The following is a 288,358-nucleotide window of genomic DNA, read 5'->3' as shown; positions in this document are numbered from 1 at the left end:
TAATCATTATTCATTATAATCCCAACTCCAGTCGAAAAATGGTTGTCATCGTCACATGACCACCAAGTCGTTATATCCTTATAATCTTTATAAATCATTTTCGCACTAGCAGTTTGAAGTTTTGTTTCTGTAACTATTAAACAACTAATCTTATTAATTTTCATATAATTTAAAACTTGTTCTTGCTTAAGTGTTGTATTTAGTCCTGACACATTAATTGTTGTTATCTTAAATGTATTTTTAATGTCCATAATACCATCAATAGATGGTCAAATATCTATAGGTTGTACAATCATTTTTGATTATATTGGGGGTTGGTTATTCCGTTATTGAATTCCCTAGCCCTAAGGATGGTGCCGCAAATATGTAATTGCGGAATAATTGCGATTTACGGTATTGCGGAACATTGCGGATTTTTAAATCTAAAAATCCGCAAATCCACAAATCCGCAATTATCCGCAATCCCGCAAATATTCCGCAAAAAAAACTTTCTTTTTTTTAATAAAATATAATTACTACTAAAAAAAAAATATTTCTATTTATTATTAATAATAAAAGAAATTATTTTACATAAAAAAAAATTAAAAAAAACGCTGGAACCTATAGTTCCGGCGTTTTTATTAAAAAAAAAAATTAAAAGAAACCGCCGGAACCTTAGTTCCGGCATTTTTATTAAAAAAAAACTAAAAGAAAACGCCAGAACCTTAGTTCCGGCGTTTTTACATAAAAAAATCAAAAGAAAACGCCAGAACCTATAGTTCCGGCATTTTTACATAAAAAAAATTCAAAAGAAAACGCCGGAACCTATAGTTCTGGCATTTTTACATAAAAAAAATTCAAAAGAAAACGCCGAAACCTATAGTTCCGGCATTTTTACATAAAAAAAATTCAAAAGAAAATGCCGGAACCTATAGTTCCGGCGTTTTTACATAAAAAAAATTCAAAAGAAAACGCCAGAACCTATAGTTCTGGCGTTTTTACATAAAAAAATTCAAAAGAAAATGCCGGAACTTATAGTTCCGGCGTTTTTACATAAAAAAATTAAAAGAAAATGCCAGAACCCATAGTTCTGGCGTTTTTATATAAATAAATTAAAAGAAAACGCCGAACCTTAGTTCCGGCGTTTTTACATAAAAAAATCAAAAGAAAACGCTGGAACCTATAGTTCCGGCATTTTTATATAAAATAATTAAAAGAAAACACCGGAATCTTAGTTCCAGCGTTTTTATTAAAAAAAATTTAAAGAAAACACCAGAACCTTAGGTTCCAGCGTTTTTACATAAAAAAATCAAAAGAAAACGCTGGAACCTATAGTTCCAACGTTTTTACATAAAAAAAAATCAAAAGAAAATGCCGGAACCTATAGTTCCGGCGTTTTTACATAAAAAAAATTCAAAAGAAAATGCCAGAACCTATAGTTCCAGCGTTTTTACATAAAAAAAATCAAAAGAAAACGCCGGAACCCATAGTTCCGGCGTTTTATATAAATAAATTAAAAGAAAACGCCGGAACCTATAGTTCCGGCGTTTTTATATAAAATAATTAAAAGAAAACGCCAGAACCCATAGTTCTGGCGTTTTTATATAAATAAATTAAAGAAAACGCCGGAACCTTAGTTCCGGCGTTTTTATAAAAAAATCAAAAGAAAACGCTGGAACCTATAGTTCCGGCATTTTTATATAAAATAATTAAAAGAAAACACCGGAATCTTAGTTCCAGCATTTTTATTAAAAAAAATTTAAAGAAAACACCGGAACCTTAGTTCCAGCGTTTTTACATAAAAAAATCAAAAGAAAACGCTGGAACCTATAGTTCCAACGTTTTTACATAAAAAAATCAAAAGAAAACGCCGGAACCTATAGTTCCGGCGTTTTTACATAAAAAAAATTCAAAAGAAAATGCCGGAACCTATAGTTCCAGCGTTTTTACATAAAAAAAATCAAAAGAAAACGCCGGAACCCATAGTTCCGGCGTTTTATATAAATAAATTAAAAGAAAACGCTGGAACCTATAGTTCCGGCGTTTTTATATAAAATAATTAAAAGAAAACGCCGGAACCCATAGTTCTGGCGTTTTTATTAAAAAAAATTAAAAAATATGCCGAAAGCAATAGTTCCAGCATTTTTGTATAAAAAACCTATTAGTTCTGGTGTTTTTTGTATGTAAGAAAACACCAAAACTGAATTGCGGAATTACGGGCTACTAACCGCAATTCAACTTCAAAATCCGCAATATTGCGGAATTTGAAAATCATTTGCGGACCCATCCTTACCTAGCCCTATCTTCATTGATATATGGTGTTTGATTATTCATATAAAGGTCAAATTTTCCTGTCATATTTGTTAACATACTAAACGCCTTATCCATTTTGGCTTCAAAATTGTCTAATCTTTGTGTATTTCCTTCTTGACTACTTGGGGACGAAGGTGATATACCCAACATGGTAGATGGTTCATATATAAACTTTTCTGTCTCAACTGTTTTATTTACTTCGTTATCTTCTTCCATAAGAGATAATGTACGAGTTTGTGCATTTGGCAAAACATTCTTTTCAATATATACATCACGTGTTTGTTGAAATTTTTTTACCCTCTTATTATTATTATTCATGAACGTATTATCATCTTTAGCAAACCTTAGATCTATTTGTCTATTACTCAACATCTCAGCTTGATTAATATGATTAATTTCTAGATTTGAAACCCTCTCATTCAATCTCTGTATCATATTCATGAATTTTTCCATCTGTCGTTCCAATCTATCCAGCCTATTACCCTCATTATTAACTGGCGTAGGATTAATATTCTGTTGATTCCAAGGTTTTCTTACTGGTTCTCGTGTCTCTTGTTGTTTTCCTTTTCCTTTGTAAGATTGAGATGGACCTTGACTTGATGTTAAAACATTTGCTCGTACATTAGGTACTGTCTTAATTTTCTTTGCAGCCTCAGCATAACTTGAAGGACCTTGTAATGGCATTTCTTGTTCAACTTGCTCATCCCAATTGTGCATACCTTCTGACTCATCAGACTGATATTGTGAATTTCTAGGGAATAATGGTCTAAATCCCATACTTGGTCTGGGTGCTTTTACTCCGTATCTACTATAAATCTGTTGATACACTTCGTGTGTTGATGTCAAGTTTCTTTTCCTTTGATTTTCTGGACATGTTCTAACTCGATGATAAGGAGAACCACATACGTGGCACGTGACTGCATCATAATTAACAAAAACTAAACCTCGATTGTTGAAAGAGAATTTTTTTCCCAGTGCATTATTAAAGTCGTTCTCATTATCAAAAAAGACAAATGCAAACCTTTCTTTCTCATAATTTTTTGAAAACCTATTCTTAGGTACGAAACATGATTTCGCCTTCATTTGTATAATAATATCTTTCAAATCTGCAGCATATGTACCTACAGGTAAATTAGCTAATTTCAACCTATATTTAAAACGTAAATTCCTTTCGTCCTTGGTTAAATTAGATGGAAAAATCCTAAATGCGTACTTGCAAAATCTCAATGACCATAAGTCTTTAAATTTTTCTTCTACTTGTTTACCGTTGAATCTAACTACTACTTCATAGTATAAATTTTTTACATTAAATTTGAGGGTCCAAAACTTTTCAAGTATACTTCTAACATCTGCTTGTCCACATCTAGTGGAACATCCCAGATTTTAATTTCATAATCATTAAGATTATCATGTTTCTGATTGTTGATTACTTCCAATTTAGCAAATCTTATATCATTATCATCTGCAATTTTCTTGGCACAAACTTCAGCCGCTTGTGCTTCCGTTTCGTATGTTGCTCGAATCACCTTAATACCTTTAATGGAAGTTGGTGCCAATGAAATTAGCCCAAGTACATCCAAAATTTTCCTATAGACAAAATTTTTCTTAGCAATAATATTATCGCCTAGAAGACTATCTTGAGGGATAAAGATACTAAAACGTTGAGTCTTTTTAATAATAGTCCAACCATCGTCTTTCTTTGCTTCTTTAGAAGTTGTATTCTGACCAGGGTGACTTTCGTTAGTTTGAGTATGCATAGAGGCCTCAAGCCCTACGTTAGTATTACTATTCGTCTGTATAGGTTGCTGAGCTATCAAAGAGCTCGTCGAAGCAGTTGAAATACTACTTCCTGAAGGTTGGGTAAATTCTACCCCTTTCATATTACTCTTCCCAAATTCTATAATGAAAAAACAATATTTTCTATGACTTTAAACGATAATAAACGAAAAATATTTCTTCAAACTACTAGTGCGAAATTTGTGACCAAACGATCGGCGGGAAGAGTTTCAATTTTAACGTTTATATGATATATATATAATACCCCTTAAAAATAATTATATATATAATCGTTACCCACTATAGTAACAACCGAAAAAATGAATCATAAGATCATTACCCATTTTATATAATAACAATCTGGCCCTTACCCAATTTAACAAAAAACCTAAATCGCGTTTATAATAATATTACCCGACTTAAGCAATAACAATTTTTGATTTTTTATAATAACTTTACCCAGTTTACCGGTAACCTTTATATGAAGTTTCCGGGGTCCTATATCATTACTTTCTCTTCATTTTCAATATAGCCTTATAGTATTTTATATTTTTTTGTAACTTTCTAATCTTATTCTATTTATTTTAATTTTCTTTTCTAAATATAATATATTTTAAATATTCTTAATGTTTCAACCTGATCGAATAAATTATATGCTGTAGTATCTAAAATTATCCAATTCCAGAACTCTGTAAATTTTCGATCTAATTCTCTATCATATCATGATATTGGACCAACTGAAACCTTATATTTATTGAATAGCAATATTTAATAAGTATTAAAATTTTATATTTATTAAGCAATAAATGCTTAATATATTAATTAAGTACTAAATTTTAATATTTATTAACCATTTAATTTTTTAAGCATTTTATTAGTATTTTAAGTAAATACTTAAATGCATTTTACCAACATACCTTATATTTAATAAGTGCTAATAATAAATATTAATAAATTACTTTGACTAGCATTGTGATGCACCTACTATGTAACAATATTTTTGTAGTTTACATATATTTTGTAAAATATTATAAAATTGGATTTTATTATCTATAAAATAAATCCTTTTTTCTTTATTATAATTATAATAATTTTATTTGATTTTCCATATAATATAAATTAAACTATATAACTTATAGTAGGGTTTACTTCTATAACTAATTGATTATACAAGGTTTGTTACTTTTCTTGTAATCTCATCTTTATTACTCTCTATTATTTCTTCAAAAGAAATTATAGTTTTAGATGTATAACTGCATTTAAACAATTTGCATATACTTCAATAAGATCATGTAACTAAAAATGGGATGTGCCGTTTTAACTATCACCATTCACATGACTGCCTTATTCGCGTTGTTTATATTTATCTCAGCAACTTAGTTTTTTTTGAGTGGTCTGATGCTTATTTGTCATCCTTTTGTAAATATATACAAATTGTTTGAATGCTGTATAACTATTTTCGTAAATTTGAATTTTTATTTTACATAAGATTTTTCAAAATTTTAAAAATTCTTTTATTAATTACTATTATTGGATAACATTTTCTACACACAAAGTTTAAAACTGGATTTTCTATATGTGAAGTATGATTTTGTGTATTATGTAATGTTTTATGTTGTAACCAATGATTATATATATCTGACATTTTATATTTTATAAAATTCTCAGAATTTGGATTTTTAGGTTATATTTATATTTTCAAATTATTTCAATATTTTTTTTAGACTTTTAGATCTTTTACCTATTTTGACTATTTCTCTAATTATATTTTCTTTCAGGTTTATTAATTTTTTATAATATTCATTAGTGTTTCTTTCATATCTTCTTAAATCCTTCTCTAATTTTCATTCTTTTTCAATTTTCATAGTCTTTTTCAGTTAGTTTGAGTTTTCTTCTAATCTCAATTATTTTATCTTTATAATAAAATATGAACCTATTGTTAAAATAGAAATGTGGCGCAGTAATTTTATGTAGCTTCCCCTCGTAAATGCCCATTCGAAAAAATGTCACGAAATGTGGCGTGTGGCGTGTGCCACGTGGCACATGGCTAATCTAAATTTATTGTAAGACACGTATGAAATTAATGTTTCCTATACTATGTCATAGGCAAAAATAACAATATATTTTTTCGAAGCTATTGTTAAAAAAGTTTTTTTCCTTTAACTCAAAACTTAAAACTAAGGATTATTAAAAACGCATTTTTTTATATATATTGAAACCAAAAAAAGACGGTATAACAATTTATTTAGCTATAATATGCTTGTTTTAAAATGTATTTATTTGTTTAATAATATTGTTATAGTACTTGATACATAGATATGCAGACGTCAAATGTTAATAATAATGAAAGTGCAGTGAAAAAATGATGTTCAGGCTGTAAAAAAGATCAGGATGAACAAATGTTTATCGATGGAAAGGCTGTTTGTGCAACATGTTTTAACTGCCGATCAAGTAATAAAATGCGCGAAAAACAATCTCGCAATCCATCACGATCAGAAAATGAAGAGGGTAATGAAATATTTGAAAAGCCATTAATAGAATTTGAAGAACCAACGGATGAATTATTATTGGCAATGAATGAACATACAAGTTCATGTGATAAAGAAAACTTGGAGATAGAACATGCCACAAGTTTCAATTTTGAGAAAATAATTACCGTATATAGCGGGCCACAGTACCCCGAGTATCTTGCAAAAATCGGGGTTTGACCCTGCACCCCCATTTAGTCTAAACAAAGCCTAAAAATTCCATTTTTTGCGAATATCTCACGATCTACCGGTCCAATTTGAACGATCATTTTTTTATTTTGAAGAGCTCAATGAGAGCTATCAAACAAAAAAAAGATGGCTCAAATCTGATCACTAGATCACGAGATAATTGTAAAATATCCCCCCGGGTACTATACAATTCTATGAAATTTTTCAAGGGGGGTACTATGCATAGGGGGGTACTATGGCCCGCGATATACGGTAATACTAATTCACTTTCTGGAGATCCAAAAACTATTGCAGAGATTATTATTGAAGCAGTTCAAAATGCAGATGATTATAAATGGATGTACGTATTGTATCTAAATCAATTTTTTAACAAGTTCATTCTATAACCAAAGACTAATTTATTATTATTATTAGCTATAATAAGCATTATCAACAAAAAAAAACTATCACCAGTTTTTGGTATACATGTGCTCAGCGCTGTATTACCTTAAAACCATCTCGAAAAAATCCTGATCCTAATAAACAACATAATACGATTCCTAGAGACTAGAGAGCGATTTGATTGTAATGGAACAATCAAACTGCATATAAATTTACATCATGCTTATATTCACATCCAACATAATGATCTTCATATAGCACCAACAGATTTTTCCGTTCCTGATTGGGTTAAAGACTATATTTTGCAAAATTTAGATTTATTTCCACAAGTAATTTATGTACAATTGATCAAACAAGAGATGCCTACATTTATACGACAAAAACAAATACATTACTGGTGGTCCCAATATATGACTAAACAGTATAAACGAAAGGATGATGCTTATGATTCTGCACATGACTGGCTGTATGAAAAAGGCTATGAAATTATTGTTGTAAATAAAGAACCAGCATGAGCACTTGGGTTTATAACAGGGTTCCATAAAAAGTTACGAGAACAAAATATTCAAATTAATGAATGTGGTATTGATGCGACATGTAAGTTTATTTTATTATTTAATTTTATTACTAAAAACATTTTCTTATATTAATAAATTTATTTGTAGATAATACAAATAATCTTACTTTTGAATTATACGTATTACATGCGGAAGTTGATGGCACAGGGTATCCACTTGGCTACCTATTTTTAGATAATAATGGAAATGGAGTTTCAGGTGCACGGACAAACATAATTACCAGATTTCTGAAAAAATTTCGAGAATATGGAATTTTTCCTCAATTTTTTTTAACCGATAAGGATTTTGCACAGATCTCAGCGGGACAAACAGTTTGGCCTAATGCTAAAATTCAATTATGTCATTGGCATCTTCGACGAGCAGTAGAAACTAAATTAAAGGACACACACCTTCCAAAACGAGATAATTACGAACTAATGGCAGCAAATCACGAATTTTCATTCATTGATATTTAAGGTTGCTTGCCGAAACCTAGGGGTTTAGGCAAGATGGCGTTTCGCCGAAAAGTGAAATTCTGCTGAAACTATATTAAAGTTATATTAAAAAACTGGCGAAACTTTGGAGAAAGGCGAAACTGCCGAAACTTATTATAAATGCCAAAACTGCCGAAACTCTGCTGAAACTATAATAAATCTATAGTAAAATTTTGACGAAACTAATCGTAGGATTTTGAAGAGGTTTAGACAAGCAACCTTATTGATATTGAATTTAATCCTTCTAATACCATATATAATAAACCAACAAAATTTTGTCCCAAAGTATTTCGATCTCATATTTGGAATTTAATGAATAAACATCTTCATCAGCATCCTTTAATTCCAGATATATCTCAACAAAATTTAACATCTGATATAATTAGAAAGCAAGCAGTTTTAGAAATGTATACTTTTTGCAAGGAGAATTCACTTGTACGGGTATGGTCATATATGTGGCGAGAATGGTATTCTAAGGATAGATGGGTGCTTTGGGCGCGTTCAGCATTTAATACTCTATCTATACTAAAAACAACAATGTTCGTAGAGGGACATTGGAAAGTCCTAAAAAGGGATTTTTTATATAAGTTTTTTCGCCCACGGTTAGATCTTTTAGTATATATATTACTTGAAAAATTAATTCCTCATCAACAATGCAAGTTTGAACAACAGCTTTCTGGACGTGAAATGCTAGATTAGAGAAAATCAATCAAGTCAGAATGGAAAAAACTAGCTTAAAGACAACCAGACATAAACAATTCCAGCAAATATTACACTAATATTGAAAATTGGGTTTGCGGATGTCTATATTATCTTACAAATAGATTTATGTTATGTAAACACCTTGTAAATTTAAAAGGACCAGTTGATTTTTCTTTATTCAAAATTCTTAGACGCAATAATCAACTCCCTTTTCTAATTTTAGATAAAACTTGTGATATGTATGAATTAAATATGCGTATACATACTGATAGTGAAGAAATGATCATACACATACTGATAGTGAAGGAAATGATCATACACATACTGATAATGAAGGAAATGATCATACACATACTGATAATGAAGGAAATGATCGTACACATACTGTTAGCGGAGGAAATGATATTCATATTAATGATCAAGAAACAAATAATACTAATGAGAGTGATATATTTGAAAACCTTATAGATATAATACAACAAACACTTAATTTACTTGAGGAACAAAAACGATCAAGAAATATTCTTTGGGCTCAAGGAGTCAAGCGAAATTTTAATCAAATTAAGACCATGGTTAATGAAATACATAAGTATAAACGCCGAAATACAATGCCACGTACTTGGAAGGATCATACTCATAATACTCGTTATTTGAAATAATGTAAGTAATTTAATTTATTAAAATAATATTTTCCTTTACAATAATTGCTAGCATTAATAACTAAAAGAAATGCCATTTCTTTTTTTTTTCAGATTCTTGAGCATTTCTTAAATGAATTGAGTGGTAAGTTTCTTTAGATAAATGTGTGGCATATAGTGACATTTATAAAATTGCTAATGTTATTTTTTCTTTGATTTTTAGGTTTTTACTAGATGTTTCTTAGACAAGATGAATGGTAAGTTTCTTTGAGTGATGTAGTATATAGTGGCAAATGTCATTTCTTATAAGTTGGTTACCTTGTTATTGGGAATATTTGGGAAATTAATTGAAAAATTGGGTCGTTGTAAGGATTTTTTATACAATATTAAATGTCGTGAAACTGACCGCAATCTGTCAGCTTTTTTATCATTATATGGGGTTTATATGATGTGATAATATTGCATTATATAGTTCTGATAGGTTATACTGAAAAAAAAATAAAGAATGCGAACTTTTATAAAAAAAATAATGAAGTTGTAAGTTATGAATAATACTTTATTTTTAATTTTTGTAAACGCGATAGAAAATTACAAATATTTACTTAAAAATAAAAGTAAAATATAATAGAACAATTAAAATGAAAAAAAACAAGCCGGCTTTTTTTAAATTTATAATAAATAAAACAAGTCTTTATTTGCAAAGGTTTTTTTCATTTTTTTTTTCGTTAGATGCATATAGATATTCTATAGCCAATCATGTTTTGTTTATCTCATGATTGATCAGCCACACGCCACATTTCGTGACATTTTTTGAAGGGTACGCAGGGGAAGTCTTTTATGTAGATCAATTTTGTAGATCATTTCATACTTTGCTAAAAATGACACTTTTTTTGGCATATATTTTTAATGTTTTGGTAGTATTTCAGAAGCATTTATGTAATTATTATATTATTTTGTAATGGTAAAGTATATTTGTATTATTTTTGTAATGTATTTCAAAATAGTTTACAGCATCGGGAAATTTTTTGGGGAGCAGATCTGCGCAGATTTTCAGAAATTATATCTGCGCAGATCTTATACCCTGGCGCAAAACATTAAAGGAAAAATCCAATAAAAAACTGTGCAGATTTTAAAAATAACAAAGTTCTGCGCAGATTTTTAAATAAAAAACCTTTGAAATACCTCAGCAATTTTTTTCGGTAAAAATCTGCATCACAATAATACAAATTAATTTATTGCATTAATTACTAATTTATTTATATAATCAAAATTACTTTTTTATTATTATTATATATTAACAAGTTTACAAATACAATTGAAATCTATTACTAGTCATTGCTATTTATCATCTCTTTACTGCACATTTACATGTTGTTAATGGTTTGGATATTGTTCCAGTTGGTTTGATTCCAACAAACAACAAAATAAAATAGAAAATCAGAGATGTTTGTTAGAAATAAGAAAATCATTTCAAAGTTATTACTTTCGAAATGTTTGACACGAAATCTCAAGATCTAAAAAATAAAGTAAAATGAACGTTAGTAGAACGTTCGTTAAAGAAGAATAAAAAAAAAATTATAAAGAATTTTGAAGATATACCTTCAAATTCTTTCGTCCAAAAGCCAGAGAAAAAAACCATACAGAAAAAAACAACTGAAACGTTAGTAAACGTTTCGCAAATTAAAAAACATGAAAGAATTTCGAAGGAATTTTACCTTTGAAATTCCGTCCAGAAGCCGTAAACCTGCAAAAAGTAAAAAGAAAAGACAAACGAAACGTTAGTAAATATTTCGTTAAACATTAAAAAAAAATTAATTTCGAAGGTAAATACCTTCGAAATCCTGAAAAAATCTCCAAGTCTGGTTCATCTAAAGAAGCCCAGCGTCCCTATATAAAGAAGAAAGAACGTTAGAAACGTTCTTTGAAAAAAAAAATAAATTTTAAAGTTTTGCAACGAGAGTTGCGAAACTTACCATTTACCCATTTCGGGAACCTTGGAGTACCAAAACCTACAACAAAAAAGAAAAACAAAATGTTAGCTAACGTTTCATTTAAATAAAAACAAAAAAAAACAGAATTTTGAAGGTTACCTTAGAAATTCTGTTCAGGAGCGTCCAGAGAGCCGTGTTCCTACAAAATACAAAAATGAACGTTAGAAAACGCTTCGTTAAGTATAATTATTAAAAAAAAATTTTTTCAAAGGTTTCACCTTCGATATGGGAGACCGAACTCATTTTCGGCTTCCTTTACCTAAAAAAAATAAAATACGAACGTTAGTTAACGTTCGTTTAAATAAAAAATAAAAAAAAATTTCAAAGGTTTTACCTTCGATATGGGAGCCCGGAATTCGTTTTTGGATCCCTTGCCTAAAAAAAAAGGAAATAAGAACGTTAGTTACGTTCGTCAATAAATTAAATAAAAAAAAATTTTTTTTTACGAAGATTTTACCTTCGTATGGGAAAACCTTCGTATGGGAGTCCAAGTTTTCAGCTTCCTTTATCTAAAAAAAAGGAAATACGAACGTTAGTTACGTTCGTCAATAAATAAAAAAGAAAAAAAAATTTCGAAGGTTTTACCTTCAATATGGGAGTCCGGAACTCGTTTTCAGATTCCCTTGCCTAAAAAAAAGAAACACGAACGTTAGTTAACGTTTGTTAATAAAAATATTAAAAAAAATAAAATTTTCGAAGGGTTTTACCTTCGATATAGAAGTCCAGAACTTGGTTTCGGATTTCCTTGCCTAAAAAAAAAGATGAAACGTTTGTTAACATTTTGCTAAATAAAAATATTAAAAAAAATTAATTTTTTCGAAGGGTCTTACCTTCGATATGGGAGTCCAGAACTTGTTTCAGATTCCTTTGCCTAAAAAAAAAGAGACGAAACATTAGAAACGTTTTGTCAATAAATTATTAAAAAAAAAATTAATTTTCGAAGGTTTGTTTTACCTTTGATATGGAAGTCCAGAACTTGTTTCGGCTTCCTTTACCTGAAAAAAAAAGAAACGAAACGTTATAAACTGAACGTTTCGTTAATAAATTAATTAAAAGAAATAATTTGAAAGTTTTACCTTCAAACAGAACTTTCAAATGGGTCCGAAACATACCTTCAGCGTTCTGGACCTATAAAATACAAAAACGAACGTAACTAACGTTCATTAAAGTTAAATTATAAAAAAAAAAAATATTTTGAAGATTTTTACCTTCAAAATAAACGTCCAGAGCCGTTCTTCAGTGCCCAGGACCTAAAAACATGAAAAACGAATGTTAATTAACGTTCGTTAAAATAAAATTAAAAGAAATATTTTGAAGGTAAACTTTACCTTCGAAATAAACATCCGGAGTCGTTCTTTGGCGCCCAGGATCTAAAAACATGAAAAATGAACGTTAATTAACGTTCGTTAAAATAAAATTAAAAAATATTTCGAAGGTAAATTTTACCTTCGAAATAAACGTCCAGAGCCGTTCTTTGGCGTCCAGGACCTATAAAACGTAAAAACAAACGTTAATTAACGTTCGTTAAAATAAAATTAAAAAAATATTTCAAAGGTAAACTTTACCTTCGAAATAAACGTCCAGAGCCGTTCTTCGACGCCCAGGACCTATAAAATGTAAAAATGAACGTTAATTAACGTTCGTTAAAATAAAATTAAAAAAATATTTCGAAGGTAAACTTTACCTTCGAAATAAACGTCTGGAGCCGTTCTTTGGCGTCTAGGACCTATAAAATGTAAAAATGAACGTTAATTAACGTTCGTTAAAATAAAATTAAAAAAATATTTCGAAGGTAAACTTTACCTTCGAAATAAACGTCCGGAGCCGTTCTTTAGCATCCAGGATCTATAAAACGTAAAAACGAACGTTAATTAACGTTCATTAAAATAAAATTAAAAAAATATTTCAAAGGTAAACTTTACCTTCGAAATAAATGTTCAAAGTCGTTCTTTGACGCCCAGGACCTAAAAATATGAAAAACGAACATTAATTAACGTTCGTTGAAATAATAAAATTGAAAAAAATATTTTGAAGGTAAACTTTACCTTCAAAATAAACGTCTGGAGCCATTCTTTAGCATCCAGGACCTATAAAACGTAAAAACGAACGTTAGCGGCGTTCGTTAAATAAAAATATAAAAAAAAATTTCGAAGGTAAAGATTTTACCTTCGAAATAAGAGTCCGGAGCCATTCTTTGGTGTCCAGAACAAGAAAATAATAAACTGAACATTGGACAGCGTCCGGTATATAAAAAATATTAGTTTCGAAGTTTTACCTTCGAAATAGAGTCTGGAACTGGTACTTTCAACGCTCTGGACTTACAAAAAAAAAAGAAAACGAACTTTAGCTAATGTTTCGTTAAATTTTTTTTTTTGAAATGGAGTCCAGGACGTACCTTTTGTGTTCTGGATTAATAAAACGAACATTTTCTAACGTTCGTTAAATAATACTAATATCAAAGTTTGAAATAGAGTACCTTCGGCGTTCTGTAAAATGTATTTTTTGAAGGAGATAAAGGAGTCCGACATATTTTTAGTCCGAATCTCCTGCATGTTGCAGATTATATGCCGAATGTTGGACGAATTTGCCTTAAAGACTCTGAACCTTGCAAATAAATTTTTTTTTTAAAAAAAAAAATTTCTCTGATAAGTTTCAAAGCTTAAAAAACTATAATAGAAATATTTTTTCTTTGGAATCTTTAACAGATTATTTCCTAAAAGGTGTTGTAGAAAAAATTATTTCACTTTTTTAGTAATAAGTGTTGTAGAAAAAATTATTTTTTTAAAGTCTTGTAAAGTTTTTTTTTTAAAGAGTATTGTAAAAAAAATTAAATCAAGTTAGAGTTAATCAAAGTTTAAATATTAAATCAATGATGAAATTGCAGATCGAACTGATATTTTAATGAAAAAAAAGCAAAAATCTGCAAAATTGCAGACTTCTGCATAAATTTCACATAAAAAAAAGCAGAAATCTGCAAAATCGCAGATTACTGCAGAAATTCATACATAAAAAATCGGAAACTTGCAAAATTGCAGATTATTGCATAACTTTGTAAAAAATAAAAAGCAGAAATCTGCAAAATCGGACTTCCGCATAAATTCACAAAAAAAATGCGGAGATCTGCTAATTTTACAGATCTCCGCAGTTCTGCATCTTAAAAAATTTCCCGATAGGAATTAAATGGAAGAATTTTAAGAAGACTAGTAAATGGAGAATTATTAAAGGAATATTTTGATAGGGAAATATTTGAACCATATGTAATAATATAATATGTTTGAGACCCGAGTTTGATTCTTAATTTATGGGACATAAATTTTTCAAGAGAAGGATAAATGTAATAACCGAAAAATGCAATAAAATAGAATAAGGATAAATAATTAGCCGAAGGATAAATAATTAACCGATGGGTAAATAATTAGCCAATAAAATTATATTTATAGTTTAGTTTAGTGTAACAAGATAGTCGTATGATAATAGATCTTCAAATTTTATTAGAAAAAATAGAAAATATGAGAAATATTTTTCTTAAAAATGTATAAATACAAGTGGATTTCGATAGGAAATTCCGCAGTCAATTTTTGGCTCAAATAAAATAATATTAAAATATTAATTATTAAAAAGTTATTCAAATATGAATATGCTCATTGTACGCTTGAGAATTAATTAATGTTATATTATTAAGTTCGAGATTTTAAAATAATTTTTGGTAAGAAAATAATGTTTTGTAATTTTTGTAACTAATTTTTATTTTAAACCAAGCATAGATATTAATACGAACTCAACACGTCAGTGTCAACATACGATATTTTATTTTAATATCCTATGGGCGGCATGTCATAATATCTGCTATTTTGCGATCCTCTACCTCCAAGACATTGATTAAACAATGTCCCTCTGAAAAGTGTTTTTCTTATGTGTCTTTATCAAATCTTATCCGTTATCCTACGAAGCCTCGTACTTATATACATGCGGACTCTCGTTCAGTTTTACTTTCTGCTTCGTTAAGCTATGCCAAATCTCTATTATTATTTCATCTTTTTGCTCCGGTTAGATCACTTCCTATGTATAATCAAGTATCTAAGATGTCCAATATCCAACTTCCTTCTTCGGTGTCTACACTTTATGTTGATGGCTCTTTCCTTCCTCTTTCTAGTCATTTGACACCCTCGATGGCTTATGTATGGACTGCTATCGATTCTGATGAATTTATTTTTGAATCATATTATAATACTATTCCTTCTTTTTTTCCTTCTGCATTGCGTTCAGAAGTTTTTGCTTTATTATATAACTAGACTCCCTTCCTCGGAATGCCAAGATTACTGTCGCCACTGATTGTGCCCAATTGCTTTCTTTATGGTCTTCATACGTGGAAGCTCCTTTTATTCCTCGAATGCTTAAAGAATCCAACCACCTTTTGTGGTCCTCAGTGAGAAGTATTGTCTCGCAAAAGAATCTGGATGTTACTTTGATCAAGGTTCCTGCTCATGCTGATGACCCTTTGAATAATAATGTAGATGCATTAGTCAAAACTGCTCATGCGGACTCGCAAATTTCCTCTCAGTTGTTATCTGAACCTCTAGCCCCTTGCATTTTACAATTTAATTCTTTACCTGTGGATATGAATATCCAGAAATTTATTAGAGATATCATTGACGCTAAGAGTCTTTTAACTCTTGCTGTATTACCAAGATTTAATTTTAATTCCTCTATTTCTGACATCGATTGGGCCTGTACCAAATTTTGTCTTAATAACAAACAATTAAATTTTTCCCATCAGAATGGCCGCTCTGAATTTTGTGCTTTCTGAATCAAGATCCTATTAGATATGCTTCTGACACTCACAACTCTTCAGAGAAGAAAGCCTCATCTCTATGATCTGAGTTGGCTTTGTCCTCAATGCAACTCCTCTCCTGAGACTTTAGACCACTTGTGGACTTGTCCTTATATTTTACCTGAATTTAGTCCCCTTAATACTTTCAAAACACTTCTACTGGATCTTCGGACTAATTATCTTGATAACCTTCTTTCTGCGACTCCTTTAATATCTTTACTGGATTCTTTTGTTGATGACTTTACGGCCATTGACTGTTGGAAATGTGATCCTCCTTCGATTTCCTGCCTGCGACTCGCACGTGGACTTATACCGATGTCCCTTACAGGTTTTCTTAGAACCTATTTTTCACCATCCACTATTTGGTCTATCTTAGATACACCTTTGCACAACTTTCATTTTGACCTTTATGTTCAAATCTGGTTGTGCCGTTCCGTTTTCTTTCATCATTGGGAATCAGCTCAAGGCATTACTAATAAAATGAAATCGTTTGCCATTGGGCCTCCTCCTATTTCTCATCTCTCCTCTATAAATTCTCCTGATTCTTCGACTCCTTCCCTGGCAACAGTTTCCTTGGATTCCTGGGTTTCTTGGGTTTCCTCTTATGTAATCCGTGGTGGATCTTGGATCTCGCACTTGGATTTTTGGCGCCGCTTAACAGTTCAGCCTCTACTTAGGATTTCTTTTGGGTAACGGATTGGATCTTAAGGCATACTGGATAGTTGACTCACACTGGCCTTCGGGTAAAGTTGGGGTATGCGTATTCTGTAATAGTTTAGTTTTTCTTTACTTAATTTTATTTTGTTTAGATTTCTTTACTTGTATGAATCGTGAAGCTAGTTCTTTTTATTTTTTATGTTTATTTTTATGTATTTTTGTTTGTAATATTGTTCGATTTGACTATTGTACTTTTTGTTTAAAATCATAATAAAAGATAAAGTCATAAGACTGTTTGCTCATAATTACCAAATATGGACTGTTCCAAATGTGTGACTATAAAGAGAGTTGACTGTATCTCCAAAATGCTTTCAGTAAAGAGAAGTTATACTCTCGCTAGAGTCCAGTTATTCCAGTTCCTATCTAAAGAGTTATACCTGCAAGAATAAAATCTAAATTATTAAATTAGGTAATAATACTTAACTATATGATACAAAGGTCTTGTTAAATATAATACTTTATTTGCAGTTGCTTAGATTTCTAGTCGTTTACATATGTATAAAAACATATCTAAAAATTTAAATCCAGGTAATACTCTGTAAAGAGTTGGAATGAATTCTTTTCTTCTTTTTCTTTCTATTGTTAAATAATTCCTAGAACTGCTATTTGAGTTTATTCCTTGATTCTAACAAATTTCCATTCTTTTCAAAAGGATATTTACTACTATATGCCAATAGTAAAAGGCTATTATTAAGTATTATTCAACAAGTTTTTCTATTATATATAAATAATAGAAGGTGATTCTCAAAGTATGCATCATTTGTAACAACAGCTTCTGCCATTCTATCACCACAAGGTTTTTATTTTTTTCATATAGTGATAAAATTTATAATTTAATAAAAAGTTTATTCTTTATTATATAAAAATATGTCATTATAACACAGTTATTTATTAAATATAATAAAATAGTATAATTATAAAATTTATAAAAACATTATAAAATAATTATAATAATTAAAGATTAAAAGTAAAAGGACTAAAAGAATTGTTCAAAGGAAAGGAATTTAAAAAGAACTAAAAAGAACTCCTTAAACTAAGTTAAAAAGTTGGGGTTTATATAATAATTTTTATATTGATCCTTTAATCAATGTAAATAATAATAATTCATTATAACAATTATTATTATGATGATCTTTACTTCTGATCCAATTTACTTCAGACTATTGATATTATATAAATTATAAACAATCCTTATAATTCTGAATTACTCTATTATTTAACTTAAAATTAATTCCTTATTTATGATACTACAATACAAAAGTACAATATTACAATTTAAATAGAAGTATTATAATAATAGAATTTTCAATAAAATAGAAGAGAATACTATTAATAAGAAATTATATCTTGCATTTGAATTTCAGGATTCTTAACACTATTATTATAATAGTTTATATTAACAGAAAAATGAAAATTTAAAAATGTAAAAGATGCATAATTAGATTGAAGAAGTAAAATATTATTTGTAAAGAATAAAGCATATATATATCTTATTGAAGTACTATATACAATGCATTTATATCTATCCATTAGGCATATACTAATCAAGAAAGGATTTTTAGATAAAGTAAAACCTATCCTTCAAGATTATTTTAGTATATTATTAGTAATAATTATTCTAAATGAAAATAAAAAACTTGAGCCAGTTAGAAGACTTTTATACTATATTAATAAGATTAAAAATATTCAAAATACAATACCAATTCCAGTATTTTTTAATAACCTTTTATTAGTTATACCAATTCAGAAAAACTAATGAAATTCTTAATTTGAATAATTTCATATTTAAAAATAAGCTTTATCAAATATTTAATGAGAAGAAAAAAGGAATACATTATATCAAGAATGATAATTTGCTATTGATTAGCCACCAATTTAAGAAGTTAAAATATTTATATCCTACCAAATAATTGCCAATAGCCTAAAGCTATATTGTAAAAATATTTCATTTTGAACTTTAAAGTCTGATAAAATTCCTAAGATAAATTTATTTTCTTCAGATAAGGATATAGTAGCTATATTTAAAGATATATATGCTTATTCAAAGAAAGTGCAAGAAAAAATTATTCCTTATTTTTATTAAAGAATGCTATTATAATATCAGTTTAACATATATATATATTACAGAGTTACTTTGACTGCCTAAAATAATACAAAAAAATCTTACATATGTCTTTTAATGGGTCATGCACTACAGATGAACTAGTCAGAATTGTGTGTCAATATGCTAATAATTGGTGTAGTGTAATTAAAATATTGATAAACATTTATGTAAATACAAATTTATTGTTTTTGATTAACTATACCCTGCAAGTATCCACATAGAATACGTGTTAATTGGAATATGCCACTTTTTAGTGAGAATCTGACTTTATAAATGCCAGCTTTTTTTCCACCTCCTGCATCTGCAACTTCAGTTTCTCAACTTCATATTGTAATCTTTTATTTGCATTAACCCACTCTCTATATTCCCTTTTTATATCTTGCATGAAATTTTCAAAAGTTCGTTTATTATAATCAAGCAGGTGTTGAGATAAAACTTTAAGTTTGTTCATAACCTGGCAATTATTCTCTTCTTCATGATCACAGGTGATATTATCAGTTTAAACTTTGCTATTTGCAATGTATATGGCCAAATACATTACATTCTGGTCAGATTCGAGGATGCAGTAATTTTTCCTGAGCCATATTTTTGTATTTTCTATTTAATGAATTCTCATAAACCTCTAATGTGTGTCTCAAATAAGATTTAATTTGTTCAGATTTTTCGGAAATAGATTCTAATGGAACAGTCTCTTACATGCTCTCTTGACAAGACTTTCGGGTAGTCTATCAATAGCCATTTTATTAGATATTATTTTGCACAAAAAAAAGTTTGTATGCAAGAAATACACCTATAGTGATAGTATTATTGCATTAAAAGGCTTTATTTTACTAATAAATTTACGTGTCAATACCACGAGTTGTATGGAAGATCAGCTAGATTTATTTATTTATTTTATTTTATTTCAGAGAAGAGTAACCAATGACAAGTACATAATAGAAGTAAACGACTATTCCTAGTGAAATACTATACTATTAAGGGTGCTGTGGTTATAAATCCCATAAACAAGACCTCACCCTCCAAATTTTAGTGATAATCGTTCTTTAGTTAAATCTCGTTTTCCATTTATATTAAATTATGTCAAAATAAGCTATCTTTACTGAAGTCATATTAGCTGAAACAAAGGAGAGTAAGTTTATACGGGCAGAACTACTCTAACAGTAAAACTACGCTACTGATAAAGGGGCATGGAAGATCAGCTAGAAAATATAAACTTCGATCGTTAACTAGTTAATGGTTTTATCATGTGATACAGATATTAAATTTTTTATTAATTCGTTTGCAGCCTTAAGCTCAACATTAATTTTTTGCAAATCTTACGTCGCACAAGCCCTATTCATTCGGTACCGAATATCTAATATTTCAGGTGATGGTCTCACATACTTTACGTCATCTAACAACAAAATATCAAAGTAATTTCATATCTCATATACAATAAAAATTGATCTTTACCTATTTAAAAGTAATAAAGTGGGTGGTGTTTGACATGTTGTATTGCGTGTTAAAAATAACTAAAAGGAATACTTGATGTAATAATGTAGATGAGTTATATATTATAAATACTCTTATTTCGTGTCTGAGTTTATCACGTGATTTCACGTGCGGCGGTTGCTGCTTGACGAAATTTTTTTTACTAAACTTATAATGGCGATAGTGTTACGATAATACGATATCGTGTCCGACAGTCACGAAATTTCTGCAAAGTAATTAATTTGGCTGACACGCAAATTCAAATCATTGGGATTTTGGTAGGAGGAACTGGAGAATTTTATTTTTTTTTAATTTATTTTTATGATTAGAGAATTAGAGAATTCTTTTTGAAATATAAACAGGCTTATCGCATTGCCTCTATACCGACTTTCTCTTGTGAGGATATCGGGTTCGACATATATTGGATGGCAATATAGGTCAGATGGTTTTCGTCTATTCAATGCTCAGTTTTGTGGCACAGCAAATTTGCAAAAAATGTGGATTTAAAAATAACATGGTACGTGTATTTTTGAATATGCGCCACAAATTCTGATGCGCAAGGCCGCAAGCCATTATTGTAATGACGTGCCATGACATCGAAACAGGCTTATTAGCTAAGCATTATAGCCTGGTTTGTGGCACAGCAAATTGGATTTAAAAATAATGGGTACGTGTATTTTTGAATATGCGTCACGAACCTGGCACAGATTTCTGACGCGCAAGCCATTATTGTAATGACGTGCCATGACATCGAAACAGGCTTATTAGCTAAGCATTATAGCCTGGTTTGTGGCACAGCAAATTGGATTTAAAAATAATGGGTACGTGTATTTTTGAATATGCGCCACGAACCTGGCACAGATTTCTGACGCGCAAGCCATTATTGTAATGACGTGCCATGACATCGAAACAGGCTAAGCATTAGGGATTTTTATATGTATAAATACGCTCTTATCCCACACAGTTTGAAAAAAATGGAGAAAAATTCCTCTAAAAAACAAAATAAAAATTAACAAAAAGTCAAAATGAGACTCAATCAATCTTTGCTCCTCTTAACCGTCCTTTTCGCCCTTATTGCTGTTGCTTCATGTGCAATTAAGACATGTACTCCGGTTTATGTTGTTGAGAGTGGTGATACCCTTGAAAAAATCGCGAATAAACTTAAGGTGACCTTGCTAGTTTTGAAAAGAGCAAATCCTTGTATTACAAATCCGAACGTAATCTTTCCCGGTTGTATTATCCGGATACCTAATGCTACTAGATGTTTTTAAGGTTTGTATTTTATCTTTATTGTTTATATTTAATTAATGATTACTACTAATTAATTTATACTATTTTACATAGAATTAACTGTGCTTTTAATTAATAATAGCCGTGAGAGAAATACACCATTTATTAATATTTATTTCGTTATTTGTTATTAATTTTTTTTTTGCTTTAATAACTTTTAATAGATAAATTTGTAGTGCATTAAATAGTATTGGTATATATATTTAGATATATTTAGTAAATTTATTGAAATAAATAAATAAATGTAACACACGTTTTAAAAAATTCGAAATACAGTAAAATTTTTATAGTAAAAATAAATAAAAGTAAAAAATGATGAGTAGCAAGTTGTTTTAAGGGAGGAAAGGCATGAAAGACACGCCTGCTCCGAGCCCTAATCCATATAGTGGCAGTTCCTTCAGTGGTATATATGATATTTATATATCCAAGCACCTATTCTAAGTTTCCGCTTTTTATACTTTCTCCATGATAAAAACCCTTTATTGTATCTTTCTCATCCCAAGTCTAAGAATATCAACCGATACAACAGCACACATCTGATCTAAAGAATAATCATTCGAACCCTTAACCCTATCAAAGATATCCGAAAACTGTTCCCGGGTTACAGAAATGATATTTGCGAATTTTTGCTCGAGCCTGCAATAAAAAAATGTTAGTTGAAAGTCCCTAATATGCATAGTACAATTATCAAAAATTATTTCTTACCAGAACCAGAAGAAGAACCAAAAGATGATCGAGAAGAACTGAAGTTGAAACTGAATCATTGGTCACACTTTGTTGGAAATCGGATCTTTGATAACTTGAGCCATATCATTTTGAAGAATTTTAATAAGAAGTATTGATTGATATGAATTTAGACGAAATCTCACATAAGTTATTATGATGCTGTTCCAGAATTTTTTTCGATCTCACCAAGTTTACTTGCGATGGTATTGAGGCAAATGTATCGTTCTTATACGATCAGGTGCTATGTTCTTATACGACGTATATGTCACAAAATATAGGTCGTATAAGATAGTATGTCGTACACGTATAAGAACGATACATTTGCGGTATTGAGTGATGCATTCATCTCTGAAGAAAAAGCATTATCACGTGCTTTAATTTCATTCTGATCTCTGCAGTTGGATTTCTCGTTAATTTCCGATACACGTGAGGAAAGTTCATTTTGATATTAATCATGACAAAATTTTGAAATTTTTGTTAAAAAATTAAAAATTCAAAATTTTGCATTTTTCTCAAAAATTATCTGAAAAAACAGCCTTTCTGATGACCTTAGACAAATCTCTTCTTGTGAATTTACATATAGGATAACTGTTTAATATGTATAGTTAATTATTTAATATTTTAAAATCTTATAAATTTAAAAAAATCGGACAAATGATAATCACCACTGGTGACATTTTTTTGGCATTCTCTAATTTTATAATATAAAAAAGAACATGTTTTTTATATATGGATTTGGAGTTAATGGAGCAAATCATTACATACTTTAAATTTCATGTAATTTTGGCCGAAATTATTTTACAATTGATATTGATATTATTTATTATACTATTCTTATATTTGTAAAAGAGAGCATTTGATTCTTTTATTACTTTAATAATATTATAATATATTATAATTCTTTACTGAAAGTTTCAAAATGTAAAATTTATAAACGAAATTTTTAATTTATTTTTTTTTATTTATGATAAGCAGATATTCAGATAAGGGTATTATTTATTATATTTGTAAGTGTTAATTATCGAAATTTTAGATTTTATAATATTAATTTTTCTATTTCAGTATTTCAGTTTAAAATTAAAAAAAAAAAAATTATTTATTATTATTTTTATTTAAAATATTAATTAGTAGTTCAAATACTGTGCGGCTTCACATAATCACATAATCACATCTGAATCAGAATCGGTGGTGTCCGTGTCCTTAGCTAGATCGAACTTTATATCTTTGTAATTTTTTTTTTATAATAAAATATAATGCAGTGATGCGACTGATGCGTGCTCACGCATGTTAGCAAATTTTTTTTAAAAAAGAAAAATGGCAAACTCAGTTATTAAAGTTACACTATAATACACCTTTGATATACACCTTTATTATTATTATTATATATATATATATATATTTTTAAAATTAAAATTTAAACTTAATTTTTTTTTTTAGTAAAATGAATATTATACATAAAGATTATCTTAAACTATACATATATACTATATATAAAATGTTTTTTTTTTTAGGTATAAATGCTTAATAAAAATAATGTGTTTGGATAATAATAATGAGTTAGATAATAAAATAATGGGTTTAGATAATAATTTTGGGTTATAATGATGGGTTAGATAATAATAATAGATAATAATAATGGGATAAATAAATAATAGCGGTTGGATAAAATAAAGTTTGCTTATACCCCATTATTGGCTATATAATAATAATAATAGAATAAGTATAGGTACACAAATAATAATAAAAAAAAAAGAAATTTTCTAAATAATCTAATTCTAATAAATTGTAAGATTATAAATCAAGATGCGACAATTGATTTGTACGCATTTTAGTTTTTAAAAAAAAATTAAACGCCGATTAAGTTAATAAATGAATCCTCGTGTTTTACTAATTTTAAAGTAGGGGAGAAAATAAGTGTAATGGAAGAGAACGAAAACTTTTGATCCCTAATCATTTCCCAACTTTCTTTATTCTCAGCAATAATACTCTGTCCTTGTATTTCTTTATACCCTATTTAAATAGTTAAAATACATTAGATTTAAGATTCTTTGATGTTCATTCACACTGTAATCAAAATTCCACAATAATCATAATAATAAATATAATAATAAAAGAATTTAGATTCGATATAGAATAATAATTTTGCTATTTCCCCCCGTTTCCCCCGCTTTTAAAGTAAAATAAACAAAGCTTAAAGCGGTGAATAAGAGGGATTTAATAATCCTTCCTTTTTTTTAAAAAAAAAAATCAAAAATAAATATTTTCTAAAGGGAACTTACCGAAATAAATCACTGATCACGATCATCATCTTTTTCTTGATTTTAAAAATTAAAACTTTAAAAAACTCACAAATCAAAGATATATATAATATACAAATTTTTAAGAAAACTCATTTAATTTAATCCATTTAATCCAGCAAGGAAAAGAACAATACATAATGCAAATAAATATTTCACAAATGAAGAAAGTTCTCAACAAAAAAAAGAAAAAAAAGATAAATAAATAATAAATAATACAAAAAAATAATTACAATGAAGAAAGTTATTTTTGCCGAAAAAATGAAAAAACTAATATGAATGATAGATGAAAAATGAATGATATTGTAAAATTTTGTTTAATTGTTCTCAAAAGTTTTCTTTCATTTTTTTCTCCCTACCCGCGAGGAGCATCAAAGGCTACAAGCCGATGAGCCACCACACGAACCGCGAGAAAAAATAGAAGCATCGAGGATTTTAAAATGAAAAGTAAAAAATGGGAAATAAAAAAAAATGGAATTTTTTTTTTTTAATCGTTTCCTATCAAAAAGAAAGGATCCAATTTGCTAAATTTTCATTCTTTATTTTTTTAAATTTTTTTTTTTTTTTTCTCAAAGTAAATAAATAATTTTTTTTTCAAAATTCACTAAATAACTATTAATAAAAAAAAAAATAAAAAAATAAAGGAAAAACAAATCATAATGTCCAACCAAAAGAAAAAATTACATAATTGCGCAACGACATTTGGACTTTCGAACGTAATCATCGTCATCCAAATTGCCACCGTCGCTCTTCTTTTGTTTCTTCCTGCCTGTCTTTTTCTTTCCACTTGTGACGGTGGGAACAGAATCTACTTCTGTAGAGATAGTTTTATATTCAATTTCTTGCATAACAGGTATCTGAACAGACGTCTGAACAGGTATTTGAACAGGTGTCTGGACAGGTATCTGAACGGGTATCTGTACAGGTGAGGGCTATAAAAATATAAACAATTTTTTTTTTTAGTAAAAATATAAATTAAATTAAGCTAAAATCAATTGATGATATTAATTACCTCTTCTTCAACTTTTTCTTGATATATTTGATCATTAATTTCAACTTGAACGGTCGGAACTATGGATGGTTCTGACAAAACCAAAGGCTATGAAATTATGATTGTTAGTTATTTTACCAAAACTATTAATAACAAGATACAAAAATGAAATAAAAGTACCATTGAAGGAGGGGGTTCAATAAATAGATCTATATCGTCATCTTCCCGAACACTAATTATGTATTCCTCCCGTCGGGACCTTCCCCGTTTACTTCTAATTTGATTATCATGGGGAGCATGATGATCAAAAGAGTTCTCAAACTGTGAGTTCGTAGGACTTGGAACATCTTCATGAGACTGAGTCTGTTGAGGAGGTTGTTTGCGAGGAGCGATGTAATGTGTTTTGCTTGCATTACGTGAATGCCCTGAAGATGAATTTTTTCTTTGACGACGATGTTGTGAATCTGGACCTGATGACTGTCTCTTGTGTGATTTAATTTGAGGACCATCAAATAGGTTGACAACTTGATCCGTTATATCCATATAACCATTTTCTGACGTTGGAGTTAAATCTTCTGGTTCATCACTATAACCAAGTAATGCATCATGATTTACGTAAGGTAATTGTCCGTTCATTTTGAGTTTCTTCGCGATAGTAGGTATGACAACATCATCATAAGAAATAAATTTCTTTTGATGAATTGAATGATTTGATGATGAATGATTTAATGGTAAATGATTTGTAGGTGAATGATTTGTTGGTGAATGATTTGTTGGTGAATGACTTGATGATGAATGATTTATTGGTGAACGACCTGTTGGTGATTCAGATCCTACTTCAACGTCAGTTATAAGGGCAGTATTAATAATTGGTCTCGATGGTGATAATCGAATATTACGAGGAGGTTCAATCTTTGAATTCACAAGAGGATAAGATTCTAATAATTCCTTTGATTCATTGAATTTATTTGAACCCTGTGATGATAGTGAACCTTGAGATATCTTTTGAGCAATTGTTGGCCTTTCCCTTGAAGAAATTGATAATCTTGGAATTCGAGATCTAGTAGTAGGTGAAGGTGATTGTTTTGATTTTTTAATTTCTTTTGATTTATTTGAATCTAAAGGTTGTTCAGAAGTAACAACTTGTCCTGATACTGAATAAGAACGACGACCACGGGGTTGTTGTAATTTTTTTGGTGGTTGGTATGCATTCATTTCAATAGATCTCTTGGTAGATAACATCGATTGAGATTTTTGAGGAGAATGTGAACCTCTTCGTTTCTTAGAAGATTGGGATATTTTAGAAGGACGAGAAACCCTTGAAGAAGAGGATTTATAATCATCAATAAATTCTGTTGAAGTTGAATCAGATGAAGAAGAAGGAGGAGGAGTTATAAGAGATTGATCATTTTCTGAAGGTTTTTGTGAAATGGTTGGAGTAATTTGAGGTGAACGAGGAGGAGTAGCAGGAGGAGTAGCAATACCATCTTTTTGTAAAGATTTATTATCATCAATTGTATTTGTAGACATAATTAATTTATTCTTAGAAGAAGGAGGAGGGATAGTTTTTGACGGAATTTTCTTAATATTATTAGAAGAGACCATATCGGCCTTTCCATTTAAGTCCATAATTTGATGGTTAGGTATTACTTTACTCTTTTCCTTTTCACTAGAAATTTCATCAAATTTTGATCTCTGTTTTTTATTATTAGGGTTCCGTATTATTAAATCATCATCTAATGTATTCTTTCTTTCCGTAGAATTTGAATTTATGAACATATCATTACCAAGTGAATTTGATCTTTCATTCTTACCAATACCATTTACACGTTGTTGTTTATCAGCTTCAGGACCTACAGCATTTGAAGATTTTACTTTAAGAACTTGATCAGAATTTGTAGAGATTCCTTTTTTTAAAGGACTTTCACTATGATGTCTTTGTTTTTGTTTAAGAGATGAACCATTATTATTATTATTATTAATATTATTGATGGTACTAAATTGTTCTATGCTACCAGAACTTCTTGGGATCTTGTCCCGTTTTTTAAATGGGTCCGGTACACTTTGTGCACTTTGGTCAGGTTGTATTTCAACAACCTCTAGTATCTAATTAAATTTGAGAATTATACGAGTTTTTATAAGTTTTGTTTTAAAAGTCAATAAAAAATATATTTTTTTTAAAAAAAAATAAAATAACTTGTTTTCATGGGCAAAACACATAAAACAAGTACAAGTGTGTATACTCACCGAATCTGTTGTACTGAAACGAATTTCAAAAGCAGCAGGTACTTGTTGTGGTTGTCTTAGAGACATTTTATTGGAATGTTCATTAAAGAAAAAATTGCCCGTTTAAACCTTTGAAGGCTTAGAAGTGATAACACTTCAAGGGGAAATAAAAGTTTCTTGAAATCGTTAACTATTTCTTGAAGACAGAAAAATTTTTGTTATAGCTGCAAGAGGATGAAAGGAGTTCCTTCTTTTATTTTTTTTCGTGTTTGTCGTTTATTTCGAGTTCTTTTTTGTTGTTCTAGTTCCACTTCAAAATTTTGGTTCTACTCTCGTTTAAAAAAAAAAAAAAGAAATATTCGCCTCGGGTTTTGTTATTGAGTTCGTCGGAAGAAAAGTGAGAGGTTCGTTATTCGTGAAAGTATGTATAATGTATTTTCGAGATAAATTTTTTTTTTTATAAACAAAAAAAAAAATAAATCTCTGGCGGATATTTCGTGTATTGGTTGGTTATAGAGTGAGAGAACTAGAAAAATATAAAGAAGAAAGAAAATATTTTTTTTTTTTGAAGGGTTCCGAAAAAAGGAAAAAAAAAATTTTTTTTTTTAGACGTTAAATATATGTGAATATCAAGTTTATAATAGGAGACAATAGCAACAGATAAACAACAACAGAGAATTTTTGGAATAGAAAGAAAAAAAAAAAAATATATATATAAAAATAAAAATAAAATATTTAGACGATTTACGATTTATATTGTATTGTTATGATTAAGGGGGAGAAGAGGGGACTATATCGTTTTTTTTATTACAAAAAAAAAAAAATATAAAAATATATTTGTATACTTTTTAATTTAAATAAACCGACCGACCGATTATTTTTTTTTTTTTAGTCTAAAAGGCAGCCTGCTGCAAATCTAAATATATATATTATTAAAAAAATGAACTGCGGGTTCCTTCTTTTTCAAAGTTTAAACCTTTTTTCTTTTCTTTTGTTTAGCGAAAAGAGAAAGAAAAAAAAAAAAAAAAAAAAAAAAAAAAAAAAAAAAAAAAAAAAAAGAAAAAAAAAAATAAAATAAACAAAACTTTTTTTTATTGAATAGAAGAGAACTAGGGAAAAAAAAAAAAATTATTTTTTTTTTAATTAATGTAAATGTGAGATGATGACGAATAGATTTTTTTGAATATCACAAAGAAATTTACAAAGGGAAAAAAAAAAAAAATTTTTTTAAACTAAAAGAAAAAATATTAAAAAAGATTGGTTCAAAATAAAAAGTTTTATCTTTAATTATTTATTTTTTTTTTTTTTTTTTTTTTGTTTGTGTTCCAAAATACCAGACCTAAAAAAGATTAAGGCATAGTTGAAGTTGAAAATCAAAAATTTTCCCTTTTGTGTGTGACGGTACATCTCTTTTTATATATACAGTATAATTATAAATTATGTATTATATTATATATATAATTAGGTATATATGAATTATTAAATGAAATACTGAAAATAGAGAAATTATCACACATGATAAATAATTTATATTCCATATATGCGTATATGAATGAGTGTAATTATGTAATTATTATTATTATTATTAATTTTTATTAATAAATATATTAAATATATTAAATATAATTATGATATCTGTTATTATAATTATTGTTATTAAATAAATTAAATACAAGTATTTTATATAAGATGATCATTTTTTGAAATTATTTTGTTAAAAAATTTCTATAATACATCAAAAAAGTAAAAAAAAGTATTTTTTATTTTTATTTTTTTTTTTGTGATTACAGAAAATTTTTTGAAACCTCAACTTTAAAAAACCCGAACTCCCGCCATAAACAAAAAGGCGCAAGTTATGCAGTTATGCGTAATTAGATAAACTACGTAATTATAAATAGACTGCAGAATCTGCAGGTTGTTGGTTATTTTGTAACACTTAAATTGCATTAATATGCATCAATTATACATTTCTAACAGGTTCTTTTTTCCTTGTAACGTTTTAGTAATAAATAATAATTTTGTATTAATAATTCGTTGTTAATTAAATAATAATAAATAATAATTATCCTGATAATTCTGCCCGAATAAAAACCTGATTTTTATAAACCAATGACCCTTAATTTGGCTATATGCACGTGCGAAATTTAGAATAGATGCTCTTAGATTTCTTAGATTTAATTATTTAAGAAAAACGGATAATTTTGATTATCAAAGAAGAATTAAAGAAGGATTAAAATGAAATAAAATGGATGTTATGAAATTGTTTGTTATAATGCTGTCCTGGGAAATTTCTATGTATCAGAAGAATAAGAATCTTTTCAAAGACTGATCATATGACATTCTGGCATGCTGGAGATCCATAGGACAAATATTTCAAACCTCACATAAATGGAAAATAAAGGGGAGTTCGTACGTATCATTATTTATGTACAGCCGATTTTCTTTCAATGCAGCAAGAATTTTTTTTTTTTCACAGGAGAAAAAAAAAGAAAATGGAAGCAACCTAAATTATTAAGAATTTAAACGTTTCTTGTTTGTTTCATGAATTTTTTATCATAAAAGTAAGCCTTTGTTATGAATACATATTTACGCATATTATTTTAATCATTCTACTGATGATGATGATGATTTAAATCAAAATATTTGTGATGCAAAAGGATTTCTGTCGTGTAATTTTGAAAGGGTTATTATTTAATTGTATCAGCCAATTTTTATTATGATTGGTTGAAATTTCTGTCAACAATACACGAAAATTTGTGCCGCGTGTTTGAAAATTGTGGAGAAAAAAAATTATATTTTTTTTTTTTGCTGCTTTGCTTTTTAAAAATTAATAAAATGCAATAACAGATCCCACTTTAATTACATTAAATTACCTACTTTTTATTACGTATATAAAAATTGTATACAAATGAAAATGTTATTAAAATGGTAATCAAAAAAAATAAATCTAGTCAAATATGGTGACATTGTTTTCTCTATCATTGTGTTGCCAATTTTGGTCCGTTTTGCCAATTTTGGTCTGTGTAATAAAAAATATTTAGTAAATTTTTGTGATAAATTTTTCGATTGGGGATTTGGAGAAAATTTTGGATATCACAAAATCACAATTGTCAATCTTATTTAAAATATTTTATATTTTTGGGTACGACAAAAAGATGATCGAAGCTAAACATGAAAGTTGAAATAAATAAATAGTAAATAAATGATTTATAGTAAAATACTAAATGTATATATTGTAAATGTATACATAATTTAATATATATATTAAATATATAATTTACATACTAATATACATACGTATACAACGTATACAGTATGTACTTACGTATGTATACCTGTCAACTCACGTTTAACATTTGTTCTACTTTCTTGTTAATTTATAAATATTATAATTAAGCTATATGTACGTCGTAAATTATTAGGAATTACAGTTTATATGAGTTTATATGAAATTTCCAAGAAAAGACTTCAAAAGATGAACAAGGATAATCATGTCGATTATTATTTTATAATTTATATAATTTATTAAAGTCATAATTAATTAACTCTTTTTTTCTGACACTTAATTTTACCTTAATTTTAACTCAATTTTACTTACTTTAATTACTTTATTTCAACTTTACCTAATTTTAACTTTTTCGGAATTTCAAATACCTTTACAAGTAAAAGTCTCGGTTCTTAGTTTTTTTTACGGTAACTTCCGGTAAAAATGTTACCCCTAATCGGAAATTTTTCCGAAACACAACCGGATTCTTTCAGGTTTTTTGAATAAACCCTAATAAACCCTTAAAGTCTTGATATTAAGTTTTTATTTTCCGATTAGGAAAATTTCTGCCAAGATTTTACGTCCGAATTACAATCATTTGATTGGTTAATGAATGTAAATATTTAATTTAGTCTCGTGGTTCATCATATTTTTTAAATGATCATTTAAAAAAAAAAAAAATCCATGAAAAGAATATTATTTCTTTCTGTTGTTAAATTGATTAAATTATTGGTCCATATTTTTTTTATATTTACTTTTTTTTTAAAGAAAAAGGATCAAAAACAATATAATTACTTAAAAGTATAAATATTTACAATAATAAATAACTAACGTTGTAATTTATTTATTCTCCTATTTTATAAACAGGTTTCTAAAAAGCTGGCGATAAATTTTTTTAAATGACCACCTGAATATCATCCAATTATCATTCCCAAATATTCAATCTTTTCAAAATTATGAATATTGTTCTAATATGTAAATCATAAATTAAATTAATTTGTAGATAACGTTTGATAACAATAGTTTACTTTGAGCCTATTGTATTTTAATAAACTACTTTATTACATTATTATTAAATGAATTTAAAATAACGAATAACGAATAACCTTTCACTGAGTCTCGAAACTTAAAAAATGTTACCTTCGTGAAATATATTTTAAATTTGCAGGTGATTTTCATGTCTTTGTAGTAACACGAATAACACAAAAAAATCGTTATTGAAATAATCAAATTAGTATGTGACTTTTAAATTTTTAGGAGTTTATTAGCCCTACTTTTTTTTTTTTGACCTCCCCAAATGTGTGAGTCAATTATTAACCAAATAATACATATCATTGGCTAATTTGGTAAATATTAAATTAAACACACGTAAAGATCATTATATCCCTCCATCAGTACATTATAAATACATTTAAATTTTTTTTTCTCATAATGATAATAAAAAGGGATTTATTTTTTTTAAAAAAAAAAAAATTTTTTTTTTCGTACGTTACCAATATTTATATATAATTTATGCATATTAGTAATACTAGATCTCTCACTACTAGAATTGGTAAAGATCCTGCGCCGCATCAGGTATGTATCAAATCAGTCCCACAATTTCGTCGATTAGTATAAGTAATTACACAATCCGACATTTGGTTCAATAAAAGGGTGTGTGGCTACTTTCATTATGCCACATGGACTTGAATGTCCATGCAGAATCGTCATCCAGAGATTTTGCGCACATAATTTTTAGGTTATAAATGGGTGGTTGTCTGGCTTCGCTTTAAGCTGACGCCGCCCTAATTTAAGATTTATAAGCGGGTTGGGCTAAAAAAACATGGGAGTTGTGAGAAAAAAAAAGGGGGAGAGGAGAGGGGGAAAATCTATGTTATCTTTTTAGGGATATATTCAAAGTATTAATAAGGTTATTTAATTACTATTGATCTTACCTTTTTCTTGTTGATAGACATTCTAATTTTGTTTCTTTTTAAACAAGAAATTTTGGTCACATGCGGATCATTGAAATGTTGTGTTTCGAACGAATTCAAACCTTAAAAAAAGTTACGTAAGAAACGTAACATGTTACGATACACCAGTAACACCACATCTTGATTGAATGGATTCCGATAAGTCTTTTCAAAGAAAAAAAAAAATTTTAAAAAAAATTTTAAAATTTATTATTTTCGGTTAAAAAACAAAAAAAAAAATATAAACAAATAAGTTAGTAATGCATCTTTCACGATACCCATTGTTTAAAAATAATATTCCGTATTATTCAATTATATATTAAACAATCATCGTTCTCATACCAATTGTGTGATAACAATTATTAAACTCAAAATTTTGTTTAACATAATTGACGGAGGTTTTTTTTAATTTTTAGGTTACAGCGAAATGTCAATACCTTCTAGATTAGCTTTTGCTCGTAAAGTATTGCAAAATTTTATGGCAACTGATGGATTTGATAAATTACTTATGGGAAAGGTAACGATAACTCTTCATTATTAGATATATTTTCATTATTATATAAACATGAATTGGTTCTTTTTCTTTCTTTTTGGTAATTTAAGATGACGATTACGGATGTAGCTGATGGAAAAATTACTTGTGAATTACCCGTGGAAAAAATACATTTGGTAATAAAAAAAATTATTATTTTCTTTTTTTCATTATACTTTTAATCAGATTTTAATAATATATTCTTTTTAAGAACCGATTAGGTATCGTACACGGTGGTTTTCTTTCAACATTAGTTGATATAGGGGGTTCAATGGCATTATCTACAAAAGGGATGTACACTACAGGTGTTAGCACAGATTTAAATATTACTTTTTTAAATTCTGCCAAAGAAGGAGATATAATAATCATGGTACATATTCTTTAACGTTACATTGTCATTTTTTTCCTTTTTTTGAATTATTTTTTTCGGAGATTTTATTAAGTTTATAATTGTATTTTTTTTTATTTAGGACTCCGAATGTGTTAAACTTGGTAAAACACTTGCTTATACTACAGTAGATTTAAAGAATAAAATTGACGGTAAAATAATTGCTATGGGACGTCATACGAAATTTATTGCTGCTTCTCTTAATCATCCTAATAATGTTAAATTATAATACTGGCCCGCATTATTGGGCCATTATTAGGCCCACGTTATGGTTGTCTTTGGTATCACAAATTTATTCTTCATATTGTTTTAAATTTTATGAATCTCAAATAAAAAGGATTTAATAAAAAGATTTTAATAACTTTAGAAGGAAATGAATCAATTATTTTTTTTTCATTCATTTTTGTTTTATAATTATCCTACTTTGTATAATTTTTCTGCAATTATATTTACCACGTGATAATCGGTTTCTTTTTTCTGTGGTTCATTGGGTCTATTGGTCAGCAAATCATGTCATTCTTCAACACTTCAAGAAATCGATGTACTAATTATTTCAGTTCAATTATAGTATGGATCAAAATAAGTAATTTCTCTCCTTTTTTTTTTTTTTTTGACTTTAAAACATAAAAAATAAAAAATCAAAAAATCAAAAAATAAAAAATAAAAATCGATTTCATTAAATTTCATTAAATCTCAAATTTTTATTTCAATCTAAAAAAAAATTTGATCAAAAAATTTTATTATTATTCGTCAAAGAGATACTATTTTTTTTTTTATGTTTGATTTAAAAACATTTAAAAAAAATGATTTAAAAATGATTTAAAAATGATTTAAATGATGCATTAAAAAAAAATAAATAAAATTTGTTAACAATTTAACTAAACAATTTTTTATTTTTTTTTTTAATCCCTTAAATTTTATATAATTATATACTTTATATATATATATATATAATAAATAAACCAAATTTTTAAGCTTTAAAGCTTTTTAAAGAATTTCTTTCTTCTATTTGTATCAGCCGCAGTCAAAAAAAAAGTTTGTTTTTTAAATATTACTTTTTTTTACTTATTTTTCACTTATTTTAACAATTTTTTTTTTTAAAAAAAAAATAAAAAAAATAAATAAAAAAATAATTCTAATAAATTTCATCTTCTCATAAATTTCATCTTCAAAAAAAAAAAAATTAGGATAAAGAATGGCTCCAAAGACGTTCGATGATAGTGCACTTCAACCTCAACCACAACAACGACCATTAATAAACAACATTTCAAGAAACTCTGCACGTCATTATCAGTCACCATCTACAATTAGTTTACCACCAATTTATAATCGTAATTCCACTAATTCCACTACAGCAAGATTTAATCTTAATAATAGTAATAATAATAATAATCATAATAATAATAATTATTATTATAATTATAATTATAATAATAATAATCCTTCTCGTCGTTTTACTCCAAGAAGACATCGTTTCGTTCCTACTTCATATCAAAACAACATGTCCAATAATATTCCTTCTTATGATCAACGTATTCAAAATTTTACCCCTTCAAGACGTTCTTCTTCGAGATATTCTTTCGCTTCAAATAATTCTGATATTGTGACAACTAATAATAATAGTATTAATGATGATGATATTATTACACAAAATAATTTATCATCTTCGTCACGATATGTCACTACCCCTTCAAATTTTTCTTCTTCCTCTTCATCATCATCTACATATTCTCCTCATCCTTTTTCCTTTTATACATCATCTCCTCGTCCTTCTTTAAACACAACAAATGATGATAGATATACATCATCATCTCATTCATCATTAACCACAACAAACAACAATAATAATGATAATAGATATAATTCATCTTCTCGTTCATCTTTAATCACAACAAACAACAATAATAATGATAATAGATATACTTATAATAGACCGGTAATACCTTCATCTACGACAACTTTAACAGTGACGCGTCCTATTTCTTCTTCTACATCCATCGGTGATCATTCAAGATTAAACTTTCAAAATTCAAATCGGAATTCTTCATATTATCCTAATCTATATTATTGTAATCATTATGAAACCTTATTAAAATAGTTCATGTATTTTTTTTTAAACTTGATTTCTTTTTTTAACATTATTTATTTATTTATTATTATTATTATTAAGCTTATAGAAATCATTTCAATATAATTCCGCAACAAAATGTGTCAATATTACATCAACTTCCTATATTACCGCAATCTTCCGATCATCAACAAAGAGAAGAACCGCCACCACCACTACCACCACAATCACAACCACAACCATCATCACAATCACAACTTGTACCTTCAAATAATGATCAAGATCATCATGAAAACGTTCTCTCACCCGAATTACATGAAACTGAAAAAGAAGAAAAGAAGAAAAGACGTAATCAAAGAAGTAGGAATAGGAGTAAACATCGTCGATATCAACAAAATCAACAACAAAATCAACAACAACAGCAACAACAACAGCAACAACAACAACAACAACAACAAAATCAACAACAACAACAACACCAACAACCAAAACAACATCAACATCAACAACATCAACAACAAAAACAACAAGAAGAAGAAAAAGAAAAGGAAATTCCTTCAGATCTTTATCTTTTAAACTTTTTCATTTCAATAAGTAAATATATTAATACTGAATATTTTCTTCGTGTTTGGTCAAAAAGTGATAAATGTTGTGCTATTCTTCGTGTACCAATTTTAAAAAGAACTTTTGGTGCTTTTAAGCCCACCAAAGATCTCGCAAAAGAATCAGTGGCTGAAATGGCTATCGAAGAATTTATTAAACAACAACCTGATGTTGCTTGTGCTGTTGCAAGATCTCATGGAATTATAAATGGTTCGCAAATTGAAAATAATAATATTATCGAAATCAATGCTAAAGAATGGTTATCAAAAACTATTGCCGAACTTATAACTCTTACATCAATCAAGAAAATTAATGAATCAAATCCTAGCAGTGAAGAAGATTTGGATGACTCCACAGAAAAAAGTACTCCCCAATCTATTAATTCGAAAGATTTGGATGACTCCACGAATAAATGTACTTCCCAATCTATTACTTCAAAAGGTTTGGATGACTCCACGAATAAATGTACTTCCCAATCTATTACTTCAAAAGGTTTGGATGACTCTAAAGATAAAAGTACTCCCCAATCTATTAATTCGAAAGGTTTGGATGACTTCACGAATAAATGTACTTCCCAATCTATTACTCCAAAAGGTTTGGATGACTCCACGAATAAAAGTACTTCACAATCCACTAATTCGAACGAAGAGAAAAACTTGGATGTCAAAGATAGTAATATTGAAGCATTAGATGATAACATTAAAACTCAAGATAGAGAAATGATGGGCGAAGTTACGGCATCAAATAAATAATTTGAGAATGAATCATGATCCGTGATCTGATATTATTAGCTTTCTTTTATTTTTCTTTCTTTTTTTCAAACAACAAACATTTATTCGAATTTATTCGACGAATATTAATTTTATTCCCGATTCAATTTAATCATTTTAATTTGGCAGAAATTCTTTACTTTTTTTTGTGTGTTGAAATGTAACAATATTAATCACTTTTACATTTGCTTTTGATTTTATTTGCTTACTTTTGCCTAACTTTTTACTTTCATTAAAACAATTATCTTTTACAATTTATCATATTCTTTCAAGCAGTATGTAAGGGCTGTTTGAATTTATTAAAATGAAATATAAAATACAAATTATTACTTGCTATAATAAATACTGTATTAACAATTTATAATTCTCACTATTTTTAATTATATGAACCCTGATTCTTCGTGAATATAAAAAAATACTAGCATATTATTGCACATTTGTATAATCAGGTTAGTCTAATTTATTTTAACCAAGTACTAAAATGGTTTCTTCATCGGGATTGGCTAGCTATTCAAAAAATTTTACTTGATCTTACCTATGAAACATTGTTACCTGGCATTATAATTTACGTTTTATTATTTGGTTTTTTTTATATTAAATAATTTTAATTTTATTCGTGTTATTAAAATTGTATTGGTACAAAAACAACCTGTCACAACCCAAAATGTTACATTTCTCTATGTTATATTAAATATTTAACTTATTAGATAATTAAATAATTATCCACTATTAAAATTAGCGAAAATGTCTTCTATTGAATGTATCATATTAAATACATTATATTATCTTATATGAAGCATATAATCTATTAGTCTGAATTTAACGAATTTAACGAATTTAACGAATTTAACGGTTAAGTAATGTGAATGCTTTACCGGGGATGTTATTTTCGAATTTATCTACACAACCTTTAGTTTCATCATCTAAACATTTTCCGACAATAAACATAGTTTTACCTTGGTCTCCAGCCAATTCCAGATTAGCAGCACTTTTTATATTTAATTTAATCCTTGACAAAACTACTTTATTTGGAGAGAATACTACTACTTCTTGTCCACCATTTCTTGTTACGTAAAGATTTCCTTCAATATCAGTGCGCATACCATCAACATCAACTGATTGAGTACCATCAAGTATTGCAAAGTCCACGAAAAGTTCTTGTGAAGAAACCATTCCAGTCCTATGGTCAACCTTGAATTTCCAAATTTTATTTGAAACTGGAGTAAAACCTATATTAAAGGCTTCTGATAAGTATAATGTTTTTTCATCAGGTGAGAGTTCAATACCGTTAGTCCTCCCAAATTTCATAAGTTGGGTTGCTCTTCCATCAGGTTGACAAATCCAAAGACCGCCATCCCCAATTACAGTATTCTCGGTAAAATTTTGCCCGGATATATATATACGACCAGTTTCAGAGAGGGCCAAATCATTGGGTATAACAAAAGTATCATCTTTACAAAAAATTTCTTGTTTGGTAGTTCCATCATTCATTTCTGTAACTTTTGTTACATCCCCATCTTTGTTTGCAACTAATGCTATATTTTTTATACCCATATCAATTTCTTTTTTACTTAAACGTAAAAATCTAATACCATTGAAATTTGTTGTCACTATTGGAGAAGCAGAATATAGTTTTTGTTTTGGTGAGATTTGTCCAATTTTGGTAGTTGAATTAGCAAAATCTGTTGCAAATGCTTCCCCAAGTTTATTAACTGAAGCTCCTTCAATTGATGGACCATATTGTGTATCTTTTGAGGTGATAAATGGTGTTGAGTTAAAAATTTCTTCACAATGTACCGAAGCTATCACATATGTAAGGATTATGAAAATATTAAACTTCATTTTTGCGTGCTTAAAAAAAATTACGTTTCAAATTAAAAAATTAAAAAAAATAAAAAAAGTTTTTTTTTTTTGGATCGATTAGAACTAGAAAAAAAACTTTTTTGGGATTGAAATACATTTTTTTAACCGTATATTTATATGATTAATTTCTTTACATTAATGAAACTTGGTTACCCCAAATGAGATCTTCGAAACTTTTCCCTATTTTTTATGCATGAACTTAATAACATACATCTTTGAGATGATGAATTTGAATATGATTGACGTTTCGATAGGCAAGTTCGTTGGTTGATTTCAATTAATTTTTTCACAAAATAAATTTCTAATGAATCAGGGTCAAGGAATCATATTTATCTGAATTAAATCTAAGACATTTTAAATTCAATTATTCGAATTTATTCGAGTAAAGTGCATTTTGAAATTGGATCGTCGCTGATCTATAATTAGCATAATTAAATGCTGGCCCCTGAATATTACCCTCGTTTGAAAATGTTTGAAATAATTTAAATAATTTATAGAAATTTATAGTAATTTATGTTAATAATTTTATGCTTTTTTTCCTACCACTAAGAAAGGAAACCGTTATTGAGTCCGAAGTGCTGTTTAAGGTCATGTTCCGGGAAGGTACTTGCGTAGAATTATGTAGTCCTTCGTTACAATTTTACTAATAACACTTTTTTGTTTACAAACTCTTGGATTAGAAAAAATTACAAATAATAAATGATATAAATGATTAATCTTATGGTATTTTTGTCTGATTCCAATAAATTCTTTGATTGATTTCATATGTTGATTTCATTAAATTAAAGTAAAATTACTTTATCATTAAATACAGCTTACTTTGCTCATGATATCAAAAGTAAACTAGCAAAAGAAATGGTAACAAAAGAATACCTTAAAGTTGGGTGAAATAATCCTCTTTAAAAATATCTTGCTTGAGGCAGTAGAAATTTCTACAGTTGCATGTTTTCTACAAAATTTCATTTGGTTGCAACTTGCAAAATATTTTTAAAGCTAATATCTCAATGTAAAACTTTTAGTAATAAAGTATAATTAGTTATTTAGGTTTAATGATCTATAGTTCTGGATCTGGCTATATGGAAGAATGGTTGATTACATTAATTAAAATCAGGTTATATAGTATTATATAATGGGTAATATTAAAAAGCTGAAGATACAATTTTTTCAAAATTTTTTTTTAATTTTTTTTGGATTAACAAAATGATTAATTTACTTTTTATTAGATTTAAAAGGTAAAATTATTAGATAAAAATATAATTTTATTTTATTTTTTACTTTTTAAATTCATTTGGTTATTTATTATTATTAAAAAATAGTTTAAATAAAAAATACTAAACATATTTGTTATAAATATAATAAAATTCATTAATATAGACTTTATATTTAATTAACTGTTTATAATAAAAAAAAATTGAAATAATTACTTAAATCAAAATAATAATATTATATCATATTTTTAATATTTAAGATTCAAATTAAATAGATTATAAGTTAAGCTTTTATTTGTATTATTTTTAATTAATAAAGCTATATTAAAAATTTTTTAATTTTTCAAATACAAAAAAGGTTATTTAATAAAAATATTAAAATTAATAATTGATTTATATATAAGTTATATTTTAGTTTGATAAATTAATTTAAAATTTAGCTTTAATATTTAGAATTTTTACAAACTTTTTTTGCTATTTATTGTTTTATTTTAATTAAATAATTTAATTAAATTTAATTTTAATAGATATAATTTTTAAACATATTAATCTCTATCAATATTAAAATTAAAAAAATCATTTTACTACCATTCAATTTATTTTAATGAAAGGAATAAAATGGTATAAATTCATTAAATTCTAATTACTAGTTACAGTTTTTACAATCAATAATTATTATATAAATAAATATAAAAAAATAATTTATATATTATTTTTAAAGATCATTTTAACGCTCACCAGAAGTGATTTTTACCAGATAATGTGATTTATAATTATTTTTATTAAATTCATTTTTAAATAAAGTACAATTTTTAATTTTTAACATCTCTAATTATAACGCAATGCATATATACAGTATATTACATTATTGGTACTAATTGTTAAATAATCAAATGATTTAATAAACTTGTATAGATAATGAAGGAGTGAAGGTAGTGATAAAAGAATGAAAATAATGATAAAAATGTAAAAAGAGTGAAAATGATGATAAGAGAGCAAAAGTAATGATAAAGGAACAAAAAAATATAATGAAAACATGTAAAGAAACAAAATAAATGATGAGAGAGTGAAAATGATGATAAAAATACATAAACAAACAAAATAGATGATGAGGGAGTAAAAATAATGATGAAAAAATGTAAAGAAACAAAATAGATGATAAGGGATTGAAAATAATGATAAAAAAATGTAAACAAATAAAATAGACGATGAGGAAGTGAAAATGATGAAAAAATGTAAAGGAACAAAATATATGATGAAAGAGTGAAAATAATGATAAACAATGTAAACAGACAAAATAGATGATGAAGAAGTGAAAATGATGATAAAAAAATGTAAACAAACAAAATAGAGAATGAGGGAGTGAAAATGATGATGAAGTAACGTAAAGAAATGAAATAAATAATGAGGGAGTAAAAATAATGATGAAAAAACGTAAACAAACAAAATAGATAATGAGGGAGTGAAAATGATGATAAAAACGTAAACAGACAAAATAAATGATGAAGGAGTGAAAATGATGATAAAAAAATGTAAAGGAATGAAATAGATGATGAGGAAGTGAAAATAATGATGAAATAACGTAAAGAGACGAAATAGATGATGAGGGAGTGAAAATGATAATAAAATAATGTAAACAGACAAAATAGATGATGGGGAGTGAAAATGATAATAAAAAAATATAAACAGACAAAATAGATGATGAAGGAGTGAAAATGATGATGAAAAATGTAAAGGAACGAAATAGATGATGAAGGAGTGAAAATAATGATAAACAATGTAAATAGACAAAATAGATGATAATAAAGAAGTGAAAATGATGATAAAAAAATGTAAACAAACAAAATAGATAATGAGGGAGTGAAAATGATGATGAAGTAATGTAAAGAAATGAAATAGATGATGAGGGAGTAAAAATAATGATGAAAAAATATAAACAAACAAAATAGATAATAAGGGAGTGAAAATGATGATAAAAAAATGTAAACAGACAAAATAAATGATGAAGGAGTGAAAATGATGATAAAAAAATGTAAAGGAATGAAATAGATGATGAGGGAGTGAAAATAATAATGAAATAACGTAAAGAGACGAAATAGATGATGAGGGAGTGAAAATGATAATAAAATAATGTAAACAGACAAAATAGATGATGGGGGAGTGAAAATGATAATAAAAAAACATAAACAGACAAAATAGATGATGAAGGAGTGAAAATGATGATGAAAAAATGTAAAGGGACGAAATAGATGATGAGAGAGCAAAAATAATGATGAAATAATGTAAAGGGACGAAATAGATGATGAGGGAGCAATAATGATGATGAAAAAATGTAAAAGGGATGAAGGGATAATGAAGGAGCAAAAGTAATAATAAAGTATAAAAGAAACAAAGTAAAAATAATAAGAAAGTGATAATAAAAACAAAGAGGAAGCAAAAGGAATGATATAGAGAATAAAAAGAATAAAAAACTGATTAATACTGTAACTACTGTTTAGTAATAAAAAAACAATAACAATAAAACAGAAGAAAGCAAACCTTACCTTAAATTTCTTGAAACTATTTAAAATTATTGTTATTTAAAGAAGACGAAGTTAGCAAAAAGTAAGTAAAAAAAATAAAAAAATCTATTTTTAAAACAAAAATATTTTAACGTATAAAAAGTATGTAGTACAAAATCACCTGGTGAATTTTACTGGGGTAAATTAAAAATTTTAATAATTTGCAGATCAAGGTGAAATTCACTGGAGGTAAATGTAAATTAATCCTATTTTTAAATATATTAATTTTCATTAATATTGAATATAAAAAAATAATTTTACTACCATTTAATTAGTTTTAATAAAGAAATTAAATGGTATAAATTTTATTAAAATTTGATTATTGAATAAGATTTTTGATCAATAATTATTATTATAAATAAATATATTAACCTATATTAGTTTAAATCTAAAAAAATAATTTTATAACTATTCAATTTATTTTAATAAAAGGAATTAAATAGTTAAATTTTATAGAAATCTGATAATTAAATAAAATTTTTATATTACTGTAAAATCCCAAATATAAGCAACCATTTTTTGTTATAAAAATACTTATATTTGGGTAAATTTATATATTTGATATATATAGTATTGGTCAAAGATACTTACTTTCAAGTAATATAAAAATCTGAGGATACTTATATTCAGAAAGTATTTATAATTGAGACTTTATAGTAATTAAATAATTATTAAACTATAACTTTAATATTTATATTAAAAATATAAATTTTATACTATTTATAAAATTACTTTAATAAAATATTAAATATATAAAAATACTAATTATTTACCAATTATTTCCAAAAAAGAAACAATAAATTTTTAATGAATAACTCTTGGTACAAGGAAGGGTAGCTAGATGGTATCATGATATGACCTATTTGTGCACATCAAAAACTAACAATTTAACAGTAAAAAATAATCTGAAGTTTGCGAAAGTTAACTATTGGACCTTTCTACTAAATATTATACCAGATGCATGTCTAAGGTTGCTGGATAAACTAGGGGATTTTAGCAAGTTGGCTAAATGCTGAAATAGCGAAACTTTGCTGAAACTATATGAAAGTCTTATTAAAAAGTTGGCGAAACTCTGGAAAAAAGCGAAATCTGACAAAACTTACCATACGATTTCAAAATTAAGCAACCCCTGAAAATAAGCAATCCTGGCCCGCATTAAGCCGATTATAGCCAGAATTATAAGGATTTTGGCCAGAATTAAGTGCAAAAAATAGTTATGTAATTTTGGAATCGTACGGTATTATAAATGCTGAAACTGCTGAAACTTTGCTGAAACTATAATAAAACTATAGTAAAATCTTAGAGAAACTAATTGTAGAATTTTGGAGAGGTTTAAGTAAGTAACCTTATACACATCACAAACAAGTCATTTTTGTTTGAAAGTCTTTGGCTAATTTAAATGCATGGTTAATTGGCAAAGTTGACAAAATACATCATCACACGCAGGGGATTTCAGTGAATTACCATCCAGAATACAATGAAAATGGAACAATTGGATGGCAGAACACTAGACAAATTATACCGGCTCTCTGCTATAAGAAGGCAATTTTAGATAGAGACTCTAATTTGCGCGATTGGAGTTTTCCTAGTGAATAGTTGTCTTCAACTCATTATCTTAACATTTTGTTACCCAAAAATAGGTCATCAGCATTAGCTCCAAGTTCCATAATTAACCTACCACTAATTCAAGATATATGAATTCATAGATGGATAGATGATGATAACTTGAAATCAAAACTCATGGATATTAGAATTATATTAGCAGAGAGAACAATAGTAGAATATTACATAAATGGTTTGCTCAGGCCAAGCATTCCTACATCAAGGGATAAATAAGATTTCAATTTGGTATATACAAAAATAAGTGCGGCATTCTGTGTTAATAATGAACCTGCCTTATTTGTCCAAGCAAATTTATCATTATGGCCTTCATCTATATGTTCAGAATTAGTAATTATTTTTCTGGCATTACTCACAGGTCCTATGAATGTAAAAATTAAGATATATACAAACAGTCAAAGTGCCATCTACATGATTAATAATAAACATAATAAATCAGGTAGAAAATTACTGAAGCAGTCTAATTCATTAATCTTACTTAAGATAGAGTTGCTACCAAAACTTTTATGAATTATTCTACTGTGTCATCTCTTCTATATCCTATATAAATCATGAGTACTGAAAAAAAAAGTACTGGCTAGTTTTTTATTATATTATAAAGATTATACTTTTAGGATTTGGCAATAGTTGGATTTTGGCAATTATTTGAGATTTCGATAAAGATTTGGGATTTTGGTAACAGTTTAGAACTTCAGCAATGGTTTGGGGTTTTGGTAATAGTTTGGGATTTGGAATTTGAAATTTGGAATTTCAGCAAAATTCTGAAATTATATTTCGGCATATGTCAAATTTCAAATATATTTCAGTACCTATAAATTTTGGCATCCAAGTCTAGTATATGATTTTAAATATGAGCTATTATACTATATCAGATTTATAATATCTGATATGAGGACTCCAGAAAATACTTATATAGGTAAGGTCTTCAAAATATTTTTTATTAGTAGCTCTAAACATAGGTTTTTACTATGATCGCTAAACGTTGTTGATATTTAATTCGTGATCTGTCTTTGAACCAGTAAAAACTACTAATAAATTTTGGGAAACTGGTTTTACAAATTAATTATCCTTTAAATGGCTTTTGAGTTGATTTGCCCAGAATTTTTTTTTTAAGTGTTATATAATAATGTTCTGGGTATATTAAATGATAAATTTGCATCATCAAATATTAATATCACAAGTTTGATCAACATATATTTGCCATTTAAGGCTACGTTATTATACAAATTGGCGATATTGCCTAAAAAGTAACCAGCCAAATTTGTATTACAACCCAGCTGAAAAATAGTGTAAGCAATTGCTTAAAACCAAGGGAATCAGGATCCATCAAAATTTTTATATTGAATGATTAGTTAAAAAATTTTTTCTTTAATGACGCTGGATTCTGACCTTTAAAAATACCATAATTATTCAATACAAGAGGTGGAACAATTATAAAATTGATATTTTTTTATTAAAATGTTATTTATTTGCTGGCAAATAATTTATTTAAAGATTATAAACAAGAAAAAACAAAAAAAAGTATTAAAATTATTTATTTCTATTAAATACAGGTTGTCAACTTATCATACTACATTTTGCTTATATTGAACGGTGTATCTAGTAATTTTGCAGTTCTTTTAAACTACTTTTCTCTAATAATTTGTAAGTTCATTTCACATTTCTTGCATACTATATCTATTACTCTTATCTGAATTTCCCACTAAATTAATTTGCAAAATAATTTCCCAAAATGTATTAGTAGATTTTACTGGTTTGAAGACGCACGTCCGTATTGTGTGCCAGATTGGTGGCACAACCAAAGTGCCACAGCCACAATCACGTGATATATCTAATTACAAAATATATTTGTATTGTTATAAAATTATTTTTTTTTTCAGTTTTTTGTCTTCTTTTTTTTTAAGATATTATAAAAAATAAAATTATTTCATTACTTTTTACGATAATTACATTGAAAAATAATTTTATTCACAATTTTATTAAATTTAAAAACAAATAAACAATATTATTTTAAAGAAATTAATTTTCAAATACACATAAAAATGCTAACTACTCTATAACGATAATATTTAGTTACGATAAAAATTAATATCTAAGTAATTCCACACCAGCTAAATGATGTTGCTTAATCTTTTTAGGCTTGTTTTATCTAACAAAAGCATTAAAATAATGTGGTAAAAGTGAAAAAAATCAATCGCACGCGATATAGTAATTTTATACAAAAAATATTCATACTTTTGCAAATATTAAAGATTTTTAATAAAAATTAATATGTAAGTAGTTCCATACCTGCTAAACAACTTAGCCTAAGCTTCCTAAACCTATTTCATTTAGTTAAAGTCCTGAATCACACTACAAAAATAAAAAATAAATGTAACTCAATAAACTTTCTTATATTTTGCAAATATTTAAACAATATTAATAAATAAAGTAATATAATAGTATTTTCATACTTGTTAAATAGCTCTCTTTAGCCACTCAAATATTGTTTCTTTTAATAACTAAAATTGTTTTAACTAATATGTCAAAATCTATTAAAAAATGCGTTTATTATACATGCCACCCAAATTATTTTGGACTGCCGTAATTATAAGTAAAATCCCAAATTCAATTATGGCATCCCAAATTATTTTGGCACTTTACATAGTAAATTATATATAAACCGAATGAATTATGGCATCCCAAATTATAATTATGGCATCCCAAAATAATTTGGGCAGCATGTATAGCGTTTATTGTAAATAAAAAGTAGCCACAGCTTTATAATAATATTCTATTACTCAAACTTTTAGAAAGTATTTATTTTTTTTTATTGTTATTTAATGGTTTTAAAAAATATTTTAACATAGTTTGAAAAAAAAGGAGAGAAAGTCTAGAAATAATTTTATCTGTTATTGCAAACAAATAAACAAATAAACTAGTATGGCTAGTATGGCATCACAATCTGTGGCACAGCATGTACGCCACTAACCTGGCACACAATACGGATGTGCTTTGAAGACAGATCATGAATTAACATTAAAAATTATATAAAAATATACACGAAGTTGAAATTAAAGCTCAAAAGTAGAAATATTTCGATTTGGGAAGGTCAAAAATCGAAATTAAAGTCAAAATGATCGAAATTACATCATAGTCATGTGATTTTTATAATTATAATCTATATAATTAAAAAAATTTGTAATGTTTAAATTACCTGTATAAATAAATTCTAAATTGTGTAACCTTACTTCCATTGGCCAGTTTATTACGTGACGTCATGATGTTAAACAAATTAAAAAAAGCGAAATTTATATAATTCCAGCCAGCATTACAATCCTAGTGTGAAGCAACAGGGCTACAAATAGTTGTATACGAATTTTTTTTAAGATTTTCATTGTCATGTTTATTTGTTTTAATTTATTATTTGTTGCACCACCCAACCTGAATCACCCGATGCGAAGCAGCGGGCTACAGCTAGTTTAATATAAAATTTTAAACGTGAATAACTCTGTCAATATTGATACTACAGATATGAAATACATATCATTGGAATCTTCTCAATGAGCTGAATCCAACCGCATAAATATCATAAAAATCGAATCACTGGATACGGAGATCGTTAACTTTGAATTTGAAAATTATTGTTTACTATAAAAATTATAAGACTATTTAATACCAAATTTTAAACGTGAATAACTCCGTCAATATTAATGCTACAAATATGAAATACATATCATTGGAATCCTCTCGATGAGCTGAATCCAACCATGTAAAGATCATAAAAACTGAATAACTGGATGCGGAGTTCATTAACTTTGAATTTTAATATTATTGTTTACTATAAAATTATATGATTATGACGTAATTTCGACCATTTCGACTTTTGGAGGGGCTCAAGTTAAAATCATTTCGACCATTTCAACCATTTTGAAGGTCAAAATTAACCAATTTCAGTTTCATATATATATAAAAATAAGTAAATCAATCTTCTAATCTAATTAAATTTTTATTATAACACATGAATTTATAAAATATATTTATTAATTAAATATATTTTATTAAATCCAATTTTAAATATGTTGTGAAGCTAAACTAAACATAATATACAAGTAGATTAACAATATTCAATTAATAAAGTTAATAAACAGTAAAAGAAAAATTTGAAATTAATACTATTACAAAAAATGTAAATTTCTCTATAAATATTATACTTATAAAATTAATATGTAGGTAGTTTCGACCTTGCTGAATAATTTTCAATTAATTTAGAAAGTTGATTTCATTTGACCAAAGGGGTGTAATACGCTCTGAAGTTGTAAACAGAGAAATAAAAAATTTGGAAGTTAATACCATTATGAAAAATGCACTTTTCTCCATAAGTATTATACCTACACTCATGAAAATTAATATATAAGTAGTTTCAACCTTGCTAAACAACTATCAATTAATTTAGAAAGTCGATTTCATTTGACTTAAGTGGTGTAATTATGCTCTGAAGTTGTAAACAAAAAAGTAAAAAATTTAAAAGTTATTACTATTATAAAAAATATGCTTTTCTATATAAATATCATACTTAGTCTTATTAAAATACAAGTAGATTTAATTTGCTGAATAAACTTACTTAAGCATAAAAGATAATTTGATATAACCAAAGTGGTGAGTAGTAAAATTATATTTTAAAGTAAAACATATTTGCAGTAATTTTATTTAACAAAATAAACATATATAATATAGTAATTTTATATTAAAAATAATATACTGAATTTAATAAAAATTAAAAAGATACTATTAAAAGATAAACATTGAAAAAAAAAACTGAAATTTCATCAAAAAAAAATTTTTGTTTATGTATTTATATAAAATTGTGAAATGTAGTACAAAATTAACATTCATCGTTAGTGAAAATAAAATAAAAATTAATTATAAATTCAATATATAATATTTTAAAAAGTTCTATAAATATGAAAAATAAGTAACTAAAAACTCTTAGTATTTTAAAATAATACCAAAAATATGCAATTTAATTATTTTACATAATATAAAATTTTCTCAAAATTAAGCATTATAAAATTCTTACATTATAAAATTTTTCTATATTCAAGCAAGACCTTGGTACCTTACATATATAAGCATTTTCCAGGGTCCTCTGATATGCCATCATTCGACCAGTGTAATTTTCAAAATTTTTATTACTCAAAATTGTTTTGTAATACCAAAAAATCATCTGATTGATGATTACTTAACTAAATAATAAGTTGAACAAAAATTTACATTTGCGAAACTTAAATTATTAAATGTAAAAAAAATGTGAAAAAACCCATTTTACTAATAAAAAACCCATTTCTTATATATATGGAATTTTTAACATATATTATTAAAAAGTAAGTATATTTTAATAAAATATAAAGTAAAATAAAAATTTATATAGTCTTAGTAGCTATAAATGTTTATAAAAGTATAATAAAAATATCATATAAAAGATGGTATCATAATAAATATTTTCAAACAATAAAAATAATTATTTTATGTCAGAATTTGTATTACCATCTTTAGACGTAAATATATTAAGATTTACTGATCTGTTTTCTATAATTTTAGGCTTGTTAGAAAGCTCTTGTTCTGGACTTTATAGGCAAAAAAAGAGATTTATGTTTAAAGTTGAGGTATGAACTTTTTAACATGCTTAAATGCAGATATCTTGGAATCACTAATCCATTTTTTATAAATTTGGGCTCTTCAGAAGTCCTTGATCTGATCTATATAAGCGAAAAGAGCTAGTTGATTGGATCATTTGATCTGAAGATATTTACATTTTAAGTTGAGATACAAATTTTTAATATATATAGTAAGTACTAAGAATTATATTAATTTAAAAGAAATATTTACCAACTTATAGTATAATAATATCAAATAAAAGTTTTTAATACTTACCCCAATTCACTGTATATTATATAGTATTTTGTATAATAAAAATGTACCAAAATCAATATTTTAATTAAAGGTAGACAAATCAGCCTATATGTTTATTATTTAGGCGATCCATTATATTGATAGCACTTTATAACAAGAGAAAACATCTTTGAATTTATTAAATAAGCATCAGGAACTAGAGGTGTGCTCCGGTGAAATCCGTTTAATCTGTCATCCGATCTGATCAAAAAACGGATCATCTGGATTAAGAATGAACAGATTGCGGATAATCTGGATGGATCTGTTGGATGACATCAGATTGATCAGATGTTATGCGGATAACCAGATTGACCAGATTGATCAGATAATCTGGTTCAATCTGGTCAAATTTATACTATTTTTTTCATTATTTTTTTTTTTCTAAAAAAAAAACACTTTGAACTTGGACTTGAACTTCGGAACGACTTGGACGGCTTGGATTTCGAAAGGTAAGCATAAATTTCTTTTTTCTTTTATCTTGGGAATGTCATTAACGTTCCTTTTGCTTCTTTTCTTTAGGGGATGCCTTTCTGAACCCAGTTTTCGGCTTGGACTATGAAGGTAAATTAATAATAGAGGTTTTCATTTTTTTTTGTCATTAGGAACATCATTAACGTTCTTTTGCTTTTTTTCTTTAGAGGGACGCTTTCCTGGACTTGTTTTTCAGCTTGAGTTATAAAGGTAAGTTGGAGGAAGAGTTTTTTTATTTTTTCTTGTCTTTAAAAACGTAATTAACATTCCTTTTACTTCTTTTCTTTAGGGGAACGCCTTCTTGGACTTTGATTTTGGCTTGGATTATAAAGGTAAGTTGGGGGAAGGGTATTTTGTTTTTTTGTCTTTAGGAACGTCATTAACGTTCCTTTTTGCTTCTTTTCTTTAGAGGGATGCCTTCCCAGCATAGCGGACATCCTCATTTTATCACAATTTTAACGATCATTTGTTGATCACTTATTCAATCTTATCACATAGAATAATACCGTTATTTATAAATTTTGTGTAATAATACATGCTCAAATTTTGCAAATAAACTTACTTTTAATACACAAGTTTGTGTATTATTATTTAACATTTTTTAGATTTAAATTTATATTTAATAAATATTAAATTGTTAATGTAAATTTGAGATAAATTTAAATTTAAGCAAAAAAATAATTAGTAGCGTATATTTATTAAATTTTATGCATTCATAATATTGATTTAATTTTGTGGCTCAAGTTTTGTGGCATTTATTTAATTACGTAAATAAATTTTGTGGCATTAAATCATTAAAGTTCGTGATATTTATTTATTAAATTTATAATATTATACACTAAATTCTCTACTGATAAAACTTCTGCATTATGGGTTATATAATTGCATTATTTTTGTCATAAATTATACATAATATAAGAAGTAATTTTACAAAGTTTTAAGTTTCTGCCATGAATATTCGGCTTCTGCCATCAATTTTAAGTTAATGATTCCAAATAATCACATATCAATAATCTATAATGTAAAAATTAAAAAATCATGCAAATCGTCATATAATTTAAAGCTGTATAACAACATGACGCTTTTCATTTTGTCTAGTTATTTATTTCGGCATATTACTTTCAAAAATTAGTTTTTTTAATAAAATACAAATATATGATCGGCAAATGATCGGCAAGGTGATATAAGGATGTCCGCTATGCTTGCCTTCCTGGACTTGGATCTCAGACTTGGGTTATAAAGGTAAGATGGGGAAGTGTATTTTTTTTATTTTTGTCTTTAAGAACGTAACTAACGTTCTTTTTTGCTTCTTTTCTTTAGGGGGACATATTCTTGGACCTGGATTTCGGCTTAGGGTTATAAAGGTAAGATGAGGAAGTGTATTTTTTTTTTTGTCTTTAGGAACATAATTGACGTTCTTTTTGCTTCTTTTTTTAGGAAGACACCTTCTTGGACTTGGATTTCGGTTTGGATTATAAAGATAAGTTGGGAGGAGGACATTTTTTTTTTTTGTCTTTAGGAACGTAACTAACGTTCCTTTTGCTTCTTTTCTTTAGGAGAACGCCTCTTGGACCTGGATTTTGGCATGGGTTATAAAGGTAAGTTGAGGGAAAGGTATTTTTGTTTTTTTGTTTTTAGGAACGTAATTAACGTTCCTTTTGCTTTTTTTTTTAGGGAGACACCTTCTTGGACCCGGATTTCGGCATGGGTTATAAAGGTAAGTTGGGAGAAGAGTATTTTTGGTTTTTTCTTGTCTTTAGGAACGTAATTAACATTTCTTTTGTTTCTTTTTTTAGGGGAACGCCTTCCTAGACCTGGATTTCGGTTGGGATATAAAGATAAGTCAGGGAGGGGTAATTTTGTTTTTTTAGTCTTTGGATAGTCTTTAATGTTCTCTTCTTTTTTTTTCTTTAGGGGTCTTCAAACCGGTTCGATCCAAATCTTAAACTTTTTATAAATATTGTGTCAAATAATTTGTTAAACATCATGTGTAATAACGTAAAAATAAATACTATGTAAAATTTCTAATTGTCAATTAATATTAATAAAAAGTATTAAGTAGAAAAAATTGAATTCAGATTCATTGGATTCACTAGATTGACCGGATTATTCAGATATCTGGTCAACCATCTGGTCAAATTGGTGAGCAAGTATTGACCGGATATCTGATGATCCATCTGGTCAATCTGATGAATCATCTGGATCAATCTGAATCTGGTCAAATTTCGGATGGATGACCAGATATCTGGATTGACCAGATTCAGAGCATACTTCTAAATTAATAAAGGCTTAATATATTGCCATTTTTTTTCGTATTGTGACTTATTCACAAACAGCTACCTTTTATACATATAACTTTTATTTCACCTCACTAGTATCTTGAACCTAATAATAAACAAGAAATTTTTAACAACAAATATTAGCTTTTACATTATGTTCTAATTTGAAAGAAAATATACCTAATCCTAACAGTACATTTAAACACCTATTTTCCATTTGATCTACTATATGCAATCCTTATTCAATAACAATAAAACCAAATAAGCTAATATATGTAGAATTGTTTGGATTATTGAAAAAAGTCATTGATTCAGTTATTCAGTTAAAGCTGATATGTATTGAGAGCTAATATCTGATATATACAAAAAATTTCTTTATGATGTACAGAAAAAAATTGATGAAAGCCAAAATACAACTAATGATCATATTATTGATATTATTAGTATTAACAATTCTAATATCACCAAGCATAAAGGGCGCTCACTAAAAAGGTTGAAATCTAGTGTTGAATAATCAACGTCTAAAGGTAAACAAATATTAAGGAATAATGCACATACCACAACAGATAACAAAGAAAATGCTGATGATAATGGCAACATCAAAGGACGTAAATGTGAAAAGTGCAAACAGTATGGCCATTATTATGCTAAAACTTGTCAGGCTTAAATACTTTAGAATTTATTGCTAGGTACTTTTAGGGTTTATTTTTAGGGTTAGTTCATTAGGTTTCTTTAGGTTTCTTTATTTGATAGGTTGGATGGTATGCTTTTGTTAAGTTTCTTTCAGTATTGTTATGTTTGCTTGGGTTTTTCGTTTATTCATTATAGTTTGTTAGGCCTCTTTTGTTTTTTTGTTTATTCATTAGGTTACTTTATGGTTCATTAGGTCCGGTTGGATTTTTTGGGTTTCTTTGTTTATTTTTTTGTTTATTCATTAGATTACTTTATGGTCCATTAGATCTGGTTGGATTTTTTTGTTTATTCAATAGGATACTTTAGGGTTCGTTAGGTCCGTTTAGGTTTTAGATTATTTCATTTATTTGCTTTTATAATAGGTTCGTTTAGATGTTGGATTTATTGCTTGGGCTTAGGTTTATTTGGGTTGTTAATAATATGGTTAATATTGCTCATTTGGGTTCATTATTTTGGGTTCATTAGTCATTTTTATTTAGGATTGTTAGATTTGTGTACTTTGGGTTAAAATCGAAAATAAAGTTTACGTTAAGTCACGTGATAAATTATAATCATGTGACTTTTGTTTGCACAGATGTTGTACGAATAGCAATAGTCTTTTAAGAGATATTAATGAATTAAATTTATGATAAGTGTATCTAGTAGCCAAAAAATAATAGCATTTAAATTTGAAAACAGTTAGTTATATTGAATAATGATTGTGTAGTTGATTTGCAATATTAATACCTTCTATATGATTATTGTTGATAAGATTTTATAAAAGGCACTTTTAAATATAGATTTAAATTTTTGCTGTTCACTTGACCTTTTTTTATTTCATTATTAATATCATATATATATTGTATTTAATATTATTATAGAACTATTATTTATTTATAATATTGTCAATATATTATTTATTATAATATTAGTTAAAAAATTTCACTTATTTTTTTTTTCTTTTTTTAAAGATACAGATGAATATTAATATTTCCATGTATTTATTTAAACAGTTTCATATATATAAATATTTTTCATGAATATCCGAATTTTTTTATGTAAATTACGTAACTCTTTTGTGATGATCACATGATTTACGCAGAATTTTTGGGATCAGGTGGTTTCACATGACACAATGACACATGACGACAGTGATGTAACACGCGAAGTTTCATATATAAATGTCTTGGCGACTTATCTTTTTTTTAGTTATCTATCACTGTTTAAAATGTCGCTCAATTTTCACGGTTCATTCTCTTACAAGAATGATCTCATCAACGTTATCAAAATTAGAGACAACGTCAACATGAGAGTTCAAAGGGAGAATAATCAAGTTGCAGTCATTTATTTCGTAAATGATCAGGATAATAGAATCCGTATTCCGCAAGGAATTATTGTAAGAGACACCACCGATAACACAAATGTAAGGCCTTCAAGGTTCGATAGACAGTCCTTTCCAATTTCGTGGGTCTCAAGTTACGAGATATACCTTAATGGTGAACATATAGTATCCCTCGATAACCAAAAACAACAGGCGATAAGAGGGATCGACGCTCTTGCCTATTCTACTACCGATGGTGAGGATAGTGGTAGCGATGGTGAGGATGGTGGTAGCGATGGTGAGGATGGTGGTAGAGATGGTGAGGATAGTGGTAGCGATGGTGAGGATAGTGATAGCGATGATGAGGACAGTGTTGTTGATGATGAGAGTAATGAAGGCGAAGATTGGGGGCAGTTGATACGAAATTATTTTAACGAAATCCATAGGATTATTACACGAGGGCACAGAACATTAAGAATACCAAGGCAAGGAAGAAGAGATTGGATTATTTTTTCAAGTAGACGCAATACCCGAGGGGGAAGTACTCTATTGCATTCAAATCACGGAGATTTCCAAGTAACTTTATCTGGAAATATTTATAGATTTGATGGATTCTTTCTCTACTATGAGGATGAAGATATGTACGAGGGTGATGATGATAATTAATAATCTTCAATGGTAATTATTTATAAACACTATATAAAATAGGTGTAACCCAGCTCTTTTATGTATTTTGTGTATTTCTAATAAAGTATATCTATGCGACAAAAATAATATGTTAATCTTTTTTGATATTCAACTTGATTTTTAAATATTCTGGAAGGTACTTATCTGCAGTATTCATTATTTCGCAGTAGGCACAATTATTCAAACAAATTTCTTTTAGTGGCTGTAAATTTGCAATAAAGCAATTCCTGGAGTGTCATTTATTTTCCAGCGCTCATGCCTCGTATAATACAACTGACGACCATTTTTATTTAATGATTGGAAGTTTGGAACAAATGAAACAAAAGATAAGAATGTACCCCAGAACGCTATCAGATTCTATTTTGACTTAGGAGAAGCTTTATTTAATCGATATAAAGAGTTAAACCCACTTATGGTAAAGAAGGAGCTAGGGCTTTGGTTCTCTGATAGTACACATGATCGCATAACTTTTGTTTACAGATTTTACAGATTGAATAAACATTCTATAATATGTTTACATTATATTATAACAAATATAAAAATCAAACCCTACATATGAATATGAAAAATTCTCGGCGTTATGTTACACAGAGAAATTTTTTTTCAATGGTAGCGAATAAAATTTCTTTCTTTAAAAAATCCGTTAAAAAAATAATATTTTTTTTTTACAACTCAGAGTTTTTCTTTGTTCAATATAAAAAAAAAAATTGGTTTTCTTTCTTAGAAATTTAAGGTTCATCGATATAAAAAAAAATTTTTAATATTATTCCAAAAATGATACCAATGAATTTTTACTAAAAACTATTAAAAAAATTTTTTTTTTTTAATAAATCTTTGAAAATTGAAGACAAATTTTTTCATTTAATAAATAATTTGCGTTTCATGTGACTTTTGGTATTACCGTCCGTGAAAAAAGAAAATAAAATAATGCAAATATCCAAGCATAATCCCTAGGAATATAATTATTGCTTTACAAAAAATAAATAAATAAAATTTTATATTTTTTGAGTATTGGCTAAATATCACCGCTGGTGATTGCCACCTTACCGGAATTTTGAGTAGAATTAGGACATATCATGAAACTCTGCCTGCTAGTATTTGCTAATGCTGGTCCGGTGATGATTACCGCGTGGTGATTTTTTGACATTTCTAAATCACATAAATTTAATCAAATAATCGAACTTTTTTAAATAATTATAAATAATTCAATATATTTATAGTACATGTGTGTGTGTAATGTGCAAAATTATCTTTGGTTCTTTAAAATTAGAATTGAGGAATTTATGCGAAAAGCCTTATTATTAATAGTTATAGATAAGAGATATCGGTATTCGACCGATACGATACCGTATTTTGCACTGTATTTTGAGAGTCACGGTACCCCCCTATGTATAATACCTGCAAAAAACAACTCATTTTCTAATTTCTAATGATCTTATTATATAAATAATATAATAAACTTATAAGTATAAGACCTCACAAGTTTTAAACATCTTCCATTAATAATAAAACTCGCGCAATAGAGGGTGGCTCGCAAAATACGGTATCTCTATTTCTCACCAATAACTATTTGACTATTCAAATCTGATTCACTCCGCTTATTATAATTGACCGGAGAAGAGTTAATGGTAATTAATTTAACTTATGCTAAATGCGCTAAATGCAAGAACAAAATTCGTGAAAATAACAAATTTTTTTAGCGGTTTAAATTATGTAAGATTTATTGCTAAAAGAAATATTAATAAGCGAAATATTTTTCAAGTATCTTGCATGAGCAGTATGGCCTGAGGAAGATAATTTATTATTCTACTAATTATTTTGATGAGTCTTGAGAGCAATGGTAATTGATAATGTTACGATTTAGAAATATAATGCCTTCCGTTCCACTTTGGACAATAAAAAGAAGTTCATATGGAATCAAAATATTAATTTTATAATATCTGTTTTAATTAATTATTATAATAATGAGATTTTTGTTTAATACTCGGGTACAGGGAACTGAAGTTATTTCTCGTTTGTAGGATAAATAATATTTTATTTAAATAATATTTAAAGAGATATATTATATAAAAATATAAATAAAAATATAAAATATAAGATAAAGCAATAAAAAAAATTTAGATTCACGCCTAAGTTACATCCGTTACTCAATTATAATTTTATTGTCGAAATTGAGTGAATTGAGTAAATTGATTATCCGTGATATCTGAGGAAGAATAATTCGAATAAGTATTACCTCGTTGAGGGAAGGTAGGTACAATGATTATTTTAAATCCGGGAATATCAAAATTAAAGATTTCAGGTTGAGAAGGGTTAATAGTTGTCGTATTAAATGGAGAGAAAGTATTTCCAATACTAGCCCTGTAAAAAATCTGATCCGTGTTTTATCTTTCCATGTTTTTTCCGTGAATGTATCATTTTCATAGAATTTATAGCCTTAAATCATGGAAATTTTCATCTCGCTAACACGGATATCCGTGAATGTATCATTTTCACGGAATTTTTACGGAAGACACGGAGAAATAATGGAAATATTCGGATAAAAATTTTTTATAGGGTAGGTTGCGACGATGACGGGTGACCATATTGCTGCGCATACAAAGAGGTGATCGGAGGAGAATAGGATTGCACATTAGACGTGTGTTGTTGATTGAAGTGTTTGTTATTTGTGTGAGATGTTGGGGAGATACTATTATCGTTCATCATGTGAAAGTCAACATTGATAACATTGTCACGCTCCGGTTGAATAACATCAGCAGTTGATTGTTGTAAATCAGTTGGAGGGTAGGATCGCGAAATTGTAATGTTTTCATTAAATGTGTGTTGATGAACAGAATTATTTGTTTGAGATGTATCATCGCTCATGGAAAAGCCAGAATTGGAAGCAACGATATTTGGAAAATATCCTACAAATTGAAACTTTTTTTTATGGAGAGATTTCAGAAGTCCTTTTTATAAAAAACCGTTATAATATAAGAATGATTGAATCACTAAGTTGTTTCAAAAAAAAAAAGAATGTACAGAATTTTGAATTTTGCATGTTACTCTAAAAAAAAACATTTCGGCTTCATTATTACTTTAAATAGCTAAGATAAAAAAATAAAAAGTGGATTGCATACAATTATAATAATAATAATAATAATAATAATATTTTATATAGAAACCTAGAAATGATTACTAACATGACTAAGGTCTTACGTAAATTAACTTTATTGATTGATGTATACGATTTAAGACCTAAGCCCGTGATAAGTCACGTTCACATTGCCACCAAAATAATACTTTATAATATATTGATTTAACATTACCCTACTTTAAATGAGTTACAAAATTTACCCCTTTTTATAATTGTTTAAAAATATTTTCTCTAAAAAACATTTTACCTTGTTTTGCATTTTCAAGTCAAAATCCTAAAATTTTCTTCTTTTCATAATTTCGTGCTCAATCGAACCGCTTACTCTGAAACATATCATTTTTCATACTTCTAGAAATTTCAATTTTTCTTCTCTTTGATCTTCAAATTCATTCGTCATCTCGGACGTTACATTTATAACGTCATACAATTTTAAACTACTAAAAATTTATACACTAATTCTAAATATAATACTGCGCACACAAAAAAAATCAGGAAATAATATTGATAGGTTACATATACATCATTTTTTTTAAAAACACATAAAATAATTTTTCTTTCCTGATTATCGAAAATAATTTAATAAGAGGATGTAAAGTTTTGGATGTTGGGTAAGTTTAATTCAATCTTCAAATATGGATGAATTCTATGAATCTACAAGCATGTATAATTTATTAATTTTATTCGTTACTTCTTTTTTTAAAAGATGTGGTCCTGGCACTTGGTTATTAGAATTATCAAATACATATACAAGTTCTCAATTTATCGGACTTGATATGAAGCCAATATATCCACAGGAGGTAAATACGAAATAAAAATAATAATTTTATTTCATGTGAAGTGGGGAAATTGTGAAGTGGGAAAATTTTGTGAAAGTGAGGAAATTTTAATTTTAATTTTTCTTTTTTCAATAGACCAAGTAAGCTAAATTTTATCGAAGGAAATATATTTAATTACCTTTTCCTGATAATGAATTTGATTTTGTACATATGAAATTATTCTTACAAGAGATCAATGGAATTTTGTTTTTTCTGAGCTCATGAAATTATAGAAGTATAATTTTTCTTTCTTTGAAGTAACGCTACTGTATCACTTACTTTATGATCATCGTCATTTAAAGGGTAACAAAATCAGGTGGATTTGAAGCAGGTCCAATTTTTTAAAAATTATATGGAGGAAGTAAGTTTATTCTTTATTATCTTGTATATCTTTGATGATGGAACGGTCTAGACTATGTTAATCAGCAAATAAATTCGTATTTATACTAATTAAATATTAATTTCTTTCAATTAAAGTTCATGACTCTTCCTTCATGTAACTAGGGATGGCAAAAAACATGTTTTAAAACAGTTATGGCGTTTTAAAACATGTTTTAAACGTGTTTTAAAACATTAAGCACTTTACTAGCCTTTACGACGTAATACATATTTACAATAAAAATTTAAGCACTTTATTATATAATATATTTAGAGTATAGCCGGACCGACCTTGTTGGGAATATAGCTTAGTGATACTAGTGATTCGTTTAAATAAAATGTGCGCTAACTCGAAAAAAAAAAAATTATATAATATATTAATTTTAAATCTTCTAATCGATCAATTAAATCAATAACTAATGTTATTTCCACAATAATTACACACTTTTTGACGAGGTGTTATTCGTAACTTTTCAAAGTGCTTACGGACGTCTTCCGATGATGGTTTTTCACGAGAATAATTTTAAAAAAGGTTGCTTAAAAATACAAAAAAGGTCATTAAAAAATAATTACGCATTAATATGTCGATCAATGTTTTAAAACAAAAAAAAACGTGCCATCCCTACATGTAACCTTGATTCAATATTTGAATCACATTCGAATATAACAAAGATTCATCGAGATGAAAGGAAGACCATCATTGGACCTATTTTTATCATTTTGTACTACGGAAATGGCAATAGAAAGTCTAAGTAATGAGTTGGGAATTTTTAAAGAGAAATTTAAATATATGGCTGTAAATGATATAATAGACAAACAAACCTGAAATTAATTATATTAGATTTTGTACTCAAAAAAATTTAATATAAATAATACATTTAAGAACATTTTTTTATGTAATATAAATTTTATTAAGTAAAAATAATCTTACGTTATTGTTCAGTCGATTAGAAGTATGGGGGCTTTTAGTGACCGATATTTTTAAGAGACATCCAATATTGAAATCAGTATTAGTAACATTAATTCCTATTGGCAATTCACTTATTGGATGGGATAGCCGATATTTCTATATCCTGCATGAACAGTAGAGCATTTTGAACTGGTATAGTCCTCAAATATTGTCTCATACAAATATAATGCTGTGGAAGATAATTTATCATTCTACTATTTATATTGGTTATATAAAAAAGATAAAAAAGAATTAATTTAAAGATATCTGTTTCAATTAATTCCTCGATATCTTCCACAACCGTTAACACTAATTAGAACAATGAAGTCTTTGAATGCTAAGGGGCTGAATTTAATATTAGATTAATCTCGTTTGTAGGATAAATAATACTTTATTTTTAAAAATAATATTTAAAACATGAACGTACGGTACATCAATATATAAGATACATTAAATAAATATATAAATAAAATTTATAAAATATAAAAATAAAGTTAAGCAATGATAAGAATTTAAGAAAAGATTTCACGTTTAAGTTATATACGATACGCAATTAAAATTTTTATTGTCGAAATTGAGTAAATTGATTATCCGTAGTACCTAAAGAAGAATAGTTCGAATAAGTATTATCTTGTTGAGGGAAGGTAGGTATAATGATGATTTTATAGCCAGGAATGTCAAAACTGAAGATTTCAGACTGAGAAGGGTTAATAGTAGTCATGTTAAATGAACCAAATGAAGAAGAAGTATTTTCAATAGGTTGCGGATGATCATACTGCTGAACATACGGCGAACTGATAGAAGTTGAGGTGATGTTTTCATTAGATGTGAGTTGATGAACGAAGTAATTATTATTTGTTTGAGATGTCGGGAAAATATTATCATCATTCATGGGAAAGTCAGAATTGGCAGCGATATTTGTAAGATAACCTTGTTCCAGTTGAATAACATCAGGAGCGGTTGGTTGTAAATTATTGGGTTTAGTAAAAATGTGATCATTTTGATCATTTTGTGAAGGTTTATTATTCATGGTTAAATTTGAAGAAATTTTTACAAATTAAAACTTTTTTTTTTTGTGGAGATTTCAGAGGTCCTTTTTATAAAAAAATCGTAATATAAGAGAAATGAATCCTTGGTATTAATACTCAAAATAGTATAGTTCTGTTTTAGAAAAAGATGTACACGTTGTTTAACCTTTTATGGAACATTTCCATTAAATACAATTTGCGCAATCCTTTTTTTTTTTTAAAATAATTTCCTGATGAAGAAAAGCTCTGTGTCATTGGCATATAGTCTTATTTCATCATATATGGTATTTACTATGGTAAAAAAAATTAAATATTTTTTTTATGAGAAATGATCGGCAATAATGTGATACACATGGATCGCATAACTTTTGTTTACAGATTTTACAGATTGAATAATCGTCCTATTATTAATGTTTATAATAAATATAAAAATCAAACCCTACATATGAATATGAAAAGTTCTCGGCGCTGTGTTAGAGAATTTTTTTTCAAAAGGTAGCGAATAAAATTTCTTTCTTTAAAATCCGTTAATTTTTTGTTCAATATAAAAAATAAAAAGAAAAAAAATTTTTGTTTTTCTTTTCTAGAAATTTAAGGTTCATCGATATAAAAAAAAATTTTTTTTTTTTATAATAAATCTTAGTTAAATGAAAAAATTTTTCAAAGTCAACATAAATAATATGAATTTCACGTGACTTTGGGAATTACCGTCCGTGAAAAAGAAAATAAAATAATGCAAATATTCAAGCATAACCCTAAGAAAATAATTATTGCTTTACAAAAATAAAAATATTAAATATTTATATTTTTTGAGTATTGGCTAAATATCACCGCTGGTGATTGTCACCTTACCGGATATAGGGTGGAATTTTGAGCAGAATTAGGAATGTCATGAAACTCTGCCTGCTAGTATTTGCTAATGATTACCGCGTGGTGATTTTTTGACATTTTCTAAATCACATAAATTTAATCAAATAATCGAACTTTTTTAAATAATTACAAATGATTCAATATTAATTTATAGTACATGTGTGTGTGTAATGTGTAAATTCTCTTTGGTTCTTTAAAAATTAGAATTGAGGAATTTATGCGAAAAGCCTTATGATTAATAGTTATAGATGAGAGATCGGTAATTCAACCGCCGATACCGTATTTTGCGGGTCACAGACCCACAGTACTCCCTATGTATAATACCCTGCAAAAAACAACTCATTTTCTAACGATCTTATTATATAAATAATATAATAAACATGCTAGGTGTTACGTATAAGACCTCACAAGTTTTAAACATCTTCCATTAATAATAAAACTTATGCTAAATGCGCTAAATGCAAGAACAAAATTCGTGAAAAGAATAAATTTTTTTAGTGATTTAAATTATATAAGATTTATTACTAAAAGAAATATTAATAAGCGAAATATTTTTCAAGTATCTTGCATGAGTGGTATGGCCAGGAAAGATAATTTCATTATCATTCTACTATTCATTTTGATGAGTTTTGAAGATGAGCGCAATGGTAATTGATAACGTTACGATTTAGAAATGTAGTGTCTTCCGCTCCACTTCGGACAATAAAAAAAAGTTCATATGGAATTAAAATATTAATTAAATAATACTATCTGTTTTAATTACCTAAATAAAATGGAATTGAAGTTTACGTGAGAACGTGTAAATTTTCGTCACATGATGCCGATTGTTATAATAATGAGATTTTTGTTTAATATTCGGGTACAGGGAACTGAAGTTTGCGGGATAAATAATATTTTATTTAAGTAATATTTAAAACATGAACATACGGTACATCAATATAAAGAGATAAAAATATAAATAAAAATATAAAATATAAAAATAAAACAATAAAAAAAAAATTTAGATTCACGCCTAAGTTAACATACTATGTATAAATTTATTGGGTAAATTGAGTAAATTGATTATCCGTAATATCCGAGGAAGAATAATTCGAAAAAGTATTATCTCGTTGAGAGAAGCTAGGCACAATGATTATTTTAAATCCGGGAATATCAAAACTAAAGATTTCAGGTTGAGTGTTAATAGTTGTCGTATTAAATGGAGGGAAAGTATTTCCAATAGGTTGCGACGATGACGGGTGACCATATTGCTGCGCATATGAAGAGGTGGTCGAAGGAGAATAGGATTGCACATTAGACGTGTGTTGTTGATTGAAATTATTGTTATTTGTGTGAGATGTTGGGGAGATACTATTATCGTTCATCATGGAAAAGTCAACATTGATAACATTGTCATGCTCCGGTTGAATAACATCAGCAGTTGATTGTTGTAAATCAATTGGATGGTAGGATCGCAAAATTGTGATGTTTTCATTAAATGTGGAGTAATTATTATTTGTTTGAGATGTTGGAAACGTGTTATTATCGTTCATGGAAAAGTCAGAATTAGCAGCAGCGATATTTAGAGGATATTCCTGTTCCGGTAGAATAACATCAGCAATTGATTGTAAATTATTGGATTCAGTATAATTATTATGTGAAGGATTGCTGTCATCCATAGTGAAATATTTGTAATTTAAACAAATTAAGGTAATTTTTTGACGGAAACTGATAAATTTCGAGTTTCTTTTATAATAAAAAAAAAAATTGATGATCTGCAAGAAAGCATTCTTCTTTGTTGAACTCTGAGTTAGAGTTGTTTCTTTATAAGGCCTTACTAAAAAAAAAAATTTTCACTTTACATAAAAATAATTTTAAACTAAGAATATAAATTATCTGCATTCAAATTTCTCCTTAAACATTACCAGTTCAAAAAACTTCTCCTTAGACAAAAACATTGATATCGTTTCATATGAATTACCTAATAGAGAAAGCTACTATCGTACATACTCAGCCACTCAGAAATGAATATTTTTTTCTTTTTTAGGAATTTAATATATAAAAATTTTTTTAATACGAATTACTGTATATCGTTTATTAAATGGAAAATTAAATTTAATAAAAAAATTTTTTTTTACACTGAGAAAAATTTTTTGTTTTAAATTAATTGTAATACGAATTAATAATTATAATATAGAATTTTTTACTTTATATGACATGATAAACTTGGACTATGCGGAAAAAGTATTATAAAAACAATAAATAAATACGTTCTTTGGTAATAAAAAAAAAAATTTTTTTATTTTAATAAAATCTTTAATTGCTAATCCGTATATGAACGATAGACCCCGTTTTTACTTAATAATTTAAAAATAAAAATAAAAACTATATATATTCAGAATACGTAATTTACGTAATTTAGGGGTGACGTTGTCTCCACTGGACCGTCCAGTCAAAGTAAACACAGCCATTCCAATCCAGTAAGTACTATTTTTTGCGAAGTTATTTTAGAATGGAAAAATTTTTGCTGTTTTAGACGTTATTAAAGCATAAAAAATTTTTTTAATTAATTTTAAAGAATAAAGTAGCGGATATCCAAAAGTATATATACAGAAAATTTAAGACTTCTAGCTGATATTTTTATGAGACGAAAAAAAATGTAGCAATGTTTAAGTATTTTATAATGAATGATCTGCAGAAAATGGGAATACGGGGTAAACGTTAAATAAAAGTACTAAGTTGGTGGCGCAGCTGATCAACTGTGGCGTAATAACGAATTTTTTAAAGCCCCTTTCAGCCTTTAAGTAAACTTGCAGAGCAACTAAAAATATGCTTACCAAAGAACTTTGATGTTTTTTTGTTAAAAGTAATAAACTTATTTTTACAATTTTTGAAAATTGCTGTGCCACCAACCTGGCTCACAATTATGTAAAAAACTGGTATCAGAAAAAAATTACTAATGATCGATATAAATTTGCACCGAATTTTTTTGCATGGGTCAGTCGGGCCACGAATTAATAGTTTAACCAGCAAATATTATATTATTTTTTTTTATATTAATGAAAGGATTGTCTATTTGACCCCAGATTAATTTGTTTGAATGGCAAAAATAATAAGAAAGGTATAAAATAATGCACCTGTAATTTAATGTGAAAAAAAAAATAATGCGAAATTTGGAATTGGCCAACTTTTGCTAGTACTCTGGCCAAATTCGGATTTTAAATTCGGCTATTTTTTTCAATCATTTATTTGGTTATGATTCTCATACCCTATCCATAAAATATATACTCTAGAGTTTAGTCTAGGCCAAAAAAATAATTAAATAAATAAATAAAAAAATGAAAATAAAAATTATTAAGATAGAGCTCTGATTTGAACTTTTTTAAATTATTTATTAATTTATAGAGTACATACTCATGTGTAATGTGCGTGTAAAATTCTCTTTTGTTCTCTAAAAATTTTAAGAATTAGAATTATTAGAATTAAAGAATTCATACGAGGATCTTTATTGAGCCTTACTTATAACTTACGTTATTGTTAAGTCGATTAGGAGTATGCGGGCTTTTAGTGACCGATATTTTTAAGAGACATCCAATATTGAAATCAGTATTAGTAACATTAATTCCTATTGACAATTCACTTATTAGATGGGATAGCTGATATTTCTATATCCTGCATGAACAGTACGGCTAGGAGCATTTTGAACTCGTATAGTCCTCAAATATTGTCTCATACAAATATAATGTTGTGGAAGATAAATTAGCATTGTTCTATCCATATTGGTTATATAAAAAAGATCTTTCTAGGTATTTTACTATTACTAAAAAAAAAAAGTTATATAAGAAGAATTAATTTAATGATATCTGTTTCAATTAATTCCTCGATATCTTCCACAACCGTTAACACTAATTAGAACAATGAAGTCTTTGTTTAATACTCGAATGCTAAGGGGCTATTTAATAATAGATTAATCTCGTTTGTAGGATAAATAATACTTTATTTAAGTAATATTTAAAAAATTACGTGCGGTACATCAATATAAAAAGTAAATATATAAATAAAATTTATAAAATATAAAAAAAAAAGTTAAACAATGATAAGAATTTAAGAAATAGATTCACGTTTAAGTTATATACGTTACGCAAATTATAATTTTTATTGTCGAAATTGAGTAAATTGATTATCCGTAGTACCCAAAGAAGAATAGTTCGAATAAGTATTATCTTGTTGAGGGAAGGTAGGTATAATGATGATTTTATAGCCAGGAATGTCAAAACTGAAGATTTCAGACTGAGAAGGGTTAATAGTAGTCATGTTAAATGAACCAAATGAAGAAGAAGTATTTTCAATAGGTTGCGGATGACCATACTGCTGAACATACGGCGAACTGATAGAAGTTGAGGGGATGTTTTCATTAGATGTGAGTTGATGAACGAAGTGATTATTATTTGTTTGAGATGTCGGAAAAATATTATCGTTCATGGGAAAGTCAGAATTGGCAGCGATATTTGGAAGATAACCTTGTTCCAGTTGAATAACATCAGGAGCGGTTGGTTGTAAATTATTGGATTCAGTAAAAATTTGATCATTTTGATCATTTTGGGAAGGATTATTATTCATGATTAAATTTGAAGAAATTTTTACAAATTAAAACTTTTTTTTTGTGGAGAGATTTCAGAAGTCCTTTTTATAAAAAAACCGTTATAATATAAGAATGATTGAATTGCAAGTTACTCAGAAAAAGACGTGCGTGCATATTACTCCTTACAGAAAATTAGTTTTGGCATGTTAATCAAAAAAAAAACTGACCGAATTTTTAAGGTGCTACAGAATATTAGTTTTGGCGTGTTAATCAAAAAAAAAAAACTGACCGAATTTTTAAGGTGCTACAGAATATTAGTTTTGGCATGTTAATCAAAAAAAAAAACTGACCGAATTTTTAAAGGTGTTACAGACGGAATATTAGTTTTGGCATGTACCTCTAAAAAAAACTTTAGTTCCACCTCATTACTTTAAATAGTCTAAGGGAATAATTTTTTAAAGGTGTGTTACAGAATTCTCAAATAACATAGAATTACATCATCCATATAAATCGGAAACGGAAACCGTAAAGTCTAAACTCCGAAGTGTTGTCATGAAAAAGATACAATCATAACTCGATATAACGATTCGGGATAAACCGATTTTGGCAGGTATAGAGATAAACTGTACTGTACGATTGGCTAAACTGTACTGTACGAATTTTTTCGAATTTATCGTACAGTACAATACAGTACTATATAAAGCGCAGGTATTGAGTAAAATATGACAGTACGCTAACGCAACTTGGTACGTACGTGTGTTTTTTTTGTTCGTACGTACATTTACAGCTAATCAATTTTTTTGTACTAGTACGTACGAAAGTTTTAAAATTTTCGTACTAATTTAAGTTTTCGTACAATCGTACGACTTTGCATTTTTGTATTTTTGTGCAACTTTGACATATTGTTTTTAACAAAATATCTTATAAAATTAAATGTTAAATTATAAAATTAAAAAAATTCTTTGAAGATAAGCTAATAAATTTTCATTCCTTTAATATATTCAGCTCCATAATAATAAAACTGACCATTAAAATAATAACTAAATTTTATTGGTTTATTTATAATTAATTTTTCAATTCTTTATCATATTTTATTAATTAGACAACCATATTTAGCATTTACAAAATATAATTTTTGATATTATGTGGCGCATTATTAGCAAATTAAATTACAAAAAAAATTGTACAAGCATACAACATATTCATCTCAAAAATTTGATCACATGATGTTACAATGTAAAATATTAGTACGAAAAAATCAAAATTTATTTTTAAAGGTCCGTCTGAGTACGGAAAAATTAAAATTTTTTTTTTGAACGTCCGTACTAATTTGTATTACCGTACAGTACTAATTTACTATATACTCATAAAGCATATAAAGCGCTATAGTGTACTGTATGATAAATTAAAAAAATTCGTACAGTACAGTTTATTACTATACTTGTAATTATATTTATAATAGGTATGTAAATAAATTTTGACATACTGATTAACTGAGTTCAAATAATAACTTTTTAACCTATACATTTTTTCACTTGTAACTGCACTTTTCTTGTTAAAATAAATAAAATAAATTAAAATAATTTTTTATTAATCATTATTACGATTGAAATTTAATTAATATTACTGATTTACTTAAAATCCTTTTTACAATTTGCCAGATTTTTTATTTCTAATGAGTTTTAAAGGGTATTTATTTAATATTTTTATAAAATACGATTAATTTAATATTTTTTTATTTTCAAAACTGCCTCTTAAATTAAAAAGAGTAAAAAATAGAGATGGGATGAAGATGAAAAGGGACAGAAAAGCAATGAAAGGAAAATATCATGAGTAGAAACAATTGTTAGGAATTAAAAATACGAAAGTGAAGTCCCAGGAATGAAAAAAAATAAAACAGCAAAAGGGAGATGTCAGAAACGAAAAACAAATAGACGTACTAGAAGTATCAGATATGGAAAATAATAAAAGAGAAGTATCAGGAATGAAAAAAAATTAAAGGAAGCGTCAAGGACAGAAAACAAAAGAAAGAAAGCATCAAGAGCGAAAAAAAATAAAAAAAGGTGTCAGAAACAAAAAAAGAAATATAAGGAAGTGACAGTAACAAAAAAAAAATATTAGAAATAAAAAAAATTAACCACCGCCCATGAAAAAGAAGAAATGATTAATAAGTTTCAAAATCAAAAGAAGTAACAGAAAACAATAAAATAATAAGAAAAATAACATACTTCAGTTCCTTAGTAGCTAAAATATTTCAGCAAGAAGCAACTATGTTGAAATTGTCTAAAAAACAGTTAGCAAAAGTAAAAAACAATAAATAAATAAATAAATAAATAAAACAGTAAAATAATAAAAAAACAATAAAAATTACCTTGAACTGTGTGCTAGACTTTTCTAAGAAAATCATTCCAAGTCTTAAAAAAAAGATGATTTCAAAAAATAAGAGAACAAAAGAAAAACAAAAATAGTACACGAAAAGTCGAAAAGTGGATGAAAAAAAGATAAATAGATATACGCGTGACAAAATCACGTGAAAAGAACTGTACTGTACGAAAAAAAAAAATCGTACAATGATTATTAGTTTAGCTGATCGTACAGTACAGTTTATATGTATACCCTTGATAATGTTACGATTTAGAAATATAGTGTCTTCCGCTCCACTTCGGACAATAAAAGAAGTTCATATGGAATTAAAATATTAATTTAATAATACTAATTAATTAATTATAATAATGAGATTTTTGTTTAATATTCGGGTACAGGGAACTGAAGTTTGTGGGATAAATAATATTTTATTTAAATAATATTTAAAACATGAACATGTGGTACATCAATATAAAGAGATAAAAATATAAAATATAAAAATAAAACAATAAAAAAAAAATTTAGATTCACACCTAAGTTAACATACTATGTATAAATTTATTGGGTAAATTGAGTAAATTGATTATCCGTGATATCCGAGGAAGAATAATTCGAAAAAGTATTATCTCGTTGAGAGAAGCTAGGCACAATGATTATTTTAAATCCGGGAATATCAAAACTAAAGATTTCAGGTTGAGTGTTAATAGTTGTCATATTAAATGGAGGGAAAGTATTTCCAATAGGTTGCGACGATGACGGGTGACCATATTGCTGCGCATACGAAGAGGTGATCGAAGGAGAATAGGATTGCACATTAGACGTGTGTTGTTGATTGAAATGATTGTTATTTTTGTGAGATGTTGGGGAGATACTATTATCGTTCATCATGGAAAAGTCAACATTGATAACATTGTCATGCTCCGGTTGAATAACATCAGCAGTTGATTGTTGTAAATCAATTGGAGGATAGGATCGCGAAATTGGGATGTTTTCGTTAAATGTAGATTGATGAACGGAGTAATTATTATTTGTTTGAGATGTTGTTGGAAACATGTTATTGGAAAAGTCAGAATTAGAAGCAACGATATTTGGTTGAATAATTGCAGCTGTTGATTGTAAATTATTGGATTCAGTATAATTATTATGTGAAGGATTGCTGTCATCCATAGTTAAATATTTGTATGTGTATAACTGCAAATTAAAGTAATTTTGTGACAGAAACTGATAAATTTCGAGTTTCTTTTATAATAAAAAAACAATGATCTACAAGTTACATTCTAATTTTCTTTGTTGAACACTGAATTAGAGTTGTTCCTTAATCCTTACTAAAAAAAAAAAAATTTTCACACAAAATAATTTAACCATATATTTGTCATTGGCGTGTAAATCTATCGGCATTTAGCGAAAATTCGAAAATCCGAAAATCCGAAAAACGTGGTCACGTCATTTGATCATTTAATGAATAAATACTAAATTAGGGATCGTCTAAAGCATGATTTTCTGTGTTTCACTTATAAAAATGTGGCCTGATTTAGGATCGTAATTCTGGCTAACACTAAGTTTGGCCAGAATTTGCGAATCGTAATGTTGGCAGACTTTGCATAATTCTGGCCAAATCACAGAATTTCACAGAATTGACTTTTATCACACGCAGAATTCATCCTTAATAATCACGGCAGTCCTTGGTCTAAAGCGGCAAATCACGTAATTCGATATACTAGACTATTTTTTTTTTATAAATTAAGGTTAATATAAACTTGAAAATCATAAAATAAGTATATCTTAGCCTGCTCTACAAGTTTACTTAAGGAAAAAAAGTAGATTTTGAATACTATTTTTGACTTTTACATTTGAGCAAAAGATTTTTGCCGATTATATCCAAAAATGGATAGACAAAAAACGAAAAGTCAAATAAATCGAAAATGGCATTCAAAATCTCATTTTGGGCTCTATGTAAACTTGCAGAGCAGGCCAAAATACACATAGTATTTATGTTTAAAAGGTTGTGTATATATGGCGAAGAGTTTTATTTAGAAAAATTTTTTTGAAGTCACGTGATTTGCACCTGTTTAGACGTCCTCTAAAATTAGTAACATCTCTTTATTATATTGAAAAGCATCAGAATTATAAAAATAAATACATTGTAGTCAAAGAATCTGAGACGTGTTTTTTATGCAAATATACTTTTTTTCGATTGGTGGCACAGCAATTTTCAAAAATTGTAAAAATAAGTTTATTACTTTTAACAAAAAAAAGCATCAAAGTTTTTCAGTAAGCGTATTTTTAGTTGCTCTGCAAGTTTACTTAAAGGCTGGAAGGGGGTTTTGAATGCCGTTTTTGACTTTGTATATGAAAAAACTAAAAAATTCGTCTTTGGCAAAATGGTTAGATTATCAAACTAATTAATATTAAAATATTAAAAAAATTACGTAAATTTGCACCGAAATCATATATGAATTTTTTGCACGGGTCAGTCGGGTCACGAATTTAGTTTTATTATTTATTCTTTTTTTATCTTTTTCATTAATGAAAGGATTGTCTATTTGGCCCCAGATTAATTTGTCCGAATGGAATAAATTATAAAAAAGGTATAAAATGATGCGCTTGTAATTTAACGTGGAAAAAAAAAATAATGCGAAATTTGGAATTTGCCAACTTATGCTAGTACTCCAGATTTTAAATTCGGCTATTTTTTTTCAATCATTTATTTGGTTATAATTCTCATACCCCATCCATAAAATATATACTCTAGGTCAAAAAATTATTGTTATGAAATAAATAAATAAATAAATAAAAAAACGAAAAATAATATATGTATATGATATATTTTGAAACACAAAAATTATTGAGATATAGCTCTGATTGAACTTTTTTAATTATTTTATTAATTTATAGAGTACATACTCATGTGTAATGTGTAAAATTCTCTTTCGCTTTCTAAAAAAATTGAATTATTAGAATTGAAGAATTTATACGGAGGATCTTTATTGAGCCTTACTTATATCTTACGTTATTGTTCAGTCGATGACCGATATTGTTATGAGAAATCCAATATTGAAACCAGTATTAGTAGCATTAATTCCTATTGACAATTCACTTATTGGATGGATAGCCGATATTTCTATATCTTGCATGAGCAGATTGGGCAGGAGCATTTTGAACTTGTATAGTCCTCAATTATTGTCTCATAAAAATATTATAATGTTGTGGAAGATAATTTATCATTCATATATATAAAGAAGAATTAATTAATGATATCTGTTTCAATTAATTCCTCAATATCTTCCACAACTTCCGTTAAACCGTTAACACTAATTAGAACAATGAAGTTTTTGTTTAGTAATACTCGAATGGTAAGGGGCTGAAGTTATTATTAAATGATTAATCTCGTTTGTAGGATAAATAATACTTTATTTAAATAATATTTAAAACATGAACGTACGGTACATCAATATAAAAAAGATATATTATATAAATATATAAATAAATTTATAAAATATAAAATAAAGTTAAGCAATTATGAGAATTTAAGAAATAGATTTCACGTTTAAGTTATATACGTTACGCAATTATAATTTTATTGTCGAAATTGAGTAAATTGATTATCCGTAATACCCAAAGAAGAATAGTTCGAATAAGTATTATCTTGTTGAGGAAAGGTAGGCACAATGATTATTTTAAACCCAGGAATATCAAAACTAAAGATTTCAGGTTGAGAAGGGTTAATAGTTGTCGTATTAAATGTAGAAGTATTTTCAATAGGTTGCGACGATGACGGGTGACCATATTGCTGCGCATACGAAGAGGTGATCGGAGGAGGATAAGATTGCACATTAGACGTATGTTGTTGATTGAAGTGTTTGTTATTTGTGTGAGGCGTTGGGGAGATACTATTATCGTTCATCAGGGAAAAGTCAACATTGATAACATCCGGTTGAATAGCATTAGCAGTTGATTGTTGTAAATCAATTGGAGGGTAGGATCGCGAAATTGTAATGTTTTCATTAAATGCGTGTTGATGAACAGAATAATTATTATTTGTTTGAGATGTCGGACAAATATTATCATCGTTCATGGAAAAGCCAGAATTGGAAGCAACGATATTTGGAAAATATCCTTGTTCCGGTTGAATAATATCAGCGGTTGGTTGTAAATTATTGGATTCAGTAAAAATTTGATCGTTATGATCATTTTGTGAAGGATTATTATTCATGGTTAAATTTGAGGAAATGTTTAACAAATTAAAACTTTTTTTTTTGTAGAGAGATTTCAGAGGTCCTTTTTATAAAAAAATCGTAATATATGAGAAATGAATCGTTCCGTAATCCATCATTACTTGTATTACTCTAAAAGCTGTTTAACCTTTTATGGAATACATAAATTTACGCCAAAATATTTGTGAGTAATCTCCTGATAAAGAAAAGCTCTGTGTCATTAGAATTAAAAAAATTTTTTTTACCCAATCAAATTTGTACAATAAGCCACGTGCAGTTTCGGTTTGTTTAGATTTGTTTGCTATTATGGTTCATTGTACTTTATTTTACAATTATAAATTTCCAGTAGTCTTCTTATTTCGTCATCATTAAAAAACTTTTTTTAGAATAGGCGTTTATTAAAATTTTATACTACTGTATATAAAAAAAATATTTTTTCTTTGCTAGAATTTATACATATATATTTATTTATATGGTATTTACTATGGAAAAAAAAAATTAAATTTGTATAAAAAAAATTTTTTTTGGACACTCAGAAAACTAATACGTTCTTAGGCTTAGGTAATAATAAAAAAATTTTTTTTTTTATTGTAAAAAATTGATAGTTTAACAGCAAATATTATTTTATGTTTTATTATTGTTTTTAACACTCAAATGACAATCCTTTTTAAAGAATAAAATAAAAGTATAAAATAATACAATAATAATTTAATGTGAAATCATTGGAAACCCAATTCGGAATTTGGAGTTGAGAAAACTTGGAACTATAGCTTAAATTCGAATTTTAAATCCAGCTATTTTTTTCAATCATTTATTTGGTTATGAAAATCTAATTCTTGAATTCGTTGTAATTACCTTATCCATAAAACATAAACTCTAGGCCAAAAAATTATTATTATGAAAAAAAAAAGATAAAAAAAATACAAAAATTATTGAGTTAAAGTTCTGATTTGAACTTTTTTAAATTATTTTATTAATTATAAGTAATTTAACTTGTAATTTATAGAGTACACATGCCCTGTAAAAAATCTGATCCGTGTTTTATCTTTCCATATTTTTTCCGTGAATGTATCATTTTAATGGAATTTATAGCCTTAAATTATGGAAATTTTCATCTCGCTAACACGGATATCCGTGAATGTATCATTTTCACGGAATTTTTACGGAAGACACGGAGAAATAATGGAAATATTCGGATAAAAATTTTTTATAGGGATGCGTGTAAATTCTCTGTTTCAATAAATTCTTTGATATCTTCCACAAAGCCATAACTTCCATTAAACCGTTAATACTAATTAGAACAATGAAGTTTTGTTTGATACTCGAATGGCAAGGCTGAAGGATGAACAATATTTTATTTAAATAATATTTAAGACATGAACGTACGGACATCAATATATTATATAAAAATATAATTAAAATTTATAAAAATATAAAAATAAAATTGAGCAATGATAAGAATTTAAATAGATTTCACGGCTAAGTTATATACGTTAGGTAATTATAATTTTATTGTCGAAATTGAGTAAATTGATTATCCGTAGTACCAAAGAAGAATAATCCGAATAAGTATTATCTTGTTGAGGAAAGGTAGGCACAATGATTATTTTAAATCCGGGAATATCAAAACTAAAGATTTCAGATTGCGAAGGGTTAATAGTAGTCATGTTAAATGAATCAAATGAAGAGGAGGTATTTTCAATAGGTTGCAGGTGATCTGCGGAACATACGGCGAAGTGTAGTATTGCGAAATTGAAGTTGAAACGGTGTTTCCATTAGAAGTGGGTTGGTGATCGGAGTAATTATTATTTGTATTACTTGTTTGAGCTGTTGGAAAAATATTATCATCGTTCATAGAAAAGTCAGAAGTGGTCGCAACGATATTTGGAGGTTATTCCTGTTCAGGCTATAGTTGGGTGCCGAAACATTTCGACATATGCAATTGCCGAAACTATTGCCGAAATCCTAAACTATTAGACCATTACTAAATCTAGATTTAGGTTAAATTTTCAGTAAAATTAGGATTTTGGAAATGGCTTAGGATATTAGCAATGGGTTTAGGTTTTCAGATTTGGCAACTATATAAACTAAAAGCTGAACTATTTTCAGTATATAGTCAATAAGTTTCGGCATATGAAGAGTTTCGGCACCCAACTATAGTTCAGGTTGAATAACAACATCTGTTGACTGTAAATTATTAGATTCAATAAATGTGAGTTTATGATTATTATGTGAAGAATTATTGTTATCCATATTTGTAGGTGTATAATTGAAAATTAGGCGAATTTTTTAATATCAATGTCTTTTTATAATAAAAACGATTTGGATAAAATCTTGTTTCGTACGTAATCTACCCATCTACCGTATCACAATTCACAATCTTATCATCAAATCTTATCAATTATCAGCATAGTGAATAATATGACTTCATCATTTTTTATCTTTTTTTGGATATACACAAAACTTGTTCCATGGGAATCTATTTATCAATAAGTTAAATAAATGTTATTTAAAATTCATTATGGGAATTAATAGAAAAAAGATTTCGATAGCTTTATTAGGAATCATTTTTAAATTATTTCAAAGTGATAAAGCTTTTCTTTATTATGAAATCATCAATATAAAAAAAATTTTTTTTTTATATTACCGGTATGTCTAAAAATGATAGACATTGTAAATAGAAATAAAAAGAATGAATTTTATTAAAAACTGATATGTTCAGATAATAAAAAATATTAACAGTAAACGATTTTGTCATTTAACCGAGTCCAAATAGACAATTCTTTCATTAATAAAAAAAAGAAAAAAGAAGAGTATAAAATAATGCAATTATCCAAGCATAATCCCTAGGAAAATAACTATTGATTATTGCTTTACAAAAAAAAAAAAAAATATAAAAATAAAAAACGGAAAAAAAAAATATTTTATATTTTTAAATCGTATAAATTATTAAATAAATCACTGAATCGAACTTTTTTAAATTATCTTATTAATTACATTATTTTTATTTTTATTTTGGTATTTTGGTCACTGGAAAATGAAGAATGGGGGATTTTTTTTTTGCAAATATATGATGGTTATCACATAAAGGGGAAAAAATAATAATTTTTTTTTTTTAAGAAAGTGTTTATTGTTCTCTTTCTATTTTTGTAGATCATGTGAGAAATTGTATTAAATGACAACTGACAATATTAAAATGGGGCATAATTTATAGTGCACGTGCGTGTGTAATGTGTAAAATTGTCTCTGGTTCTTTAACCAATTTTAAAAATTGGAATTGAAGAATTTATGCAAAGATTTTTATTGAGCCTTATGATTATGAGTTATTGGATGGGAGATCTGTGTTCGACCGATATCTCTATTTTTCCACCAATAACTATAAATTCCGCTCATTATAATTGGTCAGATAAGAATTATTAGTGATAATTAATTTAAACTTACGCTAAATGCATCAAATGAAAAAACAAAATTCGCGAAAGGAACAAAAGAAATATTGACAAGTGAAATATTTTCCAAGTATCTTGCATGAGCAAGATGTTGAGGAAAATAATTTATCATTCTATTATTCATTTTGATGAATCCGAAAAAGGGCGCAATGGTAATTGATTACACGTGATAATGTTGAATATAGTCGCTCCGGACAATAAAAAGAAGTTCATATAGAATCAAAATAATATCTGTCTTAATTAATTAATTATAATAATGAGATTTTTGTTTAATACTCGGGTACAGGAACTGAAGTTATTTCTCTTTTGTAGGATAAATAATTTTATTTAAATAATATTTAAAATATGAACATATGGTACATCAATATAAAGAGATACATTAGCCCTGTTCATTTCCGGTCGGTCGCATTTTTTGGTCAGATTTAATTTTGATTGGGCTGATCAGTTTGTACAATGCAACCATTTTCTGAACTTTTGGCCCAATTTTTTTTGGGGTTTTTTGGTCGAACGCCAAAAAATAACCAACCAAAATTAAATAATTTCTGTTTACGTGACATTTAAGAAAAAAATATATATCAAATATAAGGAGTTCGAACTAAATTTCAATCTAAAGCAGTTCAATTTGCGATCGAAAATCAAAAAATTTTATTGGATAATTTTTGTACAACAAAATCCGACCGAAAAATGCAACCGACCGGAAATGAACAGGGCTATTATATAAAATAAAAATAAAGTAATAAAAAAAATTTAGGTTCACGCCTAAGTTACATACGTTACTCAATTATAATTTTTATTGTCGAAATTGAGCGAATTGAGTAAATTGATTATCCGTGATATCCGAAGAAGAATAATTAGAATAAGTATTATCTTCGTTGAGGGAAGGTAGGCACAATGATTATTTTAAACCCGGGAATATCAAAACTAAAGATTTCAGGTTGAGATGGGTTAATAGTTGTCGTATTAAATGAAGAGGAAGTATTTTCAATGGGTTGCGACGATAACGGGTGACCATATTGTTGCGCATACGAAGGGGTGACCGGAGGAGAATAGGATTGCACATTAGACGTGTGTTGTTGATTGAAGTGATTATTATTTGTGTGAGATGTTGGGGAGATACTATTATCGTTCATCATGGAAAAGTCAACATTGACAACATTGTAATTCATATTTGAAGAATGCCGTTCACGTTCCGGTTGAGCAGTTGATTGTTGTAAATCAATTGGAGGATAGGATCGCGAAATTGTGATGTTTTCATTAAATGTGGGTTGATGAGCGGAGTAATTATTGTTTGTTTGAAATGTTGGAAATGTGTTATTTATCGTTCATGGAAAAGTCAGAATTAGAAGCAACGATATTTGGAAGATATCCTTGTTCAGGTTGAATAACAGCAGCTGTTGATTGTAAATTATTGGATTCAGAAAATGAGAGTTTATGATGATCCATAGTTAAATTATGAGATTTGTGGATATAAAGTATAAATTGGAAATTTTAATAAAAATGTAGTGAAGTTTTTTTTTGTGTAAAAAATTTCAGGGTCTTTTTATAATATGAACGAATAAGTCGAAATAAAGTGTGATCGACTATTTAATTTCATTTATAAAATTTTTTGATTTTGCTTGTCAAATTTGGTATACTAATTACGGACATCACCAATATGCCATATCAGATATTTACCATGCATAATATGACTGCGTATGAAAATTTCATACGCAGTCGAAAATTGAGATTTTTATAGTAAAGCCGTGTTTTTTCCGAAATAAACAACTTAATTTACTTATTAACCGAAATTATATCCGAAATTATTGATCTAAAATATATTTAAATTGTATAATTACTTTTTTTTCTTTTATATAAAAAATATTTCAAATCCCGAAATTCTTGGCGAAATTATATTTTCTTAAAAATCAATTTAGTCGTTATTTTCGCAAATAGCTGTAAAATTATTTTAAAATGAATCAAAATATATTATGGAATATCTTTAACAATACTAACGCATCGAGCTTTATTAGTTGTTATTTGTTTTCCTTATTTAATGATTTTAGACCTTCAAAGCTGCATTATTCACCAGCCACATTTCTTAGCAAAGAAATTATAGTTGTTAATAACAAATTTGGCGAAAAAATATCGGGTGAATAATATTTGTTTATATATTTACAAAACACTACTTTTTTGTTCAAATTATAGAAATTAACAATATTTGGCCAGTATTAGCAGTTTACTATGCGTGGCTGCGTATGAAAATTTCATACGCAGTCGAAAATCTAAAAATGATCGACATATTAAGCACTGAATTGGGATATATATTTTATAAATATAAGATTACGCCATCTCTTGATATGTACTAAATCCAATTATTATTAGAATATCTCATTGTAAAATTAAATATTTTAATAGACTGAAATCCATATATAGTATCCAAAAACAATTATATGGTCAAAAATAAATTCTTTAATTTCGTTTTTTTATCTGGAAACCATATTACAAAATATGGGCACATCAACAAGGATTTTGAAGATTGAGTACTACTGGTTAAGAAAATAAGAAAAAGAAGAAAAAGATAGGCAGGAAGAGCGAATTGATACTTTGAAGGGGATTTTTAGTGTCGTTACTATAATGAACGATTCATGATTCTAACTAATACTGTACATATGAAATAAAAATACTGCAGCCGAAATTTGTATATACTGTATATATTTTTAAAAAAATTCTTATAGATTACAGTAAACAAATTCAAATTCTTTAACATCAGTATTCAATGGGTTAACCCATTTTTCAGCTTTAATTATCTAAATTTTTGTACCATCTATATGTTTAACAGGGCATTGCTAAATCTCACCGCAGGTGAATCTTACCGCACCAGCGTTACCGGGCAGATTTTCATGACATTTTTTAATTCTGCCCAAAATTCTACACTAATTCTGGTAAGTTGACAATCACCAGCAGTGATATTTAGCAATAACTCTTGGTTAATTTTAATTTTTATATTGAATATTAATTTTACCATTTATTATTGCAACATTTTTTTACATCGTTATAATAGTATACTAGATAACTTAAAAAAGCTTTACTTTTAAATCCTTCGAAAGATTTTGACACCATACCCATTATAATAATATATACCTAATTGATATAATGCCGGCTTTGATTTTATATATATATGATCTGTAGTTAATTTTTTTTTTTATGCGAAATTTCTTTATAAAGAAATGAGGTAAAAAATTTATTTTTTTGTGAAGTAAATTTCAATCAACTTTCAATATTTCTATAATGGATTTATTTATTTATTTATTTATTTATTTCTTTTATTTATTATTTTTTTTTGTCAAAAGAATAAAATGATTTGATTTCGATTTATTTTATTTTTTTTTTTAATAATATCAATAAAACGTTTTAATTTCGTTAGCTTCTCATCAAATTTCGAAGCTAATAATCCGAAAAATATTATTTCATTTAAGTATAAATATACTGTTAAAGATATATAATATAAATCATTAACATTATTAGAAGAAATTATTTGTTACAATATTATATGATTTGATGAAACAATGCGGCTGATACAAACAAATATTTATGATTTTGTTTTTTTATCATCGATGCTTTCAGCCCTTTTTTTTTCATTGAAGAAATGATATTTAGAAAGAAATTTTCGGCGTTCAAAGTTTTTTGTTATGCTACACATTAATTTTTTGTTCGACAAACAAATCTTTATAAAAGAGCCATGTTTCACAAGGAATCAAGGATTCTTTACAAAAAAAAATTTATATAAATATAACCTCGCATTTATAGGCAATTTCAGAAAAATTTATAAAATGTCAAAAAAGTTGGTAAGTATAAATAAAGTCCAGCTTTATATATATTTATTATAATATTACTGTACATAATAATATCCCCTCAGTACTATATACACAACGTTCTACGATGGTAAATTACTCAACGGATAATAATAATTTTTTTTTTTTTTTGTTTAAAAAGGGTTCATCCTATGAGGTTCGTTAAATTGTGGGGGGTCAGGTTTAGGTTGAAGAGTATGAGGAACTGTTGAATTATGCCAATAAGCAGTGGGGATTAGCTGATGAATATTAGGAGTGGTAATAGGAATACTATTTGATTGAGGGGGGTATTGAAAGGAGTTAGGTTGAGGTATTGAATAGTTAGTGCAAGAAATATTAGGAATTGAGGAATAATAATTTGAAGAATAATTCGAGGAATAATTTGAGGGATAATTTGAATTTGAGGAATAATTTGAAGGATAATTTGAGGGATAATTTGAATTTGAGGGATAATTTGAGGGATAATTTGAGGGATAATTCGAGGAACAATTCGAGGAATAATAATTTGAGGAATGAATTAGATTAGGGTGATTAGGGTTGAAGCGAGAAGTGATAGTTGATTGAAGAGTATTATTTATAGAATCAAATTCTCTTCTAAAACTATTTATTATATTTTGACTTCTTACTTGGCCGCTTCGACGGCGTCTTAATCTTGAGTACCAAAAATTCTTGATTTTATTCTTGGGGCGTAATTTACCGAACCGTTGTTGAATATCATTAATTAATTCCCCCCAATTAATTGGACCATTTAGAACTCGATTTTCAATCCATGTAACGGTATAATCTTCTTCTTCTTTATCCAAACAACTGTGATTTACTATATATAATAGAAGATGATGATTTAATATTATCGATTAATTAAAAAGAAAATTAAGTCGTCAAAAAGAAATTTAGCTTACATCTCGGATCCAGTATATTTGTCCAACTAAATTTACAAATTAAAAATAAATATATATAAAAATAATTTCAAGGAAAATAATAAAGTAGAATTAAATTAACTTACAAATGACGGATTTGTTTTGGTGTGAATGGAGGAATCAATCTACTTATTCCCACATAGTCATTTGAATCATATCCGTGCTGTTGCTTAAAATTCAAAATTATATTTTTACTCTGAAAGAGAGAGAGAAAAAAAAAGAAGGAATTATTTATAAAATAATTAAAATGTATATAGCGTATATTCTTTGTAATATCAACCTACAGTATCATCAAAAAGCGGCATTTTTTTCGCAGGTATTTTTCCAGTTTTTTTTTTTTAATCGTTTTAATTTTTCTAATATTTCTATATTTTTCCAAATTTTTGATTATTATTTAATTTTTTTTTTGTTTAAGGCAAATTTAGGAAAAACACAAGTTTTTATACTAATGAATGAGTATCATTTCAGCCTGGTGCAGTGCGATGATGATATCACGAAACAAAAAAAAAAACGTTTACATTTTAATCAATAGACATAAATAAAGGTATTTATTAATGTTCGTTTAATGAAAATGACATTTAAATTTCCATTTCTATAATAATTATACATTTAAATAAATATTGGCTGACGTTTGTTTGTTTTGTTTTTTTTTTCCCTGCAGTTGTCAAAAAAATTATAAAAATGTCTAACAATTTATTTCAGAGATGTATTTATCATATTATTTTTTTTTTTACGGCTAAATACACGCATATTGATACGTTTACTCAAAAAGGACTGTTTTCTTTGAAAATAAACTCGACGAATTGGAGGCAATAACAAATTTGGTAACTTAATAAATATTAAAAAGTAATGAAATTATTAACGGCCAAAATATTTTTTTTTTCTTTTCGATGTCAAGAAGCATTCTTAAATATATTGAAAAAAAAGATGTTCGAAAAAATTTTTTTTTTGCCAAAAAGTTGATTTTCACATTCCCTCTTTGTTTCTTTGTTGAACTTCCTTTTAGGGTTAAAAAATTCGTCCGAGTTATCATGTGTCTGTAAGTCATAAGACATCTACATTAACAAAGAAAACTTATGCATCATGCTTTGTTTACTTTTGGCAAATTTTTTTTTTAAAAAAAAAAAAATTCGTGCATTTCATTGTCAAATTCTGCCGCAGTCATTTTGATTGGTTACATTGTTAGGCGGGTTACTGAATGCATACTATATTACTATATCATATGATCGAAGAAATCAAACCTTATTTTGAGTTATGTGATTTACCAATTTACTGGTAAATATACCGTGCTTGATAATTGTGATACCCGTTAGTATTTTTTAGGTAATTTTATTATCACCAAATCACTTTACAATTTTGTAAATATACGCATATACGGCATAACGGGAGGTAGATTAAATAATTTGGCTATGCTTATCATTATTCATTATGTCATTTATTATTGCTTCGCTACGGAAAAAAAAAAATTACAAATATCTCTTAATGGAAATTTTTTTTTTAAATCAAGGTACGGTAATCAAATTAATCCATTATATATTTATTATGTTCATTCGTTCATTTTTTAAATAAAAAAAAAATGATTTAATGTACCGTAATTTGTGGCTTAAACTTGTTTTAGTCTTCACGCTAATAATTCTTTATCCTTGTTTCCGATCGTGGCTTAGCTTAATTTTATGGCTTAAGCGCTTAGATATTTTAATTACGAAATATAATCATATATTAAAAGAATTAATCGATCACAATCAAGGCTTATTTATATTATTTATATGAATAATATACAAAAATTTAAAAGGGTTCGTTTAAAAAGGAGTTTTTCGATTAAATTATTTATGATGATCTTTATGTAGTTTTTTTTTCCTTATCGCTGATCAAAAAATCATTATAATGTCAAAACCAATACCAGGAGGTGGAAGAATCGTAATAGATGTACCAAAAGATGAAGAAGATAAAAAAGATGAAGAAATAAATGAAAAAGATAATAAAGAAGAAATGACTGGAGCGGAAACTATAAAGACTGGATTAAGTATACTTGAAACAGTTGGAATTAAAGATGATTTAGAAAAAGAAGTACGAAAGATCGATCCTGATACTCCCGAAGAAATTTCAAAAGAAACTGAATTAATTACTGAAAGAATTAATAAACTTGATATATTAATTACTATAGGTCTTTATTATACATCATTAGCTATGGATTGGTTAACTTTATTAGGAGAATCTACTTCAGTACAAAGTTTCTTTTTTGATTTATTCTTGGGAAGTTTTGATATACCAGAATGGGATTTTGGTGATTTAACAGTTGTAGCAAAAATAAGTGGTATGACAACTACTTTACAAACTTCTATATTTTTAATTAGTGGTTTTATAAATGTAGGTGCTAAAATATTAAATAAACCTGTACCTAATATAGTGGGTGGTCCAATGTATTTTGGTGGTCCTTTTCAAATAGTTTACGCTTTAATGCCAAAAGCAAAAGATTATACTGAATCTATTAAAAGTTTAGATGCTAAAATTTCTCAATGGTTGGGTTTTATAAGTCAAGTAGTTATTATAGTAGCTGCTATTTTTGCTGCTGCTAATAGAGTACAAGCTTTGGATCCTTTCATTCATGGTGATGAAACTTTAATTGGTAGTGGTTATACTCCTAAACCAAATTCTGAAGATCAATTTGGTGATGTTATTTCTCCTTCAAATACAACTCAAGTTACTTTGGCTGTTCAAAATGCTGCTTTATTCGCTAGAGCTACTTATATTGTTTCTGTTGTAGCTATTATTATGACTTCACTTTTAAATATTATTCAATGGTTGGCTGATGTTTGGAGAGTTAATAAAGGTGAATTACTTGTTTATTTCATGTTTAAATTAATTACAAGGGCTTTAATGTGTCAACCTTGTCTTGGTGATAAATGTTTAGATGGTATAGGAAAGGGTAAAAAAGGTGGTATGGGTAAAAAAAGTGGAAAAGTTGGTAATGTTGGTTCTCGTGGTTTATCACGTAGTATTCCTTCTAAACTTAAAAAATCTCCATTAAAATCTTCTCCTTTAAAAGAATCAATGACAATTCCATTATCGGAAAAATCTGATGAAAAATCTGAAAGTTCAACTTCTTTATCTAGTGTAACTGAAAAAGAAAAGGATGATCAATCATTATTATCACCTGATCAATCTTCTTCAAAAAAATTGGGTAGGGTTCGTTCAATGAGAAGAAAATAAAATTAATTTAATAAAAAAAAAAACAATTGATATACAGAATATATTTAAAAGATTAGATTAAAATTAAAACAAGATTTACAAGATTTTTTTTTTCTCTAATAAATTTAGAAAGTACTCAAATTATTTAAAAAAAAGTGTATATCGTTCACTCGATAGTTTTAATGTTCGTTCGATAGTTCGTTCGATAGTTCGTTTTCCGTAACGCACTATAAATTTTTGATGATCTGAGTCAGTTTAAAAAAATGTCTTTTCATTGGTTGATTTTATTTTCGTGTTTCCAGTTATGTAACATAATCGTATTTTATTTTTTTCTTTAAAAAGTTTATTTGACTATTATTTGTATATTCGAAGGAGGTTCTATCTAATTCTAATACACGCATTCAGTATGCGAAATGTACTGCGGCAATGATTTAACGTACTAGATGACGTGCATCATAAACAGGTATCATTTGAACTTTTTGCCAAAAGTTAAACGCCTAATTTTTTTTTTTGTTAGTGGCGCCAATAAATATTGAAGAAATTATTTAAATGTTAAAAAAAAAAAAATCAATTTACAATTAATTTATAAGATGATAATACTTTTCAAGAGGTTCATTGTTCGATTTTCAATAAAAAAAAACAACTATAACGGCTGGTAAGGATTTTAAGAAAAAGGTGACGTTCATCTTTTAAGTGCTTTTTCATGACGACAACATACAGTACATGTTACAATATTTATTTCTAATTTAAAATGATTCAAATATGCTTTTTTCATTAATAAATCTAGTACATTGCTTTAATATTCATCAAATACGATTCAATTGACTTTTTGATTTTTTTTTATCACAACATAACAAATACTTATGATGTAATTATTCTTTTGAAAAAAGGCCCTTTAACCGGAAATTGCAGCGAGTATGTTTAGAAGACGTCCAGAAAATGTTCTGAAATGTAAAATATTCCAAACAGTGAGGACAAATTCCAGACGAAATTCCGGCATTCCTTTTTATAAGGAAGAGTGTCAATTTTATGAAAAAGATTATTTAAATTGTGATTAAGATTCTGTACTATATCACTTGACTGCATATACTGTATATTATACTGTATATGATATTTACTATATATACTGCAGATAACAAGAAAAGTACTGCTGTATCACAAGATCTGATCATTGTTCTCTAGTATTAAATTAGGCATATTAAATCTAACAATGATAAAATTAAGGTTAAATCTTTTTTGCAATACGTTCAATGAGAACGTTAAAAGGACACGTCCTTTTTTGTAATACCGACCAATTAGGACAATAAGCAAATTTAAAATTAAAAAACATAGTTCTCATTGTTATATTTCTCCTTGATCTGCTGATACAAATAAAAAATTGTCGCGTGATAAAATACGTAACAATTTCGTGTAACATCATATCCCGCCCATTACAATTATCTAATTGTAATCTACTTTTCTTGCATAACTTTCATTCATTACTTCAAAATTACTGCGGTTATTTAAATGCGGTGATTTTTCATGCGCGAATTTGGTTCATCGTAATTTTTATATTTGTGAAAAATCAAAATGATCAACATACATGGTGATGGGACTTCACATCAGGTGAATTTGTAGATCAATTAACGCTAAGACAAAAAAAAAAACTTATATTAAAATAAAAAACTCGTTTCAATTTCATTAAAACTTAAGGTAAATCATATTATGAAATTATATGAATTGTTATAGTCAATGGTTTTGACTTTTATTCTATTTTTTAGTTGTCTTTTTTATTTCTAATTCTTTCTTTTTATTTTATTTTATTTTTTTTTAAAAAAAAATCTTGCTCTACCTTTTTTTTTCTTCCGTAATTTCTTAGTTACAAAAATAATAATTTTAAAGGTAAACATTGAAGGAAGCTTAAAAATTATTTTTTATTATTTTTATTCTTATTCTTGTGGAAAACGAATTTTGAACGAATTTTGAATTGAGTGGCTTAGCATTAACATGTGATAGTACACTGATCTGCATCGATGAATCGATATGTATAAAAAGGACCAGGGAACACTAAATTTGACCCCGAATTTCATACTGCGCCTTGTAAATTGTAATCTTTTTCATTTTTGTTAATGTACTGCGCCTATCAAATTTTTTTCGTTGTTTCGATTAAATAATTATTTTTCTTAAATTTATTATAAAACAAAAAGTTGTCTCCGGCTGGTTTCCTTCCCTACAAAAGATTATTCAAGAAAGAAAGGGATAAAAAATAAAAAAGGAGCTACCGAAACCGAACTACGCTACGTAAATTATTGGCGGGATCTTAATAACAGTTTTTAGCGTTAATGGTTGAAAATATTTGTGGAGTAAAAGGAAATCAAGGAAAACCACCTAATAATAAACAGTATTATTATGAACAGACTAGGAAGACGAGACAAAATAGACGAAAGGTTTAGACAACTACGAGATGCGGATGGATTATTAAGGGATAACAGAGAATTAAGAATAAAATTACGTCAATTAGATACTGAAAATAGCCATTTACGCGAGCGAGTAAGGACCCAATCTGGACTAATCACTAAGCCGGTTTTAATATTATCAATATTAGTTTCATTTGGTATAGGAATATTATTCAAAAAATTATTATTGGGAGATTAGCAATCTTGTTTTAAAACATGAATATAATATACTGTATATAGATAATAAATACTATTCATCAAAAATCCAAAGTGGTAAGCATGGATTTAACCTTAGCCAGTTAGTTCTAGTCAACAACAAATAGCCAGTGAAAAGTAAAAAAAAAATGGTACCTAGTAAAATTTTAGTGCAAATTAGCAAATAATAAATTTTGAAATATTTCGTTCAAGCAAATTCCGGAAAAAGACAAGTAAACGAACTATTAAGGAATATTGACGTGTTTATAACGGAAATAGATAGAACATATATAAAAGCGAGAAGGTTAGGTTTAAAACCTAGTTCCCAACCTTATTTAAAATTAGAGCCTAGTAAAATAAGATAAATTATATCTGATATGTCAACAGTAAGTTGGATGAATTTCAATTACGAGAATTAATTAACGCTCTTAATAAAATTAATAGAAGTTTAGAGGGAATAAAAGAGAATTTAAAATAATTACGTGAACGGTAGAATTTAATAACCCTAACCCACCTAGTATTAGCCTATTAACCTCCATAAATAGAATAAGAAATGTTATCAAAAGCCGAAAATTTTATTACCATCGGAAATGTTATCAGAATAATAAAAAATTACCGCCAAAAATTCTCGGATACTCGAAAAGAGCGACCGTCATAAACTAGACGATACCAAATAAATTTTTAAAGTCTGAAAATTATCAATTCACTAGCAGAAAAACTGTTTTAAGTGGTAACTTTAACTATAAGCAATAACTTGTTTTTGAGGTATTATCCAACCGAGCGATTATTTACTTTAATACTTAATTCGGAGAGAGCAGGAAGAGTTGGATAATCTTAGTCACCTTGCTAAAAAATATGGTACTTTCCTCTTGCTTCAACTAATGATTATGTTTTTAGGTGAACCAAGTTTAGAGAAAACATGTATCTCACAAGTCGGGGACTGATATAGAAACCCTAGGAGCCGAACCTGGGAAAGTTTTAAAAGCGGAGTAGTGAAGTAGCCGAGAATGCAAAGAGGTTTGTGATATTCAAACTGATATTACTATTAACAAGAATTACCAAGATACTTATTTAGACTTCCTAACTCTGACTATTTTTATTGCTACTGTCAATAGACCCGAAAATGTTCCTGGCTTTGTGGCTGATTTGCTATTAGAGTGGAAATATTGCCGTTGGCTTAAGAACAAAAGATGATTAGAGTAAGGTTGGTCGCCATAAGTAACGAACTAAAACGACATTTTCGTAATTTTGAGTCGTAATCCGAAACCTAAGGTAACTATTACGGTGACCAACACTAGATTTACGATCAGAATTAATGAAATTGGTAAAGATTTATCATAAAAAGTGAGAACAAGTTTGTGGACTTGCGGTTACAACTGAAACTTCCGCACTTTTGCTTCGTGAGTCTAGAAAGAAAAATAACTACAAAAATATTCTCAAAAGTTGTTCTTACTTCCACTTACTTCTACTAATACTAATTTGTGATTTATATTAGTACAGCCCATTATATAAGCCTGATAAACAGTTACTCGGCATCAAGTGCCAAAACTTAATTAGTTTTTTGTTAATATTTTATTTTATTTTTATCCCATTTTATTTTATTTTATTTTATTTTATTTTTGAAACGTGATAAAGAAAGTGATTTACTCTTCCTTACATATACAGTATTTAAAATGATGCTACAAAATAAAATTCCTATTAAAAAAAAATTCTGTTCATAAATTAGCAAATATATTTTTTATCGCTTAAAAAGTAACAATAAAACCAGTTTTACTGGTGAAAAATTTATCACCAGATTTTACGACGGTGTAAATGCTTCTTGCAACAATGTTAATGACTTTTCAATGATTAACGACGATACAAACCGTAAATAATTACGATAATAGTGACACTATTCAAATTACATGCCCTTTAATAAAAATTTTGCTTCAATCTCATACCCTACGAACGCCTCGTAAGAGTGCCTTGAGTTTATCTTGATGGTGATTAAAAACCGAACTTCACAACATGATCCATAAGTGTTACTTATTCTCAATACGTTCATGACATAAGAACAATATTAGTAAACTAATATCACCATTGCCACTAGTCCAATTTTCAAATTTTCGCTGAAAATTTATCGTGTTATATCTAAAGTTACATTTTCACATATATTTGATGGCATAATTAGCTTTTTGATACTTTGATAAAAGAATTCATTAAAACTTTTAAAATCACAAAAGAATTCAAGCCAATAAATGACAAAAAAAAATGTAAAAAGCGACTGACTGAAAAAAAAATTTTAACCTAAAAAATAAGAATCATATAAGAACAATAATTACGCGTAATTGTTAGTTGTAACAATGGCAGTTAGTCTCAAAACGCCAAAAGGTCTGACAGTTTTGATGTTTTTGTCTGACAAAAGATTGTCAGACAAAAGATCAGTGCTGACAATGATCAGCTCGATCTGTTGAGCTTGTGCCCATCATGAAGACGTTTGTCACCACAAGCTACAAAATAAACCTTTATTAAAATTTGATAAAAGTTATAACAATTCCCGAGTTTCATAATAAAATAGAATTAAATAATGAAATGAAAAATTCAAGAAAGAAAATAAATTCTAAGATCTATTATTATTCTACTAAATTCCACGTAATGTATTTCAAGGAAAATAAAGAACCAATTAAAATATTAATTTCCTTTAAATAAATTGTGAACCAATTAAAATATTAATTTCCTTTAAAAAATCTCATAAATTATTCGCTGCCCCTTCGTCACGATTATGTAGATCATTTTCCAGGGTAATTACCATCCCCAACCAATAAAAATAATTAACCAATAAAATTGAACAACTAGTTTAACGTCACCGCGGACCCAATCCCTAAATAACAAAATAAAACAACCAATAAAATAAAATAATAAGATATTCCGGACCACAGTAAATTAAAAACATACTGTTACCAAAATTAATTAATCAAAGATTATTGTTGGGGTTGCCCATGAAAATAGTTGAAGATCGAACAAGTCACATGATGTAGTACGCAGAAATCCTATGATTATGGCTGAGTTATTACAATATGAAACATTTCTTATAATATATTTTAGTTTTATTAGTTATTTACATTAATTAACCACTTTTAGTATTGTTATTACTTTTGACTCATAAGTATTCAATTATAAGTATCAGTTTAATTATTATAACCTTAGAAAATTGCTTTATTAGTTTAGCTAGAGAAGTTTCTTGAACTTTACATAGTTGATGAATCATATAGACACATAGAACTTATACGAAATGGTAATGGAAAGGTTTTTGCAGATAATTGCAATGGAAAAAGGACAATTGATTGATTAATCATATTAGTATAATAGGATAATATTGATAAGTTCAAACTGTCATACTATGTGCAAATGTAAACATATATAGAGCAATATTTTCTTTTGAATAAAGATTGTTAACACCTGGGTAATCTAACAGTGAGTTTAGATTGTGTTATCCGAAGTATTGTGTTTTTGTATGATTTGTTTGTTAGTTTTTCTTTGTAGTAAACTTTTTGCGTGTTTTATTTGTTTTACCCTTGTGTTTGTTATTATTTGTTTGATAGATTTCTATCTTTAAGAAACTCTTACATTGTTTACCAATATTATCAAAACACTTATCATTTTATTACTTGGCCTTTCTGTCACGACTGTTTAATTTAACATCTTTGACGTTAGTTATCACTCCAGACCAAATCGGAGATAACACATAGTTGCTTACATTTTTGTTCTTTCCAGCCATCAAAGTCATCTTGCATCTTTTTGCCCTGTCTATCGCATTTTGAAATGTTCCATCATGTGTTGATTGTACCATTATATACAGATCTCGAGTAAGTCCTGAGATGAATTTTCGAGTTCTTTGTGCTTCGTTATATCCTTCCACTCTAGTGAATAACTTTTGTAGGACAGTAACATATTGCTCAACTGTTTCATTAGGTCCTTGTACTCTTTGCTCCAATTCAATAGTCCATGCTTCAATCATTGCTGCTGTTCTAAATCTTCTCAAAAATCTATCTTCAAAGTTGTTAGCATTTCCATTGAGACCTGCAACCCAAGTAGTAATAAATCCTGGATTATCCTGTCTTAATGATTGATACCATTCAGCTGCAGTAGATCTTAAATAAGCTGGTACTACTTGTAATTTTCGAACATTATTCCAACCATTGGCTTCAGCAGCTGCATTATAATCTCTTAACCAAGCAACAGGATCTTGCTGATTTTCTCCACTAAAAGTTTGTAAGAACGCTCCCCAACTTTGCTGCTGATTCTGCTGATTTTGTTGATTTAAAAATTGCTGGATGAATTGGACCATCTGCAACATATTATTTCCTTCCAAAAAGTTACCATTATTGATATTATTATTCTGATTTCCACCATTATTTTGTGGAACTGGATCTTGAAATTGTTGCTGAAACAATCAATCATTTTGATTCTGTGGAACTTGTTGATTCTGAAATAATGTTAAATCTTGTTCTTGTTGCTGAAACAATTGATTATTCTGATTCTGTAGAATTTGTTGATCTTGAAACAATGGTAAGTCCTGTTCTTGTTGGATTCTTTGTTCTCCTTCCATTGGATTAGATAAAGCTGATAGAGGTCGCAAAAGGGGTATATTTTGAGGTATCTGTTGGTCAAATATTGGTTGATCTTGTGGTAAAATAGGTTGATTTAATTCTTACTCTGTTGGAAAGTTGTTTAATCCGTCTAAGTTTAGAAGGTCCAATCTTTCTTCTTCTTCAGATGATAGATCACTGTTTTCTCCTTCAGATTCAGGAACTACTAAAGTATCTGTATTATTTTTCCAAAGTTCAACAAGTGGTCGAGGTGACTGCTGCGGAATTTCTGAAAATTCTTGATTGCTCATATAACTATTGATAAAAATTTTCTAAACTTAACAAATTATAGAAGGGTCTGGCCTTATATTACACTTAAATTAAATATAATACTGCGCCCCAAAATTAATGATTTCAAGGCAATTTCGGCTATCTTTTCAGCGCTGGGTGGCATTTTGTCCAAAACTAAAAATTTTTAGTTTTAGTTAATGAATCTTTTTTATTAGAAATTTTTTATAAAATAAAATTTATTGATAGAGAATTTCATTTTTAATATGGGTAAAGCTTTTTATTGAATTTCTTTGGAAATTTTTTTTTAATAGAAAGATTTTCTACTTTGATGAGAATTTCTGTTAGAGAATTTTTTTTATTGATAGAATGATAGGGGAATTTCTTGGGAGTTTTTTTTTTTTGATAAATAATTTCGTTGAAGGATTTTTTTTTGATAGACTTGGAGAATTTTTAATAAGATTTTTTTTGACAAATAATGAATATTGTTGGAAAAATTTTTTCAAAAGGAGAGAATTTTTTTGATAGAGAATTTCGTTGAAGAATTTTAGATTGATGAGTTGAAACGAATTTTTGAACAAGCAGGTGATAAAATAGAAAGAGTTAAGAGTTACTGTGGCGAATGAAGTGTGTAAGGATTTAAGTGTTAACGTGTCGGATACGAGTCCAGGAGCGTTGAAGAAGATGCGAGAAAATTATAAACTAATCGGTGAAGAAATCATCTGTATGGCAAAGAACATGAAGTCATCAACGCAAGGACGAAGAGAAGATTCTGATAGCGAATAAACAAATTTGTCCTAATAAATTAAACAAATTTAAGATAAAGTCTTTGGATTTGCGTTTGGATTTGGTTGAAGATAACACGAGGACGAAGATGTAATTTCGTCCGATATTTGGATACATTTTCGTCAAGAGCGTAGATTAATGGAATTTTTCTTAATGTTTTAATTTTTTTTTATTATTTTTATTTTGGTTTTCTTTTTAATTTACAGCAATATATCAGAAAGTTTAATTTTTTAGTGTAGTCAATTCTTAACGCTTTATTTTAGAGAAAATGTTAGAAAATACAGAAATCATAGGATAATATAAAAAAAAGATTTTTACTTCAAATCACCGGGGTTAATCATCACCGTTGGCCGAATTATCAATTTTTACCGGCACTACATTTTTTTAATGCTGGTCGATCGTCGTAATTTCAGTCACCGGTGACCGGTGATAGGTTGAAAGGAAATGATGGATCGATTGAGAATCGGTAAATGGTTAGTTTGAAGTCACGTGATTTCACGTTAAAAATTTTTCAAATTTAACGTTAGTTAGTTTTAGTGGATGTGTTATACATATAGTTCAATAGATATAACTTTGTCTCAGGATAGTTATCCCAATTTTTATTTCGTTATTATAATGTAAACTAGTCACAAATTTTAGATTAGTATTGACTAACAAAATGTTTTTAGCCGGTGTAAATTTTTTAGTATACGTGAGTATTTCGGTATTTAAAAGTTTTGAAAAAATTTTTATCATTTGCATCAGTAATTCCGATTGAATATTAGGATTATTGTGATTTTCATAAAAAAATGTTTCGTTACTTGTTATGTGAATTGTTTTGCATACCTTAAATTCATAATTTTATTTTGTTTATCAATTTATTTGATCCTAACTATCTTATAAGTTTCTTAATAATTTTAACGTAAAATTAAATAACAAGAGGTTATTGTAAAAAATTTGACAATCTAACCTATTTTTATAAATAGAACGTGTATACAAATATTTTATTGTCATACTTTCATGATTATTCTTTCAACTTGTTTTAATAAATTCATGTATAACGAATGAAATAATCTGTCAAAATTTACGTTAAGACTTAAATTACTTAATTTTCGCCTAAATCAGTCAATATACGGTATTTATACATGTAATAATTTGAATAAATTTATTAGAATAATTTAAATTACAAACTAATACTAATTTTGTCTATTCTAGTCTTAGTGTTTAAATAATCCATGATAAATAAGTAAATAAGTGATAATAATTTAAAATATAAAAAAAATATTGTTAATTTGATTTATCTAAAGATAATTTAAATTCCATCTGAAGATAAAAAGATAACAAATTATAGATTAATTATTTGCTTTATAAATAAATTACTTTATTTTAAGAGCTTACCATCAGGAATTTCCAGTTCATCTTGTTCTTTTGAATGAAGGTTTGGATTATTATATACATCGTCATCATCTGTAAGAGATAAGTAAATAGAATTAAAACAGTATTAAAATTGTTCATTATTACGTAAAATTTTCACCTACCATCGACATATTTTTGAGTTTTTTCTTTTTCATCATCTAAATTTTAAATAAAAGTTGCGTTTAATAAATGAAATTGATATAGTAACTTTATTTGTTAGTAATTTACTTACTATTTGAATTTATTTGCAACTTTTTAAATTCTTCGGGTAATTTTTCACTAGTATCACCTAAAATTAAGATATAGAATTAATCTATAAATCAATCTCGATTTGTCAATAATTAAAATATATTACCTGTAATTACTTCTGATGATTTGTTACTATTCTGCTCATTTGATTTATTAAAGTCGTTAACTAAAATAAAAATTAATTATTAACATTAATATATTATAATTCAACGCTATAATGTTATTAAATACTTACTATTGTTAGGAATGTTAAAATCATACAATTTACTATGAAACGCTATTAGCAGTAAAATAAAGTGTTTAAAACTAAATTATTATAGTAACTAAAAAATGGTAGAAATTATTATTTGTACGGTTATACCTTCTTGTTCTTCTATTATAATAAAAAAGATAACATTAATAATGTATTTTAAATAAATATATTCATTAATAAAATATTATACACTTATACCTTCTGTTGCATTTCTTGGTTCAGGTAAATTTCCAAAGTTGTGAATTTTACTTGTAAATAATCTGCTGCTCATATAATTTTCTTCTACTTTATTCATTTCTAAATTATCCATTTCTGATTTGAATAATTCATCTGACATATTTTGATAATCTAAATTAATTCTTCTCATTCTTTTCCTATATGCATAAATATCAGGTCTTTTTAATGGATCAGCATCCCAACATTCTTTCATTAAATTTTTATATTCTAATGGAGTTCCTGGCACAATTTTTGGTCTTATACCGTTAATAATATTCATTACAATATCATTTTCATGTTCATAATTTTTAAATGGTGGTTGTCCAGATGAAATTTCCCACATAAGAATTGCAACACTATAAATATCAGATGCAAAAGTATATGCTTTTCCAACAATAACTTCGGGTGCTATGTAAGGAAGATTTCCATATATACTTTCTGATGGTTTATCAGCAGGTCCACAAAATCCAAGATCACTAATACGCCAAAAATTATTAAGTTGAGAATATAATATATTTCCAGAATGCAAATCTCTATGAATTGCTTCCTCTTTATGAATAAAATAAAGTGCAGCAGTTATTTCATTAATAATCATAATTCTATCTTTCCATGTAAGTTGTTTATGATTTTGTTGTAAATATTCTCTCAAATCGATATTCATTTCAAATATTACAAGCATATAATTTCCATTTGATGGATTTTGTGTTAAACCATAACATTGAAGAACTCTCGGCCATTTATTACTTATAGTTAAATGTGATTTAGCCTAAAAGATAATAATTTGTAAAATACTAGTAGTGTTAATACAAAAAATTACAACAGTTTTATAAAATATAGAATACAATAATACAAACCTCTTCAAACCAACTTTGATTTGCACTTTCAACATTTTCTAATTTTTTAACTATTACTTTATGTTTTCCGAATCTTTTTAATTGTTTTTTTTCAGAATCCCATTCTTCATACCTTCCGTTAATCCAAACTGCTGTATAAATTTCAGAAAATCCACCTTTTGTTAAATAATTAATATTTTCTAAATTACTATATGGGATCCATTCAACTATTTGACTCGGTATGAGTGATTCCATTTGACATTTCTGTATTAAATTATCAATATCATCATTTCCAGATGTCCAATTTGAAAAATCTTCTTTTAAATAATTTTGGACACAATATTCACAATATAATGTGGCTAAACATTCTTGGTTACAATTTTCACAAATTCTTTTTGTACCATCATTATACATAACTCTATCTCGATCATAATTTACAGTTAATAATCTTATTGCATAAGTTTTTTCATCATTTGTAAGAATTTTATCAGTAAGGACTGTTTGTTTCTTAAATTCAAATTGTTTGTGTATATCATTGTAAATACTAGTATCTGTTAATGTTTCTGCTCCATTATTTGCTGCATAAATTAATTCATATCGAAGGGTGGACATAATGAATGAATTATTTTAAGTTCGGTTCACTCGAATTCCGTGATAAATTAGTAAAATGCAAATTGATGATCAAAACTTCATGTTGTGCCCACATAAACTTGAGGCGTAATATTTTACGCCTCATACCCAAAAAAAGAAAATCATTTACTATTCCCAATTTTATTTAGTATGATAATTTAAAATTAATAATTTATTTTTTTTTTTTTCAGCGAATACAACGAATACAATGAATACAATTTGTGTTTAACAAATTTGATTGTCAAACTTATTGAATATTAAATAATTTGTAATTATTTTTTAAATCTCACTTAAAAAATCAATATAAACATGATTGATGAAAAGCCAATTTTCTTTAGTCATTTTCAGTTGAATTTATTTTAAATAAACAACGTGGTGAATAATTCAAATGAAAGGTTATAAGAAACATTCAATTTATTATTTTTATGTTTATAAATGAAAGAAATCATTACGTCATAATGTACTTGGTTTCATGTTACACAATTCAAATTATTTATATGGAGACTATTTTAAACGTCAGAGACTTACTATTTAAATAACTGTCAAATATTTATATAACGATTTACTGTAGATTCCATTTAAGATATTTATTTTTTTAATGGTTCAAGCTATAATCTTTTTATTTAATAAAATTCATTTTTAAAAATCTTTTTTTTAATGAGAAATTTTTTTTATAAAGTCTATGGAAATTTTTTAATAAAATCCATTTGAATTTTTGATATAGATTTTTGTTTGAGAAAATTAATGAGAGAAATTTTTTAAGAAATTTCTGCATCAAGTAATTGATGCATTCAAAAAAATTTACAAAATTAATTTATTATTGAAAAAGGTGTTTAATTGAAAAATCTTAAAATATTAATAATTTTTGATAAAACAGAAATTGGCGGAATATGTATAGTTCATGAATTGTAAAAATGGAGTTGGGAAATTTTCATAGGGGACTGATGTCCAAAAATTTTAAGACTGAACAAATGGTGGAAGAGTTTAAAAAAGTATGTAGAATTTACATTTTTTAACGCATTTCGACATCACAAACTGTTTATTCACTCTTTTATGAACACGTAAATATAAATTTTTCACGTTAGCTTATAGTAGTTTGAAATCTTTCTTTCCAAAAAGTTATTTTGGCTCGTATATGTTGCCAAAAATGTAAAGTGTAAACCCAAAAAAGGGCCAAGTAACTAAGAGAGATTTAGGACTACAAAATAAGATGACTAATAGCTATATTTTGAGGATTTTTTGCTCTGTTTTTTTCGGTCTTTTGGAATTTTCGCCATGTTTTTTTTCGATCGGCGCAGCAAGAATTCAGCACGCAGTCAAATTGTCAGGCGTTCATCCTCAATACCTCCCGGTCATTGATAATCATAGCTGGCGGATCGCTGGAGATCTTGTTTACATTTCTCAAAGACTGATATTTGTGATACATAATTCGGCAAAAAATTTTCCATTTTCTGCTAGAATCTGATGGCAAATGACCGCAGCAATTATCACGTGAAAGATTTAGATATTAACACTTTTGGATTTTAGCTACAGCGGATCATTATTTTTATGGTAGTCTGGATTTAATTTTCAAGGGAGTTAGGTTAACGTCCTTGAAAAAGGAGATTTTTACATGATTTCATGTAAAAATTGTTCAAAAGAAAAATATAAAGTCTTTTTTAGTTTAATTAGAGGATTGTGATGATGAAAATTGAAACCAAACATACGACCTGTGGAGAATTTGGATCCAGTAAAGAGGTATTAGATGCGTGGACGAGAGACGGAGAGAGGAATCTTAGCCCATTTTCAATTACGTTTTCATAGAGGATTTAGATTTCAGAAATTTTTCTACTCAATTTTTTTTTTTGATTATTGGATTCTTGTATGATGTTTGGAACTACTGTCTGGTTAGAAGATACGTGATGTAACTCGACAAATGAAGATAACCATCTACCATAAAATTTACTTTTTTGGAGAATAAGTAGAATAAATAAAAATTTTTAGGAAACAAATTATTAAATAATTTAATATTATTCGAATATTTATTAGTTGACGTAGTAAAAAATAATATAAATGTAAATACCCATCCAAAATTTGGCTCAAAATAACTAATTTTGCGATCCACTTCAATATTTGTAAAATTCTTTATAAAATAAGTGTAAATTGTTATCACTCACATATTCCTTTATTAAAATATAATTTTATATTACAAAATCTTGAGTAATATATAATATTTAACAAATTGTATTTTTGTTTTTGATTTTTAAAATAACTAACAATATAGTAAAAATTTTATATATACTCACTGAATATAGTTAAATTATTTGCCAATGAAGCAAACAGATATTTTTTATCGTTGATATTTGAAGTTTCATACCGTGGAAGTCAATGTTGCTAAAGTTTCAGATGATTCGAAATTTCAGATTAATCAGATTTTTTCCATCAAGTAAGTACAAACCTTTTTACGTCATTTTTGTACTATCAATATATTATATTATTTCCCAAATTTAGACTTTTTTAATTAAATTAATTTCAACACTGAATTACATACAAGTTGATTTGTAGTATTATCATAGCTTTGAAAATTAATACATGGTTAAAAAAGGCAAACTATACTTGGTGTAAATTATACGTGTAACGAGTAACTATCGCACGAGTCAATTTCGCCACTTATAAATATTCCGTTGTATTTAAAAGTTGTTTTCAAATTGGAAAAATTCGATTTTTAACCATAAATTTATTTGATAATATGTTTCATTAACAGAATTAATGAAAATTAACGTTAATATATTCGCAATGTTTCATTATATCATTTTCCAATGGTTTAGATTTTATAACGATATTTTGCAATTTCTGATTTGTATGTATCTCGATTTACCACATATGGATATATGTTACATCTTCTTTCAATTTTAAATAAATGCAATCATTATTGATAATTCATTATACATACTATATATTATATATCGATATCCCATTCCGTTTTTTTCATCTTTAATAATATTTTTTTTCTTTACATATTAAGTTAAGAATATTAAAAGTAGGTTGTTTTTTTACATAAAGACATAAAGATATAATAGTTCAAAATCTTATATAACTTTTCATTTGAGAAATTTTATAAACATTATTAGACAGAAGAATATCTCAATATAAAACCAATAATTTTAACAATTTTTTTTTTTTACTATTTACAATATATATATAATTCTTATAATATTACTCTTTCAAAATATTTACATCACTAAAAGATTTGTTGATTGATTTAAATATGATCCAACCCGAACTTAAAAATCTGGGCCAGGTCATAATAAGTTTTTGACTTCCATTTGAGTTGGTTAACTTTACAATATTTAAAGATTAACATAAAATACAATTGTAATTTTTTACTTTGTTGCAATTTTATAACATATTACATACAATTCATTCTATTTATTTTTCATATAATTTTATAAATAATAATACTTTATTTAATCATAAAAAATACATTCCAATAAAATATCATATCTGTAATAATGTTAAAGAAAATAAATAATAAATAATAAAGAAATTTATACCCTTCCTTCCTTTTATTCAGCTGCTTTTATCTATAAGTGAAAAATAAATTATTAAATAATATTATTAATAAAATAAATCATATAAACTGAAATAAGTACCTAGGTCTAGTTTAGTAAAATCTATTGCTTCTATTGATTCTATAATATAAAAAAAAAATAATTATATACGTCAAATAAAATATTTAAAGAATGCTTTTGTAAAGTAAATTAGGAAATTAATTACCTGAATATTCTCCAAATGAATTATCATCATCCTTGTTATCAATAGCATTTTTTGGTTCTGGAAGATTTTTAAAATCTAAAAGTCTACTCGTGTAAACCGCTTGAGGATTTGTAGTATATGAAAGAGTAGGTCCAGTATATAATGATGATGATGATGTTAACTTTTCATTAATTTTTTCTGCTTCTTTAATTTGCTTATAGATTTCACGATCACTCTGATATTTACTATAATAATATAAATCCAATAATAACTTTTGTAATTCATTTGCTTTAGGTCGTTTTAAAGGATCAGCATCCCAACATTGTTTAATTATGTTTAAAATTAATTGGGGAATTTTGTAATTTGATTTTGGCCTAAGTCCTTGACAAATGCTAATAGCTAAGAATTTATCATGAGTAATATCATGATAAGGAGGAAGCCCTGTACAGACTTCATATGCAATAATTCCAAAACCATAAATATCGCTTTCTTGAGTGTATCCTTTTCCTCTTAAAACTTCTGGTGCTACATAGGGTAATACTCCATATAGTTCTTTACATTCATTTTGAGATGATTTTACATTTGCTGGTCGACATAATCCTAAATCAGTAATAAAAATAAAATCGCTATCTTTTAATATATTACCACAATGAAAATCACGATGAATTAACCCTTTTTGATGAATATAATCGAGGCCTTGTGCAATTCTTTGTAAAATATACAACTTTTCATCCCATTTTGTTGAATTAAAACTATTATTTAAATGTTGTCTTAAACTACCATTTTGTACATATCCCATTACTATCATAAAATTTCTAGATTCTGGATCTTTAGTAATGCCACAACACCATGTTATACTATCACCTATATATTCTGACAAAATCATATGTGTTTCAATCTAAAAAAGAATCCATAATAATAATAATTAATAGATAGTTTAACATTTATAATAGGACAATATCTTGAAATTATATACAAAATAAGTAACTTACTTCTCTTAAAAAATCGGATGTAATATCTTGAGAATTATGTAAACATTTTAAAACAACTGGAAAATTCTCATATGTCTCACAATAAATTTTACTTCTTGTCCATTTATTATTCTCAAAATCCCAACTTCTTATATATCCATCTTTCCAAATTGCTTTATAAATAGTTCCAAATCCTCCTTTTGTCAAGTATTCAATATTTTCAAATCTATCATATTCAATCCATTCTAAAATTTCCCTATGATTTTTAGCTTTAAGTTGTGTTTTTTGAATAAACCCATCAACTTCATGATTTCCACTAGTCCAATTTTTGAAATTTTGTTGAAAATGCTTAGTATTACATGATTTACACCAATATTTATTAGTATTAAGCTGCTTACATTCCTTGCATAAACCATTTTTTTTATAACGTTTTTTTAATTCTTCATTTAATATTAACTTATCAATTAACAAACTTTGTTCTTCAGTTAGGTCCCTACGGTCAAAATATTTTATTTGCTCAAATACATCATCAGTGATCATAAATTCTTCCATATTGGATTAATAAATGTGACTTCAATTTTATGTTTAAACAGAATAGAAATTTTTTTTTTTTTTTAAAAAAAAAAGGCATTAAAAAGTATTACAGTTGCACAGCAGCGATTGACAAATTTTATAAAGTGTTCAAGAAGTCAGCTGATGATCACAGAAATCACGGATCATTTAAGTAAGAAATTTCCTTTTTTATAAATCCCTGACTATAAAGCTTTGTCATCCAACACCAAAATATTATTCGTTAGTAAAATTATACTACAGTATAAAGGTACTTTATTGAAACTTTGAAAAATATAGTACAGTCAATCAATATCGTTATAAGTAACAACATGTATCGAAAATTATGATAATTAAAATCGCGTTAAAATTGTTAGATTAAAAAAATGTATTATCCAATTAGTTTAGTTTGTTTTAAATTCTATACAAAACTAAAAGAAATATTTTATAATTATTATTATATAAAGGAAATTCGTATTAACAAATGGAGTTCAGTTATAATATAATTCATCATTAAAGTAGTTAATAATTATAAAAAAAAATATTTCAATCTGCCTGTAAATAAAAAAATAATTATTATTATTATGACAAAACAATAAATTATTAAAATTTCCATCTATTTAACATCATTTTCTTAATAACATGAAATTTTTATTTTAAAACAATTTTGGTATTTTAATGACATACTAAATATTTTCTTAAAATTCAAAAATATAATAATTTAATAGCGTTAAAAAGTAGTTACGCTCAAAGATTACTGTAAAATATGACAGTAAGCTTTAACAACTAGATTTAAAGTTCTGAAAAAATAAAATTTTAAATATTAATTGAAGGATAAACTGATTAGTAATCAATTATTGCTAAAAAAAAAAGATAAAAATTCTGTGTCATATGCAGATCCCTGACCGAACCTAAAGAAAAAAAAATGAAAAAAATGAATAATTATTTATCAAGCTCACTGCTCTAGTTATATTTGCGCTATATTATCATGACATAAAAAAATATATATGTCTTACATAAACATTTTCTTTATACTAGTAACTAGTAAGACAGTAGTAGTATTACGTTTTGGAAAACAAATAATATATAATTTTCTAACAAGCTAAATGATAAAGCAAGAGTAACTAGCAAATTATCGATTTTTGATATGATAAAAAAAAAGGTGCATAATAAATTATAAAAATTATTATGTATTATAAACTCATTTATTACAATTGATCCTAAATTTTAGGTAAATTATACTATAAACTAAAAGTTAGTTATGGATAAAGCTTCTACCGTAATTATTTTAATGATGTTTTGAATTTCATTCATATAAATGATATTAACTTTTATATTTTTATACTTCGATTATACTGTAAGTGTAACAAAACATATAATCTGATTACATCGAATAGAAGCTATATTCTAACCAATTACTGCTGTGATCACAATAATTCCTTTCTTGTTGACATTAGGCCAGTTCATAATTGTTTGATCGGCTTTTTTGGTCAGGTTGCACTAATCTCATGATCAAAGCTCAATTTTGGTTTGATTGATAAACATTAGGAAACCAACAAGAAGTCATTTTCATGGAGGAGCTTGACATACTTTTGAAAGATCTTTTAAGTGGAAGTTATTGTAAAAAAAAAAAAAATGACTTCAATTTATAAATATGCAAATTGTTGATCTCTCTTTTACAATCAAGCTTCGTTAAAATAAATAAATTTTTTAAAACTATCTTTTTCTTAAATAAAAGAATAAACAAATGTTGTTTTTTATTTATAATGAGTAAATTAAGTATAGAGAAATGGCAAATTTTGGTTTATTATAAGTTAAAATAATAAAATAGTAAAAATTTAGGGAAATTGATAATTATGATAAACATCGTCTGGGCGATTGCCCCTGACAACCACCCTAGCGTCGCCTCCAAAAAATGGTAGCCGGTTCTAATTTGCCGGGTTACATATATTATTGATAGGTGATAAATAATACGTGACATTTAGTACTTTACGTATAAAAAATTTTAAGTCCTCAGAATAATTATAAAATTAAAGAAACGTTAGGGTGTGACATTATGTGACGAATTCCTAACCCTAATCCCCTTACCCTAATCCCAACCCTAATCCTAACCCTAACACTAAAGAACCGGCAAAATAATCCGGCTACCATTTTTTGGAGGCGACGCTATGGTCGTCGTCCCTGACAAACATGTCACATGATGTACGATATATAGAGTAAATTTATTAATCGGATTTTTTTAACTTAGCTAATTTTTGATCGGCTAAACTTAAAATTTTACTGCAAAAGATATTTTTTTAAAAATTTTTTTTGCAAACATATTTATTCAAAATAATCTTATTTAATGAAATTTTATTTGCAAATATTAAAATTTAAGTCACACATTTATGATTTAAAAAAAATCACCATATTTATTTTTATTGAAGTGTACAAATAAAAGAAACAATAACAATAAATAAAAAAGATAAGTAAATTACATTGATAAGGAGAAAGATGCTAATAAAAAAAACACAAAAAACAATGGAGTAATGGAAAGTAATAAAAGATGAAAGGGAGTAAAAAGAGTAGTGAGAAGTGATAGGAAACAAAAAGGAGAAATAGGACATGATGGTAGATAAAGAGGAGTGATGGTAGATGAAAAGGAGTGATGAGAAGATGATGAGGAGTGATGAGAAGTGATGGGAAGATGAAGAGGAGTGATGGGATACAAAAAGGAGTGATGGGAGACGAAATGGAGTGATGGAAGACGAAAAGAAGTGATGGGAAGACAAAAAGGAGTAACAGGAGACGAAAAAGAGTGATGAGAAGATGAAGAGGAATGATGGGAGACGAAAAGGAATGACTAATCATTATATTCTAGAAATTCCAGGCTTCAAAATTATCATCATACCTATCGCCACTAATTAATACTTTGTTATACATAGATATAATGTAGCATGAAGTTATTTTTTATTTATTATTTTTTTTTGTTGTATCACTAAAAGTAGAAAAACATGGGTATAAGAACTGCCGTATCATTATTAATATTGTTTAAATAAATATTAGATTATCAATTTTATAAACGTTTTCTTCGTAATGAAAGGTCCATTTTATAACTTTTCATAATATTTCGTTCATACTAAGGATAATTGCAGGTGTATTGCCGTAAAGAATAACGTATTATAGTATGATTCTTGGAGCTTTAGAAAGTCTATAATTATTATTACATCTCTATTTCATTTTATAGTTATTGATATTTAAGGTAACCGAGTTAAATGATTCGTTTAACTACTGATGAGCGTTTACCGTTATGGTATCAATGTAAACGTTTGTTTATTTATTATCTAATACGATTGAAATTTAATTGGCAAAAAGTTTATACTCCATTAACCAATAAGGTCAGATTCACAAATTTATTTTCCAAGAGTATTCTTAAATTCGTAAATATTAATTTTTAATATTTAGATCATAAAAAGGCCGCGATCTTTTGATCTTTAATCTCTGCATACTCAACTTCCTATTTCTCATCACGTTTTGCCTTTCGAAATAACTTTACCAAATCTTTTCCATAGTATTCCTCCATAACAGGAATCACGAGATTGCAGCTTTGCATTTCTAGAAAGGATGTTTCTACTTTCTACTTTACTTTTTATTATTAAATGTGGTTTACTATTTCTCTTGTCCTTTACTTTATCCATAGCTAAATAAAAGTCAACATTTCTTCACTAAATAAGCAATTAATGTATTTTGAAATATCTTACTTGTTGTAGGTGATAAGAATTAATTATATACTTTCTTAATTTTTTTTTGTGTTCATTAATTTATTACTGTATTCTTTTTATTTGTTTTTTCTGAAGGACCTTAATTTTTTCCCATATCAGAATTTTATTAACCAACTATTGTAATCTCAATTAATTGGTTATTAATTCTAATTTTAATTAGTTCGATTTTACTTGAAAGTATATAAAGCACGATACAGTCAGTTACGGTCGACGTAATATGCACGTGATACAATGCTTTGATATATCATTCGACAGAGAAGTTCGGTTCGAACAATGGTGGATATGTAAAAATTTGTAGGAGGAAGCTTAAAACTTGATGATGATGATACCAAATTCTTAGCAGAGAAATTATTACTTGTCTTGCCTTTCTTAAAAACAATGTTTTGTAGTACAGGATTTATCTCATATTAGGGCTGGTTAAAAAAGAATTACAAAATTTATTGCAAATATAAAAGTACCAAAAATACGATTTCTCAACGTATAAAACTGTGGAGATTTTCTCATCATTGACTTTTTCTGAGTGTCTGAGTATCAGGAAATTAAGGAGCGTATGCATTATTTTTATGTATGGAATTTAGAATAACTGATTTATTTTTACACAGCAGATAACGAAACGTAATGACCAATACTAATGAAACAACGTGTTGCGAATCTATTTAAATACAATTAATTGCAATAATGAAAAGGTTAATAACCAATAAAGAAATAAATATGAGTGTAAAGAATATGTCCAGGGAAGCAGCATCCGTCCAATTTGTTTATGCAGTAGGTAGAATTAAAGTCCTTTTGTATTAAATATAAATCACAAAGCATCGAAAGATCTTTCCACATCATGAACAAGAAAAACGAACAGTGGATCAGACATAGAATGAAGATATGATTATCTTTATGGACGGATACATGTTTGTAATTATACTTGTCATTACGTAATACTAATACTCTCTCCTAATTATATTAACATGAGTTTTATCATTTACGCCTGATGAAAATTTTGTACAAATATTAGTAAATATCAAAGGTTTGCCCTTAAGGGAAATCATATGTAAAGCGGAGTCAACTGACCTATCCAAATAATACGCGTAAATCAGGTGATTGGAATAACCAAGAAGTGGTATCATGTGATTTAGTATCCATATGCTTCCGCAGTACTAACGATCAAGTATTGCGTGTTACTTTCATTACTCATATCAGTCCTGCCATTTTTTTCATTTTTGAATATTAATAGTGTTTTTTAAATATGATTTGCATGCATGTCAGAGTAAAAAATATCTCAATAGAAAATATTAGATTTATAGTACACGCTATTCCGATAGTATAATCTAGCGATATTTTAAGAATTTATTTGCTCATATTTCAGTGAATTTTGCGCTGCGAAACTAGGAATAAGAATCCAATACTTTGCGTTCTAATATTAGCTAATATAAAATACAATCGAGTGCGAAAGTAGGTAAATAGATTTAAAAATTAAAATATTGTTCTATTAATTTTTTGTTCTTTCTTTCAGTTCGGAAGTCAAAAAACAATACATTTATAATTTTAATTTTAAAAATTATTAATTATTTTTTATCATTCGTTATGAAACTGAAAAGCCAGAAGGTAATTCCTAACACCGCTAGGGAGACTACCAATTTTTCAAAGCGACAGGACATCCAACGGCTATAACAACTCAGACCATTCCTACCAACGAAGTCATACAGAATTTCAACTTAACCAAGAATTTAGTGGCAGAATACAACTAATCGACGGAAAAGATCATTAGAATTAAAGGGAAAGCAAAAGAAGTTGAAACAGTACGTAGACAAAAACGCATCGTGATGACACAGGGTAGTCGCGATGACAGCGACAGTGATTAAATTTATGGCAACATTACGTTCACCTTCGCAACGGAAAACCATTTTAAATATTTTATCTAAATTTATAAACTATAACGTTTTAAAGTTTGCAAAAGAAGCTGCCACCTTCTCTCCTGACAAGTGGTATAAAATTAATTTAATAATATAAAAAAACTTTATTAAATAAATATCATTGCTTGGTCTCAGTTATTATTACATAAAAATAAGACATGAGTTTTGGGTTAATAAACTATAAAGATTATTTCCTAACAAAAAAAGGACGACAGGACGGTCCATACGAACAACAAAAGGCTTTTATGGATAAAACTAAAATCTTCTAACAAAAAAAAGATGACAGGACGGTCCATAGGAACAACAGAAGGTTTTTATGGATGATAATGTTGCCTCCGACCTAAGGCGACATAAAGTTAAAAAATTGGTTCTCATATCCCGGCCGGGTCACCAGAGCGGGAATCTTAAATTTTTATTTTTTTTTTTGTTAACCAATTAAATTGCTCTAAACTATATCACATGATAAATTAAATTTGTACGCATATCTGATATATCGTAATACTATCTGCTATGTAAATGCCTAACATTTAACGAACAATAAAAAAAAAATTTTTTAAAAAACTACAATTAAACATGAGAAATAAACTTGTAATTAACTTGATATATAAAATCTGTCTGACTTTTTATTGAATTGTTATATTAATATAAACGTTACATATGAAATTTTCCGTATTAGTACATGATCGGATGAAAAAAAATTTTATTCTAAAAAAAAAATAAAAGGCCGTGCGGCCGGGTTAAATTGAAGCAAATTTTGATATGAGAACCAATTTTTTAACTTTATATCGCCTAACTGGAATTTTTAAAAAGATGGGTTAAGAGTATTCTATCACCCACTGGCCATAATCCTTGACGCACACCGCGAAAGCAACGTGCGAAGGTTTATGAGGGCTGACCGGATGGCTTTAAAGGGCTGTAAACAGATGACTGGGGCCCATCATACGAGAACCCACCCCAAGGTTGTATCTTTGAAAGTGGAGCCTTGGTTAAGGTACCTGATATAAGTCATCAGATTCAAGTTCACCGTCTTGAAGATATAGTAGTTGGTCTGCCAAGTGTTCTGGAGCCACTCTTGCAAAGGATCTGATGGTCATAATAGAGAATATAGATGGTGGTGAAGGATACCATAATATATATAGTCACTCCTGAATGTATGCTTACCCTTAAGGTAATTGGGTTATGGTGTATGGCTACTTGTCAAAATGGTCACTGTTTACAATACCATTTTGGTGTCCAATCGGACTTAGATAGTAGCGAAGGATACTATATATATAGTCATTCCCGAAACGTATGCTTATCCCTAAGGTAGTTGGGTCATGGTGTACAACCACTTGTCAAAATGGCCACTGTTTACAATACCATTTTGGTATTCACTATTATAGCCTGAAGTGAATGAGCTAGAACTAATATAAGCTTTCAATGTTAATTTATAGGGACCTGTGTGGCGGAAAGAAATGCAACAAAGAGAATTCCAGGACTTCAAGAAATTAAATCAGTTCTAATCTTTTCAGTTTACATTTTTTGTTATTTTATGTTACCACATAATTGGTAACTGACCACCCAACTATAATTGCTGCGAAAATTGCGAAGAACAAGCTTCTTTCTCAATTTCTGTTTCTTTTAAGTATAAATTCTATTATAAATAGAATAGTATAGTAGAAAATGTTTGTATTACAAAAATTCATTTATTTTTGCGTAAAAATTTTAATTCCATTTTAAACACTCAATTTATAACCCCTGGATAATTTGGTATTTTAAATTTTTAAACTTAAAATTATGAGTCTTTTCCCATAAATTGAAATAATTATTTATACTATATCGCAACTATGTTTTTAATTTTAACAAATAACAGATAAATTTTAAACCGTTTATAAATAAAATGTTAATCATCAAATCATTCAAATGTTTACAGTATGTTTAAATAACTTTCAGTGGCTTTCCTCAAGTTTTGTTAGACTTTTTAATCTTCACGTTTTGCATTTCACAATTTTTTTTTTGCTCCTATAGCATAATTGTTTGAATTTTACTCAGACGTTATATAATAAAATACATTGTACGTTAAAAAAAGAATAATTCAAATTCTATAGATGTCATTTACTATTAGCTTATTAGCTATTCAGGGTCAAAATTACGCATTAAGAGCTAACATTAGTTTTGTGCATTGTTCAGGGTCCTCGTATAACGTACTGTACATAAAATATTATAATATGTGAAGTATTGTGTTAGTTGATAGTTTTAAAACGAACGGTTTCAATACTATGTATTTCTATGAATGTACAGTATATATTTTTTTATGAATATTAATAAAGAGATACTTGTTACTAGCAAAGAAAAAGTACTGTTTATAAAGTATCAAAATTATCATGCACAAGCACAAAGATAAAATTCACCATCACATGTTAAACATATAAATAGCTTTAGAAAGGCGAGCCAAATAGGATCATGTCGAACATCCTACCCTTCATAAATTGCTCAATAAGAATTAACATAATATAAATCATCTTAACATTTTAATAGAATAAATTTGATCAATTATAAACTGATTTTCATTATGTAAAAAATAAGTTTACATATCCTCTATAATCAGTGTAGTCATAATTTATAAATCCTTTACTTAACATATTATTAAGATAAATAATAATGAAAATATATTATATTTTTGGTAACTATTGTTCAATATTTAATAATTCTACTGAATTGTTTCATCTGATATTTTCACTTTTCTTGATAAATACAAATATTATCAAAATATGGAATTATCAAACTGGTAAGAATTGGATGATATTTTTATATCGCTATTTATTTACTTATTCTTAATATATATTTATTATTTTATTTATAAAGTTGAGAAATCGCACATAAATCAAGCGAAATTGAATCGAGAGATAAAAATTATTCAGGTTTTGTATTCAAACATTCTCTTAGATATTCATAATATTTTTTCATATTTTTTAACTTATCATTATCCTTTTAGAACACTCTTGGTTGCGTACAAAACAGGTGTTTGATGATAGGAGATAAAGTCAAGTTTGAGCATAAAGGCAAGGACTATGATGCAGTGTTTAAAACCATCAACAATAAGTTACGTTTAGTTTATGTTGATCATGAGTGTATATCCTTTGCTGAGTTTATTCGAAAAGTGACAGATTATACAAAACCGGAACTGGATGAAAACCAATATTCGAAATTGAAAATTAATGATGTATCTTGGAAAGATTTTTGTGAAAAGGTAATATTTATGGAATCTGTAATGTTCATCAAGAATGAGCTATAATATATTCTAAAAGATCTGAACGTGCGAGATATTTACTTTTGTATCGAACCTCCACACTATAATGTCAAAAAACTGTATATCGTGGTGAATAACACTCCGGCAATGAAATTACAAGTGATCGGAGAGATTCAGATCATTTATATTGTGTGGGGAACATTTACAGAAACAATTCCGAGAAATCCTCTCCACAGAAACCATTTCCTTTGGATATTAAGAATAAGTTTGATAATTTCTTAGATTCAACTCTTGGAATCATAATTAGTTTGGGCTGGAAGATATTTAAAAGGGAGTATATTAGATACTAAGATACACCAGCTATTATGGACTTAGAGATGCATTGTTTTGTCAAGAGTATATGGAAATATATACCATATCGGTGAAATGAACGTCGGTAAAAATCAAATGAAGGTAAAAGATTATCGGTGAGACGATTTCGGCGAAATAAATGCGTCCCATATAGATGAAGGTGTAAGTGAAAAACCCGCGCAATTAAGAAATTTCAAATTGATGAAATTTTAAGTGTTATTAAATACTTTTTATTATTATTGATTTATTATAACGTTTGAAATTTGTAATTTTAATTATATATTTAACATTTAACAAATGAGTTTTTTAAAATATATGGTATCCAGAAAATATTTTTATTTTTTTTTATTTTTATTTCTCGGAGTGGTGAGTGACGACGCCCTTATACTATATAACTAATTTATTTTAGGGTTATTAACTTCTAATGTATTACTGTAACCATGCAGTAATGCCTTGACGTCATGTGATGATCACTGGGTTATCACTGGGTTATTTAAATTATTACTGCGCTATATGTTATATACTGTATACTGATCTACCTACTAATTTTAAAAATGAATGATGGACCGGTTCTTGTGACCGTCTTGACTACTAAAAAAGACAATTATGAAATGATTTGTTTCCATTTTGTTTTACAAAAAGCCATGTGTAAAAAAACATTTTGTGTTACATCTAGCTTGCCTATTTGTTTGCCGATCAATAAATATAGGGGTTGTCTTTCTAATTCATGTTTTTTTGACCATAAAATTATTATCATAAAAATAATTTAAATAATGCCGCAGGTCAGTTAAATATATATATGCGTAATGTTAATGTCTCTTTCTATAATATATTGTATATACACTGTACACATAATAAAATTTTATCTTTTATCGATATAATTAATATATGTTATATTATAATGCAGGAAAAGAAACCGCTGGCAATATCCGAGTTATCACAATATTATTTTTATAATTGTGAGAAATTGATACGACTTATATCAGACAAAGGTAACAGTAACAAAGACAATGGTCGGAGTAACAAAGACAAAGGTAATAGTAACAAATTAAAGTATAAGAATAACGGGGAAATAAAAAATTACAAAATGGCAATAAAAAAACGTGGATTAGATTTTGAATTAAAAGTTATAAATGAATTAATAAAGAAAGGAAAGGATGTGATTAATTGTAATGATGATATAATGATTCATGACTTAAAAAATGCTAAGAATGATCAAATATTCTATCAAATGAAGTTCGATGTACCAGATGAATTTTATGATGAAATGAAAATGGATAATATTAAACTAGGAGCTTTTGTGCCAGATTTTATTGAAGTTAAAGAAAGAGATCATGGTAAGAAAGAGATAATTATTTATGATGCTAAGGCTTCAAAAAGTACACATACTTCTCATCAGGTACGATAAAATATGTAGTTGTTTATTAAAAATTAAAGTATAGAATGAATAAAATAAATAACTTTTTTTCTCCTTAATTATAAATAGTTTCAAGTAGCTTCGTATGCGCTTCTTCTTGAATTCATAGTTAAAAAAATTAGTGGACTCTCCATTTCAAATACAGGCGGAATTTTTCTACCATCATCACAATCAAATACACCATTTCAATTAGAAAAATTTCGTTTAGACTTTTTTCTTCCAGAAGTAAAGAAATTTTTTAGAAATAAATTACCAGAAATTATAAACGCAAAAACATCCACTTGGCACTATAATTCAAGATGCAGAACTTGTGATTTTGTAAATGTTTGTAGAAAAGATGCTATAGGTTCTATTTCAATGATTCCTTATTTATCGCTTGTGAAAGCTGAGGATTTGAAAACTTTTATAAGTGATAGAAAATCAGGTAATGATGATGTTGATATTGAAGATGTAGTTGAAGTGATAAAGGAATTAGATATTAGAAGTGATAATTTCAGTTCCAGTGAAAAAGATGTAAATAGAAGAATTAAACATATTGTTAAATATGATAAAAGATTAAAAAGTTCGTCGCCATATCTTAAGGCTAAAGAAACTAACCAAGCACAGGTATAAAAGATTTCTTTCATTATTTATTTATCAAAATAATTTCTTTTTCCTACTAATGAAAAATAAATTCCTTTCTTTAATATAATAAAGTTTATTAAAATTCCAACAGCAAATTTTCCCCGAAAAACGGATCATAATTTGATAATCACAATGTCTTTAGATTATTCTTTATCACGTCCTTTTGCATGGGGAATATGCCTCTATTGTACTATTAGTGGGCGGTTTATAAAGGGTCATAGGCACACTGTATCAATTTCAAAGGATAAATATTCATTAAAGTCATTTATCGAACTAATGAATATTTTTGTGACTAAATTGGAAGAAAGTTTTAAATATTTACAAGAAAATAAGTCAAGAGCTTGTGTCTTTGTCTATTCTGATCAAGAAAAAAAAGTTATTCAAGATGCTTTATTAGAGATCATTTCTATGGATGAGAGTAATATTTCAGGAGAGATTCAGCAAAAAGCTACAAGCTGTTTATTTAATTTATTTGAAGATTCTTCATTATTAGCAACTCAAAACAACGTCGCGGAGTCTTCTACAAAGTTTCCAAATATATCAAAAGAATGGAAAGAATGGAGAGATTTTCCAAGATTGATCATTTTAGAACATGCGATAAGTGAAAATATTGCGATTCATGTACCCGGATTTTACCGATTTATTGATATATGGAACCAACTGGTGAAGCCAACATTAAAAGATGAATATAACTTTAAAGATATTGAGGATATTGAGTTAGAAAATATTTTTGCTTTATGGGTTTCTGGACGTTTAGATCCAAAATTAAATATTATTAATAAACTTCATTCATTAAGAACTAATTTTGTCAATGCTACAATAAGAGCTTATTATAAACTACTTGAAAACTCAACAAATTATATTTCTTCTATATTAATATTTACTCCGCCAATTTTTACCTTAACTAAATTTAAAGAATTTAAACATAATTATTTGGGTAAATTATGTTTTTTTAAACAATTTGAAGCTATAACTGAATGTAACCAAAATAAATATGATAGGATTAGAGATTTTATGCAAGGCGAAGCTGTATATGGAAGTAAACTTAAATTTGAAGAATTTTGTAATTCAGAAACTGCACGATTCACTCTTCTAAGTAATAATGGAAAAGAGTTGGAAAGTAGCTTATACAAGAGTTTTATTCTCGTTGAAGATAATTCTGAAGTAACAAATAATTATTATTTTAAAAAATCTTGATTTTATAAAAATTGCGAACATATTATGATAATATTTTATAATTTTTATCAAAAAATAGGCCGTCTTAAAGGCAATTCAATTTTCAGATATGAAGTATCGAGCGGATTATAGTAAATCTCCTTTATTGCTTGTGGATATTTTTAAAGTTGACGACAGTGACCTACAAAAAAAAATTTATTTGAAAGGAACCTTCTCAACAAATCTTAAGAAAGAGATAAAATATCGTCTTTACAAACGATACTATGATTATAATCTTGATAGAGTTATAGATACGCTTACTACAATGGATAAAAGGAACGAACATGAATCAGTATTTATGGTTAATTCCCTTTTTTTTTTTTTTGTTGTTGTTTGAAATATTTTATGCAGAAAATAAAAAATTAAATCTAATTAAATTACGTTCATTAATTTAGAATCTCTTAAAAGATCCAAATAAGTGGGCACTAACTGAAGAAGTAGAACAATTTAAAAAGATCAAATTACAAATGTCTCCATCACAAGAAGAAATTTCAAAAAAGATATTAGAAAGAAGACTTCAAATTGTTTGGGGACCACCTGTAATTATATTTACATTTTTGCGTATATTTTGTAATTTTATTAACATCTTTTTCTATTTAATAGGGTTCTGGTAAAACACATTTCCTTTCGCTGTTTACCACATGGTACTTAAGTGAATATAAGTGTAAGTTGACAAAGAATTATATAGTTGGTGTAACGGCTTTTACTAGGGCTGCTATCGAAAATTTACTGAATAGAATTTCAACTGTACAAAAACAATACCATAAGACGAGCGATTTTGACATCATTTATTTAACTGATGATTCAAAAAAGAATCACTTTAATGGAATAAAAAAATGTAGAGCACAGAATTTAATGAGTGAAATTGGAATTAACGATAAACCAATTGTGATTGGAGGTACAGTTTGGGATTGGTTTAAAGTAAGAAAGAGTTGGAATTCCGATTGGGTCGGATGTGATATAATGATAATCGACGAAGGTTCTCAGGTACGTTCAAGTACTATTTAAAATTTAAAAATATTATATTCATAATTTAAAATTGAATTAAATTTTCTAAGTTGTTTTTTTAAATACTAGTTATTGGTATCAGATGCTAGCATTGCAATTGAATGTTTGAATCCAAAAACAGGAAAGTTAATTGTTGCCGGAGATCATATGGTAATTACGTAAATTTTATAAACATATCAAATCTGTGTTTAGTGTTTACCCTTTTTTATTCTAAATAGCAATTTGGACCAATTCTTCGAGCCACTTATCCTACATTTCCACTCAATCATCCTCTCATATTTGGGTCAATCCTACAATGTTTAATGCGTAAAGAGAATGGTAACGTTATTCATGAGGAAAATTTAATCTTACGAGAAGGGCAAAAACATAATTTTGGACCTCTTACGGCACAACTTAAAGAAAATTGGAGAATGGTCTGTTTTGTCATAATACTTTTTTTATTTTAATTTTATTTGAATTAATAACATCATTCCTATTTCAGAATGAAAAATTGAATAGTTTTTTTCAAATGATATATGGTAAAGATTATAAAATTTCATCGCTAAAAGAAACAAAATTATTGCCATCATTATTATTTGAAGATCCAGATTCACGAATTCAAAGAATTTTATCACCAGACTCAGCAATTATACTAGTAAAACTTATGGCTAGAAACAAGGGACTAAGAAATAATCCAAGAACATTAGAAGATAAATTTTTACAAACTGAAGTCGAAGTTGTGGAAAAAATTTATATTTCTATAAATAATGTAGAAGAAACCAAGAAGCCATCATTACTTGTAGTAACACCGTCTCATCGACAACGAATTGCAATTCAATCAAAGCTTAAAAGATATCCAAATATTAATTTACAAATAATTGATACAACAGAAAAAATGCAAGGAAAAGAAGCAGATATTGTTATAACATGTTTTGGATTTTATAATTTGGATAAAACATCCAAAAAAGAATTTGTGTTTAAAATAAATAGATGGAATGTAGCAACAAGTAGAGCAAGATCTAAAGTAATTATTATTACAACTGATAAAATGCTTGACCCTGAAGATATAGAAATATCCATCAATAAGAAAATGAGAGAAGGACATGCATTTCTTAATATGATTGAAAACTGGGTACAAAATAATGATAATAATATCGGAGAGAAAAGAAAGAGAGAGAATATTGGCATTATTAAATGGACAATTAGTGGTGATGAAAAAAAACAAAGAAATGATTAAATTTTTTTAATTTTCAATGATAGTTAATGGAATATTTATTAATTTATTCTGCTAATACTTTTGAGATATCTTAGATATCTTGAACTTTATTTATGTATTTATATCATTATCTTAATGATTTAGTATTATTCGTACTATTCTTTGTATTTGGACTAAAGTAATAAATGCTTCTTGTTTAAATAAATTTTGCGAATAAAGTTTTATAACCTAATTGCATTATGTAGCTACAAAATTTTCAATACGTCATTCGAAGTAAATAGGATTTACCCAGCGTACCCTACAAAAATGTCACAAAAACACGTGACTGGTTTATTCCCATTTTTCAAAATCCTATTTGTCACACATTATTTGTCACATAGTTAATTTCTTAAAAAGGGTCGCTTGTAATATATTTCTATAAGAAGATCAATTTCTTGATTCTTCAATTTATTTCTTGATTCTTCGGATAAATGTAAAAGTATTTTATTAAATAAAATATTACTTGCATCGTCAGTTAGATTGGCTAATTGTCACCTTCACTTATCTGCGAGAATTGAAAAATTAAAAAACGATGAGTTTTTACGAGTTTTACGTGTAAACAAAATATATCGTCTCACAAATGCTATTTTTAGGTTGATCACTGACCTGCTAATCCTATACGAAATGGCCAGAGCTATAGGCGTGGGAGGAGGCTTAATAGCCTCAGCACATGACAAAAAGTTTGGATATGGTGGCCATAGACTTATTACCCAAAGGAAGCGTGCGACAGAGGAAAACATACGGTCGTGATAAAAATTGCTAGATCTCGTGGAGAAATTTCGTAAAAGACATCTGGCGGAGTGTTAGGCGCAATATTTTCTGTAAGAATAGGAGTAATTGCCATATTCAGGTCTGTTAAATGAACCAAGCTGTTCAAGCGTAAAAATCAAGTATTTGACTACAATCGTAGCGTTGACGTATATCAGAGTTTTGTTTTGATCTAACTAAATCAAAATGTTGCAAAGAATATTCTTTGTAGTATAAACTACGATATTGTATTAGTAATTTTTCTTATTTTGGTACTTGTCTGCTGTTATTTTTAAAAAAAATAGCATCCAGGCCGCACGGCGAGGACGTCAGTACCATTGCGACCCAAAAAATATAGTAGTGTACTGCAACTAAATTACAAAGTACAACTACTTAAGTGTAATATATGTTCTCTTCAGTGCAGTATAAGTGTAGTATATGTTCTTTTCAGTTTTCCATAAGACCGAAAGACCGAGAGAGACCGTTATCCTATCCACGAGTAGTGACTTTTTCTTTCACTTTATATATCTTGAAAGAGGAAAAAATTCCCAAAAATAAAAAAAGTTTTACCAAGGTTTTTGACCGGTAAGGAAAGCACATAACCAACTCCTGCTCTGGAGTCAGTAGACCTTACAACGGGTGCGACTCAAAGGTAACCTGGACCCTGTTGGGCGCGACCGTTTTAAACCCTTACAGACGAAAAAGGGAAAGGCAACTTGGACCTTTAATAGAACGCGACCGTTTTAAACCTTCACAGCCGAAAATGGAAAGGTAACTTAGACCTTTAATAGAACGCGACCGTTTTAAACCCTTACAGTCAAAAGGGAACTCTTAGTAGAGATAAGAACCTCTAGTAAAAGAGTTAGAAAAAAGTAGATAAAGACCTTAGGAAAAAGGGTATTCTATTTATATATTATTTTTTCGTATAACGCGTATAGCGGTTATGTTGTTCAATGTGATTATGGGAAAATGTATAATGACTCATAACAATATTTCCTTATTAATCTATTAAATAAAGATTATAATATAAACATGCAATAACTATTGTATATAACGGTAATAAAAGAGTAAATATTTATAAATATCTAATATTTTTAATATTTTTGAAATTTTTAACCATTTTTTTTTGTAAATATAGCTTTCGATTGATTAATATTTGCAGCCCTCTACTGCTATGATTATATCTGAAAATTTCAGATGAGCTCTGACGATCTACATAGTATAATCTCCTATATCGGTCTCACAAATGCTATTTTTAGGTCGATCAAATCCTATACGAAATGGCCGGAGCTAACGTTAACACTATCACGTCAAGAATATAACTCCTAAACTTTGTTAATATTGTACACTCCACTGTACGCCGATTATACTTGCGTAACAGAGATAATCTTTATTTTGAAAAAAAAAAAATTTCCTTTTCTAGTTTTATTCTTTGTTCTTTATTCAAAAAAAAATGCCACCCAGAAAACATTCTCATTGTTTTAACTAAAAGTCAAATAAATATAACCATTTTGCATTATGTCATTATTGTAGAACCAGAATTAGTGCTCCGAATGACCTGCCGGGTCAGGTTATAAATTTCCTTGACCTGGGTTTGACCCGGGGTTGACCCAGATCGACCCGGATGTTTTTAATTCTGGGAAAATTATAATTTTGGCCAAAATTAAGCCAAGAATTAGTTTTAACAAATATTAACATAGCTTAATCAGAAAAATAAAAAAGTTAACCTTTGGCTTTTGAGAATAATATTTTTCTGATAGCTTTAGAATTCCAATTTATCTTTGATTTGAATATCTGCTAATTATTTTGCCTAATTCTTTGACTTTTATTATATTAAACCAGGTTCAAAATTCGTATTTTTAATTTTATTTTATTTAATTAGTCTAGGAGAAAATAAGAACTAGTGTTACATGTTTTGTATAACCATTCATGATACAAATTTCAGGTGGCTACTAGTGGTTAATCACTAAGTTGCCTTTTTTTCAAATAAAAAAAATTAATTTTGTTATTATTATAAGAAAATCTCACATAATATAAGTTAGTACCCATTTTACTTAAATGTTCGGGTCTAACCCAGGTTACACAAGTTAAATTATACTCGGTCGAGTCAAGGGTCGGGTTACGAAAATATGAGACCCAAATAAATACGAGTCTTATATTTTTTTATTCAGATCGGGTCGAATATTTCCTCAAACCCCGACCCAACTTGACCCGGTAGGAGTACTAACCAGAATTACTAACACAAAAAAGTTAGTAACTTCCCATTTAAAATATTGTACAAAATTTGAAGAACAGCATAATGAGGATGAACGAGATAGAATACTTTATTCCGAAAATATGAGGAGAAAACTCAAATTGCTCCTCCTCCATGTGGTAAATTTTCAGTAATGATACTTTTGAAATTTGTTAAATGGAATTATTGATATTAATTCACTTTTTATAATTAGTTGAGGAAAAATCTATCGATGTTGTGACAGTAACTTATACGCCTCTACCAACTCTTCTTTCTAAGCAAGATGATGCACGTTTGGAAAATTTAGTATTAAGTTCTACTATAAATAATGGGTGGTCATTTAGATGGGTTGAAAATCCATCAAGTCAAAAAATGATTAATTTTGCAAAATCCTGGGTTGAAATTACCTACTCGCAAAGCATTAGCAGGTCGTATTTTAAATAAAATTATAAAAATTCAGAAAATATTAAAAACACTTTAATTGATATTGTACAAAAAGATTCATTTGGAGTTGCTGTATATTTTGATGGATGGAAAAATGCCAAAAAACAAGAAATTCTGGGTTCAGTTTTAGTCACTTCTGAAGGGCAAGTTTTAGTATGGGGAGGAGAAGATGTAAGAAAAAATTATCTTCAATGGAAGGAAATTAAAAAATTTTCATTGAAATTTTTAGGAGATTTAGATCAAAAAAAAAATATATAATATAATGCTATAATTACTGATTCCGCGTCTCAAAATCAAGCTGCAAGGTAAGTTAATGAGTTTAAATTTGTAAATTATTAATTAATATTGATATATAATTTTAATTCTTCTATTTTGCAGAAAACGTTTGGTATCAGAATGGCGGGATGTATTTCTTGGCCCCTACTTTGCTCATCATCAAAGTATCAAACAAATTTAATTGTCAGAGAGATTTTAAAGAATTTCCTAATTTGGTTATTGCAATTGAAAAGGCTATTCGTATTATTGCATATCTTAACAAATCAGTTACTTTATGGCTAGATTACACGATTGACAAGAAATTAAATATAATAAATATTTTGCGTTACTTCTTCCATGTGCTACTCGTTGGAATTCTCATTATTATTGCTATTTTATTTTATTACGAACAAATTAGCTTTAAAGGTATTTACAATTATAATTTATAAATATTTTTGTTAAATAAAAATAACTTTTTTTTTCTATATTTTTTAGGTGCTTATTTCTAAATATGCTCCTGAAAAATTTAATTAAGATTAAGACGAAGAAATTCACTATTCTGATACCCTATAAAAATAAGTGTCCGGAAATTGTCCAGAAATTGTCCAGAAAATTTGTCTAAATAATTGTCCAGAAAATGTCCAGAAAATGCCAGGTACCATGTCCGGAAATTGTTCCGAAAACACACTCGTTTCCGGACACTCATTTTGTCCAGAATTTGTCCGGAAATTGACCTGAAATATTTTTTCATAAAATTTGGCACAAAAAGATGATCAACAGGTGACCATCATTATAATTGCTTTTAACTTAAAGTTTTATATCATAGATATATAGTATTTTTGCCTGCTCAGCAAATTTAATTAGTATGACAAAGAAGGTTATGAATGTCAGTCTTGTGCTTTTTGCATTTTTTTACAAAATTAATTTATCCTTTTTTGGAAGTAGCGTCCAGAATTTGTCCAGAATTTTTTCATGTCCGGAATTTGTCCAGCTCAAATTATCTGAATTTTTACTATGTCCGGAATTTGTCCAAAATTTTATACTGGACAAATTCTGGATATATTCTGGACAAAGTCCGGATATGTCAAAATTTTAGGTATCAAAATTTGTAGCAAAAAATAGACATTTTCTGGACAATTTCTGGACATTCCAGATTTATTCTGGACAATTTCCGGACATTTTCGTAGACATTTTCTGGACATTTATTTTTTATAGGGATAAAGAATCTGAAACAAGTAATAACAAGAAATTGCTACTTGATATTTGTAAAATTATTGATAGTGAAGTTTGGTGGAAGGAAATTAGACAATTAGAAAAGCTTTTACTTCCTTTTTATGAAGCGTTAAACAAATTACAATCAGAAAATGCTCGTCTTCATGATGTGCTTCATAGTTTTGGCTATTTTTATAAAATATGGCTGACCAAGATTTGGGGGAAAAATGATTTCATGTTTGGAAATATGGTGGTATATCTGGGAACAACCTTTATTATTAATTTCTTTTCTTTTACACCCTGAATATCGAGATAATTTTTTCATTAAAAGTAATCAATCATTTTTCTTTTGTTCAACTGAATCAATGGATGATTTACTATTATTGTGCTTGGTTTAAACGGATGCCTACCAAATTTACAAAGTTATCGAAAGCAAGATTTTCCATTTAATAATATTTCATTAATACAATTTTGACGTGGTATACTTGGCTTTTGGGACTTTGTATCTGCGCACACACCAGATTTAAGTGCTTTTTGTACCAAAATGTATGCAAATTGCATTAACACTACTTCAGTTGAAAAACTATTTTCTGCTATGGGAATTTTTCACAAAAGAAAACGTTTGGCCGTATGCATTTTAATATTTTGAATTATTTATTTATTTTTTACTTTCTTAAATATAATTAATTATCTATTTCAGTCGAAAAAGGTTTTTTACATGCAGATAAAAAGTTCAAGACCACGATCATTGCAATTCCAGTAATTCAAGAGCAGCCAGGAAGATGGCCTATTCCAAGTATCTAATGATAATGATGATCAAGATCCTGAACGTGATATTGAATCATCTTGCGAGTGGAGAAATTTAATAAATGAATGGATTGAAATGGTAGATGAAGATGAACAAATAAATCAGACGAATGAAGAAAATAGCGAAAATTTAGAACCACTTATTGAACGTGTTATGAATCTAGACCAGATTTTGCGTAACAACACCCACTTATTACAAAAATGCTAAATGGAAGTTAGGTGATATATTTGATTTTGAAAAATTTCAGCCTCCCGAATATTTGACATTATTGAAAAAGTTTATTTTTTTTTATTTTGAATTAATATATTTTGTTAATTTGCAGATGAGATGGAATAAATATTTATGCTGGCTTAAAGAAAATGTCTAATGTTCGATGAAAATTATTTATATTTTGATTATCCAATTTGTTTATATAATAGTAATTTTTGAATATGAAAAAAAAATTTTCAAATAATTTCTTCATTATATATTAAATAAAGTGACATTTTCTTGTTTTTTTTAAATAAAAAGTAATTTGTTAAATTAAAGTTTTTAATAAAATTAATTACTGAACATATTTCTTATCTGTTATGTCCAAATACATAATTTATTGGACATTGTGGATATACGTCCAATTGGATGTCAAATTTGGTATCCGGGTGTCCAAATGTTCAGTTGGACAGATGGTCCAACACTGAATTAACAATGATTGGAAAGAATTTGGTCCTACTTTTTAAATACTAATAAACCCATGCAAATCAAAGCGAGGGACCTATAGAAAGAAAAAAATTGAACCGTTAGAAGGTTTCTCAAGATTAAAAAAAAGGAAATTAAAGATGTTTTGAAACGAAACTTATCAAGAATCCGAGATAGCAAAACGAAACCGAAGAAACCTACAAAAAAAAAGAATAATGAAACGTTAATCTTTTGTAATAAAAAGGAGATAAAAAAGTTACAGTATTAATTACCCTTTATTATTACCCTTTTAAACCATCATTTAATAATAGTAATTATTAGTGATTATTTTAATTATTTTATTTTTTTTATGAAGCAGATAATCCAAATAGCGCGAAATTCGTTTTCGGTCGATAAGAAAAGTTTGCGTATAATATTTAGCTTTATTATTGTTTATTTTTATGATTTATAGAATAATAGCATAATATTGTTACATAATTGGGATCAATCATCGATAATAATTGAACTAATTAACCAAAATGTGTCAAGTACTTACGTCACAATCAATCATTATAATAACAATTATGACAATTGACGATAAATATGGAATGAAAATCATATAAAATAAATCGATAACAAAATATTTTACCTTACTATTTGTTATATTTCTTTTTTACTTTTAAAACAATACTCAACTCAAAAAGGAAAATCAATTTATCGGATTTTGAAACATTAAGATATGATTATGATGACATGCATATCAATTGTTTTAAATAATAACGTGAAATATTAACATTTTCCCCTATTTTGAGAATTCTTTTTGTTTTAATATGTTATAAATATTTGATTAATCGCTTCTTCTTCATCGGATAACAAATTTCAAAAAAAAAATCAAATAAGAAACTAAAAGATTCAAACAAATAAAAAAAGAATTTTCAAAACAAACCTAAAGCACATCAAAATGAATCCAAGAAAAATCAATGCTACTACTAAACCTGTCATCATTGTTACTTCTGAAGCAACAGAAAACCTAGCAATCTTATAAATCAATGCTCTATAAATATATATAAAATTTTATTTGAAAAATTGCTCAGAAAATTTATCGATATATTTTATATATAGTTATATTTATTATCTCAGATGTTAAATATCATAGTCTTTTATTAAATATTAAATTTAAATAAATAATCATTCCTTTTTTTCGTTCTTATTTTTTATAATATAAAATTTGTGATAATAATCTGTAATGCCTGCCAACTCAATAATTTATTTTACACGCTAACGCTAATAAAAATACCGCTCAATATTTGATAAAAAGTCTCATACTAAAAAGGTACTTCTTAAAAGCAAAGATTTCAGATGACTTGAATTTAATTAATAGTATCTGGATTTAAATATCAGTAGGGTTACAACGTCATAAACTTTTTTAAACTTCGTAAAAACTCTTATCGTTTTTAATTAGCCAATCTAACTGACGATGCAATATTTTATTTAATAAAATACTTTTACATTTATCCGAAGAATCAAGAAATTGATCATCTTATAGAAATATATAAGCGACCTTTAATTATTAAATGGGTTTTGAGCTTGATTTTACTAACGGAGATGATACTGGCGGAAAGTCTATGGTATCCTTTCTATAAATAATTTGCAAAAATGATTCCCGAAATGTATTAGTCGTTACATTTTTGGCGCCCTCACCAGCGAAAATAAGCACCTTGTGCAGCAGTCCCGGGAAATATAAAACCCGGCGCAATACTATTTACTGGACTACCCCAGCGTACCGTACCGCCGTACTGCCGTACCCTACAAAAATGTCACGAAACGGCCGGCATTAAGAAATTAAGAAATTAACTATGTGACAAATAATGTGTGACAAATCGGATTTCACAAAAACCCAGATATGAAAAAGGAGGGTGTGACACATGTGACAAACAGTCACGTGACTTTTCGTGACATTTTTGTAGGGTATGCTGGTGTTACCGAAATATATCGGCAAATAATTATCGGATAACTAAAGATATTATATCGTATATCTACACAATCACACGATTACGACGAAATCCTTACTCAATACTACCTATCCTGGTATTCCGGTATTGTTCGTTAAGAATCGTCACGGTAAATAACTACAAAATACGATAAATAACAACACCCGATGGTTATAAGACGAATCTTATAGTAGAATATACAGAAACAACAGGTTATATTATAGACCGAAAAATAATGATTTTATTAACAACGTAGGATTATGAGAATATAACAACACGATAAAAAAAAATGGCAGAAAGAGGATAAAGGTATATGTCTAAAGGAAATATAACTATAGATAACTAAGGATAATATTATTTTTCGTAATATGACCTTATACTATCCGTTTATCAACGAGCTAACAAAAGGTGTATTTATATCTAATTCCCATCTCTTTTTTTCTATCATCAAGATAAATATCTAAATCTATTATTATCTTATTGTCATAATCGTTAATGTTTCAGTGTAATATTACTTCGTATTTACAATAGTAATATTTCTTCATTATAAGCCACGGTTATTAAACCATAAATAATAAAATTCTATCGGCTAAATTACCATTGAGCTAATTATCCTACATTATCTTATATATACATAATCAATACAAATATAGAAAATAAATAACATAACAATAATAAAAATAATAAGTATAATAACTATACTAATGCTACATTTGTAAATGTAACCAATAAAATCAATATCTTCTATTTAGTTAATCTCATGTACAATAATCTGCGGTCATAATCGTCATACATCGTTATATAATATCGAAAATCGACATGTGTACAAACTACATTGGATCGTCATATATCATCGGAAGTCATGTGTGCAATTTATCACGTAACACTGGGTAAATCCTATTTACTGTGAATGACGTATTGAAAATTTTGTAGCTACATAATGCAATTAGGTTATAAAAGCTTTATTTGCAAATTTCATTTAAGAAGCATTTATTACTTTAGTCCAAATACAAAAAATAGTACGAATAATACTAAATCATTAAGATAATGATATAAATGCATAAATAAAGTTCAAGATATCCAAGATATAACAAAAGTATTAGCATGAATAAATTAAAACATCTTCCATTTACTATCATTGAAAATTAAAAAAATTTAATCATTTCTTTGTTTTTTTTCATCACCACTAATTGTCCATTTAATAATGCCAATATTCTCTCTCTTTATTTTCTCTCCGATATTATTATCATTATTTTGTACCCAGTTTTCAATCATATTAAGAAATGCACGTCCTTCTCTCATTTTCTTATTGGTGGATATTTCTATATCTTCAGGGTCAAGCATTTTATCAGTTGTAATAATAATTACTTTAGATCTTGCTCTACTTGTTGCTACATTCCATCTATTTATTTTAAACACAAATTCTTTTTTGGATGTTTTATCCAAATTATAAAATCCAAAACATGCTATAACAATATCTGTTTCTTTTCCTTGCATTTTTTCTGTTGTATCAATTATTTGTAAATTAATATTTGGATATCTTTTAAGCTTTAATTGAATTGCAATTCGTTGTCGATGAGACGGTGTTACTACAAGTAATGATTGCTTCTTGGTTTCTTCCACATTATTTATAGAAATATAAATTTTTTCCACAACTTCGACTTCAGTTTGTAAAAATTTATCTTCTAATGTTCTTGGATTATTTCTTAGTCCCTTGTTTCTAGCCATAAGTTTTACTAGTATAATTGCTGAGTCTGGTGATAAAATTCTTTTAATTCGTGAATCTGGATCTTCAAATAATAATGATGGCAATAATTTTGTTTCTTTTAGCGGTGAAATTTTATAATCTTTACCATATATCATTTGAAAAAAACTATTCGATTTTTCATTCTGAAATAGGAATGATGTTATTAATTCAATTAAAATTGAAATAAAAAAGTATTATGACAAAACAGACCATTTTCCAATTTTCTTTAAGTTGTGCCGTAAGAGGTCCAAAATTATGTTTTTGCTCTTCTCGTAAGATTAAATTTTCCTCATGAATAACGTTACCATTCTCTTTACGCATTAAACATTGTAGGATTGACCCAAATATGAGAAAATGATTGAGTGAAAATGTAGGATAAGTGGCTTGAAGAATTGGTCCAAATTGCTATTTAGAATAAAAAAGGGTAAACACTAAACACAGATTTGATTTGTTTATAAAATTTACGTAATTACCATATGATCTCTGACAACAATTAACTTTCCTGTTTTTGGATTCAAACATTCAATTGCAATGCTAGCATCTGATACCAATAACTATTTAAAAAACAACATAGAAAATTTAATTCAATTTTAAATTATGAATATAATATTTTTGAATTTTAAGTAGTACTTGAACGTACCTGAGAACCTTCGTCGATTATCATTATATCACATCCGACCCAACCAGAATTCCAACTCTTTCTTACTTTAAACCAATCACAAACTGTACTTCCAATCACAGTTGGTTTATCATTAATTCCAATTTTATTCCATAAACTCCATGCTCTACATTTTTTTATTCCATTAAAGTGATTCTTTTTTGAATCATCAGCTAAATCAATGATGTCAAATCACTCGTCTTATGGTGTTGTTTTTGTACAGTTGAAATTCTATCCAGTAAATTTTTGATAGCAGCCCTAGTAAAAGCCGTTACAGTAGTTACACCGACTATATAATTCTTTGTCAACTTACACTTATATTCACTTAAGTACCATGTGGTAAACAGCGAAAGGAAATGTGTTTTACCAGAACCCTATTAAATGGAAAAGGTTGTTAATAAAATAATAATATATACGCAAAATGTAAATATAATTACAGGTGGTCCCCAAACAATTTGAAGTCTCTTTCCAATATTTTTTTTGAAATTTCTTCTTGTGATGGAGATATTTGTAATTTGATCTTTTTAAATTGTTCTACTTCTCCAGTTAGTGCCCACTCATTTGGATCTTTTAAAAGATTCTAAATTAATGAATGTAATTTAATTAGATTTAATTATTTATTTTCTGCAAAAATATTTCGAACAAAAAAAAAGGAATTTACCATAAATACTGATTCATGTTCGTTCCTTTCATCCATTGTAGTAAGCGTATCTAAAACTCTATCAAGATTAATATCATAGTATCGTTTGTAAAGACGATATTTTATCTCTTTCTTAAAATTTGTTGAGAAGATTCCTTTCAAATAAATTGATGGCATTTTTTTTTGTAGGTCACTGTCATCAACTTCAAGAATATCCACAAACAATAAAGGAGATTTACTATAATCTGCTCGATACTTCATATCTGAAAATTGAACTGCCTTTAAGACGGGCTATTTTTTTTGATAAAAATTATAAAATATTTATCATAATATGTTTGCAATTTTTATAAAATCAAGATTTTTAACATACTATCCCTTAAACTTGCACCAAGATCATACATAATGATCCAATTTCCGAAACGATTGAGTCCTTCATTGACAGTGGCCATCTTAAATATTTGACAAGGAGGAAGTTATTTGATGGATGGGATAATGAAATCAAAATTGTAAAAGTTATAACCAAAATATGTTTGTAAATTTGATAAATTTAAATTGATTAAATTTGAATAATTACAGATAGAATGACGTACAGACGTACAGATAGAGTGACGTATAAATATCGCTGTTGCTAACATTGACCACATGACAACATCACGACGTAATCAGATTTTCATGTACCAGTTTTTGAACATATAAATTTTGGACACGTAGATTAAACTTATTTATAAATACATTCTCGTTTCTAATATCAAACTCGGACAAAAAATAAAAATGTCGCACGCAGAAAATGAATTGTCTGGTAAGTATGGGCATTTTAATGACTAACAAAGTACAGACTGGGTCGTATTTAACACAATATTTTGCTCTATGAAAGAATTTAAAAGCTTTTTCAAAGACAGCCATGAGGCTTGTGTAGCTTATTATGACTGTCTATCCATCAATGAGTCTGGTTTAACATATCTGGATCCAGTGAAATGCGAGGCCAAAAACTTTGATTCAAAAAAGTAAGTAATTTCATTGACACTTCCTGTTCAAGTCACTATTAACATCACCCTTTTATACAGAGTAGCTAAAGAGCAAGAAAAAAGAATCCTTTCATTTATAGAAAAATTCAACAAAGTTAAAGAAGAAAGAGGAGCTCCTTTTGCACGGGAAGAATTGAAAGCTACTCTAATCTACAGCAATAATTTGTATGTTGCATATTATTTTCAGAATGAAAACACAGATTCATTGAATACTTATGTCATCCCTTTTTAGGCCAAAGCCATTCAATTATCTCCATGGACCAGGTCCAGAAATTCCATATCCAGATAATAATGTAAATACTAATCAAAATTACTTTTCACGAAGTGACAGTGGTAACATTTTATTAATTTTTTTTGCAATTTTACAGCCTTCAGTTGGCAAAGCGATTCAACTTATTGGCCATAAAATCAAACTTTACAATGATGATGTTGAGGTTATTGCGGTCAAAATAACTAAAAATGGTATTTTTTTAAATGTAGAAAAAAATGTAGAAGGAGAATTGATTCACCATGAAATTAGTTATGAGAATGATATAGTTCCCTTGTGAATGTTCTTATTTTACAGTAATTGTCTATCCGGATAAAAAAATTCGTCACCGTTAAGGATTTTCATATCCGGATATCTGTTTTAAATAAACTGGATAGCATCCGGATAGTATCGGATAAATACGTTAATTTCGCGGAGTGCTAAAGGATTTTTTAATGAGTTTATTAGAGGTTACCCGAAAATAATCCGTCAATATCATGTATCCAATTGTATGAATTTTAAAGCCAAGTAATTTAATTAGTATTATTGTTTAGTAAGAGTTAAATAAAATAAAAAAAGAAATCAGTCACGGACTTAAACACGAGTTTAAAAAGTTTGAGTATAAGTAAGAATTAAGTCACAAAACTAAAGTAATCCAAAAAATTTAAATGTGTATCTGGGTCACGTGATACTCATTCGGACCTGCCAACTAAAAAAAAAATTTATCCGGATATCCATTTTTATCGGATATCCTTTAGCTTAACCGGATGTGCTGAATCCGGATACAATCAATACACTGGATAAAGTATTTATTTGGTTTCAAATATATAGGAAATATCAAAAAAGTTTTAAGATTGCCCTTATGAAAGTTTAGAATTCTATTTACCAGCGATGCTATTTTTAAAACAATTAACAATTTGTCATCTATTAGCAATTAGCCAGCAAACTTTATGTTTGAATAAGAAAATTTTATTCGTATTTTATACGCAAAATAGTAAAATATTCTAGAATAGATTGTAAATAAAATTTTGTACTCTTTATTCATATTTTAATAATATTTTTTTTAAAAAAAATTACATTTTATTGTTACAAAATACTATAGTCATAATTTCATAAATAAATATAAATAAATTATTATTAAAATATTTCTATCTTTCAGAATCAGTCCCAATAGTGTTTGGTGTTCCAATGTAAAAAATTATGTCAATAGAGTTAGTATAATCATGAAAATGCCATAGCTCCATGATAAAAATAGCAATATCAGCAATATTATTATTCAACTATGATATAACTAAAAATATTATTTTTTTAATAAAAATAAAAAAAATGAAAAATAAAAACATGAGTATTACAAAAGAGAGAAGGAAAAATGTGTACGGTAATCTGAACAATGATTCACGATATATATTGTCCAATCAAATTCGGTGGTGGATCAGGCATCTACAGAATTTGGTCACGGGATCAATAGTGGCGGCCGATATAATAGTAATTCCGACTAGCACTATCGAGTTTGACGATACTTACCATTAATTGAAAATTTTAGTGTTGATTAAGCATATGATATGACGAATACATTTGTTCTGTTGTAAATTGATCAAGTTAATTCTTCAACATTCCAATCTGAATACGGACCGAAATACGAACCAAGCAACAACACTGAAAGTACAAAATATTATTAAAATATTACCTGTATATTATGTGCGAATACTCTTAAAGCGCATATTCTCATAGACACAATTTAATTGTCAAAAAATTCAACAAAGGCTTTTAATAAAAAAAAAATTATTACTTTAAAATTAAATAGAAAAATTATAAAATATATATATATATATAATATAATTTGTCTACCGTTAAAATAATAAAACCCGACTAATTATCTCTGAATTGTAAATGATAATTGGGGTGTTGAATTTTTTGCTCAAATCCAAACGTAATTTAAATCCTTTCAAATTCTTTTCTTGCTGATGTCGAGATATTCACATGATTTTGCATCATCATATGAAAATATGGTGGGCTTTTAGATTACTTGTACAAAAATATTTAGTGGACTTTTTATACCTTTAAAATAATCTAAAAAATTAAAAAATTTAATAATAACCATTTTTTTTAATAACCTAATAACCTATTGTTTCAAATTTATAAAATTCGGAATGACTGTTAAAATAACAACAAAAATGGTATGATAACCTTCTGATATCGACAACAATACGATGATCGTTCGTTTTGTATACGTAAGTACATTAATAAGGATTAAGGATTATAAAAAATATTAATACTGTATTTGATTCTTACCAAAAAAAGATTTAAGATTTTGAGAATAATGGAAACAATCAATTTAATTAGGAAAAAAATTTTGTATATCCCGATATTTGCTGAATCTCATGATTTTCAACATGCATAATAATATTGGATGTTAAACAGTTAACAGTTAATGAAATTTGATTAAAAAGATAAAAAAAAAATTATAATGTAATTAAATTAGAAACTATATCGGTAAAAATTATTTTAACTATCTAATAAAGCGGTAATGTTATCATCAAAATCAACGATTATTGATTTCGTGTTATTGTTATTATTTAACATTCTCATAAATGAAAGAATTACAAATGAGAAATGTTACACAAAGCGCCACATTATAAATTATGAGAAATATGACGGCTGATCAACAATTTATTGCGCATGTTTGCTATGCAACCGTATGTAACATTACACGACCAATAATAAAGTATATATAATAACGACTTTTTTTACTCCTGATTATTATTATTTACTTTTTTAAATATTTCATTATGTCCGATATATCCGATTCACAAAATAATAATAATAATAATAATATTTTTTTATCAAAAAATTCAAATATTATAAATTATGAATCAACATTTAAATTTAATATTAAAAGTCCTAATATAATTTTTATTAATGATTTTATGTCAAAACTTTTTAAAGAATTATTACAAGAATTATATATAATCCTTTTAAACGCAGAAGTTGAAGAAATTTGTGATTCTAAAAAAGATAAATTAAATGAATTTATAAATAATTTTTTATTTGAGTATGATTTAGATCCTAAAAATGTATTTGAAATTATTACAAGTAATTCTCAAAATATTTATTATTATTCAAGTTTGGTTGGATTTTTTTATCAAAATGGTATTGGTTGTAATGTAGATGAAATTAAAGCATATGAAATATTTTCTAATGCTGTTAAAAATAATAATCAAAGATCAAAATCAAAATCAAAATCAACAGATCAAGAAAATGATTCTATTTCATTTTATTGTAATGATAATAATAATATAAATGAAATAATTGTACAATATTTTTATTCATTATTTCTTTATAAAGATATTATATTATTTAGAAAAGATAATTATAAATTACATAAGAGAAATGCTGAAAATGGTGATCCAGTATCACAATATTATATAGGTATTTGTTGTCATTATGGTAAAAATATTGATGGAGATTATGAAAAGTCATTTGAATGGTATTTAAAATCATCAGAAGGTGGAAATATTAAAGCAACTTATGTATTAGGTTTAAGATATATGTTAGGTTTACGTTATCAAAATGGATATTATATTATGAAAGACGAAGAAAAAGGTTTTGAATTAATTTTAGAATCTGCTGAAGGAGGTCATAAATATGCTTCTCATAAATTGGGTGAATTTTATGAAAATGGTATATGCGTTTTAAAAGATAAGAAGAAAGCTTTTGATTGGTATTTAAAAGCTGCAAATAAAGGTGATAGTCATTGTCAATATTTAATATCAAATTATTATTATGAAGGAATTTATGTATTAAAAAATGAAAAGAAAGGATTTTATTGGAATAGAAAAGCTGCAATAAATGGTCATTATGATTCTCAACATAAATTAGCTGAATATTATTTTAATAATAAGAATGAGAAGAAAGCATTTAAATGGTATTTAAAATTAGCCAATAAAAATTTTATAAGAGCTATTTATTTAGTTGCAAAATATTATAGAGATGGTAATGGAACTGATAAAAATTTGATTGAAGCTTCAAAATGGTTTAGTAAATATGAATTATCAAAAATTTATGGATGTAAATTGATTACTTTGAATAATTTTTTGGAAGGTTTAGATATTAATGCCTTTGAAATAGAAACGTATAAACATCTTCCTTAAATTTATTTTATTTTTAATAATTATTTATCATTATTTATATATGTAAGAGCATTATTTAATATTAATAAAATGAGTATTTTTAAAATGCTGTAAATGTGGGAGCACATGATTAAAATTCTGAGATTATCCATAAAGAAAATACCCTGATTCGGTTATGAACATTTATTACGGAATGAGTACGATGTGAATCTTAAATAATGTGATGAAATTAACGAAAAACTTGGAAAAAATGATGTTCTCTCCTATCGTTTAGTATATCTGCTAATATCTGCTAGTATTAAGAAAATCAATGTGGCACACTTTTCACTATATAGTATCCAGGTAATTTAAAATCTTATTACTATTCAGTCAATAAAATCTATAAATTCGCAACCAACAGTAAATCTCATACTTAAATATTCTTTTTGAATAGTACTATTATTAATAATTTAAATTTGACAGAAAATTTTAATCAAAATATGCTTCCCCTTCACCTCCTCCTCCATCATCATCAAATGCATCATCATCTCCATCGTCAAAATAATTTTCAAAATAATCCGCAGCTTCTTCATATTCTTCATCCTCTAGATCTTGTTCCATATTTGAATCTTTTTCAAACTCATTTTCGTTCTCATGTTCCACATTTTTAGTCTTTTCTCTACCTTCTTGCTCTAATAATTGTCCAAATGTTAAATTTAGGTCAGATTGAACTTTCCTTTGATTTGTATCAATGGAATTTGTTACTTTTATTGATTTATCTTTAACAATATGTAACTCTTGTGGAAAATATGCTAAATCTGTTTTAACATCTTGTAATGAACGTTGAGTTTTCTTTTTTTTGAATTGATCAGTATATCGTTGAATATCACGCGAGGAAGGTGTTGAAGTTATAAAGAAAAGCGAATCTTTAAGAGATGCTTTATATGCAAACAATGCTTTAAGCACTTCCTGTTCATCTTCAGAAGGGGGTATTGATTCTTGAAATTCGATCCTAGGAGAGGTGTCACTTGAAAGAGTTTGATGTAATTCATTAGATGATTGTTCAAACAAAATATTCTTTGGTCGTCCACGTTTTGGACGAGTAAAGCTTGTTCTAGATCCTGTTTTCATAGTTGTACCAAATATAGTTGAATCTTGTGAAGATAAGGAAAGAAAGAAAAGATGTAAGATTAATATTTAAATAAAATTATTTGTGTATAATATGACTCAGACTGAAACAACTTACATTATTGACATAATAAAGAAACTACACCACACATAATTTGTCATATATTTTTTCTTAGCGGAAATCTTGGATAGCAAATAACAATTCTTACACCAATTTTGCACAACTTTATATCGGCTGTTTTGATTAATAAACAAACATTTTATGTGGAATGACGTAATACATAAGTAAAAAAATTAAATATTGACGCGACTGGAAATATATTATTGCTGTTTTCTAATTACTGTGATCTAGCATTATTTAATAAAAAAAAAAATTTTTGAGAAAATATGTGAAAATAAAAATTTTATTGCATTTTCAAATAAAGGAGGTATGATTATAAGCTGAAAATTACAATTTTAAGAAAAAATTTTCAATTTTTAAATAAGTTTACTTATAAGTAACTTTTTAAATTTTGTGTAACAAATCGTTTTTTAAAAAGTAAACTTATTTAAAGATTGAAAATTTTTTCTTAAAATTATAATTTTAGCTTATAATCAAACCTCCTTTATTTGAAAATGCAATAAAATTTTTATTTTCACATATTTTCTCAAAAATTTTTTTTTTTTTATTAAATAATGTTAGATCACAGTAATTAGAAAACAGCAATAAGACTAGAATAGTTAATACTCAATAAATAATCAATTTAATTAATAATTATTAAGTTTCTCAGATTATAATATAATGAATTCTTTATTGATTTAGTATTTACAAAAATTTTGACAGTATCATCAAATAAAAACATACGTTCATATCATGAACTTTTTTTAATGTTCTTGTCTTATATTGATGATTCTAAAATAAAACATGAATTAATTATGACTGGCGGCGGACTGGGCATGGGAGGCGTAATAGTCTCAGCACATGACAAAAAGTTTGGATATGGTGGCTATAGACTTATTACCCAAAGGAGGCGTGTGACAGAGGAAAACATACGGTCGTGATAAAAAGTGCTTGATCTTGTGGAGAAATTTCGTAAGAAACATCTGGCGGAACGTTAGGCGTAATATTTTCTGTAAGAATAGCAGTAATTTCCATGTTCAGGTCCATTAAATGAATCAAGCTGTGTAAGCGTAAAAATCAAGTATTTGGCTACAATCGTAGCGTTGACGTATATCAGAGTTTTGTTTGAATCTAACTACGTCAAAACGTAGCAAAGAATATTTTTTGTATTAGTAATTTTTCATATTTTGGTACTTGTCTGCTGCTATTTTAAAAAAAAAATAGCACCCAGGCCGCACGGCGAGGACGTCAGTACCATTTGCGACCCAAAAAAATATAATAGTGTACTGCAACTAAATTACAAGTACAACTACTTAAGTGTAATATATGTTCTTATCAGTGCAGTATTAAGTGTAGTATAAGTTCTTTTCAGTGCAATACAAGTGTAGTATATGTTCTTTTCAGTGTTCCATAAGACCGAGAGGGACCGTTATCCTATCCACAAGTAGTGACATTTTCTTTCACTTTGTATATCTTGAAAAAGGAAAAAATTCCCGAAAATAAAAAAATTTTTTTACCAAGGCCTTTGACCGGTAAGGAAGGCACATAACCAACTCCTGCTACGGAGTCAGTAGACCTTACAACGGGTGCAACTCAAAGGTAACCTGGGGCGCGACCGTTTTAAACCCTTACAGTCGAAAAAGGGAAAGGTAACTTGGACCTTTAATAGAACGCGACCGTTTTAAACCCTTACAGTCGAAAAAGGGAAAGGTAACTTGGACCTTTAATAGAACGCGACCGTTTTAAACCCTCACAGCCGAAAAGGGAAAGGTAACTTGGACCTTTAATAGAACGCGACCGTTTTAAACCCTTACAGTCAAAAGGGAACTCTTAGTAGAGATAAGAACCTCTAAAAGAGTTAGAAAAAAGTAGAGACAAAGAACTCTATTTTTTCGTATAACGCGTATAACGGTTATGTGGCTGAGTTGATTATGGGAAAATTTTTCTCATGACAATAATTTCCTTATTAATCTATTAAATATGATGATTACGTGTGATGATCATAAGTACAAGCTCAGCTGAAGTTGAAGATTATGTAAGTTATCTATGAAAAGATATATTATAAACATCTTTAACAGTACTATTGTATATAACGGTAATAGAAAAAGAGTCATTTAAAATTTATTTTTTAATATCTGTAAATATTTGTAAATATCTAACATTTTTAATAATTTTGAAATTTTTAGCCGATTTTTTTTGTAAATATAGCTTCGGTTGATTAATAGACATTTCACTTGCATCTACTATCTGAAAATTTCAGATGTTTCGGAAATACCCTAAAGTCCCTTCACCAGCTATATCCATTTTGAAACACATTTCATCGGTTCAATTTACGATACTTAGGATCCAAATCATGTTAAAAAAAAAGACAATTTATAATTCAATAACTTATAATTTATTAATTTATCAATCACAAATACTTGCATTGTATAATTCTTTTAATGACTTTAAAATTTTCTGATAATTATATTACAATAGATATTATATATTTTGCGATATTTTGGGTTTAAAGTAACTTTCCAAAATGGCGACCCAGACGTTACGTTCTGTTCTGCACTTTAATACGAGTTTAGTCGGGATGGTCGATATTTTGAGAAAGTAATACTTTGTTTTTTTTATAATTACTACTTATGTAAGTGAATATACAAATAATGCAACCTTTCGTTCTCAAAAAAAAAAATAAAATAAAAATAATAAAATAAAGTTAAAAGATCATTATTTCTTTATTTATTAACATTTTTCTTCTGTTTTTTTTTAGTTTTCTAATTAATAAATATAATCTTAAATAATTATAGGAAACATCACCGAATTACATTCACATGATAAAATGTATAATTCAAGAATGTATATTCATTATAAAAGCCCAAATAAAAGGATCATCAATCATTGGCAGACGGATTTATAGGCTGAAGGAAACGCGGAGTTTACGAAAAAATTGTAGATGTCACGTAATTAATAATTACTAATAAGAATTTTTTGAAGCAACTATCGATAACAGATAAGAATTTTGCGAGTTTATGTATACTTGCTATAATACCACCAAATATCAATCATGAAATCAAAGTTTTATAAGACAAATATAAAAGTCAGAGTTGTTGCTGGTCGTAAGTAATAATAGATTGTGACTTAGGTAACGAAACCGTAAATCAAGCTTACAATACGGGCGTGTTGCAACTGTTGCATGTAAATAGTTGAAATATAGGCCAGACGTTGCGACAATTTAGAATTCGACCGGTTAAATGGAATATAATGAAATTTAATATGGATATTTCCGAATATACAATTATGCAATTATCGCGTGAAATCAAATTAAAGCCATACCCTCTTTGGGTTAGTAAAAAGCTTGATCTAGAATTCAAAAGGCAATGTATCTTTTTATTAAAATAGATATCTTTATATACGATTTGGGTAATAAAATATCAAAAAATTCTTATTTGGTCAAGACAAAAATTTAATAATATCAATTTTGGTTAGTTTTAGTTGCCATATTTGGACTTTAAAAGAAAAAATAATTTTAGTTCGTTTTCATTGTAGACTTGCTTGACATACCATTAAATTTTCAGATTTTCTTTATTCATTTTTGTGGTGAAAAAAATATCAATTAGTTAATACTTTGTGTAACCAAACATCAATTGACTTTTTTAAATTTTAGAATATTTTCATAGAACAAATAGAACAAATTAGCGAAAAATATTTAATACAAATTAGCAAATTATATGAAATAAATATATTACGACTAGTCTTTTTCAGAATTAGTGTAATTTTTGAAAATTCAATGTCTGTCTTTTTTTAGAAATGTGGGTAATCCGATGTCCGATCATTGCCGAACACAAATATTTTTTTTTTTCCTTTCAGCCTATCAAAAATTTAATATTTCTTTGTTATCCCTAAAGAAGAAAATTTTAGCGTTTCGTTATACAATCTAATGCATTGCATTAAATAATAAATTATATTATGATTGTACGTGACAAATAGATGATCTCGTGAATTTTTTTTTTTCAAAAAAAAGAAAAAAAAAATTTAGGAAGCATTGTGTAAAAATCATTTGTGAATTAATTATTATATTTGTATCACTTTTATAATATTTGCGTTCAAAACGGTTTAGATTTCGTGTAACAAATTTGTTTCGTCTCATTTTTTTTTTATTTAAACGCATTTTTTTTTTACTTTGGTTTTTATCGTGATTCTCATAATTTATTCATCTTTTCAATCATGAGAAATCATATTTTTACGAACCTTTTTTTGGTCCTTATGATATTTATTTTTTTTATTAATAATAATTTTAATGTTAATGCTGAAATAACTATCAAAGCAATGTTAAAAGCAGATATTAATGATAAAAAATTGGTAACTCGACAAACTGGACCCTCAAAATTAAGTTGTTATTATGCTATTGATAATGTTCATAAATCTACTACTCTTGATGTTGGAGTACCTCAAAATACAATTTTTGCAAAATTTACTATAGAATGTAATGTTAAATCAGTAAAAGTTGCTGTTACTAAGTATTCATTAGAAAAATTCGATACAAACGTTCAGTGGGTTAGTATGACGGGTGTTTCTATGAAGAATTTAGGAAGTGTAGGAATTCCTAAAACTATTGGATCATCTATTATTGATAGTTTTTTACTCAGTGCGGACCCTTCAGAATGTCTTAATGCTCCAGATGATGGACTTGGAGTTTTGGCCAGGGCTGAAATGTGTTTTTCTTTTAACGCTCCACCAGAATATACTGTAACGTATTTACAACCCTGTGCAAAGGCTGGAAATATTATATCGGATTGTCCTAATTCTACTCCATCTCCGGGAGGAATTCCATTTCCTCCTGGAAAAATCCCTCCTCAATCTCCAAATAAACCGTCCGAAAATATTCCATCTCCCAAGCTTCCCAAGCCTCCTAATTCCCCTGATTCAGACTCTCCATATTGCTATTATAATTATACTCCCACTAGTACTGCACCATCTAATACCATAATTACCTCTACGCCTTCTCCTTCTTTAATTTGCTTAAATTCTTCCTCTTCTTCCATTTTTTCATCATTTTTCTTTCCTCTTTTCTTTTCTTGTTGTTTTTCACTTACTTTTCTTTTCATGATATGAAATTTATTCTCTATATAGATTGTATTTAACACGACAATTAATATCAATTATTAAATTAAAGAAAGTATTAATCATGTAAGACAATTTTATGTTTTTAATTTTCGAGATGGGTTAATACCGGTGGATAATTTAAATTATGTGCACCTTCATTCATGTTACGTCAATCTATTTATAAAATAAATTTCCCAATTCCACGATAAAAGTATTTGCAAAGATTGCGTTTCAACTTTATTAAGAGTACTAATAAAGTTAATAGTACGAGACCATTAATACAAAATTACAAAATAAAAAAGAAAAACTGGCTTCCGTATCACGATAAAAGTAGGGTTCACCTATATGAACAATATAATTGATATATTAAAGATTTATATGGCGAAGATAATTTATTAAGATCATGTGACCACGAAATCAAGCGAAATTTGCGAAAAATAATAATGAAATTTATAAAAAATCCATTAACCATCAAAATAAATTTTCTTAAATTTACATTTAAAATGAAGGCGAAAGTTTGCTTTTATTATTCATTAAAAAATTTAATAAGAAATAATTTATAAAAATAACTTATAAAAAAAAAATAAGAAATTTTTTTTTTTGAAAAATATTTTCTAAATAAATTGTTATAATTTTTTACTTGTTTCACGGGATATTTTTTTTTATTCTATTTATTTTATTTTTATTTTTTTAATTCTATTTTTATCTTTTAGTTATTTTTAGTTATTTTAGTTATATAACCTGTAGTTGTTTTTAGTTGTTTATAGATTAGATAAAAAAGCGGAAGCTTAGCGATATAAAGTGGCTGAATATAAGTGGCTGTATAGACAAATGTGCCCAGATCGCCACAATTGGCCGGGAGACGATATTGGCCGGGAGACAATTATGTCCGAAGGACAGATTCGTCCTAAAAATTTAATATTATATAAAGGGCCGATGTTGGAGGATAAAAGTTCTAGTTCAGTTTAGAATTCGTCTAGTTTTATTGTTATAAGATAGATATCTGGATATTACAGAGCGCCGGTTGAGGTAGTAATATCGTATTCTTTTATTAACGAATAAACCTGTCGATTTGCTTCCGAATTATTGATACACGATTTATCACATTTTAGTTATCACATTGTTTATTATCGTTTTATTATCATTTATTATCACTTGTTAACTTTCGTTATACATTTGCTAATTAATTGTTATTATAAACTGAACATACTATCCGATTTACCCCTAATCCATTATATCATTAATTATCGTTTATAATCGCCCATTATCGTTTACCGTATAGACTTTCACTTTATCATCAGTTATATATCGTCATATTACTTTATCGTTCATCAACCGATCATTATATTTATTTCTGTTACTACCTACCAAACGACCAAACGTCATAAATCGGTGGTAACACTTGCTATGAACATCTTGATTTACTTCTTTCATTTCATTATAAAATTACAGTAATTTAATTATCGGTTCCCAAAGTATTTGAATAATGGTTTTTGGATATATGAACTTGCCAATTAATTATAACTATTAGCTTGCAAAATTTTGCAAGTTCAAATTTTTAAAATTTAAATTTACGTTATTAAACGGATTCGCAGGTTTTTATTTTATTTTTTTTAATTGTGTATATAATTTTTATTATACCGTACTGTACCTATTTATACTATTTATACGGTAATATTACTATAGCTTGACGTATCACGAATTTCACGAAATTAAATGGATTTTAACTCAATGGTCTAAGTTTAGTTTTTGCCCTTTAATTTATTGATTATTGGTCAGTCTAATAGGATCATGCAAATTTTGACGGACTGATATTTTTTGTTGATGGCTAAATAATTAATATTTTTCTTTTATTGGCTAAATATCAAATATATTTGCAGTTTAATTATACTTTTTATATACTCTTACTATAATAATAGCATGATCTTGCGTGACTGACGCAATAATCTAGTGATTGGTTATGATGCCATAACCAATCACTATTATTTAATATGGCACGGATGATTTCCCGACAAGACCATTTGCCTGCCAAGTTTGGCCAGAGTTATGCAGAGTTATGCACGAGCACGTGATCAAACGGCCAGCGTTAGGCTGTCAGGAAAATGTCCTGTCGCCGTAAGCGAAAATATATATATACATTTTTTTGTTTGGGTACGGAACATTTCGCCAAAAGGACATTCCGTCGAAAAATAAGGCCAACATTATGCAGCATTATGAATAAATAACTCAGGCCAGAGATAATTTTTTGACGAAATGGCTTTCAGCAAAATGTCCCGATACCTTTTTTTTTAAGCGATAAAAACGGAAAAATGAACATATTTTGACAGTACTGTAAATTGAGTTCAATAATATATAATTTTTTGCGAACTTAAAATTAGTTTATTGAAATAAGTTTTTTTTTTATTTTTTTTTTAGTAATAAACTTGAAAATGAAATATTTATCATTTAATGTGTACTTTATTGTATTATTCGCTACAAAAGATATTATTTGGCGTTAACATGTGATTTGAATAAAATGCACATATCGAATGTAAACGTTCATTTTATTTGATTAAATTTTAGTAAGACAAAAAAAAGATTAATTTCCATCGCGCGGAATTGTCGTCTTTATATTTATTAGTTTTTATTATACATAGTCTAATCATGCGTATTATTTTTGACAATTGACACAAACAAAAATTATAGGTCATCCATGAAAAAAGTAATACACTATAATTATTTCAATCCGTACCCACTCGGTTCACGTGGATTTTTTTGACAGAAATAAAAAATGTACGTGAAAAAATGAAAATTTTAGCCGGTACTATACGCAAAAAAGGATATTAATAAGTCTATAACTCCTAACATAAAGTTCTTTTATGGACTGTTTTGTCGTCATAACTTTTCTTGTAATCTAAATTTAGTTGTTTTATTGAATTAATTGAAAATTCATGTTGTGTATCGTTAATTTCTTTGAACTCATTCAAAATTTTCCTTCTCTAGTTTGATTTTTTTTTTACCTAAATTAGTTTAAAGTTACTTTGTAAATAGTATTAATATTCATTGTGTTTATACCAAAACCAGCATTTTTTCCTTTCATTACATCATTGTTTCACGATTTTTCTTTTATAGAACAATCATGCTATAATAATCAGGATGATCCTTACAATTTTTTTTCCTTCTATGTAACTGGATCGCCTAGACGCTTTAATGAAATTCGTTTGTATGACGGATTTATTTAACGGAGTATACTTTTGATAATGAAGTTATATTGCATTACTATTGCTAATGAAATTATTTGTGATTGCATATTCCTAATAAAGCGTACTATAAAAATCATTTCATTTTATCGATTGTAAACTTTCCAATTTGATTGATTAATATGGATTATCTATACATGTTTGTATGACGGACCAAATAATACAATTATTTGTAATATTTTTTTTGCAAATAATACAATTACTTCGTAATATTATTTTTGCAAATAATTGTGTAAAAAATATAAATATCATAAATTTTTTCCATTGAATTATTTTCATTGAATTATTTTCCTTTGAAATATTTTCAAAAATTTTTTCCTTCGAAAATATCGTCAAAAATTTTTGGTACTTTTTGCAATTATCCCGGGGAGTCTACGTTTGCTATATATGATCTCGACTAGCTACACGCGAGCTATTTCTTGACCAGCTACTTCGCTTACCCAATCAACAGATTCGACTATAATATGATTATTTGTAATATTTTGTAAAAAATATATTATTTATATAAATATAATTAAAAATTTTATCCCCATGGAATCTTCTCATTTACTGAACTAGATAATCGTATCTAACAATGTGTTATGGAGATGGTCCGTTTGTATGGAAAGGTTTAAAGATGATGGCCCGTTACAACTATGCGAAAGTCCCCATATGGGCTATACCGAGAATACGTTACCATAGTATGGATGAAGGATGAGTTGAGTATTGAGGCGTCATGGTTACAGGAAGTATACCAAGAAAGTATTTTATGCATGTTGTATATTTTACTCTGAATAGATTATTGAACTATCCATTGGTTTCCCCTAACGTTCATTCAAGACTAAACTGTATTGACAGAATGGATGTGACCTAACTTACTTTTTTAGGTTTTTAGGATTATCGTTAACTGCAATGGAATAATGGATGACTTGAGTACAGACGGTCAAGCGCCAAAATTAACACGTGATGGATATTAAATTGTTAATATTAAATTAAACAATGAATACAATGAAATTGTTAATATTAATATATTAACAAAATACTCATATCAATATGCTATATATAGAATAAGATGAAAGAACCATTCTTATAGAATCAAAATGCCTTCTATTATAAGAGAAGATACTATCAAGGCGCTTTCATGTATGTTTATAGACCAAATAAAGAAAATCATAGAAAAAAAATTTTCATTCATCTATTTCTATATTACTTTCATATTTTTGATTTTTCATTGTACGAAAATAAACAATAAAAATTCTTAAAACCTCAATAGTGAAATAATTGATTGTAAAAATTTCTTCTATACACGAAATGATTGATTAATTCCCTTTCATAGTAAAATATCAAACAATGTTATTTCTTTTTTAAAAATACTCTTTATAGAGAATTTTAGAATCAAAAATGGAAATTTTGACAAAGGTGTTACGTCACTGTTACGTCACTTATGAGTTTATTTATTTAACACTTGGCAGAATTATATCCTATAAAAGAGTCAAATTTTATCAAGCCCTAAAAAAAAAAACTGAAATCAAATTTACAACTGAAATAAATCTGTAAAGTATATCGGTTTAGAATATAAAATATACAAATTCAAAACTTCGTTCAAAAATGGAACCTAACAATTTTGATAACATCAATAATGGTTATTATAATTTACAACCGCCAACTGCGCAAAATATGCAAAATATTCAAAATATTAACGTAAATACTATTCCCAATTACAACAATGATTCTATGTCGTACAACAATACCTTTTCATTACAACACGCAAATATGAACATGTTTTCCAATAAGAACAATTCACAACTCTATCCTATGTCGTATGCACCTCCGCAGAACGTTGGTCATTTTGGCCAACAAATTTCACCAAATTATATAGGAAATGCATCCGGAAATTCATTTGGAAATATCTCTCTTCCCTTTGTCTCCCAAAGGGAATTTGAGATACCAGGATTTAAAATTAAAATCATCATTGAACCTATTTTGCCTATTTCTCATCAACAAGATCAACATTTGACTAATAATAATAATAATAATCCATTTTAATATAAACATTTTGAATTTATAATTAAACTAATTATTATAAATAGTTTTAACTTTAAATTTTGTTTTTTCTATCTTTGTATATAATCTCAAATTTATAATATGTACTATATTTAGAATAAAACATACATAATTGTTGTAATTACTTACGATTTGAATAAAGATAAATTTAATCCTATTTAGTCATATTTTATGTAAGCGAAATTTATCCAGAAATTGAAAAATTCAAGTTTAGCGAAAAATTTTCGCAGGTTTAATAATACATCTAATTGTGACGACTAGAGAAACGGAACCTGGTATTATGTCCGAAGTGGCGCTAAGGAATTTTGGACGTTATCATCAAGCGTCGACCAATAAAGATCTGTAAACTATTGGACCAATACACGTGCAGCAGATCAATAAATCAATTAATTAATATCAAACAATTACTAAATATTATTTTCACAAAGTTAAAACTCTCGATGACGAATTAGATACACTAGTAAAACTTAGAACAGGTATCCTTGATTTTATTTACGTTAATCATAATTTATTAATTCATTATTATCAAATGGAAAAATGATTATAATGATGATTAAAACGTTAGAAAATGGCTTAAACCACTTTTCTAATTTTAGTAATATATATTGAACCGGCTAGCGCGTCGTTCAAGATATATTTTCTTTTTTTCTGCCATAACAGCAGGGTCTTTTTTCCGTTCTCGGTTTTCTTGTTCGATTTTCCTGTCTTTCATTTTTCAGACGGGTAACTTTCAAGTATTGTCTGCTGCGGTGGTTTTTCCTGCGTTTGTTGGCCGCCTTCTGCTCAATATAAATGATTTTATTTTATTTTATTTTAGAAGTGCGGTTATTCTAGTCAAACTATTATCTCAATATAACTGATAAGGTTTATGAGAAAATTTTATCGATAAATTTATTAAGATCACGCGACCCGAAATCAAGCGAAAAAAAAAATAATAAATTTACAAATCATTAACCATCAAATGAATTTTCTTAAAAAAAATTAATATCATTCTAATAAATTATTATAATTTTTACTTGTTATGAACATCTTGGTTTACTACTTTACTTCTTACATTTCATTATAAAATTACAGTAATTTAATTATTGGTTCCCAAAGTAATATACAAACATTGAAAAAAAAAGATATTAATAAAAATTCTCATTTCATTAAGTAATACTTCATAATAATTTTTGGATATACTGTATGTAACTTGCCAATTAATTATAACTATTAGCTTGCAAAGTTTCGCAAGTTTAAATTTTAAAATTTAAATATTTGTAGCTCATCATATCATAATTTTTTATCAGCTGATTAAATACATCAGCTGATCAAATGGTTTATTTTAACTTAATGGTCTGAGTTTAGTTTTTATCCTTTAATTTATTGATTAATATAAAAAATATATATATATATTTTGTTTGGGTACGGACCATTTTGCAAAAGGACATTACGCCGAAAAATAGGGCCAACATATTATGAATAAATAGTTCAGGCCAGAGATTATTTTTCGACGAAATGGCTTTCAGCGAAATATCGTGATAAATTGAGTTCAATAATGTATAATTTTTGCGCAACTTAAAATTAGTTTATTGAAATAAATTTTTTTTATTTTTTTTTAGTAATAAACTTGAAAATGAAATATTTATCATTTAATGTGTTTATTGTATTTATACCTACCGAAATATTGTACATGATGGATTATTTAGCATTGACATATGATGTAAATAAAATGCATGTATCGGACTCTCCTCTTCATTTACCATCCTAATGTAAACGTTCATTTTATTTGATTAAATTTTAGTTTAAATTTGACACCTGCCGATAACGACTGTTGGTTGCAGCGAGTAACCAATCTTACGATGGCATAAAATGGTTTAATCCACAAATATGAGAAAAAAAAAGAAAAGTAAGGTTAATAATTCTCTTTTGAGTATTATATGGTTTAATTTTTGCATAAATTCGAATAAATTTTAATACTGATTATTTATTTTTTTTTTCTAAAGTTTGCAAAATCTTCTCTTTAACTTCATCCAAAGTAATTTTTATCAGAACATAATTAGTATGTCAAGCTAACTTTTCACTAAAATAATTAGTTAAATTTCCCATTTTTAGAATTATTTGAATTTCCTTCAGATTTTCTTAACTTTGGCTTGTCCATCAATAATAAGTAAATAGTAAATATTAAAAGTGGGAAGTTAAAGGAAAAAAGTTCAAATTTCTACCAAACTAATATTATTTTTCCAAGACTCAAGATCACGCTTTAATCGATCACATGTTATGTATTTGATTGGGTGAATATCACGTGATTGAAGATCACTCATGAATTCTCAATTCGCGCTTTTTTTCTTTCCACCAGAGTGAAGTTATCTTTATGGTGACTTATTTTACAGATTTATATTTGTATTACTTTTGATTCTGTCATGTAGCATCTATGTAATTGTTACTGAAACTTTTTTTATTCAATGATTGAGCATGAAAATAGCATGATTGGCTTGATCAAAGTATATTTTTTAATAAAGGAATTGAGACAAAAAATTATTTTCTTGTTTTGATGGACTAAATTACGCTACAAATCTGCTTCTTACAAATCAGGTGTGTCGATATATCTCAATCAATAAAATCTTATTTTGTTATTCGTACATCTATGGTGAAAAATTTTAACTTTAAAAAATATTGGAATAAAAAAAAAATTTTAAATGTGTAATTAGTAATTGATTACTTTAGAAGAAGTTGACCAATAAATGGCACGATTCCCTATAAAATGTAAAAAAAATTAAAACCAGTAACGACTTTAAATTTTAATATTTACATGTATCGAAAATCAAACCTGTGTGGGACGAGTTCTTGTGACACCGGATTATCATGAATCGTATGTAATTTGTAGTCTACATAACTATATGCAGAAACGGTATTAATTCTATTTATAACTCCTAGGATAAATTTCCAGAAGAAGTTAGTATTTTTGGACCGTTTGTCAATTTTCTAAATTTGATAGTTTCATCGAGAAAAAAAGAAAAAAAAATCTTTTATAAATCATATTGTTTAACGTTGTTTGATTTTACCATTCAAATTTTTTTTTCATCTTTATTCCCTTTTTTTAGTTTTATTCAAAATTACTTTGTGTACTTTCCAAAATTGTATTGATTTGTATGATCATTCATTGATTACCTCAAAAAGATTTTTAAATGAAGGCGTTTTTCACTATTTCTTTTCATTTCATTACCAAAAGGGTTCATTTTGAAAGAGAACATCCAGACCTGTCTATAACTCCAATTTTGGAAAGCCAAAAATCGATGATAATAGATAGGTGTGATTATTATATAGTCAACTCCATATATAAACATATAATAAAATTATAGTGTGTTGTGACACAAAAAGAAAATCTCATACTGTTTAGCGTTATTCTAGTTGGTTTATTTTCATCATTTTTTATTTACCTTTTTTAGTCTTTTTCAAAGTTACCTTTGTGTACTTTCCAAAATTGTATTGATTTTTATGATCATTCATTGATTACCACAAAAAAATTTTTAAATGAAGGCGTTTTCACTGTTACCCTTCATTTCTATATATTGCCTGTCTATAACTCCAATTTTGGAAAGCCGAGGTGTAAATTATATAGTAAACTCAGTATAGCGGACATCCCTGTTTTATCACAATACTGATGATCATTTGCCGATCATTTATTCATTATATCACATAATATAAATACCGTTGCTAAAAAAATTTACATAATAATATATAAATTTAGTTAAAATATTAAATTTCATTAGAAACTTTTTAGCTTTTATTATTATTTGGTATATATTTATTCATTTTACGAAATTATTCACTAAATATGTTACTAATAAAAAACCTGTATTATGGACCGGATCACTGTTTTATTTTTACTATTAATTTTATATAACATAAAGAATATTTGTGCACATTCTTAAGTTTCGCACTCGCATATTCATCTTCGCACTTCAATTTTTGTCTGATGATCGGCAATAATTAGTGAATTATCATATACGAATAATATATTTATAATGTTATTAAAAATTGTGCTAATAATTACATTATTAAAGTCATATGATAATTTGGTGTTTTTACTTAGATTTCCATTATTTTTTTGTCACATTATTTGTGATTTTGCAATAGTTTTTAAAATCCAGAATTAGTGATCGGCAAATGATCGGTGATATGAGCATGTCCGCCATGCATATTTTAATTTACCTTTTTCCTTTTTTAGTCTTTTCAAAATCAACTTTTATATAATCACACCTATCACATCCTTGACAAAAAAGTTATAAATATCCTCATGATTTTCTCAAAAAAAAAATAAAAAAAAAATATTTTTTCTTCTTTAAAAAAAATATTCAAAATCAACTTTTATATAATCACACCTATCACATCTTAACTGACAAAGAAGTTATAAATATCCTCATGATTTTCTCAGAAAAAAAATAAAAAAAAAATATTTTTTCTTCTTTAAAAAAAATAAAGTTCAAATGAGACAAATTAGACATCTTTACGTTTGTTAAGTTCCGATTTTTTAATTTTTTTATTGAAATATTTTTAACGTTTCGAATGTTTCTATTTACAACGAAACGAATTGAATCCAGAATGTAAGTAAATATTGTCAGTCAATCGTTAGAAAGGATGTTACTATGATAAGACTCGAATTTTGTTGGTAGAATCCTTAGATTATGTATAATATATATATACATGTATACACTATTAATGTAATAATTTATGTTGTTTCATACATGCTTCTTGATGAAGACTTTTATTTATTTTGAAGAGCGAACAAGACAAACACACAACATAAAAAATAATTCTCCCCAATTTCTATATTGCTTTCATTTTTTTTTTCATTGTACATAATTGAAAATGACAATAAAAATACTTTAAAATAATACTGAAATGATTGATTAATTGCCCTTTATAGTAAATATCAAACAATTTTATTTCTTTTTCAAAAATGGTAATTTTGACAAAGGTGCAAGCCATCATGTATAGGTTCATTCATTTAATACTCGATTTATCTTTATAGTAAAACTAGGATAATTTTTTATAAATAAGTGCTAATATTTCGAAGTTTTAAAAAATAAACTGAAATCAAATTTACAAACTAAAATAAAATTGTAAAGTAGTTTTGGTTTTTAAACATAAAATTTACAAATTCATCACTTCGTTCAAAAATGGATCCTAATAATTTTGATAACATCAATAATGGTTATTATAATTTACAACCGCCAACTGCGCAAAATATGCAAAATATTCAAAATATTCAAAATACTAACGTAAATACTATTCCTAATTACAACAATGATTTTATGATGTACAACAATACTTTTTCATTACAACACGCAAATATGAACATGTTTTCTAATAAGAACAATTCACAATTCTACCCTACGTCATATGCACCTCCGCAGAACGTTGGTCATTTTGGCCAACAGATTTCACCAAATTATATAGGAAATACATCCGGAAATTCATTTGGAAATACCTCTCTTCCGTTTGTCACTCAAAGGGAATTTTCCATTCCTGGGTTTAAAATTAAAATCATCATTGAACCTATTTTGCCTATTTCTAATCAACAACATTTGACTAATAATAATCCATTTTAATACAGTATTAATAAACATTTCGAATTTATAATTAAACTAATAAATAGTTTTAACTTTAAATTTTGTTTTTTTTCTATCTTTGTAGTATATAAACTCAAATTTATAATATGTACAATATTTAGAATAAAACATACCCACTTGTAGTAATTACAATTAGAATAAAGATAAATTTAATCCTATTTAGTCATATTTTATGTGAAATTTGTCCAGAAATTAAAAAATTCAAGTTTAGCGAAAAATTTTCGCAGTTTAATAATACATCTAATTGTGACGACTAGAGAAACGGGACCTGGTATTAAGTCCGAAGTGGCGCTAAGGAATTTTGGACAACGACAGACGTCATCATCAAGCGTCGACCAATAAAGATCATATGAACGACACATGACCATAATAATATATCGTAAACTATTGGACCAATACACAATGCAGTAGATCAATAAAACAATTAATTAATATCAAACAATTACTAAATATTTATTATTTTATGTACGTTAATCATAATTTATTAATTCAAATGGAAAAATATAATGATGATTAAAACGTTAGGAAATGGCTTAAATCACCTTTCTAATTTTAGTAATATAATAAAAATCATTCATCCTCTATTTGGACCAATTGTATATGAAATGGATTGATTTATTTCAATAATACTGAAGTTCACCCTCCGGGAAAATTATGCAGTTGCTCGGTGAGTCGACGAGGAGTATGGCTCCAAAGGATCTTTTAAACATCAGGTAACAGTATTTAGTTAATTAATTATAGCGAGTTGATAATTTTTACATTTATGTACAGTATAGTTGGGGACACGATAAATCATCAAATTGCAAAATTTTCGAAAGTAACGTGACTGGCATAATATTTAATTTAATTGGTTGGAAATTTAATTATATGATCAGTACTCATATTTCTTTCTTTCTTTTTTTTAAAAAAGTTAGTAATGCATTTTATTAATTATTTAAACCAAAATGATACATAATTAAATCAAAATACCTAGAACCATTAACGAGAGACCATTAATGACGCTATAACTAACCCTATCTAATCTAAATAACTAATAAACTAATAAAAAATCTAATACTACGGACACCAGACGCCATCTAAATACATCAAAAAAAAATGAAAAAAGGATAATCCCTGAAACCCAAATATGTCTGGATGGAGCCCGGAAAAAAAGGTCCCGACCTATCGTCAGACCTGACGTCGTTCTCTAATCTGTTCTAGTAGACACCCTAACAAAAAATTCCAGTTTAAAGCCAAGCTAGACTACCCTGAAAAAAACCAATAATCTAATCCCCAAACAAAAAACCAAAATATTTACAAAAAAAAAGATGGCTAATACTATATCCTCTCTAAAATGACGTCGACCCTTGTGCTACCTTAAAGTGATTCAAAAATTTTGCGAAATCACATTGTGATCAGTACCCCATAGAACGTAATACTGATATGATCGCCAATTTTGGTACCGGGTTACCTTGAACATGAACTTTTGTTAGACGTTTTCACTAGTTTACCTAAATTAGTCTTTTACAAAGTTATCGTCAATACTTTATATGATCATTCATTGATTACCCAAAATGAACAAATAACAAAGCATTTCAAAATTTTTATTATTCCCCTTAACCTTGTGTTTATACCAAAAACAGTCCCTTTCATATTACTAATTTCTTTCATTAAAAGAGTTTATTTTGAAAGAGTATTAGTATTACTATTTTTTTTATTGAATAATTGATATTTTGTAGACTTTCAATGCATACTAAAATTGGAAGGATATTGCACACTCCATTTAGTCATATTAGAATGATAGTATTCATTTGTTGATTAATTATTCTAGTTGTCTTTCAACCTTTTCTCGTTGCAATAAATGATTAATTTTGATTTATTTGGAAAAATAAAAAAGTGTAAAAAAGTGAATGAATTTATTCATAGTTGTTTGATATTCCTTAATTATTTACTTAGATTTTCCATTTAACTCCTCTATTTATAGTTTGATTGTGGATTTTCCCAAATTCCGTCCATTTATATATATGATCATTCATTACTACCCAAAATAATAGTTTTGTACGACAAGTTTATATGAAAAATTAAATAATTTTTTATAGAATAATCAATATTATTAATGCTTTCAATTAACTAAATATAGAAATTAAGAAAACAAAGATTTTCAAGATGTTTAATCAAAGTAATTGATCACGAGAACTGGTTTGTAAATTTTATATATAGGCGTGATAAGAAGTTAATTTAATTCCACTTTATTATTTTCTTGAAAATATATTTACTTTTAATTTGTAAATTTTAGCTGGAAAAATAAACTCAATCCAAGATGTAAGTAAATTTCTTTTTTTACGACTTATTTTCTTTTCAATTAATCGATAATATTAAATTATCTTCTTTTATTATAGTAAATCGCAGTCGTTTGGAAAAGAAGAAGAAGAATATATACATGGATTAAAAATCAAGTCCAATTAATTGGGGAAAATTAATTAATGATATTCAACAACGGCTCGGTAAATTACGCCCCAAGAATAAGATCAAAAATTTTTGGTACTCAAGATGAAGACGCCACCAAGTAAAGATGGTCTACGGGACCGGACCACGGTCCTGATTATTTGTGGCTTTTGGGGACCGACCATCGGTCCGTCTTATAAATTTTTTTTTATTATTACTCTAGTAAATGTTTCTTGTATTAAACAAAAAAACAATAATATACTTATACTATATACTAAGAAGGTAGTACCTATTGGCTATTTTTTTTTTATATATTTTTAATTTCTTTATTTTAGATTTCTTTATAGTCCCGTTCCTACTACCTAAAAAAAGTGATTAAAAAAATAAATAAGTATTAATAATATTGATCGGTCTTTTGAAGACTGCGGTCCTAAAAAAGACCGTCGGTCTTGTTGATCCATCGGATGATCACGAGGACCGCAAAACCGATGACCATCTTTACCGCCAAGGCAGCCAAGTAAGCCTTAATCATATAATAAATAGTTTAAGAGAATTTGATTTTATAAAAAATACTCTTCAATCAACTATTACTTCTCGCTTTAACCCTAATATAATATCTCGTAATCAAATAACCTCTATTCATTCCTCGAATTATTTCTCAAATTATTCTTCAAATTATAACAAACCAGTAACCACAATGTAATGTAATTATGATGAAAATTTTAATTTCATCTTGCAATAGAGATTTTTTTTGATTGGTTAGTTCATGTAGGTAATGTGATTTGAGAAGTTTCGCAACCATTCATTTCCCAAAATATGAAGTTAGTGTCTTGGTGAATTCGGCGCATGTTTTTTAAGCAGCATGTGATAGTACTACTTAATAATCTTTCATATTTTTGTTCATAAGCATAAAAACAAAATAATTAGTATATCGCGTGATACTGACTGAAATAAAATAATTGAACTCATTCATTCTCAATTTACTTTCATATCTTTTTCTTCATTGTAAATATTTAAAAATGGTAATAAATAAAATGCTTTCAACTTTCAAAGAAAGAAGTGCATTACGAATATAAATGAATTACCTTTTATGTAAAATATCAAATGATTTAATACTGTTTCTTAAATTACTTAATATAGAAGATTATTTTATTTATAATTCAAATAACTAATAAAATGGAAATTTTGACAAAGAACATTACACTTGCCTTCATTCATATATACTCGATTTATCATACTATTGTAATATATTAAATACAGCATATTGAAAGACAAAATCATATACTCGATTTATCCATACTATTGTAATACATTAATACAGCATATTGAAAGACAAAATCAAAGAATCAATGAAAAAATCAATGAATTAAAGAAAAAAATAACGAATTTCAATGAATTATAAAGAAATTAATAAATTTTAGGAAAAAATTTTAATATAAAATAATCAAATTTCTTTCGAAGATTTGAAAATAAAAAAATCGATTAATTTCCAATTCATAAATATAAACAACGTATCGTTTAAAAAAAAAAGATGAACCATAACGTTCCTAATAACATCGACAATTCCGGATTTGTTGGTAATGGTTATCCTAATTTACAACCATTACCAAATATTAATTCTAATGCTACAACGAACTATCCTACGACGTTTACTACTTTTGACTCGCAATTTCCTTCTCCACCGCTCGATTTTCAAACTGAATTTGAAACGCCTGGATTAAAAATTAACATAAATATTACACAATATCAACATCAACAACAAAATTTTCTAAATAATTCGGTCATGTTCCCTAATACAACTGAAGCTTCAGCTTCATTCTCGTATGCGCAGTGCATCGGCAATTTGGCGCAGCAGTTTATATCTTCTCCACAATCTGAAACTTTTAGAACCTTTAGCTTCGAATTTTCTGGGTTCAAGATAAAAATTACTGTTGAGCCTACTTCCAATCCAATGTTTCAACGAGAACAACAATATAATTACCCGCAGCAACAAAATCAATAAAATATTTAAAATAGCTTTTATTTGATATAACAATCCTTATTTTTGATTTTAAAATTGTTTTCTTTATTTTTGCTTAATTTGTATGTACAATGTATATACTATACTGTAAGAATGAAACATACCTAATCGTCGTGAATTAGATAAATTAAATAAAGAAAAGTTTTAAATTATTTTCTTATATTTATATATATATTCTTTTTGAAGCGTTCCTTCAAGAGACGTGAAAGAGTGATTAGTTGTAATTTTATCGATAACTGACTGGATAACAATTAGTAAGACAAGACACCTCTAAATGTGTCACTCCGCGAACTTTTGCCGTTTACAATCACGTGTTAGCGTTAGTATGTAATGTCAAAAAGTCAGCTAGTATTGGCAACATGACATTTTCTATGCGTTTTTACGGTTTGTTTGCTACAAATTTCACAGCAACATAGTATATTGTATTTTAAAATATTTTTATATCTTTATTAAAAAAAGAAAAGCATGTAAGTACTTATTTCTTGAATTTTAATAGGGTTTTATATAGAGATTTCATGGGCATAATTTGAGAAATTTGATAAACTCAGTTGATTAAATAAAATTAATAAGCAGGTATTGTATATTTTTTGTTATAATAACAATTGTTATTACATCTTTTTGTTTCTTTTTTACACAGAAATTTTATGCTAAAATTTAAAATTTTGATATTTTAAACATTTTATATAACAGCCTTTTGATATTAATGATTTTTATTTGTGAAACAGTTAATAATAATTTAGGCTAAGATTAACATGATTAGCGATTAACGAAATTGTGGCGCATGATGATATACGTTTCTTGTGTAACATTTACCTAGTTCATGTTTTTTTCTTTACAACCTTATCTTTTCTATTTTCTAATTTATAAAAAAGAAAGAAAGAAAAAAAGAAAAGCAAAATATTTTTTTCGGGTTCCCTTAACCCCAACTTAGAATGACGTTTCAAATACAAATATTACATTACAACGCTACAATATATAACAACTATACAGCATACACAAAATCGGGTTTATCCGAAGACGTTCCTTACTACTTTAAGAATTTGCATCAGTTTCATTTTAACTCGCTTGCAAAATTTTGCTTTCATCAAATGCAGTTGTTTGCAATACTGATAATATATTATAATGCAAATTATCGGATTATCGCATTTTCTTCTTCGATTAATTTTTTTTCATTCATGTAGTTTTTATTATGAAGTAATATTTAATTTGATGGCTTTCAAGAAGTGTGATACAAGCTGAATTTGGTTATTTAACAAAGTAAGTTATATCCGATTTTGATGATCTATAAGATAATCTATTTACAAGAAGATAATATTTATAGTAACACAGATCAAATTATGTCATAGACTTTTTTGTAGTTTTTTCATTCAAATTTTATCAGATCATAAACACGTTGCTTTTATGGTTTTTTTTATAAAATAAACATAAAACTTGAACATTTTGAAACTAAACAATTTATAGTATAGTGTTATGTCTTTAAATATATTAAATTAGTAATCATTTATGTGTTGTATATATAACATAATTTCATTTACTTATTATATTTTCTTTTTTTTCCTTTTTTTCTCCTATTTTATCTTTTTTAATTATTCTTATTCAATAATTTCAAAGCCTTTATTTAATGTTGTGGCGGTGCTATTAATTGTTTATATTATTATATTTATTATCAAAATATTTTCGTCACTTGTTGTAAATATTAAGATTTTTTTTTTTTGATTGTTATAAAATATCTATTAATGATTGGTTTTATTCTAACTTTATTAAATCATATTGATTTTTTTTTGTCAGCTACAATCATTATAAAGTAGTTTCACTTGTATAGTATTTTTTAAAAAAAATTTTCTTATGAGTAATAGACAAATTAATAACGATTTATTTTTTTTACAATGATGGTAGTTTAATCAAATAAAGGGTTCTGGTTTAAGAGTTTAATATATAAAATCATAGATAAGCTAGATAAATCTCTTACCGTCGTTATATCTATATATCTATATATTATTATTACATGTAATATCACTCTATTATCTTATAAATAAAGTCATTCTTTTATGCAATAAAGAAATATAAAAAAAAACATTTTTTTTTTTGAAAAAGAAAGAAAGGATTTAACGCGCAATTTAGTTTGAATTATAAATTATTTGATTTACTTTATGACAGAAAATATAAAAAGGAAATAAAAAAAAAAGAAGAAAAATTGGAGATAGATATATAATTTTTTTATTAGCCACTATACCGCAATAACTTGTAAGGTAGATAAGATAACGATCATTCAGGGGTAAAGTTACACAATTTTAGTAATCTTTCGGATCTGATGCAGATAGATAATTTTTTTATCGTAAATGATTTAAATGATTTGATAAGATATCACGTATATATTTATCTTACCTAAAGTGATTTTTTCTTAGAAGGGCGACAAGTTTTTTTTTTTCCGGTTATAAATAAAAATTTCCCCATTTAGTAATCTCAATTAATTGCTCAATATTCTTTTTTTCTGAAATATATTTTGTACCTCGTTGTAATTAATTTCATTTATATTATCACTTTATAACTTAGTGTATCGATATAGTTTTTGTGTATAGAATGCGTATCACATAGACAGACAGTAACCATAATATATGTGAGTCATCTTGATCGCTTTAGGATAAGAATATATCGAAACACGTTTTTTTGTTTTGTTTGTTTATCAAATTTTGGACTATTTCTTAAATTAGTAATATTTTTTTGAGGGGCTCTCTTTATTTAAAAGTTTGTTTGCGATCGAAATTTAGGAAAGAAAAGAAAGAGGGCATGAAAGAAAGAAGGTGAGAAAAGAAAGAATATATTACAATAGCCACAAACAATTGAAAATGAACAATAGAGAAAAAAAATTTTTTATTGTGTTTATTGTAAGAACGCAACGCTATTAAGATAATCTTTTCAAACACATTCGATTTTCTTTTTAAAGTCATAGAAAAAAAATTCAAGATCCGAAAAAAATAACGATTAGATTTTTTAGTAAATAAGTTATTATGATAACAGATAACATTGAAATTATGAAAGTGGAATCCAGTTAAAGGAAATTTATTAATGTAGTAAATAGATTATCTTTTTTTTATTACTAAGCATGTATTGTACAAATACTGCTGTGAATTCTTTGTTTTAGTTCCTTTTTTGCTTTAGATTACTATATTTTAAAAATTCATACAATAATAACAATATCAATCACAAAGATATAAATAGTACCTCTCCTTCAGTTACTAAATATTCAAAATAAATGTTAGCACTTCTTAAAAAAAATTAGAAGGCTTTTTAAATCAGAAGAAGGTCTTTTGATCAATGTCAATGTACCATAATTTGATAATTGAACTTCAAAAAACGGCTTTATCTGCATCTCTTGATTCGGCTTCGTATCATTTTGAGAGCCCAACTTCCTAAGAAAATGAATTATAATAACCTAAGTGGTAATCCGCAGTTACCAACATATTATGTGGATGCACTACCAACATGTAACACATGTAATGGTTGTGTTACTACGCCGTATAGCACTGGACAACGTCATCAATTTATGGGAGCAAATCGTCCATCGAGAACATTAAAATATGTACTTAAAAATGTCTATATACTTTCTCCAGTAGAAATTTCTAACACGAATGACGTTATTCCAGAACAATATGTGCATACGCCAACATGTAATAACTCGCAGTTATACATGTATAACCCACAATATTTTGATCAAGTTAACCAACAGACTTTTCAAAATCCACCACAAGATATCAGGACGACTTCTTTTCCTCAAAGGAATTATTTGAAGACTTTCGATTGTACGTCCATTTCTTCTTCAATTGCGAGTAATTCAATGATGACTAATATTAATTATAACATGGCTAACGCTCCCAACGTTCCAGTCTCGCAATTATGTACTCCAATCACGCCGTATGACGCACAATATACAGTTACTGATCAGCAAAATTTGCAAAATTTCCAAAATCCGTCGCATTATGTTGGAAATACTTAATCTATTTACTTTTTCTCCAAATTATTTGGATTTCATATTTGATAAATATTATAAATATTAAAATTTGTGTTAGTCTCTATTTTTTTATTACTTTTATGATTTTATGATATTACGTAAAATATTCATACTCTACTATTTTCTTTTTATCTATCTCCTATTTATTATCTTACTTGACATCAGCACGGTAGTTCATTATCTTATTTTTATATTTATACAAGCTAACCCCCTTTATAGTCACCCACTGTACAATCACTTTATAATTTATATAAATCTCTCATTATAAAAGCACACCTCATAAAACTAATACCTATTAATACTAGGTAAAGAAACTCCTCTGTAATCGCAATGTTTTATGGTCACGCCTCTTTTTCTTAGAACCAATGTTTAGTAATGATGTATAAAACCATCTCTATGCACTTTTTATTTTTTGGTTCCGAAGAGTTTGACTATAAAGGGGCTGAGCGGCTGACTATACAATATGTAATAAAATATTATATATATATAAAATAAAATTTTACTTTTGTTTTTTAAATTGAAATAAATTGGATTTAATTTTATTCTCTTACATTTTTCTAACGTACCTTATATTTTGAGAAAAAAGTTCAAGAAGTTCGGGAGTTTTGAAACATATTCGAAGTTAACCCGCCAATCAAGTATTCAAAAATCGGTTCAAATTCGATTTATGTTTGGCCAATTTTTTTTATTCTTGATGTTTTTATTATAAAAATTTTTTTTTCAATTGTTTTTTAATATTTTTGATTAAATTCAAATAACAACATTTTGGTTATTAAAATTTTCTTTCTATACTTTATGTCATCAGGATTTTAAACGTATACCGTACATTCAAACAAACTTTGTTTCGTTTTAAAATTGCATCCTTTGGCTGCTATTACGTGATTCATGTCTCAACTAGAATAAATTCGCTCCATTTTTTTGTCATTATTAAAAAAAACGTGATTTAATATAACGGACTAATCATAAATATTTATTAATTATAAAATTTTATTTCTTTGTTCTGTCATAAATGTTTTATCCAATAAATTATCTACTAGTGTAGCGCTAGGTTTTGTTATATAGTACATTGTACAGGTCTTTATTCAGTTATTTTGCTACGTACCTTATATTATTATAACGAGTACGTAGATAAACATGTGACTTTACGTCACTAATCCGCGTTATTCAACAAAGTCTCAAAGAAAAAATCATATTTAATAGATTACTATTGTCATGAGTCATTATACAACACATTGAACAACATAACCGTTATAACGCGTTACATGATACAAAAAAATAATATATAAATAGAGTACCCCTTTTTCCTAAGGATATCTCTACTTTTTTCTCTACTAAGAGTTCCAACAGGGTCCAGGTTAGCATCCGTTGTAAGGTCTACTGACTCCAGAGCAGGAGTTGGTTATGTCGGTCAAAGGCCTTGGTAAAACTTTTTTTTATTTTCGGGATTTTTTCCTCTTTCAAGATATACAAGATATACAAAGTGAAAGAAAAAAGTCGCTACTCGTGGACAGGATAACGGTCTCTCTCAGTCTTATGGAACACTGAAAAGAACATATACTACACTTGTATTGCACTGAAAGAACATATACTACACTTATACTGCACTGAAAAGGACATATATTACACTTAAGTAGTTGCACTTGTAATTTAGTTGCAGTATACTACTATATTTTTTTTGAGTCGCAAATCACGGAAAGCTGATCGTAAAACTTTAAAGAATTGGACGCGTCGTCAAAAGAAAAAACAGGAAGAAATTACCCTTGCCGCCATTATGATCTTGAAAACATCGGGAGACGAAGATATTCCAAGAACACCGCCGGGACTCGTGTCATCACCGTCATAAGAGTAAAAGACAAGAACGGTCACGTGAGATTGAAAAGACTCCACGTAAAATGAATTCACCAAAACCTACCACAGTGAATAACAACGAAGTTTCTTTAACTCCTGGAGTATGCTCTGATTTCACCTAATCTAGAGTTCCTCACATAGTATAGACGAATCACAAGTTTTGCTACATTAAATCTTCTTTTCTGTTTTCTTTCCTCTCCGATTTTCTTCTTCTTTTCTTTTCTCATGACGATAAATGATTTTTTTATTTTAAACTCTTTTTTTTGGAATAAATTTATCTGACCTCATTACCGCCTGGGACGCCTGAGACCCTCGCGCAATTTTCTCTGGAACTCTGATATACGTTAATGCTACGATTGTAGCCAAATGCTCGCAATACATGATTGCAAATAACCCGCAATAACAACAAAATCAATGTAAAAAATTTCAACGAAATTTATAATGGTCCACAATGTATATACTTTATTGTAAGAATGAAACATACCTAATCGTCGTGAATCAGTGAATTACTTATAAATTAAATAATGAACAGTTTTAATATTATTTATTTATATTTTATGTATATTCTTTTGAAGCTTTCTTTCAAAAGAGACGTGAAAGAATGATTACTAATTTCGTGAGTTTATCGATAAATGACTGGGTGACAGTTAAGACTTAAGAAAAGACACCTCTAAAATACACTACGGACTTTTGCCGTTTTCCATCACATGTTAGTATATAATGCCGTAATGCCGTCAAAGGTCAGAGTATATTTCATGTATATGTATTTCAAAATAATTTTATTAAAAAAAAAGCAAAATAAATATTTATTATATTTTATTTTCGTGAGTTTTATAACACGATTATATTTCTCTTTTTGTTTCTTTTTGCGCAAAACCTTCTTATTTTTTTTAAAAAAATCTATTATTTATTTACCTTATTAAATGGTTAAAATTAAAAGTTTTTTATTTGTGAAACGGTATGTAAGAATGGTTTTAATTTTGGCTTAATAAGTTGGCTGTAAGCCACGTGCTGTTAATGAAATTGTGCGAAACGTTTCTTGTGCAACATTGACGCTTTCATGTTTTTTTCTTTAAAAGTCTTTTCTTTACAACCTTTTTTTTCTTTAAAAAAAAAAAGAAAGAAGAAAAAAAGCGAAATAGCTTTCCAAATTTCCTTAACCCCTTAAAATGACGTTTATTTCTGCACAAAATCAATTTCATCCGCCAACTGTCTGCAAAATTTTGTGCTTTCATTGATTCCGTTTGTTTTAATATTGCTTTAAATTTCAAAATAAACAAAATCAAAACAAAAAAATAAACAAAAATAAAAACAAAACCAAAAAAAACAAAAACAGATCCAAAAAAAATTATAAATTAATTGTATATGAATTTTCGGGTTATCGTATTTCCTTTATTATTTTGTTAAATACCCATCTATCTACTATCAGCTATATCTCTTGAATCGCATCATTATATCAGATTATCAGATTATGATCGATAATAATGTTTATAAATAATGAACAAATCGTTATGCATGATAATCTCTTGTACTATTAATATTATATTAGTAATTATTATTAATTTAAATTTATTAAATTTATTTATATAAGTTTATATAAGTTAATTTATTTTATTTAATTATTTACTTATTATATTTCTCTTTATTCTCTTTATCTATTGCTTTCGTTGAACAATAATCTGAAACTCTCTTTTTATTTATTTCATGTTTGTGAAAATATTATTAAATATTTATCCGTTATCAAAATATTTGATAATTATTATAATAGGATTAGTTTTCTTTGATTGTGTTGTAAAAAGTATCTATTAATGATTCTTGCTTATTTTAAATCGGATTGGTTTTTTTTATACTTGCCGGTTACAAATTATTATAAAGTAATATTGTAAATAATAGTTTAACTTGTATCGTGATACATTATAAAATTTCTTATAAATAGACTCGTAAAAAGATCGTAAAAAAAAAAATATTTAGCATAGATTTCTGTCTTTAATATTTAACAAAAGAAAACATAGAACAGCATTTACATCATTTTAATTATATGTCCTTATTATATATATATTATATATCTTAAAAAAGATCATAAAAAAAAAAAATATTTAGCGTAGATTTCTCTATCTTTAATATTTAACAAAAGAAAATATAGAACAGCATTTACATAAATTTTAATTTATCCTTATTATATTTATAATTAATTAATTATATTATATATTTATCTCTTTAATTGGTAATCAACAAATGAATAAATCAGGCGTGATTGTCTCTCTTGCACCATACCATCAAGAAGATCCTCCAACTTTTTGAAGAAATATTAATATCTTATTTGTGAGCGCGTAAAAGTACAGCAAATCAGATTAAGAAACTTCTGAAAGTTACTGTACAATCAAAAAAAAAAAAATTCCCAGAAGAAACTCATCATTCGTCTTCGTGTTATGGCAAACTTTCGAAACTTACTAAATTTCAATGTTTGGGGGATGAGAAGTAAATACAGCTATCCCCCGAATGGTAATAATCCTCTGACACCTCATGTGATTAATACGCCAGCGATTACTCCTAATGGTGTGAACGCGTTAAACCCATCTTGTGGCCGTTCTTGTCCTTTTCCTGGAAATAATCCTTACATTGTGGATAATTCACCTCATGCGGTGAATGATATTTATCAGGGTCAGAAATCCTCTATGATGCGTGATAATCATATTTCGCTTCAACAACAGCAACAAAAACGTTTCTATGAGGTACCTGTAAATTCTGAATACATGGGATTCACTACAAACAACTATTCTCCGAACAACAATAATCCCATAGTACCTAATGTGCCAGCGGTTATTCCTAATATTAATGGACAGATTTTGCCGCCTCAAATAAGTTATCTCGATACTCCGCAAATCTATCCGAATGTTTGCAATAGTGTGAACGCTTTTAACTCATCTTGCAGCAGTTCTTGCCCTCTTCCTGGAACTAATCCTTTCATTGTGGATAATTCACCTCATGCGGCGAATGATATTTATCAAGATCAGAAATCCTCTATGATGCGTGATTATCATATTTTGCTTCAACAACAGCAACAAAAACGCTTCTATGAGGTACCTGTAATTTCTGAATACATGGGTTTCACTCCTACAAACAACTATTCTCCGAACAACAATAATCCCCTAGTACCTCATGTGATTAATGCGCCAGCGGTTACTCCTAATATTAATGGACAGATTTTGCCGCCTCAAATAAGATATCTCGATATTCCACAAACCTCTCCGAATGTTTGCAATGGTGTGAACGCTTTTAACTCATCTTGCGGCAGTTCTTGCCCTCTTCCTGGCAATAATCCTTACATTGTGGATAATTCACCTCATGCGGTGAATGATATTTATCAAGATCAGGAATCTTCTACAATGCGTGATTATCATCATATTTCGCAACAGAAACGAGTCTATGAGCTTCCTGAGTTTCCTGGAAATGTGGGTTTCAATAATCATCAATTTGCACAATCCATGAATATTCCGCAGATTGAACCCAGTAGACAGATTTTAGCATCACAGTATGAAATTTCACAAGAATCTTTAAATAATTACGGAAGTACTGTACAATCCTATGTGCCTGATAACGATTATGTTCGACAATCTTCTGAAACCACTAGCCTGCAAAATTATCAGAATTACTATAGTCCATCGCAACAACAACAACAACAAACAAAAACCTTTGAAGATCCTGTATTCGTTGGGTATGAAATTCCACAAAATAATTGCAACAATTTGAATAGTTTTTAACGTCCTATGTGATCAATGGCAACAAATAGGGTTCTTCGGGAGGTGGTTTTTTTTTTATACTTATATCTAGCATTATGGTAACGTTAGTGTTTATGTCAATTAATGACGACAAATTTCCCTAGAATTAAATTGAAAATGTTTAATTTTTTTATTTTATTTTATTTTACAATGAAGGTAATATTCTGGTTTAAGAACAACTTATTATATAAATCATAGATAAACTAGATAAACGTCTTACCGTCATGAATCTATATATTGTTATATGTAATATCACTATTATTTCATAAATAAAGCCACATTTTTATGTAATAAGAAATATAAAAGGAATTTTTTTTTTAAAAAAAAAAAGAAAGAAAATTGGTGAATAAATTTTTTTTTTTTAATAGTTTTATTAATCGCTATTCGCTATACTGCAAAAAGTAAAAATAACTTATCGAGGACGCAGTTACACAATTATACTAAACTAATGTCTAGTGACTCTAGTCGGACATATTCGGATCTGCTGCAGATAATTTTTCCTTTAAAAAAAAAAAATTTTGTTATATGTCGGATAGACAAATATTTATTTTCGGTTTATAAATAATAATATTTTTTCTCCATTTAGTAATCATAAATTGATAAAAGTTCGGTTAGAATTTTTTTTTCTAAATACCTCGTTATTGTAAGTAGTAATTAATTTCATTTGAATCTTGGCTCCCCAAGCGTATACTGAAACACGTTTTTTTGATTATCAAATTATGGACTATTTCTTAAAATAGTAATATTTTTTTGAGGGATTCTTTTCAGTGCTTAAAATAGAAATTGAATTTTACCGGTCAAGAATCCGAAATGAAAATATTTTACTAAAATTTACCGGCCAAATAAATTTTTTCTTTAAAAATTATTTTATTTACTCTTATTAAAAAAAAAAATTTAAATTCTTCTTTTTAAAAGCATACTCTACTCCAAATTTGTAATGCTCTAGCAAAATCAAATTCAGATAAATCTTTTTTTCTTCCAGACCAACTATTATTCAAAAAATGTAATGTTTCATTATTTAATGAATTTCTCAAATCATTTGAAAATCTTCGTTCACAATCCATAATTTGGCAAAGTATTATAATAGAATTCAATAAATTCTGGAAGTAATTTTACAATCTTTATATTTTTAAGATTTGAATACTATTGCTTTATATCTAAAACACTCTTCATAAATATCATGATCCAAAAATTCTCGTTGAATTTTTTAAGAGTTAATTCTATAATAGGATCTGTATTAAATATTTGAATATTTTTTCGTTGAAAAATTTTCAAACTTCATAAATTTGTTTAATTTTCAAAATTGGATGTTCTAATGTTTATTGATATTTGCGTAAAGTACCTGGAATTAGGGAAATAATTATAAACTGATTTTATAATATATTCAATATGCTTGCAAAAATCTACTTTTTTTCAGCTGAATTGCGAGATAATTTTTAAAAATTATAATGACTGGAATAACAAATTTAAAAGATTTAAATAATAATGATAGAAAGCATTATAAACAAATAAGTATGGAACCACCAATAAAGAATGAAAATTATGAAGTATTTGGAACAATTGTTACAAAAAAGAATTCGAAGATAAAGAAGTTAGATCAAAGAAATATTTCTATAAAATTTGGATTATATAATGTTGATGGATTTTTCGCGATAATAAAAATTAAAATTGGTATAAATGAACGTTTCAATTTTAGTCCAATAACCGAGAAATACAAGTAAATCGAATCGTATCAAGGAATCTATTGTACAGCCTGATATGAATTTAATGGTCACGTAATTCTAGTTTAAATATTGATTGTAAAGTTAATGGGATAATGGAGTTGATGAATATTCTTTCGGCTTATTTGAATATATTTCTGATTTTAACTAAAGATTATTTTAATGTGAACACGTTGTTTAGCAATAAATTTATTAAAAAATGATTATACGTTGATAAATGAGATGTTAAAATGTTTATTTACGCAATTTTAATTTAAATAAATCTTTCAGGCTGTTTATATAACGTATTTGTTATTTGTCACTTGGCAGAATATTATGTTGGCTGATATTTTTCATTACTTTAAGATAGTACCGACCGTATAGCACTGTATTTTTAAATATACGTATCCAAGATTTATACTTGTAAAGCAGATTTGCTTTTTATAAACACTACACATTTCTTTTTGTTATTCAAGAAATACGTAATTTGTTTATTACAACATATCCTCATATCAATTTTAATATAAATATACTTGAGACGAAACTGTCCATAAAAATTACCATTACGTCATTATAGAAAACATTGTAAAAATAACGATATATATATATATAATTTAATTACGCTCTTAATTTTTCTTCTAATAAAAAAAATTATCAATTATTATAATAATATAATGAATTAAGTAAATTCAAATAATAATTAAAATAATTAATAAATACCTTGAAAAAATGCAACTTTAGATCATTAACTTCTATTGTTTTTTTACAAATACAATGATTGTCTTCACAAACTTCCGTTCTTATATATTTTATTTTAATTTCATTTTTCTTTTGTTTAAGGAAAATTGGAGCACAATTATCTTCACTAGAATGTAAACTAATATATTTTGGTATTACTGATTGTGAAGAATGAGGGTTAATATAATTGGGTAAAAGGCAAGAATTCTTAAAATTAAAAGGGAATAATTTATCAAGGATAGAATTTTTACAATTAAAAGGTATTATTTTATATTCATTACAATCAGGATAATTTGAGATAATGAGTGTAGAAAAAGTAAATTCTGGTAATTCAACATAATGATTTTTTTCCAGACTATAAGAAAATATGTATGACCCAATTCCAATACCATTACTCCCTTGATAATTAAAAAAATGATGGCCAATGACAAGAGAAGGGTTAGGTTCTCTTAGTACCGGAATTCCTAAACAAATAGGTTCTTCGATAAATGAATCATAAAAAAGTTTTTTATAATACATTGATTTTGATGCCTCAATTTTATTTTCTATTACTTCAAACCGAATAACAGAATCTGAATTAATGAAATTGAAATTTATATCATAACCAACAACCACCAGTCCGACTTTAAGGTTATATTTAGTATTTCTAGTATATTTTTGAATACAATGGATCATGAGTTGCGGTCTCCTATTTGGTAACAAAAGGATTTGACAACTAAAGAAATCATTTTTTGAATCATCAGTATCAATAACAGTAGCAAAAATATTGCATTCGGCATCATTTTCTAACATATATGTTGGTATATTTGTCAATTCAAAAGTTTTTCTTTTGTTTAGACTGTTTGGACTATAAATATAAGCTATTTGATCACTATAAAGAATTCTTTTAGCTAAACCTTTTAAACCCTCTGAATTATTCTTTCTGAAGATTCTTTTATATAATTCATAAGGTAAAAGTTGAAAAATACTGACAAGATTTTTGTATTCTATACAACCCCAATTTACAAAATCATCTAAAGATTTAACCCAAGCTCTTTCATTAAAATTATCAAGGTTATCACGTTCACCTCCAATAAGTTTAATAAGTTTATTTTTAGAAGACATATCTTCTACAGTTGTAGAACCAATTTTATTTTTTTCTTCAGAAAATTTCACTGATTTTTCTTCCTCTAGAAAATAAGCTTTTCCACCTATCAAAACTTCACTTGAAATAAATTGGCCAAACTTTTCGGCGATGTCTTTAAATTTTTTAAGTTTTTCTTCATGATCCTTAATTTTTATAGCATTTTCAACTTCATCTATAAATTCCTCTGTTGGTTTAAAATAATTTCTTTCAATTTTTAAGGAAATTTTATTAATGTACATACTTCGAAGAATTAATTTCTTTTCGGACCCAGTCATGGTATTTTTCGATTTTCCATATGATAATCCAAATTTTGCATTAATATCATCATTTATAGTTGATTCTGTTATCTGTTTATTATATTCACTTTGAGTAACTTCGCTTTTTTCTATTCCCATTCCTTCTCCTTTACGTACTTTAAAATCCCTCACATCAAGTATAAAGGCTTTTCCTTTGGCTATATCAATTTCACCATCAGAATTTATTTTACGTCCGTACTCTAGTTGAAATTTATCTTTCAAAATTTTCAAATCGTAATCAAGGGATGGATTTTTTACTAAATATAAAATTTTATCATCCTCAATTGTTTTTATAATTTGGCTTAAAAGAAATTTCCTTTCATCTCTCTCTTGTATTCTAGATGTACCATCTGAAAATAATAATGTATCATTCATTAACGTAACTTTTTCAAGTTCTTGACGAATACTTGATAAATTCTCATCAAGCTTTAAACGAACTAATCCAGAATCCAAACCACCCTTTCGGACTTTAATTTCAACATTTTTAAAGGTCAAAGTCTTGTTCATTTTATTAAAATATGCACTTTTTCTCAAAAAAAAATATTAAAGCTTACAAAACTCGCGCACAATGTATAAATAGATGATCATTTCCCAATTAAAAAAAATGGGGCGTTAAATGCATAACATCGTACGCATTAACTATTCTGTGGTATGCGAAAAATGGATGCATGATATTCGTTATGGTCCTAACAATGAAGTCATTGACGAAGTCGTTGAGGAAGAACTTGCTTTTTCTTCAAGTCACGTGACACCACCGAAAAAAAAAATAAGAATAAAAAAGAAGAAAGGAAATAAGATGGTTCAATCTACTAGTACGGATAAGGAAACTTTAGATTCCACTGAAGAACCAATGAGAATTGATGATGAAATTTCAGAAATCAATAGATTATCAAATTACACAATCGGATGCACAAACGCCTATACCGCAGACAGCGCATTCGGCACAAAATTTAACCGTTCAAAAATCTTCGAAAAAAATAATTAAAAAAAATGAGGTTCTTCCATTATTACAGGTCATACTCCTACCGGTGATGGTACATCGCGAGTCAAGTCAGAGACATTTTGGTGTATGATGTCCCGGTATCCTGGATAGCAGAGAAGCTTTTAGTTGAATTTACTCTATGGGGAAAACTATTTCATTTCAATCCAAACGACAAAAAAAATACCAAACTGTTCCGTTTTTCCCAGTTCGAAGTCAATGAAAATCCTGCTGGACAACAGATTTAGGGGGATACCAGTAAGATGGTTCCAGCAAGGTGGACTCAAAGAAAGAAAACAACGTGAGAAGTTCCAAGCTATGATTCGTAAGATACCAGATTCGATGACGTTAGCAACCTTATGGAAAAAAAGTCACCACATTCATTCCTTGCAAATATTAAAGGATTGAAAAGTTTTAAAGTATTCAAACTGCACAAAGAGATCGTAATCTTATTGATTATTTCGAAAAGTGGAAGATATGCAAACCGCATTAAATAATCAATTTGATTGGGAGCTGCAGCACCTGTCTTGGAATTCTTGGAATCGACATGATCCTCCGAAGCAAACTAATAAAACTAATATGTCACGTGGTGGTAACGCTACAAGACAAAAAATTTTTCAAGAAGTCAATCGACCAAGAAACAAAAGGATCACAAAAAGGATTCTAAGAAGAAACCGTAAGAAATCCAAGAGGCCTCAGTCGCAAGATAAGAAGAAGGATAAGTCTCGTAAAGCCCTATAAAAAAATTGGATACGTTTTTTATAAAGTTTTTATACGATTTTTTTCCTTAGAAATAACGTATCATAATAGGATACGGAAAAATGCACAATTCCGTATCACTAAAAATATGGTTTGGATACGGAATTTGCACGGAATTCATATGGAATTTACATGATTTGATCACTGATTTTATCACGAAATTTATACGATTTGGTCACTGAATTTACTATTTGTATTACAGTTTACTATAATTATATTTACATAAATCTAATTTTACTTTATTAAATTAAATAAAAAAAAAAATAAACAAAATACAAATACATTATGAAAATTCCCTCCTTATTAAAACCACCTATTGCAACCAAAATTATCTATAAGTTCAGGTTCATTTGGAGTCAAACAACCTAAAAAACCCCCCCCTCTCCTTCATATAGTATCTGCAATCGTCCAAGTCACCAAAGGTCAGCATTCCTACAAAAAAAGAAAGAGAACTCCAGAATGTCTGACCTACATAAATAAAAAGAATTATGAAGCATCTGATGAAAAAGAAACCAAAACAACAAAATAAATCCAAAACTGACCTAAGACTCTGAAGCAACAAAACTGAAACAACCTACAAAAAGAAAAGAATCTGAACCCAACTTACAAAAAAAAAAAAAAAAGAAATTTGAACTGACCTAAAAAAAGAAAAAAATCCTGAACAATCCTACAAAAAAGAAAGGAAAGGACTCCCAAACTGATCTACAAAAAAGAAAAAAGAAACTGAATCTTCTCACAAAAAAAAATCTGCTGGCCTATGAATAAAAAAAGGGATAAATATAAATAAAAAAAGAAAGTGGAATAAAGAATAAATAAAAAATATCTTTTTAAAAAGAGGGTAACAAAGTTAGGAAAGTTAAAAAAAATTTTTTTTTTAAAGGGAGGACGTCAAAGTTAGAAAAATAAAAAATTTTTTATAAAGAGGAAATAGAAATAGAAAGAAGAAAATTTTTTTTAAAAAAAAAGAAGGGTGGGAATAAAAGAATAAAATCAAAAAAAATTTTTTTTTAAAGGAGAGTGATGAAAAAAAATTTTTAAAGTGAGGTACGAAAAAAAAATATTTTTTTTTAAAAGGAGGGTGACGAAAAAAGAAGAAAAATTTAGAAAAAATAACAAAAATAAGACAAGAGAAAAGAGAAGGAAGGGAAAGACAGAAAGGAAGATCGGAAGATCAAACTCATCAAAGGGTTTATATAAAAAACAAAAAACGTATCATAACAAAACAATAAACAATCACGTGATCTCGTGTTATGATACGAGATTTTTGTAAAATTATTTTCTAAAAATATTAAGTTTAAAAATTCCGTATACATTCTGTATGATTAATTTTTTCCGTATACATTAGTTTTTTAAAAAAATGTTCAAAAATGAATTGCTTATTAAATATACGGAATTTGTATACGGAATCTATAGAAACGTACATAAAATGTATACAAAACGTATCCTTTCCGTATACATATTTCTTATAGGGAAGCATCACGATCAAAGATCTTACTTTATTGATTTAATTAAAAAAAGAACAAAAAACTTCCAATTAACTGTTCTACGAGACTCCAGATAGTTTTCCAACCAATAACATCTTTCGCCTAATTAGCACCCAACTGCCAATAACCCAGCATGTTTCCACACAAAAAAAAAATTAATAAATTAATAAGATAATACAAATATTCGAAAACCTAAACTAAAAAAGATAAAAAACCTCTAAGAGGAAAAATCTAAACTAGTTTACGCAAAGTTTCTGGTATAAAGATATGTGGTTAAATATATGTCGCACCTATCACCTTTGGTCAATTGGTTAGCATTCCAAAATTGGCCGATAACGTATTTGAAATATCAGTATAATAAACACGTGAATTCAAAAAATTTATATATTTTAACATCCAAAAACTCAAAAAACTGCTCTTTTAACTTCTATTATTAGCTCAGGCTCTTTTATAATCTTTTCATTTTGATAACCAACATCTATTTACCGGAAATTTCAATCATGTCGTTCTGAAGATTAGCATATGTAGTACTTAAACCATTCCTATAGTAATTTCCGGTATGAATGATGTTATTTCGACACAATAAGTGTCTACACCGTCGTATGATAATTTATACATGTGTAATCCACAAAGTATTGACCATACTTTTCTTAATCTGCTACAAAATATTAGGAATGTTCTTATTCCTCAAGAAAATCCTTTATGACTGTCAATTGTGCACCTATTCCTTCAATTGCGAATACTTCAATGAGGGCACATGAAAATTACGATATGGCTAATGCAGCTTCGCAATTACACACTGCAATCCTGCCGTATGACACACGGTATATATTGACCAGTCTAATCATGTAAACAGAATTCCGAATTCATCGCATTATACCAGAATTCCTTCTCCAAATAATTAGAGTTTCAAGATAAATATTAGAGTTAAATTCTGCGTTGGGTTTATCAAACGTTCACGCTGATTACAGATTCGATAAGACCAGTCTTTCTATAATAATCGCTAATTTATTAAATTTAAAATTTACTATAAGATTTCATTATTTATTTGCTAATTATATATCTATTTTTTAATATCACTATCTATTTTTTATTATCTTTACCATATTGCACATCTATATTTTACTTACTTTATCTTACATATGGTAATTATGGTATTGTAGTTCTTCAAGTAGGATTCCTCTTAGAAGATTAAAACTAAACGGTATCTTATTCCTTTTATATTTATCGTTATACATTGAATAAATTATTATGATTTTATTTTTAAATTGAAACAAGGGTTTCGGCAGTTGACAGTGTATTTAATTTTATTTTTTACATTCTTCTAACGTAACTAACGTGACTTATATTCTAAGCATTTTTTCAGTAATTGTTCCTGAAAATGTTTTTAAAGTTATTTTTAATATACGATTGTATTAAAGGGTCGTGTGATTTATAATAAGCTATGCAAAGAAACATTTGCCTATGCACAGACAGCACAGTTATAAAATCTATTACTAATACATTCCTTCTGGGAGAGGTAAAAAATTTAAATTTTAAAGAAATATTTGATATATAAAATTAGATTTTTTCCCAGCTATCTTTCCTATATTCGAAGTTTACGTACAGTATATTTGATTGTCATAAGTTGCGCATTAAGTTGCGCCAAGAACTTATCAGGTTGTCTGTTTTCGGCAAATTGAAAATAAACACGTGACATTCTGCACTTCTTTAGCCACATTAACTTAAAAGGTTTTTAGAATTACAAGACTACTTGTTGCAGTACGCATATTTTCTTATATAATTAAAAAAATGGTGTTTGTGACTAACGTTTAGATTAGCCTGTATAAATTGCTGATGTACTGTACATCTAATCATTCATCTAATCCAATTCCGGTTAATGAAATTTTAATCGGAATTTTTTTTTTCGATTTTTTTTCCAACAAATCTAAATTTTTTCAGTCCCCCCCTTTTTTAATTTTCATTTTTTTTTTCTTGAACCAATCTTTTACTTTTGGTTCTTTCTTTTTTTCAAATTTCGTCATTTCTCTTTCGAAACGCCTTTTTCTTTTCCTTTTTTTTCTTTTTTAAAAATTTTTCGTTTTTTTTCCTGTTTTTTTATTCTTTCTCCCATTTAGATTTGATTTTTTTTCAAAAACCGAAAAATTATTATTATTTTTTTTTTATTAAATAATCCTATTGTTTCACTTATATTATTTTTTTTTGATCTTTTTTTTTCTTTTTCTTTCGAAAATTTTTTTATTTTTTCTTTCCTTTTCCTTTTCGGTTTCTTTTTTCAACCCGATTTTTCTCTTTATCCCTCCCCACAAATTTTTTTTTCATTTTTATTTTTTTGAATTTTTTTTTATTTCTTTTTTTTCCGGTTGGCTTTTTTTCCAATCCGAAATTTTTTTTCCCCTTTTCCTTTTTCGGTTTGGCTTTTTTTTTCAAACCGAATTTTCTTTTCCCGAATACATTCTTTCACCATTTAGATTTGGATCGATACGTCAATTGCCTTTTTTCCCGATTCTTACTATTAATAATATTATTATTTTTAGGCTGTATCAAGCTCAATAATAGACTAACATAATTATTTATTTATTTTGTAACAATGGATCGTTATAATTAATATTTCTGGGGAATCGTTTTTTTCATGTAAATAGATCGTTATAATTAGATTTTCTGAGAATTTTTTTTTTCATATTTAGATTGCTATAATGAATTTCTTTGAGATATGAGATATGGTAACAATATATATGTATTTTTTTTCAACAGAGGATGTAATTTTTTTTAATGCTACAATGGGATTTTTTTAAGATAAAAAAAAAACGATTTATTTGTAACAATGTAACAATAAATTACTATACAAAATTTTCTTTGTAATGAATTTGTAAATACTGTATATAAATAAATCATAAATTTCACAGTACTGCAACATTTGTTTCGTGTGATAAGTAAAATTTGCATTTAATAGTAATATTTCATATACTATATAACACTCGCACACAATTCATTGTTATTTGTATAATCATATAAATTGTGTAATTTATTACATTTATTTCCTACTAATACCATCATAATAATAGTAAAAAAACTAGACCTATTCACACTGCATGGCAAATAAAATACTATAAGTGTCCCCGCAGTAACGCGACGGGTTACGCCGGTTACGCCTAGTATAGTTTAAGATAAATAATAAAATAAAAAGGTTACTGTATTTAGTTAACAAAAAGAAAATGTCGTTTTTAAAAAGTATAGAGATTTCCTTATACATAAGTATAACCACGCATAAAAAATTTTTTATGTCGAAAGTTGATCATTGCTCAATTAACTTTTCACAATAAAAAGAATTTTTTTTTTTATGCAAGAGGCGAAATTTGCGTACAGCCATGCATATTTATTTATGTGTTACAAAATAAAAAGCTCAATTAACACTCCAAAATAAAAAAATTTCAGCCAAAACCATGCATATTTAACGTGACAAAAAAAAAAAATATATATTATATAATCGCAAATGGACGATATAAAAAAATAATTTTTTGGTAATAAATTTATATATTTATAGGCGATTACCAAATGGATGACATTACAGTAAAAATTAACGATGATGCCGATAAAATCGAATTCGATAATAAAATTGATGTTGATAAAATAGATATTGATAAAATCAATATTGATGAAAATGATGTTGATAAAATATTCACCTTCGATGATGGACAACATAACAGTAAACCTATTACTATGATAGAAATATCACCAAATGAAAACTACCTTATTACTTATAGTAAAGAAGATCGTTCAATTGCCGGTTGGAATGTTGAAGATATGGATAAGGTTCAACTTAAATTTCATCAAACTGTTAGAATTAATGAGGATAAAATCCATAGTTTATGTGTTTCTGATGATAAGGAACTTGTTTATAATAATGATGGAAAAAGTTATGGTAAGTAATAATTATTTGATTATGTAATTATTAAGTTATCTGTTGTAGTAATTGATATTTATTGTAATATTTTTTTAGTAATTGATATGAATAATACAAATAAGAAAATCGCACTAAATTTAGATACAGAAGTTGCTAATCCAAAGTATTGTCATTGTACCTTTAATTTAAAACGTGAATTTATTTTATATAATGTATTTTACGTTCATAATGTTCTTGGAAATCATAAAATTATTTGGATTTATTCCACACAAATTAAAAATAATAAATGGGAATGTAAGAGATTTTACAGGATGCCTGAAGATTATGAATTAATTAGTATATCAAAATATGATAATGTTTACCTGTTTTCAAATGATTACATTTATGAATGGAATATTAATACTGAGAAAAGTGTAAAAATATTTGGTAATAATAAGGATAAGAATAAGGTAATAAATATTATAAAATTATTTTCAAACCAATTGTTAAATTATAATAAATATGTTAAATACTATTTATTTTTTAGTTTGAAACAAAAAATATCGGAATATTCAGTGAGCAAACTAATACATCAGGTAGTAGTAGTACAAGTGGATCATCAACTAATAAAACTGTCAAAAAAGGCCTCAGTAATGAAAAGTTTATTTTTCTAAGAATCAATGATAAAATCATTATTTATTCAATAGAATTGGGAATTCCTATTGCTTCTTTGGATATAAATGATGGTAACCATTTTTAAAAAATTTTACTTATACTTTAATTATTACTCATATTATATCAATATTTTTTTATTTAGATATTCAACTATATAATTTTATGAATCATACTGGTTTATTTCTTTTACCTTCTTTATTCTGTACACCAGATAAAGGAATCAAATATTGCTGGAACAATAAATACAAAAGTAGTTATAATCAAACTTTATTTGATGAACCAACTACTGGACAAACAAAGTTTGGAATTCTAAATAGACGTGATTGGAAATCAAAATTTGACGAAAAGATGACAAAAGCAAACTTTTCATATGAATATTCTGATGAATTAAATAAAGAAAACAATAAAATTACTGAATGTGATGATGATGATAAAATCAGCAAGAAATTTAACAAACACTTAAATGTTCATTCATTTAATTTATATATGGATACTGTGTCTACATTGTTTCAAAAAGCCATAACAAATGATGATAGTGAAAAAATTGAAAAAGAAAAAGAATCAACTAAATCAACTAAAAATTTAATTAAATGGAAAATACGTGTTGGTCACGGTGAAATTAAACTGAAAGTTCTCAAAAAAATTAATACTGAATGGGAATCAATTAGCACGAGAACTGAAAATTATCCTTATAAGTCTAAATATCCCTACATTAATCATAAATTAATTGTGAACTCATTATTTAGTAATAATGATATTGTTATATTAACAACATTTGGTATTCTTATTTATACTTTTAGTGAAAATAACAAAACTAGCGAAAATAACAAATCTAGTGAAAATAACAAATCTAGTGAAAATTACAAATCTAGTGAAAATAGCAAATCTAGTGAAAATAACAAATCTAGTGAAAACGACAAATCTAGTGAAAATAACAAATATACTATTTCTTTAAACTATTTTTATTTTATGAAAATCGATAATTATAGTTATAAATATGACAAAATATTTCAACATTACAAAAGAATATTTTCAAAATCTACTTTACCATTACCAAATTATGATAGTTTTAGATTAAATGGATGGGTGTCAGATATAAAGAATAATAAGTCAAGTCTTTTGAAATATGGAGTTAAATTATTAGAATTTGCAATTCAAGAACATAAGTTAAAATTAATTGATGACATTTATAAAAAATGTATGACTTATTTTAAAGAGGATATAATGAACAATAAGTCATTTTTAAGCATTATCACTTCTGCAATGCCATTACTAGATAAATATTATCCAGAATATATTCTAAGATATTCATTAGAAACGAATATGATCATGGATTCTTCTTTTTATTGTATAGAACATCGGAATAAAAATTTACATCTTTATTCTTTTTTTCAATCTCCTCAAATAACTAATTTATCTCAGTCTCTTTTATGGACAAAATACTATTATAACTTTTATAGAGCAATTTATTATAGAAAGTTATTATTGTTAATTATATGTGTTATTGAAGCTTTAATAATTCTTATAACTTTACCCCTTTATTTGATTACATTTTATATTTTATCAAAATACAATTTTATTAATAATATTTACATTATAGATACATTTACTTCTATTTATTTCTATACTTTTAAAGATTTTAAAAGAAAGACAACAACAACACTAACAATTACTTTTATGATTCCTTATATTAATTTTGTTAATTATCCAAAAGATTATAATTGGTTTTTAGAATTAATTAGACCTCAACCTAGTTCATTTACTGAAACAATGAATAGAAATATCTATAAAAATTGGAATGGAGAAGCATTAATTAATTTTAAATGGAATGCTTATGGAAAATATTATTATGCAATGATTTGGATTTTCTTTATGGCTTTACTTGGATGTTTTACTGCTGCAGCAACAATTCCTCAGAAATATATCAATGAAGAAGTTAGACAACAACTTTTTATTGCCTCAATCATACTCGGATTTATTCATCTGATTTTTGAAATTCGTCAATTTTTATATAATATTATTAAGTGGTTCTATAATTTTTGGAATATTTTTGGTAAATATAAATGTTTAATTTATTTATTTTATTTATGATATCACAATTAATTATACAATATTTTGATATTGCAGATATAATTGCTTATGTGCTTTCTATTTACACTTCTATTTATTGGCTTCAAACAAATGATAAGAACAACAATTATCTAATTCAGTTGCTTTCTTTCTCATGCTTATTTTTGGATATAAAATTTTTGTTATTTTTTAGAGCTTTTGAATATTTTGGAGTATATTTTGCAATTATTATTAGTGTTGGAAAAAAGATTTCTTCTTTTTTAATAGTCTTATTCATTATTATAATAAGTTTTGCACATGCATTTTATATTTTATTATCACCAAGATCCGAATTTTCACTTGAACAACCTACAAATAACGATGATCCAAATAATCCTTGGAATTTAGCTTCTAGTTATAATCAAATAATTGATAATGATAGAAATATAAACTCCAATCCATCTATGATTCAAACACCCGATAAAAATACAAATATGTTTATAGATATTAGAACTTCTCTTTTTGCAATGTATTTATTTTTAGCAGGTATGTTTAAATTTTCATAATTATATAAATAAAATAAATATTTCTAATATTTTTAAGCAATTTTCTTATCAATAGGTGATTCAAGTGCATTATCCAATTGGGCATATATAGATAATCCATCAATTGCAGTATTGATTTTTTTATTTTCCCTCTTAATTGTTGTATATCTTATGAACTTGTTAATTGGATTACTTAATATGGCAATTGAAGAAGATAATAACAGAGTTTCATATTTGATACAGAAGGCAGAAGTAAATAATATTAATATTAATCATTCCATTTCTGTAAATATACTAAATATCAATTTTATTTTTTAAAGATTTTGGCTGAGATTGAGTTATTTTACCTATTTCCATTTCAGAGACGTTGGCAATCATGGTTTCCTGAAGTAATGTATGTATTTTACTTTTAAAATAATTTAATTTTATGATTTTATTAATTATTCAAATTTACTTTTCAAGACATTATTATGCCGATGTTGACAAGACTCGAAGAGAAGTTGAAAGATTTATTAAAAATGGTGAATGGGATACTAAGGAATTCACAGAGATGCGAGAAAAGTTATTAAAAGAACTTCAAATTAATCATAATCCTATTGACAATGAGGTAATATTGAAGAAATTAGAAGAATTAGATGATAAGAAATTAGATAATTTACCATTAGAAAAATTAGAAAAATCTTATTATGAAAAATTAGATAAGTTAGAGAAATCAGAGAAATTAGGGAAATTAGAGAAATTAGAGAAATTGTTGAAAGAAATGTGTGCAAAATAATTTTAATATTATGTCTAGTTTTATAATTTGATCACTGGAATTATGAGCCAGTTTGTAATCAGTTATAAGAAAATTAATAATAAATTGAATAAATATATTTTATGTTTTCTCTTCTAATCACATAAATTTCCTAATTATTATTCGTTTGTTTTTTTTAAAAAAAAAGATTGACAAAATTAACATGATATGAAAATAAGTAAAGAAAATGACATGGAAAGTGAAAACACATTTAGTTATTATACTGTCAGTTAATATCCTTTTCAAATTATCTAGAATGTTTAAAAAAACGTTGAATAATTTTACTACAGTACCCCGCTTAAATATATATACCATACAAATGATACAATCCATACAGTCACAATATCACCGGTTTCAAGAAGCTGTCAAAAAAATATTTGTCAAATAATATTAATATTAAACCTAGTCATTAGACAAATTTTTTTTTACGGGATATCATATCAATGGTTTGGTAATAATAAAATATGTTGAATTTTGTACTATAAAAAGTGAGATAATAGGACGATTAGGCGTGCAATACTCAAAATTCGAAATCTTTTGATTTGGCCAGAATAAGCATAATTTCAGCCAAAATTAAAAATGTGTAAACTCAACCATTTTTTTTTATAATATAACGCTTTTTCATTTGTTTTAATTAAATTGGATTGAGTAGAAAATAACAAAAAATAATTTATCGTAGAGTAAAAAAAACGGACAAAACTTTTTCCTAAAAAATCACGTGATTGAATTAATATTGACTTTTGATTGGACATAAATAAATCATGTGATTATACTTCTCTGTAATTCTGGCTGAAATTATTAATTTTAGCTAGAATTAAGATTCTTATTTTAACTATTGATATTGACTAGAATTAAGCTTATATTCCAGCCAAAATTATAATGACTGACCAGAATTATATGTTTCAAATCTGAAAATTATATATAAAATACCTGAATTTTACAGGTTAATAACTTTTGATCTAGATAATCAAATAGGATAATCCTAACGTCATTTTGTAGCCCCAATCAGTATTTATCAAATTACGTTGAAATATTTTAAATATATTTACTCAAAAAATTTTTATTAAATTTTTAATTTATTTTAAAATTTATTTTATGAATTGTTGTGTCCCAAACCGTACTCTTTAATATTGTATGTATTACAATTTTTTTTTGTATTTTTAAAATAAAGTGACCCATAAACTAATAGGTAAACGACACTTACAATGTATACTCTTTTTTTGTTGTGAAACTTTCCCGCGAATTTAAAATCTTAGATTTAGATTATTGGATTTTTGAATAAGAATAATGAATCCTAAATCTAAGAGTATAACGCCCACTCTCCTTATGAATCGATGAATTTTATATATTTTTTTCATATAGATCATAAAAAAAAAAGAGTATTGCTAAATATCACCTCTGGTGATTGTCACCTTACCAGAATTAGGGTAGAATTTTGGGCAGAATTAAAAATGGCATGAAATTCTGCCCGTTAATATTTGCTAATGCTGGTGCGGTGAGATTTAGCAATACCCAAAAAAATATTTCACATGTTACACAAAATTTCAGATGATGTGGCTGAAATGTTCACGTTAATAAATAAAATCAATGCTTCTAAAAAAAATTTTCAAAATAGATTTTTTTCCCCATGTTAAATTGCAACTTATTATCAAAATTATCGAAAAAAAACTGAAATAAAAAAAATTTAGATATATCCACTCTCATCATATTTTTTTAGAAAACTTTAACTTAATAAAGAAACTTCTTACATTAATTAAAATATTCTAAAAAGATCAAAAATATTTTCTCATATCGATTAAATCCGATTATCACTCATCTTATTGTAGTATAAAAACTTGATTTATTTTAAAAGAATTGTAGGACAATGCGCAGGAAATACAAAATATATCATGTTGAGTTGCTTTCTTGATTGGATCTGCTTTGACTAAAATAGGAAATTAGGAATCTTATTTCTTAGAATAGCCAATCTGTTTAAATAAAGATTAGGATTTCTACTCCATTTGGATCATAAATAAATAAAAAAAATTTTTTTGCATATATTGTGTATCAAGAATCGAAATTTTTTGTTTGTATAAATAAAATTATCTGATAATTTTTTTGGAAAAATCATCTTGTCGTTTTCACACATGGCAGTGCTTCGATTGTAAAAAAAAATACTAAGCATGAGGTGAAAGTATTTTTTTTCCTTTCTTTCATACAACAAACTTGCTTTTTTACTTGTATTATGAGTTTGACCCATCTTAAGAATTATTACTTTTTTTTCGAATTTTTTTTTTAATAACATCTTTTTTTTTTGTATGATATTATATAATTTTATTTTTCATGATAAATAACAGGAAAAAAAAATTTTCTTATTTCGTAAATGTAAATAAAATATTACTGATGAAAAAATTTTTTTATAAAATTTTCTGTAAATCTTTAATACAATGTGAGTTTTTACAATTATAAACAATTTTTTACTGTATATTGTAAACATTTATTGTTCCAAAATGTTTTGGCTATTTACAGTTTTACATACATACAAAATTTATAAAGTTTATTATTTTTATTATTCTAGATAAACAAGACATTAAAAAGCACCAAAGTCTGGTATTTTTAATAAAAAAAAAGTCTTCTATATTTTTTATTTTTTGATTAAAATTGTTACTTTTTATTTTTATTTTTTGATTAATCTATATAACAATGTCACATTTAACTACCTTCTGTATAAATAATTTTGAATTGTGTAATGCATTGCATTTGCCGTTTGCGCCTGACCTATAGATTTTTGTTCTCTATTCTTATGGTTAAAGTGACTTTGATCGGTAAATTTATAGCATAAATGTCAATTATCTATTTTTCACCAAAATTTAATGATTTTAATCGATCGATTCACGTGACTCTTTGAGCTGACCCGAAATAATCAGCTAATTAATTATTTTTTTTTTTAAAAAAAAAACAATTTTTTAATTTAATTATGTGTTTATTCATTTATTTTATTTATTTTTAGTAAGATTTTTTTGCTCCTAGCTTAGTAACACTAATACTAATAAATAATAGATAACTTAATAAATTTTTTTTTTTTTAGTAGATTTTTTTATAACAATAGAGATTTATAAAGAATTTTAAGATTTTATTTTTATAATAGCTAGATCAGTATAAAAAAATTATCTGGGATTTTTTTTAATAACAATAGATATGATTAATGGGTCAAAATAATCAAATTTCGGAAAATAAACCGCAAGAGTTCAAATTAAATCTTTTACTTGGCCCAACTTTATAGTGCTAGTTCGAATTAATACTAATGTTGCTAAAATATTGGTACATCTTAATATATGTTACTATAAAGGGACCAAGAAAGAGTATCGATATACGTTACATCACAAAATTATATACAATATCGATACAATGCAGTTTTTTTATTATACGTGAAATGGGACAATGAAAATTTATTAGTACAGGAAATTATCGGTACACCACGGATCGGTACAAAGAGGTTTGACTGTAATTGTTTTTAGTAAGATTTTTTTTTTTATGTCACAGTAACACTAATAATACTAACAAGTAATGGATAATAAAAGATTTTATATAACAAAAGATTATGTTTAATGAATAATGAGGTTAATAAAAAAATTTTCTGAGATTTTTTTTTTTAATAACAACAATAGATTGGTATATATAGTACAATGGATAGAAAAATTTTATGAAATTTTTTTTTAATAATAGATTGATATAATTATATTTTCTGAATTTTTTTTAACAATACAGTCAATATAATAATTGAAAAAGTTAAAAAAAAAAGATTTATTTAAATTACAAACTAAGAAATTTGTAAAATATTTACTACTCTAGCCTTAATGCTTAAATAATTCTAAAAAAAGAAAATACATATATGGATAAAATATAAAAAATGGAATTATTTAAATTACAAACTAAGAAACTTGTAAAATATTTTACTAGTACTCTAGGCCTTAGTGTTTAAATAAATCTAAACAACAATTTCTGTTTAATGTGTGACATCAAATACTACTTAAAAAAAACTATAAATTCTTATAAAAACATAAATAATTGGTTATTTTTTATCTGGTTTAATATCTAAATAATTAAATAAATAAAATTAATTTCATATAAATAATTTGCAAAAATTAATTCTTTTCATATCATACTATATTACATACCTAATGACTTTAAATTAAACAATCATCCAAATCTTTACATACTAGCATTTTATTCACTTTTACATTAGCTTGTGAATCTTCACTTTCAAGAATTTCATTCACTATTCCACTAGTAGATCGACTTGAATAATAAACTAGTAAATCTCTACTTTCAAGAATTTCATTCAATTGTTTACTAGTAAAATCAAGTAAGCGACTTGTATAATATGCCTGTGAATGAGATTCAGTAGCAAGATTATTGTCATTCCCAATTGGTGCATTTATAAATTCCATAATATAGTATTTTAATTTTCCATTAAAATCTTTAACTTTTACATTATATGGAGAGGCAATCCAATTTTTAATAATATTTAACACTTCTTTAGAAGATGGCCTTTTTAATGGGTTTTCATCCCAACACTTTTTCATCAAATCTACATAACATTGTGGAGTATTTTCAATAATTTCAGGGCGTTCACCTTTACAAATACTTAAACTAAGTTGAATATTATGTGCTCTATTATTAAATGGTGGTATCCCAGATGTAAATTCCCACATAATCATAGAAAAACTATATATATCACTAGCTGGAGTATAAGATTTGCCTCTTAAAACTTCAGGAGCCATAAATGGTATGACACCATAAATATCATATTTTTTCAAAAATGATTTTACAGGTTTACATAATCCTAAATCACTAATATAAATTTTACTCATGATTTAAAATATTACCATCATGAAAATCACAATGAATAAGCCCTTGTTCATGTATATCATCAAGTCCAGAAATAATTTCAAATAACATATATAATTTTTGATTCCAATCACTTTTAATTATTCTTGTTAAGTTTCCTCTTAAATTACCTTTGTTTGCATAATCCATTACCACCATATATTTCAAAGTATCTGGATCTTTGGTAAACCCATAAAAATAAACAATATCATATGAACTTAGACAACTTTCGTGATATTTCCACTATAAAATAATAATAACAATATATTATATAATTTGAATTAAAAAAAATAATAGTATATTATCATACCTCATTTAAAAATTCATTTAAATTTTCACTTAAATCATTATGAAGTTTAAGAATTACTTCATTATCTTTATTATCATAAAACCAAATAGCCTTATATATAGTACCAAATCCTCCTTTATCAAGATATTCAACATTTTTAAATTTATCATAAGGAATCCATTTTAATTTTCTTTCAAAAATAAAATTATCCATAATTGTATTTCCACTCGTTCCAAATCTATAAATTTAAATAATTAAAATTATTATTAAAGTTTACATTAAAAATTACACTAAAATTTAAGATTGAAATCAACACTTACTCTATAATTTAAATAGAAATTTAAGATAATTTATATCTTAGTTTATGTATAAATATATAATAATAACCTATATTTCACAACTTACCAACTAAAGTAACAGAAATTTTATATGAAAGGATTCAATTAACAAATAAATATTTATAAAGTATATAACAATAAAAATAATAAATAACTTACAAGCTTATATATATTATTAAATAATTTTTTGAATGAAGAATTTATTAGTTTAAATTATATATATATATTATATTAATTAGTAATAGTAGAATTAAACAAATAACGAAACTTACTCCCTATATTATTAAATAATTTTTTAAATAAAGAATTTAGACTATATATATAAATATTATATAAAATAATAGAATTAAATAAATAATCCATAACTTACGACCTATTTAAATAAATAATTTAGTTAATTTAAATTATATGTAAATATTATGTAAATAAGTAATAATATAATTAAATAAATAGCATATAACTTACGACCTATTTAAATAATAATTTAGTTAGTTTAAATTATATGTAAATAAGTAATAATAGAATCAAATAAATAATCTATAACTTACAATCTATTTAAATAAAAATTTAGTTAGTTTAAATTATATGTGAATATTATATAAGTTAGTAATAATAGAATTAGTAAATATTATAATAAATTAAATAAATAACCTATAACTTACGACCTATTTAAAATAAAGAATTTAGTTAGTTTAAATTATATACTAAATATTATATAAACAAGTAATAATAGAATTAAATAACTTACACCCTATATTATTAAATAATTTTTAAATAAAGAATTTAGTTAGTTTAAACTATATGTAAATATTATATAAATAAGTAATAATAGAATCAAATAAATAACTTATAACTTACCAACTAAAAGAAAGTACAAAATAATTTTTTAAATAAAGAATTAGTTAGTTTAAATTATATATAATTATTATATATATAAATAAGTAATAATATAATACTAATTTATAACTTACGACCTATTAAATAAAGAATTTAGTTAGTATAAATTATATGTAAGAAGTAATAATAGAATTAAATAAATAGCTTACTCCCTATATTATTAAATAAAGAATTTAGTTAGTTTAAATTTTATTTAAATATTATATAATAAGTAATAAATAAAGGGTGAATTTATTCCTCACCCCAAGCCATAAATTGTTGAAAAATGTCAAAAATGGTATTTATAACCTTTATTAAGGCATTAAGTAAATTTGTAGAGCAGGCAAATTACCTATAAGTTATAATTTTGAAGGCTATACGAAGCTTATAATAAGTTTTATTTTAAAAAAAAAACTTTTCGTCAAAAATTACGTTGTTCCTTTTTGGAATTCGGGGGTGAGGTGAGAAATAAATTTTTCAAAAATGATTACTTATAACTTACCAACTAAAAGAAATTACAAAATAGTTTTATAAAAAAAGAATTTAAATATTATATAAATAAGTAATAATAGAATTAAATAAATAACTTATAACTTACCAACTAAAAGAAATTACAAAATAATTTGTTAAATGAAGAATTTAGTTAGCTTAAATTATACAAATAATAGAAATATAGACATCTATAACTTACACCCTAGTATTATTAATTAATTATTAGTAAAATATAAATATAATACAAAAGTTATTTACTGTAAATTAAATATATTACTTACAATCTAGTTATTTAAATGAATATAATTAGTTGAATTATATAAATATTAAACAAATAAATTTGATATTGTAACTTACCATCTGTAATACAATTAATTATTAAATAGTTAATTAAATAAGGAATTAGTTATTTGAATATTATGTAAAATAATAAAATAAAGTAAGGAATTAAAAGATTTAAATAACTAGTTACTTACTGACTATTGTATTATTAAATAAATTATTTAATTACATGAAATGTAAAAAAAAAATGATAAGTAATTCCATTATCATTCAATTATGGTAAGATAACTAACTTATTAACTTACGAGCTAAATTATTTAATATTATTTTTGTATAATATAGTTAGTTTAAATTATATTTATGTAAGGTATAAATAATTATAGATAGTATTTAAATGTATTTACAAATAAAAATTTAATATTTTAGCATATTTATTATACCTTTAGATTCCTTGATACTGTTTTCTTCAAATTCTTCAGAGTCACTTCCTTTGGATTCCTCAGAGCTACTTCCTTCAAATTCTTCAGTGCCGCTTCCTTCAAATTTAATATTACCAAAAACTAGTTTTATTATATTATAAATTTGTTTAAAAATATTAATATTCTAATTGTATTAAATGTTTATACTATACATATGATTATTACCTTTATCATTGCTGAGAGCCATTACTATATAATTATATTAAATTTTCTCAGGCTGGAAAAGATAATTTTTTTTTTATTATTGAACGCCTTTATTAGTATGGTATATGGTAATAATATTTATGCAAAATGCATTATGCGCAAGTACAAGCATCGCATGTATGACAAACAAATTTTGCACATTCGGAATAATATCTGTCAATCATCAAGCCTCATTGTTGCACAGCAAAAATCATAAAACAAAGAAAAATTTCGGCATAACAGGGAGTTTTAATTATTCAAAAATAGTATTTTTATTAATTTAATTTGCAATCAAGCAGTATTATTAATATCTTTTTTATTATAAAATGTACATAAAGTAGACACAAGAAAACTCGTTTTACCAACAAAAAACCCATTTCTCACCTGCATAGTAATTTTAGTGTGTATTTTTAGAAAGTAAGTATACTTTAATAAAACAAAATGTAAAATAGAAAATTTGTATAGTCACAATAGCTATGAATATCTTAAAAGTATTTTAACACTCAATGAATATTGTTTAAAAAATTTTAATTTTTATAAAATTGTCTATTTTTTATATTTTCAAGTCATATAACTAATTCATATTTATTTTATTGTACACATTATAGGAACTTTACACTCAAACTGATTGTGAATCATATATACTTTCAATTTTACAAAAAAAAATTCCAGAAATTATTGCGCAAAGCGAGATCTCATGACGGATATTGTCAATATTATCAGAATCATATTTATTATATTTTGGCTTAAAAGAAGTATTTATCAAATTATTGTATGGCAAACCCAAATAAAAATTTTTCTAATGTCACTATGCCTTATGTAATGCTTTGTGTAACAAAAATTCAAAAAATTAACACGTTGATTATTGGGTAATCAAATCCGCCGATATGAGTGCAGTTAAAGTTAAAGAGTTCCAAGTTTTAGTACGACTAATTGCGACAACATATGCTTGTCCTGGTGCAAATAGTGAATCCAATGATACTGTAGCATCTGGTATTGTTAATTCTTGTAATCAAAGGTCTTTGGGGGTTTTTTTTTGAAGTATTTATAGGTTTATTTATCAGTATATTATATATTTTATAATTCTAGCTTAAAAGATCAGCTTGGTAATATTGGAACCATGTGGTTAACTTAAATTTTGGGTGGTTTAATTATAATCAAAAAGAGCTAAACATTAAGATATTGTTTAAATGTTATATTTTGATATTACAATTGTAAATATTAATTTTTATTGACAATAAACATATATATCTTTAATAATAATAATAATAAAACTAATATTCGGTGATATTTAGATTAGAATTGTGCAATACACAGTGAAATTCGATATAATGGAACCATCCGTTCCATTAGTAAATTTGTCAAAAATCCGTTATATCGAGAAACCGTTATATCGAGGGTAAATTAATTATAGATTATGACAGATTCCAATTCCGATATATCAAGACTTTGCTTATGTTCCGTTATATCAAGGTTCCGGTATATCAAATTTCACTGTGTAAATAGTACAGTATATCTGCGTCTGAACTATTCCAAATTTTTATAGTTAAAAATCAAATATTACGTAATTAGTAATAATTATTATCGAAGATTCTTCTAATTATATTAATAACTAACAAGTAATAGTTAATTAAAATAAAAAATCTCACTAGAAAAAAAAAATTTCCATGTGATTTATTGGTTAGTAAAAAAAAATTGGTTAGGAATCAATATTGTAAAAAAAAAAATCTTACTAAGAAAAAAATTTACCTGTGTGAATTTTTCTGGAAATTTTTTTTTTTTTAATAATAGCTCGCTATATTTGATTTATTACACAGATAAAAAAAATATATTTTCAATTAATATAATAATTAGTTATTGGATAGGGAAGTAGCGGACCCAAATGATTGATGAAAATGTGCCACGCATTTGGCACAAAACAGTTACTGGAGAAGGCATTTTTTATTAAACTTTACTTTTCTTTGCAAAATGGATTCAAAATTTATCTCCTTTTGATTTAATTTATAAGCAATTCTATCTAAATTTATTTTTATTATTATTATAATATGTAAAAAAATTGATTTGTTCAAATTGTATTAAATACAACAATGCATAGTAGTTGTTAATTAATAATTAATAAAATCAAAAAGAATTTTATTATTTTTTTTTTAAATACATTCATAAATATTTTCTGGTAATAAATTAATAATAATGAAGGTAAACGAAAAAAAAATTTTTTTTAATGTACCAAATCAATTATAATAATGTAATGAACAAAGACGCAAAAAAAAAGAAAAAAATTTAATTAATAATCAGTAAATATTACTAAAGACGAGAAAAAGAAAAAAAAAAGCACTCCGCAGTACACCCATATCATGTTTATTTGATATCACCTACAGATCTTATCCGGATCAAAAATTGCAGCATGTTCTTGATTAAACTTAAAAGGAAATGAAAAGAATAAATTACTGTTTAATTGTTTTTTTAGAAAAACACAATTAGTGGTTGAACAATGTTAAAGAAAATATATTAACATTAATCAAAAAAAAAAGGACGTGAGAAAAATCATGTGTCTACTTATCAGAATCCGCAGCCTGGTCCAACCCAATAAAGCTAGGAAATAAATTTAAGGAAAATAAACAAGAAAAAAAAGACAAAAAAGAAAAGAAAAAAATAAAAAAATAAAAAAATAAAAAATAAAAAAATAGATGATATTAGTAATAAGAAAAAAAAATCAGTAAATCATTATCAGCTATCCTACAAAAATGGCAAACCCAGTGTAAGTTTGTAAAACTTTCCTATCTAAAAATATTGTATAGATGTTGATCAAGTGGGTGGTAGGTCATATTAGGTTCATTCCATTTCGTTTTGATACGAAATGCTAACGTTAACATTAACATTAACATTTATATATACTGAATTTCTTCCTTTTTGATTGGTCGACAATCTTATTAGTATTCTGATTGACCATTGGTTACACTATTTTTCATCCGGAGTTGTAATACAAATTTGTTCACCAATTTGTATAACATCGTAACCTTATAGCAAGTAGGAAAAAAATATTCGGGGCAAATTAGCTTAAAAACCATTTAAAGGTTTATTAATTTGCAAAAATAAATTCCCAAAATGTATTAGTAGACGGAGACGGATCACGAATGACAAATTAATAATTAATAATTACCACAAAATCATTTTAATTGCTAAATTCTTTCATATTTTATTTTGTTATTCGACATCCATATTTGGAATTAATTATTGTATTTAAAGAGATTATAAAAGTTAATATAATAATCATACTTAAGGTAGTAGATGTTTTCTGAAGATGAAGCAGAACTTTAATTTATATTATACTCGAAAAAATTTCATTGTTGAACAGTAGTTAAGAGAAATAGAAAGTTAAAATTATAATAAGTTAGATATTAAAAATATATTATTTTATTAGATAGAAATATTAAAAATTAGAAATTTGAGATATTATTTTAAATCTTTATTAACCGCTCTCGCTCATAATTCATAAATCATAATACACATGTATATAATTAATGTTTCTAAATTCCATACCGTGGTTATCAAACAGTAATCTTTATTTAAAACGTGTAATTTAATAATGTAATTGAATTATTTATACGTTTATATCTTTAATAACATTTTCAATTTTATATTTATCAAACAGTTTCATATACAAATTATCTTTTCGATAAAAATAAGCATTATCAAAATATAAGGAAACTGCAGGTCGTCCTTTCCACTTTTCAAGGAATGTTTCTAAAGTTTTTAAAGAAAACTTAATGTCATAAGAAATTCTAATTTCTCTTAGATTTGTTGATGCTTCCCTAATTAACACATTTGACAAGTAATCTCCAAATTCCAACTCTTCTTCTTCATAATATATTGCTTTAAAATTTAATGATCGTAAATTTTGACATTTTTTAAGTAATTTTTCAAATTCAATAAAATGATTCTCCAATAATGGAAATACAGGAATTGTTAAATATTCAATTAAATAACAATTTTCACAAATTGTACGAATAAAATTAAGAGAGTAATTATAAAAATTATCATCATTCCGGTGAAAATCATTGATCCTTAATTCCCTAAGACATAAGCTATTTTTAATCATGCAATTAACTTGATAAATATCTATAAAATCTATCTCTAGGATCTCAAGGTTACGATAAGCCACCATTTCCAATTTTTTATTGAAATCATCATCATTTAGAAATATAGGAGAATCAATTTCTAATATTTTTAAATTATGAAGTTCTAAGATTGCATATTGTAGAAATGTATAATCATATATATCGTAAATTTCGTAATAATTGATGGGATAATCAAACTGAAGGTTTATATCAAAATGATTAAGAGTATTTGCATGTTTTTTTATTATGTTAAAAATTTCTGTATAAGGATCTTCCAATAATTCCCAATAAAAATCTTCTTTAAATTCATCTACCCATTTAAAATATTTCAAATTTTTTTGAAATTCGATTAACTTAATAGTTCCCTGATTAGCTTTTAAATTTTTGTTAATAATGATAATTCTTTGTATTTGTTGACAAATATGCGCTAATCTGTAAAAGTACCTAGAATCAATCAATGTGTCACATGTTAATTCACAAAGTGATTCAAGACGAACCTTTGCTTCTGGAAGATATACTATCTCATAGGTACCACATATATTTAAATACTTTATTTCTGGACATTTCTTTACCAATAAACTGTAAATTTCCTCTTGTAAAAAAAATCGATTATATTCTAATGATGATCCAATAGAAATTATATCATCTATAACTTTTATATTGATATTCTTACAGAAAGACAAATAATCAAATGCAAGTGATTGGCCTAAAATTAGAATCCCTCTCTTTGTTAATAATTCTTTAATATCATCGGATAAATAAGCAGTAATAATGGAGTATAAAGAATTTTTTTTATAATTAATAGAATAGCACCAAGGATTCCTCCATAAGATTGGAATCACGGTTTCACACCATATTCTATTAACCATTAGGCATGAAAAGAGGAATTTTGAATTATTTTGTAATTCCTCAAATATCAAGAAAAGAATATCTTTATTAAGTTTGGACATTTTTTTTTTTTTTTTTTTTGAAATAAATAAAATGAAAATAAAATAAAATAATAAATAAATAATGAAGTACGTTTTATATAAAACTCCGATGTGTGACCATTAAATGTTTCATCGGAATATATATGGTAATAAATGTGGGATCAGAAAAACAGTTACACAGTTTAAAATTTGAAGTTTAAATAATTCGGTTGACGTTATTGCTGATCCCGTGATCCGCCTATAATTGGAAGTAAAAGTGAAGATCAATGAAATCTATGCAACCTCGTTTATAAAAAATAATCAAGTATAAAATACAAGGTTATTTTATATATACTGTATTTCTTCCTTTTTATATATATATCTTTTTTTGTTATACCTCTAACCTAATATAGTATCGATTTATTGATTTAAATTTCATCCTTTCCCTTTTAAATCAAACCTTTCCATTTTAAAACAAAAACCGATCAAGTAATCTTTTATTGTTGTAATAATAATAAAACTTTTTTTACTCCCTTTTTTTTATTTTTGAAGTTTGGTGTTATTTTTTTACGTTGTAATGGAATCCTCTTTGAAAAATATATATTATTGTCATGGCTGTAAAACATCTAAAGCATTATCTGAATTTATGGGTTATGGAGATAGCAGTATTTTCAAATAGCTTAAAACATGTAATAATTGTCATCAAAGATTTACCCAAAAACGAAAAGATCTGCTATAGAAATAAATACTAATAATCAACCTAATATCTTAGAAGTCATTGATATTTATTTTTAAGTGAAGTAATTACAAATCTTTTAGAATATACACCATTAAGAATTACATTTGCATCGTCAAGTAAATAATGTTAGTTATAGAGATCCCATTAACGAACATTTATCTAAAGAGCTTGCAAACAAGATTATTGAATTAATTGAAGATGCGGATGGATATTAATGGAATTACAATCACCTATATACAAGCAAGAATGATATCACATATTGGTATTTTTGTTCTCAAAGAGATATTCAAGCATCTAATCATGTAAACATTCAGATCCATCCAAATAATGAGATACTCCTTCTATGGAAAGATTTGATTGTGGAGGTATTATAAAAATTTTCATTGATAAGATAACATTATTATCTGAGGTTGAACTTTTTCATAAAGTTTTGTATATAAGGCTGATTGATAAATCTGTACCAGAGGATGTAAAAGAATTTATAAAAAACAATATAGACCTTCTTTCAAAAGAAATATGCATGTCTTTTGATAAAGGCCTTAATGTATAATTAGACAAAAACAAATACATTTCTGGTGGACAAAGCTACTGTATAAACGTTGTGAAGATGCTTTTGATTCATCTCTGGGCTATCAGAAAATAATCATTGCATCATTTACAGGAAGTGGAACCTGTTCATACATTGGGCATTTGAAACTGGTATTCTGGGGCAACTAAATTAATATTAGTGAGTGTGGAATAGATGCTACCTATAACACGAACAATATGGGATTTGAATTATATGTCTTACATGCAGAAATAAATGGTACTGGGTTTCCACTTTCTATTATCTCGTTTGTTTCTTGAAAATAATGGCAGATGCAAAGATGGGATCCGAACAAATATTTTTTACAATCTTTCGAGATCAAGAATTACAACCTAAATTCTTTTTGACAAGATAAAGATTTCGCCCAGATTAATGTTGCGCATTTTACGTGGCCAAATACCAAAATTCAACTATGCAGATGCCATATCAAGAAAGCCATAACTACAAGATTATCAAGTAACAAAAATACCTGGTCTTCTGGTTACAATTTTCTTTCAGAATTTGGAAAAAGGTTTAATACAACAAGCAGCACAACATTGTCCTAAAGAATTTTAAGAACCACTATGGAAATTAATAGACAGACATCTACATCAACATTCATTGATCCTAACATGTGAAGGAGAATTTTTAATGAAAGATAATATTTATGAAGCAGCCATTCAAGAAACATATAATTTTTGCAAAGATAATTCATTAATTTTAATTTGGCAATATTTGTGGATGGAATGGTACAGTGAATCAAAGTGGCCATTATGGGCACGCTCACCATGTGAAAATATGATCTCCATATAAAAAACTACAATGTTTGTTAAGGGACACTGCTGGAAAATAAACAAAGGGAACTTCTTGTACAAGTTTTTTTCGTCCATGGATGGTTCTTGTTGCATATATTTAATGAACCAAGTTATTGTTCATCAACAGCAAAAATTGCAGCAGATTTGTGACAGAAGAGAGAGGCTGAATTGGATTATGGATTTTAAATCAGAATGGAAAAAATTATCTAAATGGCCTATTAACAATGTATATGTAACTGATAGAAAATTTGGATCTGCGGATGTTCTTATTGTTTGACTAATTGGTTAAGATAATGTAAGTACTCAATTCAACAAAAAGGAATTGTATCAGACGAATTTTTTGCAAATATAAGAAGAAACTACAAACCTCTTTTTTTTAATTAAAAATAATCTATTATCATATACAGATAATAATAAAGAAAATTATCAAAAAGATTTAAATATAATAGGTGAATTAACTGAAGGGATAATGAGTTATTTGATGACTTGTTTGATACGACTGAAAAGGCACTTTTACTCTTCTAAAGAAACAAAAAAATCAGCTGGTAAATATTAAATGGTGTAAAAGTACAATGAAATCTTTTAATGGTATTATTAAATTAGTTAAAGAAGTTGAACAATATCAAAGAAAGAGAACTATGACATTAACATGGAAAGGTCATACAAATAGCACTCGTTATTTGCATTAAAATGATTAATGTTATATAAATATTTTAAATTTAATTAATAAATAAAATTTATATTTCATTGTTATTTAATTAATTAATGAACAAATTGTGTAAAATGTATGAAAGTCATCAAAGAAACAAAATTGTAAAAATTTTTATTTTCGGCTGGATAATTTAAAACTAATCAACCGGAATAAGCCACCAAAATCACGTGCCCGAGATTTTTTAGGGAGTTGTGATACCCTAATTGTCACACCTTAATCCTCCCCTGCTATGATCGATGCCCCTGCAATATTTATAATATTTGCCAATCATTTTAATAAAAACAATATGGGCCAATCGCGTGACAAAATGTTAGCATATCGAAAATTTAAAAATAATTATTTACGTTACTTTAATAACAAAACTACAAGAAAATTTTTTTTTTTTATAATATTTTAATAGTGAAACTATACATTTTATAATATTTTAATAATAAATTATATTGTCTTACAAATTTTTAACAATTACTATCAAATTAACCCTAAAATATTATAAACACTAGCTAACAAACCGGCCGGTCCTATAGGCTAGTCTTTTTAAATATATTGTTGGTGTTAAATTTTTTTTACAGCTGTTTTCATAATACCTGGGACAAACTAAATTTTTGAACCTGATCCGCCGATCCGGTATTTTAGCTGGGCACGTGATCCTGATTTGATAGTTTGATTTGTAAAATAAATAACAACTGAACCGGATCGGGATGTTATTCGGGGACTCTTTCCGACGATCGTTAAATACCAAAAATTCACAGAAGAAATTTTCACCATAAAACATATTTCTTTATAGACAAGTGTCATTTTTTCTACAAATTTTGGTCTCTACGCTCTTCTCAGAACATTATCATATGAGTTTTGCCATAGGAAAAAAATTTTCGAATAAATTCCTAAAAAATTTAGAAAAAAACTATCGTCCTGTTTCTAACGACGAGGATATATATCTCACATACTCGTCTCCCAATAAAAACAAATCCAACATGACTTCCAGTCAACCTGCAGCGCCTTCTCAGACTGCTAACAACACTATAACGGACACAACTATGGAAGAAGCACTGTCTTCCTCTCCTACTCATGCTCTTTCGCACAGCGAAATTGAACTTACATCACGTGACTTACACGAACAAGATATTCACACACAAACACCAATCATTGACAAATTGACTAATATGGATGTAGATCCCATAAATACTAACACGAATAAAGGAAAATCACCGGAAACACAATCAGCCACACAAACAAACATCCCTAATCCGTTACAAATTACGGTGCTTACAGATATATTTGCACAAACACCACAAGTTTCAAACAAAGCTCACAAAGGATTTATTCCCAGAGATAGTTTCCCGCCGAAACTTTCTAACAACGAAATTATCAATCTAATAAAAACGTCATTCATCAAGGATAGTAATGCTTTTAGATTTGACGTCAATACAACATCCACTTATAGATACTTTACCATCCATTTCAGAACACGTGATTCATTAGACCAATACATAGCAAATAGTCCTGACAACCTCAAACACATAAAAATTTACGAACTCACCAATGAGGCTATTAATATATTAATAGAACAAAAATTCTTCAACCTAGACCAGGCTGTTATAAAAATTATGGATATACCATACAACTACGATACATCCATGTTATTAAACATCTCGCTGTAAAAACAGGCAGCAACATCATAGACCACAAAGAAATTAAAAAACCTCCAAGAAAAATTCCCAATCGCAACAACCGCGGACGTCCCATTTTCATAAAACCTGCTTACAAACAACTTATTGTCCAATTTGACAAACAAGCAGCATATAATTATTTCATGAAAGAAAACTATTGGAGCCTTGAAATCGAGAACTTCGTAGTAAGGATCTTACCTGGTAACCCCGAGGACCCTGAATATAAAAACCGCACCAGTAATTATTTTAAAATCACTGGACTCCCCCTTAACACCACAGCCAAAGATATTGAACCTCTTATCAAACACGTCTACGGACGAACTTGTACATTTACACAAACCACCAAATATTCAACCATGAAAAATGCCTACATTTACGTTTCACCTAACAATTATCCAGCGGACGCGTCCAATGGAGCCTCCTCGCTTTTTGAAGGATACAACCTCCACATCCTACCAGGACACCTTTCACTAAAAACATGTAATACTTGTGGTTCACCACTTCATGAGACAAATCACTGTGACGACAAAAACTTCGATACAAATCAAAATAACCGAAGAATCTTCAAAAAACGATTTATTAATCGTAATGAGGAAAAAATCACAATTAGCGATAACCACAAAACCAGGTTTAATCATGTCATCACTTTAAATGCAAACAAAAAAGCTCCTACAACGCCACAAAATCCTAAACCCAATCAAACACCACCGCATGACTACAATAGCAAGAAAAACTAACAATCAGGCAGCTTGTTATATCTAAGACAAACCAGACAACTAAACAACAACCATAATAATTATGGCAACAATAGCAGGGATCTAAAACATGATCGCTTATATATCGCCCCCCATCTAGACAATCCCCAAATGTCAGACATCAATCGCTCTGAACAACGAATTACACAATTGGAACAACAAGTTCAATCCCTCTTAAATAGTGTTAAAACACTCCAAGAAGGAAAATCTAAAGTCGATAGTACTATCGCCGATATCCATCACAATCATAATTTAATGAGTTCTTCGATCAACAACATCACAACCAGACTTGCCAAATACGACACAATCATTCAACAGCTCACAACTAATATTAATTTACTTAGTCAAGAACAGATTGCACAACATAAAGAACGTAGTGTTAAAACACCAAAACGACCATCGCCATACGAACAAACCTCGTATAGGGCAACCAAAAATAGATACAACCTAAGAGGTAATAAACAAGGAAACATATTAGCGAAAGACAGCGAGCAACATCCTTTAACAACTGATGACGATACCGATACCCCTGACGATGCCGCGATGTCAGACGGTGCCGTCTTCGAAGGAATCATCGACGAAGTGTCAAATGCAACATCATCTGAATCAAAATTTTCAGTCAAATCCTACAATCCCCTCAATCTCCTCCCGCAGTTTAATGCGACACGTTAAAATACGTGTTTACCATTATAACTAATACATCCCCCTTTCATTTTGGATATATTTTTTGGATTTCCCCATTTTGATATTAACAGTTTATTATTTTTTATACACATTGATTCTTTTTATATACAATTTTTTATGGAATACACCAATTTACAATCCTCGGCTGACCTCGAAAATCAGCCTTTTGAACCAGTTCTACAATATTCTTATAATAAATATAACAAAAACACAAAAACACAAAAAAATGATAAAAAACCCCAAAACCACAAAAATAATAATCAAAACCCACATACCCCAGACAACAATAATGATTCACCAATAACATGTCCACGAAACTACATTCGCGAACCTCGTAATGATGAAGACGAAAATATGCTAAATTACATTGAACACCATTTATTTGATGATCATGATACAAAAGGGTCAACGTCGTCTACCTCTCAAACACACGACGCCCCCATATCAACATCCTCTCAATTACGAACACAATTTATTGATTACTATAAATTTGGTACAATCAATATCCAAGGAGGATTCAATAATAAATTGAACGATATTCTCCATTTTTTTACACTTCATAATTACGACATCTTAATTTTAACCGAAACAGGTCTCCATCAACATACCAATATAGACAGGGATCTTAAGAAAACAACATACTCTACGCTTACACTCCCAACACTGAATAGCGATAACACTATTCATAATGTTCATCTTTATACAGATGACAAAGGCAACACCAAAGGCAGTGGCGTCTCTATAATAATCACGGATCAATTACAAAAACACATTATCAAAACTAATACTTTTTATGGCCGTATTTTAATGGTAGATCTATGCTTTAAAGGCAGCCATTATGTCAAATTTATATGTTGTTACTTACCTGCTAATGCCGCTGACGACAAAGATTTAATCATTAAATGTTACAAAGAAATTGAAAACATTTTAATCAAGGCCAAACACGATCATTTTGAATGTATAGTTATAGGTGACTTTAATATTAGTTTCGACAAATTTAAAAAAGCCAATCACTATCCTATTTGGAGACGTGAAATCAAAACAATTCTAAAAAATTTTGATCTTAAAGATATACTCAAATCATTTCACGATCACCCGAGCCCGACACATACTACCAAAAGAAATGAAGGTCCAGATATACAGTCTCGTATAGATTACATCTTCACTTCACCTAATATCCTTCATTATAGCTTTTATGCTTATACTCATAGTATCTCTGAAGATTTTTTTACTACAAATCATCAGGCTTTTAGTTGTTATTTGACGCAAGATTATTTCAAAAACAAATCCAATAGCTCTAGAAAAAGTCTAGAAAGATCATCCACGTATAAACCTAATACAGACCCGAAAATTCAATTCAAATACCATCTAATGACCACAGAATCGTGGTCCAATTACAAAATCACTAATGGTATTATTTATCGACAACATATTAATAATAAACCAATTCTACCAGATATTACACCGGAACAACGAATAGAATTATATTGGTCTAATATCAAAGACATTATCAAACAAACAAAAGAGAAATGCATCCCTTACTCTATATATAAAAAATATACGAAACATGAGCGACCGTTATCTTTAAGACAAAATAACAACAAAATACTTACACTTCGTATGATTTTACGAAAATTCTCTAATATTAAACTTAATAGACTACAAGGTGATCTTGATAAATGGAAAGATTACTGGAACACTTGGAATAATTTACGAAAACAAATTCTGGTTATCGATGTTCATTTTAATGGTAAACGTTCTATCTGGCTACCATATACCTTGACGCCTGATAATGTATCTGACGTTAAAAAAGATTTACAAAGTCTCCTACGTATATCTATTGTTCTACATAAACAAGAAGAAGATTCATGGACTCTTAACAAAATCAACAAATATATCAACGATAGGAATAATAATTTAGTTCATAACCAAAGAAGGATGATTAATAGTATCCTTGACCGTAAACCTCAAAAGATAACATTAGATCGTTTACATTATTACGATCATGAAACCAATCAATTTCAATTTACTAATAATCCTCATATCATAGCAGAACAAACTAATTTACATTTTCAACGGTTAGGAAAAGACCTTAACGAACTTAATAACGTTAAAGAATACAAGTCAATTCAAGACCTCCCGTTATATTGGAGATCAACATATGAACCTATTAACAACCATGATTGTATACATATGACTTCATTAGAGGATGAATTTTCAATTGAAGAATTATCCCAAGTCATTTCATCATGTCCAAACAACAAAGCCGCTGGCATTTCCGGCATCACATACGAAGACATCAAACATACACACCAAGACTTTAGAGAATATATTAACAAATTTTTCAATTATATATTGCAGGTTCAAATTTACCCACAAGACTGGTTACATGCTTTCCTTTTTCCCATACCCAAACCTAAGGCTTGGGACTGCAAAATTGAAAATACACGACCTATAGTCTTATTGGAAACGTTCAGAAAATTGTTCGTTAAAATTCTGACACAAAGAATTAACATCAAGCTTACAACTTATAACCTAATTAATGAAAATAATCGGGCTGGCCTAACGGGACAATCCACGTTACAACCCTTACAAGTTATTCAACATATAATTGAATCTGCTTATAAAGATAAGAAACCATTATGGATTGGTTTACAAGACCTCAGCAAGGCTTACGATAGAGTTAATAAATCTCTTTTACGATTGGCATTACAACGCCTCCATTTTCCTGACACGATTACCACTCTTTTAATCTCCCTATTTAGTGATCGGAAAAATAATGTTATTTTACCCTTTGGCTTATCCGCCGATTTTGACGTACTTCAGGGTATTGACCAAGGAGAAGTCATCAGTCCGCTATTATGGATTATTTATTATGATCCCATGTTCTCCCATTTATCACAATTAACCAACAACCTTCACGTTACCAGCGTCAACAAAATCACTAATATTTACCAACCTGATTCCGACCTTCAGATTAATTATTCAGCATCTGTGGTAGGTTATCTTGACGATACCAGCTGGTTTGCATCTTCCAAGACACAATTAGAATCCAATCTCCAAATTGCGAATTCTTTCTATGACATGGCGAACATTACCATCAACCATGACAAATACACCATTCTTACCAATATTCCTAAATTTTGTAATAAGGAATTACAATTCCAAGTCACCCCTGACAAATCAATAACGATTAGAACAGCGTCGCGGGCCTCATCTAATCGAATTCTTGGAATTTACATTAATGCATTCAACTCACACATGCCGACGCTAAAAAAGATAAAAAAAATAGTCAATCATTTCGCGTATACAATGCGCTTTAAAAAGATTACCCACGACCACCTTATTTATATTATTAACAAAGTTTTATTACCCAAATTAGAGTATATTAATCAATTCACTATTTTCACACGATCACAATGTGACTCTTTATTAGCCCCAGTCAAAAAACTTTTTAAACAACATTTAAAATTACCAATTTCTACACATAATAATATTATTCATAACAAATTATTTCCTTCTATTAATAGTTTTTTTTATAACCAATTTTATTCCCATATATCAGTCGTTAATGTTATTTTTAACACCCCTATGTTTTCCACTATTGGTTTACAAAAGATTCTGAATACACAATATGAATTTTGGATACCCAATTTCCCGACATCTAAGGATTTATCTAACCCTATTTCGTCAAATTATCAATCCCTTTTGACTCGACAATTACGTCTTTTTAATCAATTTTATATAACTCTCTTACCACACTGTAATACGTCTATTACTGGTGGTGGCACTTCTATAGTTTCATATTTTAATTCTTTTGATTCTCTTGATTCTTTATCCAGTAGTGACCTCCAGAGTTTACGGAAAAAACGTATAATGTTTATGGATCAATTGACATCTCTCGATGGTTATTTTTTAAGTACCTGGAAAAACGTTAAGAAACAAAACCCTAAGGCAAATTTCAAAGGACCTACGCCTAAGTGGTTTCAAAATCTTGAACAATTTAACATCTTGGTGACCGATAGTTCACGTCGCCTCTTACGAGATTTAATGGTTTCACCCCCAGCCAGATTTGACTCTATGTCTCCTCCTATATGAAAAGCATGTAAATACTGTCCTAAAAACGAATGGACTATTTCTTGGGATGCTGTACACCAGTGTGAATTATATGGCAAGACGATTGAACAACAAAATGATTTATATGGTACCAGCCTCACTTACCGAACACATTACCTTCCCGAGGTTAACGCTGATACTAGAACCAACTTAACACTCAAGAAAGTAACCCCTATTCTTCAGCCTTGTACAGGTCAATGTGGTCATAGTGTACCTTTTAGTGGCGATTTACGCCCAAAATGTGTTATTGTTTCTTTAACATCACATTTAATTCTTTTCAATGTCCATGCAAAAACTTTTATACCTAATAAATCTTTTATAAAACTAGATAAATCCTTTATTTTTCCAGTTACACCTTTACATACCCTTCGTACTCAAGTGTTTACATATAATAAACATAGATTAATTGTACCTAATGTTTTACCTCCAACGATTCCTATTTTATCGTCTCTAGATTCATATTTAGATGAGAATTCTTTATTGTTTACCAATAATTTAATCAATTTAAATTTAAATATTTCTTCTTCTCTTTTTATTAAAAATATTTTCGTAGGAAATAGAGATTTAATTATTCAACTTTTAGAAATAGCTAAACAATTTTTGTTACGGAAAAATTTTACTTTCTATACTGATGGTTCTTTTTCTCCTATAGATGTTAATTTTTCTACTCAAACTCAAATGGGTTTTACCTGGATTGAGATTACTGATGCAACTCCGGCGGACTCTGGACCTCCTCCACCATCTTACAAAGGCGCTTTATCCTTTAATCCATCTTCCACCAAAGCAGAAGTGTACGCGCTTCTAACAGCTATTATTGCTGTACCCGATGAGAGCGAATTGGATATTTTTACAGACTCGCTGAACGTCATTCATACTTTCCATGTTGTTACAAACAAATTAACTTCTATAAGAAGAAAGCTGAAATGCAATAATCACTTAGCGTGGCGTCTGATAGACACATTAATTACGAAAAAATCGTTGATCATCCATCTACACAAAGTCAAAGCTCATTCCAATAATTTCTGGAACGATATGGCCGATCAGTTAGCTAAGGCTGCACGTCAACTTGCACCTTATGAGATTAATCCCACAACTTTACCGGGTTCTTTAATGACCCCTATTTGGGCCTCTATTGCGCCGATTGACCGTAATATTAGAAAATTTTGTCACAATTTAACAGATACTTATACCTTTAACCAATTTTTGGATAATCCTTCACTTTCACCCATTTTTGATAGATTTCCTTTATCCTCAATACATTGGCCTCTAACTAGAGCGTGGTTACAATTTAATTCCACGTCCGATGTATGCAGTTCTACCAAGTCATCACACAACGCTTTTAAAATTAAAGCACTTAACCACATCCTTCCTTGTGGTGATGTTCTTACCAAACATTACCCTGATCTTTACCCCGATAACCATATACCTTGCCCGGTTTGTAACAACCATCAAGATACTAACGAACACTTGGAAATTTGTTCGAATCTTTCACCTTTAATTAACAATACCCTATTGGAACATAAAATTATATTACAACACCTCCTTGAGAAACATACTTCGTATAATCCTACTCTTATCAAACAATCCATTGATCAATTTGATCTCTTATCACCGATTTTGGAGTCGAATTCTTTCACTCATCCGATATATTTAATTATACACCAACTTGTTTCACAAGATTTTTATAATTTAGTACGATCCTTTACTTTTAATGACAAACTTACCCGTTCAATCATATGGGAATTTCTTACTTCATTTCACGATCGAATTTACCAACAAATATGGCCTAAACATTGTTCTCTGTTGAAATTGTGGGAACTACGTAATGGGATTACACCTAGACGCAAACGCGATTTTCGTAAGAAAAAACCTAGGAAGTCACGTGATCATTCAGCATCGCAATTTATCACTCGCTCTAGAGTTGCCTCTACTCCTCTTCACGGACCACAAAATCTTTCTTCGCCCAGAGTTAGGACGACCTTTTCACCCTCGGATGGTATTTCTCGCCGTTCACTTCACCCTTGGATTTCTTTGGCCCTGTCTACTTGCCCTGCTCACTTACCGCAATTACCGATGTGGTTGATTTTGTGTACATGTAATTTTTTACATTCTGGTGGATGGTTGTCTTCTGTCCGGCACCCTAGTAGTTTTGAGTTAGATATAGATAATTTTTCTTCTTCATGTAATTTTAAATTTAATTTTTTTAGTTCTTCATTTTCATTTGATAGTCCGTTTTAGACTCCAGGTTATGCTTGATTGTTCTATTGAATAATAGGCAAGACGACCCCTTCAGGCTCCTCCTGAGAGGTTGGGTAAAACACTAGCTTAGAATTTATTGATCTTTTAGACCATGTTTATTCCTATTTAGCGTTCGACCCCAGTCGAGTCTATATCATAAAAAAAAAAAAAAAAAAAAGAACCGGATCGGTGGGTCGGCGGTCGGGGTTCAAAAATTTATTTTGTCCCAGGTCTTATGAAAACAGCTGTAAAAAAAAAAAAAATTTTTTTTTTTTAGCGAAGCGGCAAAGCGGCAATTTAAATTGGCTTTGGACAAGATTAGTAAGTCACGTGATGAAAATTACATATCGTTTTTCCAATATAATACCAAATTTGAAAACCAGTCAAGTTTAAAATTAATAATAATAATAATAATCAATAATTAAGGAAGTTTTATTAAGGATAATGGATTGCTGCAGATTTCTTAATCCCTTAAATGACGTTTCCCAAATGTAAATATTGAACGTTACATTACTACAAAAGATATTATGAGTAACTAAATAAATAACAAATCGGTTCTATCCGACGTTTCTTTCTCTTTAAATATATTTAAAATTTATAACAATTATTTTAACTATTAATAAAATAATGAGTGGGTTTTCATTAATGCTAGTTTTTTTTTAAAAAAAATTATTAAAAAAAATTATTAATAAATTTTTTTTTAAAAAAAAAATTAACTTGTGAGCGAGGTAACTCAGTACACAATAATATATTCTGTACTGTAAATCATCGGGTTAATAAACTTACATCCCCAATTTTTTGTTTCCTAAATCGGGTTTCTTATCATTCATGCAGAAATTAATTTTAGCTTGTGCTACAAAAACAACAATTACGCCTATTTCGATTTTCTTGAAAGGATTTTTTTTTTTTAGATTTTTGGGGCAAATATTTCTTTTAATATTAATACTGTGCCTTAGTTTCAAACTTACAAATTCATTATACATGATAAAGTTATATCAGGAATAAAGTCACTTTACTACGCAATTAAAATTAAGAAATATTATATTGATAATGAAAAAATATCTTATTACATTTTTTCTTTTTATTAAAAAAAAATTAAATAAATAAATAAAATAAACGATTTAAGGGTTAGATTTCGATCCTATTTAAACATGAATTTGATTAGAATTTGAATATTCAAATATCCCTCTAAAAAAAAAAAATTTCGATAAAAATTTTAGAAACGCTTTTTTTTCAAAAAATTTGATAGAAAAACTCTGTAAAGTATATTATGTAATAGATGTAGATCATCAATTATTTATTCATTTGTAATCTTTAATAAACATTAGCATCTCGGAATTTTAGATTGATAAGTTTGTTTATCAAATAAATAAATAAAATATAAATAAATGGTAAATATTGAATAATACTTTATATTGAAATTTTGCCAATAAATTTTTTTTTTTTTAAGTAAAACATCATTTTTTGAAGTTATTTTAAATATTTATTTTATTTTAATAAAATAATAAATTAAACCAGAAGTGTTCATGTATATATTTTTATTTTAAAGTAATTTAATATTTGTAATAAGTATATTATTAATACAAACGTCGAATCGAAACCTTCTAATAAAAATGAGTTAAAGCAATTTTTTTAAAAAAAATTATTTTGGTAATAAACAGTTTTAGTTCATCTGAACGGAAAATCCTTTAAATGACAATTTTTTAGCACCTTACGAAATATGTCAATTATAACATCAAAATACAACGTTAGAACTTTAGTTATGAAGCTCCGGATACAGGGGCGGAAAGGCCCATTGTGACCGATGTCTTTTCAGCAATTTATTGTGACTACAAACTAGTGTTCCGAAAGGGTCGAGTCGGGTCGGGTTTGAGGATGTATTCGAACTTGACCCGAGTATAAAAACCAACCCGTACAAATACCCGGGTTAATATTTACATGACCCGACCTCTGACCCGACCCGATATAGTTTAACCCCCAGATAACCCAGGTCCAAATAAAATTTTCATATGTTTAAAATATATAATTTTTTAAATCCTCCTTACGCCCAGCCTAATTTCAAAGATATACACGCGCAATTTGTAATTGGTTTTACTTCTTTTGGCCGGTTCCTCCAGAAAAAATCTTCAACTGTAAAACTTTTAATTACAGGTAAAAAAAAAATTTAATATTATTTAATTACAAGATAATCTCTTACCATTGATGCTAGGTGTGAAACTGTGAATACTTTACTATATTTTACTAGTATATTTTCATAACGATTTAATAAAATCTAATAAAATATACTGGTTATTATTAAACATATACCTTCCATCATAGTAGAACATCTTGATTTCGATCTGCTCAAGGGTTATAGACTTCTTAAAATAAGTTCGCTTTCCAAGAGTTAATTTCTCACCCTCACTCATTTTATACGCAAACAAAGTTAGAAATTAAAAATCGTGTAACATAGTAAACGTTTGTAAATATTTTAAATATAAATATTTGATTAAACCCGGGTCAACCCGGGTCAACCCGGGTCAAGCAAAGGTGTGACCCTGACCCGACGGGCCGGGTTGAATATAAGACTCGTGTCAAATAATGATAAACTCGATTCGGATTTTAAATACGGGTCGGGTCAAATGACCCGGGTTTGACCCGACCCTTTCGGAACACTACTACAAACCAATATAACGCAATTTTACAATTCAAATTTAGACAAAAATGTTTTCCAGCATTCCGCTACAGAAATAATATGTTATGCTTCTAACGCTTCTCATCGTATATTACACTATACAAAGTCCGCAGTAGGTAAACAAATATTTATGTTGCTATCATCTACTTTTATTACGTACTCTATTACGTATGATATGACGTATTTGTATCATCAATTTATTATCTTACATTTTCCTCTATTTATAATTATAAACAATTATTAATTCTCGGTTAAAATATTATTTTTCTTGGAATATATTTTTCCTTTATTATTAAAAATAACAATTAATTTTATTCATATTATATTATAGTTAAAATTTTTATTTCACGCTGGAAAACAGTAACCGATATTTCTTCGGAATAATATATGTGTAACTTTCGCTAGGACATCGATCGAAATACGTTATCATATCGGTTTCATCCTTAGCTTTACAGTAGTAAAAAATATTATTATTCTATATTTTATTTTATATACGTAATAATATATACTGATGAATAAACTAACCGTTTTTCGGATCTCATAATTTTTTTTTTTATACGGATTTTAGTAAGTAAATGAATAATTATTTATGATCTGATAAGATAACCATATTCAAGATAATCATTTGTTTTCTTATTAGTATAAATATTTTTATAAATAATTAAATATTGAATAAATAATAATTATATTGTCTTTGTTTAATATGCCTCTTTTAGCTTTAGATTATTAACTTCTAAAATTTGTAAAAAATCACCAAAATAGGTATAAAAAGCACAACAAATTTTACTAAATATTTTCTCAAAATTAAACAATATTTTTTAATGTCCTTTGATTTGTTGTCATCCAATCCTCCAAAAACCCAAAAAACAGCTCTTTTAACTTCTATTAGCTCAGGCTCTTATTCGTTTGAAAGTCCAACACCCTAAGAAAATGAGTTACAACAATTTTAATAATTTAAACCCTCCGCAGCCACAAACTTCGCCATGTAATTGTAACACTTGTGTTACCATGTCGCATGACACCGGCTACCAACATCAATTTACCGGAAATTTTCAATCACGTCGTTCTACTAAAGCTTTAGCATATGTAGTACTTAACCCGTTCTGTATACTTCCTATACTTGTAGAAATTTCCGATATGAATGATGTTATTTCGGCACAATATGTGTCTACACCGTCGTATGATAATCCATACACGTGTAATCCACAAAGTGTTGATCATACTTTTCTAAATATGCTACAAGATATTAGGAATGTTCTTTTTCCTCAAGAAAATCCTTTTATGACTGTTAATCGTGCTTTAATTGCAAATATTCCAATGAGGACATACAACAATTACGACATGGCTAATGCATCTTCGCAATTACACACTGCAACTCCGCCGTATGACGCACAGTATATTGACCAGTCTGATCATGTAAACCAGCAGAATTTTCAAAATCCGTCGCATTACCCTTCTCCAAATAATCTGGGATTTCAAGATAGATATTAAAGTTAGTTTTTGCATTAGGTTTATCAAACGTTCACGTTAATTACAGATTCGATAAGACCAGTCTTTCTTTTATATAATAATCGCTCCATTATTTATTTGTTGATTATATATCTATTTTTAACATCATTATTATTTTTACTTTTTTTTATCTTAAATTTATTATCTTACATATGGTACGGTAGTTCATCAAGTAGGATTCTTCTTAGAAGAGTAAACTAACCGGTATCTTATTATTTTTATATTTATATATTAAATAAATTATTATTTTATTTTTAAATTGAAACAAGGGTATCAGCAGTTGACAGTTATATTTAATTTGATTTATTTTATTTTTTTTACATTCTTCTAACGTAACTCGTATTTTAAGTATTTTCTCAGTAATTGTTCCTGAAAATGTTTAAGTTGCTTTTAATATACGATTGTGTGTGATTTATAATAAGCTGTGCAAAAGAAACATTTGCCTATGCACGGTTATAAAATCTACTACTAATGCATTCCTTCGTAAAAAAATAAGAATTATTTGATATATAAACGTTTTCCTATATAAGAAGTTTACGTAAAGTATATTAAATTGATTTATGATAATAGCTATGATAATCCGGTGTAATAAGTTGCGCCAAGAACTTGTCGGTTGTCAGTTTTCGGCAAATTGAAATAAACACGTGACATTCAAGCCACATTAAAACCACCCTAGCGTCGCCTCCAAAAAATGGTAGCCGGTTCTAATTTGCCGGGTTACATATATTATTGAGAGGTAATAAATAATACGTGACATTTAGTACTTTACGTATAAAAAATTTTTTAAGTCCTCAGAATAATTACCTAACCCTTAATCCACTTACCCTAATCCTAGTCCTAATCCCCTTACCCTAATCCCAACCCTAATCCTAACCCTAACACTAAAGAACCGGCAAAATAATCCGGCTACCATTTTTTGGAGGCGACGCTATGGTCGTCGCCACATTAACTTAAAAGTTTTACAAGATTACTAGTTGCGGTGTGCATATTTTCTTTTTATAAGGTTTCTATATATCTATATTAATTAAAAAAAATGGTGTTTGTGTGGCCTGTATAAATTAATTTTGAATTGCTGATCCTCTTTATAGTTAAGACCCATCGGCAAGTCATGTTGTACATCTAATCCAATTCTGGACTTTTTTCTTTTCCTTTTTTTTTCTTTTTTTAAAAAATTTTCGTTTTTTTCCTCTTTCTTTCTTTTTTTGTTTTTATTCATTCTTTTCCTGTTTAGATTTGGTTTTTTTTCCAAAACCGAAAAATTATTATTTTTTTTTTTATTAAATAATCTTCTAAGACTTATATTATTTTTTTTCGGTCTTTTTGGACCGAATTATTGTCCTTATTTTTTCAATTTTTTTCGGTACTTATTTATTTTTTTTAAACCGATTTCTTTCTTTATCCTTTCTTCTTTTTCTTCTATTTTTCTTTCTTTTTCCTTTTCGGTTTCTTTTTTCAGCCTGATTTTTCTTGTTTTTTTTTGTTTTTTCCGGTTGACTTTTTTTCCAATCCGAAAATTTTTTTCCACCAATCGTTGCTTTATCAAGCTAATTTGGTACTCCTTTTCCTTTTTCGGTTAGACTTTTTTGTTCTTTCAAATCGATTTTTTTTTCCCGAATACATTCTTTCACCATTTAGGTTTGTTGGCGGCGCCACGGCAATTGCCTTTTTTCCCCATCCTTATTATTAATAATAATAATATTTTTTTGTATCAAGCTCAATAATAGACTAACATAATTACTTATTTATTTTTTTTGTAACAATAGATCGTTATAATTAATTTTTCGAATTTTTTTTTCATATTAATTAGTGAGATATTTTTTTTTCTAGATGTAATTTTTTTTAATGCTACAATGGAATTTTTTAAGACAAAAAAAAAAAAAAAAAAAAAGATTTTTTTGTAACAATGTAACAATAAACTACTTATACAAAATTCTTTTTTGTAATGAATTTGTAAATTTCACAGTACTGCAACATTTGTTATAAATTTTGCATTTAATAATAATATTTCATATATTGTATAACACTTGCACACAAGTGACACAATTTATTGTTATTTGTATAATCATATAAATTGTGTTTATTTCCTATTAATGCCATCATAGTAATAGTAAAAATCTAGACCTATTCACACTACATGGCAAATAAAATATAAGTGTGTTATTATTACTCTTACTTGAGGCAATGAGGCAAGTATCATCCCTGGCGCAACGCGACAGGTTACGCCTAGTTTAATATTATAGTTTAAGATAAATAAATAAAAATAAACAGATTACCGTATTTAGTTACCGATAAAAGGAAAAGTGTCGCCTTTTAAAAAAGCATATTTTGTTATACATATATATACAACCACGCACAAAAAAAAAAAATACTTACAATGAAAATTTTTTTATGTCGAAGTTGATCATTGCTCACTTAATAAAAAATAATTTTTTTTTATTCATGCAGGAGACACAGACGTCGTACAGTCATCATATTTATACAATTAATTCAAAATAAAAAAAAATTTTTTTCATGCAAGGGGCGAAATTTTACGTACAGCCATGCATATTTTATTCATGTGCTACCAAATAAAAAGCTCAATTAACTTTTTATAATAAAAAAAAATTTTTTTTTCACGTGTTACAAAATAAAAAAAAGTATATAATCGAGGTAAAAAAATAATTTTTTCATTGGTAATAAATTTATATATTTATAAGCAATTACCAAATGGATGACATTTCAGTAATCGAAATTAACGAAATTAATGTTGATAAAATTGATAAAATAGATAAAATCGATGTTGATAAAATAGATTTTGATAATATCGATGTTGATAAAAATGATGTGGATAAAATATTTACCTTCGATGATATCGGTGATGAACCACATAATGGTAAACCTATTACTATAATAGAAATATCACCAAATGAAAACTATCTTATTACTTATAGTGAAGAAGATCGTTCAGTTGCCGGTTGGAATGTTGAAGATATGGATAAGGTTCAACTTAAATTTCATCAAACTGTTAGAATTAATGAAGATAAAGAAGATGATGAATTTAATAGTTATGAAATCAAAAGTTTATGTGTTTCTGATGATAAGAAACTTGCTTATGTTTATCCTCATAAGAAGTTTGGACGTTGTTCTGGTAAGTAATAATTATTTGATTATGTAATTATTAAATTATGGTAATTGATATCTATTTTAATATTTTTTAGTAATCGATATGAATAATGAAAAAAAAATTGCATTAAATTTAAATGCAAAAAATGCTTATTATTGTACCTTTAATTTAAAAGGTGAATTTATTTTATGTAGTTTTTATTGCTTTCATTCTGATCTTGGATTTCATGATATTATTTGGATTTATTCCACACAAACTAAAAATAACAAATGGGAATGTAAGAGATTTTACAGGATACCTGAAAATTATGAATTAATCAGAATATCAAAATATGATAATGTTTACCTGGTTTCAAATGATTACATTTATGAATGGAATATTAATACTGAGAAAAGTGTAAAATTATTTGGTAATAATAAGGATAAGAATAAGGTAATAAATATTATAAAATTATTTTCAACTCAATCGATGTTAAATTATAATTAAATATATTAAATACTATTTATTTTTTAGTTTGAAACAAAAATTATAGGAATATTTAGTAATGAAAAGTTTACTTCTCTAAAAATCAATGATAAAATCATTGTTTATTCAATCGAATACGAATTGGGAATTCCTATTGCTTCTTTGGATATAAATGATGGTAAACATTTTTAATAAATTTTATTTATATGTTAATTATTACTCATATTAAATCACTATTTTTTATTTAGATATTCAACTTTATAATTTTATGAATCATACTGGTTTATTTCTTTTACCTTATTTATTTTATTATACACCAGATAAAGGAATCCATAATTCCATCAAATATTGCTGGAACAATAAATACAAAAATAGGCTTGTTAATCCAACTGATGAATTAAATGATAAACAAACAAAGGTTGTGTTTGGAATTCTAAATGGACGTGTTTGGAAATCTAAATTTGAAAATTCTGATGAATTAAATAAAGAAGATAGTAAAATTATTGAATGTGATGAAATCAACAAGAAAACTTACAATTACTTAATTATTCACTCATATATGGATTCCGTGTCAACATTATTTCAAAAAGCCACAACAAGTGATGGTGGTAGTAAAGAAGAAGTATTGACTAAAAATTTAATTCAATGGAAAATATATGTTGATAATGATAAAATTAGACTGGGAGTTTTCAAAAAAATTAATACTGAATGGGAATCAATTTGCATGAGAACTGAAATTTATCCTTATAAATATAAATATCCCGGTTTTGAACATAAATTTATTGCGAGCTCATTATTTCATAACAATGGTATTGTTATGTTGACAACATTTGGTATTCTTATTTACACTTTTAGTGAACATAACAAATCCATTTTTTTAAACTATTTTTATTTTATGAAATTCGATCTAATTGATTATAAATATAACACTATAACACATATAAAAAAACTTCAACATTACAAAAGGATATTTTCATCTACTTTACCATTACCAAATTATGATAGTTTTAGATTAGATGGATGGGTTTCAGAGGTAAGAAATAATAAGTCTAGTTTTTTGAAATATGGAGTTGAATTATTAACAAATGCAATTAAAAAACATGAGTTAGAATTAATTGATGAAATATATAAAAAATGTATAACTTATTTTAAAGAGGATTCAATGAACAATAAGTCATTTTTAAGTATTATTACTTCTACAATGCCATTACTAGATAAATATTATCCAGAATATATTCTAAGATATTCATCAGAAACGAATATGATCATAGATTCTTCTTCTTATAGTATAGAACATCAAAATAAAAATTTACATCTTTGTTCCTTTTTTCAACCTCCTCAAATAGCTAATTTATCTCAATCTCTTTTATGGACAAAATACCATTATAAATTTTATTCCGAAGATGATAAATATAGAAAATTATTATATATTATATTATATTTTATTATAAACGTTATTCAAACTTTAATCATACTTTTAACTTTACCCCTATATTTTGCTACATTTTATATTTTATCAAAATACAATTTTATTAATAATATTTACATTAGAGATGTATTTTCTGCTGTTTATTTCTATACTGAATCTATTATTTTTAAAATTTTTAAAAAAAATATAACAACAACACCAACAATTACTTTTATGATTCCTTATATTAATTTTGTTAATTATTCAAAAGATTATAGTTGGTTTTTAGAATTAATTAGTCCTCAACCTAGTCCATTTACTGAAACGATAAATAGAAATATCTATAAAACATGGAATGGAGAGGCATTAATTAATTTTAAATGGAATGCTTATGGAAAATATTATTATGCAATGATTTGGATTTTATTTATGTCATTACTTGGATGCTTTACTGCTGCTGCAACAATTCCTCAGAAATATATCAATGAAGAAGTTAGACAACAACTTTTTATTGCTTCAATTATACTTGGATTTATTCATCTGATTCTTGAAATACGTCAATTTTTTAATGATATTATTAAGTGGTTTTATGATTTTTGGAATATTTTTGGTAAATATAAATGTTTAATTTAATTATTTTACAATATCTTTATTTAAGAAAATGAAATTAATTATATAATATTCTAATATTATAGATGTAATTGCTTATGTGCTTTCAATTTACACTTCAATTTATTGGCTCAAAACAAATGATAAGAACAATAATTATCTAATTACATTGCTTTCTTTTTCATGCTTATTTTTGGATATAAAGTTTTTGTTATTTTTTAGAGCTTTTGAATATTTTGGAGTATACTTTGCAATTATGATTAATGTTGGAAAAAAGATTTTTTCTTTTTTAATAGTTTTATTCATTATTATAATAAGTTTTGCACATGCATTTTATATTTTATTATCGCCAAGATCCGAATTTTCTTTTGAACAACCTACAAATAACGATGATCCAAATAATCCTTGGAATTTAGCTTCTAGTTATAATCAAGTAATTGATAATGATAGAAATATAAACTCCAATCCATTTATGATTCAAACGCCCGATAAAAATACAAACATGTTTATAGATATTAGAACTTCTCTTTTTGCTATGTATTTATTTTTAGCAGGTATGTTCAAAATTTTCATAATTATATAAATTTACGTAAATAATTTCTAATAATATTTTTAAACAATTCTTCTTTCCTATCAATAGGTGATTCAAGTGCATTATCCAATTGGGCATATATAGATAATCCATCAATTGCAATATTGATTGTTTTATTTTCCCTCTTAGTTGTTATATATCTTATGAACTTATTAATTGGATTACTCAATATGGAAATTGGAGAAGATAATAATAGAGTCTCATATTTGATACAGAAGGCAGAAGTAAATAATATTAATATTAATCATTTCATTTCTATAAATATACTAATATATCTCAATTTTTATATTTAAAGATTTTGGCCGAGATTGAGTTATTTTATCTATTACCACATCAGAGACGTTGGCAAACATGGTTTCCTGAAGCAATGTATGTATTTTTATTTTTTTAAAAAAATTTATTGTTATGACTTATTAATTAATCGAATTTATTTTTCAAGACATTATTATGCCGATGTTGATAAGACCCGAATAGAAATTAAAAGATTGATTGAAGAGGGTGAATGGGATACTAAGGAATTCGCAGAGATGCGAGAAAAATTATTAAAAGTACTTGATATTAAACATAATCCTATTGACAATGAGGTAATGTTGAAGAAATTAGAAAGATTAGAAGAACAAAATATAGAATTTGAGAAATTATTGAAAGAAATACGTGCAAAATAATTTTAATATTATAACATTAGTTTTATAATTTGATCACTGGATAGTGTATTAGATGAACCAGTTTGTAATCAATTATAATAAGTAAATTAGTAATAATAAATTGAATAAATATATTTTATGTTTTCTCTCTAATCACATAAATTTCTAAATCATTCATTTTAATAAAAATATTGATAATATTAAAAATTATATAATACAAAATTACTAATCTTATTAATATGGTATGAAAAAAAGTAAATTTGAATGTCGTATTATAAAAAGTGATATAATAGGATGTGCAATAGTTAACAAATCAGAGCGATTTTGATTTGGCCGGAATTAACATAAATTCAGCCAAAATTAAATATGCGTAAATTCAACCTTTTAAACTAACAATTTATTAAAAAGTACAAGTAAATAGTACGAACCCATAGATATAGTACATAAATACATAGAAAAAAGGCAGTACTGTCTCTCGAATCTACCATCTAAAATAATGAACTTAACCTTGACTGTAATTTTCGGGTAATTTTTCAAAATAAATGATTGTTCAAGGATATATCAGATTTTTATCGTCTTAATGTTGTACCAATTTGCGTCAGATGACATTATTGGCCCGATATTGCCCAACATTATAATATCATAAGTGTGTATTGGCTAGTATAACTAGGCAAGCTGTCATCTGACGAACGTCAGAGTCGTCAGACGCAAATCTATGAACAAATCGAACATGATTCATGAATTGAATTCATATTGGTAAAGTTGCGATCTAGGCTTTCCTGTGGCATTTTTATTGTGTATTAATTTAAAATATATTTCCAACTAAAAAAGATATACCTTTCCTGAATTTTCTTTAACATATGATAATTTCAAATTTTTTTATTATTTTTTTTTATTTAAAACAAGAAGGCATCATTCATGGAGAAGCTGTGAAATTTACATTTATGGTTAGTTAATCAAAATAAGCATTTTCTGTTAATGAAGAGATGTAGTATCAAATAATAGTTGGAATTGAAAATACATGAAATATTTATTTATATTGTAAATTATTTTTTTAAGAATTATTTTTTAAGAATTTTTCTTTTTTTTTAAAAAAAAAATTCATTTTTTAATTTTTAAATCAAATATTTTTATTAATATGGTTTTTTTGATACAATAGGTAATAGTAGAAATCTTTACTTATATGATTTAATTCTAAAATTAATACAAAAAATACTTGACGCTACATTTAACTACATTTAACAAAAGTTGAAAAATTGAATTCAATATCATATAATTAATTTCAAAAATAGATTTGAAACTTAATGGGATATTATTGTTTGTTGCATAGTATTTTAATGAATCTTTAAAAATAAATATTTTTGTTTGCTAAAAAAATATGGTGGTTTCTATTAAAAGATTATAATACCAGTTTTTATATCAAATCTTCGATATATATAATCTTTATTTTATATATAATACATGAATAAAGCGTTTATTAACTTTATAAACATGACATAATATTTAGATGAACGGATATTTTCTATGGAAAGAGAGATCAACTTTTGCATGATCTAAAAAAAAAATCAGTTATTTATAAATAAAAGTCATTTTTTTTTACAATAACTTTTTTTTAAAAAGCCTACAAGAAGCATGCTAAGCTCCTCTATGAAAATGACCTCTTGTTTAAATTAAAATAATTTAATAATTTTACTTCAAATTTCTTAAATTTTTTTTTTTTTTAGTTAAGAAGCAACAGAATTTCCTATCAAATATAAAATATATTATGAGTGGAGTTCTTGTATATGTGAATGTAAAAGTATAATTAAAAATACATTTAGCGCGATTTCAATTATAATGGAATTAGTATAATTTTGGCAAAGTTTACTATTATATTATTACGTAAATAACCTTCACTTCCTGTTTCTATTTAAATTTCTAATTTTTAGATTATATAACGGATACGTCTACAAGTTTTAAGAGATTTAAAAATCAATTTATTAAATCATTAATTTAATATTATTTATATGATTTTGAGTTACTGTATGTTTAATAAAGTAAAAATAAAAATTTTTGAACGCTTGACACTCGCTACAAAAAAAAATAGCGAAATATAAAATAACCACCTAAACTTTTCTCAAAAATTCACTTTAAAATATCTTAACAATAAATCCTTCTTAAATGAAATTCTTAATTTTAAAATAAAAAAGGGAAATAGAAAATAGAAAACTAAGTAAAGGGAAAAAAAATATCTGGCAATAATTATTCATACAACTCATAAACTGACATACCTTAAATCGGATAGATTAGAACTATCTCAGATGGGTTGAAATGAGTTTTTATTAAATTATTTTGCTTTGTTGTAACGGTAAGATTGCAAAAAATTTTTAAATCGATCAGCAACTCAGGAATCTGGACAATTACGTCATATTTTTAAATTCGCTCAGTGATTATCACGGTATTTTTTTTTTTAATTTTATAACATTCTCAATTGTATTGTTGAATGATATAATAATTGATATTTCGTAAATTCTTTAATTTGTATAATAGTTTATTATTAATAAATTTGATGGATTTCAGTATGATTGATTATTTTAAATAAGATATACATCTCATTCTTTAGAAATTTGTTCGTTTATGCATGGAATCTCCGTTTTTTTTACGAGAAGAATATCCATTATTATAATTGCCTTTTGCATTTACATCGAATTCAGATTAATAATTTAAGTAGTACTAATACAGATAATAAGGGAAAGTTGTTTATTGTACCATATGAAATAGATTTTTATTCGTCTTTAGTGAATTTATTTTATTTTATTTTATGTCAAGCAGGCAGCAGTCTAAGTAAAACTATGATACAATCAAAGAAAGTATAGCGCTACAACAGTACAGCTATCATCTAGTAAAACCAGACCCTCACTTGTAGTAAAAGGAACCCAGCTATTCTCTACCACGACCAATAAAGAATAGCAAAAGCACCAAAGAACAAAAAGAAAAAACTACCCTAAAGCAATCAAAAAATAAAATTAATGATCCGTATTTTTCTTTCGACCAAAAAAAGGTCGCCACCCGCCGTAAATACTGTCATAGGTGGAATGATTCACTCTATTCTAAATTGTTTGATGTAAAAAAATTTTTTAGTGTAAAAGATGTAGTCGTAACAATTCGTTAAGGAGTATTTTGACTCTCTAATGTAATAATGTAATAATACATAAGGGTAAAAATAAAATCCGAGATTTCGAAGGTCCCGCCTCCAGGGAGTCATCAATAATATCTGGAGAAGGACGGATATGTTTGGGGTGATGTAGACTATTAAATGAATTAAGGTTAGCATTCCTAGCGACATTTTGCTTGTTTGGTCGTAATTCGATTTCTTTTGTATCGTCGGAGGTATCGGATGGTGTTACTCAAGTCCAATTTGTACGGTATGATCCCAGGAAACTTCCTGATAAATTCTTTCATTTTCCTTGTTTAATTTCTCTCGATGTTCGTCATTTTTGCATTTGCTTTCACGTTTTGTGAACTTATTCATCTGCTTGTGGAAGGAGTCAGTAGCGGCACTAAGAGAATTCTTTTGATTTAGTCAACAGCCGAGTCTCTTAACACTTGTTCCATGAAAACTATCATCAACTTTGTTTTGTAAATCTTTCGCATTGCGTTCTTTTTGGTACTGTTCCAGATTTTCTTGCTCCAAATTACATTTTAACCGATCTTGGGCAAATTGTTTTTCAAGTTCATACATATATGTAAACCATTCTAGGATCCCAGTACAATGAAATCACCTTTATCATTGTAGATTGGTTGTGATGGTATAATATTTCGATATTTCATTGGTACAAACATAATGGGTATAGAGTTAAAAGGTGCAACCGTTGGAATTAATTGATCAGAAGACGTAATGTCATTAAAGGGTACAGGAGTACTACTAGTCGAAGCCTCCATAGGATGGATCATGGTATCATGGGAACTCGGGCTGTTAAAAACGGCACCAGGAAGTTGTAGTCATTCGCGTCAGGCTCACAAAGAGCTTTGGTGTATTTAAGATGTTTCACCGGTTTGTTGATAAATTGCGATTTTAAAAAAAAGAAACTGGTATTTCTTTGCCATGGCGAGTTGATCCTCGAATTTGAGGGGAGGTTTTGATTTGTTTTTATTAAAGATGCGTCTACACGTGCGCTGAAATCGCTTTTCTTGTTTTTTCCGTGTTTTAAAGTTTGTGTTAAGGGCGAGCTGAAAATTAGATAGCCTCTTTCTGTACATATACCTATTTCCTAATTTTAGGATTAAAGTAGCGTTACGGGCGTGAAGTATTTCAGTGTACGAAATGCCCAACCTATGGGAAAAATTTTTTTTTAGAACGACCAGATAGCCAGCGATAATATAAAAGGTTAGCGTGTGAGGCTTTATCGTTAATAAAAGCTTGGTAGTGTCTTTGATTGTCTTCTTGTTTTTTAGTTTTTATGTTCCTGAAAGTTTCAAACTTGAACAATTGTTTTTGATGAATGACGCAAGCGCGTCACGCATTCGACATGATGAAAGGGTTTGGAACGTTGCAACATTGCATTTTCGGTATAAGTTCTGATTTGTGAACAAGGGATATAGATAGCGAAATAAAAATGATATGTTTGTAGGTGAAGTTGAAAAAAGTTCTCGTGATAGTATTAGGTGTGACTTTACTATCACCACGTGATGATATATACGTATGCGATCCAATAGTCTTTCTCTAATCATATTAAAATATTTTTGTCGAATTCGACTAGGTATAACTCTTTGTAAGGAAAAAAAATGTGTAAGCATAGTGCTTATTTAGTATTTGTAGTTAGGAACTGAACTCGTGTAGTTATATCGGATTGGGGTAGATATGATAACCGTTTGTGTATATTTTCAAATGAAGTTGATAGCAAGCTGATCGGCGTATTTCATATAACCTGATCTATTTGGTTTAGTCACGTGGTATTTTTTCCAGGGATACTAGGAAAGTATTTTCTCGAGACAGACGAGTGTGTGGTGAAAATGAAGACGACATGTTAAAAGGTTTTTTTTTTAAAAAAAAAAGAAAGTATAAAATGTATATTTTTTGTTAAAATAACAAAAATATGGGGTGTATAGGAGGAGTCAGAAAGAAAAATATAACTCTTTCAATAAAAGGATATATTACATAAGGTGTGTGTATAAAAGACTTTGTCAAAGCGACTGTATAATTCTATTAAAAGTCGAAACTTTTACCATATGTATATACTAAAAGATATAGAATGAAGTGGTATCGTATAATATTCGCGAGTTGTTGTTTGGGTTAATAAGCAAGCGAAAAAAATTTATTAAAAGTCTATTTTGTAATAAAAAAAAAAATTTTTTTCCTACTGCGCCATTTTAATAATTTTTTTCTCGAGTTTTTTTCTCGTCTTTAGTGAATTACTACATTTTCAAATAAATATTAATAATTATCTGGCATACTGTGATTTTTATAATTGACGATAAATCATGTATCAGGCAATAAATCTTTATTCATAACAAGTTAACTTAAACATAATAGAGAATTCTAAAATAATTTTTAATTATTCAAAATCATTTGAAAAAAATATATCTGGGTGACATATTTTCTTAAATAAAGATGAATCTTTAAATACTAAACACCAATTAAAAATTATATACAGAACCTTCTAAACATAAAAAAAGAATTCATACCTTTTTTTGGTTTAATTAAATTGGAATACAGCAATAGAAAAAAATAAAAAAAAATAATATATTACTCAATTTAATTAGCAATACCTATATGAAGTAAATCTCTTGATCATTTTGGCAAAGTCTATCATTTTTACAGTTAAAAAAGTATTTTTTTTTAGATCATAAAATATTAAAAATTTCAGTCATTTGAAATATACAAATAATAAAAAAAATCTCAATTGTATTAATTATTATCGCTGAAATCCTTTGATTATTATTATAACCATTGAAAAAAATTCTCAAATAATTACTGATTTATTATTAATTAATAATCAAAAAATTTTAATAAATAATTGCTTCAATATAATTGTTTTTAAATAAAAAAAAAATTTTACTAAAATTAACTATCGTAGATAAATAAATAATTTAAAATAAACAGATTACTGTGTTTAGTTACCAAAAAAAGAAGTGCCGTTTTTTTAAAAAGCATATTTTCCTTTTTCTGTCATAGATACAGTATATATATGTACAACCACGCACAAAAAAAAAATAACAAATTTTTTTTTCTTCCTTTATTAGTATTGTGAAAATAAATTTACATCATCTCAATAAATTAAGTATCTATCTAAATACAAAATTAACTAACGTATCACCCAAATACACACTAGCTATTTATGATCCTCAATTTAACTTTATAATTAAGAATCTGCGCTAAATACTTACGTCGGATACTTTATTGACCACCTTACCATTTCTTTTTATTCTTCTTTTTCTTTGACTTAACACTTTTCTTTCCTTTCCCCACTTGAATGGACTTTTTACATGCTACCTCCGTAGCAATCATCATCACTGCTAACTATCCTACTAATTTCTTCCTTACTTTTTCGTCTTCTGAAATTTCTTCTTTTTTAATTTCGTGTAGACGTGATGAACAATTCCGATTCACCTGATTATACAAATTCATATCCTCTTCAGTCACTGGTAATTCCTAAAATTATTGATGACGTCAACCACTTTACCCGGAGTCACATGATCATCCACAGTCAATACACCCAGTGAGCACAATTACGTCTTCATCCAGACTCTTCGGTAATACTGTCGGCTTCGGCCTATCCATCGGTGTAACTAACGTTAACTTGCTCGACATTAGTTTTTCGTATTTCTTCGAACAAAACATACGTTTGTCTATATTTATTTACTGTACTATCGTTCAAGCCAAACTCGTTCAGATTCCAACCCATCAATTTTATTCCGCACCCTACTCTACACCCTTTTTAATCTCATTTCTTTCCCTAATGCTCTTATTTCATTCTTGCTATCATCTCCTCCACGTCTTTCTCTGTGTAGACATATTCGGAACCTCTCCTATTCGTATCACGTTCCTCCAATCTCACGCCCATTGTTGTCCCAACATCTTTCATCAAAGGCATAGCAGCTGGATCTACCTTCCTATTAGAAATGAATGTGTCGAAATTTTTTTTCTTTTGACACTCCTTCCGCGCCTTCTAGTTCTATACTTTTTGCTATTGCTACTCTCCATAAAATTCCATAATGTCTTTATCCGCTGAGTTCTTTAATTTTTCCTTAACTTCTTTATAGGTTACGAACTTATACAGTTATACTTCTCCCTAATTTCTGACAATTTTTTTGGAAGCTGGAAACCAACGGAATAAAAACCTTCTTGTTGTCAACCATCATGTTGACATTAGCTCTCTTCAACCACTCCGCATTTTCTTGTTCTTTCTTCAAATGTAATACCATTTTTACTGACATATACTTGAGTTTTAATTGAAATTCTTTTTACCAATCCTAAGCTTTTGAAAACAGTAATAATTTTATCTTGCCAGAATGTCGTACACAAGTATCTCAATCGGCGCGCTGCAAAACGATGACGTATCGTCGTATCGATTCCTGTTGATCAACCTAGATTTCTATCACACATTTTTGCTTATCCACACCTTTCCTTTTTGTTTATTTATAGTGTTGGACTTTACTCTTTTAATTTCTAATCTCGTTGATTCAACTTCTTGAGACACTTTTCTTATTTTCTCATTTTCTCTAATATAATTCGTTCCTTTCTTTCAACCTCTTTAACCTTTTTCGTTACATCATGTGACATTTCTTTATTCTGCTGCTGCGCCTCCCGCAGCCAACGTCGAAGGTCCAAAATTTCTTTCGAAAGTCTTTTCATTTCATCATCATATATCTCATAAGACGTACTAGCACAACTTAATACTATTTCTTTTATAGTTGTTTTTTTATGTACGACAGACTTTCTAATCGACTCCAAAAGCAATATCTTCCATTCCGCTAGTTGCACTATTTCCTCGAGCTCTTTCCGCACATGATATTGAGCTTTTAGAGCAAACGTGTAGCAACTCTTTATTTCCTCTGAGTTACATGCTGACTCCATTTTTCTGTTTATTATTAGATATTTTGTTAATAAATTTTTCTAAAAACGTCTTTTTTTTTTGGTAAAAATTTTGGTTGGAATGATCATCCGAACTACATTCTAATACTTAAATTTTGAAAATTTTTTTTATGTAGAAAGTTGATCATTGCTCAATTAACTGCAATGGGCGAAATTTTATGTACGCAATAAAAAAATTTTTTTTTTATTTTTTTTTATGAAATAAGCGAAATGTTATGTACAACCATGCATATTTATTTATACGTATTTCAAAATAAAAAAGCTCAATTAACTTTTCATAATAAAAAGAATTTTTTTTTTTTATGCAATTTTACGTACAGCCATGCATATTTATACATGTGTTACAAATAAAAAGGCTCAATTAACTTTTCATAATAAAAAAATTTTTTTTTTATGCAAGAGGCGAAATTGCCGTGCATGTTTGCACATGTGTTACAAAATAAAAAAAAAGTATATAATCGCAAATGGACGAGGTAAAAAAAAATAATTTCTTGGTAATAAATTTATAAATTTATAAGCAATTACCAAATGGATGACATTTCAGTAATCGAAATTAACGATGATGCTGATATTGATAAAATCGGTGTTGATGAAATTAATGTTGATAAAATTGATAAAATAGATAAAATCGATGTTGATAAAATAGATTTTGATAATATCAATGTTGATAAAAATGATGTGGATAAAATATTTACCTTCGATGATATCGGTGATGAACCACATAATGGTAAACCTATTACTAAGATAGAAATATCACCACATGAAAACTACCTTATTACTTATAGTGAAGAAGATAGTTCAATTGCCGGTTGGAATGTTGAAGATATTGATAAGGTTCAACTTAAATTTCATCAAACTGTTAAAATTAATAAAGAAGGTGATGAATATAATATTTATGAAATCAAAAGTTTATGTGTTTCTGATGATAAGAAACTTGCTTATGTTTATCTTCATAGGGATTATTGGCGTTGTTCTGGTAAGTAATAATTATTTGATTAGTATGTAATTATTAAATTATGGTAATTGATATTTATTTTAATATTTTTTAGTAATCGATATGAATAATAAAGATGAAAAAAAAATTGCATTAAATTTAGATGTAAAATATAATTATTATTGTACCTTTAATTTAAAAGGTGAATTTATTTTATATAGTTATTTTTGCTTTCATGGTTATCTTGGAAGTCATGATATTATTTGGATTTATTCCACACAAACTAAAAATAACAAATGGGAATGTAAGAGATTTTACAGGATACCTGAAGATTATGAATTAATTAGTATATCAAAATATGATAATGTTTACCTATTTTTAAATGATTACATTTATGAATGGAATATTAATACTGAGAAAAGTGTTAAAATATTTGATAATAATAAGGATAAGAATAAGGTAATAAATATAATAAAATTATTTTCAACCCAATCGATGTTAAATTATAATTAAATATATTAAATACTATTTATTTTTTAGTTTGAGACAGAAAATATCGGAATATTTAGTAATGAAAAGTTTATTTTTCTAAAAATCAATGATAAAATCATCGTTTATTCAATCGAATTGAGAATTCCTATTGCTTCTTTGGATATAGTTAATGGTAACATTTTAAAAAATTTTATTTATATTTAATTATTACTTATATTAAATCATTAGTATTTTTTATTTAGATATTCAACTATATAATTTTATGAATCATACTGGTTTATTTCTTTACCTCTTTTATTCTATTATACACCAGATAAAGGAATCCATAATTCCATCAAATATTGCTGGAACAATAAATACAAAAATAGGCTTAATCAAACTTTATTTGATAATCCAACTGATAAATCAAATGATGAACAAACAAAGTTTGTGTTTGGAATTCTAAATGGACGTGTTTGGAAAGCTAAATTTGAAAATTCTGATGAATTAAATAAAGGAAATAATAAAATTATTGAATGTAATGATGATGACAAGAAAACTTACAAACATTTAAATGTTCATTCATTTAATCTATATATGGATACTGTGTCTACATTATTTCAAAAAGTCACAACAGATGAATATAAAAAATCAACTGAATTAACTGGAAATTTAATTAAATGGGATGTACGTGTTGAAGGTGGCAAAATTAATCTGGCAGTTTCCACTGTTAATAAACATAATACTGAAGGGGAATCAATTAGCACGAGAACTGAAAATTATCCTTATAAAGCTAAATATTCCTTTTATAAACATGGATTAATTGCGAGCTCATTATTTAATAACAATGATATTGTTATATTGACAACATTTGGCATTCTTATTTACACTTTTAGTGAAAATAACGAATCTAGTGAAAATGTCTCTAGTGAAAATGTCGAATCTAGTGAAAATAACAAATCCATTTTTTTAAACTATTTTTATTTTATGGAATTCGATCCATTTGATTATATTCGTGAAAATGAAATATATATGGAAATATTTCAACATTACAAAAGAATATTTTCAAAATCCACTTTACCATTACCAAATTATGATAGTTTTAGATTAGATGGATGGGTTTCAGATGTAATAAATATTAAGTCAAGTCTTTTGAAATATGGAGTTGAATTATTAACATTTGCAATTAAAGAACATAAGTTAGAATTAATTGATGAAATATATAAAAAATGTATGGCTTATTTTAAAGAGGATTTAATGAATAACAAGTCATTTTTAAGCATTATCACTTCCACAATGCCATTACTAGATAAATATTATCCAGAATATATTCTAAGATATTCATCAGAAACGAATATGATCATAGATTCTTCTTCTTATAGTATAGAACATCAAAATAAAAATTTACATCTTTGTTCTTTTTTTTAAATATCCTCAAATAGCTAATTTATCTCAATCTCTTTTATGGACAAAATACCATCATAAATTTTATTCCGATGATGATGATGATGAATATAAAGATTTATTATATTATATTATAAATATTATTCAAGCTTTAATCATACTTTTAACTTTACCCCTATATTTTGTTACATTTTATATTTTATCAAAATATAATTTTATTAATAAGATTTACATTAGAGATGTATTTTCTGCTGTTTATTTCTATGCTGAATCTTTTATTCTTGAAATTTTAAAAAAAGTAAAAAAAGATATAACAACAACAACACCAACAATTACTTTTATGATTCCTTATATTAATTTTGTTAATTATTCAAAAGATTATAGTTGGTTTTTAGAATTAATTAGACCTCAACCTAGTCCATTTACTGAAACGATAAATAGAAATATCTATAAAACATGGAATGGAGAGGCATTAATTAATTTTAAATGGAATGCTTATGGAAAATATTATTATGCAATGATTTGGATTTTATTTATGACATTACTTGGATGCTTTACTGCTGCTGCAACTATTCCTCAGAAATATATCAATGAAGAAGTTATACAACAACTTTTTGTTGCTTCAATTATACTTGGATTTATTCATCTAATTTTTGAAATTCGTCAATTTTTTAATAATATTATTAAGTGGTTTTATAATTTTTGGAATATTTTTGGTAAATATAAATGTTTAATTTAATTATTTTACAATATCTTTATGTAAACGAAATTAATTATATAATATTTTAAATTGCAGATATAATTGCTTATGTGCTTTCAATTTACACTTCTATTTACTGGCTCAAAGCAAATGATAAGAACAATGATTATCTAATTACATTGCTTTCTTTTTCATGCTTATTTTTGGATATAAAATTTTTGTTATTTTTTAGAGCATTTGAATATTTTGGAGTATATTTTGCAATTATTATTAATGTTGGAAAAAAGATTTTTTCTTTTTTAATAGTTTTATTCATTATTATAATAAGTTTTGCACATGCATTTTATATTTTATTATCACCAAGATCCGAATTTTCACTTGAACAACCTACAAATGACGATGATCCAAATAATCCTTGGAGTTTAGCTCCTAGTTATAATCAAATAATTGATAATGATAGAAATATAAACTCCAATCCATCTATGATTCAAACACCTGATAAAAATACAAACATGTTTATAGATATTAGAACTTCTCTTTTTGCTATGTATTTATTTTTAGCAGGTATGTTTAAAATTTTCATAATTATATGAATTTTAATTTATGTAAATAATTTCTAATAATATTTTTAAACAATTCTTCTTTCCTATCAATAGGTGATTCAAGTGCATTATCCAATTGGGCATATATAGATAATCCATCAATTGCAATATTGATTGTTTTATTTTCCCTCTTAGTTGTTATATATCTTATGAACTTATTAATTGGATTGCTCAATATGGAAATTGGAGAAGATAATAATAGAGTCTCATATTTGATACAGAAAGCAGAAGTAAATAATATTAATATTAATCATTCCATTTCTATAAATATACTAATATATCTCAATTTTTATATTTAAAGATTTTGGCCGAGATTGAGTTATTTTATCTATTACCACATCAGAGACGTTGGCAAACATGGTTTCCTGAAGTAATGTATGTATTTTTACTTTAAAAAAAATGTATTGTTATGACTTATTAATTAATCGAATTTATTTTTCAAGATATTATTATGCCGATGTTGATAAGACCCGAATAGAAATTAAAAGATCGATTGAAGTTGGTGAATGGGATACTAAGGAATTCACGGAGATGCGGAAAAATTTATTAAAATTACTTGAAATTAAACATAATCCTATTGACAATGAGGCAATAATGAAGAAATTAGAAAAATTAGAAGAATTAGAAAAATCTTATGATAAGAAATTAGAAAAATTGGACAAATTAGAGAAATTAGAGGAATTGTTGGAAGAAATACGTGCAAAATAATTTTATATTACATTAGTTAGTATTATAATTTGATCACTGGATAGTGTATTAGATGAACCAGTTTGTAATCAATTATAAGAAAATTAATAATAAATATATTTTATGTTTTCTCTTTAATCATATAAATTTCTAAATTATTCATTTTAATAAAAATATTGATAACTGATAATATTGAAAATTATACAATACAATAAATAATTACTAATCTTACTAATATGGTATGAAAATATGTAAAGAAAATGACGTGAAAAGCGTTAACACATTTAGTTAATATCTTTTTCAAATTAACTAGAATATTTTAAGATAATTTTACTACGCTTAATCGGCTTAAATATATACTATCTACAGATACAATATCACCGGCGGGTTCAAGAAAGCTATAAAAAAAAAAAATGTTCGTAATATTATTGAGACATATCTATGGTTTGATAATATTAAAATATGTTAAATTCTATAAAAAGTGAGATAATAGGATACAATAGTCAACAATTCAAATCAGAGCGATTTTGATTTGGCCAGAATTAACATAATTCCAGCCGAAATTAAAAATGCGTAAATTCAACCATTTTTTTTTACAATTATATAACCTTTTTCATTAATTTTGGATCACTAATTTTTTTTAAAAAAGAATTCACACCCTCTTTTGTTTTAATTAAATTGGATTATAGTAATACAGTAGAAAATAATAAAAATAGAGTTTGGATCCGTTATCCGGTAGGACTTTCAGTAAAATTGTAATTTATAATTACGAATATGTGTTTGAACCAAAAAATTTTGGAATAAATATTCTTTGCAGAATTGATGGTTTAGTCATGAAATTAATTTCAATTTTATGTATAGTAATAGGCTCGCTATACGCAAATTACATTTTGGATATCCGTTATCCGGATATCCGTCGGATATTAAATTCTAATTCCATTACTCCAACATTACGAAATGAATTTTTTAAACTTTTATCATTAAGGTTGATCATTGGCTTAATGACTACCCGCTAAACTATTTAAATCTTCAGATATTTATTTTTAAATCTGAATAATCATCCAATTTATTAATATCCGTTCAAACAACGGATCCAAACTCTAAATAAAAATGATTTGTTACTTTTAAAATTTAGTTCGTAAAACCTATATGAAGTATTATATGAAGTAATCTCTTGATCAGTCTATCATTTTATAGATCAATAAATGACTCCCAATGAAAAATTCGCACAAACATAAAAAAATTTCTGTCATTTAAAATATTAAATAATAAAAAAGTCTCAATTATATTAATTTTTATCGAGATAAAAAAAAAATCCTTGAAAATTAATACTAGATTAATTACGTCCATTTGATGCCATCGAAAAATTTTTTTATGGATTAAATAACTCCCAATAAGAAATTCTCAGATATTATTATTAACAAAAAAAAAATAATAATTTCAGTCATTTGAAAATAAAAAATTCTCAATTGTATTAATTTTTTATAAAAAAAAAAAAAAATTCTTTGATAATTGTCGTATTATTATTGGATTCGCCTGATGGTCATTTTTAGCGTTAAAAAAATTTTTATAGATCATATTAACTCCCATTAGATAAATTAATTATTATTAATTAATAAATATTTTAACAAATAATAATCATAAAAAAATTAAAGTTAGTTAAAATTAACTATTATTTATAAAAATGGGAGAGCTGTAAGGCCAAGTATTGAAATGTGCCGTACCGTACTGTACCGTACGAGAAGAAACGTATACAATCAGAACTTTCGTAAATATGATTTGTATATAGATTTCACATCGCAATTTTAGTGATTTTGTCAAACTAAACAGGGGAAAAGAGCTAATTTTAATAACCTAGCTCGAAGTCATTTATGTTTTCAAGACACATTTTTTTTACCTTTTGAACACTTCTATTAAAGAATACAAGTGAAAGAAGCTTAAGTTATTCAGCAGATATAGAAATAATAGCTTATTAATTTATGGGTCTAACCCGAGTGATTTATATAGAGTTACGTTTATTTAATAATCTTGAAAAATTAGGTCGCGTTTTTTATTAAAATTTTAGTGTTAACGTAACATTTATAATTGGGTTTTCAGTACTTATACTCAATAAATCTTTGTATTTTATCTTTTTTATAATTGTTGTATTAAAAAATTTTAAAATATTATAATTTTAGGCGATAGTTATTCGTACCTCTCACTTTTGTTATTCGTACCCCCCTGCAATAAAATCGTCATACGATTGGACATTTATTGTTTAATAAATTTTACTGCGTCATTCAGAAAAAAAATATTTTAGCAAAATGAAAAATTAAAAAATAACACAAATAAATTACTCCTATGAAAATTTATATCAAACATTGATTTTTATTTTTTTTTATTTTGTAAGTGGTAACATTTTTATAAGTGGATGCATCATTATTCTTTAAAAAGACAGGATATTATTCACTTTAATTCTTATTTAGTTGACAAGAACGAGAATTATGTCCAGGTTGATGGCAAACAGTACTCTTTGTTCCACCAACTCAAATCCAGAAGGATCTCTCCTGGTTGAATTAAAAGGGACAGTCAATTAGACTTGTGCCTTTATGTCTTTTACGTGTTCCTTCATGAGACCCAAAGAGTTATTGTAAACACCACCTCGATCACAACGTAAGGTAATGTTTTTTAGTTCACCATGACGATCCTTACGAGTTCTCTTTTTCACTAATGCATAACCTTGGAAATTTTACAAATGTTTGAGCATTATGATAAAGTTCATCTGCACTATTGTATATGGCAGGAGGTGGTGGGAACTGTGGAAGCATCTTAATAATTAAAGATAACAATTTTTTTAAAAAAAAAATTGTTAAGACAAAGCACAAAAAAAATCTAGATTTATTGTGGCTTGGTCTCTCAATAATTCATGAGATCATTACTTCGTACATTTTTTCCGAATGGCGCAGTAAAATTTATTAAACAATAAATGTCCAATCACATGACGATTTTATTGCAGGGGGTACGAATAACAAGGGTTTGAACCAATAATATTTGAGGAAATAGGGCTAGGTTATTATTATTTTGGATATATTTTACGTATATTGTATATCATCATTCAGTGATTACAATTATCGCAGCGTGATTTTTCTTTTTTTAACAGTGTTCTCGTTTATTATTCTTTTCCATAAAATTTAACGTAATAGCATAAATATCAGCCATTTATACAGAGAATTTATATGAAGACATAGACAATTATACGTAATACTAACCTAATAGTCAAATACGCTAATTACATCATTTTACGCCTATCTTTTTACTGTTTCTCCAAATATCTTCTTGTAGAAATTAACAATAGCAAAAAATATTAAAAGACAAACATGCAAGAAGCGAAACTTTTTGAATTGATAGATCGGCATCAACCCTAACATAATATTTCCGACCTAGTTTCTAGCCAGTCCGATTGTCTCATTCTTCGTATTGTTCTAAGAGTTATAAATGTTTAACCGTAATTAATAAATGGTATTATTTATCATAAGACAGTCATTAACATTTATATCTTCTATTAAGAAAGATGAAAAACTCATGAATTTGACTTTCATTCGTTATGTTATCGAAAATATTAATGGTTAACAAAAAAATTTTTTTTTTTGCGATTCATTTGTATCAAATGAATTCTTCTATGATGAAAGTGAAAGTCAATGAAAATCACCTGTGGTGTAACTATTTTTTAATTAATAACTGCTTATTTATTAAGTATAAAAATATTATAATAGGTACAACATATAACAATTACACACCTAGACCATGTACTGTATATAATTGGACGAACTTAACTATATCGAACCTACGGTATGAATTTCTCTATCAACGTACCATAATCCCTGGTACAATACAATAAGTCTAATTATCATTTAGCCACATGGGTTCATATTGAACATCCTATCCATTTATTTTATGCAGACATACAATAATCCATATATGATCATAAAAAAAATAAAACAATCACTTAAAATAAACTTATTTATACACTTATATAAACTTTTTAAACTTTTATATAATAAACTTTTTTTACTTTTATATAATAAACTTTTTTTAAACTTTTACATATAACTTTTTTTTAAAACTAATACATACACTTTTTTAACTCTCAATATGAACTAAAAAAAGCTAAACGCATGTGATATACTTTACAATAGGATAAAATGGCTGCGCCATTTTATCCTATTATCAAGTATACCCCATACAATAATATGTAAGTACAATTATCAAAATTTTTTACTTAATGAAACTATTTTTCTTTTATTTATTTATCCTTTTTTTTTTTTAACTCAGGTCGATCATCATATTTTTTTTTTATAATTTTACGATTCTTTTTTTTCACTGTTAGTGTGGTGTGACAAAAATTCGGGGCTGTCATACGAGTCATAATGATCTATACCATATTGGGATAGTTTATCTTGCTTGTCATACAAACCATTATGCTTTAATTGTATCACATTAGTAACTTTCAAAAACCAAATATTAAGGGATTATGTTTATATTTTGTATCCAAAATCAGATCCGAACTTGGGATGACAAGATGTTTAGTTATATCTAATCTCAATCTGTACTATTAATGATTAAAATAAATTATAAATTTATTTATCCGCCCTTCGAATAATTTTTTTCCATATTTAAAAAAATTTTTATAATTATATACTTTTAATTTTTTTTTAAAAAAAATATTTTTTTTTCACCGTTATAAATAGGTATCGTCGTAGTTTTTTAAAATTAAAGTTATCAAAAACATTTAAGGAGTTAAAAGAATATGATTTTAAGTATCTTTATTATAAATATTTGTCAATTTTAAAATATATATAAAATAATAAATAATATGACTAATAATATGTTACGACGGTCGATCAGTCTATTGCATCATCGCAAATTAAAGTAATCCATTCACCCAATTTTTCATTATACGGTTTTATATATTGAAAAATTATTTAAAAATGGGTCCAATTTTATGGAGGAAATTTAAGAAAAAAAAAAACTTAATCGTATACATCTTAATTCTAAATGAACTACCGTCACGTCATAGAGAAGATAAAAAGTAGAAAATAAAAATAAATGAAAAATAAAAAAAAAATTAGGGATAATTCAAGAATTATCTATGATTATTCAAATAATTATTTAAATAACCATTTTGCTGACTTTGCTGGTTTTGCATGTTTAAATGATTTGGTATGAAAATCAACATAACCGTATATCCTGGTACTTCATGAGTAAAAGTCATTTGAGGTGAGGTAACGGGATGATGATGATTATGTTGTGGGCAACAGAACTGTTGATCAGGAATGACAGCGTAATTGTCATGTGTCGCTGTCGCATTAGGAGAACCAAAGTTATTTTGACTTTGCGGAATAATAGGAATTCCGTTATTTTGCTGTGACAAAATCTGCTGATTAGTCTCATTCTGACCAAACTGCTGGGCACTCGAAGGGTAGAATAGTGCGGAATTTTGGGAATTTTGGGGATTTTGAAGCGAATCGAGAATATTAATGGGTTGTTGAAAACAATTACCATTCTGAGGATAACCGCAGGAAAACCCTTCTCTAATATTATTAGAATTAGACATTGTTAGATCTTTCTAAGTTTGAATATTTAACAAGCCGGTGGTGATTCTTGGTGATATGCTGGATATCTGTTAGCTGCAGCGTTATTCATTTATTTTTTTACTAAAAAAACTATAAAGTATTAATAAAATAAATAATTAATATAATGAATAATCTTTTGATTTAATCGATAAAAAATTTAATAAATTTAAATACCAATAAAAGAACAATGACGATAAGGAAATTCGAAGTAAGAAATTTGTATAATCAAATTCTTACAGTATTTCTTTCTCGATTTTTCAACGTTCGATTTTTCAACGTTTCTCTTTTTTTTTCCTTTTGAACGGACGGTATTTATAAATTAAAATTTCATTGTTTGATTTCTGTTTAAAGCAAGCCATGTGGCTTATATGATCGTCAATAACTCCCATTTTGGTATAGTATAAATAAGTTATCAGATCGAAATTTCATTAGTAATTAGAATAGTACAAACCCGAAATTATTTATGTATAATAATCTTATTTGTATCATATTAAATATATATATGTATATAATTTACACTTATTTAAGGGTTTAACGAATCGGAATTAGAATTATGCTAATTACGCTCCACAACAAAATTACTATATATAGTAGATACCAAAAAAATCGAAACTGTAAAAAAAAGATTATCAGGTTGTGATACGAGATGATCCGGATCTGGTTACGGAATCATTATTATGATCGTACAACCAAATATATTATTATTCAAGTAGAATGATATCACCTCACATTATATTCTCGACAATAAGGGTAAAGACTTGAAAGAAAAAAAGGGTCATTTTAAAAAAACAATTAAAACTATTTGTTATATACGAGAATCCCAATATTTTGATTATAAATACGAAAATAAAAAATAAATATATTGCATTCTTGAGTTAATGTCTCACAAGGTCACAACATTTAAACAAATTATTTGTTGTTGATCTTTATTCTACTAAATATAGTAATTGATTTTAGTTTAAAAATTTCTTTTTCGATAAAAAACGATTTTTATGAAAGGAGGTTTCATTCTTTTTTTGGTTTAGTTCTGTTTATTGGCTCCATCCTTTTTATTTTTTTTAAAAAAATTGACTTCGTTAGTTCTATTGGTTCTATGAATTGGATGTTTTTTTTTATGAAAAATTGTTGGATAAATTACCTTTTTATTTAATATACTGTAAATAATATGATCCGGGAACAGAATCCCGTTATAATTCAATATCGACGACGTTCACTGTTCACAATCCTGAAAGATCATAACGATAATCCCGAAGATTCAAAGTCCTTAATTTACATATTTTTTTTTTTTTTTTTTTTGGCTTAATAATTTTGTAATTCTTTGTAACAATTAATATTTTTATTAATATGTACTAATTTTCAAATGCTTCGTAAGAATTAATATTTTTATTGTAAAAATTAATATTTTATATTAAATACAAATAATAAAATATTTTTATTAAATATCAGATATGTAAAAGCCACTGCGTCACAATGTAGGGCAGATGACTTTCCGTTTACTTAGTAATCATGAAAAAAGTTTTTCAGTTTTGAAAATTATGAAAATGAAAAATTGGTTTTTTTTATCCAAGTTTAAAACTTTTGACTCATATTTCAAGTAGTTGATTCAAATTGTTCATATACCATATTTTAACATGGCGCAATGCAAAAAATCGTGGCAAAAATACGGTTACAATTTCATGGATTACTGCGGTTCGAAATGATTATTGACATCAAAATTTCCATTTTAACATTATTAATTCATAAGTGGCTCTGCCCTTCAAATAGTAAATTCTAACATAGCATAATGTAGAAGAACGTGTCAATAATATTCTTGTACGCCTCCTTCAATATAATATGATTATGGAGATTACATATATAAACGACTTGAAAAAAAAAAATTATTTTAATAACAAATTCACGAACGAAAAATTCTGGAATATGCAGTTAAAATATTTATTGTTAATTTTCATCTTTACTATTGTTTTAGCGAGTAAATAAATTATTTTTTAAAAAATTCATCTTTTTAATAATATCAATATTAGTTACTAATCGAATTATCGAATTCTTTTTAATAATATCATTGACGCAGTTGCAGAATCACAAAACTTTAAACGTGACGCGGATGCAGATGAACCACAAGAAGTATTTTAAACGCGATGTCGCCATGTCGGAGTTGACCCCTAGTGAGGTTTATTACGTTTAAATGTAAATAAAATGTTTTATAACATTTTCATGAATAAATTTTAATAAGAATTATATTAAATATTTTTAACTCAAATATACTTATACTATATTAAATAGGTCACGTGAATGTCACGAAAAAATTTTATTCGGTCATGTGATGCCGATTTTGTCCAATCATAGTCGTAGAAAACCAAATTTTCTTTCACCCGCAGAAAATTTATTAAAATTCTTTGTGATTGGATAAATTTTTTTAAAAGAATAATTTTTTTCCCTGGCGACAGGTCTGCTTTTGATATTTTTTTTCATGAGAAATTAATGATTTTTTTGCTTGGCTTAAGGGCTCATTATAAAATTTAACTTCAATCAAATAATCAATTAAATAAATTTATCTAAGATTATATATATATTATATATTATATATAGTATATGACATATTGCACTTTGACCCATAGTTGATTCAAATTGTTATTCAGTTCTTTTTATTATTACTTTTCTCACTACTCTCAACCCGCTTAAAAAATGGGGTCTTCTACAAATCACCAAGACAATTCCTCGAAGGGTACTTTGATCGAAACCAATCATACAAGATTGTCAAAGCCGTCATTGCAAAAGATGGGATCATGCGTTAAGATTTCCGTCTACATTATTTTAAAGAAAAAATGGGTTTGGGAAATTTCGGTAAATTCAAGAAAACGAAATATATAAATAAAATGTTTTTACAAATCAATTTTAATTTTAAAACGGCGACGACGACCGCGACGTGGCAAATACAACTTGTACACTTGTATACCTCCTCGTTAATAATACTAGTCCAAAAACCGAAATAATTATTGAAGATCTCGCATTTTCGTATTATTAATTTAAAGTGGCTCTGCTCTTCGATATTAAATTTTAAATGACGCAATGTAAAAAAACGTGGCAAAATTACTCTTGTACACCTCCTTTACTCCGCCCAATTTTATGGATTACTAATTATTGGCTTCAAAATCTCGCATTTTCATAAAGTTTTTCTGCTCTTCAATAGTAAATTTTAACATGGCACAATGTAGAAAAACGTGGCAATAATATTCTTGTACGCCTCCTTCTTTACTTTACCTTCATTAAATAATATAATAAATAAAATAATATAATTATGAAGTAATTTAATTTGAAAATAATGTCATCATAGAAAAATTTTCTTATATAAACACTTTGAGAAAAAAAAAAGAGAAAATATTTTTAAAACAAATTCACGAACAAAAAAATTTGGAATCATGCAATTAAAATATTTGTTGTTAATTTTCTTCTTTACAATTGTTTTAGCGAGTAAATAAAAAAAATTTTTTTTTTTTTACATTAAATGAAAATTTATCCTTTTTAATAATACCAATATTAGTTACTAATCGAATAATTTAATTCATCATTGACACAGATGCAGAACCACAAAACTTTAAACGTGATGCGTTAGCAGAACCACAAGAATATAAACGTGATGCGGTTGCAGAACCACAAAGCTTTAAACGTGATGCAGTTGCAGAACCACAAGAATTTAAACGTGATGCGGTTGCAGAACCACAAGGCTTCAACGCTGCAGTAATATAAAATTTCAGTTGATACAAGTTAAACAATTGAATTATAATTATACTATTTTTAAAATTATTTTATTATGATATAAAGTATTCCCTCACTTGATGTAAACAAAATATTTGTATTATTTCATAAATAAAATAAACTATTAGCTAATTCTTTTAATTTCAAATAAAAATTGTACTTCTGCCACCATTAAAAAAACTGTCTTTTTTTTGGATTTACTGTAAAATTTCAGTAAAAAGCATCCTCTTACTTGATGTAATCAATGAAACATTTGACATACACTACCCGGCAAAAAGTCAGTAGGCAACTGTAAATTTCAATAATCGTTACGAAAATATCCTTCTATATAAAGTTTAATTTTTTAATAATTAACCCGTCTTTTGTGTAATAAGTAAAGTTAATCATCTAGTTGAATTGTACTTGTTCTAAAAATTACATGAATTTTTGGAAAATTTGATTGAAATATTTTATGATTTATCAAATAAATCAGATTTTAAATGGAATTATTTGAGTATAACGTAATATTAAAAAATTTGTTTTACCATACTTCATTTTTTAAATAAAAATGTTTATCGAAACTTTTAGCATATTATTACGAAGTACTGTATCATCAAAATCAATGAAATGATCAACAAGTTATATTCATTTGACTGAATTTGCCGATCATTTATCGATCATTACCAAATTAACTACCAAAATTTTAGCATTAACTAATGAATTAAATTCGGCCCAATTTTTTTTATGAAAACTTGAGATTTTGATTATTATTTCTAACTTTTTTTATTGAAACCAGAACTCAAGCTCATAATTTGTTCTTTAGTTAATATCTTGTAAAAAAAACTAATAGGTGCAAGTCATCTTTGTTAAATATGTGTAACTTACAGACTATTTCGCTGATTTTGAAGATACTTGCTAAAAATTTTGATAAACAGTTTATTTAAAAATGAAGCGTAAATTAAGCAAAATTTTTTTAATGTTATATTATACCTAAATACTTGCCGTTAAAAATCTGATTTATTTAATAAATTATAGAATATTACAATAATCAATTTTTTTCAGAAGCTCGTGTAATTTTTAGAGTAGGTGCAATTCAACTCAATGATCAACTTCACTTATTACACAAAGGACAGGTTAATTATTAAAAAAAAAAACTTTATATAGAAGGATATTTTCGTAACGATTATTGAAATTTACGGTTGCCTACTGACTTTTTGCCGGGTAGTGTATATTTCACATTATTGATTTAAGTTTCTCATCTCGCAAGTATCAATTCTAATTTTATAATGGCGTAATGCGAAAATGTGACAAGATTACTCTTTTACACCTCTTTTACTTCGTTCATCTTCGTTAATAATATTACTACAATAACTGTGCATAAAATGGCTCAGCTCCTCAATTATAAATTTTAACATGGCGCAATATAAAAAAACGTGGCAAAATACCTTTTTACTTCGCCCTCGTTAATAATACTACAATTTTATGGGTACCGTGATCAAAATCTCGCATTTTCACTAAAGTGGCTTTGCTCTTCAATAATAATTTATAACACGGCGCAGTGTGGAAAAACTCATCTTCATTGAACAATAACCAGGATTGCCATATTTCATCCCCCACTTGTTTAATTAATTAAATAGATCATGACATTAAGATAAACTAATTATATATATACTTTTTTAATTTCATAGGCTGTTAAGAAGTAAATTGTTTAACCACTCCTAAATAGTACCAGATTAATTAAAAGGAGCATATTCCGTTTATGCTAAAGTAATAAGAGGACACGCTAGAATTGTATAGGTTTTAATGAATGTGTTATAATGAAGTAAGGTCGGACAAAATTAAAAATAATGCGATTTTATTTATATACTTTTATTTCACAGAGAAATATCAATAATGGCTACTTTTATTTATATAATAGTACCTAAATTGTATTGTATTAAAAACTTCTAAGTCGATTAATTGAGAGTCACAAATACAAACCATTAAAACAAAAAAAAAATTTCTTTATCCAAAATTTTTTTAAAATAAAACTTTTTAAAATAAAAAATACCCAACGATATTCATAATAGAATACTGTTGTTACATCATCACGACGTCATGTGCCGGACGGCGAATTACAGACTAATTATTATTTTGGACTAGAGGTCTGCATTGACCCCTATTTTTACAACCCGGCCTGGCCCGGACTATTATTATATCATTTTGTTGTAAAAACAAAAAAAATCGGCCAACTTAATTTTGGCCAGAATTACGAAAATCCGGGTTTAATGAAAAATCATGTGCTGGCCTGGACCCGGCCCGGGTGAATTTAGGAGAAATTTTGCCGGCCCAAACCCGGATCTGGGTCCGGGCCGGGTTAGGGTTTCTGGGTTCCGGGTCCCGTTTGCAGACCTCTATAATTTGGACTATTTTTTTTAAAATTACTACTGAATGTAACACTAATGCAGCTATCACATTTTTTCAATTATATTAGTATAATGATTTTTTACATCTGTATATTAAGTTTTATTTGTGAAAATATTCAATTTATACCCAATTTTATTGGAGAAAGTTCTAATAAAGATGCTTCTTAAAATTTTTTAAAAATTAAACTTTGTTTTTTTCTAACATTTGTGGAAAAATTAATTATTGACATGTTTAATGCAAATCAATGCATCGGAAAAAATACACCGAATAAAATTTTTTTCTTCTACTTTTGGTTAAAATATTCCTAGAGTAACTTGGACAAATTTTATAATGCCGGCCAGAATTACGCTATAATATTCCTTTTAGAAATTCATGTTACACAAACTCTTAAAAAGGAAAATTTTTATTTTAATTTTTTGTGGAATGGCTATCGATAAAAATGGAAATGATCATCTTTGTAATCCTCGGGATTATAAATTTGTCTGCAAAAACACACTCTATATACATGACATGTTGACATGCACAGTACAAAAAAAAATTGTTTAGAAGAAAATAATTTTTTTTTTTAGTAAAATAAATTTTTAAAATATCCAAATGGAAACTACTGATATAACTGATGCAGTAAGATGCAAAAATTGTTTATATTGTAATGAACCTTTTAATAAGGAATTATGGTGTAAAAGATGTATTAATTCTTTAGAAAAATTAGCAGAAAATGGTGATAAAAAAGCAATGTTTAATTTAGCCAATAGATATTATAATGGAGAGGAGACAGAACACAATTTAGAAAAAGCCTTTCATTGGTATCATAAAGTAGCAGAAAATGGTGATATTGGTACATGAATAATTTAGGCATACATTATGAAAATGGAGAAGAAAAAGAAAAGAATTTAGAAAAAGCCTTTCATTGGTATCAAAAAGCAGCAGAAAATGGTAATACTGATGCAATGAATAATTTAGCTATACTTTATAAAAATGGAGAAGGAACAGAAAAGAATTTAGAAAAAGCTTTTCATTGGTATCAAAATGCAGCAGAAAATGGTAAAGAAAATGCAATATTTAATTTAGCTGTATGTTATGAAAATGGAGAAGGAACAGAAAAGAATTTAGAAAAAGCCTTTCATTGGTATCAAAAAGTAGTAGAAAATGGTCATACTGGTGCAATGTTTAATTTAGCCAATGGGTATTATAATGGAGAAGGAACAGAAAAGAATTTAGAAAAAGCCTTTCATTGGTATCAAAAAGCAGCAGAAAATGGTGATAGTGTTGCAATGTTTAATTTAGCCAATGGGTATTATAATGGAGAAGGAACAGAAAAGAATTTAGAAAAAGCTTTTCAATGGTATCAAAAAGCAGCGAAAAATGATAACAAAGATGCAATAATTAATTTAGTCATATGTTACGAAAATGGAGAAGGAACAGAAAAGAATTTGGAGAAAGCATTTTATTGGTATCAAAAAATAGCAGAAAATGAAGTTATATTAGTATGAAATGAATGCAAGCAACCATACATTGATTACCAGTGGTGCCAGCAATGTAGTGCTAAACGATTTCAACAAGATTTTTCTAAGTGGACTAGTAAAAATGAATTTGTCGATAAATTTATTCAAGAAGCACAATTAAATGCTAAAAATAGTTATGAATTTTTAGAGTGGATACCTTACAATAAATTGTCAGGAATTAATTATTATGATAAAGGAGGATTTAGTGAAATTCATAAAGCTATCTGGTTAGATGGACCTATTTATAGTTGGAATTTTAACAAACAACAATGGAATAGATGTAATTTTCAAACAGGTTATGAGGTTATTCTTAAAACACTTAATAGTTCATCAAACTTAGATAGTAAATTTCTGGATGAGGTATATTATTCATATTTAATAGCAATTTTATTTTTTTATGCAAATGTATAACAATTTTTTTATAATTTATACAGTGGAAATATTATTATAACTGTCAAAAAAAATCATTTTCAAAATTTATCCAATTCTTTGGGTTTACCCAAGATCCAAATAATTTAAATTATATAATTATAATGAGTTATGCAAAAAAAGGAAGTTTGAGAAAATGTTTGTCTGATATAATTAAATTTAAATGGCAAGACAAGTTACAATTATTGAAAAAAATTATACTAGGACTTAAAGTAATTCATGAATCAAAATTAACTCATGGTGATTTTCATGATGGTAATATTTTAATGTCAGATGATTACAATGAATTATTTATTATTGATTTAGGATTGTGTAAACCTATAAGTGATTTACAAGATTCTGTCAATAAAGTTAATGAAATTTATGGAGTTTTACCTTATATGGCGCCTGAAATATTAAGAAAAAAACCTTATACACCAGCAAGTGATATTTATAGTTTTTCAATAATAATGTGGGAATTTTCATCAGGTATCCCTCCATTTAATCATGAACCACATGATCTTCAGCTTAGTTTAAGTATTTGTGAAGGGAAACGTCCTGAAATTATAAAAAATACTCCAAAATGTTATATAGATTTAATGAAAAAATGTTGGGATTCAGATCCTTCTAATAGACCAACCATAATAATGCTTGAAAATATTTTATCTGAATGGAATAGGTGTATTAGTGAATATTATAAAGTAAACAGGGATGGAAATTATAAATATAAAGTACTTGGTATTAATAATCAATTGAAAGATGATATGTTGGAATTTGTAAAAGCAGACAAAGCTTTAATACAAGAACAAGCAAATACCTCTGTTATACAATCTCATTTACAAGCATATTATACAAGTCGCAAACTTACTGAAATTTTAGTTCAAGAAGAGACTCAAGGTCTTGATTGTATAATTGAAGATTAATAATTCTGTTAAATAATCACTCATGTTACCCAAAATTTTTTTTATTATGATAGCCATATTAAAAATTATAGCAATAGCATAATTATTAAATATAGAGTTTATATATATAGATCAAAAAAATGTTCGTGCATAACTCTGTATAACTCTAGCCAAACCTGTCGGGCCAATGTTTTGTCAGGAAATCATCCGTCAGGAAATTATGCCGTAACCAATTTCAGTTTTATTTGGAAATACTTTAACAAAGCGTTATGACGTTGATCCACAAAAAAGTTTCACTATCCAAAAAAATATTTCCTTTTACGTATTACCAAACTGTAAATTTGATCAGCATGGTCTATTCACTCCATTTTCAAATTAATCCAAATCATATAATTTTTTGTTTTTGTATTATTTAAAATATGACCGTTTATAATTTATTTTTATATATTCATTTATTTTTTATCTTAACGATTTACGTATATATAAATAAATTGAAAAAAAGAAAAATTAAAAATAAATTAAAAAATGAAATAAAAATCATTAATTATTGCAATCTTCCAAAATTGTATGTACTTGCAACAGGTTCAAATTTTTTTGGAGCTTCAATGTTTTTCTAGATGTTTATCCAAAATACAAACATTCAACAAATACGTAAATGGAACTTAAATATCTTTAATATGATATTATTTGAGAAATTTCTAGCGCTAAGTCTTTATATCAATTTAGAAAAGAATATAATAAGCTTTATTTGTAAAACCAGGTTCTATTTAATTTTTAAGAAATTTTAAAATTTATAAGCACGACGGATCATTAGTAAACTATTATATGAACTATTTTGAAGGACCAATAGAATAGTGAGCATGTAATAAAAAAAACTTAAGAATTAAATGTTAAGCTGATAAAAGTACATTTACAATTTGCTTAAAGTTTTATGCAGATATTTATTAATAGCACGATTGTATGATCAACTATCATTTGAATTTTTCTGATTTATCATCATCACATGCTCTACTTGTTAATTTGATGACGTAGTTCATATTGAATTAACTGATTTCCGAATTAAATAATTAACATAACCCTTAAAATAGTTTGTGCTACTGAGGAGTATTATCATCATGATTTACAGTTAAAGTAACGATATGAATTGTACAACAATTCTTGAGGATTTATAAGATCGAAAAACAAGATTTAGAAAAATTAGCAAATATAATTTTTTAGATGAAAATTTGAATATGAAATCAAATTTTTTATTACTCATCATTTAAAATAATATTAAAAAGATTGAATTAAGGCCATTCTCAAGCACCTCCTCAATGTAATTGGCCAATGATTAATCTTTCTCTATCTTTCTAATTTCTTATCATATCTAATAGAAAAAAAATTTTGCTCCAGTTCCAGTTCCACCTTTTATAAATTTGACTAATATATTATCTCAACTAAATTAAAAATAATACATTAATTAAAGAAGATTAAAGAACTAATTCTATTTTAATAAAGTTTTTTATAAAATAAACATTCTAGTTAAATTATTCAGTCTTTTTTCGATTTTCAGACAATAGTTATTAAGAAATTATTTTAGAAAATAAATAGATAATGTACTTTGAAAAATCCAATAGCTATTGGCGTCTCAGCAGCCGGTCTAATTAAACTGATGGATGCTTCTGGCCAAAATTACAAAGTAAGTTGGGCATTTGGGCACAATCTTTAGAAAAAAAGCATCCAAAAAAAGCGTTAAAATGGATTTATTATTCATTTTTTTTTTATCAAAAACGTTACATCAAAAAATATAGTCATTTGGAAAATAAAAATAAAAAACATGGTAATGTCAGATACACAAACAATGAACCTATACATCCAAGAAATATTAAGAGAGTAAGAGGAAAGATAAAGCTGGGAATAAAGAAGATGAATATCTCAATCCAAAATTAATAAGGAATTTCTAGACCTAAAAAAAGAATACCTAAATAAAAACAATAGCAGAGGCATGGGTCATACGAGTCTGCATCATGAGTAATTTTTTCAATTATTTTTCGCATTGAGTATTTTTTTCATATGAGTGATTTGAACAGTTACAATTACTAACTCTCAACTTTCAACAACTTACTGGCGTTACATTAACATAATATATTCACAAAATAAAGGATTTCCTAGAAATTTGATTATTATTATTAATATACCAATAACATACTTTGTCGTTCAGCCAAATAGGATCATGCAGATTTCATAGACCGATATTTTTATTAGCCATAGCAATAACACATGATTGATATAATAAAGTGGAGTAAAAAAATGGCAATGAATGTTTTGTAGGAAAAGTTTTAAATAAAGCTTTAAAAATGAAATTTATAAAATTTATAGAAAGCTTATTAATTAATGCATGATCAATCATTCGGTCCTGTGACCGATATATAGCTACTCCCCATCCAATAATTTGTAATAATATTTTAATTCATTATAAATAATTAAATAAATATCTTAGAATCATATATAGATAGCATTAAAATCAAAAAGTTTAAACGTTAATTGCCGATTCGCCACTCAGCGATACAAAATGATCGGCAATCTATAATTAATCTCGTCGGACATTTTTATATTAAATACTATTGCTTCTGAATGGTGTTTGTACAAGTTTGAAAACGTTTTGTTGTAATATAAATGCCCTAAAAATACATTTAAAAAAGGTGTTACATTACTTAGGTATAGTTTTATAAAACTGGTAAACTAAAACATTGCCAAAAAAAAAAAAAAATTTTTTATTTTCTTTTTTTTTAAAACATTATTTTGTTAATCTAAGCAAGAATATACCGTATATTATATAATAGTACATAAAAACCTTGTAAAATTTGCAAAATTCGCGAATAATTGGTGTAAAGTTACCTAAAATATGAGCTGGAATGGTGACTTCCTCCAAAGTAAACTCTTTAAATTTTATAACAAACGAAAAAAAAATTTTTTTTTGTGACATATTCACGTTTGATTAGTAAAGTATGGTTACATTAAGCATGACTTATGTAGGACAAAATCGGAGTTGAAATGTGCCGATCAACGTCATTCATATAAGAACTTGCGACGGATCATTTTGTATCGTTGAGTGGCCGGATTGGCAATTAATAATATTACACGTGATTATTAAGAAAATTAAGCTGAATGTAAAATGTACAATTTAAATATGCAAAACTTTTAAGTTTGATTCAGAAAAAAGTGAATGCTTTTTATTAGGAATACTTTATTATAATGATACTATTATAAATACTGATAATAAGGTTATTTAAAGTTTTAGATGAGATTCTAGAGAATAATTTGAATATTGTTGCATCTATTTATTATAAGTATTATAAGCGATAATAGAATATATATTATAATTGCATTATTTTACGTTTTTATAACCATTGAATCAGTTATTATATAACTGCCTAATAATATCTCAAAAGAATTCGCAATTCTTGGAAATATTAACATTGCCGCAGATTTTTTGATTAAATAATTAAATAATGCTAATGAAAATCTTTTTCATGTGCAGTTATAATGCATAGTAATAATGGCACAGTACAAGTATGCGCAGCAATGGTACAACAATTGGCACAGTAAGTGATACGCAGTAATGATGCAATAATAGGGTTCTGGATTGCCATATGCAGTAATGATACAATAATAGAGTTCGGGATTGTCAAAACCGAAATTGATCGGTATAGGTAATTACCGAAAACCAAAACGATTTACCCGATTCATTATTATCCGATTTTGAAAAATCTTTTTTTCATTTAATATTTTTTTATTAAAAAAGCAATTTTTTATTATTTTAATTAATAAGAAATGTCAAGTTTGACGTTTCTAGTCAGTGTATTGAATTACAGAATTGCAGATTACTGTGCATAATTTCATTCCAATTGGAATGCGTCATCCACCGATCGGGTTCGGTAAATCGTAACGCCGAAACCGGTCCGACACCGAGTAATGAGGTAACAAATTATGTCATAATTTTGGACATTACGTACTTATTACATCATAATTTAGAAGTGCTTCTAAATTAGGTTAGTGCGGAGTAACTTCAAATTAATATAAAACCAGCTATTGGAAAAAAAAAGGTAATAAAAGAAATTTACGAAATATCGTTTAAATTTTTTGATTTGAATACAATTTAACGAGAATACTCTTGAATTAATTATGTAAGTTTTATAGGTAATGATTGAGAATAATAAAGATACATATTTTAAAATATTGTACATGACAATTGTTTTATTTCATTATCAGAATATGATCATTTTTAAAATAATTATTTTTTATAATTTAATAATAGTACATGATACAATTGATAAATAGATATTATTTAAAATATCATAGTACATACCAATTGAATTGATTCTATTTCATTTATCAGAATGTATTTTTAAAAAATAAATATTTTAATAATTGTACATGATACATAAACATTGTTTAAAATATTATAGCACATGCCAATTGAATTGATTCTATTTCATTTATCTCTTTTTTAAAAAAAATAATTATTTTTTATAATTTAATAATTGTACATGGAAGATTGAAATATTAAAATAAGTCGTAATGGTTAAAATTACGTCATGTCACATGATTTCAAATAATTAACTGAGTAATAATTAAACGTGATAACCTTGTCAATATTACTGAAACTTACTTTATTCTGTGAAATAAAGGCAACCTTGTTGATATCATTCCAATTTTTATAGAATAAATACCATTTGAATCCTCTCATTGAGACGGATCTAAAAATATAAAATTCAGTAAATTCTCATCACTAGATATCAATATTTTTTAATTAATTGACGATCGGCATAACATGATTTGATAATTTATTAATACTGCACGTCATCAGTAATTTTCTTACAGAATCGATCGTTTAATAGCCCAATATGACAATCACGGAAAAAAAAATCTTTAATAGTAAATATAAATTTTACTATATAACCAGATGTAGTTTTGTTAATCATACATCATATGCTATCACATATACCTTTTTAGCATGCTGATGACCGTTTATCAGATCATTTTTATCAAATCATTTGAAACGACTTGGTCGTCTAACTTTAGAACATAAACAGTTTTGTTGATGATAATTTTTACAATTTTGAAATCTAAAATTCCTTCTAATTAATCATCATTTATAAAATGCCAATATTAAATTAGCAATTATAGTTGATAAATATAGTGTTATCTTCTTTTTTTAAATTAAGATCAATTTAAATTATTTAATTTGAAGATAGTTTATTAAAAGATAAAATTCCATCTCGTGAATTCCTTATGCACTTTGGGTTCCATTTTATACTAATAAAAAATAATAGTAATTTGTACCGATTCTTATAATGGATTGCGAATTAATATTGTAATTATAAAATCATGTGATATGTCGTAATTTTGGCTATTTTGACAATTTGACCATTTTAATCTCGATTTCATGTATAGTCATGTATAGATCTTTATTAATCAAGTCTATGTTTAATTGTTTTTTTTTTTCATTATGTATCAAATACTAAAGTATTTTATTTTTTATTTTACAGATTTATTGAAAATACTTTTAAAATGAGACAAGAACAAAGACCGACTAAAAAAGACTTTGAATACATTATCCGTATATTTGAGGTTGATGGGACTGATGGAGAAACTTATGTTGAATATAAATGGAAGAAAGCATCATCAAGTGCTATTATTACAATTAAAGAAGCTAAGAAATATGGTTTCGAACAGAATATTGATGAATATTTAAAAGATAAAGAAATTATTAAAATAAATAAAATGAATAGTGTTGATCGTGAAAAGTTACGCGACATGCCCAAATATTACTGTACTATCGGATATTGCTATAAAAAACATAATAGTTCAGCTGGCCGGGATAGGCATGAACTTTATTCACATATAAAAAAAATAAAAAAAGGGAAGATGAGAAAAGCGATCAAGGATGATAAGAAAAATGAAATCAATAAAAAAGCTTTGAAAACGATAAAAAAATGAAATTTTTTAAATTATTTTTTAATAATCAAGAGAAGTTTAATTTAATTTATTTATTTAAAGAATTTCACAGAGCCACTATAGAATATCATTATTCCATAAAAAAACTGATATTATATTATCGCATATATTTTATATTTATTTAATATCTATAATTAATAAATATTGTCACGTCATCTGTATAAATAATTTGAATTGTGTAACATGAAAACACATGATATGTCCGCGCCTGATCTTGATCTATTCCATATTTATTGTGGTTAGCCCATTGTCAATCTAATGAACGAAAATAATAAGCTTTGGTTTGTATTACTAATGTGATCGGCCGCTTGCTATCCGAACAAAATATTTTTCGGTATTTTTTTTAGAATTAATATTTTTTTCGATCTTTTAGACTGATACGTTACTATTTTTTTTCAATATTTTTTTTATTTTCAAGGTTTTTTATTATCATTTTTTTTTTTGATTTTGTAATTTTTTTCTTATTTATTATTATTATAAATTTTGTTGAATTTTTGTAATGACAATTAATGCCAATAAAAAAAGGATTTTTTTGCTTATTATTTTTTTTTTATTGTTTATTTTTTATTGTAATTTTTTTTTTGTTGTCTCCATTCTCTAATATAAGTTGTAGTATTATATAGATCATAAAGGATGGGGAAAAAATGTTTAATGATAGTGAATAAAAAAGAATGTTAGAGATAAATGAAAGACTAAGAGTGCTAGAAGAAACTAATTATACAAGAAAAGTATATATTCTTTTTATATAGACGCACCAATAAAAAAAGATAAGAAAGGTGTAAAATGGGTAAAAGTTGACAAAAATAATAAGGTGTTACATAAATTTAATGCGAAGATCATAAATAAGGTCAGAATACGTGTAAAAATATAGACATCAAATATAAAATGGTACCTAAATGGATAAAATGAATATACAAATTACTTAATTAATATTATGATAACATATAATAACTAATTTTCTTAAATATATACCAGAAATTTCATCATGTTGGTTATCCTGTTACAACGCAACAGGTTGCAGCTAGTAATTTGTCTAATAAATAACTTTCTATATAACTATTTTAATAATCTAATATTAACATTTAATAAGATAGTGTGGTTTTTTATTCTATTTTTTGTTATTTTATTTGGTTGCAGAGTTATGTTTGTCAGTAGCAAACACGTCACAACCTTCTATCACATTTTAACCACCAATTATTTCATAAATAAATAATATTTGACAAAAAAATTTATAACGATATAAACAAAGAACTAATTTTATTTTAATAAAAAAAAAATTCTAATTATATTATACATTCTTTTTTTTTGATTTTCATATAATAAGTTTTAAAAAAAATTATTTTCGATCAATGAATAGGTACTTTGAAAATCCAATAACTAATAGCCGTCTCAGACAAATAAATGCACGTGACTTTTTTTTCCGGCTAAAATTATATGATTGTACTGGAATTAAAATCGTAAATTCGTAATAATTTATAAATATAATTTTTTTAATATTTTAACTACTAAAATATATTTAAAAAATTAATTGAATTTTATTAAAAACTTTTAAATCGAATTGTACACGTTTTTTATTATTCTCAATAAAAATGTTAGTCTTATTTTCCCATGATTAGCCACAATATTTTCTAACCATTTTTTCTTTGAGACAAATTAGCAGAATTGTCTAAATAATAATGAGTCTAAATCAGAAACAATTATTTATTTTATTAGTTTTTAGTTAACCAGTCGAAAATAAATCTCAATAATATCAGATATCTTAAACTTAATTTTAATAGTTTTGCAACACTCTTCACAATCATTATCAATGTTTCTATCTTCAATATTTCTATCTTCGTCAATCGTCAACTCTATCTTCAAATTATAATATGTTGGTAATGAATTATTTAGATTAGTAGGAGTGTCATTTGAATTTAATTTTTATCCAAGATTCCAATTTCCAAGTATTGTAATGCCAGACTTTGGAAGTAAGGGATAAGTCTCTTTTTTTGAACCTATACATTAAATAAAGTTAATATGATGAAAAATGGCCAATAGATCAGTTATCTCTAATAATATTTAATATAATAATAATAATAAAAATTAATAAAATGATGAAAAATAAGAAAAAAATAGAAGATACACAGTGAAATTCGATAAACCGGATCTATCGGTTCCACTAAAAATATCCGGTTTATCGGGATATCCGGTTTAGCGAAAAAATTTCGATATATTGAAAATCTATTATATTGAATTTTTAAAAAATTTTCATGCTAATAAAACTAATATAGTAGGACCCCGAAATATATATGTAGAGGTCAGGTCCAGAAGTGGTCCAAAATACGCATTCTTTCAGGGCCAGAATTACGATAATTTCAGCCATTATCTAAATTAGGAAATATTATTTTGGCTGGGATTATCCATAAAAGGAATGATCTACATGATTTTTTTGACTCATTATACGCAAACTCTGACCTGACCCTTTTATGTATATTTCGGGGTCCTAATATAGTACACTATAATTTGATTTTTTTCATCTAGTTTTAAGTTATAGAGGTCATGAAAATGAATATAAAATATTTTAATTGAATATATAAGTAATACTTAACTTCAGCCGGAATTAAGATTTTTATAATTCCGGCCAAATTTAAGATTTACCGCATCACGTTACTTAAATTTTATTGGTTTCCAGTCACGTGATCCGGTTTATCGAATCATTTTTACTATAGCTGGTTAGAAAATTGATCCGTTATAGCGAATATCGAGCTTTTACTAGTAAACTCCGGTATATCGAGCCTATTTTAATATACGTGATTTGGTTCCAGCAAAAAAGTCCGGTTTAGGCCCAAATCCGGTTTATCGAATATCCGGTTTATCGAATTTCACTGTGTACTTAGGAAGCTTCTCAAGTAATATGGCATTTTCTTTATAAGTTGTAAGAGTTTTTTTATGAGCTTCAGCTGTGATATGTTCTCATTTTTGTTGTTTAGAAACTCTAATTCTTTTTCTACAATCTTTACATGAAACTTTTATTGCATTATTTTCACCTAAAAATTCAATTATATCTTTTGTTTGATGGCATCCTTTGAAAAACTTTAAATTTATATTCATTTATACATTATTGTCTGATATTGTCTTATTTTACATTTGATTATCACATTATGATTATTAATGTTTTATTTTTTTTACAACTCGCGTAAACGCATTTCTTTATTAAGGGGAGCGTGTAGTCACGTGATTTTTATTATGATCAACATGGCACAAAATTTAGGAATCCGAATCGGAAATTTTTAAGGGCGTCTCATAAATCCAGCCAGAATAGGATCACAGAATCCTACCAAAATTATAAAAAATATTTTATTTTTTTTTTTGTAATACAATATAAATTTTTTGTAACTCTCATTTCAATAAAAAACTCCAACACCGATTTTGTGCTATTTCTATGGCATTTTCGGTAATTCCTTCTATTATTACTTTACCGGACAATTGTGTAGAACTTGTACTTGTATTTACTTTTTTTAAATCAATACGAACTTTTACCAAATTTTTTATAATTAAATTGTCAAGTAAACGAGAAATATCTTCAAATCGCCGAAGAGTTTTGTTGTAATCTTGTTTGTAAATCGGTAAAGAACTGAGTTGCTTTTCTTTGATATTATTGTTATTTGCTTTAGCAAAAACATGAATAATATCGATAGGTAAAGTAAGTTGATTTCTCATTCCCAAAAATTCTGTCACAGCGATAATAACTTTCAGTAAATGAATTACATCATTTTTAATATTTTCAGATTTTGGAAGATCTTTAAAATAGTTTATGCAACAATCACATTTTGTACACCGCGGAATTTTGGAATCGGATTGCCATGAATGGTAAGCTGCAAGTTGTTGGGCACGACATTCATAAATACTCTCACAATAAGTAACCATTTCAAATATCTTCCTTTGCCCCTTGTTTAGATATTGTGTGCGTTCAAGAGATGTAGATTCATTATTATCGAAATCACTATAAAGAAAACTATTTATTAAATAAGTTTTTTATTTGTAATGAAAGAAATTCACAGTACCTTTCACGGCCTCCTGTAATTATGGTATATACAGTTTTAATATCATTTCGGGAATAAAACAAAATGCTTTGTGCTGGATTTCCATCACGACCTGCACGTCCGGATTCTTGTATAAAATTACCTATGTAATAAAAAGAAAAAGGTAAATTTTCTTATAACTGATATTTTAACAAATAATATACAGTAAATCCTAACTTATACTAGACGGAAATGTATAATGTACAACAGTGCGAATATTAGGTGAATTTACGCCCAACCCAAAAGCATTTGTTGCTATCATGACTTTTAGTAGTCGAGATTTCCATTGAAGCATAACTTGATCTCTTTCAAAACTTTCAAGACCTCCGTGATAAGTGCCAATTGCTGTGCCTTTTAGTTTGTCTTGCAATAAAGGTAATATTTCATTGCATATACCTGGAGAAGAACAATAAATTATGCATTGACCATCACTAATTTCATTAACAATTTTAGCTATTTCCACTAAATTTCTTTCACGGGTACTCTTTTTTTCACTATATATTCAATTTCAGGACGGGAAAAGCATGAACTGCGAATCACATTAAAGTTTACAGAATTAATATTGAGGTTTTGACGAATTACTTCTGCATCATCTTGGGAACAAGTGGCAGTAAGAAGTAAAATGGAAGTGGATGGAAAAAACTCTTTTAAGCAGCCTAGCTTCCCCCATTCAGGCCTAATAAAATAATGTAAGAAGTTTAGATTAATATATATATATATATATATATAAAAGAAATTGTAATTCTTACCTGTAATGGTTATATTCCAGTATACAATGGGCTTCATCTATTACAAATCTAACGCCTATTTCTCCATGAACTTTTCTTAACATATTACGAAAACCTTGATTGAGCATTAGTTTTTCTGGTGTTATCAATAATATTTTGAGCATTTTACTCGCGATTTCTTGAAAAACTTTCTCTTGGTATTCCAATGATTGTCCTGTTGTTGCGTAAAGCCCTGCACATGGTATTCCAACTTTGATTAATTCGTTCTGAAGTAAAGATAAAGGCAAGTTAATATTTTTAAAATATAATCACTAAATCTTACACAATTACCACTTGATCTAAAATTAATGCTTTCAAAGGTGAAATCACTACTGTCAATCCAGAAAAAATCAAACTGGATGCTGCGTAACAAAAGGTTTTGCCACCTCCTGTTTGAATTAATGCAAAAACATCCTGACCTTGGGTATATGATTGAATAACTTCTCGTTGATATAAGCGGAATGAAGAAAATTGAAATATATGTTGAAGAATAAATTGATCTGGAGGAATTATTTGAACAGGTAATTTTGAAGTTGGTTGATATGATTCATTAATAATTCTATCATGGTATCCCATTTGAATATAATAATTACATAATTTACATAAGCCACTAGATGTGTATTTGGGAAAAGAGCGGCAACATATACATTTGACTGTAGTGGAAAAGTTTTTGATATAACAAGCAAATGAGGGTGTAAATTCTTCATATTGTTGTATTCTTTTTTGAAACTGGCGACCATAAGGTACTAATTCTTGACTAAAGTCAAAAGATTCTAATTCATTTCGTTGATTTAATATTTTTTCACCTTTTTCTTTTGTCTTTTGTGCTAACTTTTCATTATTACGTTCTCTATTTGCCTGTCTTTCTTCTTGTATCTTCCTAATATTTATTATATCATTCTCAGAATAACTCCCCACTCCTACGGTGTAAATAAATTCCAAAAGATTTGCAATTCCCTCATTGTTTTGGATTACAGCCAGAGAATAGCGAGCTGCAAATGACTTCCAATAATCAATTAATTTAGAAAGATAAACTAATTTAGTTCTATTGAATGATTCATTAGATGAAGTGCGAATTTCTGTTACTAAACCTTGGCCTTTTGGTAATTGAAAGATTGTAAGTAAAAATTGGCGGAATGCATATCGTTGATTTTCAGTATATGTAATTAGATTAGGTTCTTTCAATTCAATATCAGGATTTTCTTTGATCCAGCAAACCTCTGGCCAGCATAAAGAATGATTGCCACAAAGATGTCTAACTAATCCCTCTACTTGAACATACTTCAATTCATCTTCGCTAGGAGTATCTATTTCTTTATCAGCTTTTCTTGCACCAGCAGCATAAATGCATCCATTAAAATACTGCATTATCACTTGCTCAAAAGAACGCCACTGTACATTCTTTACTATAATAAAAATAAGGTGAATTTAGTTAATAATTAAATTCCATTTATTGAATTTATATTTTTAAACATACTGACCAATTTTGCTACGTATTAATTTTGCAACATGTTTTAAGTCAGCAAATATTTGGTTAACTATTGCTACTGTGCCGAGTGTTTTATTACTTTCCAAATCTCCATCTATTCCGATATCAAGTAGCAGATCAAATTCTTCCAAAATTGGTGTAACTTTTTGAAGAATAGCAATTAATATCGCGTGTTCCATTTGTCTGGAGCTTTTGTCATGATTGCCCTTATGTACAATAACACTCTCACCATTTTTCTTGCATTTACGCGATTTTTTAACAAAATAAAATCCAAGAATGGGTCTGTGAGGATATCCATCTAATTTTTTTGAAAAGATAAATTCTCTGCTGGCCTGATTTGCATTTCTTACATGTGACCATGACACATCAAAACTTACTGGCAGAATTTTTTCATTTATTTGCTTTATATATTCACATGTCAATCGAAGAGCTTTGTTTGCACTTTCTTCTGCCTTTTTACAAATCGGATGGAAGATTTTTTTTTGATTTTCATGGTGAGATTTTTTGGTAAGTTGCTGGGTTATTCCAAGTGTTGCTAATATCATTTCAAGTGATTGACGATTGATTCCTCCTACTAATCCACTACTTGCCACTGCTAAAGAAAAGTTTGAAGAAGTTTCATTGGAATATTCTGTATATTTCCCACAATCACATGTAATTGAAACTTTGAAAGTGAATCCTATAGAACAAACACTATATTGACGTTTAGAATCAAGCATTGTAAAGCATTGCGAACATGGTTGAGACAATACTAGTCGGAGGAATTGGTCTGTATTAATGAGCATAGTGGTACCTATATTTGATTCTTGTATTAAATTTGAAACCTTACTCTCGATATTTTCTTTATTTTCTTGTAGGTTAACAATAAAAGGATTCATTGCCTGTTCATGTTCAACTAATTTATTTTCTGTACGCTTTAATTTTTTTTTCAGATTTCTTTTTTCGTTAAGTTCTGAAGCATATTCACATACAAGTGCTTGGGTCGATTTAGGAGTCATGGGAAGACCATTAGAACTGATTAAAATACCCGAATTGATTTTTACTGTATTAGAAGTTGTTGAAGTAGATATATTATTTTCTAAATTTTCACATAAACTACTTGCTTTTCGTTTCATTTTATTTTTTATTCTATTTGTAGTTACAATCGCATTATGAGCCTGTTTAACTTGAGTGAATAAATTTGGAAACGTCATATTAATTACATTCCTGAGTTGAATCACAATTTCCAAAATATTGAGTCCTATTAAAGCAGGAATTGAAACGCGACCATCTATATTGAGATAATGAATCAATCCATGAAAAAAATTACGATGGGAGGATCTGTGTACACAATCAGTAAGAGAAATATCATCTTCATAATCTTCATACATATAAATTAAATTATTGTTGCTGTCTTTAGTAATTGCAAGTCGTAAGAGTTTTTTTTTCCAAAGAATTATTACTGTATAACCAACTAATAAAGGAACCCAAGTACTTGTAGAGTTATCTTTTGGATAATTATGTACTGTTAAAGCAAGGTATGGAGTAGTTGTTGAAGAACTAGAAGTAACAAGTTCGTTGTGTATATCCAAAGCTTCCAAAGGTACGGATTTGTCAAATACAAGCCAACTATTATTATATGGTCGCTGGTAACTTTCGAAATGCGGATTCCTTTGGCATAAAATTTGATACCATTTCCGTAAAGGCATGTCTAAATAGTAGAATAACAATAAAGTTAAAATTTGGAAAGTGTAAATAATAAATAAAAGCATAATATCATTTTTGAAATAAAATTTGGGTAACTAAAAAATCCCGGCAAATAGGATTCTGAACTTTTATATAGCGATTCTGAACTTTTTTTGAACTTCTTTTGATATTTTCTTCTAAAATATAATATGTAAGTCTATATAAAAACTGTACCTGACGAAACTTTAGGTTCTAAAAAATGAGAAAAAGTGGTTTTTATTTTTATATTGTTTATTTGATTATCACGTTGACTTTGACGCGAAAATCTAAAACCGCAGAAAAATTTTTGACGCCGATCAATCTTATATTAAAAATCACGTGACTACACACTCCCCTTAAGTAAAGTGCAATAAAAAAGCAAAATACAAATTGAACGAAAGAAATACATTGAAATTGATGGCATTAAGCACCAACAATCTCTCCATACCGAGCGTTTCAGCCTATCGCTCGGTCCCCATCTTTAACTACTACCCAACTACAATGAAACTACTTATTAATGTGTCTGCGTCTACCTCCTCTACCTCTTCCATAAAGGTTTACCTCCCCTTTTTTTGTTGATACTTACTGTCCACCAATTTCCTTCGTCACTCTCTTCCTCTTCTGCTTTACTCCTATCACCTTGCTTACCCATAACCCGCTTTTTGCCTTCTTTTATATCTTCTTCATCAGAAGATGAGACTGCGAAAGGGTTAGGAACTTCTCCGGTCCTTTTATATTTCCGATCGAATTTTTCTACCGTATTATATTCGTACATCTCAATTGGAGTCACTGTTTTTATACTTTTTATCTCTACTTGTGCTGCTTGTGCTGCTTTCTTTTCCTCAAGTCTGCAACTAGCGCTGTGTATCCATTTCTACATTTTTCTAACCATTATTCTCTGTATCCTTTTCTTTTTGGGGTCTATTCTCTGCACATTCTCCTCCTTGTTGTTTTCATCTCTTAAATCCAAAACAATTTCCACAACTTTTTCTGGCGAGGTGTGATTATTAGTGAAGTTGACACGCTTTGTAATAGATGTTCATCCAACAAATTTTCCCTAAATTTGTTTACCGTGTCAACAACCTCGTTTATACTTACACTTTCTATAAATGCTGATGTAGCAACCGTATGTTCCTTCTGATTGGTAGATTTCTCCTCGTTGCCATTCGTAGGTTTAGAACTAACAAGAACACAACTTGACTCCCTCTTCGAGATATTTTTCGTTGAGCTGTCTAAGCCCTTACCGTGAACAATCTACGTCCTCATCCAAAGCGATAGCCGCATCCAATTGAACTTTATCTTTAAAATATGCAAGGAATACTCATTTTTTCCAAAACGTGCCATTTTTTCATACTCGAAAGCATAATTTTTTCTAGCCACGTCTTGATAATAACTCGTATGAATCACTTTGTATGCCATCCATTTACATTTTTCTTTTATAGTTTTGATTGTGTATTGTCTTAGGAACCAACGAGCTATATCACTTTCCTATTTTTTTCGCTCTTTCCCAATTAAAGTTGTACTTTCTATGTCCCCCTCGCAAATTGTTCCTCATAATCATCCAGTAAAATGATTTCAGCCCTTACCGATTGGTATTTGTAATGTTTTTTAACTCTAATTCTATTTATATTTCCTAGCTGTTTTATGGCTGAAACCACTTCACTTTCACTATACCGTTCTGGTATATCGTAAAACATTATGTCACGTGATGATGTACCTGGTACCCTTGAATTTTGTAAAACTGTATCCTGATCGGCCGGCTTGTGTAGCTTAATTTCTTTGTTACCACGTTCTTTCTTTTTCGACTTTTTTCTTTGTTCATTCTGATTTACATGACTGATCTACTGTCGATACAATTTCAAAATTAAATATAAATAAGCACCTTGAACTTGCTCAAAAAGCTCAAAAAAGAAAAAAAAAAGAAAAAAAGAAAAAATTGAAAAAAATTAATAATTGAAAAATTGTAATAAAATTAGAAATTTTGTAAAATATTGGTTTTACTGTTATACTTTTGATTTGTACTAATTATGTAAGTTTTATAGGCAATGATTGAAAGGTCAAGTCGTAATGGTTAAAATTACATCATGTCACATGATTTCATATAATTAACTAAATAATATAATTTGCTGAATTCGAATTTAAGAAATGTTTATATGATTTAACTAGCGATCTGCATAAGAATCGGTTAAGGATATATTGTACTATATAATATGGTGATTTTCATAATTTTTGAATCCAACATTCCTTCTAATTAAACATTATTTATAAAATGTTATATTAGAATTAGCAATTATAGTTGATAAATATAAATGCTTATATTCCTTTTTGAATTAAGTTTAAAATAATTTTTTCTTGAAAATAGTTAGAAAATAGTTAATTATAAAAGATAAAATTTCATTTCGTGAATTTCCTGTGCACTTTGGATTCCATTAAAAATAGTAGTAAATTTGTCCCCGATTCTTATATGGATTGCGAATTATTACAAATCATGTGATATGATGTAATTTTGGGCTATTTTGACAATTTGACCATTTTAATTTCGGTTCCATGTATAAATCTTTAAGATGTTTAATCATTTTGCTTTTTCATTATAAATAACAAATTTGTTTTATTTTACAGATTATTGAATATATTTTTAAAATGAGACGAGAAAAAAGACCGACTAAAATAGACTTTAGATACATTATCCGTATATTTGAGGTTTTGATTGATAGAGAAACTTATGTTGAATTTAAATGGATGAAGGCATCCTCAAGTGCTATTATTACAATTAAAGAAGCTAAGAAATATGGTTTCAAAAAAAATATTGACGATTATTTGAAATATAATGAAATTATTAAAATAAATAAAATGGAAAGTATTGATAGTGGAAAGTTAGGCGACATGCCCAAGTATTTCTGTACTAACGAAAATTGCTACATGAAATATAATAGTTCAGCTGGTCGTGATCAGCATGTACTTTACGTACATATAAAAAAAGTAAAAAAAGGAAAGATAAGACAAGCGATCAAAGATGATAAAGAAAAAATGAAGTTAATAAAAAAGATTGAAAATGAGAAAAAAAAGAAATTTTTTTAAAATATTATTTAATAATCATAAAAGTTTAATTTAATTTATTAATTTATTTATTTTGAAAACTATAAATAATTTATTTCACAATTATTACATATATATTATAATTTATCTAAATAAATAACTTATTGTTAACATTTAATTGATGATGTGATTTTTTTTTATGTTAAATTTATATTACTTTTTACTAAATTTGATAATGCAAAATCTCATTATCCTTTTAAACCGCCTTAATATCCTCAATATTTGATTTCCGACTCTTTTTTATTTAATGCAAGTGTACATAAATAGACTTATATTGCAAAGAATTTAATAAATATTATTTCAAGGAAATGTGGAATATCATGATTTTCACGGCTGAAATATATGAAAAAAAACTTTCTCTGACACCAAAATTTTACGAAAAAATTAAAAAGCAATTTTTATATATAAAGCTTACAAAAATGACTGACGTCAAAGTTTTATCAAATAGAGAGAGTTTAACAAAGTATATAGAACTTTTTTATAAGGGCTTTACGGACTTGGAAAATAAATATTTGTTCGACCTATACGATATTGATGACGACGATGATTTTAGATTAAGTAGTTTCGAAACCGGGTAGATATGCAAAGGGACTCTTTGCTGGAATAGGAGAATTCAGTTTGTTTTTCAGTTTTATTCACAATAAAGTTAGGAATTGAAATTTTAAAGAAGATAATAAAAGACATGTGTGAGAACGTCTCTGAGGCGCAGTTAACAATTAACGACTTCCGTAAAAAAGTCACGTGATTTTTCGTGACATTTTTTTCAGGTTACGCTGGGAAAGTCACAATTAACCAATCATTTCTTCTCAAGCTCACAACGACGAAAATGAGTCGAATAAATGGAAAGAAAGAAGCTGGAAGACGAATTGGCAGAGAAAATACGAGCAATAGAATCGAAAGAGGAAGAGATAGTCACACTTAAGGAAAAAACTAAAAAATTGGAAATTGATGTAACAGAGCGGGAACAAATTATTTTGTAAGAAAATAGTGAGTTAATTAGAAGAAAAAATTAGATCCAAATCAAGTAAACCGGAGACACAAGCGTCAAAAAATGGAAGGATTGACAAAATTCAGGTTCAAAACAATGATTATTTGGATAAACATTTTGCCGAACAATCACGTGGTCTCAGTTTTACGATTTTCCTGCTTATTGGAAGGATAATGAAATATTCGATACTCTGAAAAAGGTTGGATATCTAGATACCTAGAAGTAAAGAAGAACACGAAGATTTTTAACAATATTAATAATTAATTTAGTGAGCGACTAGATAAAATAGAGAAAGAGACAACGACAACAGAGACAAGTTCAAGAAAAGGGAAAGATAAAATTGTGGAGCCAGAGGAGGACAATATGAATGAAAACAAGAAACTCGCAATGGCAAGCCAGGGCACAGAGCTGATTATGACAGCAAATAAACAATTTTTCCCGCCCCAATTAAACAAAATTAGATAATAAGGCTTGGGTTGAAGAATCACATGGTGTGAGTGGAGAATTTTCGTCCATATTCGGATACGTTTCCATCAATGCAAAGGGTAGATAGAATAAGTTTTATTTTATAATGTATTAATTTTATTTTGTTTTTCTTTTTCTTTTTGTTTTTTTTTTTTTGGACATTCACAAAATTTAGGATAATTTTTTTAGAAATAAGGGATACGTTATATGCAAATTAGTAGCCCTGTGAAAAATAGGAAATTAGAAAAACATAGGAAAATATTAAAAAAATCAAAAAAATTAGTGAAATTTTTAGTTTTAGTAATAGTATTAGCAATGTTTATAACAATTAAGAAAAACCTATGATTAATTAGTTATTAGTTAGATCATTTAGATTTTAGACTAGATTGCGGTCAGTTATAGAGCCTTTTTGTATATTTTATATATTAGGTTCTAAGTATTTTAGGTATTTTGTATATTTGGTTAAATCTTTGATTTAATCTTTGATTTAATTAATAAAAAAAAAATGCGTTATCATACTAATCTTAAAAAAATTTTCACGGCTGCACCATGAAAACCATGAAAACCAGAAATAATTATTACTAATATATAATAATTTGCCTATTCTTTTATTGGAAGTTAAAATTAAATATAAAGTAATGGTCTAATGGAGAACAGGAATAAATATTCGTATAAGCTCGAAATATTTTTGTAACATCATTGCAATTATTTAATTTTGAAAAAATAATTTAATGTTTAAGAAATGAAAGAATGAAGTTAAATTAAATGTTGATGAATCGAAATATATGTATAGAGGTCGGGTCGTAGTTCGTTGAACGAATTCCTCCAGGGCCAGAATTAAGATAATGTCAGTCAGTATCTAAAAAAGGTAATAAAATTTTGACCGGCATTATTCATAAAAGGCAAGTGCGTCATTATTATTTTGCACTAACCGATAACATGGTAAATTTTATAAAATTTTCTTTTTTTTTCAGTATCTATGCAGCAAAATTAATAGAAAATTTATAATACGCAATTACGCATATTAATAATTACCGTATATATAAATAACTTTGAATTGATATTTTATTTTTTAGGAATTTCAATGATAAGTTAAAAAATACTTTTAAATACACAATTTTTATATTCAAATATAATTATTGATAATTTTTGTTCTACAATTTAACTTAATTTAACTTTATATGTTTTAGTAATACAGTAATATCATAGGCAATATATTCCTGTACGACCATTGAAAAACATATTAATAATCAAGAAAATGAAAATTTTCAACAAAATATAAATGAGTATTGCGAAATATCACCGCTGGTGATTGTCACCTTACCAGAATTAGGGTAGAATTTTGGACAGAATTAAAAATGTCATGAAACTCCGCCCATTAATATTTGCTAATGCTGGTGCGGTGAAAATCATCTGCGGTGAGATTTAGCAATGCCCAATATAAATTACTGCAATTTAAATCAAAAAAAAAATTATTCTTATCGTTTTTATTAAATCATCAAAGAAAAGTATTTATTAGTTGATACACTCATGAAGAAAATTAAAATGTGCCATGTTTTATATATTGATAAATGTAAAAAGTTTTAGAGCGTGTAAAGTGTGAGTATATGTTATTTATTATGTTAAGTTTCAAAAATTGTCATTATTTTAACATGTTATATATATAAGTAAAGATTTTTTTTTCCATTATTTCGCAAAAATTCTTTGCTGCGGAATTATAAATGATTTATCTGTTATTATTTTATCATCAAAATATGTGAAAGATTTTTTTAAATAAAAGATACATATACTATAGTTTCTTGTCTTTTCCAGTAATAAAAGGACATTGAGAATTTAAATTATGACCGGAGCATTCAAACTTACTTGACTATTGACGTACCATATATATAATAATTATTGTAAGTATTGTGTTATTGATGTAACCTAGTTAAATTATAAAGAAATTGTAATACAGGTACAAAATTTGTATAATGTAGAAAGCATGTTATGAACCGAAAAAATTATGGCCCAAACTAATGAATGATCTGAATAATTTCTATCTTTGGTTAAATGTACAAAGAATAATTTTTTTTCTTTTATTTCGGAAAGTGCAATAAAATTTTGAAAATAACCCAATGATAATTACAAAATATCACAAACGGAGATTTTGTTACCAAAAACTGTTCGTATTATACGATTTAAGAATGGGCTAGTGAAAATATTGATATTGATAAATTTATAAAATATACACTGTGTAAGTTAGAATGATATAATAACAATGAATATATGAGTATCATTTGGTAGATTTGGTATAAAAAAAATTGGTAAAGGAAAATTTGTCGAAGTGTATTATGCAACATGGATTTGACGGTAAATCAGAATATCATAAATATCATAACGAAATTTATCAAAAAGGTATAGTATATATATCTAAGAAAGTTGCTTTGAAATGGCTAAATGGATCACATAATATATCAGAATATTTAAATGTAATACATTCTTATAGTATATAAATTTAACTTATCCTATAGTAATAATTTAATTTAAATATAGTAAAGTATTGTGGATTAGAATCTTATGTACCAACAAAAGACCCAGGAAATGAAAAATTAGAATCTGCTAATTAGGGAAATCTTCTTCAAACAATCTTATTTTATGAAAAGATAAAATTGGATTAGATTCAACATAAATTAGGATATTTTCATAAAGATCTTTATAAAGAAATATCCTATGAGACTGTAATAATCAATTTCATATTTTAGACTTTAGATTATCAGGACCAGCAAACGAACAATTTAGATTATAATGTATATGGAGTATTACCATATATTGTCTTAAACATTGAGCCATAAACATCATCGCCCGATATTAATTTCATAGCTTAGTATAGTTATGGTTGAATTATCATCTGGAAACCCACCTTTTTACAATAAAAGGAATAATTTAGGTTTGGTATTATTCATATGCAATGAACTTAATCCAAATTCAGAAAATTATATATATAAATGTATGAATAATAATAAGAAATTTGAGTAGCATTTGAAGAAGCTGATAAAGAGAAACCAAACATCTCAACTTCATAATTCTTGTATGAAATAATATTTGATGAATTTGCAGATTTTGGTAATAAATTATTAAATAAAATTTTCTATTAGAACTCTTTTCATATGAAGATAGTAATAAAGGTATATTCATATTTAAATAATTGTCAACTAAATACAATTAGAAGCGAGGTGTTACAAACATAATTTATTAATACAATATTTAATTTATAATTTTAAGGTAACTAATAATATTATTTTATTTATGTATAGATAAGATTAAATATTTAATTTTTTTCAAATTTATAGATTTTATTTTATAGTTTATCTTTTGTTTAATTTTTTATTATTTTTTGAAAAAATTATATTGTTGCCATAGTTTAAATTTTAGTTTAATATATAATAGTTTGTTTTTAATTATTAAATTAGTAAAATTAATGATAAAATGATTAACATAGTATGTAATAATATTTGAATTTAGTATTTCTGATTATTAAAAAGGTTGTCATTGATGTTATCACAAATTAATATAAACTTTAATATAAATAAATAATTTCAACTATATTCATATATTGTACATGAAACCACTCCACTCCATTTTCTCCTTCTCCAATTCTCCATTACTTCTCTCCAACTGTTCAACCTGTCTTTTTAAGGATTTATTCTCAAATTAAAAGTCACGAGATATTTGTAACTTAGGTAATTTATAAAAAAGCAAGAAGTAATATTCTATGTAAGAAATAGATTTGATACCAAAATTCTGTTCAATTATTATCCCAGTAAATATTTTTTGTATAAATTTATACCAAACGGGCTCATTGGCTCAAAATTAGCTCAAATTTATGCAAAAATTAATCAAAATTTAAGCCAATCTAGAGCCAATTATATATGGATGAGCCCATTTGGTACAAATTTATACAAAAACTATTTACTGGGTATTTAATAAGACTAATATCAACTATTAGTCAAGTAAAAGATTAATGCATATAATTTCATGCTTTTTAGTATTTTTGCAGTTGTTGTTGTTAAGCTCGCCCATATTGAAAAAGAAAATTTTTAGAAAAAGAAAAGAGAATAAAAGAAAAATATGAAAATTTAGAATATTGAAAGATTGCTGATCATTTTAAATATTAAAAATTCCAGAAAATACCAGCATTTACTGATCCTATAATTTGGGTATACTTATTTAAATTGTTTTCAGTTTTCCTTTCTTTAAGTTGTTTTTGAAGGTTCATGAAAGATATATATATTAACATCTTTAAGATATCACTATTCGAAACATATACTAGGTATTAAGATAAATCTTCCTGACCAATCACAGTGATATGAATCATATGATGATCACATAATTTTGAGAAATCACAATTGAAATTATGCAATCAATTTTTACTAATCATTGCAAAACAATTAACATATTTGCTTTTGTTTAAATTATAAAATTTGTATAATACTTAATTAGGCTTAATGAAGTTCATGTAATATTTTGTAAAAAAAAAATAAACTCTCATTTCAGAAAACCATTTTTTTGAGTTTCAATTATCTTGTTGATAAAGAACTGTAGCCTGCATTTCCCATGCCTCTTTTTAGACTTTGTATCATAATGAAAGTTACTCATTGTTCTTTTGGAGAAGTTCTTGTTTTACTTGTTGTTGACATTTGTAAATAATACATCTTACCAAATTTTATATTCAGCTATGCTAGTTTCTTGTTCATGAAACAAAGTATTTTTTTTCATAAAAATTTTTTCTTCTTCATCATCTTTTGGATGGGCTTTTGCAAATATGATTTTTTTATTATCATTTTTAAAAGCTGAGAATGAAAATTTTAGCATATTTGGAATATTTAAGCATTCTTTGCAAAAATGACAATAAAAGTGAAGTGATAGTATTAAAATATAGTAATAGGTAAATAATAAACTTATTTCATTTTGGAAAATTGTATAATTTTCAAGATATCTATAATACTTCTAATTTAAATTATTTCTGATTCATTTGGTTTAGGACAAGTAGCATCACAAAAAGGCAAGTTAATATAGGGCTTAATTTCCTTATATAATTTCTCTTGTCTTTTCACAGAAAGAGGTTTAATACTGTTAAGCCAGTTCTTGTATGCTTAAAAATAAGCGTATGGGTATATGGTAAGCAGAAGGATAATTGAATAAAATAAATGTTAAATAATATTAATGAACGCAAAGTGAAAATAACTATATGTAAATATTAGTAAATGTATCACTGTCGATCAATTTACGAAGGTTACACAATAAAATAAAATGAAATTTCAGTCAAATGCGAATACGGTATTGCACACACAGGCATATACACTCAGACGCAATATTTGACTCACAAATATAACAAACTATAAAAATAAAAATGAGATAATTTATTTAATAAATGCTTTTATTAAAATATAACAGAATTATCTATCTTTACATTGATTTTAGAACGCATGTATTTATAACAAAAATAACTATGCTAATCATGTTAAACATATTAAATAAATGCTATATATTTAACAAATGTAATATGTTAAATATGTGTTATATGTTGCATATGTTATATATGTTAAATATGTTGCATATGTTAAACATGTTTAACATATTAAACATTCGTAACATTTGCAACATTCGTAACATGATCGTCGGTCACATGATTATTCGATTGACATCACTCCCTCCCGAATTTTCAACCCCGTTGAAAATTTCGACGGATTTTTGAACCAGATCCTTGTATTCTGCCGTATTGAGCTTCCGGATCATAGTGGGGGTCGTTTGGGTGGTTCTCATAATCTGTTCCACTCCAGAGACTTCAAATATGTAATAGGTTCGGATGGCAATCGTCCGGAAATGTATGGATAATTGTTGTATGAATTGACCGCGTCTTGTATTATCCCGAATTTCTACTTCTAGGAAATGTCCTAAATAATAGACATTTGCTAACATTAATATTCGGTCATCAATGCGCTTTGCCCTTTCTATAGCAGCATTGATTAAGTCGAATTTTTCTTCCAAGCTTGCAGCAGTCGTGTAGGGTGGCGGATATGCCACGATTTCGGTAGGCTGTAATTGTCGCAAATCCTCCAGGATTCTTGGATAAGCATTTATTTCGGTCATCATAAAATAAACAATAAATATAATAATAAACAATAAATGTAATAATAAATAATAAACAATAAATAAAAATAATAATAATAAATAAACAAATAAATAAAAAAAATAATAAATAAACTATATATATATATATAAATAAAAAAAAATAAATTTTTTTTTTTTTTTTTTTTTTAGCATACATTAAATGCATGCATTCATTATGTCATCAGTCATGCATTCATGCATGATAGTCTATATGCGTTGGTGATACAATTTCAACCATTCCGAATTTACCGGAACTTTTAAAATCTTTCCTTCAATTGTGCGCAATTTATATGCGCCATTTCCTAACATTTCATGCACATAATAGGGGCCTTTCCATCTTTCTTGGAGTTTCTGTTTGCCTCTTAGTTGACTTTGGTATAGCAACACAAGGTCTCCGATTTTAAAATGCACTTCGGAAAGACCTGCATCATGTTGCTCTTTTTGCTTTCGTTGCGCCTTGCATATATTATCTTGTGTTTCAAGGCGATCAACTATCACCTTTCCAGTAAGTATGTGAATACGATTAAAAAGATCATCCTGGAAATCTTCCCCAGCGCATTTACTTTGCGCAGTGGAAACAGCGAATTCTATTGGAAGCACAGCATCACGGCCATACATCAAGTAAAAAGGTTCATGCCGTGTGGTGCTATGGCTTTTCGTCCTGTATGCAAATAAAACAGACGATAGGTACAAATCCCAATCGTCTTTATTTGTATTGGCGTATTTGGCAAGGGCTTCACACAACGTTCGGTTGAAGCGCTCTACCAATCCATTAGTCTGTGGGTGATATGCCGTGGACAATTTATGCTTAACTCCAAGATTTTCACATAAGGAGTTTAGCATTTCATTTACGAAATGTGTCCCACGGTCGGTTAATAGCTCTTTTGGGCATCCGTGGCGGCATATAATGTCTTCGTAGAAAAACGAGACAACCGACGATGCCTTAGCGTTGGGAATTGCGCGGGCTTCCGGCCATTTGGTCAGGTATTCGGTTGCAACGACAATATACATGTTGCCGTTTTTCGTCTTAGGCAATGGTCCGACTATATCCATTCCTAGTCTATCGAATGGTTGTCCGACCTTTATCGGATGGAGAGGTTCATTGCGGCGATTTTTGCCTCTTCGTTGGCATTCATCGCAAGTTCGCACATAACGGCGAACGTCATTGAACATTTGCGGCCAGTAGTATCGAATTTTTATCCTTCGATACATTTCATCTATCGAAAAGTGGCCTGCTAATGGATCCGAGTGCATATGATATAGAATATCCTCTATTTCATTTTCTTTTGCAACTCGTATCGGTCTATTGGGGTTAACTTTATTCTTTTTATAAAGTTGATCATTCAAGATAATAAAGTATCTCGATTTTCGTTTAATAGAGGCACGTTGCTGCGTATCGAGGTGTGTTGGCATTGAGTGTGTCGTCAAAAAGTGTATGAGTGAGAAGTATGTGTTTAAATCCATGTTGAGTCAAAATATGGGTAATCCAATAAATCGGCGTTGTATATATGCAAATCGGGTGGTTAATAAAGTTTTTTAACGAAGATGTGTTAAGTTCTTATTCGGCTTAATGTATCGACGTTGGAGTGAAGTTTTCCGGGGCGGTTTATAATCTCAAGTTCATATCCATTTAAAGTCATTAGCCATCGTCCGAGTTTGCCAACAGGATTCGATAAGTTCATTAAATATCGTAACGCAGCGTGGTCCGTAATCACCGTAAATTTCTGACCATGCAGATATTGGTGAAAGTGTCTTACTGACCAAATTACCGCAAGACACTCGAGTTCCGTTATACTATAGTTTCGTTCGTGCTTGTTTAAAGTGCGACTTGCGTATGCTATAACACATTCGCGTTTGTTTTCGTCTTTCTGGGATAAAATTGCACCTAAAGCGAAGGTAGATGCGTCTGTATAAAGAATAAATGGCTTCTCGAAATTTGGGTAAGCCAATATAGGAGGCGTCATCAAACATGTTTTTAGCTTTTCAAAAGCATCATGTTGATCATCACTCCATATATATGGGGTGTTTTTCTTCAGGAGTCTATTCAAGGGTTCAGCTATCGATGAGAATCCCTTGACAAATTTTCGATAATAAGACGCCAGCGCGATAAATCCTCGCAGCTGCGTCAAATCTCTTGGTATGGGAAATTCCTTAATGGTTTTTAATTTTTCAGGGTCGGTTTGTATGCCCTCCCGGCTTACAACGTGTCCTAGAAACGGAATTTCATCCTTGAAAAAGAAACATTTTTCCGGACTCAACTTTAGTCCGGCTAGTTTTAATCGAAGAAAAACCTGTTCCAAATGTTGCAGGTGTTCTTCGAATGTCTTGGAACCCACGTTGATATCGTCTATGTATACCACAACATATTGCCACAATATGTCCCGTAATACTGTATCCATCAAGCGCTGGAAGGTGGCGGGAGCATTACATAGGCCGAATGGCATAACCATAAACTCGTAGGTTCCGAAACGGGTGATAAACGTCGATTTTTCCCTGTCTTTCGGACTAAGTTCGACCTGCCAAAACCCGCTGGCAAGATCAAGGGAGGAAAACCATTGACATCCGGATAACGTTTCCAGCATGTCATCGATTCTCGGCAAGGGATATCGGTCTCGTTTCGTTACTTGATTTAACTTCCGATAATCCACACAAAGACGTTTCTTGCCGTTTTTCTTTTCCACCACTACAACTGGTGAAGTCCATTGACTTTTTGATGGAGTTATTAAACCGGCGTTCAACAATCGTTGTATTTCTTCTTTTATGAACAGCTGGTTTTGATAAGATGTTCGGTAGAATCTTTGTCCAACCGGGGTAGCTTCTCCGGTATCGATTTTATGTGCAACTACCGATGTTCTTCCGAAGTCGTTAGGATCCCAGGCAAACAGATCCTGATATCGTTCCATAAAATCATCGAATTTCCGATGTTGTTCTTCGTCCAATTTTCCGGTATGAAATTTTCCTTTTTCAATTTCTTCATACTGGTAGTAATATTCATTACTGACGAAATTTCCTTCTTTTAATTCTTCTTCGATTTCTTGCGCCTTTTCCTGAGTAATATATCCGGCGTTACAGAATAGCTGCTCTTGTGTCTCCTCGTCGTCACTTTCATATTCTTCTTCCGATTCTTCTACGGCTTCTTCATCAACTTCCTTTTCGGATTCATCCTCAACCTCTTCTTCGGCTTCTATATTCGGTATCTCGATGCTGGTTATGTGGTGGGGCATTTCTCTACATTCGGTGGTCACTTCTAAAACCTGATCTTTCCACTTGATGGTCATCCGATTGTTGTTATAGTCCAGAACGGCCTTGGTCTTACGCAGCCAATCATTTCCGACTATAGCAGAATATGAATTAGCATCGGTGACAATGGCATCCATCGGAATGATGCATTCATGTATCTTCAACGGTATGTCAGTTACAGCGCCCAATGGTCGTCGACGCTCTCCATTTACATTCACCATAATAGTTTTTTGAGGCTTTCGTTATTTCCATATCTAAATCTTTCAATAATGATAAGGAAATAATACTTCCAGCCGATCCAGAATCAACGATCAGCGGGAATCTTATGTGTTTAATCGAGGCTTCACAATATAATGCCGAAGTTCGATCATCATTCGGTCCGGCGGTATTAGCCACCTGCATGAGATCTTCAACTTCGGAAACATTTCCATTATTCGGAATTTCATCATCTTTCTTAACCAGTTTTTTATCTTGTTCTTCAGTTTTTGTCCTAACAACCGGTTTTCTTAGCTGTTTGGCCACTGTTAAGCCGAACTTTGGGTTCATTGCCAGCAACTGGCCATTCGTAATATCGGCCTTTTGATCAAAGAACTGCTGCGGCGTATATGGTTCTACCATTTTGTAAATTGGGGCTACAGCGGCAGACTTTTTCTTAACCACCTTCTTAGGTTCAACTTTCTTTACTCCAGTCGACCTTATTGGTTGTTTAGATTTACCAGAGCTTTGTATGGTTCGTATTATTGTCTCTTCTTCCGGAGGTTTATCCTTTACGGTTCCAGTAGTCGGATCAAGTCTAGATTTGCTTCGGGTAGTTCTCGTAGCGGGATATGTTTCCAATAACGTCAAATTCGAGGGAATTGTTGTCTGGCGTGTACGCTCACCCTCCTGAGGTACGCCTCCTAGTTTAAATGCTGGTCTTCGGTACTTTCTTGCGGTACCAATTGGGCCAGCAATTGTTGTATCTGCGCAAGTTGGTCATTTGTATTTGTTGGTTGCGGGATATTATTATTCCTCGGAATATTATTGGGACGTCCAGCAACATTATTTCTATTCGGACAAGTCCTAGATATATGTCCCGGCTCTCCACATGAATAACATACGACCTGATTCGGTCTACCTTGCGTTGTTTGGACCGTCTGCTGCTGGTTGGCATTTCGGAAACTATTATTATTCCGATAGCCTCTATATCCATTACCTATCGACTGCACTTGTTTAGATAAATCCTGGATGGCCTTAAGTAAATCGCCGGTATGGTCTGTAGTTGTCATCGGCGTAAATTTATTGAGGTATGCGCTGACAGCGCCCTGATCCCTATGCGTTAACTTATACGCTTTAGCTCTATCCACCGCGCCATTCCACGTTTGATCATTGTGAGGCTTAACGGTGACATATAGGTCAGGCAATAGACCATTTACAAATTTCCGAGCCTTGATTGCTTCGGGATAGGCGAAAGCATTCGTCTCTACCCTTCGGTATAATTCTTGTAAGGCGGCGGCGTAGGTATTTACATCCTCGCCAGGTTGTTGTCGTCTTTGCTCTAGTTCTGTAGTCCAGATTTCGACTAGAGTCTGAGTCCTAAAAGCCGCTGGGAAATTCTGAATAAAATCGGTATTGTTATTATTGCCAGTCCATATAGTGATCTTGTTAGGGTTATTATTTGGTAGCGCCTGATTGGCATTCCACCATGTAGAAGCAGCACCCTTAAGATAGGCCGGTACCACTTCCAATTTACGGCCGTTTGCTATACCATTAGCATTGCAAGCTCTAGTAAAATCCTCCAGCCATGCGACCGGGTCCTGATTGCCTCCATAAAATGATGGCAATTCGGCCACCTTTCCTTCTCGTCTTGGAGGGTTGGCAATGGCCTGTGTATTCCCGACCAAAGCATTGTTGGTATTCGGCAATACCTGGGTTAGTGCTGCAATTGCCGCTCGTAATTGCTGAAAGTCCTGCTGGTTAGGTTGAGCCATATTAATTACCGGTGGGATTACTGGAGCTGGGTTATTCGGTGTGTTGTATATAGGTGGTAAAGGAATATGTAAATGGGGAATTTCTTCCTCGGAATTCTCTGATGTGGTATCACTTAAAACTTCAGGTTCTGGTGAGGTGGTAGTCTCACTGACTTGATAGAGAACTTCGTTAGGATCTTGCTGAAAACCGTTAGTTAGATTATAGGCGTTAATAAGGTCCTGACGCAAAAGAGTATAATCTATTGGTTCTATGTCAGTGTATCGGATACTGAACAATAGGTTATGTATGGCGTTGTCAATATCCGCGTTAGTGATTGAATAAGCAACCTCTTCAAAGTATTGTTGAGTGTATCGGGTATATTCTATGACTGGATAATTAGAAGAAATCCAATCCAAAAAGTGTTGAAAAGTAGGGGTTAAGGGGATCTCAGATGGGTAACAATTATTACACGATAGATCACGATGATAAGTGGCTATGTTATTTAGCCCTAATTGTCTATGTATAGCGTCGTGTATATCGTTGCGATTAAAATGGTTTTGGAACATAAAAGGGGACTAAAATAATGGGAAATCGGGATTCTGGCAGAAGGCACCAATTTGTTAAGCCAGTTCTTGTATGCTTAAAAATAAGCGTATGGGTATATGGTAAGCAGAAGGATAATTGAATAAAATAAATGTTAAATAATATTAATGAACGCAAAGTGAAAATAACTATATGTAAATATTAGTAAATGTATCACTGTCGATCAATTTACGAAGGTTACACAATAAAATAAAATGAAATTTCAGTCAAATGCGAATACGGTATTGCACACACAGGCATATACACTCAGACGCAATATTTGACTCACAAATATAACAAACTATAAAAATAAAAATGAGATAATTTATTTAATAAATGCTTTTATTAAAATATAACAGAATTATCTATCTTTACATTGATTTTAGAACGCATGTATTTATAACAAAAATAACTATGCTAATCATGTTAAACATATTAAATAAATGCTATATATTTAACAAATGTAATATGTTAAATATGTGTTATATGTTGCATATGTTATATATGTTAAATATGTTGCATATGTTAAACATGTTTAACATATTAAACATTCGTAACATTTGCAACATTCGTAACATGATCGTCGGTCACATGATTATTCGATTGACAATACCAATATTAGGGGTAGAAATATTAGAAGTATAAGAAAAAGTACAAATTATAGCTTCTTTATAATTATCTTTATAAAAAACATTGCATTATCTTCTTAAGGCTAAGTTGTGAAAAAAATAAAAGTGATGGTACTTTTTAAATATTAAGTATTTTAAACATTTGAAGTAATCTTTAAAATTATAATATTGAAAACCTTCACCATTTAAATAGTGTTGGAAAGTATTAAGATGAACTGTAGTAAAATGATTAATAATAGAAGCTACATCATCTATAGTATTTACCTTCTTTTTAGAGAATCTTAATGAAATCAAAACGGCTATCTCCAATAAATTTTTTGTGCCTCAATTTCATTAAGCCATCGTTAATCAACCATAAATAGAAAAATAATGAATAATTATTTTTGTTTTGTCCCACACAATTGTCACATGTAATAACACCACAATTATATTTCTGAATTTCATGCCAAACCAAACTTAGTATGCAATTTACACCTTTTCCTTGTTTACCATCATCAGGAGTAAACAAAACAAATTTTCAAATAAATAATATTATTTAAAAAAAATTAAATAATAAAAATAAATCAAACAAATAATATTATTTAAACTGTTTTATATATTGAAAGTTACTAGTATTGCAAATTCCAAATAAATGTACCTTCCTTGTAATAGTACATTTTATGCCCAATCAAATGTAATGTGAGCAATTCCTTCAAAAGTTTTGATAATACTTGAGATCTAGTTATATTTGAATTAAGTTTACTATCTTCCATGCTTAATGTTAATATCATAGTAATTTTTTATATGATTAAAGTGTGTTAAGTTATTCTCTGTAACTGCCAGTTTCTTTTCTTATTCTGTAGCTACTGTATATCATTTTGATTTTCACAGGTTCTACACAAGTTTGACTTTGAAGACATGAATTGAAGTGATGGTATTACTAAAATAGAATACCCCTTTTCCATGTAAATTATAAAAAAACAAAAAATATATATTTATATAAAATACAATATTACAACAAATAAAAAAAATTATATTCAAAAATATCAGGAAAGTTGTTGATGAAATTAACACAGACTTCCAAACATTAATAAAAGTTGATTTGGCTATTACACATGCTTCACTTCTATGCTCATCCCTATATATAGGCTTTTATATAATCATGATACACTGAAGTATAAAAGTTAAAACTTGTTAGAAGAAATACAACTGGTATAGTAAGTTTAGTGAATTTTCATCTGAGTGAAGGTATACTGTGAATTTCACCATAATTTTTTGAAAATTCTCTTATTATTTCATATGATAAATTGTAATTTATTTCAGTATGATTCTTATTTTTTAGAAGTTCTATAAGTATTGGCATGTATATATTCTTCAAGAGTCAAGACTATATTTTTGTAGATGTTCTTTAATCTTATCCAAATATTTATGACTAACTCTAACAAGAGCCAAGTATGTAATATGACAAATTGAAGATTGTCATTAAAATGATACTCTGCTTTTACTTTTTTACTATGTAGAATTTCTTCAAAAAATGAAAAAACATCTCTGTTTGATTTAAAAAATATATATATATAATTTTTAGCAATAGTTAAATACAAACTATTCATCTACACCAGAATTTTAGCAATCAGTATATTGTAATGGGAATATTTTTTATCTTTATAATTTTTAGTTGATTTCATCTTTCTGAAAAGCTAAAGTTGTCCCTTAATAACCATATCCTACATAGGTTCGTCTAGACTTACAAATTCTGCCTAATATGAAATAAACCATTCATACCCAATTTTTTCAAAACAATTAGAATGATATAAACATTTTCCTTTTCAAAAATCTCTTTGACTTTTAATTTTAAATCATCATAAATATTATCTTCAACACAATTATTAGAATTATTGGCAAATTTAAAATTGCTTAATTGTAAATTTTTAAAGTTTCTATTAATAGATGCAATTTCCATGATTATTCGGTATATTCTTTTGACTTCAGAACTTGAATTTTCAATAAAAAATATATTTTCCAGTTCTTCTAATGTAGCCCTAATTATTTGCACAATCATTATTAAAATATCAAAAGTATAAAATTGCAAAGGTTTTTTATCATCTATTTAATAGTACTTTAATATTTCCTCTAGGAGATTATTCCACTGAAAAATATTTTATCAATAATATCAAATAAATCCATTTTTGGGTTTTTTTAGGTCAAAAAAAAATAATTTTTTTTTTGAAAGGTGATCTAGGCATGTAATTATCACAAAATCTCAAAATCGGTTGTATTGAGGTATTGCTCCCACCTTTTGCTGTGGCAGTTCCCATATATCACAAATAAAAATTCAAACAAATCTTGATACATTACTAAATAGCTATATTTACTATAATTCGTTGCATTGGCTCTTCTTTTTTTCTAATAATGTAATCGCAAACATTTGCAATATAATCAACTAAATTTTCCATTGTCACTTTTAAATTCATTCCACATATTATTCCTTTTAAGATCCCTAATATTCTGTTTCAATATACAATATACTAGATAAAAGAATATCATTAAATTTCATGATTGGAAAATTACTATAATAATGACTAATTGTTTTGGAAACTACACAATATAATCATAATCAAATATTTACTAATATTTCTAACATTATGATATGACTAATTTTCTTAAGAATAAAAAAGATATCTTCAGATGCTGTTTACCAATTTCTTATTTCCAGAATTAATAAATAGCCTTTCTGAAGTGATGATATATGTCATGTACTAATTCAATTATTTTATCACACTTTGTATATTTTGAATTCCTGCATTAAATTGAAATGGTATGTGGAAAAAGGCAATAGCTCAATAGGTAGAGCATACTAACAGTTAGCTTGGTGTAAGATAGTATGCCCAACTTGGACAAGTAAACCATTGAAAATATTGATATTACAAGAGATTCAAAAAATTCTTGCATTATTAAATAATCATCAAACTCCTCTACCTCCATAATTTTCAGCTAGATATTGATGATGACGGCTGAATAGGTATTGATGATGGCAGAATAGGTATTGATGACGTTGGCCGATAATGGGAGTGATGATAATGGGAACACTACTGTTATTTCAGGTGGTGGAATTCATGGGAATAGCCACATTTGATGTTTAGTTACATTATTTAGTGATGATGAAATGTTGTTTAGGATTGAATATAGAATAGCAATAAAGAAAAGTAGAATTTTGAATCAGGCTTGTCTTTAATAATGCGAGAAATATTATTATACCTTTCAAATAATATCTATCCTCTTTGTCTTTGCTAAAAGTTTATTTTTCTCCTTGGTTAACTTGTACCATTTTTATGGTACATGTCAAGAACCTATTTGGTGTTTTTTCTTATTATGAATATTTTAAGAATTCCTACAGGACTTTGTTTTTCTTATAACATTCCTTCAATAACCCTTGCCAGTTTCTCTTTAATATAATATTATCATTTTCTTTGTTATCATTAAATTAGATACATTGGCATGGATTTTCACAGATATCATGAGTACCAAAAGAATTTTTTTTTTAGGATAGAAACACTTGCTTAGAAGTAATTACTCAGTAAATTGGTAATATTGAAATTGTCTTTTAGTTTTGTATTAAATCTTTTGAAGTTTTCTCACTCAATTATAGCAAATGGTTTTCATTGGTAACAATAATCGTACTCTTAACTATTACTATCTTATTAATATTCATACAATTCTATATATATTAGTTATTAATCTATTAAAACAATCTATAGATTTACAATTTAAAAAAAAATTAAGAATGAAAAAAAGGGTATTACTTTTTTCATGCTAAGAAATATTAAGGTTAACTATGTATGTATGTTGACCACTTGAGTGAAATAAGATTATTTTTTATATGATTGCATATAATTGGAGATAACAATTTCTAATAATTCATTACCAGTAGGTGGTATAACAACATTTGTTTTAAGAGTAATAAGCAAAATGTCACCTAAGATTTTACAGTAAAGATTTTTTTTTAGTCAGCATTTTTTCTTGTAATACTTATAATTATAATAATAAATATTAAATGAACTGAAATGTTATTTACATACATCCATATAGAAAAATATTATTTGATTAATTTTTCTATTTTAAAATAATTCTATAGATAAATATTCTGATATAGTATTAATAAAAATATATTATTTTGCTATATTGAAAAGGAATGCTAAAACTGTTTCATGTAAAAAGGGTATAATAAAATAGACTCTGTATTAACCAGAGTCATAGATAAAATAAAAAAGTAAAATAAGCAATTGATTCATGTGCAATTTGAATACAATGAATAATAGAGAATTATTGTAAATTTTGTGTTAAAAAAAGATTATGCCATTATTGTTTGGTAACATATGTATTAGTAAGAATAGATCCTTAATTCTATTTAGATTATTAATTAATGTAAAAGTGCAATGAAAAGTAGTTAAATTATCCAACTATATATTGTGAAGACAATGTTTTATACTGATATTTCGTTATTATTATTGTCTTCTACTTGAGCTGTCTTACTATCTTATCAAATGAAGCCTAATACAGTCTGAATTGTTTAAACATAAGTAAGTATCTTTTAAATGCAAAAATTGTGAATTTTCCTCTTCTTAAATTTCACAAATTCTAGAAGAATAGATTTGGTCGAATATTATACTAAATTTCATAGTAATAATTCAGCCATTGTCCAAAATCTGTTAAGTAACACATTGTGCAGTTGAATGAAACATTTCAACACCATAATGACCACACCTACAGCTTCACCATTACATTTTAAAATAACTGACTTATTTTTATCAATTATTCTAATTTCTATATCTTTTAGCAAATTAATACTATTATCATCACTTCCAGAACAAAAAACCCTTTTTCCCAAATATTTTTTTGCTAAGTCAGGACAGTGGTTAACTACTTCATCTAACATTAACACTTCCATAGGCATAATGTGGATGAAGGGCAATGATATAAATAATTTCTATATTCTGATTATTAATCCATTTGTAAATGGAGTCAGTATTTGAAAATAGAATACTATAAATATTATCTAATTTAAAATACTAATCACTTTTCCTTATAAAAGTTGTTTCTTCTTTTAATTACATACTTTCTTGATAGGTGAGTGGTATGATGTATATATCCCATGAATTGTAATCATTTAGTTCATTATATTTATTATAAATTTAAAAAAAGAAGATATAATGAAATAAATTGCTTCTTATTTTTCCATAATAAAAATAAAATTTTGTTTGGAATCAAGATTTTCTAATATTTTCATATTTCATTATTTGGATTTATAAAATCTGCTGATATAATTAATTCTACTAAAGCTTTCTTCAACATGACTCTATCATAGGATTTACTTATATAAAAAGCTAATAGCTATAAATTTTTATCATTTCATCATTCACATCTTGAATTTAATTGTTTTATAAGATCAATAGCAGTATACAGCACATAGTAATTCATACATCATCTGCTTTCCTCCTCTAATGCTGAAAAATTTTAACCTTTAGAAATATTATAAGTTAATATTGCTTTTAAATAATTAAATGGAATATTTTTCCATATAACATTCCTTTAAACAATAAATAAAGCTAAATAGTTTCCTAAAAAGATATTAAGAATTAATAGTAAAAAAAAACTAAACTAGTACTTCCTCTATTCAATGTTGCATTATTCTTCTTTACTAATATAAAGAATATTTTTACATACTATATATCCTCTTTAAATACATCTTTATTCAAAATAATCTATATTCATTTTTTTAACTATCAATGGCTTAGAAGAGTTATTTACTAATTTATTTGTATAAATAATTCTTCTACTTAATTCAACATTTGAGCTAGTTTGAATCTTTAATTATTATATTTGTTAAATAAATTGTAATTAATTATAATAAAGCTCCATAAATTATTTCATAATGTATAAAGTAGCGTGGAATAATTTATAATTTTGTTAAAGTTAAGCTGAGGATCCATTATATGGTAGTAAATAAACCTTCAGAGACATTCTACATATCCACATAATAACAAAAATTAAATGTTAGAATAATTTTTTAAAACTACCCATTAATTATTATCTTTCTTGAATTTGATATTATTTTTGTTGAATAAATTATAATATTTATAATAAAGTTCTATGAAATAAACATTTATAAATAAACATCTAGTATAATATATTTATATTATTACAATATCCTGTCCAAACCTTCAGGTTTGAAAAAAAAAGATTTTGCATTTGGAGAATTATATATATATAACTATTTAGTAAAAAATCTCCATTTAACCTGAAAATATTATTATTATCTCCAAATTTACAATACTTTGACAAATATTGGAGAGTTCCAGTAATATATTAAAAGAATATAGATTTGAATAAAAGGGTCTGTTTGGTAATTATATAATTCTTCAGTAGTATTATACTATATGCCTAAATAACAAAAACTATAATCCAATCCATTTAAAGTTACTTGCATACTTTCAGGAATGGCAAAATATTCCCAAAGATGTTAGCTAACAACAACATGCTGAACTCATTTAACTGTTTGGTGAAATGCATCACATAATGGAAAGTATAGATATATTTCATGTGAACTACTTGCAACAATAGCTTGAATGACTTGTATATTATTCAGAACTTTACTAGATTCATTTTTTTTTTCTTCAAATTTCTAAATATATTAAATAATCAATAAATTTTTATAGAAGTTCATGCTAACTTTTCCTTTCACTCATTAATTTCACTTTTAGTGTTTCTATAATTTATAATCCCCTAATAGAATATGTAAAATTAATTCCTTTACATTTCTTCTATCGATTTTATTAATTAAAGATGTTACCACACATTAAAGTCAGTCTTAATAAAACAGGTTTCCAGAAAGCTGTCACAAACCCATTGATTTTTTTGGGCCAGTAAATTACATAAAGAAAATTGATACAGTATGACACCTTCAATTTCCCATTTACCATTTTGTCCACTAATAAGGCCAACCAGATTCAAGTATTTTAATTCAAAAACTGCAATGCTAACTATCATATCAACTAACCCATATTTGTGTTTATTCTTTTTTATTAAATTCTAATTTCAGTTGGTGCATCTTGGATTTGCACTCTGTCAAGACTTGATCATATGTTTTCTGGGGTAATGCTTTGAGTGTAAGGAAACAAACTTTGGATTTTTGCTTAGATGTGACAGAGACAATATTAGACAGTGATTGAATAGGTTTGTATGTATTTTTTTTTACATATTTTATGAATTTCAAAAATAATTCTGCACCTTTAAAAATTTGAGATAGTTGCTTTGCCATTCAAAATCTTTTGTCCTATCAGTGTATAAGGAGTGTACCATGGCCATAGCCACTTGTAGATATTTCTGCACCATAGTCATTTGTTTCTTATTTTAAGAACTAATAATACAAATTGTAGAATTCATGTTAATTTCTATTTTAGAATTAAATTAACTGGTATTATTAAACACTACCCTTATATTAATATATTTCAAAAGTAATTATTAATCTTTAGACATTCCACATTAATAGTTTTTTAATGTAATTAATTATATTTTGAATCTTTTCATCAATTATTCATTATACTTTTCTTTAATTCCATATCTAGTATAGTTCTATAATATATTTAATCTTCAATTACCATTTTATTCTCAAAACTAATTCCAGAAAATGTAGTTTTAAGTAAAAGGGTCTTGTATTTGAGTCTCTAGTAGTATACCAGAGGCCTAAGTTACAAAATTTGGATAATTGCATACTTCTTTAGTAGTATACCAGTATATGTCTAAACTAGTATTACAATATCATAAATCTTAAATATATATCTGCATATAGTACTTTAAATATAGTTATAAGGAATATCCAGTTATTAAAATATTCCTCTTTCCATTTCTGTCCGTCCTATTGTCATAGTCTAATTCTTTAGCGTTTAAAATTCCTTAAATCTTTTTGATTCTTTGATTCTTATTTTAAAATGTTTATTTTATTTAATTCAAATATTATATATTTAAATTGTTGGCAACATGCATTAATTTCTTTGAAGTCGCCACTACCATTTGTTATTTCTTTTAATGTAACATAGTCTATTTGTAGTGTTTTAAGATAATGCCAATTGTCATAAAAAAGCAAAAATCTGCTATTACTAAAGTTTTTAAGTCTCTTGAAACATCCCATACTTGAAATGATAAATGTATAAAGAATACATTTTTAAATGAAGAAGTGTATTTTTTAGCATTAAATATTACTTTATATGGTTCTCTCACTCCTCTGATATTATTTCATCATTGAGATTTTCTTAAAACTTTTTTAAATATATTTATTTGATAAAAAATAAATCTCGAAATTACTTCATGTCTTCATTCATTCATTTTTAATAATTCAATAATCTAATAATCCTCTATTAGTATATATAAAATTAAGACTTGAATTGCTTCTTATCATACAAAACAATACTGACTGATTTCTCTTATGTTACCATTTTTTTTGGCACTTATAAAGCCTGTTTTGACTCTTTCAGCAACTGTTACATTTTCTGTATTTTTTTCTAACAACTCTCTTTCTGATACTTCAAATAAACTAGGAAAATGGGAAATATTAAAGCCTGTCGCGTTTATTTACTCTAACTCTTGAAGATTTTATTGATGATATCTTTTGATGATGAATTCTAAGGATTCAACACTATATCTTCATAAGTAATGGTGTGAAATTTTTCTTAAACTTTCATACCAGTATATAATCATCACTACTATTGCTACTTGTATTATCTAAATTATAATTAAAAAAAAAGTGTGATTTCTTCCATTTCAGATTCTCTTTTAATGAAAAATTTAATCTTTAATAATTTTTGTACAATGGAGTTTCAATAGATCTGGAATTCTGGACTGTTATCCATTAATCAGATGAATGAATAGATAATTTGAATAGGATTGCATTCTCTATTCCTTAAAATTTAAATTCTTTTTAATCTTTTTTAACATAGAAATGATATTATTATTATTGTATTATTGACTTCTTGTGTTCTTCACAATAATGGTATTAGAAACCCTTTTTAGTTTTCTTTAGGTACATTACCCAGCTCCATATTATTTGTGGTTGAGAATTTTTTTACCTCATTTCTATCACTGTATCAGCGAAGACAATTTCTAAGATGAGTGTAATTAAAGAGAAATGTTCATTGCACTCAGAACAAATTTTATGCTTGAGCTTGTTCATCTTGGTACTAGGTTTGGAAAGAGGTTGAAAATTGTCAGTAAGCCATTCATTTGAATACTTTAAAGCTCTCAGCTATTTTTTTGTTGTTTCCAAGCTTAATTTTTATCCAAATGAATTTCACATTGTTTTGATATTTCTAATGACCAGTTGATAACAACAAATTTGATTCCTGTATAATATATTATATTATTAAGATACATAATTTAATAATCATATATATTAAAATTGTAAACAATAATTATCTACCATTCATACTGAAAAGTCCATATACTTAATCCCTCTATGGTTCCTGGTTTTAGTTATAAAAAATTGTTATTGAAAATCAAAAAGTAAGGATAATTAATAAACCCTCCAATAATCTGTTAATTTCTTTTTCTTATTTTCATGGTCATTGTAATAAATGTATTTGATTTTTTAAATGTTTTTATAAAAAACAATGTTATATTAATAATGGGATATATGAGAAAAAATAAGTTCCCATTAAACTGTATTATTTGATTTTTCAAACTATAAATGATCTGGTGTATTAAGCATTCATTGCATATTGTTTGATTAGTGTGTGAATCTTTAGAATTATTTTGATTTCTAAGTTGTAACTTCTACATTTTTACCAAACAGGCAGGATCATGGTAAAATTTTAAAGTAGGGAATACTTTATTATTTTATAGAAAACCTTAGCATTGGCACAATTATTGATAATCTGGAGATCAAACATTCTATCTTATCCAGAGGCTTTCATTTTCATTCTCATCAAGGTCCGGGCTTGTTAGAGCATGTTCTTGGGCATCAGACAACTCCTTGCGTAGTTGGCTGCATTAAATCATCAATAGCAAATCTAGAATTACAATTATATAAGGAATGGTATTCTCCTTCCTCCACTGTAGTAGCATGTTTTTATTTTTTTAATTGTAAATTACAATTGTCATATATAAACCCTTTTACTGGAATAGACCATTTTAGTTTCTCAAAGAGAAATAGACTTTGAATATCTAATCTAACATAAATTTTCCAAAAGCTATAATCAGTTAATGCCTTAAGACTGTTGAAAATCTATATATACTATAAAGAGTTCTTTAAATTTTCAGCATCAGTAAGCAATTATTTAGAAGCTTTAAATACTACAGATATAGGTAGATTATTTAATTAAGTAATAACAGTTTTTCCAGAAACATTAGTTACAAATATGATCAGGTATGAAATTTCAAGCTCATTCACTAATACTTTAGGATGAAGCCTTCAACATTGTGCTAATTTATGCAATCAGAAAGCATTCTATAAATATCTTTTTCATTACGGAGTGCCTGGTTCCATAAAAAGCTAGTGTCTGAAAATATGATTAATTGATTTATTCAATATTCTCTAAACATTGCCCTTTTTTCTATATTATCCTGTGAACCAACTCAAAAGCCTAAAGTTCTATTAATAAATTTCACATGATCATCCAACATTTAAACATGATAAAATTTTCAAATATACTACCATGACATCATTCAATATAAAATATTTATTTATAGGTTGTTTTAAATAAACCATATTAGGTAATTAATGTAATCTAAATTCAACCTTATTCGTATATTAAAATAATGTTGCAGTATTAGCCCCTAATAACTGACAACCATGAAAATGAAAATGGAAGATTCATCATTTCCAAAGTATTAATTGAGTAGGAGTTGTTTCAAATAAGAAAAAAGTTTCATAAAAATACTAAACCATGGTATTTGTATATACAACACATCTATTTTTGGGATTTCAGTTTTTTTGTGATAGAATTCTGTAACTACCTTTATTTATTGTCACTAATTAATATAATTTATCATTTTTGTCAATAAGAATTTCTAGTCATTGAGAAGCTGTAGCATCATATTTATTTGTGAACTCTTGTTTTTCTTGACCCCTTATAATTGTCATATACATTGATAAAAATATGCATCTTGCTGACTACTTCTACTTTGCATATGCTTGTATAGTTAAATCATCCTTTTCAAGCACTTTTATCCAATTTTGTATCATAAAATTAAAGAGTTTACTGTGAAAGAGTCGAAATTATATGAATAATATGATGTATACTATGCATATCTACATTCTGTCTATTCCCAGAAATCAGTATGTAGTAAAGTTGATCCTTTAGAAATTAAAATTCCTTTTCAGTATATAATAGGATGATATAATTTAAGACATCTGTAAATCTCCATTAAGGTCTTTTATAATATTTATAAAGAATGGATGTTCTATAATTCTAAATGATATTCTACGTGCATGTGCAACAAACTTTGAACATTCAATTAATAAATCTTTTACTGAAACATCTTCATAATTGAAATTGTTGATATTATATTAGAAGATGTTCAGCAGGAAGTGATATTGTCGTTTACAAAATGTTGTATTGAAGTCTATGAATATATTATATTTAGTGTCTTTCGAAATAGCTTATTTGATTCCAACTACAATGTAGTGTTATGTAAATATTTGCATTATAAAATGAAAGATATTCTATATTTTATATAGTATTTAAATATATTAAAAATTATGAAAACATCTTCAAACTTCTATCCATTATAGTCGAGCTAAACATATAAAAATACAATGCTCATTTGAAGAAATACCTACGATCGAGCATAGGAATAAAGCTTCTTATGATATTTATAAATATTGGAAATGCAAAGAGGAATGCTTGACATTACATGATATATCCATACTGGAAAATTTATATTATTTCTTCTTTAATATTTTCAATATGTCACAAAACAGATTGGAGATTTAATAAGAACTGAATATAACCAATGGAATTAGTATGACTATGATTGGATTAAGTAAAAATCAGGTGAAATATTTTGAGAATTGATTTGCAGAAATATTGAAAAAGTTATCTTTGAAAGCCTTCATAATTGATCTTACATGTGAGAAATATGTCTAATTTATTGTAAAAAGTGTAATGCTTGGTAAAACTCAATATGATTATATAGTAAAATATCCATTAAGGCTGTGTAGTGTGTAGTTTGGCTGTGCAATATATAAGTATATATGATTTTGGCTGTGCAACATATGAGAGTATATGATTTTGGCTGTGCAGCATGTGAGTATATGTTTTTGGCTGAGCAGTACTATATAATTCTGGCTGTGCTGCACAAGTAATAATTGAACAGCACATAGTTTATTTGTCATAGTTGCACCCAATACTGTAATTTAAATTTTATCTATTAAAATATAATAAATATAATCTAATCTATTAAATATAAAATTTTATAACTTTATTTTAGTAAATTTATTTAATGTTATCATAATTTTTATAAATCCATCAACATAATTTCAAATAGATTCTTTCCATAACTGAGTACCATCATACAAGGCTTTAGTATCAGCATCAATATGCTTATCTTATAATAATCAATAAAAATGGTTTGAGTTTTCAAGGAATGTTCAATAAAAGTAAAAATTCAATATCCCA

General features: G+C 27.2%; 59 protein-coding genes across 59 annotated transcripts; 35 read left to right on the top strand and 24 right to left on the bottom strand.

The window, feature by feature from the left end:
• Positions 1-6,467: 6,467 nt before the first annotated feature.
• Positions 6,468-7,335, top strand: OCT59_013401 (uncharacterized protein; the record flags this gene model as incomplete). The annotated part of the gene is made up of 3 exons (XM_066140774.1): positions 6,468-6,725; positions 6,995-7,125; positions 7,200-7,335. 3 exons carry the CDS (start codon positions 6,468-6,470, stop codon positions 7,333-7,335), a joined length of 525 nt encoding a protein of 174 aa, XP_066001621.1.
• Positions 7,336-9,045: 1,710 nt separating this feature from the next.
• Positions 9,046-9,578, top strand: OCT59_013400 (uncharacterized protein; the record flags this gene model as incomplete). The annotated part of the gene is made up of 2 exons (XM_066140773.1): positions 9,046-9,158; positions 9,221-9,578. The coding sequence occupies 2 exons, from the start codon at positions 9,046-9,048 to the stop codon at positions 9,576-9,578; spliced, it is 471 nt and encodes a 156-aa protein (XP_066001620.1).
• Positions 9,579-11,425: 1,847 nt separating this feature from the next.
• OCT59_013399 (uncharacterized protein) lies at positions 11,426-13,618 on the bottom strand (the record flags this gene model as incomplete). The annotated part of the gene is made up of 15 exons (XM_066140772.1): positions 11,426-11,444; positions 11,531-11,566; positions 11,767-11,807; positions 11,883-11,923; positions 12,006-12,057; positions 12,134-12,175; positions 12,256-12,292; positions 12,379-12,419; positions 12,503-12,543; positions 12,877-12,918; positions 12,995-13,036; positions 13,114-13,155; positions 13,233-13,274; positions 13,471-13,512; positions 13,594-13,618. 15 exons carry the CDS (start codon positions 13,616-13,618, stop codon positions 11,426-11,428), a joined length of 585 nt encoding a protein of 194 aa, XP_066001619.1.
• An 11,945-nt stretch (positions 13,619-25,563) lies between these two features.
• OCT59_013398 (uncharacterized protein) lies at positions 25,564-28,287 on the bottom strand (the record flags this gene model as incomplete). The annotated part of the gene is made up of 4 exons (XM_025315478.2): positions 25,564-25,915; positions 25,996-26,082; positions 26,155-28,080; positions 28,222-28,287. 4 exons carry the CDS (start codon positions 28,285-28,287, stop codon positions 25,664-25,666), a joined length of 2,331 nt encoding a protein of 776 aa, XP_025182754.2. The 3' UTR covers positions 25,564-25,663.
• A 5,557-nt stretch (positions 28,288-33,844) lies between these two features.
• On the top strand, positions 33,845-34,713 carry OCT59_013397 (uncharacterized protein; the record flags this gene model as incomplete). Its single annotated transcript, XM_025315477.2, has 4 exons — positions 33,845-33,934; positions 34,021-34,086; positions 34,161-34,319; positions 34,420-34,713. The coding sequence occupies 4 exons, from the start codon at positions 33,845-33,847 to the stop codon at positions 34,564-34,566; spliced, it is 462 nt and encodes a 153-aa protein (XP_025182753.1). The 3' UTR covers positions 34,567-34,713.
• An 819-nt stretch (positions 34,714-35,532) lies between these two features.
• Positions 35,533-37,760, top strand: OCT59_013396 (uncharacterized protein; the record flags this gene model as incomplete). Its single annotated transcript, XM_025325137.1, has 2 exons — positions 35,533-36,406; positions 36,508-37,760. The coding sequence occupies 2 exons, from the start codon at positions 35,533-35,535 to the stop codon at positions 37,758-37,760; spliced, it is 2,127 nt and encodes a 708-aa protein (XP_025182752.1).
• An 864-nt stretch (positions 37,761-38,624) lies between these two features.
• Positions 38,625-39,620, bottom strand: OCT59_013395 (uncharacterized protein; the record flags this gene model as incomplete). The annotated part of the gene is made up of 1 exon (XM_025315476.2): positions 38,625-39,620. The coding sequence occupies one exon, from the start codon at positions 39,618-39,620 to the stop codon at positions 38,625-38,627; it is 996 nt and encodes a 331-aa protein (XP_025182751.2).
• Positions 39,621-55,689: 16,069 nt separating this feature from the next.
• On the top strand, positions 55,690-56,370 carry OCT59_013394 (uncharacterized protein; the record flags this gene model as incomplete). Its single annotated transcript, XM_025315475.2, has 1 exon — positions 55,690-56,370. The coding sequence occupies one exon, from the start codon at positions 55,690-55,692 to the stop codon at positions 56,368-56,370; it is 681 nt and encodes a 226-aa protein (XP_025182749.2).
• Positions 56,371-58,941: 2,571 nt separating this feature from the next.
• OCT59_013393 (uncharacterized protein) lies at positions 58,942-59,256 on the bottom strand (the record flags this gene model as incomplete). Its single annotated transcript, XM_066140770.1, has 1 exon — positions 58,942-59,256. One exon carries the CDS (start codon positions 59,254-59,256, stop codon positions 58,942-58,944), a length of 315 nt encoding a protein of 104 aa, XP_066001618.1.
• Positions 59,257-62,231: 2,975 nt separating this feature from the next.
• OCT59_013392 (uncharacterized protein) lies at positions 62,232-62,699 on the bottom strand (the record flags this gene model as incomplete). The annotated part of the gene is made up of 1 exon (XM_025329680.2): positions 62,232-62,699. One exon carries the CDS (start codon positions 62,697-62,699, stop codon positions 62,232-62,234), a length of 468 nt encoding a protein of 155 aa, XP_025182747.1.
• Positions 62,700-64,604: 1,905 nt separating this feature from the next.
• On the bottom strand, positions 64,605-65,225 carry OCT59_013391 (uncharacterized protein; the record flags this gene model as incomplete). Its single annotated transcript, XM_025329679.2, has 1 exon — positions 64,605-65,225. The coding sequence occupies one exon, from the start codon at positions 65,223-65,225 to the stop codon at positions 64,605-64,607; it is 621 nt and encodes a 206-aa protein (XP_025182746.2).
• Positions 65,226-67,701: 2,476 nt separating this feature from the next.
• OCT59_013390 (uncharacterized protein) lies at positions 67,702-68,166 on the bottom strand (the record flags this gene model as incomplete). The annotated part of the gene is made up of 1 exon (XM_025325135.1): positions 67,702-68,166. One exon carries the CDS (start codon positions 68,164-68,166, stop codon positions 67,702-67,704), a length of 465 nt encoding a protein of 154 aa, XP_025182745.1.
• A 2,884-nt stretch (positions 68,167-71,050) lies between these two features.
• OCT59_013389 (uncharacterized protein) lies at positions 71,051-71,659 on the bottom strand (the record flags this gene model as incomplete). The annotated part of the gene is made up of 1 exon (XM_025329678.1): positions 71,051-71,659. One exon carries the CDS (start codon positions 71,657-71,659, stop codon positions 71,051-71,053), a length of 609 nt encoding a protein of 202 aa, XP_025182744.1.
• A 2,410-nt stretch (positions 71,660-74,069) lies between these two features.
• Positions 74,070-74,705, bottom strand: OCT59_013388 (uncharacterized protein; the record flags this gene model as incomplete). The annotated part of the gene is made up of 1 exon (XM_025329677.2): positions 74,070-74,705. The coding sequence occupies one exon, from the start codon at positions 74,703-74,705 to the stop codon at positions 74,070-74,072; it is 636 nt and encodes a 211-aa protein (XP_025182743.1).
• A 4,310-nt stretch (positions 74,706-79,015) lies between these two features.
• On the bottom strand, positions 79,016-79,318 carry OCT59_013387 (uncharacterized protein; the record flags this gene model as incomplete). Its single annotated transcript, XM_025325134.1, has 1 exon — positions 79,016-79,318. One exon carries the CDS (start codon positions 79,316-79,318, stop codon positions 79,016-79,018), a length of 303 nt encoding a protein of 100 aa, XP_025182742.1.
• A 2,798-nt stretch (positions 79,319-82,116) lies between these two features.
• Positions 82,117-83,204, bottom strand: OCT59_013386 (uncharacterized protein; the record flags this gene model as incomplete). Its single annotated transcript, XM_025315474.2, has 4 exons — positions 82,117-82,799; positions 82,882-82,907; positions 82,986-83,095; positions 83,184-83,204. The coding sequence occupies 4 exons, from the start codon at positions 83,202-83,204 to the stop codon at positions 82,117-82,119; spliced, it is 840 nt and encodes a 279-aa protein (XP_025182741.1).
• Positions 83,205-84,715: 1,511 nt separating this feature from the next.
• Positions 84,716-86,240, top strand: OCT59_013385 (uncharacterized protein). Its single transcript, XM_025315472.2, has one exon. The coding sequence runs from the start codon at positions 84,784-84,786 to the stop codon at positions 86,107-86,109; it is 1,326 nt and encodes a 441-aa protein (XP_025182739.1). The 5' UTR covers positions 84,716-84,783; the 3' UTR covers positions 86,110-86,240.
• A 1,908-nt stretch (positions 86,241-88,148) lies between these two features.
• On the top strand, positions 88,149-88,932 carry OCT59_013384 (uncharacterized protein). Its single transcript, XM_066140768.1, has 2 exons — positions 88,149-88,174; positions 88,275-88,932. The coding sequence occupies exon 2, from the start codon at positions 88,477-88,479 to the stop codon at positions 88,720-88,722; it is 246 nt and encodes an 81-aa protein (XP_066001617.1). The 5' UTR covers positions 88,149-88,174; positions 88,275-88,476; the 3' UTR covers positions 88,723-88,932.
• Positions 88,933-93,150: 4,218 nt separating this feature from the next.
• On the bottom strand, positions 93,151-93,597 carry OCT59_013383 (uncharacterized protein; the record flags this gene model as incomplete). The annotated part of the gene is made up of 2 exons (XM_066140767.1): positions 93,151-93,380; positions 93,486-93,597. The coding sequence occupies 2 exons, from the start codon at positions 93,595-93,597 to the stop codon at positions 93,151-93,153; spliced, it is 342 nt and encodes a 113-aa protein (XP_066001616.1).
• A 2,054-nt stretch (positions 93,598-95,651) lies between these two features.
• On the bottom strand, positions 95,652-96,552 carry OCT59_013382 (uncharacterized protein; the record flags this gene model as incomplete). Its single annotated transcript, XM_066140766.1, has 8 exons — positions 95,652-95,662; positions 95,738-95,806; positions 95,878-95,913; positions 95,988-96,044; positions 96,111-96,170; positions 96,240-96,281; positions 96,366-96,377; positions 96,456-96,552. 8 exons carry the CDS (start codon positions 96,550-96,552, stop codon positions 95,652-95,654), a joined length of 384 nt encoding a protein of 127 aa, XP_066001615.1.
• A 16,971-nt stretch (positions 96,553-113,523) lies between these two features.
• OCT59_013381 (uncharacterized protein) lies at positions 113,524-117,916 on the top strand (the record flags this gene model as incomplete). Its single annotated transcript, XM_025334305.2, has 9 exons — positions 113,524-113,835; positions 113,923-114,459; positions 114,550-115,641; positions 115,733-115,993; positions 116,088-116,231; positions 116,296-116,679; positions 116,770-116,850; positions 116,919-117,113; positions 117,182-117,916. 9 exons carry the CDS (start codon positions 113,524-113,526, stop codon positions 117,914-117,916), a joined length of 3,741 nt encoding a protein of 1,246 aa, XP_025182738.2.
• Positions 117,917-121,018: 3,102 nt separating this feature from the next.
• Positions 121,019-122,122, top strand: OCT59_013380 (uncharacterized protein; the record flags this gene model as incomplete). The annotated part of the gene is made up of 6 exons (XM_066140765.1): positions 121,019-121,054; positions 121,134-121,278; positions 121,375-121,529; positions 121,657-121,663; positions 121,737-122,039; positions 122,109-122,122. The coding sequence occupies 6 exons, from the start codon at positions 121,019-121,021 to the stop codon at positions 122,120-122,122; spliced, it is 660 nt and encodes a 219-aa protein (XP_066001614.1).
• Positions 122,123-123,369: 1,247 nt separating this feature from the next.
• Positions 123,370-123,840, top strand: OCT59_013379 (uncharacterized protein; the record flags this gene model as incomplete). The annotated part of the gene is made up of 2 exons (XM_066140764.1): positions 123,370-123,453; positions 123,595-123,840. The coding sequence occupies 2 exons, from the start codon at positions 123,370-123,372 to the stop codon at positions 123,838-123,840; spliced, it is 330 nt and encodes a 109-aa protein (XP_066001613.1).
• Positions 123,841-127,433: 3,593 nt separating this feature from the next.
• On the bottom strand, positions 127,434-129,584 carry OCT59_013378 (uncharacterized protein; the record flags this gene model as incomplete). The annotated part of the gene is made up of 7 exons (XM_066140763.1): positions 127,434-128,168; positions 128,236-128,430; positions 128,499-128,579; positions 128,666-128,856; positions 129,017-129,057; positions 129,121-129,263; positions 129,345-129,584. 7 exons carry the CDS (start codon positions 129,582-129,584, stop codon positions 127,434-127,436), a joined length of 1,626 nt encoding a protein of 541 aa, XP_066001612.1.
• Positions 129,585-130,094: 510 nt separating this feature from the next.
• On the top strand, positions 130,095-130,896 carry OCT59_013377 (uncharacterized protein; the record flags this gene model as incomplete). The annotated part of the gene is made up of 5 exons (XM_025331773.2): positions 130,095-130,122; positions 130,198-130,327; positions 130,388-130,513; positions 130,581-130,641; positions 130,717-130,896. 5 exons carry the CDS (start codon positions 130,095-130,097, stop codon positions 130,894-130,896), a joined length of 525 nt encoding a protein of 174 aa, XP_025182736.1.
• A 2,461-nt stretch (positions 130,897-133,357) lies between these two features.
• On the top strand, positions 133,358-134,840 carry OCT59_013376 (uncharacterized protein). Its single transcript, XM_025323435.2, has one exon. It carries the CDS (start codon positions 133,385-133,387, stop codon positions 134,744-134,746), a length of 1,362 nt encoding a protein of 453 aa, XP_025182735.2. The 5' UTR covers positions 133,358-133,384; the 3' UTR covers positions 134,747-134,840.
• Positions 134,841-135,193: 353 nt separating this feature from the next.
• On the bottom strand, positions 135,194-135,835 carry OCT59_013375 (uncharacterized protein; the record flags this gene model as incomplete). The annotated part of the gene is made up of 1 exon (XM_025310411.2): positions 135,194-135,835. One exon carries the CDS (start codon positions 135,833-135,835, stop codon positions 135,194-135,196), a length of 642 nt encoding a protein of 213 aa, XP_025182734.2.
• Positions 135,836-140,246: 4,411 nt separating this feature from the next.
• OCT59_013374 (uncharacterized protein) lies at positions 140,247-141,032 on the top strand (the record flags this gene model as incomplete). Its single annotated transcript, XM_025315470.2, has 1 exon — positions 140,247-141,032. One exon carries the CDS (start codon positions 140,247-140,249, stop codon positions 141,030-141,032), a length of 786 nt encoding a protein of 261 aa, XP_025182733.2.
• A 4,817-nt stretch (positions 141,033-145,849) lies between these two features.
• Positions 145,850-146,287, top strand: OCT59_013373 (uncharacterized protein; the record flags this gene model as incomplete). Its single annotated transcript, XM_066140761.1, has 1 exon — positions 145,850-146,287. The coding sequence occupies one exon, from the start codon at positions 145,850-145,852 to the stop codon at positions 146,285-146,287; it is 438 nt and encodes a 145-aa protein (XP_066001611.1).
• Positions 146,288-151,420: 5,133 nt separating this feature from the next.
• Positions 151,421-152,092, top strand: OCT59_013372 (uncharacterized protein). The gene has a single exon (XM_025310410.2). It carries the CDS (start codon positions 151,468-151,470, stop codon positions 151,897-151,899), a length of 432 nt encoding a protein of 143 aa, XP_025182732.1. The 5' UTR covers positions 151,421-151,467; the 3' UTR covers positions 151,900-152,092.
• A 3,783-nt stretch (positions 152,093-155,875) lies between these two features.
• On the top strand, positions 155,876-156,346 carry OCT59_013371 (uncharacterized protein; the record flags this gene model as incomplete). The annotated part of the gene is made up of 1 exon (XM_025330204.2): positions 155,876-156,346. The coding sequence occupies one exon, from the start codon at positions 155,876-155,878 to the stop codon at positions 156,344-156,346; it is 471 nt and encodes a 156-aa protein (XP_025182731.2).
• A 3,436-nt stretch (positions 156,347-159,782) lies between these two features.
• OCT59_013370 (uncharacterized protein) lies at positions 159,783-160,358 on the top strand (the record flags this gene model as incomplete). The annotated part of the gene is made up of 1 exon (XM_025325133.1): positions 159,783-160,358. One exon carries the CDS (start codon positions 159,783-159,785, stop codon positions 160,356-160,358), a length of 576 nt encoding a protein of 191 aa, XP_025182730.1.
• Positions 160,359-164,650: 4,292 nt separating this feature from the next.
• Positions 164,651-165,982, top strand: OCT59_013369 (uncharacterized protein; the record flags this gene model as incomplete). Its single annotated transcript, XM_066140760.1, has 1 exon — positions 164,651-165,982. One exon carries the CDS (start codon positions 164,651-164,653, stop codon positions 165,980-165,982), a length of 1,332 nt encoding a protein of 443 aa, XP_066001610.1.
• A 1,466-nt stretch (positions 165,983-167,448) lies between these two features.
• OCT59_013368 (uncharacterized protein) lies at positions 167,449-167,721 on the top strand (the record flags this gene model as incomplete). Its single annotated transcript, XM_066140759.1, has 1 exon — positions 167,449-167,721. The coding sequence occupies one exon, from the start codon at positions 167,449-167,451 to the stop codon at positions 167,719-167,721; it is 273 nt and encodes a 90-aa protein (XP_066001609.1).
• A 605-nt stretch (positions 167,722-168,326) lies between these two features.
• Positions 168,327-170,367, bottom strand: OCT59_013367 (uncharacterized protein; the record flags this gene model as incomplete). The annotated part of the gene is made up of 3 exons (XM_066140758.1): positions 168,327-168,338; positions 168,421-168,645; positions 168,895-170,367. 3 exons carry the CDS (start codon positions 170,365-170,367, stop codon positions 168,327-168,329), a joined length of 1,710 nt encoding a protein of 569 aa, XP_066001608.1.
• A 109-nt stretch (positions 170,368-170,476) lies between these two features.
• OCT59_013366 (uncharacterized protein) lies at positions 170,477-170,845 on the top strand (the record flags this gene model as incomplete). Its single annotated transcript, XM_066140757.1, has 1 exon — positions 170,477-170,845. The coding sequence occupies one exon, from the start codon at positions 170,477-170,479 to the stop codon at positions 170,843-170,845; it is 369 nt and encodes a 122-aa protein (XP_066001607.1).
• A 471-nt stretch (positions 170,846-171,316) lies between these two features.
• On the top strand, positions 171,317-171,580 carry OCT59_013365 (uncharacterized protein; the record flags this gene model as incomplete). The annotated part of the gene is made up of 1 exon (XM_025325132.2): positions 171,317-171,580. The coding sequence occupies one exon, from the start codon at positions 171,317-171,319 to the stop codon at positions 171,578-171,580; it is 264 nt and encodes an 87-aa protein (XP_025182727.2).
• An 8,852-nt stretch (positions 171,581-180,432) lies between these two features.
• Positions 180,433-181,009, top strand: OCT59_013364 (uncharacterized protein; the record flags this gene model as incomplete). Its single annotated transcript, XM_025315467.2, has 3 exons — positions 180,433-180,486; positions 180,555-180,628; positions 180,697-181,009. The coding sequence occupies 3 exons, from the start codon at positions 180,433-180,435 to the stop codon at positions 181,007-181,009; spliced, it is 441 nt and encodes a 146-aa protein (XP_025182725.2).
• A 4,069-nt stretch (positions 181,010-185,078) lies between these two features.
• On the bottom strand, positions 185,079-186,398 carry OCT59_013363 (uncharacterized protein; the record flags this gene model as incomplete). The annotated part of the gene is made up of 5 exons (XM_066140756.1): positions 185,079-185,101; positions 185,185-185,191; positions 185,248-185,597; positions 186,028-186,139; positions 186,207-186,398. The coding sequence occupies 5 exons, from the start codon at positions 186,396-186,398 to the stop codon at positions 185,079-185,081; spliced, it is 684 nt and encodes a 227-aa protein (XP_066001606.1).
• Positions 186,399-192,130: 5,732 nt separating this feature from the next.
• Positions 192,131-193,903, bottom strand: OCT59_013362 (uncharacterized protein; the record flags this gene model as incomplete). The annotated part of the gene is made up of 1 exon (XM_066140755.1): positions 192,131-193,903. One exon carries the CDS (start codon positions 193,901-193,903, stop codon positions 192,437-192,439), a length of 1,467 nt encoding a protein of 488 aa, XP_066001605.1. The 3' UTR covers positions 192,131-192,436.
• A 3,760-nt stretch (positions 193,904-197,663) lies between these two features.
• OCT59_013361 (uncharacterized protein) lies at positions 197,664-199,096 on the top strand (the record flags this gene model as incomplete). Its single annotated transcript, XM_066140754.1, has 2 exons — positions 197,664-198,090; positions 198,357-199,096. 2 exons carry the CDS (start codon positions 197,664-197,666, stop codon positions 199,094-199,096), a joined length of 1,167 nt encoding a protein of 388 aa, XP_066001604.1.
• A 129-nt stretch (positions 199,097-199,225) lies between these two features.
• Positions 199,226-199,786, top strand: OCT59_013360 (uncharacterized protein; the record flags this gene model as incomplete). The annotated part of the gene is made up of 1 exon (XM_025310409.2): positions 199,226-199,786. One exon carries the CDS (start codon positions 199,226-199,228, stop codon positions 199,784-199,786), a length of 561 nt encoding a protein of 186 aa, XP_025182720.2.
• Positions 199,787-209,756: 9,970 nt separating this feature from the next.
• Positions 209,757-210,317, top strand: OCT59_013359 (uncharacterized protein; the record flags this gene model as incomplete). The annotated part of the gene is made up of 1 exon (XM_025310408.1): positions 209,757-210,317. The coding sequence occupies one exon, from the start codon at positions 209,757-209,759 to the stop codon at positions 210,315-210,317; it is 561 nt and encodes a 186-aa protein (XP_025182719.1).
• A 2,724-nt stretch (positions 210,318-213,041) lies between these two features.
• OCT59_013358 (uncharacterized protein) lies at positions 213,042-215,600 on the top strand (the record flags this gene model as incomplete). Its single annotated transcript, XM_066140753.1, has 5 exons — positions 213,042-213,462; positions 213,533-213,870; positions 213,952-214,081; positions 214,152-215,458; positions 215,583-215,600. 5 exons carry the CDS (start codon positions 213,042-213,044, stop codon positions 215,598-215,600), a joined length of 2,214 nt encoding a protein of 737 aa, XP_066001603.1.
• Positions 215,601-216,682: 1,082 nt separating this feature from the next.
• Positions 216,683-217,306, top strand: OCT59_013357 (uncharacterized protein; the record flags this gene model as incomplete). Its single annotated transcript, XM_025315464.2, has 3 exons — positions 216,683-216,736; positions 216,808-216,881; positions 216,952-217,306. The coding sequence occupies 3 exons, from the start codon at positions 216,683-216,685 to the stop codon at positions 217,175-217,177; spliced, it is 354 nt and encodes a 117-aa protein (XP_025182717.2). The 3' UTR covers positions 217,178-217,306.
• A 6,794-nt stretch (positions 217,307-224,100) lies between these two features.
• On the bottom strand, positions 224,101-224,560 carry OCT59_013356 (uncharacterized protein; the record flags this gene model as incomplete). The annotated part of the gene is made up of 2 exons (XM_066140751.1): positions 224,101-224,244; positions 224,477-224,560. 2 exons carry the CDS (start codon positions 224,558-224,560, stop codon positions 224,101-224,103), a joined length of 228 nt encoding a protein of 75 aa, XP_066001602.1.
• Positions 224,561-225,758: 1,198 nt separating this feature from the next.
• OCT59_013355 (uncharacterized protein) lies at positions 225,759-228,063 on the top strand (the record flags this gene model as incomplete). The annotated part of the gene is made up of 4 exons (XM_025334303.2): positions 225,759-226,206; positions 226,280-226,623; positions 226,705-226,828; positions 226,970-228,063. The coding sequence occupies 4 exons, from the start codon at positions 225,759-225,761 to the stop codon at positions 228,061-228,063; spliced, it is 2,010 nt and encodes a 669-aa protein (XP_025182714.2).
• Positions 228,064-229,517: 1,454 nt separating this feature from the next.
• OCT59_013354 (uncharacterized protein) lies at positions 229,518-230,049 on the top strand (the record flags this gene model as incomplete). The annotated part of the gene is made up of 3 exons (XM_066140750.1): positions 229,518-229,571; positions 229,643-229,716; positions 229,785-230,049. 3 exons carry the CDS (start codon positions 229,518-229,520, stop codon positions 230,047-230,049), a joined length of 393 nt encoding a protein of 130 aa, XP_066001601.1.
• A 2,440-nt stretch (positions 230,050-232,489) lies between these two features.
• OCT59_013353 (uncharacterized protein) lies at positions 232,490-232,835 on the bottom strand (the record flags this gene model as incomplete). Its single annotated transcript, XM_066140749.1, has 2 exons — positions 232,490-232,574; positions 232,720-232,835. 2 exons carry the CDS (start codon positions 232,833-232,835, stop codon positions 232,490-232,492), a joined length of 201 nt encoding a protein of 66 aa, XP_066001600.1.
• Positions 232,836-234,811: 1,976 nt separating this feature from the next.
• On the bottom strand, positions 234,812-235,621 carry OCT59_013352 (uncharacterized protein; the record flags this gene model as incomplete). Its single annotated transcript, XM_025315461.2, has 1 exon — positions 234,812-235,621. One exon carries the CDS (start codon positions 235,619-235,621, stop codon positions 235,151-235,153), a length of 471 nt encoding a protein of 156 aa, XP_025182712.1. The 3' UTR covers positions 234,812-235,150.
• A 3,391-nt stretch (positions 235,622-239,012) lies between these two features.
• Positions 239,013-239,544, top strand: OCT59_013351 (uncharacterized protein). Its single transcript, XM_025331772.2, has 2 exons — positions 239,013-239,108; positions 239,215-239,544. Exons 1-2 carry the CDS (start codon positions 239,057-239,059, stop codon positions 239,382-239,384), a joined length of 222 nt encoding a protein of 73 aa, XP_025182711.1. The 5' UTR covers positions 239,013-239,056; the 3' UTR covers positions 239,385-239,544.
• A 2,828-nt stretch (positions 239,545-242,372) lies between these two features.
• OCT59_013350 (uncharacterized protein) lies at positions 242,373-243,268 on the top strand (the record flags this gene model as incomplete). The annotated part of the gene is made up of 2 exons (XM_066140748.1): positions 242,373-242,613; positions 242,700-243,268. 2 exons carry the CDS (start codon positions 242,373-242,375, stop codon positions 243,266-243,268), a joined length of 810 nt encoding a protein of 269 aa, XP_066001599.1.
• A 1,067-nt stretch (positions 243,269-244,335) lies between these two features.
• OCT59_013349 (uncharacterized protein) lies at positions 244,336-244,611 on the top strand (the record flags this gene model as incomplete). Its single annotated transcript, XM_025315460.2, has 1 exon — positions 244,336-244,611. The coding sequence occupies one exon, from the start codon at positions 244,336-244,338 to the stop codon at positions 244,609-244,611; it is 276 nt and encodes a 91-aa protein (XP_025182710.2).
• Positions 244,612-250,143: 5,532 nt separating this feature from the next.
• OCT59_013348 (uncharacterized protein) lies at positions 250,144-250,572 on the top strand (the record flags this gene model as incomplete). Its single annotated transcript, XM_066140747.1, has 1 exon — positions 250,144-250,572. The coding sequence occupies one exon, from the start codon at positions 250,144-250,146 to the stop codon at positions 250,570-250,572; it is 429 nt and encodes a 142-aa protein (XP_066001598.1).
• A 3,396-nt stretch (positions 250,573-253,968) lies between these two features.
• OCT59_013347 (uncharacterized protein) lies at positions 253,969-259,975 on the bottom strand (the record flags this gene model as incomplete). Its single annotated transcript, XM_066140746.1, has 13 exons — positions 253,969-254,572; positions 254,634-254,754; positions 254,829-255,135; positions 255,234-255,327; positions 255,401-255,645; positions 255,710-255,918; positions 256,012-256,824; positions 256,900-258,597; positions 258,807-258,898; positions 259,154-259,485; positions 259,683-259,791; positions 259,856-259,910; positions 259,966-259,975. The coding sequence occupies 13 exons, from the start codon at positions 259,973-259,975 to the stop codon at positions 253,969-253,971; spliced, it is 4,689 nt and encodes a 1,562-aa protein (XP_066001597.1).
• Positions 259,976-261,251: 1,276 nt separating this feature from the next.
• OCT59_013346 (uncharacterized protein) lies at positions 261,252-261,689 on the top strand (the record flags this gene model as incomplete). Its single annotated transcript, XM_025310407.1, has 1 exon — positions 261,252-261,689. The coding sequence occupies one exon, from the start codon at positions 261,252-261,254 to the stop codon at positions 261,687-261,689; it is 438 nt and encodes a 145-aa protein (XP_025182706.1).
• Positions 261,690-262,546: 857 nt separating this feature from the next.
• OCT59_013345 (uncharacterized protein) lies at positions 262,547-263,160 on the top strand (the record flags this gene model as incomplete). The annotated part of the gene is made up of 2 exons (XM_025325129.1): positions 262,547-262,683; positions 262,965-263,160. 2 exons carry the CDS (start codon positions 262,547-262,549, stop codon positions 263,158-263,160), a joined length of 333 nt encoding a protein of 110 aa, XP_025182705.1.
• Positions 263,161-277,434: 14,274 nt separating this feature from the next.
• On the bottom strand, positions 277,435-277,749 carry OCT59_013344 (uncharacterized protein; the record flags this gene model as incomplete). The annotated part of the gene is made up of 1 exon (XM_066140745.1): positions 277,435-277,749. The coding sequence occupies one exon, from the start codon at positions 277,747-277,749 to the stop codon at positions 277,435-277,437; it is 315 nt and encodes a 104-aa protein (XP_066001596.1).
• Positions 277,750-280,362: 2,613 nt separating this feature from the next.
• OCT59_013343 (uncharacterized protein) lies at positions 280,363-280,641 on the bottom strand (the record flags this gene model as incomplete). The annotated part of the gene is made up of 1 exon (XM_066140744.1): positions 280,363-280,641. One exon carries the CDS (start codon positions 280,639-280,641, stop codon positions 280,363-280,365), a length of 279 nt encoding a protein of 92 aa, XP_066001595.1.
• Positions 280,642-288,358: the final 7,717 nt, after the last annotated feature.

The sequence above is a fragment of the Rhizophagus irregularis genome, chromosome 20 (assembly GCF_026210795.1).
Source record: "Rhizophagus irregularis chromosome 20, complete sequence".
Lineage (NCBI taxonomy): Eukaryota > Fungi > Glomeromycota > Glomeromycetes > Glomerales > Glomeraceae > Rhizophagus > Rhizophagus irregularis.
The sequence above is the reverse complement of the archived record's forward strand: the minus strand, read 5'-3'. Positions and strand labels throughout refer to the sequence as shown.

Coding starts and splice junctions, on each gene's coding strand:
- OCT59_013372 (XM_025310410.2), top strand. CDS start 151,468: ATGGATCCTAATAATTTTGATAACATCAATAATGGTTATTATAATTTA.
- OCT59_013351 (XM_025331772.2), top strand. CDS start 239,057: ATGCAATTAAAATATTTGTTGTTAATTTTCTTCTTTACAATTGTTTTA. Junction 239,109..239,214: donor CTTTACAATTGTTTTAGCGA/GTAAATAAAAAA, acceptor TCATTGACACAG/ATGCAGAACCACAAAACTTT.
- OCT59_013376 (XM_025323435.2), top strand. CDS start 133,385: ATGTCCGATATATCCGATTCACAAAATAATAATAATAATAATAATATT.
- OCT59_013384 (XM_066140768.1), top strand. CDS start 88,477: ATGAACAGACTAGGAAGACGAGACAAAATAGACGAAAGGTTTAGACAA.
- OCT59_013385 (XM_025315472.2), top strand. CDS start 84,784: ATGTCAAAACCAATACCAGGAGGTGGAAGAATCGTAATAGATGTACCA.